The 288,358-nt window shown below is 46.1% G+C and overlaps 1 protein-coding gene across 5 annotated transcripts; it reads left to right on the top strand.

The window, feature by feature from the left end:
* The first annotated feature begins 99,985 nt into the window (after positions 1-99,985).
* Positions 99,986-277,044, top strand: ERG (ETS transcription factor ERG). Of its 5 annotated transcripts, XM_045813478.2 has the most exons (11): positions 99,986-100,087; positions 108,214-108,301; positions 221,517-221,734; positions 237,459-237,610; positions 256,713-256,916; positions 257,765-257,845; positions 259,774-259,845; positions 266,639-266,707; positions 267,383-267,439; positions 268,117-268,164; positions 275,102-277,044. In XM_045813478.2, exons 2-11 carry the CDS (start codon positions 108,263-108,265, stop codon positions 275,620-275,622), a joined length of 1,461 nt encoding a protein of 486 aa, XP_045669434.1. In that variant the 5' UTR covers positions 99,986-100,087; positions 108,214-108,262; the 3' UTR covers positions 275,623-277,044. The 5 variants fall into 5 exon arrangements, with proteins under 5 accessions (XP_045669434.1, XP_045669436.1, XP_045669437.1 ...); XM_045813480.2 differs by lacking the exon at positions 259,774-259,845; XM_045813479.2 differs by lacking the exons at positions 99,986-100,087; positions 108,214-108,301 and adding an exon at positions 175,757-175,941.
* Positions 277,045-288,358: the final 11,314 nt, after the last annotated feature.

Raw genomic sequence — 288,358 nt, 5'->3', positions numbered from 1 at the left:
CAAGTCACTCATCTATTTACTGCTCATCCCCACTGATTCCTAAAAACACAAGCAGAAGTAGATGGGGAAGTAGCTTCGAGAAAGGTGTTTTTATGCAGTTAGAAATCTCGGGTGTCCTGAATTCATCTCTAGGTAGGCAATAGCATGCTTGATTTAAAGATGTCAAAACTCTTTTTTTAAATTAGATGTTCTTCCATCAGAGTGTTGAACTAGATGCATTTATTAAACTGTGCAGAGCATAGCATCTTTTACGCTCACTGATGATGGTTTAGTGGGAACAGATTCTAAGCTTTCTGTGTTTTCGACATCTCACCTCCTCGTAAGCGAGCGGTGATATGTCGAAGGTGGGACGGCTCGCTCCAGAGTCACTTTTGTAGATGATTAGTATTTTCATTTACTTATTCATTCACTAAACATCATCTGTGCATTGGGCCTGGGACTGTTGCTCAGGGAGAGAAGATGAATGGCAAAATCAAGTGGAAACCCAGAGGCAGCAGCCTGGGCTCTTTTGAAGGCCAGGAAGGCTTCCTAGAGGAGGTGATTTTTGAATTGGACCGTGAAGGAGGCCGAGGTGCAGCGGTACCTGATGAAAGCCAAGAGATGTTCATTGTACCAATATCTTGCTCAGCATTTTTGAAAGGTGATTCTTGACCCAGGATCTTCTCAATGTGTGTGGGCGATGCTCTCCCTGGTGGAGAAAAGAGGATGGCAAAGAAAACACACTCCATACACTCCCCAAACCTTACGCAGTGGCTGATGAACATTAGCCACCAGTGGCTTGCTGGGTTTACTACTACTGTGAGTGTCCACTTTTTAGTTCTTATCCATTGTCTGTCATTAATCTGCTTCCCTCCGAAGATGAAGTATGTTGCATTTGTAAATATTTTATTTATTTTTATTTTTTTAAGATTTTATTTATTTGACAGAGAGAGACAGCCAGCGAGAGAGGGAACACAAGCAGGGGGAGTGGAAGAGGAAGAAGCAGGCTCCCAGCAGAGCAGGGAGCCCGATGTGGGGCTCGATCCCAGGACCCTGGGATCACTCCCTGGGCTGAAAGAAGGCAGACACCTAACGACTGAGCCACCCAGGCACCCCTGTAAATATTTTTTTAGATAAGATAGGTACTGGGTTATATTTTCTCCCCAAACATTTTTTTTCACTTTAGATATTTAAAGGATGAACGTTCAATAGCGATGGTAACAGAAATAATAATGTGCCTTTATAAAGCCCATGAAATAAATATGCATAGTGCGCTTCAAATAAGGATGTCATTGTCCTTGTTGGACAATGGGGGTTGGACAATTCGTGTTGGGGTATTAAGATACAGAATGGGAGCAAGCCAACTCCAGGTATAATGGGAAGCCACAGGGGTTCTGAACAGAGGACGAACTTGTTTCTATTCACATTTTGAGAAGAATAGGGAAGCAGAGGCTGGTAAGGAAGGTCTCTCAGTGGTGCAGGTGGGAAAGGAAGGGCTCAGATTTAGGATGTGTTTTTAAAGGCGAAGGTAATAGGATTCATGGACAGATTGGATCTGGAGCATGAGAGAAAGAGAAGAAACAAGGACAACTTCTAGATTCCTGTGCTGGACAAAAGGCGCCATTTGTGGCCATGAGGAGGATGGTTAGATCATAAGAGGACACATGGGAGGAGGTGACCAACAGCACAGTTTTGGCTGATGAGTGGGAAAGACTGCTCTGAAGTTGGGTTTCCTAGAAGCAGTGCCTGGGATGGGGATTCATGTGCAAATGATTTATAGAGGACGGGCTCTCAGGAGAAAGGTTACGTGGGATGTAGCAGGGGCCTGATCCCACAGGGAACTCCTGAGCAGAGTGTCACTGTGGCGTTGTTCCTCCTTGTTGTAAGCGAGAAGGTGGGCTTTTGTATCCCCATAACAGCCAATCACTGGCTGTACTCACTCACCCCTTTGAGGGCATAATCCCCCCAACATTTCTGGATGAGGTGTCTTTCATCAGCCCTCCTCTCTCAGCAGCCAGGGGATTCTGCCGAAAGGATGCACTTGTGAGCTCTTGGCAGCCAATGTGCAGAAGACCTGGGGGAGGGACACCTTGGCCTGGGGAAGGTCTGTTACGCTGCCTCGTAGACAGCCAAGGAGAGATGTAGAGTAAGCAATCGGAGCTCAGAAAGGAAGTTGGGGTTGGGAGAATAAGGTTAGGGGAGCAGCGGTGTGTATCCTGGTATTTAAAGCGATGAAACCAGCCAAGAACAAGTCAGGAGGCAACATGGATGAGAAAGAGAATAACCTCAAACCTGAGGCCTCTGGCACTTCAACATTAAAGGTTTGGAAGAGGAAGAGGAAGCCACAGAGGGAATTGAAGTGGAGAGACCGGTGGTAGAAGGAAAATCTGGGCAGTAAGGTGTCCCAAAGCACTGTGGACCATGTGTGCCTAGAAGGAGGGTGGCCAAGGAAGGGGGCACTGAGAATGGACCACTTGAGTGGGCAGAAGGGAGATTGCCAGTGACCTCAATGAGAACAATCTGGGAAGAGCGATGGGAAGCAAAGCCAGGCAGAGTGGGCCCTGCAGGGGAGGGGTGCTGAAGCAGTAGGACAGACTGCACACCCTGGAGATGGGTTGCTAGTGCTGGAAGGGAGTGGGCCAGAGGGAACGGGTGAAAGGCAGCGAAGAGGGGGTGGAGGTGAAGAGTCAAGAACTTGTTCATCAAAGCTTTGGACGCTATATCCAAAAGCAGGGATTTCAGGCAACGGAAGAAACCACTGGAAGGATTTTAAGGAGAGAATAAATGTGGTGGGGTTTGTATCTCATTCTGGAAAAATTTTATGCCCTTGTAGGTAGGCTCGTGTGCCTACACTGCACACCCTTTTTAAATTCACAGGAAATTATCCTGAGGGTGTGTCTCTGTAACTGTCGTTCCATCGTGTTTTCCTGTAGCTTAGAAGAGCTTTCACCTCTGTAAGTCTCTGAGCCAGCTGGATACTCCCTCTCAATTCCTTTTGGCACTCCTTTTTGAGACAATGGTGCTTAGAAAGTAATGCAAAAATGAGAAAAGATAGATAATTATTAAAAATTTCTCCCATGAGTTTTAAAATTCTCATCAGCATTTTCTTCCTCATGCAGCCAAAGAGAACCTTCTTTGCAAAACGGGCTAAGCAATGTTGTCAGATAGCCTGTGAGTTTGACATGTGCAGTTTTGCCCACATTTTAGCCAGCTGAGTTCAAAAGAAGGACCATAATTTCCTGGAAACATCTGGTTCTCGATCCACCATCTGGCATGATCTTGGTAACTCTTAACTGTTATTTTGTGCCATTTCATCAACTTTTATTTATTTTACATTATTCATTCATCTTGGAAAGGAGTCCTTAATGCTTATCAGAACATACTTCTTTCGAGTCTCCTTCCTTTTAAAAACAGTATAGCTCACTTTTACTGTTGTTCTAAGAAAGCAAAAAAATAATGTTTCATACTTAAGCTTTCAGGCCATGCCGACTTGGTATAAAAGAGTTTTCTTCAGTATATATTTATTTCCTGAGGGCACATTAGAGTTTTTTGTTAGCCAGATCTTATCGACTTTCTGACTATTGGTGGGAAAATAAATTTGCGCCACTGCTTTGGAAAATTTGGCAGAACCTACTAGCTCTGACAACTTAGAAACTCTATGGCCTAGCAATTCCATTCCTGGATGGGTGCCAAACAGAAGTGCATACATTTATTCCTAAAAAGACCAACACCAGAATATCCACAGTAGCCCTGGTCATCACGACCCCCAACAGGAATCTCCAAATGCCCTTCAACAATGGAGTGGATAAATTGGTCATGGAATAGTCACAAAATGGAATACTATACAGTAAGAAGAAGGAATCAAATACAACCACATGCAACAATATGATCGAATCTCTTAAGCATGATATTGGGCAAAGTATATACTCCACGATTCCATTTATATAAAGTGGGAAAATAGGCAAAATGAACGTATGGCAGTGGAAGTCAGGCTAGCGGTTGTCTTTGGGGAGACTTAGTGGCTGGAAGGGTCACAAGGGAAGATTCTCAGACGATGGTCATGTTCTGTTCTTATCTGCTTGCTGGCTCCTCAGGTGCCTCAGCTCTTGAAAGTCTTTCAAATGTACAGTTTTGATCTGTTCGTTTTTCTGTACAACTGTTATACTTCAATTAAAGCTCAAAACGCAGCCCAGAAAGCATAAAAAGAAACAAGATATTAGAACTGATTCTAAACGTACTAATAAAAGTAAATGTGATAGATTTATCCATAAAAGGAAAACACTCTTTAAAAAACAACAACAACAACAAAAACATGAAACAGAACATCAGGTCTGTATGTCAGAAAAAGCTGTACTTTCTTAGTGGCTTCATACCAACCCAAAGGATATTAGATTTCAGAACAACAGTTGAATTCTCATCCCTGATTTCGTCCCAAAGCACAGAGCACCCCAACCCTTTTTTCCTTTTGGAGGATGCTTCTTTACGAGATGTATCGGAGAAATGGCTCACCTTAGTAATCACCTTTGAACACTGAGCAGCTTCAATTTCCTGCATGGCATCCTCCCAGACTTCTCAGTGTTCTCAGTTGCCATCTTTTTCTGGAGTCTTGGCACACTGGGTCCACTCCTCACACCCAACCATTAGCCGTAGCCTCGCATCCTGGCGCTGTGCCTGCCCATTCCACCTGGCTTCAGCTCAGCCCCTGCCCAAGAAGGCAAGCTCCTGGAAGACTAGACTCATTGCTCTTCTGTTTGTGTGGCCCTTGGCCCCACAGTCAAGTTCCTAATGGATGCTTGGTGAACAGTGATGGTGGAATGATATTCCCTGGGTGTCTGTGTTGCAGATAACAGTGCTGAACATATTCTCCCTCTTCTAAGAGCATCCTTCTAAAACAGAATCTGTGCCAACCGAATGCACAACACTTTAATGAGTTCTGTGCACTGCACAAGCACAGAAGTTTGGTCTTGAGGCTGGTTTCCCATTTGTATTTTTGAAAATTGTCTCATTTGTTACTTGGAGACCTTCCCACTATGGAGAGTTGTAATTGCTGCTCAGACACTCTCAGCCTCCTCTTGATTGCAGCCAGAGGGATTGGATTTGAGTGTGGATTTACGCCCTTGACTACCTTTCCTACAGGGGAGGAGAAATGTGTCAAGTGCTTTTTCTCTGTAGCCATCAAACTCTTAATTAATCATGACAAGAATGACATGTTCTCAGCTTCCACCCAAATTGGACCATCTCATGTTTTCTCATTTCTTATTTCAAGCTTCATTTTTCTCATAGAATCCAGTTTCTCTAAACATTAGTATTTATAAACCCATGATATGCTCTACATTTGACATATTAATCCCACTGTTATCAAGCTCTCTGAAGATTGAACAAGATTGAATCATTTTGTGATTTAAAAAAGTTCTTTTCTTCTCCCATAGTGCTACATAATTTGACAGGCTTCCTTAAGAATGTCAGTGGGTGCAGAGTTCACATTTGGCATGATTATGCTTCAACCAGAAGAAAGATTTTTCCAGATGGTTTGGAAGGCTAAGGGGCAATATTTGGGAGACCAGGAAAAATTCCCAGCATATAATTTATTGGAAATGCCTGTTCAGTCCTTTATGCAAAATCCTTTTTTTCCTTCCACTTTTGTCCTATTCTGTTATCTGAAGGCTTCTTTTCATGGGACCCAAACCTCTATGCCTTTTGCAGGAAACTTTTAGCACCATTTAGTGCTGGGGGACGTATTCCTAATATAGTTTGTTTATTACATATAATCATGAAATTGCCATTTTGTAACTGTCAAATATTGGCAATTTCATATGGCTTAATCTAAACATTGGTTCTTGTGATTGTGTTCATCCAGTCCTCAAACATTTGTCCAACACCTGTCATGTGGCCGACACAGCATTAGACTGTGAGGCTACTGCAGGGAACAGGACGTGACCCTGTCCCCTGAAAGCCTAACACAGATCACAAATGTCAGCCATTGTGTACAGAGTGCAAAAATAGCACCGTGATTGGGAGCTGAGAGTCATGTGGGGCACCTGAGTCAGTGCCGGAGGACAGTTGGGGAAAGCAGTGACCCTGGCAAAGGGAGTGAGAGTTGGCCAGCCGAGGGAGAGATAGGAGTGTAAGAATAACACCCTGGTTCTAGAATGTTCCAAGGTCTGTGGTGGGAGAGGGGAACAGGACATACTTGGCTATGGTGGCAAGAGAGAGCCTGTGAGGGTGTTGGGGAGCTCTGAGTCTGTGAAGATGAGTGGGGGCTTGTTAACCATGCTACGGTTTTGGAAATTATTCCAAGGACAATGGGGAGGAGGGCTTTAAACTGAGGCATGGTTAATGCTACTCTGTGTGGTTTGTGGGATTGTGGGAGGGGCAAGAGTTGTGACAGTGAAGACCACCAGGATGAAGGCTTGGGTGCACTTTTTCTTTGTTCTGCTAATTGTTTGTTCTTGAGGGAAATTGCTTTCTTTCATTTTGGCGTGAAGACAGAAATCCTGCCGTGATCCTGCAAGCCCACTGCCTGTACAGAGGCTGAAGCAGCAGACCAACCAGGCATGGCAAGAGACAGGACCTCTGATGGCCAGGGCTGTCTCTTGCAGGAGCTGCACAGGGCACCTCTGGGGCGGCTTGTCCACGGCAAGTGTTCTGGGCCGAGCAAGGACGGCAAGTCATTGTCTTGGGCTTGGAAGTCACACAAAAATACCAAGACACAGGCCAGTGCCCCTAAGGCAGAGGCCTTCTTAACGGACGTAAAGGAGTGGCAGAAATACACACTTTTGCTCGGAAATGCAGCTAGGAAAGAATTACATATAGATGTGGCAGAACACCTTACGTTGGAGCCTTACCCCAGTCTTTTGGAGAGGAAGGAGAACAGGGCACAGGCAGAGAGGCCTGCTTAAATACTTAGACCAACTCTTGCTTTCGTTTATAATTTAATATTACAATCTAAGTGTCTAAAGCACATTAATTTATCTGATCCTGTACAGCGCTTTGGCTACTGCCCCCAGCCCCCTGTTGGTTTTCCAAACTGGCCTAGAGTTTCCAGGTTGTTGGAAGCACTGGTTATCCTGTGGCCTTTAAGAATATCTTACATTAGAGCCAGTCACACTGAGTTCTGGTTTTTCCATCAGCTAAACCTTTTCACCAAATTGCCCATGGCTGAAACTATTTTCTGATAGATAAATATTTTCAAAGTTCCACTGTCAAGCCCAGTTTAGAAATGTCAAGTTCGTAATGACTGTCCCCACCAGTGTCTCTTCCTCCTTATGGCACCTTTTTTTTTTTTTTTTTTTTTTTTTTTGCCAGAGCAACAAAGTAGAGATCCACATATTAAAATGAAATTCCAAAAAAAAAGAAACACTGTTTTCTTTGTGATAATTCACAGTTATTCAGAGAAGAAGTATCTTGATACTCTTCTATTTTAAAATCACACCCACCCTTCGGTTCAAATCCAGTGCTTGTGCCCCTGGCTGTTACAACTTAGTACGAACAACACAAAGCAGCAAGAAATACTTCTTTTTTTTTTTTTTTTTAAGATTTTATTTATTTATCTGACAGAGAGACACAGCGAGAGAGGGAACACAAGCAGGGGGAGTGGGAGAGGGAGACACAGGCTTCCCTCCGAGCAGGGAGCCTGATTTGGGGCTCATTCCCAGGACCCTGGGATCATGACCTGAGCTGAAGACAGATGCTTAATGGCTGAGCCCCCCAGGCGCCCCAAGAAATACTGTTTAAATTCCTCAGAGAAGTGACAAGTGGTCTAAAACGTTTGAGGATACTTATCTGTTTGGTAAAGTTTAAAGAAGGGATAGGGATATTTTTGTTGTTGTTGTTGTTGTTTTAAATCAGGAAATATAAGCCAGATTATTTAAAAACCAGTGTAAAGGTGGGCACACGTGAAAAGCAGTGTATTCTCATCACGGGATGTACTGGGTGATATTTTTTTGTCTCTTTATGGGTTTATTTATCCGACACCTGCCCTAAAGTGGCAGCTCTTTCCTTGGGGGCTCTTCTGGCTGCGCTGTAACCCCAAATCCTGGGAAGGCAGCTGGTGCACGGAACAGGTATTGAATAAAGAAAGGTACAGACCCACAGGTGAGCGAACAGTGGAAGTGGTTTGGGATAGTGCTTTGGTCACAACATCTCCTAGAAAAAAAATCAATGTTTGTTTCTCCTGCCTTCCCAAATTCCTCTGTTGGTCTCAGCCCCCCAGTGTGGCTGTATTTGGTGATAGGGCCTTCAGGGAGGTAATTAAGATTAAATGAGGTCAAGAGGGTTGGCCCTGGTCTGATAGGATTAGTGTCCTTATAAGAAAAGAGCCCAGAGGGGCGCCTGGGTGGCTCAGTCAGTTAAGCGTCTGCCTTTGGCTTGGGTCCTGATCCCAGGGTCCTGGGATTGAGCCCCGCGTGGGACTCCCTGCTCAGTGGGGGGCCTGCTTCTTCCTCTCCTCCCAGCTCCTGCTCTCTCTCACTCTCTCTTGTCTCTCTCTCTCAAATAAATAAATAAATAAAATATTTAAAAAAGAGAGAGACCAGAGAACTCTCTGTCTGTCTGTGAGCCCGCACCGAGGACATGCCACGTGAGGACACAGCGAGGAGGTGGCCCCTGGAAGCCAAAAGAAAAGCTCTCACCAGAAACCCAAACCAGCTGGAATCTAGATGGCGGACCTTTCAGTAGCCAGAAATGTGAGAAAATGCCTTTCTGTTGTGCAAGCCGCTTGTCTGTGGTGTTTTGCTACGGCTGGCTCAGCTGACATACATCCCCCAGTGTTCCCTTGGCACGTGGACTCCGGGGTCACCTGTGGCCCCTGTCAGCGGGTTGGTTTGCACGGTGAGGACTCTTGGGGTCGTGTTTTCTGTCAACCACAAGGTACTCCTCTCTTCGCAGCAGAGCTGATGCGCCTGGCAGCGGCCATGGTATCGGGCTAGAGGATCGGGGCAGCGGTCTCCCCTTGGATGAGGTCAAGCTCAGGACCAGGGCTCCCCAGACGGCTTCTCGGCAGAAAACCGCCAGGTAATTCATGGAAACTAGAGTTCCCTTTTAGTCCTTGGAGTCAGAGTCAGGTGAGCCCTCTTGGGGGCTACCCTCCAGTTTATACCCTGAGCAGTTTAATACCCTGGGGGCTGCCACACTGAGTACTACGAATCTGTTAAAAATCAAGGAAGTCTCGGGGCGCCTGGGTGGCACAGCGGTTAAGCATCTGCCTTCGGCTCAGGGCATGATCCCGGCGTTATGGGATCGAGCCCCACATCAGGGTCCTCCGCTAGGAGCCTGCTTCTTCCTCTCCCACTCCCCCTGCTTGTGTTCCCTTTCTCCCTGGCTGTCTCTATCTCTGTTGAATAAATAAATAAAATCTTTAAAAAAAAAAATCAAGGAAGTCAGAGGTAAGGGTGGGGCCGCCTTTTCAAGGCGATGGGACGATGGTGGCATTGGTGGGGTAAACCTATCTTATCCTCTGGCAAATTCGTATCCGCTCCGCCCACAGGTCGGTCTTGGTGTGCCCCTTTGGTGGGGAGGCTCTGTGGCCCATGCTGCCGGCCGGGGCTGTTCTCATCTGGGGACACAGTTGGTAGGGACGGCCCGCATGGCCTGGAAGGGCAGGGGTGTCGGATTCCCGCAGATCCCTCCCGTCAGCTTCCTGCCACCTGCTGGTTTTGCTTCTGTCTCTGGTCTGGCTTCCGTGGGGGCCTCACACCATGGAGCTCGGCGGAAACTCGGGGCTTCAAAGCTGGGTCTGAGCTCCGCTTGGCTCAGAGCTTGGGAAGGGAGCAGGAGAGGGGACGGCGGTCCTTAGGAATCTGCACCATGCGGTGCACCCTGGGCAGGAGGAGAACAAAGCAGTTTCACGGCCACCTCTGGAGGACCTGGCTGCCCTTGAACCCGTGAGCTAGCGAAGACAGTGGCGCTTAATGACAGAGTCACGCAGGGGAGCCCCAGCGGGAGAACAGATGAGGCGCAGGGTGGCCAGCAAGCAATCCTGAGGTCTGTCCAGCACCCATGGCTGGGAGGGGTCCCTCTGGAGCTGGCAGGGTTCACTCCTGTCTGTGGACACCTGCTCGGGAGGGTCACGCAAGCTGGTCGCCGTGCAGGGAGGGCTGTCGTCCTGCGTCATGACGGTCTGTGCCAAGAGCGCCACCGAGCCACGTCGTCAGCCACGCAGCCCTCACCCTCAGAGATTTTCCAGTCCGAGGTGGAGCTGTGTGCACCGGGTGTGAACAAAACCAGGCAGGGCCTCCGCGCCGCAGGCCTTGGTGCTTGGGGAGACGCGCTGTGGATAGGTCTTCGGTTTTTATGTACAGACCGCAGATGAGTACAATGCAAACATAATTAAGAGCGTGACGTAAGACGATTAGTACATCACACACGTCAGTGTCCCGTCAAATTTTCTATCGCTGTCGGAACATTCCTCGTGAGGGTAGCACCAGAAGTCCGATTTGTAACAAATCTCCCCGACATGGGTTTCGTGGTTCCTTACACTTACCCTGAAAGGGGCACGCCCTCTGGCACGTATTACCCAAGATGTGCTTGTGGATTGATTCATTTCTGGAGTGAAAAACAGCATCACCGGTCTCTGAGTTTATACTGTGCGCGTCTGAGCCACCATTCCACGCCGAAAATATTTTCATAATTCATGATTCCCCTTCCTGCGAAAGATTGCACTTGGCTCCAGCAGCGAGGAGAGAAAACCCCGTGTTCAAGAAATGGTTTTTGCAATAAGGCGATATCTTCACACTGTGGTTTTCGGTACTCACTCGGGCGGTGTCCCGGGAGGGGCCACTGGGTCCCACTCAAGGCCTTGCTAAGCCTGCGGATCAGACGTGATACTGAGCAAAGGGATAAAGAGTTGAGTGCGACTTGTGGCTCAATGGAGAGCCGTTCTCCGCTCCTCTCCAAGTGGAAGTGACTCTACCTACCACCAGAGGTTTCAACTCACCACCACCTCTGGCCAGGGCAAGGAAAAATCCTGATCCTAAGAGACCTGGGCAAGGGAAGCAAAGACTTGGAAACGGTGCTGGAGGTTCCCCGTTGGGCACTCAGCCATCATATCACAGAATGTATTTGAATCAAAGCCTTTGGGGAAATCAGTCAAACAGGGCTCAGGGCTGGGGCGCCTGGCTGGCTCAGTCAGTAGAGCGTGCGACTCTTGATCTCGGGGTTGTAAGTTCGAGCCCCACGTTGGGTGTAGAGATTACTTAAAAATCAAACCTAAAAAGGAAAAGGACTCAGGGCTGAATTGTGATAGGCTGGTCCATGCAGACCCAGAGGGATAAATCAGGACCTGAAAGGAAGAAACGCAGAGTGAAGACGACTGTGGTTCACCAGGGGACGAAAGAGATGGGGTCAGGGTACTAAAACCCTGGGCCAACTCCGGCCTGCTGAGGTTTTGAATGGCCTGTGAGCTCCGAATGGTTTTACATTTTCAAATTATTGGAAAAGAAGCAGATGAAGATTATTTTGTGATATGTGCAAACTTTGTAAAAGCCCAATTTCCGCCTTTATAGAGACAGTTTTCCTGAGACAGCCCAGCTCATTGAGGTACGAATGGCTGCTTCCACACCACAGCCACAGAGCCCAGACGTCGTGAAGAAGACAAATGGCCCACAGAGTCTAAAATCTCCGTTATCTGGCCCTTTTCAGAAGCTTGCTGCCTCCTGTTCCAGAGTAACCCTGAAGAGAGATGTGTCGTATAATATGTTGTGTATATTAAATCGCAAGTAGTCCTCACAGTGTGGTCTGCGATCTCCCTGAGGTCCGGTGGTAAAAGTGCCTGAGGTGGTGTCAGGAAGAGTACCAACCAGAGGTCTCCAGATAATGGTGCCTACAGTGGACAGGACCAGAGGACAGCACCTCTTCCAGGGTCTGTGTTGGGCTCTCTCTCTGGTGGGCTACATCTCCACAAAAAAGTGGAGGAAGAGAGCCTGGAGGTGTTAGAAAGATCTGTAGTGACTAAGAAAGCCTAGTATGTGACAAAGTCACCAAGGAACAGAGATATTTAGCTCCTACTCTGACTTCCTATCTGTTATGGGTAGAATTGTGTCCCCTACCCTGAGATTCATTAGTTGAAGTCCTAACCCTCAGCACCTCAGAATGTGAGCTTATTGGGAGATAGAGTCTTTACAGAGGAAATTAAGTTAAAAGGAGATCATTAGGGTGAGCTCAAACCCAGTAAGACTGGTGTCCTTATCAGAAGAGAACATTAGGCACAGACACGAGGGAGGACCACAGGGAAGACACAAGGAGAAAATGGCTGTCTAACCAAGGACAGGCACCTAGAACAGATTCTCCCTCACAGTCCTCTGAGGAAACCAATCCCGCCCACATCTTGTGGCCTCCAGAGCAGTGAGAAAATAATTTTTTGAGGTGCCTGGGTGGCTCATTTGGTTAAACGGCTGACTCCTCATTTCGGCTCAGGGTCGTGAGATCCAGCCCCACATTGGGGCTCCGTGCTCAGTGGGGAGTCTGCTTCCTCTCTCCCTCGGTCCCTCCCCCCACTCTCCCTCTCAGATAAATCTTAAAAAAGAAAAAAAGAAAATAATTTTTGTCGTCTTAAGCCACCCGGCCTGTGGAAATTTGTTACGCCAGCCAAGCTGACTGATACACTACCACATTCGATGTTGGAGTGAAATTGTGCTTAATATGCAAACATTTCTTTGTGAATCATTTCACATTCCTGTCTAATTGTTCACAGATTTTTGTATGTGATGATACATATTTGGAGTGAAATAAACAGCACTGATAAAGGGCAGAGAGTTTTGAAAAGTCATCCTGGCTGGGTGTTGGGATATTTCAAATAATTTACTATAGACAAAGCTTTTTTGTTTTGCTTTAAACATTACTTTCTTCCACAGCAAGTGGAAAATTACTCTAAGAAGTGATTCTGAAAAGATGATTCTTGTTCTTTGTGACAGGTTTTCCAAAAGAAGTTACTAAAAGCTTGTCTTTATCGGGGGGGAGGGGTTGTTTGAACTGTCTCCTCACTGGCTCAGTTCTGCCCATTTTTGTCTCCACCTCCACAACATCTTTTGAGCTCTTGTGAAACCAATAATATACACACCCGAGGTTGGATTTATGATTTTTATGCAGATTGTTAAAAATACCTCAACCGTGGGCAGAGGAATGACCATAGGAAGTGATTCACTTCCTCTGGTCAACTTGTCGGACATCTACCAACCCCTGAGAAATAGAAATAACAGAAGTTATGTTGAAGAAACATGGCAGATCCTTGCTAGACTGGACCTGGTCAGTCAGGTGGTCTGACAACCGTACGGGGCAGACAAGAGCTCAGAATTATTGAGTGCAAAGTGACTTGCTCCAGGGACACGAGGGTCTGGCATCATCTCTTGATTCCTGATTCTGGCAGTGACCAACCCAGTCTAAGGTGCATTTCTGCTTGCCACCAAGACTATCCATCTTTGAAATCTGGGGTCATGCCTGACTTCTACTCCACAAATCCAATTCTTCCCTCTAACATTTAAATGGTACAGTCGATGGCCTCTAACTGTGACAGAGATGATTTCCCCTCTGCTTCTGGGGACATGGCGGGGCTGGAGGTGATGGCATAGACTTCCACCAGTGGTCTTTGGTCCAGTTCCAATAGACCCTTCATGGTGATCCAAACCATTCTGCTTGGTCCTGGTCAAAGGCTATGTTGGCTTCTCTTAAGGCAGTGGTAGGCCCAGATGAGAGTAATTGTAATGACTTCGAGCCTTATCTGGTATTTTACAGATTGCATTTCCTCCAACGAGGTCCCATTGATACGCACCAGGTCTGGAATTTTAGCATCCTTCACTCGGGAAATAGAAGAGGGCTCAAAGTTCCCAGGGTCTGACCAGGAGACTTCCCTGTCCCACCCCCAGCCTGAGAACTGGGGAAATACGATTTCATCCAGGCTATTAAAGTTGGTGAGCTGTATCCGGAGAGACCTCTGCATGGAGAGTCTGGGCCCTTGGACACTCCTGTTTCTCCTTTCTTACTCTTATTCTCAGTAAAGAACGCCACACATTATTATTCAACTGAATCTGTAAGCCTTGAGTGAGGAAGAAGTTTTTTGAAAGATGTAAATATATATTTTCAAAAATCACGTGATTAAGATTTTGGGGAACAAGGTGGATTAAAAATAAATGAATAAAATGATCCATCAAAGCACAATTACAAAAAAATCCATCAAGGGCCATTAGGAAACTTTTTAAAAAATCACTTAAGATGTTTTGGAAGGGGGGTGCCTGGGTGGCTCAGCCAGTGAAGCGTCTGACTGGGTTTTGGCTCAGATCACGATCTCAGGGTCCTGGGATCAAGTCCCGCATCAGTCTCCGTGCTCAGTGTGGGGTCTGCTTGAGATTCTCTCTCCATCTTCCTTTGCCCTTTCCACTCATGCTCTCTCTCTCAATCTCTCTCTCTAAAATAAATAAATAAATAAATAAATAAATAAATAAATAAATAAAGGTAAATAAAGATGTTTTGGAAAAAATAATTGTAAAATGTTAGAGAATTTTTAAAACAATTTTAATCCAATACACAAAACCCAGTGTTTTTATTCCACATTCTAGTTCATAAAGAGCTTTGTAATAAAGGGGGACAAAGGGAGAAATCTGGGGAGTGGGAGAGAGAAGGATAGGAGGAAGTGGGAAATGAGGACAGATGGACACGCAGGACGATTGTAGAAGAGGAGACCACGAGCTGCCCAGTAAGCCAGAGAAGCAGGGGTGGGGGAGAAGAGCCCAGGGGGATCCTGAAGGGTCTGCAGGTGACTGGCACCACGGCTTGCTGCCCATAACCCATTACAGAGTCACCACTGCTGTGCGGAATGCAGGTCGTCTAGTCAGTCACCCAACGTCTGCAAGTTTTCCATTGTTCTTTCTCCACAAGCAAGCCCAAGTGGTGTTGGGAATGCCCTGGGGAAGGGGTGTGCTCCAGTGGGGTCAGAGCCATAGACTCTAAGGTTTGAATGAAGAGGGACAAAGGACAGAGGGCACTTTAGTGTGCGGGTCCCCAAGACAGTGTGCCAGAGGTTCTTAGCCTGGGGCTTGTGAACCCTCCAGAAATGTCATTCCCAACTGGAGGTCTTCATGGGCTTTCTCTTGGGGGGAGGGCACTCCCATTCCTCCTACCCTCACTGGTGGATGGAGTGGTCAGGGTCACAGCCTAGAGAGTCAGACTGCGCCCAGGAAAGTGAGGCTGCCCCAACAGTGAGATAAGGCACCTTTCAGCCAGGAGAGAAAGGGGGAAAAGAACAAATGGAGATGCGCCTCAATTGCCATGGGCTCTTCCAACTCAAGAAATCTCTGGTTCGGTGATAAAACCAAAAGGACCAGGGGCGCCTGGGTGGCTCAGTCAGTTAAGCGCCTGACTCTTGGTTTCGGCACAGGTCATGATCTCAGGTCCTAATGGCAGGGTGGTGGGATCTGCTCAGTGCAGAGTCCGCTGGATTCTCTCTCCCTCTGCCCCTCCCCCACTGCACTCGCGCATGCTCTCTATAAAATAAATAAAAATAAATAAACCAAAAAGACCAGAACTCTCAACAGCTGTACTTAATTTTTTTAAATGATAAAATTGGGGTGCCTACGTGGCTCCGTTGGCTGTGTCTGACTCTTGGTTTTGGCTCAGTATGTGATCTCAGGGTCGTGAGATCGAGCCCCAGATCATGATATCGAGCTTGAGATCCTCTCTCCCTCTCTCCCCCTTCCCCCACTCACACTCTAAATAAATAAATAAATAAATAAATAAATAAATAAATAAATAAATAAATAAAGTAAATTATAAATTAAAATATGTTGAAAGAATCAGCAATTTGGAAGTATATGAACAGAGGAGAGTACCATCTATAATCCCATTGCCAGGGGATTAGTCATAGTTTGAAATTTGGGATGCATTCACCCATTCCTCCACATTTAAAAAATCTGCATAGTTAAGCACAGCAAACACACAGCACATAAACATAGAAGATGTGTGCACGGGACGTGCTAGTCTTGAACGTGCATCTCACCGACAGCCGTGGATACACTGCCGAGGGGGAATTTAACATTTATTTCCTTCATTTAAAAAAAAGGTCACGCATGTGCGTGCCAGAGTAAAAGTCAGTACCGGGTGAAAAGTAGTTGGTCCTAAGGCTCCAACACCAGTAAGCCTTACTGAATTTGGTTGAGGGTCCAGAGGGGAGGCTGGGGTTTATTTCTGGCTACCAAACTGACCAGTTCTCCCCCACCCCACTTGCTGGCTTGAGCGTTTCAGCAAATGTTAGAAAACTCCAAGGCCAGAAGCGCCAGGCTGCCACAGGGCTGGCGTTTCCCCCCCAGGCCAATTATCAGCTCTGCCACATTCTCCTTCAGACCCCCAGCTTTCTGTGATGCTCTTTGCCCTTCCCCCCAGGAAGCCATCCCTGACTCTCTTGAAGATGAAAATCTGCTTGTGGGAAAGGCTGGCAAGGCAGGCTCTCTCTCGCTGTGTCCATCTGCAGGTGACAACCATGGAAATCCAACTTCTGGCCCTTTGACAGCACGGGGCGCTACGGGACCTGGGATGTGACCTTTCCACCGCCATCACGAAGGCTGCCATGTAGCCCTTACTACGTGCCCGGCGCCTGACTTCCTACCACCTCTCATGTTCAGACCCTCGGTGAGGAAGCTTGGAACATCTCCATTGCACAGGTAAGGAGAATAATGCCCCAAGAGCTTCAGGAATTTGTGCAAAGGTGCCCAGCTTCGTGGGAGAGGCAGGATTCCCTTTGGGGTCTCCCTGTGCCCTTCACACTGCCCCACGCTGACCTGGGAAAGGAGGCGTTGGCCCCTGAAATGACACCATGTGGCCGTAAGGCAGTCACTTGCTGGAGTTGCGTCTGAAGGCCATCACTTAGGCATGGGGCGCCCCCAGGAGGCTGGGAGGCCTCGAGCCTTCTAGAGATTTCAAGAGACCACACCCTCCAAGAACCATCCTGAATGGCAACCTCCGAGTCACGGACCCACCTCCCCAGCCTGCTCGACCTCTGGTTTGGTAAGAGGAACATTTCCTCCTTGGTGACTTAAACCCTTGGGATCTGAGTTCGGCATCTAAGTCAGGGTTTGGATACCTCGCATGCAGCTTGCAGGGATCGGAACCTTCTGATAAGCTTGTCTGTCTACTTCAGGTCTCGGGCAAGTCTCTTATTGCAAACTATTTCAAACTTTCTTCAATGGCCAGAAATGTTCAAAACGAACTTCGGAGGGAGGTATACAAAAATTGGATAGAATCCAGAAAAGAACAAAAGTAGCCATCCTAAGAATGGAAAGCAGGGCTGTTAGGACAGGGTAATTAAGGTAATCATTTGCTTCTGGAGGGAAATTGGGGGGTGGCTATTGTCATTGCAGTCTTGGTTGGGTTCTCACCCCTGACCAGCGATTCTGAACTCCACGGACAAGCAGCTGGGGCCTCCGGAGGAGCTTTCTTGCCACATGCGGAGCCTCACGCTGGTCTTCTTGACACTCTTCCAAGGCCTTTAGTGTTTATCTGCCTCTGGGTTGGTTCTTGGACTTGCCCTGTGAGGCAGGAAGAGGCTGATCGTGGCCCCGCTGCCTTACCTGGCTCCCAGAACCCTGCCGCGTCTCGTAAACTTCTGGGCCCGCAGCTCGTCACCAGAGACATGAAGATAATGCCAGTATCTGCGAGCACGGTTGCGACGATTAACTGAGTTAATCCACGCACCTTGCTCAGAAGAGTGCCGGCCACTTTGCGTGTTCGCTGTTGCTGTTGAAATCAGAGCCAGAGGACCAGGGACATGCAGAGGCTTGTACAAGGCTTGGAGTAGACGCACATTTTTTAATTAATTCATTTTGTATTTATGAATGGAGCAAGACTTATAGAGAATGAAGTGGTCAGCTATGAAGGGCACAGTTGGGTTTATTTTGACGAGTGCACACCCCTGTGTGGTTACCACGGCGCGAAGGTCAGGGGTGGGGTCACCCACTTTACTTAACCCTTACTGAAGAGCACACGGGGTCCCTCCCTTTGACTTCTGATCAACAGAGGCTTTATCCAAAAGCTTCGATCTCCATCCCTCCATGGCCTCTCCTCCCTGCACCTGCCTCAGTTTACCTCTGCACTCATTGCCGCTTGGCACCTCCTCACGTGTTAATTGGTTTGTGGTCTATCCCCCCTCCACCCCACTGCAAATGCACACTTCAGAACCCAGAATTTGTTTTCCCTGTGGCTCCAGGACCTCACCGTGTAGGACAGAAGGACCCAAAGTTGGCGCTGAATAGACATTTGGCATTTGAACACATGAGTGAGTGAATGGACGGGCCAAGGAGAGTCTGAAGACAGTTGTTTAGAGGGAGGGCACTAGCTGGGGACCTCAGGAGGTTCTTTCCAGTCCCACGTTCAGGCCAAACCTGGTAAGAAGGCTGCCCTGCCCTGAGCTGACAGGGAGGGTGCGCTCCTGGGATTCCGGGAAAGGCTGCGGGCATGTGGCGCTCTGCCGCCCCCTGCTGGTGGGGCGGAGTGGGGCTGCTGCTGTATTTGTGCAGGAGCCCTCCTAAGGCATGGATTTGTAACCTAGGGCTAGTGAACCTGGAGGAGAGAAGACCATGATCCCTGCTTTCACTGCAGTCTCACTGACAGTGGGCATGTCCTTGACTTGTGCCTGACCTAGCCCTCCCGTTATTATTAGTGATACTTGTGATTTGATTGTCACCTATACGGTTCACATATATTCCCATGGCACATTGGAGATATCTTGATATATGGTTTTTGCTCGTCGTGACTTTGATCTTGTAACTTTCAGATGCACCAGTACGTCGTTTTATTTAATAAGTTAATAAAGAGGCATATAGACTACAAATCTATTTTTAAAAATCTTTTGATATCTGGTATCCATATCATTGATTTGCTTTGAGAGCCTATATACTGTATTTTATGAATTTAGGAACATTTTCTGAGAAGCAGCCCACAGGTGTCATAGACAGCCAGGCTGGTCCATGGCACACACCAGGAAGGGGTCCCTGTCTTTGGAGCTGAAGGTTGGAGGGAAAGGCCTCATCTAAACCAAGAGCTTTGGCCCCGCCCACTCGACCTTGCTCCAGGTGGGGCCTGGGACGTGGGCCAAGGGTGACCTCAGGCTTTGGCACAAGGGAACTAGAACTTCCCCCTATCCAGGCCTTTTGTCAACACTTCCTTTCCTCCCTCCAGTCCGCCTTCCCTTCCAGCCCCAACTGTTTCCAATATTGACCCAGTCACTTGTATCCTTGCAGGATTTTGCTACTGTCAAAAAGGGAGGCACATTTGCCTTTCCCTCACCTGGCTGTGAAGGTGAAGACACCTGCATGGAAACAGTTACAAAATAAGCCGCCACTCTGTGGCCCCGGGATCCCTAATCTAGACAGAGCCTCCATGTTTCGGAGAAGCCTTAAATTCATAAAGACAGATGATCACATTTTCCTATCAAGTTCAAACAAAGCATCAAACTGTAGAGTTCAATGAGTTTCTAAGTCCAAAGCAAATATTTGGAGAAAGGATGGTGGTAGACAGGAAAAAATGGTAGGAAATGTAAAAACAAGTTATACATGTTGGCAGGTCACGCGTAGTATTACTGTCATGAACTGCGTTCTTCCGTTCGGCTTACGCAGCGAGGGCTGGGGATATAGAGGAGGTGATAAACATGACTTTGTTTCGGTCTCAGTCACAAATGCCACTGTGAGAACTTTGGCGAGATACTGAAGTTTATTTCATTTCTCATTTTATAAACCAGTCGTACTCTCTGTCCCTCTGTCCCTCTGTCTCTCCGTCTCGGTCACACCCACACCCACAGCTAGCTCCGCTTTCTCCTGTCAGTGAAGGACAGGTCTAAATTCCTTCTCCCCTTTCATTTCTCGGCATGGAGAGACACTGCAGCACCAAAGCCCACAGAAAGCTCGCTCTGCAAATTCAGTTCCGGGCTATACCCCCGTCTCCTCCTTAGGTCCCAGGAATATAATGTGACCGAGCGCTAATATCTGAAAAATGCTTTGAACTCTTGGAAAAAGATACCATATTAAAAAGGATTCTTAAAAAATCATTATCCTGCATAAAATGTAGAGCTGTGCCCAGCAAGAAGGCCGTGACTGCCCGAGCAGGCCAAGTTAATGATTTAGAAGTTATCACTGTGACAACAAATCAACCCGGACCATAAATCAGACGCTAAAATAACCCCGCAGACCTCACCGTCTTCCTATTGAGCGAAGTCTCCGCAAAAGGAATGTGTTTAATTTCATCCCATAGATTGCCCACTTTAACACTAAATATCCTTCAGCGAATGGGACCGCTTGCCAAATTTAGAACACACTAAACATTTCTTTGGAGGGATGAGGGAATACCGGCTTCCCTGAAAAAATTAGAAAGAAAAAATCACCTTGCAAAAGGCAGGGAGTAAGATACCCCGCGCCCAGAATGCCTGGCTGGCTGAGCTGCCGCAGCCCCAAAAACACCATCTGAGCATCTATTTTTCCAAGCAGTTGAGAGCAATGATGTGTACATTTTTCATGTGTAATTAGGCCGTGTAAGGCGATCCCCGCTGCCGGCGGGCTGCCGCTGCCCTCACCGGGGTGAATGGCTTCCAGATTTCACCCCCATCTCTTCTGTCTAGACTCTACGTTGCTATTTTTTTCCCTCCTCGCTTAAAACAGACTCCAATATAAAATGCCAAAAACAGAAGTTTTGTCCCTCTTTCTCATAAAAGATGTGGGACAGAGCTCTCTCTGCCAGACAAGCAGGGCCCCCAGACTTTCATAAGACACGTGTCGTCTGAAGCTGACATTAAAGATTGTCCAGGCGTTTCAGTGGGTCATGCACACTCTTTTTTTTTTTTTTAAATGTGGTTTTCATTAAGAAAGCGAGCATTTCTAGAGAGGTGTGGCTCGGCTGGGAGGCGGGGGAGGGCTGGGTGGGAAGGCAGGCGGGGAAAGAAGCAGGGAAAGGAAAGCTGCCTCCTGAGTTTTCCAACAACGCTGTTATTTATGCCGCTGCTGAAATGTGCATTGTCTTAGGAAATGGCTTTTGGGGAGTGAAGAAATGATGTCATTCTCTTACCGGGGGCCTATCTTGTGGAGCGTGCCGATAATTCGAGTGAAAATACAGTCCCTTAATAAAAGAAGATGGAGAAATTCTTACGACACAAATGCTCCTTATTAACTGGCAGAATTTGTATAGCTCTTATTCTTTGGGGGTAAGGAATCATTTTTTTTTTTCCCCTCCTGACTTGGGCTTAAAAAACCATTACCACGACTGAAATTATTTAATGAGATGAGATGCTAGAAAGATGAAGGGCCCCGTGATTTGACCAGTGAGGGCTGGGGCGTATTCACGTTCTGATGGTTTAAAGCCGTCTTGTTAAATCCCATCCAAAACTTCTGCCGTTTCTATGGAGATACAGTTCATTTTCTTCAGTTTAACAAGCTGGTTCTGTATGTGATTGAACAAATCGATATGATAATAGGGGAAAGATTTCTCAAGAAAAGGAGGAATAAAATCGTGCTGTTTAGTGAATATCAAAAATACGGAGATATTTTCTCAGAAAGTTGAAGATGGGTTCAGTGTGCTTTGAAACAAAGCAAAACAGAAGTAGTGAACACACCACATGCCAATAGGCTTCCCGTGAGCAAATGAAAAAGAAATTCAAATACTTCTGTGTATTGTCTCTTTCTTTCTCCCTCTCTATTCTGTTTTGAAATATATCCCACAAAGTGGCACCCTTGGACCTATTAACCAGAGATTTAAAACCTGAGAACCTAGTCGTAATTTATATTATAAGCTTTTTAGGGGCTATGGGAGCCTTTCCCTAAGAATATGCCGAATTGTCCTTGTATTATAGAACTCCTGTGGCCCTCGTCTTTCTTCAGTATTGCTTAATTCCCCTACAGCTTGTGTTGGGTACCCACTTTACACATCGGTACTGGATGGATTGTACAAGAATAAACTGTATCTGAGTTGTTTCAAAGGCGATTTAACAACAACTGAGCAGAACCAAAGGATCCAACAATATTTTTTTAAATTTCTACAGTTGCCAGTGTTCCAGAAAATTTGAAAACCATAAAAAGAGAAAAGGGACAATTGACTCTCGATTTTGAAAAGTCCTCAAGCTCAGTGAAAAGAGGGGGGGTTCTTAGGGCTCAGATATGATTTGTGTGAAGAGATAACAAAACCCTGGTTGTATGAGACAGGGACTGACAGGTATAACCCAAGAAAGAGGGGATTCTGATGATTTGAATAATCTCAAGGTAAGAAGGACTTTTGTGGGCCAGGATGATCTGGGAAGGCCTCGCAACATAATTTCACTTTCACTTTTGAATTTATACCCAATTTTCTTTTTAACATAATTTCACTTTCACATTTGAATTTATACCCAGTTTTCGTTTCGTTTTGCTTTGCTTTTCTTCCTTTCTTTTCTCCTTCTCCTCTTCTTCCTCTCTTCTTCTTCTTCTCCTTCTCCTTCTTTTTAGAGAGAGAGAGAAAGAGCATGAGCAGGGGAGAGGCAGAGGGAGAGGGAAAGAGAATCTTAAGCAGGCTACATGCCCAGCGCAGAGCCCGATGTGGGGTTCGATTCCATGACCCTAGGACCATGACCTGAGCCGAAATCAAGAGTCAGACGCTTAACTGACTGAGCCTCCCAGGTGCCCCAATACACCATTTTCTTAATATTGTTAGATTCCAGCACATAATTTCTCCTAAAAACATCATAAACTCTTTCAAAAGTATTGCTAACCTTTTACTAAGTATATGCAAAGTCATGCTTATTGCTTTTATTAGAGAAGTCGGGTTGGATTCCCAACTGTTAAATCAATAAACACAGCAACAGAAACCCAAATAAGTATTAGATAAATTGTGTCAAATACTTATTATTCTTTTACTCCAAATTTAAATTTGCCTTTGTGGATGTTATCTGATTAGGATAATAATTAATACTTCCATAAGGTGGAAATTTATGACATTTGTATTCCAATATTCATTTCTGAATTTTGTCTTGCTCATTTGCATGGTGACCTTATTGATTACGTTTGTGTCAATGAGTCATCTGTCTCGCTGTGATTTTGCTTGGACATCTGAATATGGCTTTCTAAACAGATATAGTTTGAGTCCACTTAAAATTAAATGGTTCTGCCCAACAGATTAAATCATCTGTACGGTTTACTGCATCTGGATATGCAAGACTGATTCGCACGCACTGAGATCGCTTCTCTCTCTCATTATACTTAGCATAGTGCTCTGCAAGAATGTGACTGTGTATCTCTCTTCCCCAGCAGAACGTGAGTTCCAGAAGGGCGGAAGTCATGTCACCTTTTCATCCTCAGTGCTTGGCATGCTGCATACAGTAGGTGCTCAATATGTGTGCTGAATGCATAGAAGAATGTGTACTTCTCTAACTGGTACCTAATCCACTATCCATAGAATGAAGAGAACACAAGGGCAGTAAACCAATTTGAACCACTTTCAGGAAGCCCACCTTGGTTCCTGAGGTCTGAAAAGATTTTGTCTGCTTCTCCTCCCTTCTGTAGTGCTCTGTTCCACCTCTATAGCCCTTAGCTTATAATACCCGCTTTGTACGTTCTCACGTACATGTCCTAACTTTTTTTTTTTTATAAGGAAGTACTTGTGGGGAAAACTGGGATCTTTTAGTTCAACATCTTTGTACCCTTATTGCACCAGGCACAGGACATGTTGTGGGTGCTGGTAGCCTTAAAAATAAAACAGTCAGTTATTTTATAGGCAGAGATGAGTTTATTCAGGAATAACAAAGAATTGCAATTTGGGACATTTAAGCCAGGGCACAACCATAGGCAAGCCCAACAAACAAAGGAGGGGAACGTTATTTTATGGAGAAGAAGGAGGAAGTTGGGTTGTTTTGAACTCAGTCCATTGGAGAAATGTCAGAGGTCAGGGTGCTTACGGTTTTTCCTTGGCTGAATTTCAGGGGTGGTTGATTGCTCGTAGGAGAGACAGTGCACATCCTTTCCTGCTGGGGCCCGTAGGTTCTGAAGGTTCTCTCCCGTGGACATTCTTCTGTTGGGTCTGTGACTGACGATCCTTCCTGTAGTTGACATGGAGGGGTAGGGCTCCTCCTTCCAGCCTCCCATTCTCTCCTCCTGACTCCATTTTGGTGACATTTCCCTTTCTTCATTTTCAGTGCTTAGTAATAGTCTCCCGCATCTCTCTTTTACGTCCATCCACAGTGTCACAAGTGGCTGGAAAGCAAGTCATCTGGTTCTGTGTTTCTTTATGCAGGGCTGTGCTCATGGCCCCAGAAGGAAGGAGATATCTCTGCGGGTGGCTTGATGAAGCTTTATTATCCTTTAGAAAATTTCTCAATGATCAACTCTGTCTTTACGTGTCAAACGACCACCACAGAACCTTCTGGAAGCGAGAGGACATTTTGGCCAAAAAGAGGCTGAGGAACCTGGCTCCTGGATGTCGGTCAGTGTCTGATGTATCTATTTAAAATGAGGAGAAACAAAAACCTAGGAAAATTTGATGGTGATGGATTTAACTGTAATATAACTTAGAGATCTGTCCACAAGCAAAAACCCAAAGCCTGGTTTGCCAAAAGTGCGGGCGTGGAAACCCTCTGCCGAGCCAGTCCTGGGAGTACTCCTGCCAAAACAGAACAACAGTCTATGGTGCAAAACATGCCATCTGCATGGGCTCAAATTCTGCACATGGGTGCATTTTTTTTTTTTTCGTTCACATCAGAGAACACAGGGTTGGAGTTGTTTTCAGAAGACTTAAGTAGCTCTCATTTAAATTATTCAAAAGTTGTATTTGGCTGAATGTTGAGTTTCATTCCTTCTTTAGCTGGGATCATTTCCAAGGATTATTTTAAAAAAAGAGCCCAGTGACTTTGGTAGTGAAAGAATGTAACTACTTTGGTGATAGACCCCATAGAAACAGACAGCTAACTCAACAGGAGTGGTCTGGTCTGGGGCGCTGTGGCCCAGGGTAGAACTTGGGGGTTGACAACGGCTCTTCGGAGCTCATGAAGGGGAGCTCAGTCCCCGGAGCAGTTGCAGGGGCGGAGGGCCGCAGGGGGCATTGCAGGGTGGGAGGGTGCGGGACAAGGCCGAGCTGCAGTGGCTCCTTTCGGGGGGAGGGGGAGGTGGGAGGATATCATGCTATCCTGAGCACGGCCTGGTCATTAGCAATCTGGCACTGTCCTGTGGGCCCAGAAACAATATGCACAAGGAAAACCACTCCTTAGAACTGAATGCTTTGGAGAAAAGGTTCACATTTTCTTTTCTTTGGAACTGGACTGTGAGGCTCTGGGCTCTGGGGTTGTCTTTCCATGATGATGATTTGGAATCATCTGTTGAATATCGTTATAAATGAACAAAACCCTGGATCTGACTGATGAATGGAATGAACACAAATTGGTCTGCCTGAACTCAGACCTACGTGGACGAGAGCGTGTGTGTGTGTTTTCACATAAATACATAGGACATGTATGTATCTATCCATCATCACTCTTTTTTCTTTCATTTTTTAAAAATTGACTGATTGATTTTAGAGAAAGAGTGCATGGGTAGGAGGAGCAGAGGGAGAGGGAGAGAGAATCCCAAGCAGACTCCCCCCGAGCACAGAGCCTGATGTGCGGCTCCATCCCAGGACCCTGAGATCATGACCTGAGCCAAAAGCAAGAGTGGGACACGTAACCGACCGCACCACCCAGGCGCCCCTGTCCATCTAGTTCTCTCTCATCTATCGAGAGAACAACTCATACGAACTACATTATGCTCTGTTTTTAGCTCCAGTGTATTTTAATCCAAACCAAAGCAGACCCAATTTAATTCCTTTCAACACAATTTAAAAAGCATTTATTCAACATCGCCCATGTGCCAGGCTCTGCGAGCACTCAGATAAATGGGACCAAACCAACTGTCAAGCCGTGCACAGACTGGCGGGAGACAGACAGACGCAACCAGCACCCTGTGCCGAGTTCCGTCCCTGATGGGAGAGAGAATGAGCTGCAAGGGGACCGCACAGCCTGGCCCGTGGAAGAGGCGGCATGAGACACACCAACTGGCAATCAGTGCGACATTTTCACTTTCTCTCTGCTGCCCATTGCTGGCTGACACGCACCTGCTTTCTAAAGACTCAGTGGCCCACGTTGCCCTGGGCATGGCGCTCCGTGCTGGGTGAGGGCTTGCTTCTGCTGCCACCACTGGCCTTACAGTCATGTCACCGTGGGTGACGCAGGGTGACACTGTGTGGATTGTAGCCTGACTCCCAGCACTTCTTTCTGCTGCCTTTTTCTGCCCTGCTAGTTAAAGGGACTGGGAAGGAGCTAAGAAAGAGAAGAGACACGGATGGTGTCCCTTTGCCTTGTGCTTGGTGGGAAGGAGGAGGTCCTCTTGGATAACAGGGAGCTTCGGGCATTTTTAGACAATGGGAACTGCCCCATCAGTCAGGCTGCGAGAGGGCGAGGCCCCCACATCTCTCACAGCTCAATCCCCCACAGAAGATCTACTCATTCTGGGTTTTAGGACCACCTGGCCCTTGGTCCACTCCAGGGTCCTGCACCCAATGCCAGCAGGATAAGTGTCGGGGTGCACAGGGACAGCAAATGGCCCACTGGTGCCGTGCCCTTGTTTGGTTCCCTGCCCAAACAAACCTGAGTCAAGATTTTGGGTTCAGGTAGTTTATCTGGAAAGTGGTTCCAAGAATTAAGAGTGAGGGAGTGTGGAAGAGGAATGAGGGAAGGGGCAAGCCAATAAAGAGAATGTTCCAGAGCTGGTTACAACTCTGGGGGCAGTCAGGGCTCAACCCCATGGAACCCAGTAGAACACACTTAGGAGTAGAACCTCTGAGGGGTGAAGAGTTGGGACATGGACCCACCAAGTTCTCTCCCTTGTTGCTTAAGACTCGCACCTTGGTGCAATCCCCAGCACTTCTGGGCCACCTTGCACGGGGGCTGAGGGAGCTTGATGGCCCAGAGAGAGCTTTCTGCAGAGCAGCCAAGGGTACTGGAGATGGCCGCTGCTGGCATGTGAGGAAATGGGCCACCACAACCGGGGCGGGGGGGGGGGGGGGCAGGCGGTTAAACTCAGAGGTGGGAAATGGGGTTCAGGGAAGGTGCCATCTCTGTTATCCCATTTAGGTACCGGGAGGTGAGTTGGGCCACAAATAGTGCCAACTGAGGTTTACAACGTGACTCAGGAGACATTTGTTAAGACGGATTATCTTTCTGACCCTGTGCTCCACGCTACAAAAATGAAAGCAATAGTCTGTGTAGTCAGAGAGCTCCCTGTGTAGGGAGAGAGCCCCGGGGGTCCGAGGGATTCGGGTAAGAAAATGGTGAGTGTTACATTAGAAAGAAAACCTGGGCCCAGACTGTGGGAGACTCAAATACCCATTAGGAGTCACAAATCTTAGTGCACACCACAACTAACGAGTTCAGAGAAAGGTGATTTTTTTCAGTGACTCTGAGCTTCTTCGTATGCCCCACCTGCTGGTTAGCAGGAAAAGCATTAGCTTTATGAGCAAGTCTGGCTTGGAACTTTTGGTCTGATCCAATTACTTAAACAGTCTCCTAGGCAGGGCTGTGGCCCCCTGGATAAAATATACGGGAGCACTCCCCGTGTGTCTTCCCCAAGTGGTGTCCAGGCGCATGGGATCGTTGTAGTCTACGGCACATTTCTCAAACTCTCCGTGGCAAAATACCATTTTAATTTTATTTTGAAAACATTTCCAAAATGTGTTCCATAGACATTTTGTAAAACTAAGTTACTAGGAAAAATGAAATTTAAAAAACCATACAAAATCCAAACTCAAATTTTTATTGTCAGACTGAGCAGACATAAAATTGCTGTCAGATTGCTTTAGAAGTATTTTGTATGCTACTCTCTGTTTCTGGACTTAGCTCGTCATGACTAGTAACAAATTTCCCAGACCGGTACCCCTTCCAGGCACCACGCTTGGAATAGTATCCTCTCCGAGAAGAGATGGGGTTCTCCGACACAACATCCTTGGGTTTCTGGAGAAGGTCGCTTACCCTGCTGATTGCCACTCCCCCGGCTGCTGTTCGTAGATGAAGCCTGTGTTTGTGGAACGCATTGTTCAGAGACCGTCTTGGCGCCACCTGGTCGGGCTGGCCATCAAACTCCGAGGCTCAGCCGTATCGTGCACCCAGCCTGCAAGCCCAGAGGTTGCGCTCCAAGGTTGACCTTGAACTTACCTTGCCATGGCAGAGTCCTGGGATCTCAACTCAGCATTCATGCCACCGGGGAACCCTTGGGTCCCCCTCTGTCATCCCAGGCTCTGCATTGTGGGAGTTTCCAGGTTCCCCGAATGGGATTAAGCGTAAGAACCACCTGTGCCCCACTGTTGCCCTCACCTCCCCCCATCTTTGGGCTGAGGCCAGAGAAGTTCCAGCTGGGACCCAGACTTTACCAGACTTCGTCATTCACAGCTCCTCCTTTACCTCTGCGGCCAAGCGGGGCCTCAGAGGGAGTGGGCTTTCCCCGACATGATGCTCTCTTCTCCTGAATCCGACAGGACTTTCTTCTTTCCCACCGTGGGAGGACTCCTCGGACAGGGTGCTCCAGCCTGTGCAGTGGCGAGTGAGAAGGGAACTCTTGTCCTACTCCACAATCCTACTCTGCGTGTCAGAATCTTCACCTGGAGTTTTTTCTGTAACAAATTCTAATCTTCCCTTCCCGCTCGGGCAGGGAGGTAGACAGCCGAGATGGTCTGTGGTGAGGAGCCTGCCCTCTGCGGGGTGTGTTTATGATTTGCAAATTCTCCAGTGATGCCTTCCAGTGCATTCGGAATCTACCCAGTAGCAGGAGTGCTCCCGAAGGCTTCCGAAGCCCGCTGTAATGCCATGAGGTATGGACTCTTTGGGCGAGATTGTGCTAGGGGGTGGGTGGGTAGTCAGGAGACCGCCCCCATGGCCAGATGTGAGGTTATAAAACCTTGAGTGAGAGGCCTGGGTCCTGGGAATAAACAAAGGGGGTATGCATGGGAGCTGTGGGGAGCCAGTATGGCCCGTGGTGACTACTTAGCTATGGGGCGAGTGAGGGGCAGGGTTCAAAGATCAGTTCTTATCGAGCAATTCTTATTGAGTTCCAATGCGTGAATGATGTAGTTAAGACACATCGGTGCTGTCCCCAAGGGGGGAAGGCTTGCCGGAGGACAGGGCTTACGTTAGGCTCAGGGCTGGCAAGGAGGGATCCAGAAGGAGATTCTGAATAAGGAAGGATGGCAAAGGGCCACACAGTGAAAGCTCCCAAGATCTAGGTTTGAGTTTGGACCCACTTTGGAGCCCTTTGAACTTGGAGCATGTCGGGCCTTGTCCCTACGGCACAAAGTGACTGAAGTCACCTGCGTGATAAACATATCTATAAGGGCTTTATAAATGGCAGACCGCGTGAAGATGGGAAGGACAGTCCAAGAAAAGGGGGCAGAATGAGGAAGAAATTCCAAGACCCCAGGATTTTGTGACCAAGTGAGAACTCTGAACATAGGAAGAGGGCTCTGGCTAGGCAGCTGTTTGAGGGGATGAGTTCATCTTTAAAGTGCATTTTCTAGAGTCTTTGAACCAGGTGAGATTCTGGACGTCCTTCCTTATTCACTTAATGACTGTAATTTCAGCAGCTGTGGTCCTGCACCCTAGGGATCCATTCCAACCACCTGGGGAGTATTGGTGCCAGTGCGATAGTCCCCTGGTCCCCCAAGATCCTGATTCACTCTGTCTGCGGCAGGGTCCAGATGAGGGCGCTATTCTTGAAGCTGCAGGTGATTTTGATGTGGAGGAAGGGCCCAGGTCACTGCTGTGCAGACTGTAGTTCTTCGCCCTACACCAGGCTGATGTAGGACCCAAAGGTAACAGAACCCATCCCGAGAGGGCGCTGCTCTCTCTTCCTGCTTGGGTGCACGTGAGGGAGGCAAGAGGTGTGCACTTCAGGGCTTGTCGGAGAGAGGTATCATTTCTAATAGGTGTCCGGACAAAGCAGTCAGTGTCTGTGCCAAGAAGTAGGGAGAAGAAGACGAATAACCCCAGTTCTTCCTGGGGGAGTCTTGTGTTGAGCGTTTTTGCCATCATGCATTCCAATAACCCCACTTAATAGATGAGAAGATCGAGGCGTTAGTCAAGAAGGTGGGAGTTGCCCGAGGTCCCACGGCTGACGGGTGCTGGAGTCCCGTTCTCGCGCATTCCTCAACAAAAGTCTCTACATTATATCTGAAATAGACTTTCCACACATGAAAATTATATCAGGTCATCCATAACCCTAAGATACTAATGAACTATTCTAAGGTACAAAAGAAAGTCCTTAAGATATTGATTTTATTTGCACTGATGCACCGTTCTACCAGTGCCTTTATCAATACAGAAAAATCACTGAGAAGCTATTGTCTCGATTTTCTAAAAATGCCACTGGTTTTGCGCTCATGAGTAATCACGTTGATGAAAATGTACATGACAAAAATTGTTCACTGATAGATTTAGTGTCACAGTACATGAAACTCAAAAGCAAATTGCCTAAGTGTCATCGTCAAAAGAGCGGGGGCAAATCTCTTGACACGCTCTATGTAATTCCATTTTGAAAATACAAATCTAGGCTCCTGATCCATTTTGCATAACCTTTGTCACCAAAGCTCACTGACAGACGCACAATGTGTTTCCTATCAGCGTGTTCTGTGCGTTATGCAAGTTGATAGGAATTATGCATTATGCAATTTTACGGAGCCATTTGTGGCCACCACGTGTTATTGAGAACTGCTGTGCATACCGAATGCTTCAACTCTATCTGACCGAGATTGAGAAAGTGCTTCAGAGGCTAAGAGTGCTGCATGACGGTAGTTTGTCTGAAAGGGCAAAGAACACAGAAAACTGAACCTAGCAGCTGGTAATAGAAGATCCTAGAGTCTGTAGGAGGCTGAGGACTCTTCCAAGACAGCGCACACCTCTGTCCTTCGGTGTTCGGTAACGATCGGTGATAGAAGTCAGGGAGTGGGATGCCAGGGGTGGTGGGGAGAGGGGGACCCAGGGATGCTACGTCTAGAACCTCAGCTCTGGGGTTCTAATGCTCATTCCCCTCCCTACCTGGTCTTGGGGGACCCTGGGGGAAGGTGGAACTTGGAATGGGCAGACATCCATCCACCCACCTCCACAGTGAAGAAAAGGTCCCAGGTGATTGAGTGAAGGCTGTGGGGACGGGCTCAGGGTGCCCAGGTGAATGCTAACGGGTGCTCACACGGTGGCCGACCGCTGACGCATGCGAAAGGTCTGCTTTCTCAAACCACAGCTTCACACCAGACTTGAGCTCACTGAAGACATGAATGTGTCCGTGGGGGAACCTCACTCCAGGACCTCGTTTAAAACAGAATCTGAGACTTCCTCCTTTGTGAGCATTTACTGCAAGAGGGATATGCTACCCTTTCCATATTTAACACATGCACACACAGAACTGCTAAGCCATAAAGTAAGCTCAAAGACGCTCCGTGTGAGGACAACAAAGACCAGACCTTACAAAATGATAACCAGGAGTTTATAACTCATAACCCCATGCACGTTATATTAGAAGTGGAAGGCTTTTTGAACTGCAACCTTTACATTCCGATCCAATAGTTCTTTCAGCTTTGAAATATCCACGATCTGAATTTTATAGGGATTATTTTTATTATAATGAAGCAATTAAATCTCCATATTGAAGGATGTAAACCTTTTAAGGCCCTTCTCAGAATATCAAAAGAAAAGGAGACTTATATTTAACAGGTGTGACAACCCAATGCAGGACATTTCATTGAACAAGAGCTTGACATTATCCAGTAACAAACACTTAAATTAATCCAAAACATCTTTTGGTTAAAAGGGATTTCGAAAAGAATTAAGTTGACCACAAAACTTTATATAGAAAGACCATTTCATGTACAAAATACTTAAAAAATACTAATTCTTATGAAGTGTGTCAAGGGGTGTTTTTATAAAAACCTTTCTTTTAAGTGATACATTATTAACTTAGTTACAATTAACCGGATTATTATTATTACTATTATTATTATTATTTGTCCTGCAGCACAGATAGTGAATGTGTCTTCATTACTTGGTTTCTGTTGGCCTCTTGAATGAAGTCAATCGATTTGATTAGTTGACACAGATTTCCTACTATTTTGACCTTGAGTATGGACCATAACTGCAGGCGATGCTGTGACAGTAGGTGGGAATTAGATTAGACAATAGGAAGCACTTCCTAATTACAAACTAGAAGATGCAATCAATTGGAGGACATGGTGTCATAAGATCAATGCAGAACTTTAGGTTTCTGGGGTACCAAGATTTTCCCAAGTGAATGACCTCAATTTTTTGAGTATGCTCAGAATGTACTTCTTGCCTCTTAAGAAATTCTCTCTCTTTCTTTCTCTGTGCATGGTGTTTTTGGGGGAATGGAAGAAGAGTAGTACAGGGGAGCTGGAGGTGACATTGCTTCAAATATTGTGGTTTTTCTGAACCCACGATTTCAGTTTCAACAGTGGTAACTTGGATTATTGAGGTCATGCTCTTCTTACTATCAAAGAGCGGTTCTTTATTCTTTAAATATGTTCTCTCGTCCATTAGCACACGTAGTACTATTTCCGGCACTGTTCTGTAGTACAATATTTAGTGCCAGTGATGAGATCAAGAAATTTCGCTAGCATACCGTAGTATCATAAAGCAGAGTCATTGCCCAGTGGCCTGCTGATCTCATTGAACGGGGTTGAGAATCTATTTCCTTTAAAGCGCTTTCCTAAATGTGAAGGGTTCCCTGTGGTGAGTTCTGAAAATTAGTGGCTAAGAGGAAGATTTCAAAATACAGTGAGGTTTCTTGGATCTGGAAGTCTTGGAGAATAACTAGAGAGAAAAGGAACCAAAATACACAATTGACAATTAAGGAGCGAGGCAGGTTGCACATTATTTAGAACCACATAAATTGCAATATTGTGACTACTGTGGCAGCAGCGAGCAGTTGGAAAGAATCAATTGATTTTGCAAATGACGATTCTAGCACAGATTATATAAACTGCCATGACCCTATAAATGTGCACCTTTTAATATGCATACTGCTCTTTGTACTGTAACATCTTTAACAAAAGGATGCATTCTTGTCAGAAGCTTATTCTGTTTTCACTCTTTATTTTTATTGGTATCTCATCTTGCCCGCCCTTAGGAGAGGTGGCTTGTATCTCATCTACCATGATGTGTGTGTTTGTTCAGGAAATTTCCTAAGAATAGATTTGTAGTTTCATGAACGTTGCCCATTTAAAAAAGAAACACTTCCTTGGAGAGTTCCTAATGGCAGATTCTCAAATTAATGAGTCCTTTTTGGCATCTTTAGGGTTAAAGGTCCTCTCAGAATCTATAGGTCCTGGAGAAGGCAGTTTCTAAACTCAGCTGCTTAGACCCATTTTTTTCCCCCAGCAAACAGGAAATGGAGCCCTGAAGGCTTTTTTTTTTTTTTTAAGTGGAAAGTGTGTGGGGAGGGGGCATACTCATGCTGCCCACTTACAACCCTGAGCCTGACCCAGACTTGGGGGTCTCTGTGTGTTTTTTCTTCTCTCTCTTTTTTTCTATTATTTTGGCAGACTTTTTGGAATGTCTGGGAGCTAAGGGCTTTGCTTCATGGAGCAGAATTCTGCAGCAAGGAAAAGAGAAAGTTATAGACTAAACCACAGAAATGTAAACACGTCTGCAGCTAAAATAACTCTACTTTCATTGAAAACACTCCTCCTTCACAATCAGACTTCTGTGTGCTATGGTCAATAAAACTGCATGTTAATAGCGACCAATTAATAGATTATGTTGCCCGGCCTTAAAAGTTGAGGGAGTTTTAATTATTATTTTTCAAATTAAAGGAGTGCTTATTCCCTCCCTTCCCTTGGGGTGGGGGGACTTAGCTTTCTTTCTGGCTGTTTGCTGAAATTCTTGGCTGTTAAAGTTCGGAGAGGGAGGGACATGAGTAGTTTGCACTTGGTCGAAAGGGGAGAGTGTGCGAGAGGACGCTGTGGGATGGGTTCCTAGCGATTACGCAGGGACAGTCGTGACAGCCCCCGTGGGACACGCGTGAGTAAGAAGCAGCAGCTCTCAGGTAAGCGCGATTTGGAGGTCAGGATTCACTGATCACCTAAAACATCGGGAGGGGCTTAGCACAGTGCCCCCCGAGGCCGAGGCGCTGAACCTCGAGGCTCCCCCTTTTGGAAGCTGTATTTTTGCGGACACCGTTCTCACGAGGGCTGCTGTCACCGCGTCCGCGCGTCAGGCCGGGGTGTCTCGCACCCAGGCACCCGCGCCCCGCGTCCCGCCGCTGGCGAGCCTCGGTCGGCCGGTCCCCTCGCCCGGCTCTGGCTCCCGGGGCGCGCACGGAGCGAGTCCAGGTCTCCCCGAAGTCGGCGGCACCTTGGCACCGCGTCTCTTCGTCAACAGTCTGAGGGCGACGTCTTCCTTGTGACGAGCATCCAAGGCAGTCAGTCGGTGGTCATTTTAAACTTCTCCGGCAGCAACCAGTTCTTTATTTTCAGTGTCTGTAGTGGCTGAGGCTGGAGGAAAAAAAAATTCTACTTCTCACCAAAAGCGACCCCGAGTTTCGAGGTGCAAGCACGTCCGCGGCTCTCCCCCCACCCCCAGTCCGCTCGTCTCCCCTCCTGGAGGCGCGTCCCGGGTTCGTCTCTGGCGGGGCCGGGCTCCGTGCTCACGTCGTCCCGGGCTCCGCTGTAGCCTCTGCTCCTCCTCCTCCTCCCCCCTCCCCGCCCCCCCAGCCTCCAGCTCCGTCCCAAACCCGGCAGCGACCGGACCTGCCAGAGCCGCGGGGCTCCCCGCCCTCGCACACCCACGCGCGCACACCCACGCGCCCTTGGACACGCGCGCCCCCGCGCCCCGCCCCCGGCGCGCACCCCCGGATCGCGGGTCGCGCGTCGGGGCGGCCTCCCTGCTCGGCGATTGGCGGGAGCCGGAGCCTCCCCGAGGCCGGCGCCCACACCATGGGCTGAGCCCGTCGGCGCCCCGGGAGTCAGTGCGGCCCGGCTCGGCGCGCACCGCCAGGCACGCGCGCGGGCACACGCGGGCGCGGACACGCGCGGACACGCACGTGCGGGACACGCCCTCCCCGACGGCGGCGCTCGCCTCCGGTAAGTCCCGCGCCCCGCGCGCTCTGCCTGGCTCGCGCGCTGGCTGCGGGGGGGACGCGGCGGGCGGCGGCGGCGGCTGGGTGGCCGGCCCTTCCGACGGCGCCGGGACAGGTGGGGCGTGCGACGACTGGAGGGCCGGCTCGAGGCTGCCGGGGTCCCGGAAGGCGCGCGGGGTCGGGGCCGGCTGGAGAGGAGCTGGCACCCCGAAATCGGCGGGGGCCTCATCTGGGGCACCGAGCAAAAGCCTACTCGTTGTTGTCTCGCCTGGGAGTAGATGTTGCATTAAAGCCCGCTCTTGGCTGAACGCAGGGACCAAGTGTGGACTGGGCTGTCACTGGCGGGCAGTCCTTGCGTGCGTGGACTCTCCCTCCGACGGCGTTCTGAAACCTGGGCTCCGTCTCTTTCTTCTCCCCCACTGTGTCTCTGTGTTTTCACCTTCTGACACCTCAGCGTGCAGCTGTTACGTTTCTGTGCTTACAATTTGCCACCTTAATTGGAGTACTTGGCATGTTTAAAAATGTAACTTGTAATTCATTTTTTTTATCAGCTAGCCTTGGTATCTAAAATCCATCATCCATTTATCGCTATTACATATTGATAGATGTTTTCCAAAAGGTACTGTATAGAATTATTTTTAGTATTTTTAAGCATAAACTTATATGCTGTTATATTTAATAGCAGACTAGACTGCCTAATAAATTGGATAAACAATTTTAATGCGGATGTGGACTTAATACAACCCTTCGTTGATATAAGGATAATTTCGTTTATCCTTCAAAAGAACATATTCATATGGGCCACAGATTTCACACTGGACACGTTTCTGTAGTTTCTGTAGTTTCTGTAGTTCAGAAAACTTTCAATGTGAGTAAAAAAAGCCCTGTATTTTTCCCTGGGTGACATAACATCGTACGTAGAGTTTATTTATCATCGGATCCAGTTTGAGTATTTTCAGTTCTCTCCAAGTGGTTTAGAGCCCTTGACCGACCTCAGCTCCCCATCACCTTATCACCAGGAGAACTGTCACATTCCTGGGGTTAACCCTTGCTCTGCTGGCTTGAGCTTGTGCCGGGGCTCCCTCATCAGTGGGAAGACCAGGCAATAGAAGTTATGTAAAAACCCAACCAGAAAAATTACTTCACTGGGTGTCAAATTATGAATGAGCTAATCATACCATTGAAATTACAAATCTAGTGGAAACAGGATGAGCTATGCAAACTTGTGGCTAGTATGTAAAGTTTTATAATTCTAAAGAAAGGTTTTATGAGGGCTCCCCACATCACAAATGCTGTTTGCGGTTTGGTAATCCTAGCTTCGATTCGAGTCAGTGACTTCTGGAAATTACACTACCCTGGCGAATGGGCATTATATCTTCTGATTTATATGTTGAAGAATATGTAATTCCAGCACCACTTAAAATGACAATTTCTCCTCTTTTCTAACACTTTGTCATTACTTCATTTTATTTGTAAAAATTCAGGATAGAATTGTGATACATTATTTTACATGTGTCTGTTATTTCCTAATGAGCGTTTGGGGATTTAATCTGATGTTCCTCCTTTAGCTAAAATTTTGAAAATCAGGGTTTGCCATTGAATGGATTATGGGATGGGGCTGCATGTACACGTGTATATAAACATTCCCCCCCTCCGCGTCTCATGTTTTCTTTTGGTATTACAGAAAAATCTTTTTGAATTTCTATCTCATAAAATCAGGTGTTTGATTTGTGGGGAGGGCTAAGGTCCCAGGGGAAATGCCAGATATGTAAGTAAGAAGTAAAGCATCTCTGAAAGATGTCAAAACTGATTTTTAACTTAGGTTTTATTCTAAAATATTATACATACACTGTGCATATGTGGAATATATCATATTACATATTATAGGTAAATAAATACAAGAGAACTTTCAACTTTTTTTCTAAAATTAATATTAGCTCTGATTTTTTCTTCTGGTTAGTTATCCTTACCCAACAAGAACATAAAATATTAAAAGGCGTATTTATTTCTTCACAAGACAGAGGAGCTAATATTTCTAAAGGCTTTTCCTACTCTGCCTGTGAAAAAGGATAACAGGTCAACGTCCGTCATATGGTATGGAGTGGTGGCGAGACGTTGTCATGTTGAGTAAATGTCAGTGCAGCCTGCTATTTCATAGAACTCCATTCAGGAGGTGTTGACATAGAGACACCTGCATGTTTCTAATGAGACTTATGGAGCCGGGGAAGCAAGATGCGGTCAGGGTAACTTAAGTCATCGTGAACAAAGTCCCAGCCTTTTGACGCTGCTCCTTTTGGAGTGGGCGTTGATCTCTCTAAATGCAGGTAAAGAGACAAAGAGGTCACCTCCTGGCTTCATCACCCTTTGCTTCCCAGGCAGGCTTTTCCAGTGAGGAGGAGACTACCAAAGGGGTTCTGTTTCCTTTCCCCTTCCCGTGTAAAGATTCCTGGGCTTCCCTGGGGTGGGGAAGGGGTGGAATATAGTCCTTCAAAATACAGCTTTTGTTTATGACCTACACCTTGAATTTGAAAGGATATTAAAAACTCTGGAGAGGCATTTGTAAGAAAAACAAGCTGACGCAATAGGAGTATTTAGGTATTTTGGACCCGATTTCAGGCAGTTTGGATACCAGGTTACAGCAGCGTGACTTGGAGGGTTGGGCGGACTTCGTGTCACTGCAGTAAGTGGCGATTGCTTACGCACGAGGTCTACCAGCTATCCCTCTGTATTGTCAGTGCTCACGATGATCTCCCTGGTGCTTCTTTGCACTTCCAGGTGGCTTATTACCTGTTCATTAGTTCTGCATTTTGTGTTGTCAACGTATACCTCACATTTATTGATTCAAAGCTGTTCTGTAGATAAACAACAGGAGTGTGCCGTGATTGGACTAGCTGCCGAACCAGTTTTCCAAAAGCCAGGAGGAATTCCCCTTTTAATTTTACCTTTTATTTGTAGCAGTTCGGTATTTAGAGGAGAGAGGATTCAATGCTTCGTGTTTGTAACATTGGGAATCTAGCGGAGGTAGTGAAGGCGGGTGATCTAAAATTACTTTGCTAAATTTAAGTGTAAGTAAAATGTAGACGACACCAAGAAATTAAAGGGTGCGTCTAAGAACGGTCTAAGTTTTAGATTTAAACTAACTTTTAAGTTCTTCTGTTTTTATACTGACATGTCATAATCTGGAAGACCCTGATTGTGTATGAGAAATAGTAATTTGGCAATGAAAGTAAGGGGTTCAGTTACCTTGACTCTGTGTATGCTCAGAAGTGTGTGCGAAGGAAGTTTAGTTATGTGATTTTTTTCGATGCTTATGAAGACTGAAATATCCTCAAAGTGTGTAAAGTAAGCCCTTTGAATGAATTCATCACTTTTTTATTATAATCCTAGAGAACTAGACGTGAGATCTGATCTAGGACAAACTGCTAGCATGTCTAAAGGTTTTTAAAAACTAGATCTGTGGCTCCTTCCTTTTAATTTTGAATTGTTTTAGTGAGAATGAGATTTTCATACATGCTGGTGTTTCATACGGGATTCCTTTTAGGAGTAATATTATTTCAATAATTATTCCCCCTGGAAGGGGGAGAAAAGCATCTCTCCAATGAATAGGAAAGAAAACAGACTCATGGGCGGTGACATTTTTTAATAGCAGGAAACTCTAATTTTCACTTAATTAAGGGTTCGGCAAAGGCTCCCAAATCTTAGTTGAAAAGTGAAGATGTGTGTTTGCTTCTCAGTCCGGGTGCAGGGGAGCAAAGGAGGGAAGGCCTGTTTGGCGATGTACTATCGTTGCCGTATTTCTGCTAAGTGATTCCTCATTCCCGGTGGAGAGATTCGTTTTCTCTGCGATGGAGTGGAAGTCTGGGTTATGGATTCTTGGGGCTCACTAACTTAACGAAAGTTGCAAAGCGAAAGACTGAATTGGAGTATTGTAGGCAGGGAGGTTTGTGTAACCAACGTGGGTGTAGTCACAAACTGCATCTTGGGGATGGATTCGCTTGGTCACCTTGCTGTCTGAACTAAGATGGCCATCCGATTCCGTACTCTTTGGAACCATAGGAGAAACCCAAGGTCTTACCCGATCTGTTAACGACCCGTTGCCCTAACAGAATAAATTCATTGGAATTGGCAATGGGGAAAGTGCTCTTACCCCCTCTGTGTGTCCTGTCCCTCTCTGAGGAATTTTGCTTGAGGCCAGAATGAATGAGGATCTCAGGCATTTGAGAGGAGATTGGAAGACACCTTCATGGTGGGAGGGAGAGGGGACCACTATGGCGCAGTCTGGGAAGGCAAAACTTTGGACCCCAGGAGGGAACACGGTGGACTTTGGGATCCTTACACGGGTCTGTATAGGTCTAAGCTGAGTGTAAGTAGTACCAGAAGTACGTGCTAGTAAAATAAAATGTTTGGAAACACAGGCCACTGACACTTACAGTTTCGATAAAAAACTTTTAAATGAAATGTATTAGAAAGCTGAAGTTTCTTTTATTAGGAAGCGAGATAAAAACGTGGAGAAAAGAAGCTGACTGCCAGCTCAGGAACGTCCCGAGAAGATCTCACACTTTAAATGCATTCTCATTAAAATTATATCCAACCTCACAAAGCTGATGTGAGCCGGCTGCCAGATTTACAAATCTGGGTCTTTAATTGCACGAAATTTAAACTTGTCATGTGCAAGGCTTGCTCTTTTTGCAGCGCGAGATTCAGCGGCAAGATAACAGAATAAGCAAAAGTGGAGGAAAATTTGCTTCTTCAGTACCGAAAAGTACTTTCTAGTCTCTTTGACCCTGGCGGTGAAATTTACTTCACTGCGGAGTCCTACGATAGAAATAATGATGCTGAAGACCAGATCCCAGGGAATATGGCAGGTCCTTCCTGGAGCAGGCACGTGAAGTCAGCATATCCCCAATATTGACTCCACGTTCTGAAACCGGACTGAAAGCCCCTGGTGTGGAGGCAGAGGACGAGATGATTGATTGTTGCTTCAGGTATCAAAATGAGAGGATCGCATAGCCGAAACTGTCAGTGCTCAGGCCCTCGTATCTCATGATAAAATTCGATTTATTTTTGCAATTTTCTAAGACTTCTAAACACAGGCGGTTAAACAGAACGTTCCACCAGTGTAGTTTCTCCCAAATACTCCATAAAACCAGAGGTAAGTCACTAAAATCACCCCAGGGTTCGCTTGGGTGGCTCAGTCGGTTCAGCGTCCGACTCTTGGCTTCAGCTCAGGTCATGATCTCAGGGTTGGGAGATCAAGCCCCAGGTCCAGCTCTGTGGTCAGCGGGGAGTCTGCTTGAGATTCTCTCTCCCTCTGCCCCTCCCCCCACTCGTGCGAGTTCTCTCTCTCTTTCAAATAAATAAATAAATAAATAAATCTTTAACATAAAATAAAATAAAATAAAATAAAATAAAATAAAATAAAATAAAATCATCCCATGAGTATGTAGACCCCACAGTAAGCTCCCAGGAGGCAGAGAAGGGGTTAAGTTTGTGTGCATATTAATAACACATTTATAACTAGAGTTAGCTTCAGCATAAACTTTTTTTTTGCACAAAGCGTTCAATCATGTTAAATTTTCTTTTTTAATTTTAAGTAACCTGGGAACACATTTCTCAATCAAAATTTCTTGGTCACCTGTTGCATGAGCCCACCGGCCACAGAGAGACGTGGGGAACATGGGTTGATTTGAGACTACGAAGGTACTAGATATGTCTAGAGATTGGAAGAAGAGCTGCAAGTTTGATGGGGGAAAACCAGAAAATTCCAGCGTGGAGCTCACCTATCTACTTGCCTGACTCCCGGAATTAGTGACCTGCCTGAATTCTTCTTCTTCTTCTTTTTTTAAAGAATTTATTTATCTGTTGGAGACAGAGAGAGGGAGAGAGAGAGAGCACAAGCAAGGGGAACGGCAGGCAGAGGGAGAAGCAGGCTCCCCACTAAGCAAGGAGCCCGACATGGGGCTCCATCCCAGGACCCTGGGACCATGACCTGAGCCGAAGGTAGATACTTAACCTACTGAGCCACCCAGGAGTCCCGTCGTTTTTCAGCTAGTTGTATTGATAGCGTGTAAAAAATCTCTAGCCCTTTCCACTCCAAGTAGCTAATAGCATTCACTCTGAAAGCAGCGTCCTTGGGATAAATATCTGCAGGTGGAAATTAATGCAAGACGAGAGGCATGTCTGGGAATGCTGGGAACGCTGAGAGGCAGAGATTGGTGTGTGGTCAGATTTGATCCAGGCTGTGAAGGTTCAGGACTCCAGCGGAGGAGGGGCATTCTGGGTCACGGAGAGGCAAGTACAGGGAGAGAGACTAGAATGTGCAGACTGTATCAGGCAATGGCAAGCTGCCTTGTAGACGGTGCTATTGCCTTATATTCTGCACAAGATGCTTCGCAGGGAGGCCACTGTGGGGAAGCCTCAGGTTATACTTTCAGGAAGTGGAAATACAGAAAGGGAATAAGGGGGAAGTGGAGCCACGTGCCACAGGATCTAGAGAGGGGGTGAAGCCACGTGCCACAGGATCTAGAGAGGGGTGACTTCACAGGCTAACAAAAGTGGCTCATTCGGTAGTGCCATCTGCTCAGACCTTGCCAGTGTGATGGTGAGTCAGGGCCCCACGCTGTACGGTGGTGGAGGCAGTGGCTCTTACGGCCCTCTGCTGTTTGGGGACCATGGCAGAGACCATCCATGCAACACACTGGGCAAGCTTGCAATCCCGTCACACAGGCCCTGATCGCTTATGGACCGATGGGAGAACTTCATTTTTAGTCTCAGCATCAGGACTACTTGGGCGACCCTTTGGCTGGATGGCCCAGCTCCAGCACGTGGCTCCCACCGCCTGCCTGCTGGGTTTCCACGGTCTTAGCTCCCACCTGTGCTCTGACCCTTGCTTCTCTTTAGCTCTATCGTTAGTATTTATTGTGCATCTACTTCTGAGTTTTTAAAAGCCTGGGTATATTGCATATATCCTTGTAGATCGCTTTAACAAGGTAGAGGATAAATAAAATAGCCCATCTTATAAAAATCATGCAAGAGTGATCCAAACCACACCACAGGAAGATCAGAGAGTGCTTCCCGAAGGACGAGGGACGAGGCATTGGAGCTGGGCGGTGCCCTGTGTTGGCTCTCTAGGCAGGGACTTGGGGGGGAAGGGTGGGCAGGGCAACAGTGGGCAGAGCAGGGGAGTCAAGCATTGGAAGTGTTACCCAGGAGCTGCGTCATGTAGCACAGAAATTACCCAGCCCTCCCCTATTTTGGAGGGACCAATCTAGACACTTATCTCAGTATCCCAAGTATGAAGTTAAAAGGTAGGGAATGAAATGATCTTGCAACAGGGAAGAGGGAGTGTGGCGTTTGGAGGATTGTAACTGACAGAGCCTGCACCAGATGGTGGAGGCCGGGGGCGTGTGTTGTCACAGTCACTCTCACCACTGCTCTTTGAAGAAGAGGCCCTTATTGCCCCCATTTTCCAGAATAGCAGAGTGAGGCTAGGGCGTGCTGAGGCCAGAGTTACACAGATAGTAAGAACTCGCAGAATCGAGTTCCGGAACCCGTGCAGGGCCTCTGCTCTCTGTCCAGAATTCCCCTGGTCAGGGCAGAGGGCCCACTCCCAGAAGTGACAAGGAGGGAGCAGGTGGCAGAGAGACAGAGGGAGTGGAAGGTCAAGGCAGCAGCGCTGGGCCGAGAAAGTATAGAGTGCAAGTCTCATGGTTAGTTTAAAATTTTCCGGTAGCCACGTTCAGAGAGGAAAAGAAACCGGTTACATTAATTTTAATAATCTATTTCATATAACACATGTCCAAAATAGTATCATTTCAACTGTAATGCATGTAGATATTGGTGAGATATTTTAAATTATTATGTTTTATATTAAATTTTCAAACTCCAGTGTGGAGTTTGTGCTTATAGCACGTCTCAGTCTGGACTGACCGTATTTCAAGGGCTCAGTGGCCACATGTGGCGGGTGGCTGCTGTATTATTAGACAGTGCAGGTTTAGAATCTTTGGCTAGGAGTGTCCACATTTAATATAATCAGTAGCCACGAAATCCATTATATAACTCGATCACAGGAGCAGAATTTTGTGACTTGGCGTCTCCCTTGGACCTCACCCAGAGTATCACAGTGGAACCAGATATGAAAGCAATAAAAAATTGAATGCTAGCACGACATATTTAGTACTAAATTTGCAGTTTTCTAATTGGAGGGAGGATGTATATATAATTTCCTGTTGACTCACGACATACTTTTAAAGAGCAAAATAAGTACTTGCAGGCTGAGGTTTTGCACGCCTGGTAATGAGCGGTGCTGCTTGTATTGGGACCGTGCTCTGACAACTTCATGAGTAAAAATCTCCCTCGAATATTCCCTGTTTAAAGATAATTTCAGGGGCGCCTGGGTGGCACAGCGGTTAAGCGTCTGCCTTCGGCTCAGGGCGTGATCCCGGCGTTATGGGATCGAGCCCCACATCAGGCTCCTCCGCTGGGAGCCTGCTTCTTCCTCTCCCACTCCCCCTGCTTGTGTTCCCTCTCTCGCTGGCGGTCTCTCTCTCTGTCGAATAAATAAATAAAATCTTAAAAAAAAAATAAAGATAATTTCAGGATGATGACAGATGTCTTGTTTTGCATGCGGACAGTTTCTTGAGAATAACGTAATTTATCATTTGGAAGAATAGCATTCTTGAAGTGCTGTTATCCCTGCGAAAGAAAGAACATTCGTGAGGTGGAGTGCTGCAGGATTAACTTTCAAGAGCATGTATTCGCACAATTTGGGAACGGCGGGTTCATCTGACACAGGCCTCTCCCTCTTTAGGTAACACTCAAGTTCATGGCAAAATCTTATAAAGTCATTTGTGTCGTTCGTATCCTGCTTGGTATTACCAACGTGCAATGTGTGATGCGTCTTTGAATAACTTAGCTCTTTACCATATGCATGCTTCAGAGTTCAGATTTAATTTAATTTTTATGCAAAGTAAAAAACCTCACTGTACGTTCTTACTCATTCGCATTTCCCTGAATAAGAAATTTGTTTTCAGCTCCAGTGCCTGGTCTGTGGCAAACTCCTTGTTCGTGCTTTCTTGTAATTGGTTTGCTTTCATTATCACTAGTGCACGATAAGGGAATTTCCCTGTCCTTGTTCTGCTGTATTGTTCCCAGTGGGCAATGCTTACTTACTGTAAAGAAACAAAAACAAAACAAAACAAAACTGTGTTAAGTAAAATGCATGTGACTTTTCTCCACTCTAATCCCCGTATCAAATTTCACACCTCATTTGTCCAGTTACTGGCAACCCAACACAAGGGACAGAAAATACTGGGCTTGATTTAAAAAACCCCAGACCTCAAAACGAATGAATAGGGCCGTGTTCTCGTCTATACTGTGGCCCATCTCTGGTGGCTGGGATGCTTCCTTGTAAGGCCATCGAGGGAGAAACCAAAAAGCAAGTGCAGTCGGTTCGGCTGCTTTCGAATGTAGGTAACAAATACAGTTTTGCTGTCGAGTCCCGTTCTGTTCAACATGCAGCCTGGTCCACCAGGTGAGATCCTTCCAGAGGTAACCCGAAATTCTCTTCTGGGGCCACTGCCTGTCCACTCAGTGCTGTGGGCCGCGGTCCATCTCGCGGTTTCCCACGGGAGTACACATTTAATCGAAGGTCCAAAGTCTATTTGAGAAGTCTGAAGCACATTAAGACCTCTTAAATAATTCACTTGGGGTTGCGTTCAGTGAACGTGCGTAAATATGAGAATGTGCGAGGCGAGTGGTCTCCGCGGAGCGTGGGTGCGAGACCACGTTGAGGTAAGCCACATGCGCTGGAGGAAAATCCGTGTCATCGCTGGCTGCTAGAACTTGAGGCTGGCTGGGTGGCTCGCAAGGGAAGGCCTGTGTCCAGTCCCTTCTGTGCTGGGTCTTTGCCCCTTCATCGGGGAGGCCCTTGGAGACAAAGGGCTGAATGCAGGACTGTCACACAATGAAGGGGACAGAAAGCCAGTGGGGCTGCCTACCCCTGCCCCACACGCCTTCCCCACCAGCTTCTCAGGCTGGGTGTTTGTGGGTGTGAGATGGCCAGTGTGTGCTCTTGGGAGCCGCGATCTTTAATTAGACTTGGATTAATAACGACAACTGGAGAGTTTTTCCTTGCGGGCTGAACGGCTTTCGTATGCTATCGGGCAGTGGGGGTGGGTTCAGCGACGTGACAAGTAGCACCCCGTAGAGCGACCTCGTCAAGGATTCGGAACATCACTAAGTGCCCCCCCACTCCTGCTGACCCCCGGACGGACCCGTGTCCCACTCGGCACCACAGGCGCCTCTCTCTCCTGCACCGGGCGGGTTTCCTTAAGTGTATGGACTGCATGGGTGTAGACGGCAGTGCCAGCAACCTCTCACCAGCCATGGGCACGCACAGGGCCTGAAAGAAACAAGCCGGCGAGTCTAATGAAATCAGGCTGCAGATCTGAAGTGCTTTTGGAATATCCTGCCCCGCTTTCTGTCCCGTGTCTGGTTTTCATGGAAATTTGTGTCTGGGAATGAGAGGGAATCGGAGTGGATTTGCTGGAGGCAGGTGCGTGCGTTCTTTGGCTTTGGCCATTAGGAGTCAGGTCCAGGGACCTCCTTGGAGGGGGAGGGACCCGAGGTCTTAGGAGATTTGATGAGCAGCATGCAGTCTTTATAAGACAGTGGAGGGATTTTCGCCGACTTCCTGAGTTTTCAAAATTATTCCTAAATCTGCCCCAGTCTGGGATTTTTAGGACAGAAAACACACCCCACTTACTGTCCATGCTCCATAAATGACCCTTTGAGCTCGCCACCATGTTCTTTCTATAGCGTGTGATGCTGGTGTCCGTAACTTCGGAGATGAGGAGTAAAACGACTCCATTCCTTTCTCCGGCAAGAACATGGCCAGTTCAGGTCAGGAACTGCGCAGCAATATCATGGCTGGTCCTGCTGGAAACGCCGGCTACGTCCGAGAGGTGGGGAATAATTTCTGGTGCACCCTAAGTGAAAGAAGTAGTGGGAATGAGGATCAGAATTCGTGATGTTTGCACTGGCAAGGGAAGCCAGACTGAACACTAGTTTTTAGTCTTTGCTCCAAGCAAGTGAAATAAGAATTGCATATCATGTATTCGAGAACGTTAAATGCATGCTTCCCTTTTGGAATAAGCAAGATTCGTAACAGACTAAGGCAAGGCAAAGATTGCTGCCTCGGTTACTTAATATGGAATGAAAAGATGTCCTGAGAGATCTTCGTTGGTAGACACTTAAAAACTAGGTTGAGGTTTTCGAGTAAGTACACTCATCGGCTTCATTGTCAGATCATTAGCTCTTTATTTCTGTCTTTTTTCATTTTTTTGGATTCTCTTTGATTTTGTTTCTTGGGCTCGACACGCACTGGCTTCTAAAGCAAGACGTGATGTGTGTGTGAGCTGTTGGTTAAAGAACAGATCAGGGTAGCCTCACTCTTACAGGAATAGTGATGGGGGCAGCCTAAGCAGATGGGAGTAAGAGCAGACAGCATTGACTTAGCACTGAGGCTTTGGCACGAAACCCTCAGGAAGAAACAATGTATCGTGATGCAGGTACCCTTAGGCTTAAATGAACTTCTTTTCCTGACCCATCTGCTGCAGAACTAGTCTTTTCAGACCTTTTCCCCCTGACCCCCCCTTCCCCCACACGCAAATCTAACACCAGGACACCCTGTGTATCTGTTGAGAAATTTTACATTCTCCGTATACACGTATATCTACATTCAGGTATAATCTGTACTTTGTCCATGAAAAGAGTGAAGACTTTTTCTCATCCTCCGAGAACTGATTTTAGCCTCCTTGGGAATACACAATGCCTGTGCTTAGCTTTGAAAAAGGCTACGTTCAAGAGAAGAGAGGGCATCTGCCCCAGAGCGTGGCCAGAAAACAGAAAATGATAAAGCAAAAGGCAATTGATGTTCCCTTCGTATTTCTCGGAGGGCTCCGTTAAACCTGCAGACTCCAGGACCACACACTCTTGCCACACACGAAAAGGTGGTAGGATTATCAGACTCAAGGGTGGACAAGATCAGACGGGCTGCTGAAACAGCCACGCTGCAAAAACAAGGCCACAGAGGCCAGTGGCCCCCTCGCGTGGTAGCCCCTGGCAAGACAGCCTCTCCTTCTGAGTCCGGGCGGGAGCAGCCCTCTGGCTCTGCAGACAGCCTTCTCCCGTCCCCTTGGATGTATAAACGCGGGTCGTGTGGCTGATCTGATGCAGCTGGGTCACAGGGATGCTAATGTTTCCCCTCCAGTAAAAATGGAAATATATTAAAAAATAAACAACCAAAAAAGACATGCTGAGTTGAAACCAAAAATCAATCAGAAGAGAAAAACACTTGGGCTGGTGTCAAGAGAAACAAAACTGCGCCAGCACAAATTTTTATGAAAATGATCATTGAATAGTATTTCCATGAAAAGGCAACTGACTCAGAGACGGAGGGTGAGTGTCCCGTGAGGCAGACCATGGTCGGAAGAGCCCGCCCACGCCCGGGGCTGACAGCACGGCTCAAGCACAGTTTCTAGAAGTGACCCAGCCATCCCGAAAATAGGGAAAAAAGTACACGAGGGAAAAGCCAGATTCTTAGGAAGGGAGAGAAATGTGTGTTGTGAAACCAGCACAGCTCGGGGAAGAATCTAGCGCCGCATTTGAGTTTCTCCCCTCCAGAAGCAGCCCCACAAATAACCCCGCTTGCTCTCCGGGGAGGGCACAGTCCCCGATCTTCTAGAAGGGCCAGATGAGACATGATGTTACTGGGAGTAACGAAGGCACACAGATGAAGTTTCTTACTTAAATGCTCACCTCCAGCTCGTGGCATAGGACGTGTGACGGTATTTTCTGCTGGCATACTTCTTCTGGAACATCACAAGGAAGCTTGCTTCCATCTGAGACAGGAGATCCAAGTGGTTATGCGAGCGTCTCCCCGCTGCCCCTCGGAACCCCGAGGCTCCCTCCGCCCCACCCCCGGCGCTGTCTGCGCCCTGGCTTTGGAATGTGAGAGGTACGTTGGCGTGGATTCTTTTTGTCTTTGTTGTCTGTGTTTTCAGAGGTGCTTAACTCCAAGCAAGCACCAGCTGGTTGCGAAAGCTTGCTCTCCTTAAACTTTCCCCTCTTCTTCTTTCCAAGTGGCCTCGTTTTAATGTCTTACAGACAGACATGAGTTTGAGTCAGCGGTGACCCACAGTCAGAATTTTGACAATTAGCCGCAGGATGACCAAACGCTATGTCACGGTCACATGGAGCACAGATTTGGAAGTTTATGAATGCTCGCCCTTAAGAAATCACTAAAAATACCTCTTCACACTATGACTCCTCACACAGGGGATGCCGTAGTAGTAAACTCAGTATCTGTTTTTTTGGTCATCAGGTCAGGGTAGATGGCATGCCACAGTGTGCGCCTAAACACTTACTTATGTCACATTATTTGTATTAGAGGCTATATATCCGAACTTCTACGACTCTAGCTGACATTTACTTTGCTGTGCTCTTTCTGGGGAATTCTCTTCGAATTTAGTCATTGGGACTTTTGACTATGAAACAGTCCAGGATCTTAGAAAACATCGATGATCCCGATGAACTGGGGTCAGTGATGACACAAAGCCCATCCACATCTGTATCCAGAAAGAGTAAATATCAAACACTCCTTCAGTTCCTAGGTCATTTCAGACTTGTTCCCCTGCTTGGCTCTGTTTTATTCGGTAGGATCTCTGTGTGGCATTTTTCCTCCCCAAATCTTTTAATAGATGTGAGCTCTTACATATATGACATACATATAATATTACATAGGTTGTGTGTATGCATATTACATGATGTTATAATGTATATCACAGTAATCCCGTATTGTGGTAACTGTGTTACCAGAGCCTAGCGTGAAAGTTAAGCTGTCCCTTCCTAGACCACATTCACTGAAGTCTGAGGAGAACCCGAGTTGTGCTGAATTTTACTCTCCTAATTACTCAGGTAGAAAAAGACTGTTCTATGTTGATCTCCTTATAAGGGGTTTCTATAGACCAAGGCACCTGCTGTCCGTGTATAAGAAGGCTCCAGAATGCAAGAAACCACACCTAAATACCAGCCTTTACAAGACTAGTGGGACCTTGGAAAAGTGCTTTTATCATGGGACGTTGAAACCTCCTTTAAGAAAATAAGATTTTTGTTATACGTAACTAATGAATCATTGAACATCAAAAACTAATGATCTATGTTGGCTAATTGAATTTAAAATAAAAAAAGAAAAAAGAAAATAAGATTTTTAAAAGCACAGATGTCTCCCCATTTTGTCATGGATTGTAATAAATGGAAGTTTCTTTTCGAGGGACTCTTCTCAGTAGGAATATTGTCATGTTCACTTGCAGAGAGAAAGCCACCCTACTAACTGGAGCCATATTTTTTCACTGGAAAAGAAGCCAGCCGCAGTCCCAGCTTTTTCATCTCTCTTTCTGGCTTGGCCCTGATTCAGGCTGGCATATCCGACTCCATGCTGGGTCCAGGGATGCCACTCGGAGAGGGGAGAGTGTGGCTGGAGACACTTGGAGGGAAGATGTCCAAGACCACTAACATTTGTTAAGGGGAGCAAGGGGGGGTGGCACAGAAAGGGACCGTGGGTGGTCATGCCAGTCTCCAGGGACCACCACCTTCCAGACCCCTACCTGGGAGTGGTTCTGCAGGCACTCAACTGCTGGTGCCCCCCCCGCCCCCCCCCGCCCCCCCAGCCCTGCAGGGGCTGGGGTTTGTTACCCTGCCCCCATCCCCAGCCAACACAAGCTCCAACCCTTTGTTCTTTTCTCATATTTACTTGAAAACTCTCTGAACACATGGAATTTACACAAACACACAGTTTAATTATTCTTTACATTGACCAAGAATGGTCCCGGGGCAGTCTTCAAAGGCTCTTGCCGGCTCGGAATGTAGCAACACGCAGGCGCAGTGGCGACACTCGCTGATACACTGTGGCCGAGCAGAATCTTCTTTTGACCTTTTGAGGGGTGTGCTTGTGGTTTGCGATATTTCAGGAGAGGACCGGATTGAATGGGTTCTTTTGTTCTTCAGAACACCTAATTTCTTTGTGGGGCGTCAAGACCTCAATTTGCCTCTTAAATAAGAGGACCAGGGACTACTGTGCTGTTGGCTGTGGCCTGTGTCAGGCTTAGGAGAAGGAAGACGTGCGTCCTCGCTCTGTCCCCCTGCAGACAGGGGCTCTCTGCCCCTTCCCTGGCTGTAGGTGAGGTTCATGGAGGGCGTGCGGGCTCGCTGGGTATGTCCAGAAAGATGTTTTCGTTCCTCCACTTCGGGTTTTCTTCCTGAGAATGCTAATTCAACCATCCCATAAATCCTCCACTATAGGTAGCAAGCCCTAATTGTAGATTTCCTGCTTGCACCCGTGACCTGCCTGATTGCTGCTAGGTTGGCGAGGGGAGCCGACTGTTTGAACAGGGCCATGTGTTAAAGCCTTTTTCTCCCATGTTTGGGGTTTGGTTGTAATTCCCTGATGGCTTTTATGTTAAGTTTCAAAAACTGCTGAAGGTAACTACTTGAAATGCTGCAGCTTGGTTCTCTTTAGTGAGCAACTTTGCAAGGATTCCAAAGAGGGGGCTTTGAGCAAAGAGTGGGCATCAGGTGGTTTGAGTGAAAGACGAAGGCAATGGGACGGTGCCGTCGTTGCTGAGAACACGAGGCTCTGTCCCCTCCCAGTGGTTCGAAGCTCAGCGCCTTCCTCGTGTTGCAAGGTTCTTAGGAAACTACATTATCTGTTCCAAATGTCTGCTAGAACCGGTTCTTCCTTCCCACCCTTCTGTCCCCAGTGCTCTAGCATCTTCTACTAGGGATGCTGAATGGTTCAGTGGGGCTGGAATGGGAGCGATTGGGGCTGTGCTTGGGACTTCCCCCCAATCTCGAATCTAGGCACCCCCTTCTCGACCCTCAGACTTGGAAAGGTGAATTAATTTAATTTAATTTAATTAATTAATTTTTTTGGAAAGGTGAAGATCATTGGGTATAACAAAATTACAAGGATATATTGGGTTTGAGGCAGCTGAACTTTGTTACCTGCAAAGGAAAAATGAAACCCAGGGGCTGTTCGTCCACCCCGGAGACTTGGCAGGCCGTAGAGTGCCCTGGAAAAGGCTGGGGACATGTGTGTGGGTTTATTGGTTGCAGAAGGGTGGGTGTGAGCTGAAATCTATATGAACAGTGCTAAAATGTTTAAAGCCTACGAGAGGTATGTCTAAGCATTTTGGAACTTGAGAGGGTGGTATCCGTAATACTTTGTTCATTGTGGAAATATTAGAACATACACATAAACAAAAATACTTAAATCTTTCCACACTCGGACGTTATGGCTACTGACAGAGGTGCATTTAATTTTAGAACAGTGGTGATTCTTTTATAGATACTTTTTTTCCAGGAGTAAATCATATCACATACAAAGTTCATATAACCTGTTTTTTTTTTTTTTACTTAAGAACACATTGTAAATATCTGCCCATGTCAATAAATATGTTTAACGAAATATCTTCTTTCCGCCACATTATTTTAACACTGTTTAGAATTCTGTTGTAGGGTCCCATCGTGATGGATTTATTGAGTATTTAGGCTGTTTTCCATTTTCTTTATTATAATCCCAGAGCTCTCTATCTTGGCTGCAGAATACGGATGCCCAGGCCCCAACACAGACCAGTTAAATCAGGCTCTCTTGGAGGAGAGGCCTAGAAGTCAGCATTCTCACATGCCTCTAGGGTTGGAAATCATGGTTACAAACCACGCTGCAGTTTTCCGAAGACTAGGATCCGTTCTTGGAAGTGGAATTGTGGGATCAGGGTCTGTGTCTTCGTCTTTTGCTATACACTGCCAACTTATCATTCAGAGGTTTTTTCTTTTTCAATGAATTTACATGTTAAGCTCTAAGGCTTCTGAAAGGCGAAGGATGACAAGAATTTGCACGTGGACTGGGGAAGAGGTTACTGCAATACCGAGTAAGCACCGTGAGCTGTTTGGCTTTTGCTGAGTTTTTTGGTATTGTGACATGACCTAAATAAACAAATGAGCCAGTTCCTAAAATCGTGGAGAAGAATGTTATTTGGGGCCGGTTTCTCCCCGCGGAGCTTTGGTCAGACCACGGAACAGACGCCACAGCCCTGGCCGGGAGCGACGGTGCTTCAGGACCAAGCTTGATGCCTCTCTCGGCTCCTAACCCGTCCGCAGAAATCTCCCACACAACACCCGTCACGTGTCGGGTTTATTCGCTCCGGAGGTCCCCTATGCCTTTTATCACTTTTCAACTTTAACTGCTATTTTTTCCCCAAATAATACAGATGCATAAAATTAAATAGCATTTCTGGGCTTATCATGAAAAAGTGCTCATTCTCTGCTTTCCACCTTCCCTTAGCTGTTCTCGGCTCTTTTTTCTGTCATTTACCCCCATATTTATAAGTCCTGGGCTCCTGGCACTTCTTGAGTTTTCAGTTTGGATATTATCGATTTTCTGTGAAGGACGATGGGAGTTGAGTTCCCGCCCCCGCCCCCCATTCTCCGTTCCTCCATCCTTCCAGTGTAGTTAAGCAAAAATGTCAGATTAATGTTCACTTCGAACGTTATTATAACTGTATAAATGTGAGAGGGGAGCCCCATGATGTGCTGTGATTACATTTTGTCTTTTCCCAGATTCAATAACTGGGATTTGAGTGTTGCCTTAGTTTTTCTAGGTACTTATCAATAAGACTGCCCTCAGCTCGCCTGCAGGGCTGGCACCTCCGCTGCGAGTGGGGGGTGCATCGGGTGACCTGTCAGGGCCGCCGAGGGAAGGGAAGAGGAGGACCCTCGGGGGCGCTGGGCTGGCAGCCTCCGGCGGACCTGGCTGCTTCCAGGCACACTGTTGTCCTGGGTCTTCGCTGACTGTAGAGTCCAGGAAAGTAAGGAATTTGAGATGCTCTTTACACCGACCAGCAAGCGAAGAGAAGCTGGTGACTGAGCAGAAGGATCTCCATTTAGATCTTCGCTTAGAATAGATCATCGCCGGCAGGACCAGCTTTGGATCCCAGATGCGCCTCCCGTTGCGTAGCTTCCCACGGCGTCTTTCCCTCCGTGGCTCCATTTCCTTCCGCATTTAGGACTCTTACGACTCAAGAGCCCACGATTCCTGTCTGTAAACCATCCTGGGTGTTTGCCTCTTCCCTTTTTGATAGTTTGTCTTGTTACCTGATAAGTAACCTTGGATAAACACTCGCTTCCTTCTAAGGAGGGAGTTTATCCAGACGGCGCCCACCCGTCCGCTCCAAACACGGGGCCCCAGGAATCCGGATGGGATTCATTCTCCCTTTAGGGGCTGGGCGCTGGAGAGGAACTCTGGATGACATTCCGCACAAACTGCAGCAGTGGCCAGGGTGGGAGATCACATATTGGGTAGGCTTACGGGAGCCAAAGAACATTCCTCCCTTGGTAATCCCCTTGAAAATGAAAGAAAGGCTCCCTCAAGTTTTTGTATTTCCAGCTTTCATCCTCTGCTCACTCACAGGTGCTTCATTCCTTGGCTTGAGCAAATACCTTCAGGGAAAAGGAACCAGATGTCTCCTAAAAAAAAATTATTTAGCTTGAGGAGACCTTTATTCAACTAACATTGTACATAAAAGCCCAATAAATACCCCCTCCCGATAGAGTGGAACTCTTTCAGTGAAAGCCAGTGCACTCTTGCCCTGCCCTCTCCCACCACCCCCATCGTCCCCAGATGCCTTCTTCCCCCTTTGGGGACCAGTGTGAAATCTACTAGCTGGCCTCTTCAGTCCATTTCTTGTCTGAGAAAATAGACACCTGCCAAAGTCAGTTGTCCAATATTGCAGGACCGGTGGTTGGCAAAGGGGGGACCCTCGCCCAATGGCTCATATCCTGTTTCTCATTCCAACCTGAGTCACGCTAGGGTCAACCCCGTTGGAAGACACGCGGTGAGAGTCTGAGGGGATCGCTATCATGTGACCCCAAACGCCTATGGCTCAGCTCAGCTCTGCAGTCAACGTTATCAAAACATGGAAAGGTTATTGCAGAGTGGTTTGTCATCATGTTGTATTTTAGACTCAATAATTATGCTTTGAAAATATCACATTCAATTCTTTTGCAACAGTTTTTGAATTTGGAAAATGAGAACTTTTTTTTTCCATAAAGGAAGACATACCTGCAAAATTTCCTCATGATTTTTTTCATTTATTTAATTATTTACTATTTATTTATATGTATCTACTAATTTTTTTGCTATCCCAGCATAGATTCTTTGTTTTTCTATTTCTAAATTTGTATTTCTTTTTTTTTTTAAAGTGTGGTGCATTCATTATAATCGATGATCTAATATCAATACATTATTATCAACACAAGTCCATAGTTTACATTAAGGTTCACTCTGTGTTGTCTGTTCTGTGGGTTTGGACAAATGGGTAATGCCATGGATGCATAATTCTAGTATCCTACTGGACAGTTTCACTGCCCTCAAACTCCCCTGTGTGATACCTGTTTATCCCTCCCTTCCTTCCCCCGAACCCACGGCAAACACTGACCTTGTTACCGTCTCTGTGGTTGTGCCTTTTCCAGAATGTCATAGAGCCAGAATCACACAGTATGTGGCCTTCTCAGACCGGCTTCTCTCACTGAGTTCTGGGCATTTAAGTTTCCTGCATATGTTCCTGTGGTTTGAGAGCTCATTGCTTTTCATGGCCACGTAATATTCCCCGGTGCAGATGACCGTAGCTTTTGTATCCGTTCCCCTGTTGAGGGGCATCTTGGTTGCTTCCAGTTCTCTTTAGCTGTTACTTTCGTGATATTTCTCAAAGCTGGAATGCCGTGTCAGAGGGAAGGATACAACCTCTAGGTGAAAGGCTGTGCTGTCGTAATCAAAGTTGAGATTCTAATAATGGTTCATCAGTATGCATCCATGCAAAGGGATTATTTTTGGTTCAACAAGTGTTGCAGATTTCGTGTAGGTCTGTATCATGTTAGGTCTTCGCTCAGGGTGGTCGAGTGAAATCAGTAGTGAAGCTTCTCTGAACATCATATCCCCAAGTCACTCTGTGTGCACAGCCATTCTCCCCACTCACTGTGCTTGAAAACGACCTCATTGTGTTTATGGTTGGAGAGGTAGATTTTTTTTTTTTTAAAGATTTTATTTATTTATTTGACAGAGATAGAGACAGCCAGCGAGAGAGGGAACACAAGCAGGGGGAGTGGGAGAGGAAGAAGCAGGCTCATAGCGAAAGAGCCTGATGTGGGGCTCGATCCCATAACGCCGGGATCACGCCCTGAGCTGAAGGCAGACGCTCAACCGCTCTGCCACCCAGGTGCCCCTGGAGAGGAAGATTGTTATGCACACCAGATCATTAGAACCTAGCGTCAAAGTTTCTTCTTGGCATTCTTCATGCTTGTATTGTCTCTCCCTGCATCGTCCCAGGGTGGGGAGACCACCCTCTCCCTAAATGGTCCTTTCCATCTTGGGCTCGTTCCGTTTGTCAGTGTGTGCTTGCTTAGACTGGCCTCAGATGCTGTCCATCATTGTGCCTACTTTTACCTTCCAGAATAACCCAGTAAGGTGGCTGTTTGTCTCATGACTGCTATGATTAACACCTACCACGGCACCGGGTTCCTAGAAATCTTTCAATGAATATTTATCAAATAATTTCAAAGCTGAACAAATGGATGAATGAATATCTGACTGACCTTCGTGTATTTCACATGTATTTCTTTAAACATCTCTTTTGCAGCCAAAACACAACTAGTTTTTATTTTTTAACCTCATTTTAGACAATATTTTTTTTTGAGCTCTCATATATTGATTTTATTTGTATGGACAGATTTTCTTTTTTCTCTGTGTGCTTCTTGGAAAGTCATGACCAGAAGAGTCCCTCAGAAATCTGGAACCATTGCATTTTGTGATCTGGGCTCAAGGCTTCATTTGACTCTATTAGCTTCACGGTAGCCCCATCACGCTGCCCTTGAAAACACTCGTATGTTTTCTTGGCATCGACTGCTGCCAAGTCAAACCCCTGCCATTCGGTAAATAGGGCAGCTCTTAAAACTCAAGACAAAGAAAATAATCTGAGACTTCAAATTGTATCTTATGGAACTAAAGAAGTTGCAGACAGTATTTTTCTTCATTTTAATTATTACTTTTTATTATTATGTTCTTATTTTTTTAAAAAAAATTGATGCTGTATTTTTTAACATCCTAATAAGATTTTTTTTAACAAGTATATGCCAAATATTTTAATTAAGTTAACTGTCAGTGATTTGGGTATGTGAATACTTCGTAATTTCAGGCATAGTGGTGTTTGGAAATGGTAACTTTTTTTCATTTGAGTACAGTTGACAACTAATAATAATTTGTAAATGGAACAAATAAAGCCTCTAAAATGATTTGACCTTAGAGGCAGAAAAGTGAGAAGACAGCAAGAGCTAAATAAACGAAACCCTAAACAAACTAATGACAAGAGGCCAAACCTAAAATGATTTCTACAGACTGATGTACTGTGGAACAAAGGGTGTGGGTTCATTAATAGAGACGACATTTATGACTCTGTGCCAGCCCGTGGTCTAGGCTTTCCCCATGTGAACCAGTGTAATCCATACAACAGCCCTATGGGAAGACACATTTTTATGATTATATTTTATTGTGGCTAAAAAACACAGAACATAAAATGGATCATCCTAACCCTTTTTAAGTGTACGGTTTAGTAGTGTTAAGTCTATTCACATTGTTGTGAAGCAGATCTCCAGAACTTTCTCATCTGGCAAGGCTGAAACTCGATCCCTGATAAATGACAGCTTCCCCCTCCTCCCTCCGCTGCCCCATGGTCACCACCATTATACTTTCTGGCTCCAGCAGAGTTGACTGCTCGAGACCGCTCTATCAGTGGGATCGCACTGCATTTGTTCTGTGACTGGCTTATTTCACTTAGCGTCATGTCTTCCATATTGTAGCATGAGACACACTTCCTTTCCTTTTTAAGGCTGAATGCTATTCTATCATCTGCATAGACCACGTTTTTTTTTTTGTTTTTGTTTTTGTTTTTTTGTCCATTCGTCTGCTGATGGACACTCAGGTTGCTTCCTCCTCTTGGCTAGTGAATAATGCTGCTATGAATGTGGGTGTACAAATATCTTTTTCAAGACCCTCTTTTGATTCTTTTGGGTATCTACCCAGCAGTGGTAATTCTGTTTAAATTTTTGAGGAACCTCTGTACTGTTTTTTGTAACAGTGGTATCATTTTACGATCCCACCAGTAGTGGACAAGGGTTTCTATTTTTCCACATCATGGTCAACACATACCATTTTCTGTTTCTTAAAAATTTTCTTAAATAATAGCCATCCTAATGGGTGCTAGGTGGTATTTCATTGTGTTTTTGACCTGCACTTTTCTTTTCTTTTTTTTAAGTATTTTTATTTATTTATTTTCAAGAGAGAAGGGTGGGGAGGGAGAGAAGGAGCGGTGGGGGGGAAGGGGCAGAGGGAGAAGCAGGCTTCTGATGAGCAGGGAGCCCGATGCGGGACTCGATCCCGGGACCTTGGGATCATGACCTGAGCTGAAGGCAAACGCTTCACCGACTGAGCCACCCAGGCGCCCTGACCTGCACTTTTCTGATGCCTGGTGATATTGATAATCTGTTCATATGCTGTGTGTCACATGTGTATGGGGAGCACTTTTACTATATCCGATATATGCATAAGGAAGTCTAGGGAAGGAAGGTCAGTCAGTTTGTTCAAAGCCATATAGAGAGTAAAGGATAGACCCAGAATTTGAATCTGGAGGTTCAGCTACAGACTCTCACGTTGGAACGACTGTGTTCCATCCCTCCCTGTGGGAACACATGTTCAGTGTGGGAGCATGCTGTTCCTTCAAGTAGTTTTTTCTTTTTCTTTCTTTTTTAATATTTATTTATTTTAGGGAGTGGGAGGGGCAAAGCCAGAGGGAGAGCGAAATTCAAGCAGACTCCCTGATGAATACAAAGCCCGACACGGGGCTTCATCTCATGACCCTGAGATCATGACCTGAGCTGAAACCAAGAATTGATACTCATCCGACTAAGCCACCCAGACACCCCATCAAGTAGTTTTTTCAAATGCTCTTCCTTATATTGGACTCATGACTGAATTTTGAGCAAGGGGAATAGGAGAGAGCCCTTCCTCCTTCTCTTTCTTTCTTTTTCTTTCTTTCTTTCTTTCTTTCTTTCTTTCTTTCTTTCTTTCTTTCTTTCTTTCTTTTTTTCTTTCTTTCCTCTCTCTCTCTCTCTCTTTCCTTCCTTCCTTCCTTCCTTCCTTCCTTCCTTCCTTCCTTCCTTCCTTCCTCTCTCTCTCTCTTTCCTTCCTTCCTTCCTTCCTTCCTTCCTTCCTTCCTTCCTTCCTTCCTTCCTTCCTTTCAACATGTTGGTACAGTGCACCTCCTGGGTCAGATGCTGTATGCAGGTCTTTGGAGAAAGGCAAGGTGACCAGGACAGAGTCTGGTTATCAAGGAGATCACAGACAAATGTGGGTGATGAATTGGGTACCCGTGTAATTTTTCTTTCCAAACTGGGAGTAAAAGAAGACACCATAAATGATTTTATTAACAGGCTAAAGTAGGACTGTCTCAGGCAAACTAGGATGTGTGATACAGAGAGAAGGCATATACGAAAACTGTAGTATGAGTTGGGTAATAAATGCTAAAAATAAGGGAGGGTTTAAAGTGTTTCAGAACTCAAGAGATGACTTTCTGTAGTGTCGTGCTGGTGGAGTGATGAATCAGGCAGAAGCCATTTGAGCTGGGTTTCCCAAGCGAAGCACACCCTCTAGAAAGGTCTATGGGATTTTGTTTGCAGGCGCCCGGTCTGCTGTGCTTCCTGACTTGAAGCGATGGACCCAGCAGGAGACAGGAGATGCCAGGAGGCCTGAGCTGGGATGAGGGCCAGGGCTACCCAGGAGGTCGGGACAGGGGTATGGGGGCTTTTTGCCTCCATGGACAGATCCTTGCCAGCGTAGGGGTGGAAAGGGCCTGGGAATCAGGTGTGCATACGCAGTAACACAGAGTTGTTCCAGTATTACCGAGGATTGCATGGGTTTTGTCCAAAGGAAAGGCAAGTAGTAAAAAGAGGTCAAAATTGGGCCTGTGCCATCTCTTAAAAAGGATGGGCAGGCTATAAAAGTCTTCCCAGGCTGTTTGTTACTTTGTCTCTGCTGCAAGGATATATATATATGGCAGCAACAGAATGTTAAGTTACCACTAAAAGCAGAATTTCCCCCAACGTGCTTTAAAGAGACGAGACACGTGGGCGTTTAGTGTTACTGATTCTTCCTGATGCCATTTTTTTTTAAACCAAATTTTCTATGACTCATAGGAACTCCCATTCTCTCTCTTGACTGTGAGAATATGTGAAACCGTGTGCTCAGCCTGAGAAATGTTCAAGCAAAGACTGCCTTCATGGGAAGCGCAGTGTGGGGGACCCTGTGTCTTGAAGGGGCTACGTCGTCGTCGTTCCTGGGGGTCAGGATGCGCTCGTACTTGAGGGAGTTGGATGCCCGGGGTTAAGAAAACATTTCCCCGCCGGAAATGTTAGCAACGTGCCGATGGGTCTTCCTGGTCTCTGCCAGCGCCGAATGCAGCCAGATTATAAGAACTTCTTTGCCGTGTTTCAGATTCTATGAGATGGAGGGGATGAGGCATCCTTTATCTTTGTCTTTTTTGTTTTTTATTTTCTTCTCTTCCTTTTTTTTTTTTTTTTTCTTTCTTTGCCGGGCTTCTCAATTCAGCTGCACGTCCTTCTTCCTTCGGGCAGGTGTATGGTGAATAACGGTCTTTGTACGCCACGTCCCTGGATTCTTGCTGTTTCTCAAAGTGAGCTCATCCAAAGAGCAAGTACTCACTGGGTCACAGCTGTTTCTCAAAGCTCCCCCTTTCTGCACGTGATCCTGTGAAGCCTTGAAGAGGTACTGCTTGGTGCCAAAAAACATTTTCAAGGCGATTTTCACGTGTATGAAGATGGCTTGTCTGTCAGTACTCATTCTTCCCTTCTTCCTTGGTAACAGAACTCCTGCATGCTCCCCGAGAAAAAAGACATTTCCCAGCTTCCTTTGCAGCTCAGTGTGGCTGACACTAGAATGTGAGCAGAAGGGCCGCGAGCAACTTCCAGGAAGTATCCCTAAAGGGAAGGTTGGACTTCCAGGTAGAATCTTTAAAGGGTATACACTCTCCTTTCTTTTATCCTTACTACCTGCTGGATTGTTGATGTGATGGCTGGAGTTGGAACAGTCTTTTTGTGTCTGACTTATTTCACTTAGCAGAACGTCTGTAAGGTTTATTTATGATGCAGCATGTGTGAGAATTTCATTCCTTCTTAGACTGAATAACATGCCATTTATGTCTGTAGCTACACATTTGGTTTATCCAATCATCTATTTGTGGGCATTTGGGTTGCTTCTACCTTTTGCCTGTTGTGAATAGTACTGCTGTGAACATTGGTGTACAGGTATCTGTTTGAATCTCTGCTCTCAGTTCTTTTGTGTATAAACCCAGAAGGGGAATTGCTGGATCATATGGTAGTTCTGCTTTCCGAGGAGCTGCCATGCACCCTTTCACAGCAGCTGTAACATTTTACATTCTGGCCAGTAATGCCCTAGTGTTCCACTTTTTTTGCATTTTCACCAACGCTTGTGACTTTCTGCTACTTTGACAATAGCCATCCCAGTGGGTGTGAAGTGGTATCTCATTGTGGTTTTGACTTGTATTTCCCAAATTATGAGTGATGTTGAAGACCTTTCCTGGGCTTGTTGGCCATCTGTATGTCTGCTTTGCAGAAGTGTCTGTTCAAGTCTTTTGCCCATTTTTAAGTTGGGTTGCTTGTTTTTAAAAGCTACCATTATTATATTTTAATCAATTTATCTTCTGTCATTTACAAGTGAAATGAACCATAACTATACATTGCCCCATTGCTCTGGCTCTGATGAGAACCCCTTGGATGGAGGGAGGTCATAGAGACTTGGTATATCAATCCTCGAAGCCAGCTAACATTGCCTCTGGGCGAGGTGCAGGGAGAGTGGGTGATCTGCCTCAGGTTACCTGCTTGGAGGGTGAGCAGAGATGGAGGGTCTCCTACCTTCTCATCCAGGAGTGTACATCCCACTGACTCCAACTAGAGAGCTCTACAAACAGGCATCTGTAAGCCCGAGACTCTTGTCCAGGGGCTGTGGGATGCTGTGAATTGTGTGCTCAGCATGGGAAACGTCACTGTTCAATCATAAATGTTAAATGTAAAAACTGGTCCCTTCTTAGCATCAATAGTAATAGTCATGACAACAGTAACAATAATTACTTTAGCATAGTTTGGGGATAGGAGGCTACTTTGGATGACATTTTTACACAAAAGCTGTGTGTTGTTGCTTTCCATATCTCTTGATAAAAGAGAAAAAAGTTAATAGATGCAGATATGAACAGTGATTATTTATTAAAAAAATATATAAAAATGCTCGACTGAGCCTGGTTGACTCTGGAGCATGACAGGTGCTATTTTGAAAGCCTGGGGCAGGCAGAGGGAAGAGGTGGGGAAGCTGGATAGAAGAGAAGTGGGGATGGGCAGCGAGGTGCTATGCACCCCCTGTGAGGGCGGCCCCATTACTATGGGAAGGAAACATCCGGGGTCTTTGAGTTGCCAGATTGGTATGGCCGACTGCTGTGTTCACAGTTATCTGGTTATAGACAAGTCCCGAGGTGAATACTTAACTCTTCGCTTGGCCGTGTAGCTGTGGGTGTGCAGGTGGCTACTGGTCAGGGCTGTTGTGTGTTTTAATTGACCCCTTCCTCAGTCGTGAGGTCATCACATTCAGAGTGATGAGTTTGTGGTTCTGGGTAGCGTATGGGGCTCCTCCATAATTGACGGCTCACATGGTCCCCTAGACAGGCCAAGCTCTTGAGAATTGTTTTTAAATGTCTGACCTCATGCAACCCTTTTATTGACTCTGTGGTCTTTTGTTTCTTTATGACATGAGTGTAATTCAGTGTAGAAAAAAATTATAAATACAGAGAAGCAAAAGGAAGAAAAAAGAAAGTTCCCTGTAACTTTCCTTGGAGTTAGCCACTGTCATTATCTTTTTTTATATATTTCCAGACTCTATGATGCATTATTGTATAAAGATATACATTGAAAAAGCTCTGCATCTCTTCCTTGCACAGGAGTGTAACAATATTTAAAAATCCTAAGGAGGTCAGACAAACGAGCGAGTCACATCTTTAAAAAGCTGGGGAAAAAAGCTGGCTTCTTAGTAAATGCTGGGTACCTTTGTGCTCAGCTTCCATAATATCACATCATAAGGGGGGAAATCTAGGGGCGCCTGGGTGGCTCCGTCGGTCATGATCTCTGGGTTGTGAGATCAAGCCCCGAGGTGGGCTCTACGCTCAGCAGGGAGTCTGCTTGAAGATTCTCCCCCTCTTCCTCTGTCTCTCCCCCAGCGCGTGCTCGCTTTCTTTCTCTCCAAGTAATAAATCAATCTTAAAGAAAAATAAAGATAGCAATATTGAATGTAATGCATTAGCTTTCGTGTCCTATGTCACAAAGGCTGTTGCTGAGTGGACATGGTTTTCCTTTGGGGGGACTTTCTCAAGCAAGAAAGCAGTTTGCTGAGTGTTGTCAGGTGCACGGCCCTTAGCAGGGAAGCTGCTCCACTCTTGGCTCTGCACTGAGGCTCTGCAAGCAGCCTGCACTGAACAACACCGTTGTCATATTATTGGGAAGTGGTACTTGATCGACCTTTTTTGGGTCCCAGATTCACCGAACGTTTCCAAGTAGACTTACTTGACACGCTGTTCCATTAACATCTGGGCAGTTTTATGTCTTTCGTACTGCTTCATAAGAAGCCTTCAAAAACAACCATTTTTGTTTGTTTGTTTTTAGTATGAAATTTGGACATCTGCTTCTGTTGCTTTTCAGTGAATGCTATTTCTTGCAAATATTTTTTTCTGAGCTTTTAGAAACCATTTTGTGTGTAAAATACTGCTTACACTTTCATTGTTTCATTGTTTCTCTTGCCAATACATCTTTTCCAATGACATGCAGTGTTGGTAGCACTTCACCATCAATTACGGCTACAAAGCGGAGTTCGGTTGTAGGAGGGGTCATACTTCCAAGGAAAACAAGTACAACATTTTCTCGTCTTAATTTCTTCAAAAGCAGCTCCTTTGTCATCGTTTGGTTTCCTGGGATTGCCACATTCAGAAAAGATGTGTTTTCTCTTGACCAAAAGAGGCCATCAGTAAATTAGGGCTGTAAATAAATAATACACATTTTTTTTCTTATTTAGTTGTAGTGTTAAACTGTACATTTAGAAAGGATGATAAACTTAAAAAGATGTAAAAGTTGCAAGTTATAAAAATAACTATATGCTTACTTTTTTTTGCATTTTTAAATACACTTTAGGCTTATACTGGACACACTAACCTTAAAATGTCACACATTATGAGGTGACCCCATCAGTGCATGACCACAGTGGCTCACGATGTGACTTCTGAGCGGGTCCATACCCTGTTCAGAGGAATAGGTGCATTGAGTCCACACTTGATGTTACAGTGATGTCATATTGCTATAAAAGTTTCCAGACCCTTCTCCCTTGGTGTACTTCCCTCATCCAGGATGAGGAATGAACATTTCGCAAATTGGCAGGTGGTCCACGGACCACGCTTGGAGTACCAGTGCTGCAGAAGACATTGGGGTTCACAGGTGACTCAGAATTTAGTCCATCGGTCAGCGCATTTTTTCAAATGATCTTCAAATATTATTCTTACTATTGTGGGCTTTTTTGGGCCGCTTCGATGAGTTTATCTGGGATGATTCTAAATAGTCACTGTAATGCTAACAGTATTAATTAATTCAGTGCAGAATACTTTGCTTTCAACCAAGCGGCTGGTGGGGGAGCCATGCTTTTATCGCAGACCTGTTCGAAAGTAAAGTGTTGATGTGAAAACCAGTAGAAGTTGGACCCTGAGGCCAACTCTCCAGCGTCAGGCTGACTTAGGACTTCTTTGCTTCCCTTTTGGCTTCTTGGAAGCAGTGCCTCACCCCATGCTCAGGTTTGAGGGCGTGTTTTACCTTCTGTTGCTTGAGCCAGGGAATGTTCCCTGCTTCAGTATCCTCGTTTAGCCCCTTGACAGACAAGGCTTCCTAATAGGATGTGGCTTTCACCTCTTTCCCAGAGAACAAGGTAGTGAATAGAAGGGGAGGCCACATGGGTAGTACTTAAATGATGAGCAACTCTTCAAAACTAACATACAAGCGGACCAAGTCACTATGTTTTTCTTTTCTCTTTTTTTGTTTTTGAGGTCTTTTGTTGTTTGTTTGTTTTTATCTCAGGTGTAGTGATATTACGTAGCAAAAGACTACATTTTATTTTTCAATGTTGCTGAGCTCCTACAAGGTAATTCAAGAGATCATACATCTTTTTTTTTTTTCTATTTAACCAATTAACGTTTCTTTTTTTTTTTTTTAATTCGTTTCAGGGGTAGAATTTAGTGATTCATCAGTTGCATACAACACTCAGTGCTCATTACATCCCGTGCCCTCCTTAATGCCCATCGACCAGTTTACCGACCCCACCTCCCCTCCAGCAGCCCTTAGTTGTTTCCTAGAGTTAAGAGTCTCTTATGGTTTGCCTCCTTCTCAATTTTCATCTTATTTTATTTTTCCTTCCTTTCTCTATGTACATCTATTTTGTTTCTTAAATTCCACATGAGTGAAATCATATGATATTTATCTTTCTCTGACTTATTTCACTTAGGGTAATACCCTTGAGTTCTATCCACGTTCTTGCAAATGGCAACATTTCATTTTTGATGGGTGAGTAATATTCCTATCTAAATTCCTAAATTTAGGAATATTATATATTCCTAAATTCCTAAATTTAGGAATATTATATATAAAATATCATATATATATATACCACATCTTCTTTATCCATTCATTTGTTGGACATGTGGGCTCTTTCCATAGTTTGGCTATTTTGGCTATTGTGGACATTGCTGCTAACCATTGGGGTGCATGTGCCCCCTCGAATCACTATGTTTGTATCTTTGGGGTAAATACCCAGTAGTGCAATTTCTGGGTCGTAGGGTAGCTCTATTTTTAACTTTTTGAGGAACCTCCATACTGTTTTCCAGAGTGGGTGCACCAGCTTGCGTTCCCACCAACAGTGTAAGAGGGTGCCCCTTTCTCCACATCCTGGCCAACATCTGTCGTTTCCCGAGTTGTGAATTTTAGCCATCCTGACCGGTGTGAGGTGGTGTCTCGTGGTGACTTTGACCTGTATTTCCCTGATGCCCCGTGAAGCTGAGCATCTTTTCATGTGTCTGTTGGCCACGTTTTTTCAAACTTTCACTTCTAGGAGAGAAATACATATATTTCTCAATTTTTCATTCTTCCTTCATCAACTTGTACTGCTGAAAATGAATATTCTGGATGAAGTAAGTCAGTGTTTTTGGAAAGTGCCTTCATCTTTAAAAACAACAGCTTCATGCCATAAGCTGTGCATAGAGTTTATTTCTGTTCTAAAAACAATCCTCAAAGGATGTAGGTGGGTTGATGTGTGAAAGAACGTCCTTCCTCTTTGAGCAGTTATGACGTCACGTTGTCTTTTGGGGGCACTGTGGCAGGACTGTAACGTGAATGTACATGAATATATATTTTTATTTCATTCATTCGTGTGTTCATTCAGCGTTCTCAAAGTAGGTTTTCCACATGGTTGCTGGATGTTGGGGGTAGGAACATAGTAAGACCTTCTCTCTCTGCAGCGCTCGCAGTGCAGGGGGGAGGCAGCCCCAGGCTCAGAGAACTCTAGCATGCGGTGATAAGGGCTCTGATGAAAGTAACTGATGTGAGCACCTGCTATGTTTCAAGTATTATTCTCAGTGCTGTACGCTTCTTAAAATGTCTGATCGCTACCACAGTTTTATCAAGCGGATGCTTTTATTATCAGCATTTCACAGATGAAGAATCTGAGAGGAGGAAGAGTTACATGGTCTCAGGGGCACACAACTAGTGAGTGGGGGGACTGAGAGTCAGAGCCATCCTGCAGAGCTGCGCTCCCCGCTCCACATGAGGATGGAGGCGGGCAGGTGCTCCAGGAGGAGCCATGGAAGGGGTGTCTCACCAGGACTGACCGGGAATCAGGGCTGGCTTCCCAGAGAGACTTGTACAGGCACTGTTGTAAAGAGCAAACAGGAATTATCTGGGATGAGTAGGGAGGCGGATTCCGAGTGCTATACGCAGAGCGTGCAGACGGAGAGACAGCCAGTGGTGCCCCGGGACCGGACCACAGGACAGGCGGTGCAGCGGCCAGGATGACACAGAAGGGAGGAGTGAGGACCTCCGAGTTACGTTGGCGGCCTCTCCTGGAACTTTTCTCCAAGGCTTCAAATACCGCCTGGAGGAAAAAGAAACCTGAGATGCTTTAATAAATAGTTTCACTATTCAAAATGAAAAACAGCTCAAGAATGTTTTTGTTTGATATGTGATTACTACGACTCAGAGAGCTTTAAAAAAATTAATGTAAAAAATTTGCTTGGGAAGCAACAACTCCTTTGAATTGTGTTTTATCAAAGATACAGTGGCGATGTCCTTTGAGGGATCTGGTGGCTAAGGTTCGTGCTGCCCCATTTATTTATGGAATGATGCTTGGGTGTTGAAGGCAAGGAGCCCAAACACAGATTCATTTCAAATTCAATTCCTCCCAAGCAGGTGAAATTCTTCTTCTTCCTCCTCCTATTCCTCCTCCTCCTCCTCCTCCTCCTCCTCCTCCTCCTTCTTTTTAAAAGATTTTATTTATTCGAGAGAGAGAGTGAGAGAGAGAGCATGAGCAGGTGGAAGTGTAGGGGGAGAGGGAGAAGCAGACTCCCCACCGAGCAGGGAGCCCCATGTGGGGCTTGATCCTGGGACTCCGGAATCATGACCTGAGCTGAAGGCGGGTGCTTAAGCGACTGAGCCACTCAGGTGCCCCCGTCCCCCCCGAATGGGCATCTTTAAACTTGTTCTTTCCAGTAGTCTGTGCTCTCTTGAATTATGAAAATCCTCAGCATCACCCTGGGGGGCCAGGGGTGAAGAGTATTAGAGTACGTCTAAGGTCCTTCTAACCCATCTTTGCTTGGCAAGTGTATGTAAGTGGCTTCCAAGTGGATTCCACTTTCCAAGCTCTTCAGACCTGTTGTTTCAGAACCAAATTTACCGGGCTGCTGACCACCCAGACCCAACTCTGCAATGGGAAACTTGACTTAGCCCCCTGGACCGGTGGCAGGAAGGCCTGTCCTTGGATAAGGACAGGTGCTGGAGTCCACATCCGAACCCACATCTTTCTGTGTCCCAAATCCATGCTTTTTCCCTCCCAAGATGTCATTGATAATGCCAGCTGCTTGTGGTATCCTTAAAATCTTGACGATGGGCACATTTTAATGAGTTAGAATATCTGTTTTTTCATGGAATAAGAATCAATTCCTTACTCATGAGACAACTTAAAATAAAGAAGACCAGCGTTCTCTTTCTTTGGTCGTTTTCAGGTGGTGATGCTGGGCCTTCGGCAGGCAGATGGGCTGCGGAGCTGCGGAATGCACTGGGGTTCCGTAGCTACAGCCCGAAGGCCCACTTGGCCGGACACGTGGTCAGGGCCGTTGAATTGGCAGTGGTTTTAGTCCTTGGAGGAATGAGCAGGAACAAAAGAACAAACCATAGCTTTTTTGCTGTACAATCCCTCCACCCCCTAAACCAACCCAAGCCCACAACGGACCACATTAAACCAGACCAGACCAAACAGCCGAAGAGCAGAAGATCCTTGCTGAAGGCACCGAGTCACGCTGAGGAAATAAAATACTGATTTATGGGTTCTCTTTATCTAACACTTAAAATGCTGATTTACCGAGGGAACGCAGCCCAGAGCCTCTGACGGAGCACAGCCCTTTTGCTTGGCTGGCGTTCTGTGGATTTTCAACGGGCCTTTCCCCGTATATTTTCCCATTCAAGTGTGTAGAGCTTTCTGAGTTGGAATCATACTAAACGCATTCGAGACTCATCCAAAGATGACAAACTTTATCAAGTGTCCCCTTTCCTTTTGGGATTGATTCCGGCAATTAGACCATAGCCTACACATTTTTCTTCCTCTTTTGTTTATGCTGGTATTCTCATAATAACCGTGATGAATTGTATCTCGGGATAAAATTAATGCTCCCAGTACTGGAAAGTGATGGCAATGATGCCACTTGCAGCCAGAATACCATAAATTCATGGCTAAAACAGTGCGCTGAGATGGGACAATAGCTTGACTAGCTAATTTATGAAGCCGTGAGGCTGGTAATAAATTCTGGTCCTATAAACTCCGTCAGGCAATGTAGATTGAAATAGAATAGATTCACCTGGGCCTCCTGAGCTGTCCCCATCAGCTAGGATCTCAGTTAAAAGTGAGGCTCTTTGGTTTGCTAGATCTCAGGCACCATTTTTAAAAAAAATTTTACACGAGAAGACTAAGGATCACAATTTTCATGAACTCTGAGGCCAGGTCGTGAGGTAGGCTAGGATTGCGGTGAGATTAGGTGGGCAACAGGGAGTGGGAGGAAGGAGGGGAGAACGAAGAAATGCCACATCTTGGAGAGAGGTCGTTCAGAAGGGCTGAAGGCTCTTCTCTGGGTCTCTGGACACCAGGTATGTGGGCCACAGCTGCTGATCCCTTTGGCTTAGGAAGCTAGAGCCCTTGAAATACTTTCGGCTCAGCGTCTGGGCTGCCTGGTGAATGAGGAAGGAACTGGGTCTGCGGGTCGAGACCTGGGGAAGTCAGGGGAAGTGGACGGCAACGGAATTTGACTTGATTTGGAAGATTTGGCAGACTGAGTAGTCTTTCCACTTAACACAGCTTTGCATGACCCTGGTCAAATGACATCTTCTTAATATTGTAGGGTCCTTTGCAGTTTCTCCCTCAGATACTATCTTTGATTTATTAAGTGCTGCCTAAATTTTCAGAGCTCGGTTCGACGCTCTAACGCACAGACTCTCTAACGCACACTTGATTGTCCCAACACCCTGGTGGGGTAAGTATGATCTTATTCTCATTTGATAGTTGTGAAACGGAGGCACAAGGTTGTAACTTGGCCAGTGTCACGCTGCTGGTAAGTGACAGAGGGGAGGTGGAACCCATTTCAGTTGAGGAACCCACCTTAATCTCCCTGGACTCTGGTTTTTTCAGTGGAAGGTGAGGCTGGGGGGCCCTGGGTGTCATCCTGGGTGGAGGAGAAGGTGGTGTTTTTGTGCTAGTGACAGCACAGCGACATCACCAACAGGGCACTGCCTTTTGCTGGAAGAATCTCCTGAACGGCTCAGGATTATGCATTTTATTGTTATATTTTTAAAAAATTTTTGTTCTTTTTTCTTTCTTTTCCTTTTCCTTTTTTTTGGTCCCTCCCTAAATGAGGGAACTTGCTTGTTCTTGTCCACTTAATAGTTACGGTGGTTTAAAATGTCACCAATCAGCCTCTTGCTTTTGGGGCCGAAGAATGTCTGTTAGATTCAGTCTGATCTGCGGAGTCTTTGTTTATCACTCTGCGTTACCTTTTCATCGTCGGTTGTGATTTTAAGGGACGTGCACGCTTCTGCCGGTTTATGACTCTGATGATTGCTACCGCCATTCCTGCCTTCTCCTGAACGAATCTGTTTATTCGCAGACCATCTTCCTGCCCTCTTGTTGCAAAGGCTTCAAGGTCACTTCCACTACTCAAATCGACTCCCACGAAGGGGGGCTGGGGTGTTGCGGTGGATTCTGCCCGTGTCCCCCATGTGGCTTTGCCTTGATTTTCTCTGTTCTTTTCCCTTCTAGTCCGACTAGTGGTATTTTGGGAGCCTCTGTCCCTGTCCTCCCGTACTGACAAGTAAGCGAAAGTTGTATGCGGCACGTAGGACCTCAGGCCTTCTTCCCTTCATTCTTCTGGCCGTGGCTCCCGGCTGACTCCGTGCCACCAGCTGTCCGTCCCCTCTGCCTGCTGCCAGCTGGGAGGGTGTCCGCACAGGGTGCAGTAAGGGCCTGCCTCGCCATCGCCACTCTGCCCCGGACAGGGGCTTCTGCTTGGACTCCCTCGGCAGCGGACTGTCAGCAAAGTCTAGGAACCCCAACAACAAACGGTGTCCAGTGTGAATCTGAACACAGCGTGTTTACAATAAGCTGGGAGGAATGCCAAAGCCCTAGGACATCTCCGCATTACCTGCGTGAAATAGAAGCTGTCCCGGTGACTCGAGTCATTATGTGCAATAGAAATAGATACAGGGGCGCCTGGGGGGCTCAGTCGGTGAAGCGTCTGCCTTCGGCTCAGGTCATGATCTCAGGGTCCTGGGATCCAGCCCCGTGTCGGGCTCCCTGCTCAGCGGGGAGCCTGCTTCTCCCTCTGCCTCTGCCGCTCCCCCTGCTTGTGCTCTCTCTCAAGTGAATAAATAATATCTTAAAAAAAAAAAAAAAAGGAAATGGGTACAGGGGCGCCTGGCTGGCTCGGTCAGTGGAGCACGCGCCTCCTGATCTCGGGGTCATGAGTTCGAGCCCCACGTTGGGTGTACAGAGTCCTTATAAATAATATCTTTAAAAAGTGAGTGCAGGATTTGCACCGTCTCTGTCTCTTGTTCCGTGAACATTATCAGAGGGGAATTGGTGACGAAGGAGGTTAAACCATGTACCTGCTACATTTATTCATTCTTTTAAAAATCCATCAAGAGCATTGAAAATGAAGGCTAGGTATTTTTTAAAAGAAAAATCTAAACTTATCAAACAGAATGTTGCCCCGAATGTCAGCCGTGGACGACAGTGTGCAGGGAATCCCCAGTGCAGGATGGTCGTTGGTCCTTCCCCTTGGGTCTGGGGTCTGGGGGGAGGCTGAGCACGGGCTGGGGTGTGGGACCCTCCTTGGATGTCCGATCCAGGTCAGCCGTGGCTGCAGGAAGTGCTGGAGAAGGACATGGGCTCTGTACCAGAGGCATGGTACACACGTGTCTCCCCATGAGCAGCTCTTTCCAGATGAATCTCTCATGAAACCTCTGTGTTTCAGACATATTTACGGTACCACTGAATCTTAGAATTGGGAGAACTTGAGGTCATCTTTGCCAAAATTCACGAGGGAATAGATGACATTTACCACGACCTAGCAGCGTTGTTAATGTGACTGTGTCATCCCGAGGCGGAGTCACTCACAGGTGGGGTTTGGACAAGCAGGATGGGACCCGGTGCCTTAGGTCTTTTTGCTGGAAGTTCAGGCAGGCGGGTTCATGAAGTGCGGTCTCTCTCGATGTACCTTGATAGACAGACTGACTTTGGCTGAGAAGAACATCTCATCGCTTCCTCTGGGGATCTCTGGGGAGTTTCCTCGTGCTCCGAGTCCTGGTGCTTTTAGATCCTCTGGCTGCAAGGACATTTCAGAAATCAAAGCTGAACCATATTTAAAATAAAGAGTCACCTCCATTAACTGAGCAGCACGTTAGGCTGTGTTTTCTCAAGGCAGCGCTCACCATATAAAAGGGGTGGGGGACAGGCTCCCGGGGCTCCTGTGTTGGCTGATTCTATGTGTCCACCTGACTGGGCCACGGGGCATCCAGGTATTTGGTCACACATGACTCTGGGTCTGTGAGGGTGCTCCTGGATGAAAGGAATGTTTGCATCAGTAGACTGAATAAAGCGTGTTGCTCTCCTAATGAGGGTGGGCCTCATCCAATCAGTCGAAGGCCCGAACAGAACAAGAAGCCCAGCCCTCCCATGAGTAAGAGGAAGCTTCTCCGGCTTGACTGCCTTGTGCTCGGACATCAGTCTTTTCCAGCCTTCAGACTTGAATTGAGACATCGACTCTTCGAGGCTGCCAGCTTTCTGGCTGGACTTTAATGCTGCTGGCTCTCCTGGTTCCCCAGGTTGCTGACTGCAGATCTTAGGACTTCTTGGCCTCCATAGTCATGTGAGCCACTTTCTCTCTCTCTCTCTTTCTCACACACACACACACACGCATGCACACACATCCTGGGTCTCTAGAGTAGCCTGACGAATACATCTCTTCTAGTTTGGGTGTTCCCTGAGCAGACATAAGCTCACTTCTTTCCGGACCCTCCCTCAGTGCAATCCGAGTCAGCTGCTATTTATCGCCCACGTGCCGCGTTCCTGGGGTGGTGCTGGATGGTAGGGGGGCAGCCTCCTTGCTCTCGGCGTGTCCCCAGCCTATGCCCTTAACACAGCCCCTTCCGATTCAGTTCTATCCATCACACCTTTGCTTTCTAAGTCCCAGTTCAAATTTACGCCCCATTATTAAGAGATGAAAATAGCTTAGTGCCTTCAGAATCAATCATTCATTCATTCCCTAAATATTTCTTAGTGCCCAGTTCGTGCCAGGCGTGACTCCACACAGGAGAAGCCACCCGAGTGCGGCCACGGTGCTCAAGCCGGCGGCGAGCTGTTGCTAGCTCTTTCCGGCTCAGAGAGCTGACTGTGGGCACCTCTTCCCCCCTCCACCTCCAGTGACATCTCGCTGGCGGCTGGAGGTTGGCCACAGTGGGAGCGTGGCCATGGAAAGTGGCAGTCGCTACAAACTGGGGCTATTTTCCAAAGAAAGAAAGAACACTTCACCAGCACAGCGCCGCCTCAATCCTACGTCCTAATAATCAGCCAGTATTTGGCACGGACATTATTATTTCATATCATTATTAACCTATGTTTCCTTATCTGGCTTTCTACACGCTGGGTGCTTTCTGGCTTGTCGGTATTTCTACAGCGACCTGTTCACCGCGACACTGAGTCTCGGGGATGTAAGAGCGTCACCAAGGTCGACGAGCAGTACCTGTCGGAGCCAGAGTTGGAACCTGCCCCGCCTTCAGGGCCTACGACCCCACCCTCTGTGCACCCCTGCGTTTTGAACAGGTGCCTTCCCACGCAGGTGGCTTCACCTCAGGGAACAGAAGCCAGGGGGCTTGCAGGCTCTGTGACAAGTCCATCGGGACGTTTTGCTCAGATCGTTGTCATATTCAGCCAGATAATCTAACCTCTCAATGTAGTTTACGTGCCTGGCGTTTTATCCGTTGATGAGGTGGTGGTAGGTGTGTGGGAGGCACTGGCATTGCCAGCGAAACTCTCCCAGCTGCGTTAGTGACGTGCGGAATCGAGTGCATACGCACGCTTTCTTGGTGTCTCCGCTGCTGGCTGTGCTGGGTAATGCCAGGTCTGGAAATCCCCTTGCTGGGCAGGGGTGTAATCTCTGCCTTAGTAAATACACAAGTATGCTTGCTGATGTGTCTGTCACCTCTGATACACACTTACTCATTAGTCACAGGCAGGGCTGGACAAGGCCAGGCCTCCCCCCGGAGAGAGAGCCTGGCCCAGGAATCTTAGCAACACGGCAGACGAGATTAGTGCCTTTGGGTAGGCGGGTTCCCCAAACCAACAGACCTCCACTGGGGCCAAGCTGAGCACCCTGTTTTCTTTCCAGCTTGCTGGTCGACCTGTCTCCCCCAGAGTGTGTGTCTTGCATAAGGAGCGATGTGGACAGGAGCAGCCCTGGTGCAGGGCTCAGGGTGTCGTTCCTCGTGGACCCGAACCCCTTCTAGCTCCCACTCGACCACCTTCGCAAGTGGTTTCATCTGCTTGGTCCCAAGATGGCTGCCCACCTGCAGCCTTGCATCTGATTATGATGCAAGAAGGAGGATGTCACAAAGGGCAAGCAGGACTTATTTTAGGAGAAACTTTCCCAGAATTCCAGCGTGGATGTCTGCTTACATCTTCTTGGCCAACGCTCCCATGCTTTTATGTGACAGTCCTTCTGTGGACCCATGGAATGGCTAAAACCTGCTCCTTCTCCATAGAAGTTGTGCAGGATTACTTTGGGGAGGAAAGAAGGTGCTAGAAAGGAAGCTGGACTTTGGGCTCTGAGCGTAGACACGTCTAGCTGGTCCTTTTCCATTGCTTATAAAACCACAGGGAAAAGTGCCTCAGGAATTTTCTGAGCGAAAAGTTCACTCAGTTCCCTCATCTGTCTGATGAGCAGACTAGGATGACCTCCAAAGTCCTGAGTGGCTCTGAAAGCCCAAGGTGCTGTGTTTCTAAAACCCCTTGACTCAGACGCCAGGGTACAAGTGATGAAGATATCGGGGTTCCGAGTTGACCTCATGTCCTGAGGAAGCTTGGTCGGCAGAGCTGAGCAAGGGCCGGCCATGTTGGGGAACCCAAGCCTGTTGTTGGGTATGGATGGGGGCCCTTTCTTGGTAGAACATTCCTCAGCTTTTGGGAGCCACTGCACATATAGAGTCCCTTCTTTGCCATTTTGATGAGAAGGAATATAGCAGCTTCAGGGTCATTTGTTCCTCTCACTGTTTTAGCCAGACAGCTGTCTGTCCACTGTTGTGACTGTCGGCAGGAATGGACTGGAGAGAGGAGAACAGTGACGCTCTTGCGTCTGGTCTGCACAGGGAACCTGAAGAGTACCAGTCTGCAGGTGCATTACCTGCTGGCGTCTGCTCATGTCCGCGCTTTGGAGACAGTGCTACTTGGGGGAGGATTCTTTCATTCTCAGGAAAGCGACCAGCAAGCCACTGCAAACACGGAAGGACAGGGAGTTGTGTTTTTCATCGTCCTGGAATGTGGTCACGTGGCATGCTTTACTGACTGGCTCCCAAGCAATGAATTCGTGCAACAACTCTGGTGACAGCAAGACCATGGGATTTCCTATTCTAGTCAGTGCATCAACAATAGACAGAAACGCGGTTGCTTGTGCTAATTTTTATTTTGGAAACTAAATTTGACTAAAGGCCAGTGGTTTCTTTCTTAAATGCACGGTCTCGTGTGAGTTTACTAAACAGGCTTAAGTAAGGTGATCGGTGTCTGGGGCTCTGCTGGAGGGACATGTCCCCACAGGGTTCCTGGGACACCAGTCCTACTGTGTGCTTGAAGAGCAGTTGATGAGATGAACGTGGTGTTTATGTGGCTAAGAACCAGCAAAGGAGGAGGAACCGGGACTTCTAGGGCCCTCCGCATTAGCATGTCACAAAGGTTACCTGCTGCTTGGAAATGTCACAGAAATTAACTATGAATAGATGCCTGTTGCTCTGTTTGCTTTCTTCATCTGTTTATTCATGAGGATTTAAACAATTTGGTGGTTGAAATGGAAGATGCAGAAAGGCCAAGGACCATTTTCAAAAGGGACATATAGGGCTTAGTGAGTGCAGATGCTCTCGGTGTAAATGGAATCTGCCCATTACACATGATTTTAGCCTTTTAAAAAGCAGGCATATTATATGGAGCACCTGGGTGGCTCGGTCGGTTTAGCGTCTGCCTTCGGCTCAGATCATGATTTCAGGGTTCTGGGATCAAGCCCTGCATGGGGTTCCCTGCTTGGCAGGAAGTCTGCTTCTCCCTCTGCCTCTCCCCTCCCCTGCCCCCTGCTTGTGCGCACTCTCTCTCTGTCATTCTCTTTCTCTCAAATAAATAAATAAATAAATAAATTTTATTAAAAAAATAAAAAAATAAGCATATTACAAAGAAGCCGCCATGTGTAATGATATAAACTGGAAAATATTTTTAAACCAAATAAAATAAAAAATTCTTACTGATAGGCTTTAATCAGAAAGCTACTCCTATTATTTTATTTCTAAAAAAAGGAAACAGAAAAGGACTCCAAATCAATCACATTTGCACAAAACTATTTTGGAGGAAGCTTTTCAGATCCCATTTAAACTTTTCTAAGTGTTTTATGACTCTCATTTTGTAAAATGGAATTCTTCGTGTGCAAGACCTCGCTGGGGCTTCAGGACATCTCATATGTTCTTTCCTTGGCTGGCTTTTGCCAAAGCGTTGGAAATGTCACCCACATTCTTCCTCCTATTTATGAGCTAAAGTACATATAACTTCCTTGAGAAAAGTGATTTAAAATGTCTCCGACTAAATTTAGTTTATTTAAAAATCAAAGCCATTAACATTTTGACACAGGAAAAGAGGAACAGCATAGAACTCGTTTCTTTCCTGCCTAGCACGGATTTCATTCGCCAGGAAGCAAAAGCGTACCCTTCCCCCTTCTATTTTGTCATAGACTTTCATAGTTCAGTTGACAGGCATTTGATGACTCGCTCACCTCATGCCAGACCCTGATCTCGGAAACTTCCATTCCCCCCAAGGGGTGGGGGGACAGCCAAACAATAAGACACACTGGAAATGCCCCACTGGGTGGAAGTAAGCACTTAGGAGAAGAATAAAGCCGGGCCAGCAGATGGAGAATGTTGGGTGTGAGGATTTTATGGAGTGACTGGTGGTGGCAGGGGAGGTGAGGGAAGGCACCAGCTATCTGGGGGAAGAAGACTCCAGACTCCAGATGGAGGAAACCACCAGTGCGTCCCCAATTTGCGGAGCAGCGAGGAGCCAGTGCGGGCAGAGCAGAGATGAGGGGGGCCCATCACAAAGGCACAAACGGGCTGACAGGCCACTGGAGGAACAGGCTCAGACCTGGTCGTTAATGGGTGTGGGATGGGAGGCCCAGGCGTGGAGGGCTTTGAGCGACAGCAGTGACGGGATAGCCCGATGTTTTTACGAGGTCACGGTGCTTGCCGTGTGGACAGTGCCGTGTGGACAGTGCCGTCCAGGGCTGAGGCAGGGATGCAGGACTGCATGGGGTGGGGGGGTCCTGATGAGATGTGATTATGGCCTGGAGTGGGGAGGCTGTCCTGGGGGTGGGGGGGTGGCAGGGTATCCACTGTTCTGGATGGGTCTGCACAGGCGACAGGAGAGGGGAGAGGACGAGGACGACGCCGGTGCTTTGGGTGTGAGCCTCTGGCGGGGATTTGACACCCGTGTCGCACCTTCCCTGATCTTGGGGGGACTGGGGAAGAGGACGTGCTTCTCTCTGGGGCAGTTTGGGGCAGTAAGTGGGGGAACAGTGACGAGAACTCTCTTTCCCTTGAATGATCTTACCCGAGAGCTTCCCCCCTCCCTCCCGTGAAACACTTTTCTGCCCTATCACCCACCTCCCCTTGGCTTCCTCCAGGTTGTGGCCGGCCACAGATGAGCAGAGGCCCGGGGGCCGCCACGCACGCTCCTGTGTGGTCACTGGAAGGCGGGGTCGTTCCCGGGGTTTCCTTTCTCACACCACAGAGCGGAACGGCGGCTCGGATCAAGGGTTTATTGTCCCCAAGCGCTGGTAGAGTTGCGGTTCCGTGTTCACTACTTTGGCACGCGCTGTGTTTTCAGAGAAACTTGGGGGGAACCCAGCCCTCCTGTTGCACACACACTGACTGCCGGCCCTAGGTGTGCAGAGGGACAAGCTGGGGGTTGGGGGGAGGGTGCACCTGGCCGGAGACGGGGGCTGAGGGTGTCACCGCACAGACGCAGGTGTGGCAGTGAGTGGCAGTGAGCGGACAGTAGCTGCCAAGATGCGTCCTTGACCCCCTTACGGTCTGAGCTTGGGTCTGACTTTCAGGAATCCAGGAAGACATCCATGCTCGTTCCTTCCTGGGAAGCACTGCCTTTGGGGGTGGGGGAAACCTGTCTTCGCTTACTCCCTCGCTTGTCGTGTGTTCGTGCACCAACCTGGTGCTCTGTGTCAGTTGCAAAAGCCCCGTGAACTGGCTCACCCTCCTCCCCTCCTTGGGGCCGCCCGTCTGTCCCCACATGAGCCAGCGCTCAGAAGAGCGGCAGGTGCCCTGAAATACCTTTGAGTGTTCGAGAGGCTTTCCTTTCCTTTTTTTTTTTTTTTTAAAGATTTTATTTATTTTTATGACAGAGAGACAGCCAGCGAGAGAGGGAACACAGCAGGGGGAGTGGGAGAGGAAGAAGCAGGCTCCCAGCAGAGGAGCTCGATGTGGGACTCGATCCCAGAACGCTGGGATCACGCCCTGAGCCGAAGGCAGACGCTTAACGACTGCGCCACCCAGGTGCCCCGGCTTTCCTTTCCTTTAATTCTGTGTATTTGACGTCCGCAAAAGCCCAGCTCCCCCAAAACAACAAAAAGAGTCCATGTGCTCACCAATCTAATTTAACAGATGATAACACTTAGCTATATTTTTTTCTAGGATCGTTTGAAAGAAATGCAACTTACGAATGGAGTGGATAATTCATTTGCATCCCTTTCCAGACCCGTCCCTTGTTTCTCCATTCAGTGTCCAGAAATGGGTGTCTTCTTCCTCCTCACGTGCTGGGGCTCTCTGCGTGTATGTGTCGCACGCGGCACACACCTCCGCGTGTGCGCTCCAGAAACACATGACAGTGTTTTCACACATGTCCTCCTGCCATTTGCTTTCCCCCCCAACATGATGTTTTGAGATGGATCCATATGGCTACATGCAGACCTATTCAAATACTGATTTTCGTGGTGATTCGGTTCTGTTTCATGATTTTCTTCGGCTCATGATCATTTTGATTATTTTTTGCTTAAACATCTTTTTTTGAGATGCCTTCTTGTTATTTCTCATTTTGTTCTGCTGTGGTGGGAGAATGTGCTAGGTGGATATCCATCCTTTAGCATTTGTGGGCTATTTCTTTGGGACCTACTACATGGTCAGTTTTTATAAATCTTCCACGTGAGCATAGAAAGAGCATATTTTTTCTGTTTGGTGCAGGATTCTTTTAATGCCTGTTAGATCTAACTGGGTCAGGGTGTTTTTCAAATCTGTATGTAACGGACACATTCGACAGGTGTTTTTGTTGTTGTTGTTGTTTGTCTTTTCTGCCTTCATCCCTGTGTAGATGAGTCTCTCTTTATATCCCTCACTGATATCTTGGGTGGATTCAAGAGCTTTCCAGTCTCCTCCAGCCATTTAAAAGTTGGGTCTAGTCTAATTAAAAACTCTTACATGATTTCACCCCTCCTCCCTCCCTGTGGGATACGGAGGGGGAGATTGGTTCCGATTATTTGTTCCCCCCCTTGGTCCCGGCCGTCCAGCATGTGTGGGGTGAAATCCCCAAAGGAGAATATTTATGTTTGACTGTTGAGTTTCATCTGTATGAAGTATATTTAAATATAATTCCAGTATATATTGTATTTACTACTGTTAACTTACTCTGTGCTTTGTTTTTAGTCCTTTAATGACTTTATCCCCCCACAGGTGTTGGAAGATACACATTCTAGTTTTAGTCGGTTTGGGCTCCTGCTACCGGGTTAGGATTATTCCTCACTCAGTGACGTGGAGAGTCAAGCCCTACGTCCGTCCTCTTCCCACACAGCCCCAGACTCTCGACTCCTAGCCCGTGCTTCCATCTGCCCTGCAACTGCTGCCCCACTTTGTTTAAAAATCCTCCCCCAGGGGCACCTGGGGGGCTCATTGGGTGAAGCCTCTGCCTTCAGCTCCGGTCATGATCCCAGGGTCCTGCGATCGAGCCCCATGTGGGGCTCCCTGCTCAGTGGGAGTCTGCTTCTCCCTCTCCCTCTGCTGCTCCCCCTGCGTGTGCTCGCTCTCTCTATCAAATAAATAAATAAAATCTTAAAAAAATAATAAAAAAATCAAATCCTCCCCCGATCGATCACGGTGATCACCGTTTTAATTCTATCAATGTTTATCTGGATCTCTCAACTGCTAACTGATTTTCTTTGTTTACCTTTGGTTCTTAAATGTATTTGTTTTTTCTTTCTGGGCTTAATTTCCTTGTTGCTACAGACATACGTTGGAAGTTCTTTAATTAAAGATCTGTGAGCGGGTAGGGGCGCCTGGGTAGCACAGCAGTTAAGCGTCTGCCTTCGGTTCAGGGCGTGATCCCGGCGTTATGGGATCGAGCCCCACATCAGGCTCCTCCGCTATGAGCCTGCTTCTTCCTCTCCCACTCCCCCTGCTTGTGTTCCCTCTCTCGCTGGCTGTCTCTATCTGTCAAATAAATAAATAAAATCTTAAAAAAAAAAAGATCTGTGAGCGGTAAAATCTTTCTTTTTTCTAAAGATGTCATCTTCTTTTTTCTAAAGACGTATTTATTTGTTTATTTATTTATTTATTTCAGAGAGGGGGAGAGGCAGAGCGAGAGGGAGAGAGAATCTCAAGCGGGTCTTCATGGCCATATTTCTCCCACTTACCCTCCCTCTTGAATGATCATTTTGCCGGACGGAACTTTAGATGCCCAGTTCTCACCCTTCCGCGCTTTGAAGGTTTTACTTGAGTGCCTTCTGGCATCTGTTGTTACTGGGGAGAAACTCGTACCCTTCACACCGGCTTCTTTGCAGCTAGTCTCTTTTCTATACTTCGGCCACTTAAAAAAAAAAAAGATTTATTTATCTATTTATTTATTTATTTTATATATAGAGAGAGACAGAGAGAGAGTGGGTGCGTGAGGAGGGGGAGGACAGAGGGAGAGACTCTTCAGCAGACTCCCCGCTGAGCGCTGACTCCATCCCACGTCTCATGAGATCACGGCCTGAGCTGGAATCAGGAGTTGGACGCGTAACTGATGGAGTCACCCAGGCTCCCCATGTCCTCTGGCCACTCTTAATGCTTGGTCTTTCATGTTTTGTCACGATAGGGCCACATGGGGATTTGATTATAATTTATTGTGCATAGGACTTTAAAAAAATTTTTTTGTATTCTGCGGTCACATTTCTTTCTTTTAATTTGGTTATGATTTCTCCCTAAGTATCTCTTTTGAATGTTTTTTAATCCCGTTTTCACTACTCACTCATCCTGGAAATCCTCAAATAGGCTTGGACATCACTTTCTAGCCTCCATGCCCCTTAACATATGTTTTACTCTCTCTCTTTACTTCTTTCTTTCTAGGAAGTTCACCGATTCTTCTCATCATTTGTGAATAATTAATTCTTAAAATTGTCTAATAAGTTTTTCATTTCTGGAAGTGTCTTCAATTATTTCAATTATTATTCAATTATTTCAATTATACTGTCTTCAGTTATTATTTCTGTGCCTATTACTGGCTTATAGTGTGCTGTTTTTCATCAAAAAGTAATTATTGAAAAAGTCATTTTAAACTTATTTTCTGGACTTTTTTGGTTTGATTTTTTACCCAGTGTTTGGGGAGCTAATCCTTCCTTTTGCATCTGTCACATCTACTAAGATTACTCATTTTAGTTTCTTCTTTGTGTCTTCTGTAGTCTTTGCTTGTGATCTCATCTTCAACGGGGGTTAGTTTTTCTTTGTAAGTTCACTGTACCCTAAAATGTGAAAGTGTGAACGTGTCCCTACCAAGTAGGTTTTCTGTTTACTTCTGCCAGAGCCCTAGGAGTTTTGATTGTTATGGGTCAGTCTGTCTGTCTATCTATCTATCTATCTATCTATCTATCTATCTATCTATCTATCTGGCATCTATCTATCTAGCATCTCTATGCTGGTATGTACTATTCAGATAACAGAAATGAGTTCTCACAGATGACTTTTTTTTCCTGCATCTGGCTTTAGGCACACAACAAACTTTCTTCCTAGGGAGGGTTCTAGTTCCAGCTCTACTGCTTCCTCTGGGCCATAGCTGTGTCCTTGGTTCCTACTTGGGGCTAAGAACGCCACCCAAAGTCCTTAAGATCTATATCTGTGACCAAATTCCTATGGGTTACTGTGATTTCAGTTAGCACTTAACCACTCTTGCTTTAATTTCTGTCTTGATTCTGGATCTTGAGAATTTCTTTCTCTTTTGGGTATTATATAAATTCTTTTTCTGGGTGATGGCTGTTGGTGGTTATCTTTTCTATAGCATTTCAATGTGTTTGTAATGGGAATAGGGCTTGACTGTTTCAAGTGAGTCTGCCATGTGATGGCCTATGGCTGCTTTCCAGGAAGAATATTTTATTATACTTCTAGTTAAATCCAGGGACAGAGCAGACATTCAGTAAGAAAAATCATTTTTAAAAATCTTGTTGGATCACGGGCAATTATACTGTACCACTCAAAGATGATTTTCTTTCTTTCTTTTTCTTTTTTTTCTGAGAGAGAGAATGCATAAGAGAAAGTGCCAGCAGTGGGGGGGGGGAGAGGGAGAGGGAGAGAGAGAATCTCAAGCAGACTCCCCACTGAGCACAGAGCCTAATGTGGGGCTTGATCTCACAACCCTGAGATCATGACCTGAGCCGAGATCAAGAGTCAGATGCTTAACTGGCTGGGCCACCTGGGCACCCCAAAGATGACTTTTTAAAATATAATTTTGTTACTGGTGTTGAAAGCATTGGGATAGTATAGTTTTTGATAGTTTAAAAAGTGGACAGAAGTGGGGAGAAAGACAATAAGAATCATGTCATTCATTTAGTGGGAAAAACTGAGGATTCAGCAAGAGATTAAACTTGCAACTATGTGTAAAAGGAAATTGGAAGGGAAGACAGATGGAGGAAATGATTTCATGGAGTAAGCATTGAACATTTATTTACTATTATTATTATTATTATTATTATTATTATTATTATCGTTGTAAGAACACTTAATATGAGATAATAACATTTTCTTTTCTCTAGCTTCCTTTACGGTGAGAATTCAGTGTATGCTACATACAACATGCAAAATATGTGCTAATCAGCTGCTCACATTAGTGTAAGGTTTGGAGGGGTCAACAGTTACACATGGAGTTCGACTGTGCCAGGGATGGGTGCCCCACCCAGTCCCTGTGTTGTTCAAGGGTCAACTGTAACCTCAGAAGACGGCAAAGGACTTTGAATTACTTTAATTCAGCTTCATGAATAAAATGACTATTTTTCCACTTTCCCTTTCACTTCCGCAAGGATGACCAAAAACCTTATCAGGGACCTTTCCTGATCCAAGAATGGGGTCAAGTATTAGCTGGCTGGGTGAAGTCTGGAGGAACTTATCGCTGTCTGAGTTTGTGATTTTGCTTGCAAGATAGCTGATACATTTAGTAGAACCAGTGAGAGAGCCGGGCGTTCACATGGCAGGCCCCGTATCCACTGTTTTCCATGCAGGTGGCACTTCTCCGTGAAGTCCCAGGAACAGGAACCACAAAGGAAGGCTCCAATGTTTGTCTGTTGGTTTTCATAAAATTTTACCTGGAAATCCTGGAAAATGTTCAGACAAGGCCCATTGCTTGAGACCTTTGTCTTTTTCTGTGTGCATTTTTGTCGAAGAAGGGTTTGATCGGGACATGTTTCAGATCTCCTCCTCTGGCCCAGAGATCCTGTCAAAGAAAAGTTCTTTAGGAGAATAATAACATGGGTTAAAAGTGGAATATTTCTGGGGGCGCCTGGGTAGCGCAGTCGTTAAAGCGTCTGCCTTTGGCTCAGGGCGTGATCCCGGCGTTCCGGGATCGAGTCCCACATCAGGCTCCTCTGCTGGGAGCCTGCTTCTTCCTCTCCCACTCCCCCTGCTGTGTTCCCTCTCTCGCTGGCTGTCTCTGTCAAATAAATAAATAAAATCTTTAAAAAAAACAGAAGTGGAATATTTCTGAGCTGGCTGAGTTTGATGTCAGTGAGCATTCATAGTGCTGATGCCGGACAAGATCGAGCCTACCTGTGCTCCTGCATGGAATAGGTCTGCCCTGACGGACAGACGGACAGATGGACAGACGGACAGACGGACAGACGGCGGGGTTATGCTCTCGACCCGGCCACAGCTAGGGGAACCCGTTCTCAGGAGAGGCTGGAAGCTCTTCGGTGACTTTTTGATGTGGTTTATCTTTCACTTCTCAGGAGGAAATTCATACCAACGGGCATCATACTTTTTTTGAGGACTTTCCCCAGTTCTTAGAGTTCCAGGAGTAAAAGCCTCCTGTGTTTCATTCGAGAAACTTCAAGCTGCTGAAAAGAGTGGAACATGAAGCATCAGACACTGTTAGGTGTTCAGAGATGTTCTCCGAAAGGGTTTGAGAGGAACAGGAAGCGAAAACCACCAAGCCCACATGTGAATGTGTGACTGTGACTTTCACAGGGTCGTTGCACTGGGCTGCTGTTTACGGAATGTGGGACCGTTTGTCCTGATAAGGGTGGATTTCATGACGATAAATACGTCAGGGGCTGCTTTTCTTGTCCTCACCACTTTCCCCTCATTTAAATCAATATTTATCAAGAAACATTTGATTTTCCAATATCTTATGTTTGCACAGCTGTTTTGGTTTCTTTTTTAAAAGTTCCTTCACATTTGCGAGGGAAGTGTCAAAAGTTAAAAACGTAAATTAAATCAAGAAGCAGGAGGTTGATGGCAAGTGCAAAGAACAGGATGGAAAGCATTCAGGACGACAATGGAAGTGGCTCCTAGGTCCTTCAAAGCCTTCACAAATTCCAAACGCTCCTCATAAAATAACTTCCTTTCTACAAAGCGCTTGTTAAGCTCTGACTTGTGTGCGTTTTGACTTCTTTATGTCTATGAATTTATTTTAAACTTGCTTCTCTTACGACTCCAGGCATGAACTATAATCCCCCCTCCTTAAAAGTGGTGAAGGAACGCCTGCACACAGCCCCCTGACGATCGTGTTCACAGCAGAGCACTTGAGGAGAATGTCAAGGGAATGAGAAGGGTGGGAGTTAAGTCATCCAAGAATTAAAATGAGGGAAATTTCTCCTGTATGGGAATTATGTTTACTTGTGATTCTAATTCCCACCCTGTATCTATCCTGATTTCTCTGGTTAGTCTTTAGCAAGTAAAGCTCAAATTATCTACCTATCTATCCATCCATCTATCCATCCATCCATCCATCTATCCATCCATCCATCTATCCATCCATCCATCTATCCATCCATCCATCTATCCATCCATCCTTCCATTCAACTATCCATCCATCTATCCATCCATCTATCCATCCATCTATCCATCCATCTATCCATCCATCCATCCATCCATCCATCCATCCATCCATCCTTCCATCCAACTATCCATCCAACTATCCATCCATCTATCCATCCATCCATCCATCCATCCATCCATCCATCCATCCATCCATCCTTCCATCCAACTATCCATCCAACTAAGCATCCATCCATCCATCCATCCATCCATCTATCCATCCATCCTTCCATCCAACTATCCATCCATCTATCCATCCATCCATCCATCCATCCATCCATCCATCCATCCATCCACCTATCTGCCTACTTACCTACAATCTATTTCGCTCTATGCATATCTGTGCATCTGTCTATTGGTTTTTTCCTACTGAGCACGTCTGTTACAATCATATGGCATTGGATTGCCTCACAAGGTAGCTTAGTACATTGTCCTTGTCTCTTAAGGGATTTGGCTTTTTCTTTAGGTTTGACAAAACTGTAGCCATTTCTAGACCACAGTATTTCACAACTGAACCTTCAGTTAGGGTCCCCATCATTGATACTTGAACATTAGGCTGGATCCTTGCCCGGTACGGCTATTGTCTTGTGGGCTGTGTCATCTGAATTGGTGGGAGTGGGGGGTGGGGGTCCTTCTGAGCAATCCTGGAATCCAGTGATTCTCTGAATCCTATAACATCTGTCAGTCCCAACAATAAAAGCCAGTGAACCTTCTGTCTAACGGGTGAGGTGATGGTCTGGCTGGCACTGTTCCCCTGTAAACTCAATCACAATAACCAGAGAGGAAAAACCAAGCAAACAGACAAGTGTGAAAATCATGGAGCCAAAGATTCCCAAGTGGGGTTAGATACGTGGTTAGGTTGAAATCCCAGTTCTGCCTTTATTTTGCAATGAGCTATATCAGAGTTTAGAAATGGCCAGAAATCTCAAAATGATAATCTTGTCTCAGCCCTAGAGAACCTCTATATTAGTTAGTGGTTGTCCAAAAAAATTAAAACATAAAAAAACCAAGCAAAATCCTCTTGGCATATTTCTTTTTTTTTTTTTTTAAGATTTTATTTATTTATTTGACAGAGATAGAGACAGCCAGCAAGAGAGGGAACACAAGCAGGGGGAGTGGGAGAGGAAGAAGCAGGCTCCTAGCGGAGGAGCCTGATGTGGGGCTCGATCCCATAACGCCAGGATCACGCCCTGAGCCGAAGGCAGACGCTTAACCGCTGTGCCACCCAGGCGCCCCCTCTTGGCATATTTCAACTAGAAATATCCCTTAATTGTTTAGTTCTACTTCAACTGGTTCTATGATTTTATCCGATTTAAGATTTTTTCTTATTGCATTTCTTGGGCAAACACAAGCAGCTCCCCCTGCCTACCCTTCACTCATGTCGAGACAAAGGAGGGGTGGTTGATATGATTGGTGAAATCCTGCAGTCCTGGCAGGAGAGGGGCAGCCACATAGGATGGGGCCCCTGCTGTGTCCCTTCGTTGCACTTTGGGGGGGCTGCCATACAGGTGGGGTCCCTGTGAAACCACGCTGGAGCTGTTGCGAGTCTTATCGTTCAGGAGATATTTTCTGTCTCACCCACCCTACCCTGAGAGAAAGTGAGAACCCAGCTGTGAATTTCAAATTTGTATACAGCTGAACATTCCTTCCAGCCACTGGCCGACAGGCAAGCCCTTCTGACTCTGACGTTCTCAAAACTGCCTTGATGCCCAGCCACTCTCCCTGCCAGGTATTCTTGCTAATTACCTTTGCAGTCCCAAGATCCTTGAGCCAAAGACAGGGCAGGGTGGAGTGGGGGTGGAGGAGTGAGTTTGCTGGCAGCCTGGGTCACTGGCTGCTCTAGATCGTTCTATGTCTTGGCGCTCATCCGTCTCACGCTTCTCACTCTTGCAGATTTCTTTGCTCCGTCTTTGAGGTTGGACCCCCTGCTCAGTGCTTTGGCCTTTCCGTGCTTCCCTATCTCTTGTGAGAAACCGGGCGGGTTGTTGCTCACTCTTGGCCTGAGTGGTCCTGACACCTGGTATTTGCACCTGGCTTTGTTGGCCGGCCCTCGACCGTGCCTATTAGAAACCAGTGTCCCTGTTGGTCAAATGAGCTAGGCCCAGTCGGTGCAGCCCAGCATGCGGCTTTGTTTCCCACACTCACTTCTCAAGTCTGAGACTCTTTCCCACCCCAGATCTAAGTCTTGTCAGGCTCCAGACTTTCCCTATCACTTCCAGATATTCATTAACAGTCCAATTTTCAAGTATTGAGAGGTTCGGACAAATCCACCAAATAAAAGTCCCTTTCTCGTCCATTTTCCAGTCCTTGTGAAGATCCTCTGTATCTCGAGGTTGTCTCACACCTGGGTTGGGCCCGTGGCTGGCTCCCTGTCTCCCAGCTGGTTCCGTTTCTTCCTCCACTCCGTCCTCTGCTTCTCCTTCCCCACTGACCTTTGCCTCTGGCCCCCCAGGGCTGGAGCAGGAAGAGAGAGGACAGCGAGGGGGGCTGCTGAAAGACTGATTGCAGTTGAGGTCCCAGCCCTGGCTCTCTTCCATGCGGTGCTGGTGGTGGGGACCTCAGGGCTCCTTAAGGAACATCGCACGACAGCTCTCTGTGGCAGCGTGGTGCTCCCTGTGTTTATCAGCCCGTCCCCAGATTCTTCACCCCTGGTACACATCCAGCCTCTTTCTCTCAAGGTTCACTTGCCCTCAGAAGTCCGCAACCTTCCATGGGCCCCATGGCACAAGAGGACACGCAGGCCATCTTGCCTCGCCAAGGATGATAGCTGAACACACTCCCGGCATGGCCCTTTCTACTTACCTGCTCTCAGGGGGCTCCAGGCCACCTGTCTGAGGGGTTCTTCACCTGGGGATCAGGCACCAGTCCCTGTGCCCTGGCAGTTTCCAAGCTTGAATGGTTCTTCTGAAGTTTCCGTCACTGGTTTGAGCTCAGCATGTGTCCATGCTCATGCATTTCCCAGTCCAGGTCCCCGTCCCCTTCCCAGGTGGGAGCCTCTGACAATGCTCTCTCTGGAGAAGTGCCAGGTCCCCGATCTCTTCCACGGGCCCCTTTGTGTCCCCTTCCAGTGTCACACGGGGAACTGTGAGAGCTCTGTGCCCTTCTCTTCCCAACCCTTCCTGTTGCTAGATGGAATGGGGAGAGTATTTCCACCACACGGAGATCAACAAACCCCACAAACCAGCCCCCTCCCTGCCCCGAGTCCAGATTTTAGGGAGGCTTCCCTCCCTCCTATGCGCAGGGGAGCGTCAGGCTCCCATCCTGGCTATGCATGAAGGTTGTGGGTCCCCCTGATGTCAGAGGTCACTGTAACTTCACGTGGGGGGCCCTGATGACCCTGGTCTGCTGAGATGTACCTCAGAATCGAATGCTGTCCATTTTTATTCATTATGCCACACTTGGGAATGATGGTGAGATTCTTTCCAACTGTAAATCAGGTGATTTCATTATTCTGCATTTTTCTTTGCAGTTGTAGTAACCGTCCCAAAGAGTTTGCCTACTGGCGTGAACTCTGGCATGGGCTGCTCAGGCTCCCCGCAGGAATGGAGGACCTTATTCTCTCCAAGGCGGAGAGTGTCGCTGGAGATGGCTCTGCTCTCAACCCTCTTTGGTGGCACCTGGTGATGGCACCCGCCCAGGGCCATGCCTCTTTCCCGGGTCAGCCCGTGACTAATTCATCAGAGGAGTAACGGCTCCGCAGGGAGAAGCGGGTCTTATTAATAGGATAGATATGGAGGTATGTAGGTAGGTGTCTGTCAGTGTCTGCATTCGTATCGTCTGTGTCTGTATATCTCTATTTTAATGACGGTTACTTTGAAGAATTGGCCCACACAACTGGGGGGCTGGCAGGTCTGAAATCTATAGGATGGGCCAGCAGGCTGAGTACTTAGGCAAGAGATAACATTCCAATCTTGAGTCTGACATCTGTCAGGCAGGCTGGCAGACTGGACACTCAGACAGGATTTTTATGTTGCAGCCTGGGGGTAAGATTCTTTTCTTCCTGGAAAAACCTCAGTCTGTTCTCTTAAGGCCTTCAAGTGATTGGATGAGGCCCACCGGTATCAGGGAAAGTAATCCGCTTTAAGTAGAAGTCCGTTAATTGTAGATGAGAACCACACCTACAAAAATATCATCACAGCGGGGCGCCTGGGTAGCTCAGTTGGTTAAGCGTCTGCGTTCAGCTCAGGTCATGATCCCAGGGTGCCAGGATCGAGTCCCGCATTGGCCTCCCTGCTCAGTGGGGAGCCTGCTTCTCCCTCTCCCCCTTGCCCCTGTCCCACTCTCTTTCTCCCTCTCTAATAAATACATAGAATCTTAAAAAAGATATACTCACAGCAACACGTAGACTATTGTTGGTCATCAGAGCCTCACACAGAGCTCATCACAAGGCAGGAGTTAAAGGCCCGGTCCCTTGACCTTGACTCCCACCTCTGAAGGGTCAGCTCAGCTCCAGAGGGCCCCCTGGGCTCATCTGAGGCCTTTGCTGGGGCTTGATCGCAGTTCACCTTCCCCCCTGCCCAGTCCTGCTTCCTCCACCTGCACCCATGCGTGTTGACCCGGAGAGCATAGCTTGTTGATTTCCCTGCCTGCTTATCTCCAGCTCCGGTTCCCCCCCTGGGAACCCATCCCACAAACCAGTTAATTGGCAAAGTCAGGCCACAGCAGTGGACTGTCATTTCCTGCCCTGCCTTTACTACCGTGTGTGTGTAATTCACCCTCACTGTAATTCACACTCACCTTTAAATGACCTCTGAAAGCAAGAAATATGACGCCAGTGGACAAAGTATTTAAAAGTCACAAGTAATCCCCCAAAACCTGTATTAAGTTCTTTTCCGTAAATCATTTAGTGACTAGTTAACAGTTACTGCACTTGTTATGTTCCAAGAACCCTTTGAAGCTCTTTAAATAGCTTATTTAGTCTTCACAACAGACTTAGAAGGTAGATATTGCTATTGTATCCATTTTATAGTTGTGCAGATGGAGGCACAGAGAGGTTAAGTAACTTGCCCAGGGTCACACCCCTTGTCTTCTCTTGCATGATGCTAGAAAAGGAAAGCAGGTGTGGACGGAAGAGACTGATGGGCTTGTTCTTGGTACGCCCATCCTTAGCACCAAGGGCAGCTGGAGTGTGTTTTCTGGGCCATGGGTCCCACGTGGATCAAGTGGAGTGAATTGGAGGACAGCCAGGGCCTCATTCTCTGCTTCAGAGGGAAGTTCTCCAGAGCAAGTAGCAGGCTGGTGGTGGCAGGAAGGAACAAGGGGATGATGATGTTAGAGCAGCTGAGCTCCCCTCCCGGATCTGAGAATTGACGTCTGCTCAAATTTCCCCTGGAAGGGTCTCGAGGCTTTTTGCTTGGGAGACTGCCTTTTGTGTTTGGGAGATGTGGGCTGACACGATGGGGTGGAGGGTGGGAGGTGTGATTTCTGGGTTTGGCCACACCACGTCTGAAACACCAGTGTGGGGAACACCTGCTGGGAGGGTGCCTGAAGTCACATTCTTGAACTTTCAGAAAGGCCCTTTGGGCTGGATGAGATTTTTGGAAGTTAATCAAGAAAATTGATTCCTGCAACTTTGCATTTCAGAGGTATCCGGTACCTAAGGCATTCTTGGGAGAAACTAGGAGACATTAAAGCAAAGACTAGCTTGGGTGTACCCACACGTGTGGATTTTTGGCCTCGGAACAGAAGAATGAGTTCTGTTGGGTAATCAACCCAACGGTAATGCTACTTTGCTCTTTTAGGGAAGCCTTTCCCACTTTTCCTGGGTTTTGACCGTCAAAGAGGATTGTGGAGCTTGAGAGAGGGCCCCACGGTGCAGACGGTGCCCAGAAGCTTGGCTACTGCTCGTGTTCTCTGCTGGTGAACCAGGGTGTGATTTTTTTCCCCACTCAGGACACCGCACGGTTCGTGGAGTAACAGAGGCTGGGTTTGAATCTCTGCTTGTCCGCTCATCAGCTCTGGGATCTTTGTAAGCCTCAGTGTCCTCACCAAGAGACTTGTGGATCGTAATAACCACCTTCCAGGCTCTCTTGATAAATGGGCCCGATGATGAACGCCCCCGAAGGCCCTGGAGTTTGGACTGATGAACGAGGCCGTTACGGTCACGCAGAGGGATGGCGGCGGCCTTGTGGTATTCTCTGGCTCGTGATGCCTTTGTTGTTTTACACGAAGACTGAGATGTTCTATTTACTGTGAGACGAGCAGGGAGAAGCTCCCCCTCCCCCCACTCCCTTTCTTTAGAGAGGGCCAGCCTTGAAGGTCTGGTCTTGGGATTGCAAAACCTAGCAGATTCCAGAGGGTTAGGCCAGCAAAGAAAAGTTCTGGTACCTAGTTCCTTTCCCAGCAAGACAAAATGCAACTGCTGAATGAACTTTGTGATTGTTACCTCGTGAGTGCTGCAAACTGAAAATTCAAAGAGATTTCAGGTGAGAAAAGAATGCTGTAGCAGAGCGTTGGTTCAATAGGCAGGTGTGTGTGTGGGGGGGGCCAGAGAGGGTCTTACACCAGCTCTGGAAGCCTGGTCCCTGTCTTCGGTTTAGTGCAGCCAACCCTGGAGGCAGCCTCTGCCACGTTTCCGCTCTGAGGTGGCCCCGCACAGGCCGGGGTGCTAGCCCCTGACCAGACAGCTGCGGAGCCCCCCTCACCTCAACCAACTCTGTGGGTCGGGGGCCTGAGGACCAAATTTCTCATTCTTGGGGCTGAAACAGAGCTCCCCATCTTTGTCACGACCCCCTTCTCCCCTTCTTTTCTATCCCCCTCCCGTTTCTGGGCCCCCCCAGTGGTCTGTGTCCAGCATCTGTGACCCCACAGAGGCCTAACCATCCAGCTATCTCCCCCCACCTTGGGCCTTCTTGCTTCTCCACTTTCCTGGAGCATGTGCCTGAGAGACCAGGCGATAGTCCCCACGCCCCCGGTTTGAGGCCATTGTCCTGCTCTGCAAGGCTCCCTTGCACGCCTCAGGAGGTGGCTAAGATGGTAAGGACATGGTTTTGCTGCTGACAGAGGGCTGTTCCCATATTGCTCACTTAATCCTCACAGAAAATATGGCTGCACTGTGCGGCCCCCTGTTTTAAAAAAATATTTTATTTATTATTTGAGAGAGAGCGATCATGAGTGGGGGGAGGAGCAGAGGGAGAAGGAGAAGCAGGCTCCCTGGAGCCCGACACGGGGCTCGATCCCAGGACCCCGGGATCATGACCTGAGCCGAAGGCAGATGCTTCACCGACTGAGCCACCCAGGCGCCTCGGTGGCCCTTTGTACACAAGGACCGTGTTAATTCATCCCACCTGGAGTATACTCGTCACTCGTGTCTGGAAGAAATCCATCTCACCTTAGGATTGCATTTCGGTCCTGCCACCCCAAGCTGAAGCTCTCTGTTTTCATCCCCCCTGAGCCACCCCAGGGCTTCTTACTGGGGCTGCCACGTTATCCCTTATTCTGAATCACTAACCCTTAGTCCACAAGCTTACTGTCTTGCGAGGCGTGTGGACTCTCCGAGAGTGAGACGCACTCCGTGGAATGTGTTCATTCTACAAAACCCCAGGACACAGATTTTTGCATGGGGTGGTCAGTTAATTCCTTGAACGACGGGTTATTGGTGGAGTGCATGGAAAATCCTATACGGATGGCACGCGTAGCCGTAGAGTGGGAAGTAGGTTCTAAACCCCGAGCCGGGGAAGGGCGTTTCGTGGCGAGGCTCATGACTTCTATTTAAAATACGTAGGAGGATTAAAACATTTTTACTTCCAAATTGTGTCCAGTACAAATAAGGCGATCTTTATGCAATGCTCTTAAACTCGTCAGAAGTCAGTGGAGATGGAAAAGCTGGGTTCAGAGCTTCTGCTGGTGGGATACCCATCACCAGCATGCCAGAGTGTTTGAGCGAAGCTAGTGGGCTCAGAACGACTTTCATGGTGAGTTCAAGGCTCTTTGGAATTCCTCACCCTTAAAGGGTACAAGGTAAACTTTCCCTGTTGGTAATCTGAAGTAGTTATGGCCTTTTTATTTATTCTTTTTCTGACAGAACAATAATGGCAGATAATGTAGAGAATTCTCTACGTTGCTAGTCGTGATATCTTTCTCTTCTTCTTCTTCCTGCCTTTATGGTGGTTGATTTTTCTTAGGAAAGCTTCTACCCTCTTCCTATCTACCTCTTCCTACTCTATTCAAAATAAAAACATCTGCCTCTGGCAGGCATCAGGGGGATGCCGACAGGTGGGTTTCACCTAAAAATGATGATCTGGAATGTTCATTGGGCCCCTGACTCTATTAATGTACATTGTTGTCGTTTTGGTTCTCAGGAATTCTGCATTTTTTTGTTGATAGCATTGAGATGTTAATACAATATCCATGAATTTAACTGGCAATTAGTGATTTTCATATGCAACCTCAAAAACAGTTATGTATTACGAACAGTGTTTTGATTTTTCTGCCCAGTGCTGTTACTTTAAAAACACAAAACAGATCTCATCGTTCGCAAAGATGGTATCAATGCATTTGCCATCTTTAAGATTTGATCTTGTGATTCTATCAAGACAAAATTCATTATGAAGCTCAGGTTTGTTTCTAAAACAGACTTTCAGATTCTGTTCCCTAATATACATTTTGTTAGATGAACTTCTTAGAAATACGTAGTGTTCCTTTAACCTGTGGCCCGCTTGTCAGCTGTATGCTGTTATGAAATGACTAAATATTTATGTTTTTCCAGTTGAACTTAGGGAAAAAAAAAGAACTCTGGTAAATGTGTTTCCTTTAACAGAAGGCTCAGTGTAAAAGGGAGAGAAGTGGTATTTATAGCTGTTTTCTCTTTCTTGATGTCACCCGCCTTTCAAATGCAGCCTGTTTTCCTTCAAATGTCTCATTTTTACTGGGACCTAGAGGCAGATCATGGTCCCCAGACTGAGAGGCCGTGGAGCTGTTTTGCTGCTGTGTGTTTGGTTTTGGTGGAAACTGGCTGCCGCACCTTCCACTCTGAGGTCAGCTCGGTGCTCTCACGTGCGAAGGGCAAGGCTGAGAACGGGAGAAGGGTCCTTCCTTAGAGAGCGGCACTGCCTTTGCAGGAGTCCACGTGTCTGGGTGCACCGATAATTCTATTCACTCTGTTCTGCCCACGAAGAAAGAAGGGGGAAGAAGCACTGTGGCCAGAGGTCGATTTAGGGTCGCCAATGGCGAAAGATTGACCCTAAAGCAATGAAATGAACCCAAACAACAGCCAAGCCAGACCAAACCCAACCGATAAAAAGCATACAGTTGTGGCCGGTGTATGGCTCAGACGTGATTCACGGAGACCCTTGCCATTTTTTTTCCAGCAAAACTGCCCTTGTTTATTTTGGCAACATTTCTTTATGAAGGAGACCAAAAGGAGACCCTTCAGGGGATTCTCTAGGATTCCAGAACAGCGTCCCTGAGTTCTAAGTCCGAGCAGAAAGCAGCGTGGTGAGTCACTCGTGGAAGCATCAGCCCGCGCTCACAGCGTCAGCCTGGAGCCAGGCAGCAACACAAGGCGTGTGTTCGGGGCTCCTCCCCAGCTTCGGGAAGCACAGAGCTGATGTGGAAGCACTTTAGGAGCCCCTGGACCTCTCATTTTTTCTGGGTTTTGAATTCCATCTCCCAGAAGCGACTCGTGGCAGGGACTCCGCCACTGGGAGAGCCGCTGTCTGGGCTGCTCTCCGTAGATTGCCTCTGCCACCGCCCCCTTCCTTTAAAGGAGCCTCAGGCTCCTTTGTCTCCCGGATTCTGGAGCACAGGTGTGCAAGGGCCAGCCTCTGCGGCTGGCTAGAGCGGTCGTGTGCGTCTCTGTCCAGCTCTGCGTGTAGGGACGGCTGTTGGTTCCTTCAGAGGGGCCGTGGTGGCAACAGTTACTCTGTAGAAATTTCCACGTGCTTCATGTCAGTTTTGCCTGGGAGAGCCGGTGGTCAGCCAGCTAACAGCATGCCACTTCTTTTAGGGCAGTGGGGTTCCACCCACCTGCCAGAGCTGGCGCCACCACTGTGCTGCTGTGTCCGGCCTCTCCTCTGTCTCTCCCAGTGTGGACCGTCCCTGGAGCCTGTCTCTAGAATCTCTATGCCTACAATTCCACCGGCTCCCTCTATCCTCCCCATAAACAGACCTTCTTTGCTCATCATGAATAGACAAGAACAGCAAGCAAAGTGGATTGTCGGCTTCTTGAGGGCAAGACTTCTTATGCCTGGTTGCATCCTTAACTGCTAGCAATTTCTGAAACACAGTAGGTACGCAAGTGTTGGGTGGATGAATGCACTGGGGCTTTTTCCTCGAGCTTCTCTCGCTTCCCCTCTCTTGGCTGCTTAAGAATAGCTTGTGTTGGGAGCACCCGGGTGGCTCAGTCGGTTAAGTGTACGACTCTTGATTTCAGCTCAGGCCATGGTCTCGGGGTCTTGGAATCGAGCCCCGCATTGGGCTCTTTGCTCAGTGTGGAGTCAGCTTGGGATTCTGTCTCTGTCCTTCTGCTCATGCTTTCTCTCTCTCTCAAAGAAAAAGCCGGCACTGACTTCCACATATCCTCTCAAGGATCCATTGGAGACTGGTTTGCTTGACCGTTCTGCTGCAGCACTGTTACAGGCCCCCAAGGGGTTCTGACTTGCTAGACTCAATGCCTGTTCTCAATACGTGTGGTTGTTGAATGACTTTTTCAGGATTATTCACCCCTCTGCAGATCAGATGCTGTGAACTGTTTCTGTCTTACTGGACATCCTTCTCTGGATTCCATGCTGTGGGTCGTTTCTAGAGTTTTCATTCTCTTACTGCTCCTCCCTGTGTTCTTGGCTGTTTTGTTTTCTCCTTCAGTGTCCCAAATAGGTCAGGAGCTGCCCTCACTCGTGTTCTGTAGCGGGGGGTCAAACAGGGCCAGGGGACTTGATATTTATCACTGTTCCCTTACACTGTTCCCTCTGTGTCTCCCGCTAGACTCTGAACTCATGGGCAAAGCCCAGCTCTAGTTACTGCTCAGCTCAGCAGCTGACACGTGTTGGGGACTCAGTCAGCTGCATGTTGGACGGATGGATGATGGATGCACGATTGAATGAATGAATGGGTTTGAAGGGCAGGTGGGGTTTAGATCAAGGAGGGAGACAAATACCAGTGGAACTTCTGAGTTACAGAGACAAGTCACTCAACATTTCTGAGCTCACACTCTGTACCCTACGTGGACATAGAGATGAAAGACACTCTCCTTAGAGCACACCTCTCCTAAGTACACTCGTTCACCTTCATACCTTTGCTCACCTGTCTCCTCCACCTTGCATGCTCTTTGCCTACTTCCTACATAGTGAATCCTGGGCGCCCATCACAGACTAACTCCCTCAGGGGGGCATTGCTATTCTATGGCGCTAGATAGGATCACCTCCTCTTTCGTACCTGTCTTAGGACTCTGCCCCCATTCTGCATCCAGACAGTCATTTAACTAAAAGTATTGTCCGTCCATCAAACCCTGTGTTTACCGAGGGCGTGTTCTACCCCGTCTCCAGTGCTGGACACGCAGTACGTGTACACATCGTGATAGGTCAGTCATCTTGATATTTGTTATTCACTCTCTAAGTCTTAGATCGAGTGTTTACATAAAGACGTTTATGGGCTGTGCTAATTTCCAGCGATCATTTTATTTTATTATTATTTTTTAATATTTTTCTTGCTTTGTTTTTTTAAGATTTTATTTATTTATTTGAGAGAGTGGGAGAGCACAGAAGGAGAGGGAGAAGCAGACTCCCCGCTGAGCAGGGAGCCTGACACGGGCCTCAATCCCAGGACCCTGAGACCATGACCTGAGCCGAAGGCAGACGCTTACGTGGCTGAGCCACCCAGGCGCCCTGGACATTTTATTTTAAACTTAGAACTGTGGAGCATACTCAGCATGTCTGTTTGAGTTGGATACAGATGGCAAATGAGCCGAAAGTGACTCTTTAGTTTCTGCCTCCAGGGTTGGGTCATTGAGCTCTTCTCCACCCAAAGCAGGAACCCAGAATATCTCCTCCAGTTACTCCTAGACACCCAAAGCATAGTAGTTTCGTCCTCAGGCTGCCTCCCTTCGTGGACCTGAGGTGGCTGTCACAGCTCCCTGCGTCACACATGGGGGATGATATCCTATGGCCTTTCTCTAGCAGCCAAGGGACTTTTACCGGAGGGTCTCCAGCTCATTTCCTCCGGTGTCGAATCGCCCATCCCTAAGCCAGCCAGGCAGTGGCAAGAGGAAGGGACGCACAGCAAAAGGATTTACCCTCCAAGTGGGCATGTTGGGATAGGGGCTGTACACCCCAGCGAAGTTGGGGTTCCTTCCGTAAAGGAGGAAGGGCCCCAAGTGTGCGGGTTATGAGCGAACAAACTGTCTCCTCTGTGGCCGTGCTCACCAGGACCACAGAGATGACTGCAGCCCTTCCGTCCCTGGCACCTGTCCGTCCATTTCTTCTCCTGCGTGGCTGCTGCCTGCCCGTTACCCAGGCTGTTTCCGGTCGCGGAGTCCGCTCTCCTGGACATCGAGCTGTGCATCTTCCCAGGAGCTGACCTCCCTTACGCGACACATGCTGCTGTGGACACAAGGCAGCCAGGAAAAGCTGTGTGTGGGGAGTGGCTCCTTGTCCAGCGCATTTGGGGAACAGGGCGGTCCCACTGCCTGGAACATAACATTGCCTTCGTCTGTCCACCTGGCACGGCCATAAGCTCCGCCTTGCACCGCGTCCCTCTTACCTGCGCCACCCGTCTCTTACCCATGGCTTGTGATGGGCAGACAGAGGCTGCTGGGTCAGCACTGGCCGGGAGCCCCCAGCCCGGAGGTCTTCCTGCTGCCCCAAGGCTGCTGTGGCGAGTGAAGCTTGCCGTGCAGGTGCTCAGCCGTGTTTGGCTTTACCCATCGCCAGTGGCCACTTTCTAACCCGGCCAAGCAGTCTTCTTCCTCTGACCGGGGAGAACACGGGGCCTCACCGAACCCGAGGGTGGTGTGGACTGGGGTCCTTGGCCGTGGCAGGCTTAGGGGGGGGTCCTCGTGTGCATCACGGGGTTCTTCGAGCTCTGCTTCTCTGCAGGACCAGGGGCTCTTGGGCAGGGGTAAGCAGTATGCAGTCTCAAACCACAGTTCTCAAATGGCTGGATTTTTTGAGCTCTTAAGCCTGGTTTGCAGAATTTTCTGACTTTTCTGCTTTGATTGGGCCAGCTGTTACCTCACGCGGCTGGTAGCGTGCTTTTCCCTGGCAAAGCTGCTCTCCCCGGACTTCGTGACGTTTTCTTGGATCCTTTGTGGCTTCTCAGCTGTGTTATGGATAATTTATGTTGTCAGATAAGTGCCCTCTGGATAAATGAAATATTAATAACGCCATAATGCTAATTTAAAAGTACCCATTGCATATATTTAATAGAATCTTCTCTGGGCTTTACTCTTGTCTTTAAATCAGGTCCAGCAATAGTCATAAATCAAGTTTTTCTTTCGGCATGTAGAGATTTTGGCACTCGAGTATACTCTAGGATGACATAGGATAGTAAATCTTAGCCCACGCTTTTAAAACTCTTATTCCCTTTGCAGCAATTGGAAACCAAATAGGATTTTAACCACTTGTCCATGGAAAGCATTTAACAAAGTGATAATCAATATTGCCTTTTGGATTTCTAGAAAAAGAAATTTGGGAACACCTTTATTAACTCCAGGTCTGTGCGGTCAGACAAAGCATGATCTAATTCGCTGTTACCTCCCCGTTTCCTGCTGACAGTCCGGTCCCTGAGAACGAGAGGCCAACACTGCTCCATAAGGCCGGGCAGCAGAAGTGATACATTGCTGTCTGGAAAATGCTTTGAAAATATGTTCAGGGATAGAAAATGATAATTGCTTAGTTTTCTTCTGATTATCAAGGTGAATTTTCTTCACTCTGAAAATTAAGAAAATACCCAGAAGAAAATAATAGAGAAAATAAGACTCCCTCGGAATTCACATTGGAAACTCAAAGCCCGATTCTGCGGGCGATTTCACGTGCTTCCTGGCAGCTGCACCCTTCTCAGGCTACCTTCTTTTTGTCTTGCAGCCATCTAGCATTTTTTTCTTTTTACAATATCGACATCGTATTATATGTGGCTTTGGATCCTCATATTTTCCCAAGAGTTTATATTTTCCATATCATAACAAACACTGTGTGGGGACGTCGGGCAACTGGATGAACTGTCTCAAGCAGAGGCCCGAAGACTTGAGATGGACTTGGCTGGCGCCCCGAGCGGAGTGGGAGGGTCAGTGGGGCTGCGGAAACATTTAGAAATACTATGGCCCATTGCAAATATTGATTTTGATGCAATACTTAAGACGTTTTCTAGTTTGAAAATATTTTCAACCGAGACAGTTGCCATTTGCAATTTGTCGTGTTGTGAGGATTCTGTTAAATGTAATATTTTGGGATTGGATATTTTACTTGGAAAGTTGCATCAGCACAGAAATGCCTGTATCTCCAGAAAAAGAGATGGGATTTTAGAGCTGTGGCGACAGGCATATTCTGAGGACGACTTTTTTTTTTTTTCCCCTCTCTCTTTTATTTCAGTTTGGTTGTGTTCTAATGTTTTTAAAAATACGGATCGTCCTCAGCATCCACAAATTAAAAGGTGGTTTCTTTCCCGGAACTAAGACGGCTATTTAATTACAGTTCTCAGGGTGTCTAATAAACCCTGTTACTTTGTTTTGAGCAGACAAAAGTGCTGAAGGAATGATCTGGGGAAACCGTCATTACTAAGGCTGAGGTCTGTAAGGGGGGGAAACAGTTTCAAAATATTTTCTTTGCAAAAGTCTATGTATGCTTCAGTTTTGCCAGTCCAGGCTTGGCCTTGGTTTCATGCCTCATTTTTGCTTCATAACACAGCTTCCCTGGAGGAATGTTGCCACCCCCATCCTCCCCCCCTTTTTTGTAAGGGGAGGATTTTATTTTATTTTTTAAAGATTTTATTTATTTATTTGACAGAGAGAGTGAGAGAGCACAAGCAGGGGGAACAGGGGGAACAGTAGAGGGAGAGGAAGAAGCTGGTTCCCCGCTGAGCAGGGAACCCGATGCGGGGCTCGATCCCAGGACCCTGAGATCATGACCTGAGCCGAAGGCAGACGCTTCACCATCTGAGCCACCCAGGCGCCCCTAAGGGGAGGATTTTAAGTTCATTCTTCTTTTAGGATATTTTAAAATAATGTTTAAGAAGTAGGTTTTGTCATTAAACATAGAGTTGATCCTTGGTGTTAATTTTTATGAAAAAAACCCAGGGTTTAATATATTTAAATTCTTTTTCAGGTTGTTCCAAGATCTTTGAAGACCCAAGAAAAGCAGTGTTGACCAAAAGCAAGACAAATGACTCACAGAGAAAAAAGATGGTGGGGCCGAGGGCAATTAAAGGTAAAACACAATCCCAGATAACCCTACCTCTCCTGGTCAAGAATTAAAAAAAAAAAAAAAAATATATATATATATATATATATAAAATATTTGGTATCTTGGATGTTTGATTATTTGTGTTCCCAGACCTCCCAAGACCTTTCCTTGGTGGAAGGTGGGTGGGGGATGGGGGAAATAGGTGATGAAGATTGAAGAGTACACTTATCATAGTGAAAAAACTGAAACCAAAACCAAAGACCTTTCCCTGGATCATTTGGTATATGTGGAGGGATTGTGTTGGTTCCACTGATTGTCTCCCTTAAGTAAGATGCCCCATGCCCGGCCCTGCCTGCCAGCCCCCGACACTGGCAAAGGGGACTGTTGGTTATGTCACTGCCTTACGAGTTTTGACCTTGTCACCCCTCCTTTCTCTGCTGCCTCCTGCTCTCTTCTGCTCCTTCCAGAAGGACCGGAGGCAACAGATATCTATGCTTTATGATATTTACATTTTCCTGTCATATTACTAAGTTTGGTTTGTGGTTATTTTATAGTTATTTCACCTGAATTCAGTGGAAGCCTCATCTCAAGAGGCACACACAGGGAACGCATCTCTGCATTCATTAATTATGCAAAAAAAAAAAAGGTGGAGGATTTCAGGCCTTTATCTACAAAATACGTCCCTTAGCTGTTGGGAACTATCAGGCTTCTCTCAGAAAAGCATTTCAGGGGTTGGAAGAGGTTACGGTGGGGCCTATATCATGCTCATTTAGGCCACAGAACTTAAAAAAGTCTCTCTTTTGCTAAAACAAAGCCAGGGATGATTAGTAAGTAGATGGGACAGTAATACATGGGGCCTGGGACATTCCTTGAACAGAGTTAGTGTCTGGTAAGAAAGAGTGCAGATAAATTGGATGTGATTCCTGAGGCACACCCTTCCCCCACCCCAGCCCCCAAATTGGGGCCACTAATCTTTGGCAGTTGAAATATTGAGCAAGTCCCTCAATAAAGGCGTATTAGTTTTCCAGGGCAGCTGTGACAAAGTACCACAGACTGGGGACCCAGACAACATAAATAGATTCGTAGTTCTGGAGGCTGGATGTCTGAGGTCAAGGTATGGGCAGAGCTGGTTCCTTCTGAGGCTGTGGGAGAGAAGCTGTCCCAGGCCTCTCTCCCTGGCTTCTGGTGGCCATCTTCTTCCTGTGTCTTTACATCATCTGCCCTCTATGTGAGCAAAGACACCGGCCATATTGGATTAGGGTCCACCCTGTGACCTCACTGTGACTCGATTACTACTCTAAAGATCCCATGCCCTGTAAGGATGCTTTCTGAGCTACTGGGGGTTAGGACCCCCCAACCCAAGAAGGGCTGGGGGATCGATGCAATTCCACCCTTTGCCATAGGTCTTTGTAGTTATTTGGAAAGATAAGCCATATCCTACTGAAGAAGCTCTATTTCGTCTTTGTAGATAAATGTGAAGGTACATTTGGGTGACTCTTCCAGCTCCCACTGGCCTCTCTTGTTTACTTCCGGTATGTAGGCACCAGGGCTAGGACTAGGGTAGGCCTGAGAGGGAGCGCTTCCTTAAATCATGGGCCCTGGGTGGGTGTCTCACTTGCTTCCCCCTCCTCCCATTCCCTTCAGGGGGAAGGGTGCCCAGGCTCTTGGCGGGAATCAAACCTGTGCTGTTTTTATGGTGGCTTAGGCTTTGCCGCTCAAAGGCTGGCGAGCTCGATCCCTACTTATCAAGAGCAAGTGTGTCTGGTGACCAGCTCATTCGATGAATGGATCCGTTATCATGGGTTTGCTTAGAGCCATTTTGTTTTACTTAACGTAAAACATTTACTAAAATGTTTTTACTTACTGAAAACTAGTTAGCTTAGAATTAAACATCCAGTTTTAAATTAAGGATTTTTTAGTCAATTGACAAAGGTCCCTAAGGAATTTATGTATTGAGAATTATTTTTCTCAAAGTTACAATATTTTATACAGTATTGACTTTTTGCTTTCTTAATCATAATAACTACCACTTATTAAGTGCTTACTGTATGCCTAGCACCGCAAGAGGTTTCTTAGGCATAATTTAATCTAATCTTCACAAAAGCCTAATGGAGTCAGCCGGGGAGAGAGCCAGACAGAGGTCCCACTCCGGTACTACCCAGTTGCATGGGACGCCGGCCAAGCCTTACACTCACAGCTGTGTGAACCGCTGACCATCAGTTTGAGTGTAGATACCCGAGGAGTATGTCTCCCTCCTGACATCAGGTATATGGTGTCTTCCAGCACCATCAACCTGTTTTCCAAATCCCCTGCCCCAGCTGTGTAGTCTACACTGTAATTCAATTCTGACACCACCTGGAATAGCGTCGGGCCCCACAGGTTAAGGGCTCAGTCCCACAAGACTGACCTCCCCTATTCAGTCCCTCCCCAGATTACCTACACTTCTGTCCAACGTGGCTGCAGAGTCAGGGATTCCCACATCCCCCTCCATGACTCAGGAACTTGCTAGAAGGACACAGAACTCAGGAAAATGCTATGCTCACCACTTCAGTTTATGATAAAGGATACAGGGAAACAGATGGAGAGGTTCATCGATGAGTTCTAGAAAGGTCCTGAGTGCAGGCACTTCTGTCCCCGTGGAGCTGGGATGTGTCCCCTCTCGGCAAATGGATGTGTTCACCAACCTGGAAGCTCTGACTCCTGTCATACAGAAAATTTTTAAAAGGTTTCATCACATAGGAATATCGATCATTAACTCATTCTCCAGCCCTTCTCCTCTCCCCAGAGGATGGGGGTGGGGCCAAAAGCTCCAGGCTTCTCATCAAGGCATGGTCTTTCTGAGACCACCGTGAAGCTATCTGGGGGTCCTCCAGGGGTCACCTCATTAGAACAAGAGATGCTTCTATTGTTCTTCTCCCTCAGGAAAATCCAGTAATTTTAAGAGCTCTGGGCCAGGAACTGGGGACAGAGACCAATTATTATTTTTATTATTTTTTTTTTACCACAGTTATATTATCCCCATTTTACAGATGTGTAACAGTAGCTCCTCAAGGGTGAAGTGGGCTTTCCTAGGTTTCCAAGGAGGAAAACCAGGCCCCGCACCTCCAGCTCAGATCCAGGGCTGCCCCACCAGAGAGTGCCCCCATGGGCAGGGGGCTGCCCCCATGCCCTGCAGGGCCCATCCCACATTCCACACCACACCTGAGGTGCCTGGGAACCCGCAGCTCTTGCCCGAACGGGCCTGAGCATCTTTGGGGCCTACACCCGCCTCTTTCCTGGACTCCATCTTGTTTGGCAGACTCCGTGTGTTTCCCTAGGCGGGAAGCATGGCCCTCAGGATGGCTGTTTGGTGGGGGCATGGCCGTGTGGACCAGGGTGTCCCCATGACTGTGGGGGGGGGGCCCTGGCATAGGGACAGAACTAGGATTGGGAAGAGGAGGTGTGGGACCCGTCCATTTCTAGTTCTTGCCCTGCAAATAGTCATGTCTTCTCTTAACCATTTTGCAGCATTGCCTCCCTAATTACGAAACGCTTATTTTCCTTTTGGCACTGTGAGTCTGTCCACACTCGATGCAATTATAGCTCAAGTAACTCAAATATTTGTTTCTGTTTGTAAGACATTGGTATTTTTAAGAAAAGGATGAAGAAGGGAGACAAATAGAATTCTGTTGAATGTCAATGCATTTTAGTGTTTAAGATACCCAGTGAGGAAATAATGCTAGATCCTGAAACACAGAGTCATAAATATACACAGTACTGAATGAATTGATCACAAGAAACACATATTAAATAATAAAAGGGCTTTTAGACAACACGGATTCAAGTTCTGCAAGGGTTCAAAGCCAGGTAAAATAGGAAACGGAAGGGTTCTCACAGTGATATAAAACCCAATGTCATTCATCAACAACTAAAAATTTGAAAAATGATCATTAGAAACACAATCGTAAATTAGAAGTGCTCTTAAAAAAAATCCATAAACTTCCTCCCAAGGGGCAGAAAAGAAAAGGCACCTGAATGTCTGCAGAAACCGTCAAGGATATTGTGGGGGAGGGGACATGCTAAGTGGTAGTACTTTCATCCTCTTGGTCTTGAGGTGTTTTGCTTTTTAGCTAACCTGGTTTGCAAGGGAGGGGCGCCATTTGCATGAATGTTTAAGAAATTCCTCTGATAATGGGGTCCTGCGGGTGGTTGTGGGTTAGGGTCATATACCTTGGTTCCCTAATGTGAGGAGCCGGCGGAGTTTTTGTTCCCTGCCTTCCCGCCAGCCCACATGCCTCTTGTTCTTCAAGACTCCAGTGGCACCTCGTTGGCTCTCCTTATGTATCCACTCTCTCCCTCCTCTGGGTGTTGTCCGTGACCCGCATACGGCACCTATTGATATCCGTATGAAGTATTTCCCGTTTCCATCCCTTGAAGGGTGGGGTGGTGTTGCATCTGGATATTCCCTTCCCCTGCCATTTCATCTTTGATAAATGGAAAGTACCCGAAACTTCCCCATCAAAGATGGGAGACACAAATAGTTGTTTATTAACTTTATCTCTTGGCGGGTCACAGACGGAATGGCCACTGTCACGGCTGTGACATTTCTGTGGTCTTAGACATCCAGAATGTTGATTCCATTTCATCAGATTTGAAATTCCCAGAAGGCTGGCAGAGTCCCCTCCTGCGAAGTGGGGATTCAGCTGCTCCAGGAAGGGCTCTGTGAATCCCATAGACTCTTCGGGTAGCAGGGTTTTTGGTTGCTCTTCAGGTTCCAAACTTACTTTGGAGGGAAGACCAGGGTTTGAGGTCACATCTCTTCGCTGGATCGAAATGGGATGATTGTGTTGGGATGAACTTTGTTTCCTTTGAGTCTCTGTTTATCTCTCTGGCTGGAAAAGTTTTAAGGGGGATCTTGATAACCTAGTTATTCAAGGCGAATTGTGCGTATTAATAATTTGCTGTTACAAAAAAGGCTGTGTAACAACCACGCCAAATCTCAGTGGTTTAAAACGAGAAGCATTTATTTAGCTCGTGAGCCTGTGGGTTGGCCATTCGGGTTGACCTTGGCTGGTCAGTTTTGGGCTTGAAGTTTCTCTCCCATGTCTAGGGTTTGGTTGTCTATCAGATGACCTAGAGTGGTCTTGGCAGGGGAGCCTGGATGGCTTGGCTTTGTGCCACATGCCTCTCATCCTCCAGCACGCTAGCCCGGCATGTTCCCATGGTGGCGGCAGGTTGCAGATGGAAACATCTCATGCCTCTTGGGGCTTTAGCTAGGAACTAGCCCACTGTCCTGCTGCTGCATTCTGTTGACTGAAGCAAGTCACAGGGACCGCTCCAAACCAAGGGCTGGGGAAGCAAGTTTGACCTCTTTAGGGAGAGAACCCCAAGGTCACATGGCAAAAGGCGTAGATACAAGGAAGAGAGGGGAACTGGAACCATCACTGTAATATACCGTCGTGGGACAGTGAACTATAAGCTACTCTTTCTTCTCTAGGTATCTAGAACACTTCTAGGGTGTTCATGTTATCCACCTGTCTAATAAACTATCCCTGAGCCTGGCAGCTTAAAACAGCTGATTTATTATTTCTCGTGGTTCTCTGGGCTGCCTGGACTCAGCTGGACTGTTCTGCTTTCCTGATGTCGGCAGGGGCTGTGGTCATCTGAGAGATGACGTTCGAGAACGTCCAGGATGGCTCCCTTGTGGCTCTGACATGAAGTGCTGGCTGTCAGCTGTGCACCTACCTTGGGCCTTGGCCACATGTCTGTGCTGCTTGAGGTATGGGAACTGGGTTCCCAGAGGCAAGAAGAGGAATCCTCTGGATCTTTTAAGGCCTGGGCTCAGGACTCCCAGAACGTTCTTTCTGCTGATTTGATGGGAGGGGACAAGCTTCTGCTCTTGGTGTGAGCGGCAGCGTGTGTGTGCAGGGAAGGAGGAGTTGTGTGGGGTGAGCTGCCCCAGGGGGACACCGAAACATGCAGAAAGAACAGTCTGCCCCTGAGCGTGGGGTCTTGTAGTGGGGGGCCTTCCTTCTGTCAGGAGGGCTCAAAGATGGGCCTCTGTCAGGCTGAATGGCCTTGAGAGCAGAGTTTTCCTGGGGTGACGTCTACTCTCCTGAGGTGATGGTCTTGGGGGAGTCGAAGTTTCCTGGGTCGAAGGAAGACTTTCAGGGAGTCGAAGTCTCCTGAGCAAGCTTCACGAGAGCTTTGGCCAGACTCCCATTCTCGCCCAGCCTCTGTTCTCGCCACAGACCAAGGCCATGGGTCCCCTTCAATGGCTGCCCAATTCAGTTTCAAGACCTGCTTTATTCCTTCTGCATTTTTAGCAACCATTATCCCCAATAGGACTTGCTTTAGGCTTAGAGAGAAACACTGCCTACTTTCTAAGATCAAGAAATTTGGTCGTAGTTAAAAAGTATTGCCTAAATTTCCACATCTGTTGTCTCTTTGTCCAGCCAAGCTCCCCCAGATCTGGGGAGGAGTCCATGGAGCCCTTTTGGGAGACAGGCCATGTAGACCTGGAGGTGGAGGCCTCCTGTGAGAAGCCCATCTTTGTTGGGAGTGGGTGTGTTTGCACCTTGAGAGGGTCAGAAAGGCAGGACACAGATGCCGTTGGGGCATCAGTGAATGCTTTTGCCTACCCCTGGAATAATGCGGTCAACGGCAGACTCAAGAGACAGCTTCCATGGGTATCGTCCTGTAGAACTGTTGATTTTTATTTCACAGTTTACCACTTCTAAGAGTCATAGGCCAGATTTACAAAGAAGAAAACCAACACACAAAAGTTCAGTGCCAGGATGCAATGGATGGCTAAGATGTACAGAGAACCAAAGCCTGGGCGGAGTGTGGCTCCTGGAGCTAAGAGCCATGGGTGAGGGTCCGCAGGACAGGAGAGGTCCCTGTAGGCCAGAACGGTGGCCAAATAGGGAGGGAGTGTGGCGTGGGTGGTGGGCAGGTGTGGGGAAGAAACACCCCAGTCCTCTTCCTCCTGCGCCCTGATCTCTAGATGGTGTCGCATCGACCAAACATGATGGGGGCCAGAGGGCAAGGGAGCCCTGCCCAGGCAGCCTGGGGGGGGTCAGCCCCGGGGGCACGGGACAGGGAAGGGGGCTGCAGAGAGTGGGGATGGGGAGGGGCAGACAGACAGTAGCCAGGACACACTGGTTTATAATCTGAGTAAAGGGCTATATTGGATGATGTATTGATCCCTAGAGTATAGACACCTGGAAATGTAATTCACTTAAATTTAAATTAATTTTAAAAATGCACTAACATGGTGCGCGTGGGTGACTTAGTGGGTTGAGCGTCTGCCTTGGCCTCAGGTCATAATCCCTGGGTCCTGGGATCGAGCCCCACATGGGGCTCCCTGCTCAGTGGGGAGCCTGCTTCTCTCTGTCTCGGCCGCTCCCCCTGCTTGTGTTCTCTTGCACTCTCTCTCTCTCAAAATAAGTAAATAAAATCTTTAAAAAAATAAAGCGAACTAACATATCTTCAAAATATAGGGCAAACCCTGTTCATCAGGTCAGACTGAAATGTCTCGGGGGCCTTGGAGTCAGGCCAGTTTGACTTGAATCCTGTCTCTGTTGCTTATGAACCCGGTGATCCTGAACAAATCAGTGCCCATCCCCCGGGTCCCCATGTCCCCGACTGGACAAGGGGGGCTGACTCTCGGTGGTGGTCGGGATTAAATGAGAACATGCCTGGGGAGCCCCTGGTCCAGGACGGCCACTTAGGCGCACCGTGAACGGCGGCTGTGCTTTGTATTAGAAGCATAATCGTGAAGCTTAAAAGGATGTGTAGGTGGCTAATTAAGTTTGGTGGGAACCCAGAAGCCAGTTCCCTCAATATCCTAGAAAATGTCTCATTCTTGGTTTCCTTTCTTCCTTGAAACGATCACTCGCAGACGCTGTCCACGTAACACGACGTGCGCGAGCTGCCCGCGACGTGGGTTTGTTGAGCTTGTCAGGCTGGTGTTTGATGGGGGCTCCACGTAAGCAACATTCCCAACAGGAGACACGTGGCTTTTCTAGTCGCTTCGTTTGCAGGCCACGGGTTTGTGGTTTGCGTTCAGCGCAAAGCTGTGATTCTTTTCCCCTGGGGGTGCTGCGTTGGGTCCTAATGGAAACCCAAACTCAGAAACGTGGTTGTTGATTGCCCCTTTTGTCTCCCAGCTGTCTCCGGTTCTGAGCGGACGGTGACTGAGCTGATCTGCTGAAGGACATGGTTCAGACTGTCCCGGACCCAGCAGCTCATATCAAGGTAGGTCTCACCTTGGCCGGGCAGCCGCCCGGGGCTTCCTCCTCGGCTGGATTTTCGGGGCTGCCTGCCCACAGATCAGTGACTACAGGGGGCAGCCACCTCAGCCACGGGCTGCCACCTGTTTTTATACCGCCATGAGCTAAGACAATGGTTTCGCAATATTACATGGTTGAAAAAAGAATCAAAAGAAAAATATTTCATAATGTGTACATGATATGAAATTTAGATTGCATTGTCCATAAAGAAAGTTGTGCTGGGACAAGCCACGCTCCCTCCTTTCCACGCCATCTGTGGCTGCTTTCGTGTTCTGATGGCAGGGGTGGTGAGTGGTTGTGACCAAGACCGCAAAGCTGGAAGTATCTCCTGTCTGGCCTCTTGCAGACGATCGCTGACCCCTGAGTTAACGTATAAGCCGCCTCTAGATTTTTCCAGCTTCTGCTTGAATTCCACCCCCTTCATGCTAGCCTGGGGTTACCTGGGAAGGCGCTGGAGGCCGAGCGCTGGCACTGCCCGTGCCCAGGGGTGGTTTCCCCTGGGCACACCTGCTGCTCAGCAGCTGTCCTGGCACACCTGTTCCCGGGGCCTCTGGAGGTGAGGCAACGAGGAAGTGAGACTTGAGCCACCCAGAGTTCCCGAGAGGAAGCCAGCCCGTTTGTGCCGACGCTCCAGCACCCACGGGTGTAGCTGTGGGAGGAAGTGAAGTGATGGTTTTAATAACTTGACCCAGATCAAAGTTACAAGAAACACTGGGGCTTGAGCTATATTACCCAGATAGGCTGTCTACACCTCTACGAGTTAGTTCAGCTGTCTACACTGGTCCAGATCATTCACCACCTTGCCAGTTCTTCATGTTCCCCGTATAAATTCATTCTCCCTAAGTGGCCTCGTCGGTTTTACTAATCTCTGTTTCTTGGCCTAAAACATTTATTGAAAATGGAAAGGGGCTTATAATCGAAAAGCTAAATATAATTTTATAAAAATTATATAAAATGATTTTTTTAGCTAAAATATTAAATGTCCTCCCAAATCACACACACACACACACACACACACACACACAAGCACCCACACACACATTTTAAAAGCAATACATTTGGGAGTATTATGTACCACGTGGAATTCATATCTGTACACATTCGAAAATGGGTTTAGAGGTAATGAGTTCAGTGTGTTCTTTAGGCTTTGTGGGTGTTCCTGAAGTGTCAGAAAGAGGGGTGACCCAAGGAGTGTTGAGGGTGCTGGATTTTGTTCGGAGACGGGGAGGAGCAGATCTTTGTGGGGGACACTATAATGTGATTTCTGTGTGATGTTTCACTGGGGTTGTGACAATTCTGTCTACAAAATACAAGTGGGAAATCTCTTGAGGATGCGGTAAGCTTTCTCTACCTGGGGCGTATTTGACAAGTGTGTCCACGCCACCCAGGGACAAGGGTGGGGAAGACTTTCTTCTTTTTGGTCTCTGTTGGCTATGAAGTTGCAGGATGCAGGTACAAGCCCGTAGAGAAATTGGCACAAGAAGTATCTTCTGCACCTCAGGGTATGAATGTCAACAACAGAAATTCACTTTGACTGGCATTGTATTCCTAGCCAACCAGAGGGAAAGATGAAGTCAGCAAGAAATTATTACGGATTTTTAAAAGTTAATTCATCACGGGAAGTCTCGATAAACCTGAGAAACCTGATCTCTGAAATTGTGTTTAGTGGCAATGTCCCTGTTTGACCTCAGGAGTGAGCTGCATTTTCAGCTCTGATGTATCTTGTTATCGTCGTAGGGGTTAGGATAATGTGAGTGAAGCATAAAGAGGAATGGTGACCCAGAGAGCTTTCTAAAAATAAATTCCAACTCAAATGGCTTCTGCGTGTTTTGAAGATGTTGGCAATTTGGAGGAGCTGATGTTGGCTTCGAGTTGGAGAGGATGATATTAAAGACATTTGTTTCCTTTGTAAATCTATCAAGTTCCACCTGTTGGAATTTGAATAATTACTCTTGGACTTCCTTTTTTTTTTTTTTTTTTTTTTGGTAAATGGAATTGGTGTCCTTGACAGCAAAGTTAGAAAAATAGATGGCCTTCCACCGTTTCCTTAAAATACCTGATTTGGGAAATTTATTCGGTAAAGTTTTATGTGCTGAGAAGTTTCTGGTTCGGGACTGAGTGGAGCTTTTATTTCTGGGAAGGGACGTTCTTATGAATGGCATATGGGTGGTTCCACTGGAGGTATTAATGTAAATACTGGAAGATTTTGTCTTTGGCACGTTGCTGTTGAACATTTTTTGTTCATCTGTAAAGGACCTGAATTCTCCATAGAAGTCACATGGCAGGTGGCAGGGAGACAGACTTTTACGTGTCCTTCACATGTGTGTCCATAGGCTCGTCCGGAGGGAAGCAATGTTCCTTTGGTATTTAAGAAATTTATTCTGCGTGGTTTACTGTAGTTCTTTCTGCCAGAACAAATTACTTTTACCCTTTTATATGTTTAAGGAGCTAGAAATAATAATAATAATAATAAAAGGGAGGGATGATAAGTGACTGTGAAATATAAAACATTCTTGATTTAAATAGTGTAACCATGGGGGCAATTCATTTACAAACAAAATGAGCCGGACTTTAAAAAAAACTTTAGCTTTTTCTCTGTTGGTGATAATACTAAGTCACTCAGCACATTTTAAGTTGTTTTTCTTGGCTGGCCCTTCCACGTCCTTTCTTAGAAATTATACTTGCGTGTTCCAGAAGCATGATCTTAGCATGTTAGGTGCATGTGGCAATGCTTCTGCTCTGCAGCGGGGATAGAGTCCATCTGTGCCAAAGATGTACCCATGCTCTCATCCCAAGCAGGGAAAAGGACCTGTGGGTTCATTTTGTTAGAATTCAAGCTTTTGGTCATTAATTCTCATTCGGATAAAGGAATTTCCCATTTCCATCATTGCATTTCCTCTCAAGACTTCCAACTTCTTAATATTTTCATTTGCTAACATTTGATGAAGTGGATTAACATATCAGTCAAATTTATAGCTTTAAAGGGACACCTGATTGGCACATTTTTCAGTTGTTCCCTTTGCTATTCACGAGCTGCTCGCGTTGAAGGCCGTAGGTTTTGGAGCTGACCCAGCGAGCCCTGGACTGAGGGGAACAGTGTGGTTGTGAGTTTACCAGCTGTGTCATTTGGAGATGCTGGTTACAAAACCGTCTGAGTCGTGCATCCTAGATTCATGCCGTGGATCAGAGCGAGGGTTCTGGGGTCTTAAGACTTGGTTCAAATCCCGTTTCATCATTTACTGACTTTGGACAGGTTCCTTAATCTCTGTGCCTGGTTTTGCTCTTGCCTGAAAAGCAGGCATCGACTTTGTGGGGTCAGTGTGAGGATTCAGTGAGTTATTACATGCAACACACCAAAACCCCATTGAGTGCTGAACTGTCGTGAGCCATTCCCCTGGCATTCTAGAGAATGAGGGTAACATCCAGCATAAAGATACAGTGTTGTAGTGTCGCTAATACACACACAGCAGCATGGGTACGTCTTACAGAATACAGAGTCGAGTGAAAAAAAAATCTGAAACAGTGCGCTCTATGGCACAACGCTTTGCACATTCGTGAAACATGTATACTTCCCAAATAGCATCATATAATTTTCGTGGGTATGCACATACTTAAAACACAGTGACCACATCAGAGTAAGAGGGGTGCGTGCGTGGGCCATGTTGGCTTGTTGCTTTGAGAAGTGGCTAAGGGCTAAGGGAAAACATAACAATATGCAGATAAAAGAGGTTTATAGCATAGAGGTTTGGGTGTGGCACACAGGGTGCTCTCCTCCACGCTGGTGGGAGTGTAAATCAGTACAACCACTTTGGTATGAGCCGAGTGTTACCTTGTAAAGCCAAAGACGCACCTGCCTGAGCTCCAGTGGCCCCAGCCCTGGGCACGCACCCTGCTGCACGTGGACACCAGGAGATATACCTGAGCAAAACTGAGCAGCCCAGATGCCCGCCAGGAGCACGGATAAATAAATGGCATTCTAACCCTGTAATGGAAAACTATACAGCAGTGAAAATCAACAAGTGTCTACCTGTGTCTGTGTATTAATCCAGATGATTCTCAAGGTTGGGTGGAAAAACAAGTCACAGGAGAATAAACGCAACATGATTCCACATATAAAGATCAAAAAATGGCAGAACTAAAAAACATGTTTTCAGAGAAACATATATGCGTCGAAAAGGAAAAAAGTCGTGTCGAGTCCATAATTCAGGGGAGGAGTTACCTTGTCGGGGAGGGAGGAGCTTCTGGAAGGGGCTTCGGAGGTCCTGGTCTTGCCTGTCGTGAGTTGAGCCCATACAAGGGTGTTTGTTTCCTGTTCATTGAAGTGCACAAATTATTACCTATCCTGTTTGTGTTAAGAGCGATGCTTCTGTATGGTGACTAATATAACAAAATAAATATTATTAAAAAAAAGAGTGATGCTTCTATATCATTAGCCATCAGGGAAATTCAAATCAAAACCACATTGAGATACCACCTTATGCCAGTTAGAATGGCAAAAATAGACAAGGCAAGAAACAACAATTGTTGGAGAGGATGTGGAGAAAGGGGATCCCTCCTACATTGTTGGTGGGAATGCAAGTTGATACAGCCACTTTGGAAAATAGTGCAGAGGTCCCTTAAAAAGTTAAAAATTGAGCTATCCTATGATCCAGCAAGTGCACTACTGGGTGTTTACCCCAAAGATACAGACGTAGTGAAGAGAAGGGCCATATGCACCCCAATGTTCATAGCAGCAATGTCCACAATAGCTAAATTGTGGAAGGAGCCGAGATGCCCTTCAACAGATGACTGGATTAAGAAGATGTGGTCCATATATACAATGGAATATTACTCAGCCATCAGAAAGAACGATGACCCAACATTTGCTGCAACATGGACGGGACTGGAGGAGATAATGCTAAGTGAAATAAGTCAAGCAGAGAAAGACAATATTCATATGGTTTCACTCATTTATGGAACATAAGAAGTAGGAAGATCGGTAGGAGAAGAAAGGGAAGAAGAAAGGGGGGGTAAGCAGAAGGGGGAATGAAACATGAGAGACTATGGACTCTGAGAAACAAACTGAGGGCTTCAGAGGGGAGGGGATTGGGGGATTGGGATAGACTGGTGTTGGGTAGTAAGGAGGGCACGTATTGCATGGTGCACTGGGTGTTATACGCAAGTAATGAATCATCGAGCTTTACATCAAAAGCTAGGGATGTACTGTATGGTGACTAACATAACATAATAAAAAAAAGTTATAAAAAAAAAGAGTGATGCTTCTAATATAAAAGAATGCTGAACGAAGAGGAAGGGAAGATGGAGCTGGGCAGCTGGAGGTGAAATCATGCTTGGGAAGATACTTTTAATTGTAAACCAGTCTGCACTCTTGCAAATCGTTACACAGAGAGCACTTGGTCCCGTGCTGGTCTAGGACAAAAGGTGGAGCCCGTGCTGGTTAAGGGACATCCCAGCAGCGGACCGCGGTGAGAGCCCGGTCTGCACTGAACATGAGCTTCTCAGGGCAGCCCCAACCATTCCTGAGTTGAGCGAGTCCCCTGCTTTAGCGCTGAGCGTGGCTCACCACATTTATCAAAGCCTCCTTGTGCCCACAACGGGGTTGGGGCTGGGTGGGGGAATACGCCACCACCGGCATGCAGTGCCTGCCGTCCAGGTGCAAGTCACATGTTCCCAAACACTGGGATATGATGCTGCATGCAGCCGAGGCGGGACCCGGGGCCGGTGGGGTGGGCAGGCGTCTAAGAGAAGCTGCTTGACCTGCTCCCCCCAGCTCACCGGTCACCCTCACCCATCCCGCCTTGTCCCGCTCGCACCTCCTGTGCCCACCTGTGCTCACCTGTCCCACCGCTTCTGCCGGCAGACCGCCTCGTGGCCTCGGGTCCTCCTTAGGAGCACACCTGGCTGTTTATTGTAGGGGAAGCCCTCGGGGGATTCTGAGCACGCTCCACGTGGCTGCTGGGTCACAGGTGAGCTCAGGTGCCACCACGCCTAGAGACGCCTGGAGTCTGTCACTCCGCTGCCACATGGACCCTCTGCCCTCCAGAGGACGACAGCCAGGTTCGGGGCTGTGGTCCACTTCCAGCTAGTCTCGCTCCTGCCCCCCAAGATTTTGTGTGAGGGTCAGTCACGGGTGGCGGACCGTGGGATAGACAAGGTCTCTGTCCAGGTTTCCTGTTGCTTTTACCTGTGAAGGACTGAAAAATCGGCTTACTTAGGATTTGTTTCTAATTGTGATTCCTCCCCTTCTCCTTTTCCTTTCAGCTTTTATGTTTTGCTTATTTTTTTAAGTGTGTTTGGGTCAGATCATCTGGGTTGGAAACTTGGCTTCGCTTATTGATTGCCTCCGTTTCCTCGGCTGTAAAAAGGAGCTAAATAGGGTACCTGTCTAGGAGAATCCTGAGCATTGAATTAGTAAATGATAAGATATTTAAAGCATTCAGAGCGGAGCCTGGTACCTGTTATTCCTTGTACATATTATTATTAATATATTATGATGTTATTCATACCACATTAGTTGTATAATATTAATATATGGTATACGTTTTGTTATATTATATATTATAGTAATTATAGAATGTATTGCTACATTAATAAAATATTGTTATTAATATATTAACACTAATATATTGAGATATCAATCTGTCAATATATTATTAATACTATTACTATAACAATATATTAAATATGGCAGTTATATTATTAATCTATAATGTACTATATTAGCATACTCCTACATAATAGCAACAGAAGGGAAGAAGGGAGGAGAGAGAATACTCAGGAAATAAATGGACAGATGTAAGGTCAGGACTTGCCGAAAAATGAACTGCTGAACTGACTTCTTTCCCACGTGATCCTGTGGCTGCCGCTCCGGACGTGATGCTAAATGTGCCTGACGATAAAAGATGCTACATGTAAGCTCTGTTTGTGTGTCATGGAAGGTCCTAGAAGAGTTTGAGGAAGTAGCCAGCGTTAAGTGTGTGGTCACTGGGAGGTTGGAGAGGCCGGCACATGAGCGGGACTCTTGAAAGAACACGGAGCAGGTGCGGGAGGTGCCCCAGGCTGCCTCCCGAGTGCAGGAATTGGGGGCTTCTCTGGCTGGCGGTGATGTCTCCCTTACCCGGGTGGGGGGGAGTGTGCAGCTCACTACCTAACCCCCAGCTGGGTGTCAAAAGACCTGTCGAGTCGTAAACATTTCGCACCTATTTGCGAACCTGATTTCTAGTAACCGCTTCACAGGAAGGTAGGGAGTCTGTCCTGTTGAAGACACACTCAGCAGAGACCCACTTGTCCCCCACAGTCTGTTACTGTGAACATGATGCAAGCCTTTGATATGCTGCTTTTTTTTTTTTTCTCCTCAATAAATCAGCTTTGATCAGATTCCAGCCGGGTTCACACTTCCCCAGAAGCCTGACGACTTGGTGGCCATTTGCAGGCCCATTTCTCTTTCTGCAGAATTGTGGCACTTAATGAAACAGAAAAGAGCAGATCTGCTAGATTTTCTCCAAGGCATGTGCAGTATTTTTATAATCAGAAAATAATAATGCTTAAAGATATCCAGACATCTGATATACAGCAAACCAGTGGAGACTTCTCCCATCCGATGGGCCGGCCTGCAGATAGCTCGTGTGGGGTTTGCTGGGGCTGGGCTGTACTTTCTGTCTCCCCACTGGCTTCCTGAGTCCCTCGGGGTGGAACTCAGTCACCCACTGCTGGGGGCTGTGCTCGGAACGTGTGCACTGGGGTTCAGTGGCACGCTCCCCTGGGCATGCTGCACAGTGCCCCTGAAACTGGTGACTCCTCGCTGTGAGATTCAGGGAGGGCACCGGCTTTATCAGGAGGTGTACGCAGGTTGGAGGAGAGTCAGATCACTTCCCAGGAGAACGGGTAGAGGCCGTACACACTTGGCCTCGGGCACCTCTGGGGCAGCTGTAGGGTAGTGGGTGAGCAGGCTGGCTCCGAAGCCAGACTACCATCTCAGGTAGAACCTTTGCTGACTGGCCGTGGGCAAGCTCCTGAGCCCCTCAGAGCCCCAGGTCTCTGTCAGTGAGGTGAGGACAGTGTGTCACCTCCTAGGGTTGTAGGAGGATCCGGTGAGGTGATTTATGGGAGGGACTTAGAATGGTGTCTAGTAAGTAGCAGTGATTACTGTTGTCATCATCATGTAAGCATTTCTGTGAATTTCATCCTCTTCCCCCCCCCTTTTTTTTCATGGTGGTCCCTTCTCCTGGGGATCCAGGCTTAAAATTAAAGGCATCTCTTTAATTTTTCTCTCTCTTTCACCTCTCACTTCATGCCCACCTCATAGCCCTGCTCTGTGTGGCACGAGGACGGGTCTGTACTGTCTCCCTCCTGTTCGGTCACTGGAGTCCCTAACTGCGTCGAGTGCTGTTCCCCTCCCAGGCCTCACCTGCTTACCCCACGCCGCCAGGTTAACCTCCCCGGAAGCAGGAGAGAAATCCCAGAAACCGTGATAAATTCAAGGGACACCAACACTTTTAAGGCTCTTGATGCCCATCTCCCCCACTTGATTGTGCTTTTCTCTACTTCTCCAACACGTATTTGATCACACTGTATTGTGATTTTTAACCTTTGCTGATTTGACAGGTGGAAAGTGGAGTTTTACAGATGGTATTTCATTTGTAAACTTGTGCAAGTGATCACTTCATACATTTATCAACAAGTTATATTATCTCTTTGGTCATTCTTTCTTTCTTTCTTTCTTTTTTTTTTTTTTTTTTTGGCCATTTCAGTGAAACCGTTCAACATTGCTGGGAGTAGAGCAGGAACCAAACAGGTCAGATTGGTGCTTGCATGAAGCTTATGTTCTAGGGATTGAGATAGGATATGTTTATATACATGTAACATTACAATATTACAACGTGTGTGTGTGTGTGTGTGTGTGTGTGTGTGTGTGTACGTACATCAGTGCTGGTTGATATTCTCCAGAGCAAAATGTATGGTAAGCAAGAGGGAATCAAGAGAGTCATGGAGGGAGAGGTGCCGTTTTACACAGGAGGTGAGAGAAGGTCATTGAGGTCGTGAGGGAGGAGCAGAAAATCAGTCAGAGAGCGAGAAAGTGAGAGCGTGAGCCGCATCATCCCGTGGGGGAAGAGTGTCCTGGAGAGAGAGAACAATGTGCGCAAAGGCCATTAGGAAGGAGTTTGCTCGGTGTGTTGGAGGAACAGCGAGGAGACTGGGGGCTGGCGTGGAGTGAGGGAAGAGCTGCTGGATGTGCGCTTGGGAGGCAATGGTGAGGCCGTATGTGTCAGCTCTGCTATGCAAAGGGAAAGACTCTTTTTTTTTTTTTAAGATTTTATTTATTTATTTGACAGAGAGAGAGACAGCCAGCGAGAGAGGGAACACAAGCAGGGGGAGTGCGAGAGGAAGAAGCAGGCTCATAGCGGAAGAGCCTGATGTGGGGCTCGATCCCAGAATGCCAGGATCACGCCCTGAGCTGAAGGCAGACACTTAACTGCTGTGCCACCCAGGTGCCCCAAAGGGAAAGACTCTTAAATCTTGCCCTGCTTGTGGGGGCTGGGGACCACTGGAGGGTTTGAAGCAAAATGGGTGACACGATCTGACGGAGTCATACATTTTGAGTCCTAAGCTTGCATTTAAGGTTGGGTCACTAGATGAGGTCGCCCAGGGACCCAGAGACAGAAGAGCCTTCGGGATGGGCTTTGAGTCCCTCCAACCTGCAGAGGTTGGGAAGAAGAGGAAGAACCCACACGGGACTGAGAAGAAGAGCCAGAGGGTAGAAGGTAAAGGTGAGGACCACCAGCTTTGCCAGCTCGGAAGTCACGGGCAGCCTGGGCAGCAGTGATGTGCCTGGAGTGTCCAAAAGTCCCCTTGGAGTGGTGCCACCGTAAAAGGGGAGCAATCTGCTGTAGATTTCTGCCGGCAGCTCTTCTCACAGCCAGGATTTAGGTTTAGTGCTTTTCTCAACAGCTTGTATAAGCTATATTTTAATGAGATGAACTCTGAGCTATGTTGTACTTGTCATACACATTGTTTTTATATTCTGATTTTTAATTTCTGTGATTACATCTACGAGATAAACACTTTTATTTGCTTGTACCTACTGATATTTTTCTTTACTATCTTTCCCTTAACTTTCAAATGTAGGCAGTTCTTATCTGATTTTCTTTTCTTTCTTTCTTTCTTCCTTCCTTCCTTCCTTCCTTCCTTCCTTCCTTCCTTCCTTCCTTCCTTTCTTTCTTTCTTTCTTTCTTTCTTTCTTTCTTTCTTTCTTTCTTTCTTTCTTTTTAGAGAAAGAGAGAGTGCAAGTGGCAGGGGAGGGGGGGGCAGAGGCAAAGGGAGAGAGAGACCCTGAGATTATGACCTGAGCCAAAATCGAGAGTCGGACACTCAACCCACTGACCCACCCAGGCACCCCATGATGTTTTTCTCACTTTTACTTTTGTGTATTTCCCAGTTTTCTGTATGACTTGTTTAATAAAAAGAGAAGAAAACCTTTTTCTTTTAAGAACCACCAGCAAAGGCATTCAGCGTTCCCAGAAGACCCGCGGCATTGGCTCTCAGCATCAAAGCCAAGTTCTTCCATCTGGAGTTCTTCGTTCTGTGCAGAATGAACCCAGTGTCATTTTGCAGCAGATTTTTCCTGCTAGTCCCCCCGAAGGGACCCCGAAGGATAAATAATCAAAATACTTGATAAGGAGCGTGGGCACGCCCATTAGGATGCGGCACAGACCGACCGGAAGAGGTCGCGCTTGGAAACGGCTGGTGTCTGTCCACGTGCTTGTACGTGTCTGCCCAGCACCCACTCAACAGTGAACTGAATTGTTTGCCCTATGCTCTTCTGGCCTCTTGCTTTTGTCTTTCTACCCTCCAAGTCTCGACATCCGTCTCCTTGCCATTTGGAGAGAGGAGGGGTGTTTACCGTATAATGATGGCTGTGTGCTCGCTTTCTCTGCTTGCTTCATCATCCGTGACTTAAAGTGACCCCGTGGTCATTGTTGTCTCTCACTGTACCTTGGGCTTAGTAGATACTTGACATGTCTGTGTTGATCGAATTAAGTAGCAACGGTCCCGATGAAATGAGAATGATCCAGGGATCGTGTTCTATTCTGGGACACACGGCCCCGTTTCATATCCATCTACTCTTCATACTTGTCTCTCCTCCTTTGTGGGGATGATTGTAACCACACCCCCGATGTGCACAGAGACAATGTGTTCTCAAGGGCAGTGTGTCTTAATGTTTATATATATTTATTTTTAGAAGAGTTTTAGGGTCCCAGCAAATCTGAGCAGAAAGTACAGATCTCCCCTCTGCGCCCGCCCCCCCAGACCCACAGCCTGTTCATTATTAGAGTCATGCATTTGTTAACAATGGATGAAGCCACATTGACACACCGTTAACACCCAAAGTGCATAGTTTATATCAGGGCTCAGTCTCTGTGTTGCACATTCTATGGGTTTAGATTAACGTCTAATGGTAGGTATCATAGCATAGGATACCATAGTATCATACGAAGAGTTTCACTGTCCTAAAAATCGTCTGTGCTCTGTCTGTTCGTCGCTCCCTGCCACCGCCTATCCCCGCCCCAGCCCCTGGCAACCACTGATCTTTCAACTGTTTCCATAGTGGTGTGCTTTTCAGAATGTCGTATAGTTGGAATTATACAGTATGTAGTGTTTTCAGATTAGCTTCTTTCACTTAGTAATAGGCATTTAAGGTTCCTCCAGGTCTTTTCATAGCTTGATAATTCATCTTAATTTTTTTTGAATCATGGAACTCTTTAAGAATTTGCTAAACATTGTATATGTTCTCCCCAACATAAGTGCATGTGTGTATACGTGTGCGTGTGCATACACACACACACACACTCATATGCTCTCAGACCTTCTGCGGCTGTCAGCAGCCCTGCTCACTTGTCCCCAGAGTCCCAGGGATCCCAGATCAGGCACACTGTGCTAGCGATGGGAACCCACCGATGCAGTTCATGAAGCTGAAAATAAACTGTCATCTGCACTGACTCATCCTGCCAGAGAACGTGTGGCCTCTTGAAGTCGGTGGCCTGAGACAGCTTCTCTGAACGAAGGTTGCTCTGAAGCACATTCTTGGTCTAAATGCAGTTCAGCTGACAGAACCTCGTGCCGCAGTTCTGGGTTCTAGAGCAGGGTTTCCCAGACTTCCCTGCGCAGACGAGTCACCTGCGGACTCGGGTGGGCCTTGACGTTGTGCGCTCGGCGCGAGGCCCCTGGGCGTCTGGCCTGAAGACCATCCTCTTTACGGGCAAGGCTCTGAAGCCCTGGTTTTCAGATTACAGGTCACGACCCATTTGTGGAAGTGAGTCAAGGCTGGGATTAACAAAAGGAAATGGAATGGAATAGCGTGGAAACTCTCAGTGTGCGCTGCATACAGAAAGCAAACGTGTTCTTTGAGAAAACTTTCACTTTAGTTCTGTATGCGAGGGTGTATGTAGGGGTTGTGATCCATCATATGATTTCTTACTCTGGATACATCTGGAAAACGCCCCTCAGGATTTCTGTGAAGTAAGATGGGGGGGAGGGAGGTACCATAGTGGTTTCACCCTAAAAAGTAGTGTGCTTGCAGGCATAAAATTGCACATGTGTCTCCATGGATTTTTGCTGCTCTGATGCTGGTATCCAGATGTTGGGATTTATCCCAAAGCAGGAACTGTAAATAGCAGAGAAAGTTTTTTTTTTTTTTTTTAATTTTAAAGATCAGATTCCAGGGTTGAATTAAAATCCTGGCTGTGTATTGCTTAATGGAGAGTACATGTGAATTCTGAGAATGTACTTTAAAAAAAGTAAACAAATTTCAACTGCAGCGTGGCTATTAATTTTTTAATGATTCTTTGTGGATTTTCTGGAAAGTACTGTTCATTTGCATTACACATCAACCGCTAATATGCTGCTAGTATCAATAACCAAAAATAAACAATAACAGCAGTTTATATGGACCTCCAAATTAGTCTCATAAAATTTTACGGTAGTGGTAGTATTGAGCCAACTGAATTTGAGGCTGACAAAAATATAAAACTCTAACCATGTGATTCTTACGTCCTTTGTTTTAAGCCCCAAGTTTAAAATGCTTTTATGCTTAAGTGTAATCATCCTTAATCAAAAGTGTATGCCTAAAGGAAGAGTCAAAAACAAGTCACATTTTTCATGACTTATGTTGTTTGAGAAAACTGTCCATTTAAATACTTGTTTTCTATTATTGTTTGGGGGAAAAAAAGGTTATGTAAATTTACCTATTTCATTGCACATTACAAAAAGAATCTGGAGTCAGCAGGTTAGGCTAGCTGGGTGGGTTTTCTATTTGGCTGTCAGGAGAGGTTGTCTTGGAAGAATTACACATAAATAGACAATATTAGCAATGAACAAAGACATCAGGAAAGAAAACAGACCCAAAGAAGTTATTTTTATCTTATGAATAATTTAAACAGTATGCTGCTGCTCTTATTTCTTAGTCTTTAGGAATGGAAATTTCACATATAGCCAATAAAAGTAAGACCCATGACTTGATTCCTCAAAACTGAAAAAAACCCCAAAAAACCACCAACAAACCACCAACAACCTCTAAATCACGTGCTGTAACACATACCTGGTAAAGAAATGTGGCGATGGATAAGAACAAATAACAGGAGGTCTTTTGTTTGGCTTTCCCCCGGCTTATTGAGATATAACTGACATTGAACATCGTGTAAGTTTAAGGTATGCAACACGATGATCTGATACATGTATGGATATGTTGCAAAATGGTTACCGGAGTAGGGATGGTTAACATGGCCCTCATGCAATTATCCTCCTTTTTTTTTTTTTTTTTTTGAGAGAGTGCAAGCAAGCAGGGAGATGGGCAGAGGAAGAGGGAGAGAGAGAATCTTAAGCGGGGTCCATGCTCAGTGTGATGTCGGATGCGGGGCTCGATCTCATGACCCTGAGATCATGACCTAAGCCAAAATCAAGAGTCGGATGCTTACCTCTCTGAGCCACCCAGGTGCCCCTAATTATCTTTTATTTTTTTAAAGGAGAGAACATTTAAGACCTACTCTCTTAGCAACTTTCAAGTATTTCAAGATACTTCAAGATACAATATTGTTGACTATAATCGCTGCGCATTACATCCCAGAATGATTCATCTTCTAACTGGAAGCTTGTACCCTTTGATCAGGCTCTCCCCATCTCCCCATGCCAGCCCTGGTGAAAGTCATGCTGCTCTGTGTCTGTGAGTTTGGTTTTTTAAGATTCACATGTAGTGAGATCACAAAGATTTATCTTTCTCTGACTGATTTTTTCAATTAGCCATAATGCCTTCCCAGGTTTTTTTTTTTTAATACATTTTACATTATTAAAAATTTTATGTCTTAGAAAACCATTTGATTGATATTAATACATGATATCAATCCAAGGATTTATTAAGTACTATTATTTTTGCATCAAGTAAAACGACTTAGATTTACCTGAAAATAGAAAAGTAACATGTTATATATAACCCTAATGATTTTGTGCCATAATGACAATAACATTTCAATCATCAGTTCACTCAGTGAGGATTAAAATGTGTGATGCTTGCTCATTGCCTTTAAAATGACCAAATAACATCATGGATAACTGGAATTATAGGAAGTTTTATTTTCTGGAAAGTCCATCTTTCTTTCGGGGCCTGGAAAGTCACTTCCCCTGGTATCAGTTTTAGGAGCATTGTGTTAGTTGGGTTCACTGGGAAGCAGATGTTGAGACAGAATTAGGAATGCAAGAAGTTTATTAGAGGGGCTGGGGTGGGGGTGTGCCTGTGAACGACAGAATGAGGATGGAGCAGGTTTGGGCAAAGAGAGCCTCAGACCAGACACAGATTGGACAGTTTGACCAACCCCGCGGGGAGCCCTGGAGCAGAGATTGCCTTTGGGGGGTCCTGCACCGGGCAGCAGAGGCCAGGCTCTCGCCCCCTACTGTGTTCAGTTATTGGCTCGGGGCTGTCTGGGATGGGGCGGAACAGGAGCTGGGAACAGCTGAGGGCTGCTCAGGTGAATGCTGGGTCCTTTGTTAAAGGGAGAGCTGAGTGGCATCCCTCCACGGCTGCTCCGGGCATCTGCAGAAGAATGGGCTGTAGCTCGCTCCTCTGAAAGGTCCGCGGGGTCATCATTTGCTTGACATTGTTACTCCACTGTTACCCTCTGCAGGATTACCTTCCGCTCAGTAGTAAATGCCCATGGTTCACAAGATCTGTGTGATTTTCCCAGCATGGAATCGCCTCTTGTCCCTAGCTCTTGCACTGGGGACTTGGGTGTCACGGAGTTCCACCATTACCCAGTGCCAACATGATGGAAAGTTAGAATGCTTAAAAAAATTCAATGATTATTCTAAAAAATCCTTTCAGAGTACTAATTGTATTGTTTGAATGTTTCTTGGGTTTAAACCTCTGGAAAAAACATTTTTACTCTGTTTACTCTGCCTCTTCTATTATTCAAGGTTGACATTAAACTTCTCTAAGCCTTTTGGTTAATTCCGTTATTGGTTATTCAGACTCCCAAATCATGTTGGGCATGACATCAACCTTTGCCACCACCACCACCCCCCCCCCCAGCATCCGAGTCGAGTATTTGGACTTTATTCTTGTCTGCCTCGGGCCTAGGTTGTACCATTGGCTTTAGCACTTGAAATGAAATGGGATCCAAGAGGAGGCCATCCGTTTCCTACCAAGGGCCGTGCTAGGAAGCAGGAAGGTCCCCTCATGCGTCTCCAGGAGGCAGCTCTACTCCGGCTCCCATCATGGTCCTGCTTCAACCTACCGCTTCTACCAGATTTGGGATTTTTTTTGACCAGAGAAAACATTTGGGGGAGGGTGCTCACATGGGTTTCCTTGTTCTAGTCCCGCTGTTTCCTCACCAGGCCACCTTCCAGGCTTCCTGAATCAACAGGGTCTGTGGCTTCAGGGCTCCGTGAAGTTTTCTGTCCCCTGTGGGCACCTCTAGACGCCCTTCATACTGGTGCTTCTTCTGTTTGCCTTGTGGACCCAAAAGAGAATGAATCTCGATCTCTCTTCTCTTTCCCGAGTCTCTGATATTTTCTTTATGTTCTGATTATACAGTCAATAACTTTACCATTATTTTAGGTGATTCCCTCTATCTTGAGGAAAGACTGTGCATTTCTCACTTTTCTCTGTGTGGGTGGTTAAGTGTTTACAAATATTGCCCTCATGACTTCCTTTCTTTTAAAGACACCTCAGTGCCTTTGTCTTTCTCCCTGGGACCACTGGTTTGACCCCCACCTTGCACTGTAATCTTGGTTACCTCTGCGTGCGGTATGTGTATCTGAGAGGCTCCTCGTCTTGTTACGTTTGGCTCACTTAAAGCCACTTTCTTTACTGACGTATCATTGAAAATCGAGTAATTGCTGAGAAAGATCTATTCCAGACCTGTGGGAACGCTGTGGTGTGTTAAACACTGTTCTGTGTTGTATTTCCACGTGTTCACTGTTTACTGTTTGAGGATTTGGAGAGTGGTGGAAAACTATTTCTTGTTCGAGTCACAGTTAGAGTAATCTTTGCCTTTGGATGAGAAGTTTTGGAATGCCTTTGGAAAAATAGAATGCCTAATAAATAGGACCTCAGTAGAAGGCATGACTTATTCCATCTTGAAGATTGAAATTTAAAAGTGTCACCAATATGATTTTTACAATTGTCATGCTCATTGATTAGAGCGCCAACACACATACATGCAACCATTTTTTTTTTTTTTTGGAATGAGCTGAATCAGCAAGTGCACACCCGTTTAGAGGAAATATTCTCTTCTACTCTCTCTATTTTTTAAAGATTTTATTTATTTATTTGAGAGAGAGAGCACAGGAAGGCGGAGGAGCAGAGGGAGAGGGAGAAGCAGACTCCCCACTGAGCAGGGAGCCCGATGTGGGGCTGGAGCCTGATGCGGGACTCGATCCCAGGACCCTGAGATCATGACCTGAGCCAAAGGCAGACGCTTAACCGACTGAGTCACGCAGGCGCCCCCTCTTCCACTCTCAAATGATATCTCAGGTCATCCATAGTGTTATGTTCCTTATAATGGTTAATGTACAATTTTATTCTCAGGTATTGAGAAGTTCACTTAATTCTTAAACTTCAATCTTCCATACATTTTAAGGTTTCTTGCCTCCTTTGATTCTGACCTGTTTTGTCTTGAGAAGCCCTGTGTGGAGGAAGGGTATGGACTGTGCCCCCTTTCCCACCTTATTTGTCCACTTCTGCTATGGCCTGGAGTCCTCCTGTACCCTTGAGATCCATGGCGGGCTGAGTTCAGCAGACCAACTTTGGGGTAACTCTAAGCATGTTCTACTTCAGTCGTCTGGTCTCTGCTGAAAGTCTGACACCAGAACTCCAAGTCCCACCAGGAACTTAATACCCGTGTATAATTAAAAGAAAAAAAAATATGGTAACATGAAATATAAAACACCAGTTGCCAACAGCATATGTCAAATAAAATAGTCCCAAATCATATATAGTTTTTAGAAATGTTGTTCACTTGCTGACACACAAGGAAAAACTTCGTATATCTCCCCAATCTCAGTTAATTCTGTATCTTTAGGGGCAAAGAAGAAAGGTTAAATATGCAGATGGTGCTGGGCTACACGTCTTTATGGGACAACTTCAAAAGTCATACCTGGAACATTCTGACAGTCTTCTGAAGAAACCGAGGGAATTGTCCACAACACACGGTGTCTTCCCCACGTGACAGTGATTTACCCCTCACCTTTAAGAGCTTTACATCTAAATGATCATGGGGTTGTTTTCTTTGGTGAAAGTCCCAAAACTTCTAAGTTGTTCAACATATAACCATTTAAAAAAATATGAGCTTTTTCTCAAGCTACTATGTCTTGGGTCACTGATCCTCACAGATCTTTAAAACCCCCCAGTGAGGCCCTAGAAGTCTGGGAGATGATCCCTAATAGCACGTGACGCAAAGTCTTGGCAATCCACTCATAACTCGCAGCGTGGAGCAGCACTGTCTGTGAGACCCAGCCGAGATTATATAACTTTCCAGCTCTTTATGTACCAGATTTTAAAATTTTATTCTCAAACAGCATATTGCACTATTGAAATTCAATATGGAAATATTTCTTTTGGCTTTAAATAAAGTTTGCAGAAATGCATATGTTAGCAACTAAAAATAGAGAAAGTTCCAAATTTCTCCTTTTTCCACAGTTATTGGGGATGATTGAACACTTTTCTTGGCACTTCGGGGAATGTACTACATGATATCCCTGGTGCCAGAACACAGAAACATTTAGGACTTTCTCTTCATGAGCACCTGTAGCTTTGGGTGGCTGAATCCATGTGCCTTGTGCATCATCAAGTGAAGAGTCTCCCCAAACGGGCAGATGTGGGAAGAGCCAGTGCCTCTTTCATGACGATCACTCTGCTGGAAGGTGCCAGTTCTCTACTGTGTAACTTCAGATTGCTGGGTTAGCTTTGGCTAGGAGTGCGGGGCAAGAGTGAGGACAGACCTCAGGATTAATCAGGGAAGCTAACAGCTCTCACAAACCCTGGAGTTTCTGTAGTCCAGCAAATAGAAGTGTGTTTCTCATTCGGTCCATTGCAGAGGTTCCTGGTGTGGTGGCTCTCCTAGGTAGCTCTCTTTCTTGTAAGCGGTTGTTCAGGGACCCAGTCGCCTTCCCTCCCAGCCTCTGTCCTTCTCTGTGGTCCCTGGAAACCTTTCCATTCAGCCACTGGGTAGGAAAGTGAAGGGGGAATTCCACCAGGGTAGTGTTTCACAGGCCAGGTTTCTGCTCACTTTCCATTGGCCAGAATTCAATCACATGACCACACCTGACTGCAAAGGAGGCTGGGAAATGTAGTTTAGCTGGGCACCTGGGAAGAAGGGAACATTGGCAAATGCTTAGCCAGTGTCTTCTGAACCCACAAAGTGCTGCAGAAACCTGGTTGGGTCATAGCAGAGCTGTAGGTCCATCGTTCCACATTCTTTTTTTTTTTTTCTAAATTAAAGTTATATATATATGTATGTATATATGTTATTGTGTTCAGTTAGCCACTGTATAGTACATCACTAGCTCTTGATGTCGTGCTCAATGATGCATTAGTTGTGTATAACACCCAGTGCCCATCACAGCACATGCCCTCCTAATACCCATCATTTCACATTCTGTCTTCCATATGTGACTCTCTTTTCTTTTCTTCTTCTCTTTCTCCTTCTACGACTGCAAAATAATAGTATTTTGTTCATTTTCTCTCATGCCAGAATGTTGTATGTTATATGTCATCGTGGGGCTTGTAAATAGTATATATAGTCTACCACGTATTGTCAACCATGAGACCTTGCTGCGCAGTGAGGAACACGCCCTCTTTCATCACTAACCCAGTTCCAAATATCTTGGCAAGAACAACCTCATAGCCACATACATGGGAAGCTGGACGCCGAATCAGAACATCTGAGGTCAAGAAGATGGCAGAAAATCCGTGTCTCTTCATTTAACCCCGTGAGCTGACTCAGAAGTGATCCAGGACAGACTAGGCCGGTGGGGATGGGAAATTCCCTGTGAGTCATCCCTTAGACTCTTCCTTCTTCCAACACCCAAGCTCATACTCTGGCTCAAAGAAATTACAGGAAGGAATTCTACAAACAGGCACACTGCCTACAGAGGAGCACAATCACCTTCGAGGAATATTGTTCCCCATGTTTGTCAGCAGAGTTGAGAACCAGTTCTTATATCCATCCACAAACAAGAAATAAGTGATCATTGATTCAGTTCCTGGGTGCTAGAGATAATTGGATTAATGGACGTCATTCTTAACTCTCAGGAAATGCTCAGGGCGGGAGGGAGCTCAACAGGAGATGGACAGCCAGATGCAGCGAGAGGCTCTGCCTGGGCATTCCGTTTCCCCAAATGTGCAGTAGTTTCCGGGAGGCTGAGCCTAGGAGCACGTGTCACGCTTAAGCCTTGTACAGGCATTCTCTGTGGGGACTGAGTGCTGGGGACTAGACCAGGTTGTTTCTTAGAGCCACTTCCAGCTCTCTCTTCCTGTGTTTCTTTCTGTGTAGACGCGGTGATTAGGAGGAGAAAGGCCTTGGCCCCAGAGTAGAGCCATTAAACGCTGTATATCAAAATGAAACAAAAAAGTAAAAAAAAAAATAAATAAAACAAGACAAAATCAGAGAGGGAGACAAACTGGAAGAGACTCTTAACTATGGGAAACAAAGTGAGGGTGGCTGGATGGGAGAGGGGTGGAGGATGGGGTTACTGGGGGATGTAATGAGCACTGGGTATTGTAGGCAACTGACGAATCACTGACCTCTACCTCTGAAACTAATAATGCATTATATGTTAATTAATTGAATTTAAATTTAAAAAGGAGGCATGCGTTCTCTTTGGGGCATGGGCACTGAAATATGAGCTCAGGTCACACTACTGTGATTGTGGCAAACGTATGCTGGGTAGTAAGCACTGCCTGAAGTCGTGTCACCGGAGCACACACCCGCACAGGGAGGGGTGTACCGAGGCAAGGCTAAAGGAAGCACGGTTCAGCCGTGGTGCACAGTGAATGGCTCTGTGGTGGACGGAAAAGGACATAGAACGGGATTCCCGTCATTGGAGCACTTCTGTGTGAGTTGGGAAGGTCAGGCATAGTGTAAAAAGTTCTAATACAAGTCGATACAAAAAATAATCAAAAATTTTATGGGATTTTAAGGGGGGGTGCCACTGATCTTAGGTGAAAGAAAGGCTTTAAGACAAAGGGACAAGACGTGGGTCATGGAAAATGGAGGAGGGCAATGGCACTGAGGCTCCATATGCAGGAGAGCCACCTTTGAAACCCACTGGGTCCAAGGCATGAGGGTAAGGGAGGAGCTGAGGATTCCTGAAGGCTGAGCCTGGAGGCCTGGGAGAGGTGCCATTTCTCGGGATAAGAAGGTTCCTGAGGAAGAGGTGAAGTTGAACAGAAGACAGAAGGCTGGAGAAGTTTGGAGAACTTGCTTTCTGACCTGTGGCTTGAGAGTTGAGTAGTGATGTCCAGCAAGGGGTAGACTGGAGGCAGGGGGAACAGTGAGGGGCTGGAGGGTTTTGAAGACTCCTGAGCAAGGGGAGGGTTTTACTCTTGGAAGTGAGTGTGGTTCCATCATGCCAGACCTTTCAGTAGAGTTCTCTAGAAGCCATCTTGCAAGTAATTAAAGAAACCACAGGCAAAATGGTGGAGTGTTGAGAGATCTTTTGAGAAATAGGGTGGCAAAGGCCAGGACTATATCATGTTTGCCTTTGTGCCCGAAGATTGTAGCGCATGAGTGGCTCAACTAGCTTTTGTTAAGACAAGGGAAGGGGACTGAGGGCTTCAGAGGGGAGGGGAATGGGGGAATGGGATAGGCTGGTGACGGGTATTAAGGAGGGCACGTATTGCATGGTGCACTGGGTGTTATACGCAAGTAATGAATCATGGAACTTTACGTCAAAAACTAGGGATATACTATATGGTGACTAACATAACATAATAAAAAAAATTTATTAAAAAAAACAAGGGAAGGTGAAATATTGAATGTTCACTTACATGGAGTCAAGAGATGGTTTGGATTATTTGTTTTAGGATAGAAGAAAATTCTCTTGCACGGGGAACATATCCATTGCAGAAAGAAAGATGGAAGATGCAGAAAGGACAAGACAGTGAATGGAACAACATGCTGGAAAAATGTCATAGTGCCTGCATCCAGGGCACAGATGGAGGGTTAAATTTGGAAAGGTACAAGGGAGCTTCTTCCTCTGTCAAGAGGAAAGGGGGACACTATGGGTAAAGCTACAGAGAAACCTCAAGAGGGAGAGGTTCACAGTGAAAGAATTTACATTTTGTGGCTTCAGTCTTCTTGACGCGATAGAGAACAAGGTCATCCTCTGCAAGTGAGATCAGAGAGTTGGGGGTGAAGGGCAAGAAATACCAGGTCTCCAACAGGTGTGCTGGGTATTATACAGGAAGTGAGTTAGAAATGAATACCAGAGCGTTCAAGAGTAGAAGGAGATTCCAAAGGAGCTTAAACAGTTCTGGGATGCATGGCCGGCCCGACCAGTACTATTGCATGGCATGATATCTCCAGTAATGCTTCGTCTCAAGGGAGGGTGGAGAAAGGGGGATGGAGTGGGTGGCCAAGCTTCTGGTTAGTAAGGAGATGAGAGGTTTCAGGGTACCAGGAGGAGGATAACAGGCTGCCCACGGGGAGGTCAGTGAGACCATGAGTTGATGAAGGATCTAGAAAAACAGAGACTAGTCCAGGAAGAGGAGGCTTCACGGGGATGCAGGGAGTTTCAGACGGAGCCAGGGGAAGATGGAGGAGGGAAGGCTGTGGTTAGTGAGAGTAGTTGCCCTTAGAGAGCTTTACGCCCTTGGTAGGTCCCATCCCTCATGGGCTGTGTACCTTACTTACTTAATCATTCTCAGCATGTTGGCTGGCTCGGCGTGAGGGTTTCTGTGTGTGCTGGAAAAAGATACTCTGAGAAAGGAAATGTAAAACCCTATCTCTTTAGCGTCGTAAGACCACATCGGGAGCGTCGAATTTAATTCCAGACGTTTCTTTTAACTGTGTTTTCTCCACAAATCCTGGTGGCTGTGTCTTGGGAAACCAGAATGTGGGCAATTCTCTGCTGCTGGCTTTCTGGTCTGGGCCCCCATTATCCCGTGTATGGGTCCTGACTCTGCTTCCCTTACCACCCTCCCTTCTTCTGCTCTGACCTTTCATGGGTCTGCTCTCCACAGGCAACCAAAGCGACCTGTTAAAACATTAGGCGAGAGCATGCCACTCCACTGCGGCAAACCCTCTAGTACTTTCCGTCTCGCCGACAGTGAGAACTCGGGTCTTCCTCGTGGCTCATGAGGCCCTACAAAGTCTGACCCCATTACTTCTTCCATCTCATCTCCTACTGCCTAGCCCTTTCTTCTCTTTACCTGAGCCGCACAGGCTTCCTTGGTGTTTCTCAGGCATTTCAGGCATGTTGCTACCACAGGGCCTTTGCAGTTGCTATTCCTTCTATCTGGAATGTTCTGTCCAGTGTCTCTGTGGCTTATTCCCTCACTTTCTTCAGGTCTTTGTCACCTTCCTAGTAAGGCCTTCCCTAACCATCCTATTTAACAGTGCTCCCCTAACTTCACTCTTGCTCCCCCTCACAGTTTTATGTCACCTTCTCACAGGTTATTCATGTTACTTCTACTGCTGTTGCTGTTACTACTTCTCCTCTTCCTCCTCCCCCTCTTCCTCCTCCTCCTTCTTCACTGCGTGTCTCCTCCAGTGAGAAGGCAAGTTCACAAGGACAGAGCTTCTCATTTGTTGTTTTTGGCTGCGTGCTCACTTCACACAACAGTTCCCGGCACATGGTGGGCACTCGATGATGGTGGGCGAACGCATGAATGTTGAATGACCTGGCTATCAAAGTCATATACACCCACTCTAGAAAATTAGGAAAACGCAGAAGTGCAGAAGACAATAGAAATAGTCCATAATTCTGTCTAGATATACTTTCCACTAATATTTTGGTGTAGAGGCTTTTTTTTTTTTTGAATGTATGCGTCCAGAGTTGATGGGTCAACAGGGGTATCGGTAAATAGAATGGGATCGCAGGATTGTGACCAGGAGGATAAAGATCTGAGATCACGTCATCTGGAAGCCATTTTGAGGGATGTTTGGCCCGGAGACGAGAAGGTTTTGGGGAGCATGACGAACATGTTAGATATTCTAGCCCCTAAGACAAATTATACGTATTCTGCATAAATCTAGGCGAGGACAGAACCTGCGTTAATGGGGAAAGTTGTAGAATGGGTGCTTTCAGCTCCATAGAAAGATCAGTTCTCTCCGACTGGCCACCCACCAGTGGAACTAAATTTCAAAGGACAGAACTTTCCATCACTGAGAGTTCAAATGTAAACTCTGTGGCCTCGTTAGGTGTGTTCTACTTGCGGGCTTTCATCCGAAGACTCTCAGGTTATAAAAACACACTTAAAAACTCCTGACAGTTTTAAACTGGGAGCAGTAAATGTGCCAACAGTAGTAAGATGTTTCATATATTTCTGTGGATGTTTTTTTCTATAAAATATCCTTTTTATTTTTTATGTAGCAATGACTTGTATAGAATACCTATTTAGTGTTTTTTTTTTTTCTTTCCTGTTTTATCATGCCATCGGTCCTCCCAGGTTGAGTGTCACATTCTCTTGGAAGAATGTGAATTAGTCATGCATAAGATAGATCGGACGAGTGGTTCATTTTCTCTTAACAAACGATTTCTCTATTTTTAGAAGTACGATACTCTAGACACATCAGGAACACATTAGGCTACATTATAACTAAGATTTTAAAGCCGTGTTTTGAAGACCCTCTAAGCCCAGTTGGGATAAACACAGTTAAGGCTGTCATGGAGATGATGTCACTTGTCCCGTAAACATCTGTAGCCTTCAGCGAATCATAGCAGATCAATCAGCGGAAATCATAAACAAGCCATTAGAAAATACATACAAAGAAAAGTCAGCAATTTGAGTAATTTATGTCGGAGAACCTCAGGGCATCTTGGTAGATGGACAGATGAAGTGATAGAACTAACAGGGTGTAGTATTTTTACTTTAAAGCTATTGATATTTTCAGATGATCTATTTTGAAGAAGAGTGACATGAATTCTTGAATCACACGAGTTCTGATGTTAAATACACTACAGATTATATATTTAATTCGATCTGTGTTTTAAATCAGTTTGAAGTGAAACTTTTTTATTTTTTTGGAATAAATTTGGTGGTGTTTGAACCTCAGTCGTTCACAAAATAAATTTTAAATTGCTTGAGGTTCTATTTAAGCCTGACGCACTGCCTTAAAATTCATGTTATGATTGCTTTTTCAGATAATGTCAGTGACTCTCTTTATTCTCCAGCAATATATGGCGTAAAATAAGGCCTTCCCATTATTATAAATGCAGTATAATTAAGTGTGTTATAATAACGTAAGGTGAAATAGGAGGCCGTGCGTTTTTTTAGCCAGAGCTCTGCAGGCAGCCCACCTTCGTGCCGTGGATTTATTTGGATTACCAAAATGATTGAGAGGATTTTTACTCAGGTCATTGCGGTTGGGTAATCTGGACTTTTCTTCAAATTCGATTTGAATGAAGCGTCTTAAACAGAAACATATGGGCATGTGAAAGCCAGCATCAGAACTCTTACAAGGCAATAAAAAGAGTAATAAGAATTTATAATTGGATGACATCTTTCATCCAGATGGGTTCGACAGCATTCTGGAACCTTGTACAGAAAGGCAAGACAGGCACACAATGCCCGCTCTCCCCTCGCCTTGCGCTCTGCTCCAGGAAGGGGACGGAGCACTATAGAAAGGGAACCGGGTCCAGTTAGGTGAGGCATCAAGTGTACTAACTTTCCCCCCTCCCCCGGTCCCCTCCAAGAACCACTAACCAGCTCCACACTGTCTTCAGGAGCTCTGCCACACTGGGGACATGGGTCCCTGACCCTCTTCAGGCACCTTGCTGAGCTCGCCAGTGAGCCAGCCTCCCTCGTCATCGGCACCGTGTCCCCTCACTCAGAGCTGGGAAGTCCCGTCAGTTGACATGAGGCCAATATTTTTGGAGGCAGAATTAGCAGTTCTACACTCAGAAGAAGAGCCTACTTCCCAGGAAGGATCAGATTGAGATAACAAGGGACCTACCTCGGAAAGATCCGGAAGGCGGGCTCTGGTGCCTACATGTGTGCTCCTGCATGAGGGGGTGATTAGGTCTAACTGATGATCACGGAGCCTGACCCCTGGCTGCCCTATGAGGCGGTGTCATTCTCCTGCAGCGTCCTCGTCAGTGTCTTCTGTGGTATCGTAGGTCAATCAGCCCGTGCTGGGTTATTGAGAGGTGCACTCACCGTGGACTTGCACTTTATTAATAATTTTATTTAAATTTTAACGTAAAGCTAAGGGCAACCCATTGTGCCCAAAACAGTGACTTCTTAATGGGTGGGGGGTTTCCTTTTGGGGTGATGAGAATGGTTTGGAGCTCGATAGACTTGGTGGTCACACCACGTTGTGAAGGTGCTAAATGCTGCTCATTGTTCCCTTTAAAATGATTTATTTCATGTTTTGTGAATTTCATCTCCATTAAAAAAGTGGCAATAGAAAACTATTTTTGAATGATATTCAAAAAATCATGAGGTCGAGGTGCTGGTTTTGCACATCAGACCTGGAGTGGAGGATGAACAGGACACGGATCTGACCCGGGGTTCCCGCACCTGCCGTCTCCCAGATGTCGCGTGGCGCTCACTGCCCAGGACGGCCCTGCCCGCGTGCGCACAGGAGCGTGCAGGGGAGGGAAGTGAGGCAGAGGCTTCAGTGTCGAGGAATCTACTCTAAATGACCTCTTCAAAGAACATGGTCATGATTTCAAATGTCTCCAGTTTTTAACTTTTTGGGGTTTAGTCATTAATTTCTTTCCATCGTCCCACGTTCAAAAATAACTCAAGGGGTTCCTGGGTGGCTCAGTCAGTTGGGCATCTGGCTCTCGGTTTCTGCTCAGGTCCTAATCTCATGGTCATGGGGTCCAGCCCCCTTTCAGGCTCTGCGCTCACTGAGGCGTCTGCTTCAGATCTTCTCCCTCCCCTCTGTCCCTCTCTCTGCTCTCTCTCTCTAAAATAAATAAAATCTTTAAAAAAAAAAAAACCCTCCAATGTCCTATGTATCAGTCTAGAGCAGCAGTGTCCAATAGAAATAGAAATAAAATTTGATTTTATATTTTCTAGCAGCCCCATGAGAAAGAGTAAAAGTTAAAAAAAACAGGTGAAATTAATTCTAATCATGTGTATATTTCAAATACTTTCTTTAGATCCTGCCTCAGTATATTCATGGAGAGTCCAGGAGATCCAACATAGAATCCTTTCAACCTGTGATCAATATAAAAATTATGATGAGATATTTTACATTTTTTTTGTTGTTCTTGATCTTCAAAAATCCAGGGTGTATTTGACACATACAGTGCGTCTCAATTTGGACCAGCCGCCTGTATCTGTTCAGTAGCTGCAGGTAGCTAGACCATCAGGACAGCACCGATCTAGAAGTTACTATTTTTGTTGCATTCTCTGTGGGCTCAGGAGATGCTCAGCAAGTTAAGATATAGCTGTAGAATGAGGACCACCACACTGCCCATTCGTGTAGAGTCTCCTCCTGTCATTGGAGTGTCTTTCCCAATAGGTCAGCTCCTGACCTTCACTATTGCGATAAGGTCAAAGAAGCCTCATTCCTTTGCATTTTAGAGGGAGAAACCTGAGATCCTGAGAATGTAAGCAAGCTCATTTATTCCTGCCTAAGAAGTCTTCTCTGACGTTCTGGGTATGCAATGGTCCTGCGTAGACTGGGCACTCTCTGGTCTCGGGGGCAGGATTTTTGCAGCTGTCACAGGAGCCCAGTGTCATTTCCCAGAATAGAAGATGCATCTCCGGGGAGCATCTGGGTGGCTCAGTCATCAAGTGTCTGCCTTCGGCTCAGGGCGTGATCTCGGGGTCCTGGGATCGAGCCCCTCATTGGGCTCCCTGCTCAGCGGGAAGCCTGCTTCTCCCTCTCCCACTCCCCCTGCTTGTGTTCCCTCTCTCGCTGCCTCTCTCTCTGTCAAACAAATAAAATCTTAAAACAAACAAAAGAAGGTGAATCTCCAGGAACTGAAGTAGCCGTGTTGGCGGCCACGTGTGGGTCAAGAGCAGAGCATGAACAAGAGTCGCCCTGAGCTCTTTGACTTCAGTGTACAAGCAGGAGCCCGGGGCACCTCCTGTCCCTCCTGTATCTGTCCCTCCTGGCCACGTGGCTGAAAGCAAAGGGCTGGGGTACATTGCGAAATGGCATGGGTCCACTGAAACCATGATCGCTGACAGACTGGTTCACTGCCTTAGCCAGGCAGCTCTAACGCAAGCTCCGACCAGACACAAGTTCCAGAAATCTGAATCGCCATCCGCCAGTGCCTCTCCCGTTGCAGCTCAGCGGGCAAGCAGGTGGTGACTAGGTGGGGCCCATTTCTCATTTGACCCTTTGGTCCCTTTGGATGCTCCCCTGTCTCCACGGCCTGGGTGCTGTGAAGGAAGGAGGACCAACCAGCTAGACCCAGGGATGCTTGAGGACACACTTAATTCTATTTCCCTCCCATAGCACTCAATTCTGAGATTTTATTGGCCAAAAAAAAAAATGCATCTATTAAATTTATCTTTTGTTGTTGTTGTTAAGACTTCACTTGTAAAAAGAAATTGCAGGGTTGAAATAATTTCAGCCAAATCAGTTTTGGGCATTTTTAAGTATGGATTGGCCATGGCTGGTTGCACATTTCTCATGTAGCACTTTAAAATATGAATACCGATAAGATCCCCATCACCCCATCTGCTCACACCTCTTTCCATCCACCGTGCTGGGAGTTGGGATCTGAACATTCAGAAGTGTGGCCTGGTAAATACCCAGTAGTGCAATGGCTGGGTCATAGGGTAGCTCAGTTTTTAACTAGACGTAGTGAAGAGAAGGGCCATATGCACCCCAGTGTTCATAGCAGCATTGTTCACAATAGCTAAATCGTGGAAGGAGCCGAGATGCCCTTCAACAGATGACTGGATTAAGAAGCTGTGGTCCATATATACAATGGAATATTACTCAGCCATCAGAAAGAACGAATTCTCAACATTTGCTGCAACATGGACGGCACTGGAGGAGATAATGCTAAGTGAAATAAATCAACCAGAGAAAGACAATTATCATATGGTTTCTCTCATCTATGGAACATAAGAACTAGGAAGATCTGTAGGGGAAGAAAGGGATAAAGAAAGGGGGGGTAATCAGAAGGGGGAATGAATCATGAGAGACTATGGACTCTGAGAAACAAACTGAGGGCTTCCGAGGGGAGGGGGTTGGGGGAATGGGATAGACTGGTGATGGGTAGTGAGGAGGGCACGTATCGCATGGTGCACTGGGTGTTATACGCAACTAATGAATCATCGAACTTTGCATCAAAAACCAGGGATGTACTGTATGGTGACTAACATAATATAATAAAAAAACATTTAATAAAAAAAAAAAAAGTGTGGCCTGGTGCCTCCAAGTGCAGTCTGGAGACAGCGTTGCAAGCAGTGCTTTCCCAGAGAATGCGCAAAATACCAGGGGGCACAGAAGAGCAGGTGACATGGCAGGGGAAGGCTTCACTTAGGAGATGGGGCTAGATGGGTGGGCGTGGAAAGATGGAGAGGTGTTCTCAAGGTTGATCAAAAGAAGGAAGGGTATTTTAGACCTGGGAGAGAATGGCTGTTCTGGAAACCGTAATTATTTCCGTGTGAGCTGCTTCCCCAAATGGCTCACCCTTGCTTTGTGTTCTTTCACTGGGTTCCCAGGTTGGGCCGTGGGTGGAGATTCAGTTTATGGCTCTGGTGAGGGTTGGTTGGAGACAACTTCACCATCCAACTGGAGAGTCTGTTTTCAGGGCTGATTCACCAGGAGGGCATTTAACCACAGTCTGCTGGGAATCCTCATGTGAGCTCCATCCCCGGGGGTGCGATGGCTCACCACTCACTTAATGCTTGGCGTCTGAGAGGATAACCTAGGATGGGGTCCTCAGGCAGGGCAGAGAAGCAGAGGACGAGGCGTACTTTCACACATCTCATAAAAGAGATAGTGCTGATTACAAAAACCACAACGACTTGTGTTTCCTTACGGGCTGAAGATGTGGATTTCATAGGACGTTCCTTTACCTCTGAACTCCCATAACATTTTGTCTGTATCTCTCTTATGAAAAGTGAGCCGGTACCAAAATCGAGCACATTAACTTGTAAATGCAAGTGAATTTATGGGGCCAACACGGCAGAATATTTGAAAATGTGTCGGTGAACACATTTTACTTTGAATTACCAGTATTTGTATCCCTCCAAGGTCTTTAAGTGTGGGGTTCACCCTGAATCATCTTTGGGTCTTCTGGGTGGCTCAGCTTGTAGGTGTACACACTGTGGGGCCCTATAAATACCTGCGGTAGGAAGGAATGAAGGAGGAACTGGGGAAAGGTGCTTTGAAAATCGTGAAACTGTCACCAGTGGAAGATAGCGAATTTTTTTGTTGGTAGCAGGTGCTAAAAACACTTTGATTTTTAATTTCGTTCATTTTTAGTTGTAAAATGCACACAACATAAAATTGACCATCTTAACCATTTTAAATGTAGAGTTCGCTGATGTTCAGTATATTTACGTTGTTGTGCAGTCTGCAGAACTTTCTCGTCTTGTAACACTGAAACTCATTAATCAACAACTTCCCGTTCCCACCTCTCCCCGTCCTCGGGAACCACCATTCTGCTTTCTGTCTCTGTGAATCGGACTGTTCGGGGGACCTCGTAGAAGTCGAATCGTGCAGTGTTTGTCTTTTTGTGCCTGACTGATTTCCCTCTGCATCGTGTCCTCCAGGCTCACACCCATGTTGTAGCAGGGGTCTGAATTCTTCCCTTTCTAAGGCTGACTAATAGCCATCGGATGTGTAGACCGTATTTGGCTTTTCCATGCGTCCGTTGATGGACACTTAGGTGGTTTTCATTTTTCACCATTGTGAAGAATGCTGCTATGAACCTGAGTGTACAAATATCTTTATTCATCCTGCTTTCAATTCTTTTGGGGATATGCCTAGCAGCAGAATTGCTGGATCCTGTTTTTAGGTTTTTGAGGAACCTTCATACTATTTTCCAAAGCAGCTGCACCATTTTACGAATCCCTCTGACAGCGCACCAGGATTCCAGTGTCTCCTTGCCAACACCCATGTTCTGTTTTTGTTTTTATAGTAGCCATCATTTTGGGTGTGAGGCACCAAACTTTTTTTTTTTTTTTTTTAGAATTGACGAATGAAGCTATTGAGTACCACTTGCTTGCCCTCGATCAGTCCTTGCCTTTTAAGAAATTATTCTTTAAAACAGACTATATTCAGACATCAGAGGCTTCTTATGTGTGACTTTTGAGAACTGAACCAGACATTGTTTTGGCAAAGCAACTTCGATGAAGCATCCAAGATGACCTCTTCTCTCAAATCTTAAAAGAAAAATAGTGGACACTTTTTAAAAAAAAGTACAGATTGATCACTGTCAACGATGACTGTTGGGCCCTACAGAAGTTAAGATTAGTAGGTAAGTCTTTCCAGGATGGTACGCAGACAGTGACGATCACAATGGACCTTGATGGTGTTATTGTTTGTGGTGGGAAATCCCTGCGTGAAGGAGCTGTCCAGCAGGAGAGAGGCGCGTTATAAAGGGTTTATTGGAATGTGCTATGACTCTTGGTTGCGGTACAAGTAGAAGGAAAGTGTTCGGTGTGTGCGTGCACATGCACACATGCGTGTGTTCTGGGGGAGGTGTTTCTCATGTAGGGAAAAAATGGCTCTGTTTACTACTGAAACTCCCCGTGCTTACTGCATAAGAAAAAAATAAATACTTGCTCAAGGCGGGCCATTTTAAGATCGTGGATCCTGTGACATCACCCAGCAGAGTTAAATATCAGTTTAGCAGCGGGTACGAGAGTGGTTTGCAGTAAGTTATGAGGCTCTGAAACTTTCTAAGCGAGTGTACGCCCTCCGTGGCATGATATGAAGACTTCCGTTAAGTGTTTGTTTTAATGAGGTATTGCCGTGTAGTGCACTCAGATGAAAAACACATGATGTGCCCCAGGCAAGGGAGACGCAATAAGTACAGATTTTTGAAGAAGACTAGTCATACCACAGGCTACCATTATAACAGAAAAAATAACAAAATTTTAATACGGTTGTCTGGCCAAATATATTAATTTAAACTGAATGCCTTTTAAAAAATATTATAGCTGTGAGGCAGGACGTTCCATTGGCAAGCATCTTCAAAACCTTCATTTTAGAGGATTCATTGAAAAGGATCGAAGTGTAGCAACCCTTGCTGGTACGTGCGTTTGGAAGAACTACTGAAAAGTCTTTGATCGTTTATGTGAGGCTTCTTTGAGTCTGACACAGAAACGCTAAAATAAGAAGAAATGTGTTTTTCAATGAGTTGACTTTCTTTGTATTTACATAAGAGCATGCCTGGTTTACTGATTGTAGAAACACACCGGCAAATTCCGCAGTAAGGACACCCAAGTGTGTGTTCCAGGCGAGCTGTCCCGTTATCCTGGCCACGTGCTGACTTGGGTTCAAATTACCGAGTCAGTTTCTGTTTCTCTTGTTAGGACATGTTTTTAGAAAGAGGTGTTTTGTAACCTGGCGTGGGCATTAGCTCTGGGTTCTAGTAATTCTCTTCTGAAAAATGTCAGTTTTTGTACATATCGTTTGATTGAGAAATCGGAAGTCTCAAAGTGCTCTCTACTTCATCTTAGTTCAACAGGCATTTTGCTGACTTCCCAGGTCAGGGAGCACAGAGGCAAAAAGGAGATGGTGTCCTCAGAAAGCTCTGTGGCTAGCAAGGGAGCTAAGTTTGACCCAAAGGCTCTGAAGTCAGTTGAGAACCGATATAGCATTGGGAGGTGCGTAGGGTCAATTGATGTACTTGTTTGATTTCTTTATGTTTCTTTGGAGTCTGCCTCCGTGTAAATCACCAGGGACAGCATCAGGGTGGCAGCGACTTCTGCGATCCCTCGAGACCTCCCATTTCCAGGTGTGGCACTGGAGGGAGCTCAGAGAGTGTGCGAAAGTAATGTCATTGTCAAGCCTTTGTTCTCTTCAGAATACCCGAGGTGCCCGGGGATGGTCTGTTCTCAGCGTTGAACATGTTGAGGCCAGGGACTGAAAGCAGAAATCTTTGCGTTGAGGGGCGCCTGGGTGGCACAGCAGTTAAGCGTCTGCCTTCGGCTCAGGGCGTGATCCCAGCATTCTGGGATCGAGCCCCACATCAGGCTCCTCTGCTATGAGCCTGCTTCTTCCTCTCCCACTCCCCCTGCTTGTGTTCCCTCTCTCGCTGGCTGTCTCTCTCTCTGTCAAATAAATAAATAAAATCTTTAAAAAAAAAAAAAAGAAATCTTTGCGTTGAGCTCTTCTTTTTACGGAAGGTCTCCTGGAGCTGCAGGCTTTTCCATAAAGCTCCTCCTCTCGAATCCCCCTCTAGAAGCCCCGTTTCCAAACTAGAAGTGCTTCAGATAAGGGGGTGGTGCGAGGTGGAGAGTTTCTTTGAGTTTTACGAACTTGTCTAGAAATTATTTGCTAGCCATTCAAATGGAGGGCCACAAATACATTTCTCCCCTGCTAAAACAGACTCTGCACCTCTAGCTAGTGTGTCTTTATTATGTGAAAAAATTTTGATATTTTTTTTCCTGTAGCTCGGAGCCAGTAATGAGCACCTTTGACTCGTATCTAACAGTGTATCTTGTCGAAACGTCCAAGTGTGGATTCCATTATCGTTGGTTGTCCCTCCGTGCCTGTGAATAACGGAAGGAAAGTCCTCCTGCTTTGTGATTTCAGATGGTCTAAACAGGAATTTCTTTTTCTATTATTCTCTCTCTAAGTGCTATTCTGAAAGCACCCAAGAAAATACAAAGTACTGGCGCTTATACCAACACAACTTTGCTTTGTATTGAGAGGCAAAGAGAAATCATGTCATATTATTTTTCTTTTTTCTGTAAGTTTTCCTTTCTTGAACTGAGCTGAATTGTCTACACGGTGGTTTCCGATGAAAGAAAGAGTTTGTGAAGCTTTTGCTGGACGGGGTTCTGTTGAACACCCTGCATTTGGGTTCTGTCTGACTCTGTCTCCCGGAGCTTGCCCAGCCGTAATACGTAATTGGAAACATGCACATTCGCAGCGGCTCTCGACTCTGAAGAATGGTACGGACATTTTTCCCAGCTTTGTTCTTTCTTATTTTGTCCCTGTGCCATGATTTTTTAAATTGAATTCAAATTTGCAGCTTTTAAAAGAAAACCACAAGAACATGATTTTTAATCTCTTGAGATTTGTTTGCCCCTGTTTTACATATAAAATAGCAGTTGCCTTAATGTATCCAAGCCAGGCCTACAAAACAATTAAAGTTTGCATCTCTTTATTCATTTCGGCCCTTTAAAAAAAAAAATCAAATTTACCAGCCAAGGAAGAGCATGTCCTATAAAAGCCAAGCAGAGGTTTTCCCCTCTGGTGAGTCCAAGGGGTAAGGTTAGCTATTGACATGGATCCTTCTTCAAAGTGTCAGGGAAGGGTCAATCCTTGTTTTAAGTGGTAATTTAAGCCTTCAGCCGGATTCCAATCTTGGGAAAAAAAAAAAGGTTGTGGAAGAACCATGTCATCACATGTTGAGTGATGTCACCAGACGGGGAGGTTACCTAGAGAAGACGAGGAATCGTATGGCTTATTTGATTTGTGAACTGTTTCTGATTATCCCAGTGGAGGGAGGGTCACTTTGAATAATGGTGCCTTGACATCCCATCCACGGGGAGTCTATACCACTGGTCACCAGATGTGTAGGGCAGGCGCTTCAAGCTTTCCGATGGGCCCGTGAGCTGCATGTGTTCAGATCCTGCTCTCGGGGTTCGTCATCGCCCAAGAAAGGCCGCACCTGAAGGCCGCTCTCTGCCCACCACCCTGGTACCGAGAGGTCCCATGTATGATGATTTGTGATTAATACTCATGGCTGTGGGCCCAGTGCTTGTTCTTTGGCATGAATGTTTGGCACGGGTTTCAGTTCAGCTGTGGCCCAAATAGAGATCCTTTTGAGCAAGAATGAAGTACTTGGAGCATTTTTGAGAAGGGCATTTTTATGTTTATTTTTATTTTATTTTATTTTATTTTTTTTTAAGACTTTATTTTTTTATTTGACAGAGACAGCCAGCGAGAGAGGGAACACAAGCAGGGGGAGTGGGAGAGGAAGAAGCAGGCTCATAGCAGAAGAGCCTGATGTGGGGCTCGATCCCAGAACGCTGGGATCACGCTCTGAGCCGAAGGCAGACGCTTAACGACTGCGCTACCCCGGCGCCCCCATTTTTATGTTTAGATATAACTACGAAACCCTGGGTTGTAAACCTTGAAAGGACTTGGAAGATCATTGGCTTTTGTGGATCTTTACATTTTCAGATTTCCTTTGGAAGCTTGCAAACTATAAAATGAATCCCACTGAAGCCAAACTCACTATTTAGAAAAAGCCTGCTTTCCTGCCTTCTGTCGCTGTCGTCGGGAACGGCCAGGTACGAGTTGAACACGTAACTGTCCGTGTCTCGGAGATTTAGGGAGATGTTGATGTCTCCTCCTCTCCAGGAGACGAAGCGATGTAGACCGTAGATTGAGAGAAATTTAGAGCTATCCCCGCCTGCCCTGCTTCCCAGCTGACGAATGTCCACCACAGAAACCCGACAGAAGCTGACGTAGCCTTTCCTTGCCTCTTCCTTCCCCTGGGGGAACATTTTGGCCTTTCTGAAAAGTTCACCCCTTGGTCTTAGACCCTCCAGAACTACTAAAACCCAAAGGATGAGGAAATCCCTTTTCCAAATGGAACGTTTCAAATAGATGAGGGCAGTACACGTGTGTCCCTCCCAACTAATCCTTGTTCTTGTCTTTTCCAAGATAGTTCCCTGGTTTCCTCCGTCTTCTTTCCCATGGTTTTATTTCCTGTACCAGCCTGGCTCTTCTCCCACCGGGTGTATTCCCATCACTTTGAAAAATGCTGGCCTTTTGTTCCATGCTGGTCAGCCTACAGCTAAATGTGAGCGGGGTATTTCAGATCGGAGCTCAGCAGCACAGGGCAGTCTCCGAAGCTGGAGGGGCTCCCTGCGAGTCACCCGCGGGGTGTAACAGGAGCCCACTGCCCCCTATTCTGGCTTGCTGTCTTCTTACCCGTAGGAGAAGAGCCATACTGGAGAATTCCACGGCTTTTGTATGTGTGTGGTCCTATGGATAATTATTTGCTGAGGTAAAAAGTGTAAATAATCCACAAAAAATATAAACCATAAAGTTAAAAAACAGTCTGGGACCCGCCCTAGAGAAATAACAATCATGAACATGCCCCTCAAAATGAAAACAGTACGTATAATATAGGCCCTGTATGGGGAAAGTCGTATCTATGTGTGTTTTTATGTTTAGAGAGAGTGATGAAGGATGAGGACCAAAATGTTAATGATGATCTGACTTTTTAAAAAGTTTTTATTTATTTAAGTATTCGCTATACCCGACATGGGACTCGAACTCACAACCCAGTGATCAAGAGCCATGTGCCCCTCTATCTGAACCAGCCAGGCGCCCCTGACTTAACTTTGTATAAGAAGAATGTGGTACGTCCATATCATCTGCATTTCTATCTATTTCTACATCTGTGTCTAAATCAAGAGCATTAAAAGGGACCTCATGTGGTGGTGTGTATCTTGACCGAAGGAATCGAGACGTACATCAGTCCATTAGGTATTTGATACTGACCTGCTGCTGGGTTGATCCTCACAGAGCTTCTGAGAAGACAGTTGATCACTCACCTCCCTCCCCCAAAGCTCCTCCTCCCCTAGTACGGCCCATCTCAGTAATGGGATAGCCATTCACCCAGCTGTTGAGGCCCCAAACCTTGGCATCATGGCTTCCTGCTCTTTACCTCATATCCAATGCTTCCACAAGTTCTGTAGACTCTATCTGTATCCCAAAGTGTCCACTCCGGATTGCTGTCACCAGTCCCTTAATTCACTCCACCAGATCATCCTCTTGGATACTAAAACACCTCCTCACTCACCCCTCTCCTTCCACTCTTGGTCACCTAGAGTCTCTTCTCCAAGCAGAAGTCGGAGTGCTTTCCTCCATGTACAAATCAGGTGATATCGCTAATCAGAAAAAACATGATTGCCCACTGCCCTGGGCAATCCGAATAACATCCACACTCTTCCCGTTGTTCCAAAGGCCCTGTATGATCTGGCCTGGCTCCCAGATCCCTGGCCCTGCTGTAGCCACACTGGCTTTTGCTGGTTCTAGAATATTCCATGCTCATTCCCACCTCAGGGTCCTTGTGCTCACTGTTTCTGTTGTCCAGAACATTCTCCCTCATAACTTATTATGGCTTAGTCCTTCACATTCCTCAGCTCTCTGCTCAAGAGTCATCCTGGAGGGCCCTGCCTTGACCACACTGTCCAAAAAGAGCCATCTCTCATCTCTTTGGCTATTTCAGGTTTTTCCTAAGTATCTTCATCTGACATCATATTGTAAATTTATTTACAGATTTTTTTGTTTTTGTTGTCTGCTTCCCACACTAGAATGTAGTGCCATGGGGGTAGGTTTTTGTCTTATTCATTGCTCTATTTCCAGTACCTAGAACAGTGCCTGACACATGGTATGCATTCAGTAAAAAAATGGTTTTGGAGACGATGAATGAATGAATCCAGGTGGCCTTGGGATGGGGAATGTTTCAGGCAAAAACATTAGTTCATGCTCATACATAATCCTGTTAGGGAGCTGGACCTTCTATGGGCCACAACTCTAGAGATAACTAGAAATAGGATCAAAGGAATCTATAGTTATGACTCACTTCCTATCAGTGTGAACCCCAAAGATACATTTTAGAAGAACAAGGAGGCCTTTTGATCTTGCTCCGTCGTGTTTTCATCTATGACGTTGATATTTCATATAGTGACTGTTTCTCACTTAAATCTCCTCTGGGGGCAGCATTATGCATTTGGTGTCCGATTATGTACCCGAAATGCATAGTGAGTGAGAAGGTCAAGGTACGTGAGGAGAAGCAAGAGCCACTCAGGCACCGTAAGCAACTTCTCAGGGTATGAGAACTTTCCTTTTTGTTCTTGTCTTTCGATGTGCGTACCTGAGCCCACGGGTGTGGTCAAATTGGAAATCTTTCACGTTCTGGCCCCGAGGAGTGAAAGAAATGGCAGGGAGGTTCCTGATTTGGTCCATCCTGCCAGGAATGCAAGAACACCGTGGTAAAGTCGGTGACCCCGTTAATGGAGCTCTGAGGAGGTGTGACATCAGGGTAGACGAAGTCATGCTGTGGGAACAGATGAACAGAAATCCCAGTGGCCTAACCTAATGAGCATTTGTTTCATGTGCTACCACGTAATCCCTCAGGCATCCTGGCTGACGGAAGTTCTGCCATCTTAGGATACTGTCCTTTCAACACCTGGCTTCTGGGGCCACCTTAGCAGGGAAAGATGAGCACAGAGACCTCGTATCTGTCGTATATGACCCTGGGGACATCCGTGACACCCTTCACCTCTGGTCTACGAACAGATAGGCCAGAGCCCATCACGTGGTCCCACATCACTGCAAGGGTTGGAAAGGTCGAATGTGTCCAGGAAATTACTGAGAAATACATGAAGCTTAAGAACTTTTTAAAAAGGTAATAGTGATAAGTAAATAAATACTGAGAAATTTATTAGGCTTTATAAAAGCCTTTGAAATAATAACAAATAAATAAAATAGCTTTTCAAAAGTTTCCTAAGAAATTTATTAAAAATTTTAAGCATAGGGAATTTCTTAACAGCTTCCTGCAAGTAGCTCATTTCCTAAACAGACATAACCGCTTGGGCAACTGAGGCTTTTAGTGCTCATTATTAACTAAGATCTGAATGCCACAGATGCTGGCTTGTCTGTAGCAGAAGATAACCAAGGGTCCCCTAACCACGGGATTTTAACCGTGACCAGCTCATGCCCCTGTTTATGTGACATGTGATTAATTATACGAAGTCTGAGAATGACCCCAGAAAGATTTTTTTTCAATTCAGAATTTTTAAACCATGTTCTAATTGATTAGCCCCAAATCTTGTAAAAAGTGCTCAACCTTACCCCTTGGAAATTACCTGCATAGGATGTGTTGAAAACATGCTATTAAAAAGTTAGCTCCGGAGAACTAAATTTCAAATTCATCCATCTGTTGGATCAGAACTTAACACCAGGTTTTCCCTCAGTAACTTCAGGTGAGGATGTCTCCATAAACGTCTGCCTCAGGACTAGATAGGCTGTGGGATGAATTACTATACCATTAGCTACTGCTAATTATTGGGTGATTGAAATGTGGTAATGTATCTGAAAACAATGTGTAAATTACAATTTAATCTATAATTACAATTTGTAACCTGTAAGCTTGAAAATACAGTGTGAGGTACAAATTTGGCACCAACATACTTGTAAAACATTTGTATCCTTCGAGTTAATAGTTTCTCTAGATTTTTACCCATAACTAAATAATTGGGCAAGTTTAAGAGGAACTTTGTTCGTATTATTGGAATATCAGAAGTGACCTGATTTTCTCATAAAAAAGTGGTTCCATCACTGAACAGTTTTTGTTTAGTATTGTGCACCACGCTGAGCACTGCTCTTGGCCCAGGGTTAAAGCTGCCCAGGTGGCCACGATCCCTTTCCGCTGAGAACCTTCTTTCTGGGGGGCGGGGGAGGTGGTGGTGACAGTTTCCAAGGTAATGAAGTAGAATGCATGGAAGGTGTTGAGTGAGAGGAGGAGAAATTGGGCGGAGAAGAGCAGGGGGTACAGGAAAGAGGGAGTTGGGGTTTTTCATAAAGTGGTAGCAAGCCCGCAGAGAAGACACAGTCTGAGCGAGCACTTGTAGAAGGGGAGGGGCAGCCCCGCGAACAGATGAATGGGGGAGGACGCATTCCCAGCACGAGGAACAAGGACAAAGGCGCAGAGGTGGCCTTGTGCCTAACATGTGGGAAGAACCAATAAGGAGCAGCCCCTGACCCAGCCGTTCAAGGGAATCCTCGGCAGCCATTAAAATAACGACGTCAAGTTCTTTGTATCCACATGGAAACATACCATAATATAATTAGCGATAAAAGCAGATTTTTGGAATGATGTACCTAGAAAATCCCATTATTTTTGGCAAAAAAATTTTATGCACCACTATTTGTCACACATACACTTGGAAACATATCTGAAAGGAAATAACTCATAGGGTTGACAATGATTTCTTTATTTCCTTTAAACCTGGAAAGTTAGCTATGAATTCTAATTAGAACACCCACATGGTATTAAAAGTCCATTCTATTATTAATGCCAATATCCTGGTACTGTAAGTGCAGCTGAATATTTTAGCTCAGTCTTGCCAGGAAGGGTAGTCACATAGGAACTATACTAAACTCAATAAACAGTCGTTTTTGAAAAGTTCGCTACAGCTTCCTAGAGTCCATAATACCAAACAATCTTTTTTGGGTTGAGTTATGGTCCTTGTGAAATTTGCGCATTGGAGCCTGACCCCTCAGTGCATCAGAATGTGACCTCGTTTAGAAATAGGGTCCCTGCATGTGTAATTAAGTTAAGACGAGGTCATACAGGAACAGGGTGGGTCCTAATCCAGTAGGACTGGTATCTGTATCAAAAGGGGAAATTGGGAGACAGACAGGCAGACAGATACACGCACGCACACACAACATGAGGAGAACTCCACGTGAAGGTGAAGATGGAAATCCAGGTGATGCTTCTACAAGCCAAAGAGAGCCAAAAATTGCCAGCAACCCTCCGAAGCTGGGAGAGGGGCTTGGAGCATTCTCCCTCACAGACCTCCCGAGGGACCAGCCCTGCTCTCCGCCTGCTCAGACTCCTGGCTCCAGCACTGGGAGACATTCCTGTTGTTTAGACCACCTGTCTGGGCTCCTAGGGCCGCCCCAGGAGACTAATCCACAACCCTACTGGGAGCAAAGTCACTTAATAATCGGGAGATTACGTGGTGCCTAACTCCTTGGCATAATGAAGAAAATTCTGTCAAATCACATGTTATTGTGGTCACATTAAGGTTTTATCAGGGTACCTGTTGAGTCCCCTTTGACCTCAAAGCTTTTTTGGGCAAGGCCATTCGCATCATCTGCAGTTGCCCCTTGGTCTTTACCAGATCCTGCTCTCTGTGGAAAGTTCCTCCTTTCCTTGGCGTCCCTCCTAGAGAAGTGGGGGTGGGGCTCCATTCACGAGGAGCAGAAGCAGAAAAGGCCGTGGGTGCCCTTTCAGTCAGCCACAGTCAGGGTGTCTTCCTCAGACACTCACTGTGACCACAGTCCTGTTGGTTGTCAGCGGCCATCAACATGCTGGCTGGGAAGTGGATATTCTGAGGAATGATGTGGGGATTATTTAGCCAGTCACTCCTCAGTGTTCACCAAGCATTATCCTAGTACCAAGCAAGCAGGGAGTTACCTTTCATAAGGGTTTCCAACCTGGAGGACAAGTTAAACATAATTCCCTGGCCTGCCTCAGAATTTTTGATTCCAGAGGCCTGGGGAGGGGGCCTGAGCATTTCTTTTCCAACAGACCCCCAGTGGAGCAAACGCTGGCCTTCCAGGAGAACCCCCTACTCTTGTCCCCAGGCCAGCTGGAAATTTCTTCCCACAGCTTCAGTTTAATATGGCGGCCTTGAATTTCACCACAGGCCAGGGTGCGATTGGCCCTGTGTCTGTTCCCATCGGGGACTTCGCTTGCTGTGCTGCTCCCTGTCTCTCCTGGAAAATGACTCTCAGATTTGAGGATGGGGATCAGTTGACTCTCTAACTACAAACTGGTGGATTTCTGGCAGATGGTGAAAATTCCATAAGTCATCGTCTAATAAGACGCTCAGAACAAGGGTTTTTCCTGATTACTACGGCCACGCTCAGAATACTTCACATAATTTTCCAATTCTTTATATGTTTTTTTTGCTGCTTGATTTTGTGCCTTTGTATGTCTTAATAACATCAATATACTCATGCTTTTATAAAAAATAACATTTCTAGTACAAAGTTAATAACGGTAATAGTAAATACGGTTAATAAAGAGAGAAATTAAACCCTCTTTGGCCCCATCACACGGAAGTAATATCTATTGATGTTTTTAGGTATTAGTCTTTTAGTTAATATGTTAATTTATTTTAATTAAGTTACATACCATGTGAAATAACAACTTTATTTTAAAAATTAAAACAAAAATGACTTAAATTACCAAAATTAAAAGTTGTTCACTTGGAATTTTATTAATTGCCCTATCTGTTTGTCAGTATAATTATGAGTCCCTTTTCTGCTGTGACATCGTGTAGACTCGCAATATATTCTTACAGTCTCGCTTTGGCTCTTTGAGGTAGTTTCCAGATTTCTGCCATCACAGAATGGTGATCCACGTTATGGTAGATACATCTAATTTATCTAGCATATTTTACAAGTGGACTTCAGTGAGAGAGAGAGGTGCCGAGGTGGTTGCTGTTGTTTCTTAATCACCTTGGGCTCGGGTTCCTGCTTCCAGGGAATTTGGTCCATTCATGGGTTATGCTACTTTCATGGGCCAGAGAAGAGAACGTTCTTTTCCTTGCGTTTCCCTGCACTGAATGTGTAACAGGCCACATCAGTGAACCTCTCAGTCCTTCTCTTCTTCAAGACTCCTCTTGCAATCCATGTGTCTTTGAGGTCACACCCTCACCTGAGAGTTGACAATTTTCCCCACAGTAGTCAAAACAGTGTCCTGTTCAAGAAATGGAGTCTGAGTGTATCTCTGTTGATTTCATGCCTTAAGGAAAAAACGATCTGGGTGTTTGTTTCACCGCCCCCCCCCCCCCCGGCTGGCTCCTCTGGCTTCTGGTCTACCTACATTTTCATACCCACACACCCATATCTCAACCAAAGATGTGATCACCAGAAGGACTGGTGAAGACCGTGACGCTTTAGGCTTGTTTTCTCCTCTTTTTTTTTTTTTTTTTTTTGCCATTTCCCGTGAGCCCACAGAGGTGTGCGGCCATCAGTTTTCCCACGGAGATAGTTAACGCCTCTGCTCTCCCGTGAAAAGCTGGCGTGACTGAAGTCGGTGAAGTAGCAACAGTTAGGAGGCAAAGTCAGCGGGATCTCGGGGCCGGATTGCTTGGAGGGGATGAGGTAGCAAGATGGCTCACAACCGGCTCCTTTATCTTGGCTCAGGGACTGAGGGCTGCAGGGAGCGTTGAGGGAAAGCACTGAGGACAGCGCGGCTCTCCGTTTGGATCATGTTTCATTGAAGTGCTAGGGTTCCTCCAGCTGAGCCATCTGGCAGGCATGTGGATGCACAGATCCGAATCAGAGGAGGGTCAGAGCTTGGGCAGCCGTGGAAGGCATTAGTCTGCAAGGCAGGGAACACCGTGAGTGTCAACGTGGCCTTTCACGGAGAACATGGGCAGGGAGCTGAGAGCGTGAATGCCAGAGGCCAGGTGGTGGGACAGGTGCCAGGAAGGTGTGAGTGGGTCACCTTCACTGCCCATGATCTTCATCCCATCACACCAACAGAGATGGCTCTGGAGATTCCTCTTGGGTTGTCTTTACTCATTTTCTTGGAGTATAGGAAATAAATTTCCCCTTTAGTTTTTAAAATTAAGTTCTGATCTTTTGCTATAATTACAAGGGCTATTAACTCTGTCTCAGCCTCCACTCCTTCCAGTCATGGTTTAATGTGGAAAGCAGCATGCATACCTTCTAGGATGATGGATCCTTAATTTGTGACTGTCGGTCTCATTGTTTGGAATTAGCATGAGCTCTTGTGTTTTGCACCAGTTCTGTATTTTCTTTAGGAAGCATTTCTTTTTCTTTCTTTCTTTCTTTCTTTCTTTCTTTCTTTCTTTCTTTCTTTCTTTCTTTCTTTCTTTCTACCTACCTACCTACCTACCTACCTACCTACCTTTATTTTTATATTTTTAATTTTGTTCAGTTCGCCACTGTATGGCACATCGTTAGTTTTTGATGTAGTGCTCAATGATTCATTAGTTGGAAACAGAAGAGGCAGAAGTTATTTCCAGAAGTGCTGAGGTTGACATCTCTCCTTAAAGACTTTTAAATATTTCCAAAATAAGGGACACTGTTTTTGACTCTGGGGTTCCTTGCTTTTCAGGGGCTTCCTCCGCCGGGTGGTTCCTCTCACTGAAGAAAATGTAACCTCTTATCATCTCTCCTGTAATTTGGAGTTTCTAATAACAGAACGTTTTGTTATCAAGGATCTTTTGCTTCTGTATTTTATTTTAGTTTAGTTTTTTAATTTAAACTCAGTAAGCCAACATATCATCGTTAAACTCAGATGGAGTGTTCAACAATGTATCAGTTGTGTATAACCCAGGGCTCATCCTGCTTCTTGTATGTTAGACATGCAATGATGTTTTGAAAAATGCTCCAGAATGGAGCGGGGGCAAGTCAGCAGCGGCTCTGTTCGGGCGCTGCCCGTGGGGGTGGCTGAGGCTGTGGGATCTGGGTGCAGGTAGCTCATTCAGCTTCGTGCCTGTTCTGTTTCATCGTTTGAAATGACCTGCGAAGACTCATGTCTACGAAGACATTGACTTTCTTCCCAGAGAGCAATCATTGCCCTTCCTCGTCCAGGTTCAGCGAGGTGCTGCCACTTTGTGACATATTTGAATTTATTCTTTGTTTATAGAAATTCAAGCCAGAAAGACTCATGGTTTTGGCAGGTGATTAAAGCCGTTTATGTTAGATTTTTGACACTGTAATTAAATGTAAGCACAAATCAAATAACGCATTCCATATTCCTTCCAGTGGGGAGGGCTCAGAGGTGCTCAGGAGCTGGCAGAGCATTGCTGTCTCGCTCGGGGTGGGTCTCTGGGATTCCAGAGAAAGCTTTGATTTGTAAATGGTTGGGTTGAACGGTGCCTCCCAAAATATATCTTGTAGAGGTATGAACTAACAAAATAAATGAAAGAAAATTGGATTAATTTTAATAATTCTTCTGCTTTGATTCCAAATCCTTGAACACCTACATAAACAAAGTGCCTCTTAGAAGAGCAGCCTTGCCTTTGGATACTGGAATTCTCTTTGGTTTATGAGCGGGCGGGGCCAGATGTGTATTTTTAGATGGATGGAGGCATCCAGAGGAGCTTGATGGCACCTGAGGAGCTTTTCCAGGCTGCTGGTCGGAGATCCCTGGGCGTCTTGGAGCTTCCAGAGTGAATTCCTTTCAAATTATGTCTTTGAAACCAGACTTGGGCCCTTTCTATTGATTGTTTTCATATGAAATAACATTGAAATCCAGTAGCAAACTGGGCTAGATGTCGATGAGTATTCCACATGGGTCGCTGGGATTTTATTGAGAATTACAGTAATGAATGGCCTGGGGATCAGGCCCAGGACAGTCACCAGGGGTGGAAGCTCAGAGGGGGAGGTGGGGATGACCGCCTGTTTCCTGCTCAGAGAGCGCTTTGTGGCAAATCTGGCCACACCGCTACATTCTGACCTTAGATAAAGCACTTCGCCTGTCTAAGCCTCAGTTGATTCATCTGTAAAGTGGGAAGAATAGCACACAATTCCTAGGATTCTGGCAAGAGTGAACTCAGATGAATAATATATATACAGCACTTACTGTGATTCCTGGCATAAAAACACATTAGTGGCGTATGTCATTATTATAACAACCCATGCCACTCTCCAGGTGAAGTCGAAAACAGAAGATGTTTTCTTAGAAAAAAAATTTTTTTTCCTGAATATTTCTGGGGGGAGATGTCAGTGGCAGATGCTCATTGGAATGTTTATTATAAACACTGACGTGGTGCTATAGAAGATGTGTCAACAATAACACTACTGTTTTGATTCTATGAAAAGGTACAGGTTCAACATAATGGTTTGCTATCCATGATAGACACCCAGTGATGGAATCATTTATTTAAAAAGACTGAGCGCCCAGGCAGGAGCTACTTAGAAAACATAAGCAGGACACAAACATTAACCCATATTATTTTTAGCATCCCCCCCCATGTGTGTTTTTAAAGAACTATGTAGACCATATTTCAGGGAGGGAACCTGGAAGCGTGTGATCCAATGGCATTTAATGAAATGATTTTGAGTGGAAAACCGGTCTCACCCGGACACAAAGCCTCCTTTGATAAAACATTGTGCAGAGCCAAAGTTGCTCCCACGTAAGAAATGACTACCCTAGCTCATATGGAACAACTCATTCCTTCCCCAAACATATTTTAGGTCCAAGAGAAATAGTTTAATAGAGCTTATACCTTCTTTATTTTGTTGTTTTATTTCCATCATATCGTATCTAAACAGATTGTCCGAGCGAGATTGCTCAGATTTCTACTGAAAAGTCACATGAGAATAACAGCTATCTTTGGGATTGGCTTAGAAAATACTGAAATAAACAAGAATTTGCTTATTCCTTTCGTCTGGTCTGAAATTGATTTATGAGACAGGACCTTTACTGAACTTTGATCAATACCTGGGAAATATTTGATCGAACTTTCGCATTGGTATGTGAAGCCACATGTAGATAATTGCTTGATTACAATTAAATATTTTGACATGCTCGATCCACACCATAAACTGAAAATTAAAAATAGTGAGTGTCTTAACATTGCAGGTAGAGAAGTTATGGCCAAACCCGTTTTTTAACTTTCAAATAGCTTTTATTGATTGTAACTTTACACAATCATTTGTCATATTGTAAGTAAGAGAATACAGTTCATGTATGGATTTTTAATTTATGACATCCTCTTCTTCCCGTACCAATATAATCCATCTTTTCAAATGCTAGTAAATCAAGCAAACCCTTTTATTAATAAATTTATAGGTATAATAAGAAAAAGGAAACCCAAAATGCATATTTTGTAAAGACCATTACTTCAGAAGTAAATCTTTCCTTGCATTTTAGAAAAAGTACAAATCTTGTTTTATATATTTTAATTTCATTAACTATGTTTGGCCAAATTTATATATGAAACAGGCCACACTTATACCTCTTCTTAAAGGCAAACCTTTTTTTTTTCTTTCTCAGCTTATTCATGGAGAGGAGACCACATATGAAACATTATAAATGCTACTGTAGGTCTATGTTTAAGCAGTTCTTGTAAGCCCAAACTCTGTTTTCACATGGTACTATTTGTAGTTTGTACAGAACACAGATTATCACCCTTCACACCGAGAACTTGAGCTGACCAGAGGCCTAATCACTCCCTTTACCTAGAGAGAGCAGAATTTCATTCACGTGGTGTTTTTATTTTTTATTATTTATTTATTTATTTTTTAAAGATTTTATTTATTTATTCGACAGGATAGAGATAGCCAGCGAGAGAGGGAACACAAGCAGGGGGAGTGGGAGAGGAAGAAGCAGGCTCATAGCAGAGGAGCCTGATGTGGGGCTCGATCCCATAACGCCGGGATCACGCCCTGAGCCGGAGGCAGACGCTTAACCGCTGTGCCACCCAGGTGCCCCACACATGGTGTTTTTAATATTCAAACCACAAATTGAAAATATTTGATCAAGAATATCACAAGCAAGGGTGTCAGGATCTGCATATGCTAATCGGAGCAAACTTACGATGATCATAATTACCAAATTAAGTCCATTCACTTGGGAGTTTCAAGTGGGCGGACTCCTGCCTGCTCAGAGGCACTCTGTCATCCTTGTGCCTAATTTGGGCTTCAAATTCCTGCATTTCTCAAGTCCCCCTTCCTATTTTATTTAAGTTTCCAAAATTTATTTTTATTTATTTTTTATTTTTTTTAAAGATTTTATTTATTTATTTGACAGAGAGAGAGACAGCCAGCGAGAGAGCGAACACAAGCAGGGGGAGTGGGAGAGGAAGAAGCAGGCTCCCAGCAGAGCAGGGAGCCCGATGTGGGGCTCGATCCCAGGACCCTGGGATCACTCCCTGAGCCGAAGGCAGTCGCTTCACGACTGAGCCACCCAGGCACCCCAAGTTTCCAAAATTTAAAACCTGAATTACGGTTTCCTAGAAGCAAAGTCAGTGAGCTTCATTTTTATTGGGTTTTTTTCCTCGTTTTATTCACACACTGCGACTCTCCACTTGTATTTATACGGACGACGCCCTTCCCAATTACCCTGACTATTGCTCTTCAGTTCCACATGATGTCTTTTTGTAAGTTGCCTATTTTATGAGCTTCCCTTGTCCCAGGGTACCTTTTTATTTCCTTTCAAGGTAGCGTCCTAATAGTGTTTCGGGATATGAAATGTGGAGTTAGAAACACGTTGCTTCAAAGTCACGGGTTCCTGTTCTCACCTCTGTCTTTAGAACCCTTTCCTCCTGGGTCACGGGCTGGGACTCTGGGCAAGGTAACTTCTCTGTGCCTCCATACGTTCAGCTATAAAATCCTGGCTAATACTAGACACGCCTATTACGGTTTTGTGATGATTGGCCCGGGGCTTGGCCCCACATAGAGCAGCTGCACTTTGAGCTGCGGAAGGCTGCCTGAGCAAACATGCAGACGGTGCTGGCCGGTCTCTAAGTCTTCCACCACAAATCTCCAGTGGGCACTGAGCGCCGCCGCCAAGTCCTGCCCTGCCCTGAGGTCACCGACTGCTCTTCTTCTCTCTTTTCAGCTTCTAAGTGATAGAGAAGCTCACGACCCAGCTTTGATCACCTCTTCTTTGTTGTCTCACTCACCTCTCCCCCCGCTAAAAAATGTGATCCCAGCACGTGGCTTAAACCCCACCTACGTTCCAATGATTCACAAGCTTACTTCCCTGTTGATAACCCGTCCTAACTGGTATCTCAACGATGCATGGTCATAAGTGCCTTCGACTTTGGGTACAAATCCTGATCTGCCCGCCCTCTACTTGAATTTTCCAAGTCTCTCCTGTCTCTGGAAAGTGCAAATACTATCTTCCCGGTTGCTAAGGCCAGACCTACAACCAAACAATGACCAGAGGCCACAAATCACGTCTGATTTTCTTTCCTTTACTCTGCACCCCCAGTGTAGCAGCCCGGCCGGGCGATTCTTCCTCCAACAGCTCCTGGTCCCTCATCCCTTACCTGGCAGTGCCGTGGCTTCCTAGCTGGGTTCTCCCAGCTTCCCTCTCTGCACGTTGACCAAACTTCGCTTCGCGTGAGTCGGATCATACAGTCTCTATTTGTTCTCGAGCCCCAGTGGCTTCCTGCCATATTGGGGATAAGTCCAAACCCCTCGGTATGATCTGGCTTTTGCCCACCTTGCAGACGCAGGATGAAATTACTCTGCCCTGGCTTGCGGTGCTCCGGTCCTCTGTCTGTTTCTCTGATGTGCCAAGCTTATGCCTGGCTCAGGAATACCGAGCTAGCTGGGCCCTCGCTTGGAGGGCTGCCCCCCCCCTCCCCGGCATCTATAAAAGGCTCTGATTTGTGGTCTGGGTTTTAAATGAACAGCACCTCCTGAGTGAGGGCCCTTGCGGGGGAGGTGACCTTCGTCAAGGACTGGTGAGGGTAATGAGAAGTATTTGTGATGCTCCCTATTCTCCCACCTGGAAAAAGTGGAACTGATACATGACTGCGAGGCAAAATACCCCCTCTCCACTGCCAGGTCCCGAGTTCGCTGTGGCTGCCTGTGACAGTGTTCCTCATGTGAACGTTTTGATGTGCTGGTCTGAAGAGAAAATGAAGCCCTGCAGCTTTCTCTTTTCCTCTTTCCTTTCTCCCTCCCTCCCTCTTTTCTTTTCTTTTCTTCTCTTCTCTTCTCTTCTCTTCTCTTCTCTTCTCTTCTCTTCTCTTCTCTTCTCATCTTTCTTTTCTTTCCTTTTCCTTTCCTTTTCTTTCCTTCCTTCCCTTCCCTCCCCTCCCCTTCCCTTCCTCCCTCCTTCCCTTCCTTCCTACCCTTCCCTTCCTCCCTCCTTCCCTTCCTCCCTCCTTCCCTTCCTCCCTCCTTCCCTTCCTCCTTCCTTCCCTTCCTCCCTCCCTCCCTTCCTTCCTTCCTTCCTTCCTTCCTTCCTTCCTTCCTTCCTTCTTTCAGAGGGGGGGATTATGTAAAATGTGATTTACACAAAATGCTTTCTATGACCTGATCTGAGTACCTCTTGTTTGGAAGCTAACCGGATAGCAAAGTGTTTCTCCATTGCTCCTCTCTCCCAGATCAGGGTCTCTGTCCTGATGTAGCCAGATACAATGTTATCTGCGAGAACAAGAGAATGCATGCCTAACATCTAATATCTCATGGTTACACACACATTTTTATTAGTCTTTTTAAATTTCAAAATGTAACACACAGAGGAACGTGCCTGAAAAATACATGTACACCGTGATTAATTCTAATACGGGAACAGACCCACCTGTGCCCCTCCCCTAAACTTACTCCTCTCTCTAAGGTAAATACTGTCTTAATTTTTTGGTCATTGCTTCTTTGTGCTTTCTCGTCTAAATGTGCACACCTAGTCACTACAGTGTAGCTTTGCCTCCTTTTTGATCTTTATATAAAAGGAATCGTGCAGTGTATTCATTTGTGGAATGGCTGGTTCCCCTTGCCATTATGTTTTTGAGATTGATCCATAATGTTGAGTGGAGCGCTGCTTTCTCCGTTTTCACTGCCGTGGAGTACCCAGGATATGAGCCCTGCAGGGCTCTTGAGATGTGCGCAGCATTTGGCTATGGCAGATAGTGCTGCCGAGAACATTCCTGGATGTATTTTTTTTCATGCACGTATGCATACATTTCATTGTACGTTTATTAAATAGTGGAATTGCAAAGTCTTTAATGATAGAGATGTGCTGGATTTCCTCTCTTTACTTCTTCAATCTACTCTTCGTCCTTCTCTGCCCTGCCTCTTGCCCTGGAGGTTTGATGTCTGTGAACTCCATCCCATGGGCTCCCCTGTCCTCTGTCTTCCACGGAGTCCAGCTAATGGGAAACACAAGAAGGAAATCAGAGGGTTGGAGGAGAGAGAGTTCAGGTGTTTATTTCTCCAACTCTCTCCCTTTGAGCACAGGTTGGCAGCGGCTTCTTCCCTCTGGGGAGAACCCTAGCTCCTACAGCTCCAACTGCAGCTGGCGTCTGCTTCCAGGTGCTGATAACCCCTTCTCCCTTGCCACGTGGACTCTGAGCATCATGATGGCTTCCCCTTCGCGCTAACCCTCAGGACTTCACCCCTTTCTAGCTCTTCCTAAATTCTACCCTTACCTTTGGAAGTTCTTTTGTGAAACTCTCTTCAGTTACCTCTTTGAATGGAGTGTTTTCTCTAAGAACCCTGACTCATATCCTCTAAACCCCAGCTGCACGTGCAAGTTCTTGTCACTCCGTATCTTTGCCAAAAAGTGTTGTCAGTCTTCTTCATTTTAGACGTTCATGTGTATATGTTTGGTTATCTCATTGTGGTTTTAATTTGCATTTCTTAGATTAATAGTGAGGTGGAAGACTTTTTCATATATTTAGTGGGCATTGGGAGCTTCTCTTATGAATGACTGCTTAGTTTTCTTCCCTGTGTTTCCACTGGGTTGTGTGTCTTCTTATTGATTTACAGGTGTTCTTTACATATTCTGGATATGAATAGTAAGTTTGTATTAAAATATCATTTCTCCATTGCGTGCTTTTTTTCCCTCTTTAAGTATCTTTTGATGAAAAGAATTTCTTAATTTTATCTTAATTATTAATGAAGTTCAATTTATCAGTCTTGCCCTTTATAGTTAGTGATTTTGTGCCTAATTAACAAAATCTTCTCCCTCGCAAAGTCATGAAGCTATCCTTTTATATTATGTTGTAGAAACTTTTTGTTTTGCCTCACATTTATATTTATAATTAGCCTGGAATTGATTTTTGACTTTTGATGGAATGGGTTAGTTGTCAGGTTGCTTTTTTCCGTATGGATATCCTGTTTCTCCAGCATGGTTTTCTAGAGATTCCTTCCTTTCTTCACTGCTCTGCATGCCGCTTTGTCATGAACAGTGTGTTCATATGTGTGTAAAGATGTCTCTGGGCTCTCTTTTATTTTCAGGTGTTTTGTTTGTTCATACCTGCGTGAATACCACTCTGACCTAATTACTGTGCCTCTGTAATGATGTTGGATAGAACAAGTTGTCCTTTGTATATATGGACCACAACTTCTTAATCCAGTCATCCGTTGAAGGGCATATACAATGGAATATTACTCAGCTATCAGAAAGAATGAATTCTCAACATTTGCTGCAACGTGGATGGCACTGGAGGAGATACTGCTAAGTGAAATAAGCCAAGCAGAGAAAGACAACTATCATATGATTTCTCTCATCTATGGAACATAAGAACTAGGAAGATCTGTAGGGGAAGAAAGGGATAAAGAAAGGGGGGGGGATCAGAAGGGGGAGTGAAGCATGAGAGACTATGGACTCTGAGAAACAAACTGAGGGCTTCAGAGGGGAGGGGGGTGGGGGAATGGGATAGGCTGGTGATGGGTAGTAAGGAGGGCACGTATTGCATGGTGCACTGGGTGTTATACGCAACTAATGAATCATCGAACTTTATATCAGAAACCGGGGATGTATGTATGGTGACTAACATAATATAATAAAAAATCATTAAAAAAAAAAGAACAAGTTGTCCTAACTCACCCTTCTTAAGAGCATCTATTCTATTATTGACCCAGTGCATTTCTACATAAATTTTGGAATCAGTTTGTCAAGTTCTACACAAACCTTGTTGCAATTTTGATTGGCTCTACCTTGAATCTCTTGCTCAGTCTGAAGAGAATTGACATCTTTATAGGATTAAGTCTTTAATCCATGAATATAGTATAGTTATCCATTTATTTAATCCTTCTTTCAATTATGTTTTGAGTTCTCTGTGTGGAGGTCTTGCACATCTTGTACTAAATTTATTCTCATATTTTAAGATGTTTTTGATGCTAATGAAAATAGTATTGTTTAAAATTATATTTTCTATTAATGCTGATATATAAAAATAAAATTGAATTTTCTGTATTGACCTATGGCTAGTAAACTTCCCAAACTTATTAATTCTATTGATGTTTTTCTAAATTCTTTTGGATTTTCTAGGTAAAAAACTATATCATCTGCAAATAGTTAAGGTTTTATCTATTTTCCCCCTAATCCCTTGGCATTTTGCTTCATTTTCATACCTTATGTACTGACTGGCACCTCCAGTATGATTTGTGGCAAATGTGGTGACAGCGAGCCTTTTTGCCTTTTCTCCTAGGATTAAATTTCAGTGTTTCATCATTCAAGTATGTGGCTCACTGTAAGGTTTCATAGATGCCATTTATGAGATTGACAAAGTTCCCATTTATTTCTAATTTACTAAGAATTTTTATCACAAATCAATATTGAATTTTATTAAATGCTTTTTCTTCTTCTATTTGAGACGATCATATTATCTTTCTCCCTTACAATTTAAATTTGATAATTTACATTGATTGAAATAACCCTACGTTCTTGGAATACACTCGACTGCATCATAGTATATATAACTCTGTTTCATATACTGTTGATTTGGTCTTCTGAGATTTTGTTCAGTTTATTTCGTATCTGCTTTTATGTGTGAGATTAGCCTATAATTTTTGTTTCTCATAATGTCTTAGTCACATTTTGAGTCAGAATTTCCTTTTTTCTGTTATGTAGAAGAGTTCTTATAAGACTGGCGTTAGTTCTTCTTTAAAAGTGTGTTAGAATTTGCTGTTAAGTCAGTCTGGGCCTGGACATTTCCTTTTTCATTTCTCCGGTTTTCTTTTAGGAAGGTTGTAGATGATTTAATCAATGTATTGAATAATTATAGGAGTTCAGATGTTTTTTCTTTGGCAGTTTTGGCAAATTAAATTTTCCAAAGATTTTATCTATTTCAGCTAAACTTTCACATCTTTTGATAGGAAATTGTTTATAATGTTTATAATTGTTTACAATGTTTATAATGTTCTTCTAACGTCTATAAGGTCTGTAGTAAGGGCTCCTTTTTCATTCTTGACTTTGGCTACTTTTATCTTCTCTTTTTTCCTTAATACTCATCAAGGGCTCATAAATAACTAATCTTTTCAAAGATTTGACTTTGTTAATATCCTCCACAATATGGTCATTCTCTATTTTATTAATTTTATTTGTATCTTTGCTATTTTCCTCCTCTTTTCTTTTTTTCTTTTCTTTTTTCCCTAACTTCTTAAGATTCATATCTTCGCCTCTTTCCTATGAGGTATTAGCTACAGAAACAGTAACATAATTATCTAATCTATCTCATATTTACCCCTTTTTATTTGCAGAAGCAAACCTGGTTCAAGTGAGAATTAAGATACATGTAATTTCTACAGGCATCTCTTCATGTAATGTCATAAAATATGTTCTAATCAGAAGCATTTTCTGTCAGGTGTCCTTTGGATTATTCGTGTGAGTCCTCATTGCCCAAATGAACAATCACAAATATCTGTCGGTAGATGTCAAGATATTTCCTTACTCTGACACATTTCTTTAAAATAATCTTAGTTTATAGTTTCTTTGTACCTTTTGTGTTGAACCAAATCATTTACCCAAGTTTTAAACCTTTATTCCTAAAAGATTTTGCCACTTTTTTCCCTACCATCTGAACATTTGCTGATTCCATGGGACCCAATTAAAATTTCATTTTCCTTGAGAAGCAAGCTTTTATCAACAAGTCTTACTATTTTACTATAATTTTTTTTAAAAGTAGGCTCCACGCCTAGTGTGGAGCCCGACACAGGGCTTGAACTCATGACCCTGTGATCAAGAAGTGAGCTGAGATCAAGAGTTGGGTGTTTAATTGACTGAGCCACAGAGGTGCCCTATGTTTGGTAATTTTTTGAACTTAATATGCCCTGAACATTTTCTGTGTGGTGAATTTAGATGGTCTCATTCTTCCTAATACTGTGTCATATGTTTATCTGTTTTCTGATTGATAGGTATTCAACTTACTCTCATTTTTTAACTATTACTAAAGAGTGCTAGAGTGAATATTCTTGCACCCATGTCTTTGTTTATTGAGAGTATTTCTAAAAGGTGGATTTCCAGAACAGAAAATGCTGAGTGAAAGGATAAATTATTTTCTGATAAGATCTTAATCTGCATTCCTAATATACATGAATGAGAGTGTCCTTTCCTTCACATCCTTGCCAGTGCTGACAAAATGAAACTTTTCGTTTTTGTCATATGGATAGGCCCAAAATATTATGGTTCGGCTTCCTTATTTTGATTTTCTTCAATTTATTGTAATATTTACTGGATAGTTTATAAATGGTGAGATCTTGTGATAGTGACTTGCTTTTATCCAAATGTTGGGATTTCAAGTCTCTCACCCTTCTTTTGCCCCTAGCAACTACCAGTCTGTTCTCTGTATCTACGAGTTCAGTTTTGGCTTTTTAAATATTCACATGTAAGTCAGCTCATGCAGTATTTTTCTTTCAGTGTCTGATTTATTTCACTTAACATAAGATTCTCATAAGGTCCATGCGTGTTGTTGCAAATGGCAGGATTTCCTTATTTTTTTATGGCTGAGTAATATTTCACTGTCTGTACGCACCACCTTTTCTTTATCCATTCATCTGTCCATGGACTCTTAGGTTATTTCCGTGTCTTGGCTATTGTGAATACCACTGCAATCGACATGGCAGGAAGGTGTAGCTATCTTTTTCAAGAGAGTGATTTCATTCCTTGGGTTAAACACCCAGAGGTGGCACTGCTGGATCATACGGTCATTCGTTTTTAATTTTTCGAGGAGCTTCCATACTGTTTCCCGAAGTGGCTGTGCCAGTTCTCATTTCCATCAGCAGCGCACCAGGGTTTCCTTTCTCCACATCCTCGCCAGCACTTTTATTCTTTCTTTTTGGTAATAGGCATCCTAGCAGGTGTGAGGTGATATCTCACTGTGGTTTTGATTTGCATTTCCCTGATGATGAGTGATGTTGAGCACTCTTCCAAGTTGTTGTTCTTGTGGTTTTTACAGCACATCTGCTGGGATGGCCAACACGCACTCTTGTATGAGCACCAACTGTGTGTTATGTAATGGTTTTTGGATCAATACAGCTCATCTCATAATACACTTTCCAGTTGGCTGGCAGTCTGTCATTTATACACAGGCTAAATTATATTGTGAAGCTGATAAAATTGAATTGCTTTGTTCCCGTGTTTCTCAACTGGCATGACTTTGCCCCCATCCTCATGGACATTTCACAATGTGTGAAGATGGGTTTGGTTGTTATAACTGGGGGTAGGGGAGGTGCTGCTTGCAGCTAGCAGGCAGAGGCCAGGGATGCTGGCAAATATCCTTCAATGCACCAGACAGCTCCCCCCCGCCGCCCTGCCCCACAACAAAGAATTATCCAGCTCAAAATGTTGACAGTGCTGAGGCTGAGAACCCCTACGGACTGTTCCAAATAACATTTGAGTGCCTTCATGGTTTGTTCTTTCATAAGTAAACTCTATCCCATCTATTCTAAGGCATATGTTTATTTTCAAAAATTGGGATGTGTCTTACAACTGTTGGATAAGAAAGTATTGTGACTAATTTTGTTGGGCAGAATTGTTTTTTCTTTCCTTGTGATGCCTCAGATTGTGCATGACATCTACTGTCCGCTGTCTCCCATTGATGAAATATGGTAACATGGTCATGTCTTATCGTTTTCCAGCAGTACCTAGGCATCAATCTAATTTCGGTGGGAGACGAGGAAGTCCTGTGTCACATGACCGTGTGATTGCTGTATTGATAGGTGTTGAAAATCAATCAATGTCTAGGCTTGCATCTATACTCATTCCACCTTGTGTCTGCTTTCAGGCAAAAAACAATATGCAGTGTCTGAAACAATTTTGTATTTGATTTTATGTTAAAATAGTTCCTCTTGGATTTAGCAAATAGACATAATATCGATAGAATGTCCAAATTTAGTGCAGAATGATTGATTTCCTCATTTGGGGGGTTATGAATCATTTCTGTATCTATTGATTTTTCTCCTTTGCCGACATTCATTACTTTTAAATTCAGGAAGATGGTTGGAAATCAAAACGGTTTCCGTGTTAGGGAAGCATTTCGGATTGCTGGATTTCCCTGCGAAACCTCTGTTTTCTTACTTAACACTCTAATAACTCACGTAACTCTGCACTTCCTGGTTCTTGGGAAGAGGTAACAGCAGGAACATCGAATTTTCGGCATAAATTCTCTCCTTCTAGATGTTGTTTTGTTAAAGGCGATGAGCACCTAAGCTGGAACACGGTCAGCGCACAGCTGCACAGTTGAGTGGGGACAGCGTTTATTCCTGGCTCCTATCAGAGAAAATCTGTGTTCAGAGGGAAATGGACTTTAATGCGTACTGTCAATTCTTTTTTGCACTTGTAAGTGAGAAAAAAATTAGAAAGTGAAAGGGTGGCAGTTTTGAGTTATTAAGAATGGTCTGGATTAGCCCCAACTTCCATGGGTCAGCACGAGGGGCCCGCTGATGCTTCCCATCTGCTTTCAGTTTATAGTCCCTAACAAAGCAGCACAAGGTATGTATAGCCTCATTGTTAGCGGTTTCCCTGCTCTTTTAAAGACAAAGACACCCCCCCCCCCCCCGCCAAGGTACTGCAATACTTCTAACTCCAATTTACAGATTAGGCAAAAACCTCTCAGGTTAGGGGTCACTGCAGGCAGTTGAAAAATGTCTTTGTGAACTTCCCAGTTTTCTGGCTGGTAAAGAAAATAATACAATAAAAAGAGCTCCCCCGTGCAAGAATTCCATAAAACAGAGCGGCATGCGAGACACATTAATGGTTTCCATTCCCGATGAAACGTTCGAAACGGCTTTCAGTAAGAGGGATTCCAGGATCTCCGATCCGAAGGTCTCAGCATCTGGGAGGTGAGGTCGGGGTGCTCGGGCTCTGCAGGGTCAGGAAAGCAGTGCTTTGTCTGCAAGAACTCCTATGTGAGTTTATAAGCAAGAGGACTTACCTTCTTTTAAGAAGCCTCGCGCATGCTCGGGGAGAATTCCACAGGGACCGCTGCTTTTCTCAGGCACTTTCTGGGGGCAGGAGCACCCCGGACTGTGGTTCTGGGAGACAGGGGAGCCCCACTGTGTGTCCCTGGGTGTCTCCCCTCTGCCCGTGTGGAGCCCTGGTGCAGCGGGTGGCCGGGCCCACCATGAGGCCTTCCAGATGGCTCTCATTATGGTCAGAACTGACCGATGGGAGCCCCCGTGGCCTCCTGGAAGCCGGAGAGACCGCATGGGGGACAGAGCCCCTGGTTTCTAGGAGCTAATGTTTCAAGGGAAATAATAACACCTTCCAAACACTGGGGCTTTTCTTTTTAGTAACTCGGGGTAATGAACCCTCTCCCTCTGCTTCTCATTTACCGGCCCCGTTTGTGTGGAAGTCACAGAGGGGAAATTAAAGCTTTTCCACGTCTCCTTGGGAAAGTAACCTAAGGTTGATGGGCAGAGATGCTTCCAGAATATGGGAACAGGGCACCAGCAGGAGGAATGGTGGGGCGGGGACCGAGGAGGGCAGTCACAGTGGGGTGGTGGGGGGCCCTACTCTGGGGGTTCAGGTGACCCTGAAAGACAGGCACCTGTAATGAGCAGAGAGGCAGTGGGGGGAAGAGCTCCTGATGTTCGCCTCTTCAGTCCTTTTTCTTAAGTCAAATGTTGTTGTAATTTTGGCATCTTCTCCCCCCAACTAATGTGTGCTTTTTGGTGTGTGTTTGGCTGAAGACCGCTTCTCTTCTTTCCCACGTCTTCGGTGCCTGACACAACACTGAGCATAGAGTTGATGCCCGTGAAGATTGGATGAATGGATGAATGAGCACATAAGAAGAATATTTGCTGCTGTAACAATGTTGCAAAACTCTTCTTAAGCAAACTTCTCAGGGTGTTCCAGTCACCTTTCGCTGCATAACAAATCACTCTAGAACTTGGCGCCTTAGAATCACAATGACATTTTATTATTTACGTTCCTCATGGTACCAGGGCTTGACTGGGATGAGACAGGCATTTTTCACTCAGCGTCTCTCAGATGATTGCAGTCAAGGGGTGGTGGGGGGCTGGAGTCATCTGCAGGTTTGCCCCCCTTGCACCCCTGGGGCTGGTGCTCGCTGTCGGTGGGACTCAAGACTGGAGTACCTACAGAGGGCCCCTCCATGTGCCTTGCGCTTTCTCTCAATATGGTGGCTGAGGTGTAAGAGTGGCTGTTGCCAAGAAAATCAGAAGGAAGCTGTATCGTCTTTACAGGCAGCCTTGGAAGGCCCATAGCTGACCTTATACTGTAGTGACAGGTCTTCTCAGCTTTGAAGAGTGGGGACATGGACCCCACCTTTTGATGGGAGCAATGTCAATGTCACCTTATGAGATGGGCACATACAATGGGAAACCTTATTGGGCTATCTGGAAATACAGTCACCATGGGTGATATGGCAAATGTCTAGAAGTGCAATGGATCTGTCATTCTGATGGTTTTCAGTAATTGTATGTGGGACCAACCCAATTGCTGAAATAGCTTAGCTGGACATAATTTTAGTTGGTTACTTTGGAAAATTGCAAGGGCTATGGAGCATAAAAAGGGGAGCTATTATTTAACTGGAAATCCAGATAAATTTGTTGTAAATATATCATGATGCAGGCAAAATAGAGGGCATATGCTCCTTCATTTGCTTGTTTCTTTACTCAGTATTTCTTTTCTTTTCTTTCTTTTCTTTTCTTTTCTTTTCTTTTCTTTTCTTTTCCTTTCCTTTCCTTTCCTTTCCTTTCCTTTCCTTTCCTTTCCTTTCCTTTCCTTTCCTTTCCCTTTCTTTCTTTCTTTCTTTCTTTCTTTCTTTCTTTCTTTCTTTTCTTTTCTTTTCTTTTCTTTTCTTTTCTTTTTTTTGTATTATTGAATATCCTCTCACTGCCTGGTCGTGTTAGTTGAATTATTGAGAGGGAAATCCTGTAGCTACACAGTTGGAAAGTCTCCTAGACACCATTTGTCTTCTTCACTTCCCATGGCTTGATCTGGAGGAATTGCTTGAGAAAGTCACCCCGAAAGTTACCCAGGTCATGTGGTCTGGACACTTAGGGGACGGGGCAAGGTGGTGGGACAGACAGCCAGCCTCTCTGGCTCTGTCTCTCAGCCCCTGTCACTCTCTTCCTCGTCCTCTCTCTGCCTCCATCACACCATTCCCGGCTGCGTGCATGTGCGCATGCGCTTGGCGGGGGAGGCACGGGTGGCTCACGAGTACCAACCAGCTTTCCTTGTAATTTGGAACAAAAATCTCCCCAGGGACTGGTCAGCAAGCAGCTGAAAACCAGATGCTGGGCGCATTCTGTTGCGGACTGAGGAAGGAGACTGTGGCGTGGCCACAACTGGCCTTGGCCACGCCCCATCAGTGGGCCACGGATGGCCTGGGCCTGTCCCAAGGCCTCTCCCTGCCGGAAGTGCGTCATTCATTCATCCTGGTGGAGTCTCAAGTTCAAGTCAGACTCTGGGTCTTCGAGGGCCTCTAGGGGGCTGCGCACTGACACGGCCAGTACTCTGCTTGGTCTCGGTGGGCTCTGGTTCTCCTGGGCTCTGTTGTCACGCTTCGGCCGCTCATTCACTCGGCAGATGTCAGCCCAGTGCCAGCACAGCGACAGAGCCCTGGGGGCTCCGGGGGGTCTGCTGCTCCTGTCTGTGGGGAACCGGCTCAGGGGCACACTGCAGGGTGCTCAGCGCGTACTCCTTGCTCCCCGGAACAAACCTGGGTCACCAGTTTGGGCCTCGCCCCCCCCCCCCCACGCCCTCCCCATCCCCCGCGCCCTCCCCATCCCCCGCAGCCAAGGCCCCTGTGAGCAGGGCGCCACACTGGGCTTCTGCTCTCTGACGGCTGTCACCCGGCTTCCCCTCCAGCCCATTTGTGTCAGCCTCCCTCGGTGACCCAGACCTTAGCTCGGCCCTCCCATTCCTCAGTTTCCACTGATGTCGCTAATTGTGGGCCAGGAGTGGTGTGGACGCGGGCTCTGCTGAGCCTGGAGTTGCTCTTCTCTTCAGCCAGTGCCCTTTTCCTAGAGGGGCATCACAGTGAGGCTGAGCGAGGGGGCCCCTGTTACCGCTTTCCACGCCTCATCCCCTCCAGCACGTGCGGTGCATGCAGAAAGGTCAAGTGTGTTTCCCCTTCAAGATCGCAGACTAACAGATGAAACACTTTCTTAACTATCCGTCCGCAGAGCGCATTGGAAATGAACCTCTGTTCTCCTGGCAGACGCAGAGGAAAATCCGTGGCCAGCCACAGTCACTGTGGCCTCTTCAGAGGTCGGAGCCTTACCCCCACGCAGCCCCGCCTCCAGACAGCCGTGAACAAAGCAACTCTCACCCACTGACCTCCCTCTTCTTCGGTATAGGAACCAAAGTAGAAGGGGAAAACAGGAAAAACTACAGATATTTTAAAGCACAAGTGAGGGGGCGCCTGAGCGGCTCAGTGGGTTAAGCGTTGGACTGTCATGATCTCAGGGTTGTGAAATCGAGCCCATATCAGGCTCCATGCTGGTCATGGACCCTGCTTGGGAATCTCTCTCTCCCTCTCCCTGAGCCCCTTCCCCCCTCAAAAAAGATAAAGTACAAGTGAGGACAAAAAAGAGGAAAGTTGCAAAATCAGTTTAATTTTTTGCAAACATTTCCAAGGTACTATGTTTTGCTTTAAGTGTTTAATGTTTAGAGGACCTAGAAGTCAGTGTAATCACATTAATAGGATTATTTTCAAGAAAACCCCTTTATTTTAAAGTTTACTTTATTTAATTCATATTTTTATATATTAACATTGTATATCATTTTCATAAGTGATGTCCTGTAAGCATATCCTCAAAACTATAATGAAAAAAAAAATCGTGGGTACTATAAGGTATCTCTCACATATTATGGTATAATCCACATCCTTCCCACAATTCCCATCTCTGGAAAGGATCTTGTAATATCTGAGTTCAGGCAAAGTGCTCGCATGATACCAGCATTGATTGCACGGAAAACGAATGCACTCAAAATTGACCTGTTAATTTGATGGGACTTGCCTGGGAAGCCTATCGAACCATCTAGAATTATTGGGAAGTAGAATATTTTTTATGGTTTGGAATTACTGATAGTGCTGTAAAATAATTCTACAGTTTCCATGGTCAGATCTCACCCAGAAAATGATGCTTTTAGTCGTAGGTGTGTATCTGTATGGTTTAATTTTGCTCCGTATTCAGGTATGTTTCCTTAGGTTATACTAATGAACAGTGTAAATTTTCCAAAACAGCTTTCTGCATAATGAATGTTGGATTTTAATTTGAATGGATAAAAATGGGACAACCATGTAGGATAATGATACCAATTCAAAAAGTGTCAAGTGAAGAATTAGTCATACCCGTAGTCCCTGTAAGGGCCTTTTAAAGGGATATTTAGCACCCTCTAGCGACAGCAGTTCAAGCAGTTGAAAGGAAAGTCTGGTTTCCAGCTAGGAAGTAAACAAAGCAGTCAAGTTCTTTGGCCAATAGGTGGTTGCTTCCTAAAATTCGTGAGGCAGGATTATTTTTGTGCCTGTAAATAAAGGATAAAATAGCGTCCACCAGGCAAACCCCAGCTTGTCTTCTGGCCTATCATTGATGTAGAAAGGACATTTCCATTTGTCCCCCAAAACTGTAGTTTTTCCCAAAATATGTGCTGAGATTTGCATTGAGATACAAAGAAGACGATGAATTAACCTACATCAGAGTTTAAGTCAGTGCATTTAAACAGACCTAACACATTTCTGTAAGGCTCAACGGGAAAAGGACTGGCCTGACTCCATTTGAACTGCACGCTGTACCCCCGAGAGGGAAACAGCCTTCACATCACTGCAGGGAAAGAACACAGTGCAGAGAGGGTACGTACAACGCATGGAGGGTAAATGCAGGGGGGGAGGCTTGAGCGTGGAAGATACACTGTAGCCACAGTCACACACGCTCTTGCACACACCTGCCTCCAAGTGTAGGCGTACAGCTCCCTTAAGTCTGTAGGTTGCCTGTTTCACGCTCTTGCAATTGCAAATGCATTATTTATGACAGATGTTCTGTTCCTTGGCTTCGTTTCTGATTCCATTTGTGATGTAAATAAATTAGCAAATACGGAAACATATTAAGTGATATAGAAAGAAAACCACCTGAATCTGACTCAAAACAGACTTTGTAAAAGCAGGGAGAGCAATTGACTAGTGCAGGTGTCTCTGTAAATTTCCATCACACAGGGGACATTATCGTGCAACTTATTATCTTTCTTTAAAAAGTAATATATAGTTTCTTTACAAAATAATTTATGAAATATCAAGACAAAATAAAGGCCGATATCTAGTATCTTACAAGTGAGACTGACACACTTAGAAAACTTCAGAGTCTAACTAGATCAAAATCTATGTTAATTTAAACAGCTCAAGATAACTTCTCAGGGTGGCCAGGGGTGATTGCTGAGGAAGTAACTGGGACATAGTACTGGAGATCTGAGTAGGGGACAGAGGAGCAGGACTGCCCCTAGGTGGGATGGCCACAGGCCTTTGTGTCCCCTCCAGCTGTGTGGCATGGGTGCTAGACTGCCCTGTGGGTAGACTGTGCTTTATGGTGACCAGTGCAATCTGAAGGCTGTGACATCTCTGCTTATCTCTGCCCCATTATATGGATGAAGACCTTGAGATGCATTTAATGGGTCACAAGTGGTGTATAGAATCATGACCATTGAAATGGGAAATTTAAAATTCCTTTAAATTATTATGCAAAATAATTGACCTTAGGGTTTTCATTTCTCCTCCTCCTCCTCCTTCTCCTCCTCCTCCTTCTTCTTCTTTTTTTTTTTTTTTTGCTTTTCTTTTTAGTCCTGAGTAATAAATGGACATATTTAGGGTTCCTAATACTGGTTTTAATAGTCCTGCATTTTTTAGAGGCATAAAGAGTTAGGTAAGAGCAAAGTTGTCAAAATTTGAGAATATATGCGATGCTTATGAAATTGTGTTCATTGAAATCATTGCTCCATTGGAGCCTGTGGAATTGAACTGACGCATGCTTCAAAATTAAGGAAATTGCAACTTGGTGTTGAGAAGTTGAGGATTTAGTATGTGATAACAATTTCCTCTGTTTAGATGAGTTCAAATCAACCAAGATGCTGAAGAATATATTAACCACTTAGGACAGGTGTTGAAACAATAGTTATTTAAATTGTAATTGGATTATTTCTTAATGTGTTGCTGGCGGGCATCACACACACACACACACACACACACACACACACACACACACACACACACACAGAGTCTTACCCAATGGAGGGAAACTGCACTCACGAAGTATGCTTTGAATGGAAAAACGGTACTTAACCGGTGTATAACAAGTGACTAAGAGCGCCTTATGCTGAATATGTTCTCAGGCAAATCCTCCAATTGACACAGACGGAAAAGTTCCACTGAGCGATGTAGTTTTCCATTGTGGGGGCAGCTGCAGATGCTGGGTGCTTATCTGTAATCTCAGGCATGTCCCTGGCAAGAATCCTTGGGACATCCTTCTTGCAGCGCTTTCATGAATAATCCAAACATACGTTTTAAGATTCATGTGTCATTTTAGGGACAATATAGAGCACTTTGTCCTATTGTTTGACCCTTAAAAAGTTTGCATTTCATGGGCTGCTTCCAGGCTCTGCCGTTGTATGTGGGCGGAATTTAAGTAAACAAACACAGACTTCCTGAATGCTAGGACACCCAGTGGCTGGACAGAGCCCTGTCATCCTTGCTTCCTAGTGCTGACCAGAGTGCCTGGCGTACAAAAGACACTTTATTAACCCTGACTGGATGGGTTGACGTTGGGTAGATGAGACACAAGAGTAACTTCAGGGTTCTGTCACTAAAATTAAAAAAAAAAAAAAGGAAAAAAGAACTACTCTCTTCTCGCTGTAGACATTTAAAAAGGAACCTGACTTTTGGTGCACGCATAGAGCTTGACAGGTGCAGGTAATGGTGAGCTGCGTGTCATACAGATAGTTATGAAAACATAGCACGTTACGTGTTACTCATAGAACTTTTACATTAAAATTTAATTTCTATTTACTGTCAATGTTTGGAAATCTAGATGAACCAAAGGAGGAGGCGGGAAAACAAGCAAGAAAAGAAAGATTCTCCACCATCTGTACTGTAGTATATTGCCTTAGTGCTTCTGTCTTGGCTTTTTCCTTTTAGCAAAATGGGTCTGTGATATAATTCTCCTTTATCACTGGATTTTTAACTTACCAGGTGTAATATCATAACAATTTTCCATATCACTGAGTATCGATCTACATAATTTTCCTGCAATATTTTCAGTGATGATGAGCATTCCTGTGAATGGATGTTTAACACAGGGACCAGTCATTCACGAGCAAACCTTCTTTTGTGTCTCCAATTGGCCCCTGACATGGGTCTGCCTGGTTACCTGAAGGGTGGCTTCCCCCCAGGAGGGCTGGTGCCTGGTCAGAAGGTGCCCAGTCCTTAGGCTGCTGAGCGATCTGGTGCTGAGGCCGGGTGTAGGTGTAGGCTTGGGGTAAGGGCGAATGGGAAGATAAAGTGATATCTTTATCTTTGGATGATTCCCCCAGGATAATGTTCAGGAAATGCTTTCTGCACTACTATATTCTAATTAATAGATACGCCTTATACTTTCAATAGCCAATCAAAGTTAAAAAAAATAACTGTGCATTAAATATTCAGAGAATACCAGGCTTGGATGCTATGATGCCATTCCAGATACCAGGAATTATTATCTTTGAAGATGCTAAGAAGCGAGTGAACATCTTGTTGTTAGAAATGAGGAAGATATGACTTTTTGAAAATTTGTGGCAGGAATTACAACTCATAAATAATCTAATACAGATTGCTTTCTATATTTGTGTGCATTTTCAAAATTCGACACAATGAAATTTATAGATAGAGTCTTCAGGAAGTAGACCAAATAGTAGTATCTGGTTTTCTGTTTGTAAGTATCCAAGAAAGAGAAATTAGTCTCTACTAAAACAAAATTTTTATTAATTAAAGAATAAAGGATATATATGAATATACACATATAAGCATTATACATATAAATTAAGAGAAAGAAAGGGAAGCAAACGGTGTAAATTACCAATAGTTGGAGTAACTGGGTGAAGGATGGTAAGAGTCCTTTGTATTATCTTTTTTGTACGTTGGAAATTTATTTCCACGTAGAGAGTCAAGAGATTTCACTGTTTGAGCTGAATTAAGCAGTAACCAAGGAACGGGGCTGGGTTAGGAACCAGATGAGGGTGAGGTAGGACCAGGCAGCACTTTCTCCCCACGCTCTTTTGTTAGCAAAGCGTTCATCCTGTCCCTTGGGGAACCCACAGGAGCACTGCTCAGTGGGGTACTGTGGTTAACATTTAACGTTGACGCGTCTCGGGAGAGCAGAAGCAAGGAATCCCAGGGGAGCCGAGAGCGGTTTTTCTCAGCACTCCTGAATCCTTGTGAAAGCTGCCCAGATAAAACAACTCAGTGCTTTGAAATTTTCAGGGAAACAAAATTTTAATCAGCCTGCCATCTCGTTCATTGTTCAGAGATGAAAAGAGGGGAAATCGACACCCGCTCCAAGCGTAGATGCTGAGAACTTGAAGGTTCTGATTTTGACCCAGAACTGGATTTCTTTTATTTTCTCTTTTCCCTTTGTTGTCTCCCTTTGTTTCTTGGTTTGTCTCTTTCTCCCCTCTCCTCCTCCTCCTCCTCCTTCTGTCCTAACACAAGGGCGTGAGTCAGGGGACATTAGGAGATACGGGGAGCCCGGCTAGTTTCGAGAACTCGGACAGATGCCGAGAAGTCTGAGTGAAATCCGTTCCCCGGCCTGTCCATCTCTGGCCCCGAGCGTGGCTGAATGACTCAGCTTTGGTCTCTCCCATTCTGCGGGTCCCCAGTGGAGACCACACCTCTTCCCCGGTCCCACTTTCGTGTAGCTACATTCAAAGCCAAAGGTGGTTTCTTCCAGAGAACAAGTAATTTCCTGAAAATGAGTAATTAAAGGCCTCAAATCCTCTAAGGAATGTACAGGCCTCCATTAGCTGTATTTCCTTTGAGTGGAAAACAGACGTGTGGCCCTGAACGTGCAGCTTGGGTTTTCAAACACTTAACGAGGTCTTCACGTGGCATCCGTGCGTAGCCAAGAGTTCTCTCAGGGTCTGTGGTCTGCCACGTTGACTTTTGTCAGAGAGGGACCGGCTTGCCCACCTTGTAAGCCATTTGTAGTATGATTTTAGTTATTTGGGTCTTATTTATTTATTTATTTATTTATTTATTTATTTATTTATTTATAGTTCTTTGGATTTTAAATCAATATTTAAACACCAGGATATGACAGGATTATGTCTCCCTTTATTTGCCTCGCTTACCTTATTGGTTCTCGAATCTTGGTGTTTTCAACTGGTCTCTTGAGGAACAAATAAAAATCGCATGTGTTTGGAAAGAGAAAATGAAACTCTTCTGGAAAACTCACGTGAGATGTTGACTAAAGGGAGGCCGTGAAAAGTCCGCAAGCAAATGTGTTATTCCGTTAATGTGAAATAAGGTCCCCCCGCAAAGTTTCCTTTTGGGAGAAAGGGGCAGGGAGCGTGTGGGGAGGAGGGGCTCAAGTCCTGTGTCCCAGTCCTGGGGCAGGTCCAGGGAGCTGGGGGCCCCAAAGCCCCAGTGGCAGCTGTAGGGGGCCCTCCATGCCTCATCCCGAGGTGCTTGCGGCCCGTGTGAAGCCATGCGGAGTCCCGCCACATCTGCATCCTGCCCGGGGCAGCGTGTCGCACGGCACACCAAGTCACACCTGCTGTGGCAGTCCTTGTCCCAGGCAATTGATGCCTTTTTTTTTTTAATTAAAAAAAAAATCTTCTGGCTGCATATCATCAAGAAAAACAACATTGTTTTCAGGGTCCCTTATCTCTCCACTCCCAAATATCCTGTTTCTTCGGGCTGGGCCGCCAGGACCAATAGAAACCTCTTCCTGCCATTGGCTGACTTCATTTCCCAGACTTAGCACAATCTCATCCGCTCTAAACAACCTCATCAAAACTACTTTCTGGTCAGAGAGAAGCAATAATTATTATTAACATTTATTAACGATCAATAAACTTGATTGCATTATGGCCAGCACTATTAAGGTAAGGCAAGGGTTCCTTTTCTTTTGACAAAATCTTGTGCTTGTTACTCTTTTCTTTGGTTTCCTTTATCAAGGCAGATAAGTCAGGATTGGGCAACACCCCCACTACCACAATAGAGGACAACAAGATTTCCTCTGCACTGCCTAGTAAATTTCCTTTTTCCTACTCCAACCATCCGCAAGGCTTAAAAACTTCAAACTCAGAAAAAAATTGGGGTTTCTAAATTCACTGTTGAGTGCCGTGGATGACTTTTGCAAAGGCTTTTTGGAGCGCGTCTGAATTTTCATATTCTTTAACTATCCCTAGCGGTGCGTGGATGTGTGATCGGCTGGAAGGCAATGGACGCGGAGAGGTTGGAGGGCAGGGTCGGAGAAAAAGATGGGCTGGTAAATGTTGATCTTCTGGATGCTCTTGAATGACCCCTTAGCTTCAGGAGTGCCAGCCAGCCCCAGTGGCAATGAAGAGATACCTGGCAAGTGGCGGCTGGTCATGGGACACGCAAATGTTGACTTGGTTTTTGGATCCTTCATGCTGAGAGTGGAGTGGTCTCATAACTCAAATGGTGGTCGTTCGGTTTGTTGGGTGACATATTTATCTTTAATAAAATACTACTCCTCTGTGCGCTGTGAGTATACGTTCTTGCCCGTCATGGTTGCTTTGTGGGAATAGAAGAGCGGTGGCCGACCAGTGTCCTGGGCTCTGGCGTATGTGGTCTGATGTGTTTTTCTTGCGAATGTCTCTAGTAGATAGCATAGAGAAATTAATGGGGAGGTGAATCAGTGTGCATGGGAACCTAAACGTGGCCTAATTCCTGTAAGCGAAGCCGGTCAGATGGTTCGTGCAAGGCCGCGGCATGGAGTCTGTGAAGTGGTGGGCTGTTGAGCTGTTTTCAAGGCCACCCTGCCTTGGTGACATTTGTAGAAATGAGAAAAATCAGCAGCGAACACATAACTGAAAGGAAGAGAAAGGAAGCTTTATTAGTTGCATGTCTTTCGTTTTGCTGTGTATTAGTCTAGGAGGCATTTGGTTGTATTTTCATCAAGGGTCTTGGTTAATTTGAAAGCTCATGAATGTGGAAGTTTGCCCAGAATTGGGCCAAGGCATTTTCAGAAACCCTCCTTGGTTTGGTATCTGAAATGTTTGTACTAGAGGGTAGGATGAAAACCCACCATAGGAGCTGTGTCTTAGAAGCTTTGTTCAGTTTTTACTTCTCCAGGTGTGTTTTGTTTTTCATGGAATGTTCGATAACATATATGAAAAAATCATGTATCAGAGACTAACCTTACAGAGGTTTTTCTTTCTGTGGCTTCAAGGATTGGAGGCTGCGGAAATGTAACTGTCATGGGAAAGACTTTTAAAATTGGGGGTTTGATGTGCCCCTCTTTCAACTATATGAGCAGAAATCATTTGATTTTGTAATGCAAAATGCTACCCTTTTTATTCCTATTTTCACTCCTAATTGCGTCCACATTTCATAACAATTAAATCAAATATTCTCTGTGAATTTTGAATAGCTTGAGTGCAATTGTGTGTGTTTCCAAAAAAACAAGTCATTGTGTTGAAGGACATTGAAATAACAGCCCATCCTTTAGAATGCAGGGTATGCCTTGTGAAACATACAAATGTGTTACGCTGTTTAATTTGAAGCATACATTTCTGAAGATATGAAGGTATTTCGAAGCTTGAATGTTTTGATTCTAGAATAAATTTTGGGTCATCAATACTTGTCTAGGATTCTATGCCTGCTTGAACATTTGATGGTACTGGTTATATGTATGTATATTGTATATATCTCAGGTGAACTTTAAAATGACTTCAAGTGGATCCTTTTTAATCCTCTGTTCAAATAAAATAGCCCCTCTTTATAGGTAACTTCCCTTAAAACATGTTCTGTTGGGCTTCCTGGGTAAAGAAATGAGATGATTTTACAGACTTGTTTATAGAGTGGAAAAAGGCGGCCCGAGTCTGTTGACTGCAGTTTTAATTATGTGAGTGCAAAGCTCAAATTAGCATAAGGAAAATTACGGCTGTCCGTTGGAATTAGGAAACAGTCTGTCATACAGGCAATTTCTAGTCTCTAACGCACTCTAGTTTTTTGTTGTTGTTTCAGTAAATAAATCAATTAGTTGCTTAAACATCAGATGTACTGAAGTTGGTAACTCCCCATTGGAGTGGGCTTTTTTTTTTTTGCATTAATATTTATAAGACCTTGTGAGGCACTATGAAAAGTTAGAGGTTTTTATCCCATCTTTGTGACTCTCGTCATCATTTTCTCTTGGTGTTTGGAACTGGGAATGGAAAGTTTCTATTGGAAGAAGCAAAGGAATTTTGGGGGCTTATCCGAGAGTGCCCATTTATCTCTAAGTGTCCACGGATTTTAGGGTCGGATTATAAGAGTTCTCATAAAAACATGTAAACATCAAGGGTGATGTCCCCATAGGTAATTCATAGATCAGTTTTGGTACTTCTGTCTGCTTTTTGGCTTTTCCACCATCTGACAGTACTGAGGGGTGCTTAACACCCCGTTCCTCTCCTTCTGCACAGAACAACACGGTGTTGCTTCCAGACTCCAAGGAGCCAGTTGTTAGCCTTGGAACTTTGGTTGTGCTTTGGTTAGGACTTTTAATCCAAACTCCCAGAAACTTCCCTGACCCTTTCATTACACCCTGGGTCACTTGGCAAGTCTAATGAAGCCTACGATCCCGTCTCAGGATAAATGCTTTTAAATACATATAATGCGATACTTAGAGTGATAAAGCATGTGAATTCTGTCCAAGTACAGTTCAACTCTTGGACTCCTCCGGTGCCCAGTGAACCCCACATTACAGTTCCTGATCCTAGAGTTTCAAGATCCTTAGGCTTAAAAATGGGAATGTGGGGATTTTCCGTTATCACAGAGATCTGACACTGAAGGACCAGGAGAGAGCAGTGCCAGTGGAAAGCATCTTAGGAAACAGACAGGATGTGGAAAGTTACAAGGCTGGATGAGGGAGCACACTATTACTGTTTCAATTCGTTGTTTTAAGAAGTTACTTTGATTTAACAGAGGTTGGAGGGTTTGATGATGATTGAAACATGGTGTTAATTTAAAAACATATTGCTTATTTTATAAGTTTCATGCTTTGCACATAGCAGGCACTCTATTTGCCATCATGCGTGAAGGAAAAGTTAGTGAAAAGCTCAGGGTTTATGAAGAAAGTTCATCTCCTAGGGTTTTGATGGATGTGATGAAAGAGTTGAATGGCTCTAGGCATGAGATGTTTCATCAGCCCATTGGCTTATGCGGAATGAGGATTGTTTCAACCCTCGTTACTTTGGGGGGAGACTCAGTGGCAGTGGAAGGAACGTCAAATGGAAAATGCTGCTGTCCTGCTGTGTCAATGTCATGTCCCCAGAGCAGGCCCTGATCTTCTGTCCTTGCCTGGAAGTGGAAGCCCAGGCCATTATGTTCAAGTGCTTGCTGCTTGCATTAGTGGGCGGTTCCCCGATACAGTTTGCCCCCCGCTGGATGTAGCACACGTCTCCCTAGCTCCCTGAGTGTGTGTGCACCTGCATCCCCTCAGCGCCCTGACTCAGTGACCGTGGAAAGGAGAACAGGGAACAGTGAAATTTTTGGATTCTTTCCCATTAAATACTCTTACATAGGATTGTAGCGCACTCAGAGAATGTTCTGAAAGCCTGAATCATTTCTGAATTATCTACATTTTTTAAAGTGATTATCTCATTATTATTATCATTATTTTGCAAAATAGACCTTTATTTAAAAAAAAAAAAACCCTACACACATACATACTTACGCTTATTTAGGTCCCTTGAAAAAGCATACCTAAAAATAAAATAAGTAAAACCACCATTGTGGATGCCTTCAGGAAAATATTACTTCTGTGTTCAGAACTGCGGAGTAAGTGTTGACCCAAAGCAGAAAACTGCACCGTGGCATCCCAATAACTTGGCAGACCCACTGATTTAATGGCTGACGCGGAAGAGAATCGCCATGCGGGAGGCCGTGGGAAAGCCAGGACTAGAGTTTCTCTGAAATCTAAGATCTTCCCAGAAGAATGACAGAGACAGTCTCCAGGCGTTTCTAGTGTTTGGTGGGACACTCTGCTCTGACAGGATCTTCTCTTCGGGGCTAGAAAATACCTCAGATGCCACAGGACCCACCTCCTTCTTTTGTCCCAACGGGATGGAGGACAGCTGTTCTCTGCCCTGGTGATTCTGTCGCATGGCCCGTGAGACTTCATTTCTTATATCGGGCGGCTGCTACAGGCACACCTGCATTCGGAGCCCGGCTAGTCACGTGACCTTGTGTGACTTGACCTGTCTGACCTCAGTTTCCTCACCTGTAAAATGGGGTTCTAATGGCTATCCTGTTTCGTGCTGGTACGAGCCTCTGGGATGTGCTCCATACATGGCAGACGCCATTGGACCATCCCAATGGATTGAGCCTTTTCTTATCCTGCTTCGGTTTTGAAGCCCGGAACCACACAGTCTCTGTTCCAGCGCTTTTGAAAAGAGCAGGGTCGCTTCTGTGTCAGTACCGTGGTCTCCCCCCGAGGGCAGGCCACACCTGGGTCTGGGAGGCACCAAGCTAGGAGAGGTCAGGAGGAGCAAGAGTGTATGGGGAAGGGGGTCTTTGGGTTAGGGTGCAACAGGGCAGGTACCAAACCCACAGGCAGGTAGAACATGCAGGGGGTCACCGAAGGTATGGCCGGTCAGAGGGTTGGTTTAGCTCTGTTCTGAGGGCGGAGGCTGTTTGCTGTTTTGCTGAAGGAAGGCAGAGGCCTCCAGTACCTCTTGCTCCTGATTAGGGCGAGAACAGGAATATTGGAATAGCTCTACTGTTCTATTTTCTCATTAATTTTGAAAAATACATCTTGTTGTTTTGCACAAATTATAGTAATAAAACATTCTTTTTGTAGAGAAAACGAAAAAAAAATCCTTACACAGTCAATAGAAGTTGCTCCTGATCTCAACCAAGCAGAGAGAATTACTAACATTCCTACTGTGTGTTTCTCTCTGTCCTTTTGTCCACCAGACTATGCATCCGGGTTTTCTCAGTTAACGTTGTTCTAGATGAATTCCCCATGTCCCTAAACATTTTCCCCTAAGCAGAGTTTTTAGGCTTCATTACATCCCATCTAAAATAAATATTATCATTTATATAACCAATATCTGGTTACAGCAAATAATATTGTTTTCCATTTTTCAGTACTTACATTGCAATGCAATCTCTATCTCATTTTTTAAAATTCACTTTATTACTATTAGTGCTTGCAAAAGGAATTGTTGGGCCAATGGGCATACATATTTTTAAGGTCATATTTTTAACTGGAAAATTTAAATATTTGCCAATTAAAAAAAATTACCGCTTGACTCTTCAGAAGGATTGTACCCGTTCCCACTTCCAGCCATGGAGGGGGCCAGTTGCGTGCATTTACTCAATTCAACTATGCACATTTTACCCTCTGAATCTTTGCCATTCTGACAGGCTAAACTGGCACCTCACTTTTATTTGTGTTTCCTTATTTACAGTCTTTCCTAACTTTTTTTTTTTTTGCCGTGAACCTATTTCAACCGGTGGCCACTGTGACCTTTGGATCTATTTCTTATTCATGCCTTCATTCTGTTTGATGAAACTTATTTCCCACACATTCCCCTTATTGAACTTGGCTGAGGCATGTTTTCTGAAGCTTAAGATCATTCTTCATTCTGTCTGTTCTCTTACGCTTCATTGTCTCGTCAGCACATACTCCCAGCTCTGCTTGTGTTTGTGAGTGTGGGTACTCTGTGAATATTTCACGTATACAGACCCATGCGAGCCTTGGAACTCGTTCTTACTGACAGTCTGTCCCCCTCTTTTGTGTCCTCAACAGCTACTGGCAAAGGAGAGGGGTTCAATGAATATTTGTTAAAATTTTTTAAAAAATTTATGTGAATTTTTTAAAAAATTAAAATCCTTTGCAGTCATAAAGAGAACATTAAGATGTCAGAGTAATTAATCATTATTGTAGATTTTAAGTGGAAGTTGTGTTTCTTTACAGATATTTCTCCTAGTCAAATAAATATTAATTACATAGAATTAAATTGATGTTTAAAAGCGCTTAGGGAAAAGTTTTTAAGAGGGAGCTGTTGTGTCTTGAGTACCTAATCCAAATTAACATCATCCTCGTACCTGCAGAGAGGCCAGGCTCTGTGCTAGGCTCTCACATTATCTTGTGTGACACCCGTGCCCCCCAGATTCTGTTGCTTTTTGTACACACGGGGGTAGAGGATTAGAGAGGCTGAGGAACTTGATCAGGTAACACGAATCCATTTGTCTCCCCTCAATTTATCATCCTGTGATCTTTTTCCTGCTCTTTGCCTTCGCCTCAAATATTAAATGGTTGTGTAGGAAAATGATGTATCAAATGATATAGTGATACATTAAGTAACTGAATAATGGAAATTATTAAAACTGGCTAATTTTTTTGCTACTCTCGTGTGAAAAACTCCATAGGCAACAATTATTCTACTTTTGGTGACTAATCAAGATAAGATGCCAGAAAATTCGAGAGCTAAAACTCCAGCACCCATCTGTATTTGCTTGGTGACACGAATTCTTTCCCATATTTGGCAATATCCAAGGGGCAGTGGTTCCAGGTTCCAAATCAGCTGCTGATTTAAATTTCCTCATCCCAAGTGTCCACTTCCTTGCTCTCGCCTTGGCCTCAGTAGCGAAAACGCAGCTCCGTTTTCCATCAGACCTTACAAGTCTTTCAGCGGGGTGCTCGTGGGACTCAACGCTGGGAGGAACGGTAACTGTTGTGCACAGATAAGTGTTGAGACACGTAGAAAAGAAATGCCAAGGCCAAGCAGAATTATTTATTTTTAAAGCCACATCATCATCCAGTCATAACATGGACGTCAGGGCTGTTACTTCCCATGCTTTTGTTCAAGACAATGCGTGTCAGGTTCTGGAAAACGTAGTCAAGAACATTTATCACGTATCCGGCAAAGAACCCGCATTCTTGTATTTCACAGATCCACCTTTAAATTATTCCACCTTGGTGATTGGACAGCTGTCTTCCCCTTATAAACTTGCAGAAGAGCAGATTGATTTTTTTTTTTTTCATGGACACCGAGTCTGTCCTGAAGGCAAAACTGCCCCCACCCTCGTAAGCATGTTTCCCCAGGGCTGGTACCAAGTGCATCATCCCATCCCCTTTGGGTCCCACTGGGCCTTTTACTGCGTTTTATTTTTCAGACTTAAAAGTAGGCATGGGATGCTCACCTTTGAGGAAGAGGAAGCTGTTGAAACAACACTTCAGAATTTGTCAACACAATTAGTTTGTGTCTCAATTTGAGGTAGATTTCCCAAGACGTTGCTCCAAGTTAGAAAAGAAAAAAAGTGTGTGTGGTTTAACATTGCGAAGCGCTCCTTGGATCTGTGTTGAATGTATGTATTCCTTGATGTTCCAAAGAGCTAAGAAGCTGCAGGTGAAACAGCAAAGCACAGCCTGTGTTTATCTCAGGCCGAGGGGGACACGGCTACCCTCCGTGTCTTCACAGCATCCTTAAAATAGCCTCTGTGGGGAAAGGATTGGTCTTATCTTGCTTGCAGAGGAAGGGAGGGGAGGAGGGAAGGGGCTGGCTTGTGACATGGTGGCCGAGCTTGATGCAGTGGGAGGCCCCAGGTGGGTTCACCTCTTTGGGGCCTTAGCACCTCCTTGGGGGGGTGGGGGGATGAAAATGGTCTTCCTGGTGTTTCACCCTCGACAAGTACTTAACCTCACAATATCTGGAGTTTTCCATCTGTGAAAGGGAAATAACAACAGTCCCTACCTCCCAGGGTCCTGGCGAGAGTAACTCAAAGTTACTGAGTGCATGTGAAGTACTTAATAAACGTTAGCTAATTTTACTATCCACCGGAGTCAAATAAATTTTTCTTCTAGGACTAAAATCAGGAAATTCACAAAAGCTATTTTTTTTCTTCTCATTTCAATTTCTGCAACAGTCAGTGAATTGAGGTGTTTTGTTTTTTCAAGTAGCCAGTGTTCCTCTAACATGTTCTTTTTCCCTTACTATGAAGCAAAAACTCTTACAGACAGTGAGTGCTCCGTTACTCACAGCACCTTATGTGCCCTGGAGGTGACTTACAGCCGTGCTGGGAGGTGCTTGCTACCTGCTCCTGGAGAAGACCCTCGGGGCTTTGTCACTCCCTGCTTCTCTCCGTCTGTCTCATCTTCATGCTCCTTCCCTCCTCTTTCTCCCTCTTTCTGATAGCTCACAGCCCAAAGGAGGCTCGAAAACACAAGGGACAACAGTACTGAGAAGGGAGGACCCTTCTGACCCTCATGGATGCTCAGGGGTCCCTCTGGGACCCGCCTCCTTTCCCATCACGCTGGGTGTCCCGGATTCTCCACGGCGTCTCCTCCCAGGGATCTGGGCCGGTGCAGGCTCGCAGGCCTTTGGTCTGTGATAAGGATGTGCCGGGAAGCTGGGCCAGGAGGCGCCTCCTGCGGCTGGTAAATGTCCTCAAAACCCCGAGCCTCACATCTGCTTTCGAGTTCTATCTTCCACTTCACCTTAGGTGAACTCTTAGAATTAGAAGCGCGTTTAGAGTCACACGTAAAGTAAGAATAGCGTCCAAGGTCGAATCCACGTGACTTTATGAATTACCTGACCTGGGAATTACCCATCCCACCAGTGTGCGTTTACACGGATGGTCTTACTGACTTTACCTTTTGAGCCAGAGACTATGAGCTCTGTTAAGCCTGCATTAAGCTTTAGAGGAGGAATAAAATTTACTTCGCTAGAGAAGCGACCCCATGAAGAAAACCACTGTTTGTTTCTTGGGTTCCCCCGACAGAGTACCTTCCGTCCTCCCCAGAAGGCCGTTCCTATTGACTCACTTCTATGGGAAGCACCATCGTACCGCAGTGTTGATAAGAGGCTGCTTATGAAAGAAGCACACATATATTTTGGTGAAGCCTTGTTCTTTGCAGATGGAAAACATCTTTTTTTGATCACATGTTTACTGCTTCAGTAAACAGTAAAATGCTGCTGCAGCAATTGCCTTGAGGATAAAGGGTTTGTAGACAGATACTTCCTGCGCTCACTTCCTACGCAGATAGCCAGGCAGCCAAGGGCTCACCGCGGCAGGAAGGGCTCCCACTGGAAACTTCCCCTGCGCATGTGTGGCTCGTCATTCACTGTCTCCTCTCCGAGGGGAATAAACCTGTGGCTACAGATCTTCTGGCAGGATCCTCTATCTCGAAGCAGTGGAAAATCCAGCGTCTCTAAAGTCACGGCTTCGGTCCCTCGTTCTCCTCCCTGCTCTCGTCTGCTTGCTGTGTTGACGGAGATGAGTGTGACCAGACGGTCGTGACTGTAAGAGGTGTGTCGTGAAGGCACCTCAGTCTCCTGGGAATCACCATGAATGATGCATGAGGCTGCTTTTCTAGTTGGTGGAAAATGAGCCTCTTGGAGATTCAAGTGCATGTCCCCCCCCCCTCCCGGGGGTTATTTAGAGTAAAGATCATTTTAGATTTTGCTTTCTTCAGGCAAGCAGAGATCGCCAGATTTGGGTACAAAAATCTCAGTACACAGACTGTTCTCTGTGCTGATCTTACACCAGCTCTTAAGTTCCAGCGAATGCATTGTTTAGGTCCTTTGAACCAAAGCACATAAAACCACAGCACACAAACATTGAACAATGGGGCATCATCAGTTATCCATCTACAGGATGTGTCCTTACCGACGGGCCCCTTTGTGAGGGAAAATAATATACCGAGTCAACAAACAGTAACACTTAACAATAAACTAAACAAAATAAACAGCACCTGAAAACCGCTCAAGTCAAGCACGGGCAGAACTCCAAAGAGTGATGTTTACATCCTCCCAACACGGAAGCCTCCGCCTCCACCCGCATCTCCTATGGGTCCTGAAAATAATCCAAAGACTGAGCTGCCTTTAGTGGTTGGGTCACGTCATGGTAAAGCACCCCCTTTGATGATCGGGAGGTGCCTGGGCGCTTGGCAATGTCAAGAGCACAGTGTCCGGTAAGGCCCCTCCCCCCGTACCTACACCGCAGGTGTGCATGACTGCCAGGTGGGGAGGCGGACGGTCTTTGACCCCGAGAAGCTGTCAGACGTGCTTCGATGTGGTGCTGGCTCAAGGAGAGGCTAGTACACGAGTGAACCCTAATGCTTTTACCTACAGTCACTCCATACATATATTTAGGATTGCCCGAAGAGATATTTTCATTTGTTGATGAACTTTTGCTCTTCTTGTTGGAAGACACTGTAAAATCTTAGGGTCCTCCTGTTGGAGTGAAGACTGCTTTCCTCCTCTGCACCCTGATTGGGCAGCTCTGTTACGTTTTGCTGAAACTCCCTGAGGCGTCTCCCAACACAGCTCCTTCCAGAGGCTACCTTCTGCCACCTCTGCTTCTTTGCAAACGGACCTCTCTGATCTCCCAAGTCTGTATTGGTTCTGGTGTCCCCAGAATCAGGGTTCTGTGATGCTGGTACAGGGGTACACAGCAGATAGACTTGACTTTGATGCGGGATGGAGCAGCACCCCTCCTGGCGTCCTCCCTGAAAATCACCCCTGCTCAACTGGGGCTTGTGGCTGGGTTCCGACCCCCCCCCCCGTCTTGTTTTCTTTAGCCTGAAGTGGATACACGTTCAATATAGCCATTGAATAGCATATTGTTCAAACAGCAACAATAATAAAACCTTTGTTCTTTTTCCCCCATTTCGAAAACAATTATTGTAGGATTTTGAAAATAAGCATTTAGAAAAGGAAATTAAAATAATTGATTTTACACCATGAAGGGTCTCTGAAGACTTGGCACTTTTTGGATTTGGGGGGGGGGATCTTTTTTCCATGCACAGAGACATACTCTTTAGAAAGAATAATAACATTTGAGAAATTAAACTCATTTTTAAGAGTCCTTTTCTACTCACTTCCTTTTTTCCAGGATGGAGAAGAAAAGAGGAGTAAGGGCTGAATTTCTTGTGATCCCCTTTAGAGATTAAGGCTCCATATTCTGTCTGTGGAGCAGAACCAGCTTGCCTGGGGCAGGTCCTAGCTCTGCCGTGCCCTGGCAAGGTAACTTCACTTTCCTGTGCCTCGCTTGCTCATCTGTAGGACAGAATGGGTAATGAGAATAGCGCCTGTATCTTGGTGGTACGCGCATTGGGTCACATGTGTTCATGCGCAAACAGTGTTCGCTATTAGGAGCTCTTTGGTGACTCACCCTTGTCTTGTTCCTAGTATTTAATTTACTCTCACATCTTATCTGCTCTTTCTGAAGTAATCCATTCTTGACTGTGTTTGTTTCAGTGTTCGACTTTTGAAAGGCATCCTCCAATACATTTTGGATATCTATCTAAAGAGACACTGATCTATTTCATCTGAAGAGATGAGAGGCTTTCCCTATATATTATTTGCTTCTTTCTCAGGCTATTTCTTTGAGGATAGTAGACACACCATAATAGAGTCCCCACTGGGGGTCCGTTCAATGGTTCAAGCAACGTGGGACTTAAACTTTTAGCCACTGAACTCAGCTGCGTTTTCATGAGCCCAGAGAACCAACGATTTTGAGGAGCCATAGAAAAAACAAGGTGGAGGACTGTGAGGTGTTCCCTGTCACCTCCCTTGCCTTTTCTGTGAATGAACGAATGTATTCCTGCAATGGAGAGCAAGCGCTGGTCTCTGCAGGGGTCCTAGAGTAGAAGTCAAGTGCTAGTCTGAACCAGCTACTGTAGCTGGTACGTTCTTTACAGGAGGAAAGGAAACATCTCTCGAGTTCTCATGTTGCCAGGTAACGTCCATGATGAAGGATCTGTGGAACCTCCTTGAAGACCAGAAACTCTCAAAACACTGGTTGTTAGAGTTCAGGATTCTGTACCTTAAGTTACCTGGCTGTCACCGTGTCATGCTTTGTTCATGATGAACATGCCTAGTAAGCAGTAGGCCTTTACTGGATCTCTATTCACTAACGAATGACTATCTAGCTGGGTGATAAGTGCATGACTGAGTGCATTAATTAGTGCGGAGACGCTTGCTCACATGTTGTGGAGAACTCATTCATTTAATTCAAGGAGCAATGATTGACTTCTTAGTATCTGCACAGCGTTGTGTTAGTTGCCCCTAGAGGTGATGAGGGAAGTTGTGGTTTTGATCAGAAGACAGAATTATTACTGTGTCTTGGGACCAGTGTCTTGAATGCCCCCACGTCACCTGTGAATGCCTGACACACTTAAGCATGTGTGTCCTAAAGAACCTGCCCATGTTTGGGGAGAAGGGGCTGATCGTGGGGCTGTCCAGAATCTGCGATTGGAACATTTGTGAGCATGTGCCCAAAAAGTGCGTGCCTCTCTGCCGGGCCACAGTTGGAGATGCTTTCCACTTGAAAACCAGAAGCAGAAATATGGTCTGGGAGCCTGCGTTCTGTTACGTGACACCTGTCCGGATGGGGCAAAACCAAGCTTTCACTTTCACTGCGTGGCAATACCTATCAGTGTTTCTATGTCCAAGGTTTGCCTTGGGTCATGCCTGTGTTCAACTGTTAGAATCCATTACGCGAAAAGTCTTCCTGGGCACACAGAGATGAAGAACTGTGTTTAATGCATTATGATGGGCACTGTTCGTTTCTCTTTTTTTGTTACTGCAGCCACTCCTTTGCAGTTTCAGGGAAGCTGCGACTTAATTCCTTAAAACATATACTGGTATCCAGTGTCCTAGTCCACACGGAGGGTCCGTAACCACCGGTGAGTCCGGCGGCACGTTACTGTAATTATTATATAAATGACATCTGCAACGGGTACGATGTGGTGGGACACTTTCCTAAATAGCTAAGTTCTTTGTATTCAATTGCAGCACGATCTGCTTTATGAGAAAGATGGACTTTAATAGCAATTAACAACCAACTTATTTAAGCCAGGTAATAAAACTGGATCTCCTACTGAAATTTCAAGGTTAGCAAACATATTATTTAGCTTAGTGAGCCTTCCTGGTTAAGCCGTTCTATATCAGCCAAAGAAAACGTGATCTTTCAGAAAACCTAACGTAATCTGTTATCTTGGTAAGGCTTTTTTCTATGAACTGGTTTTCAATGTAATGATTGATGAATTTTGCTCATTGTTGTTTGTCCTGCGCCTAGGACAGTGCCTGACACATGGCGAGCTTCCCCATAAATGTTTGCTGAAATGAATGAACACATAAACACATGACGAAATGTGTATCCAAATCTTTCCCTAAGTGGGGCACATCTTCAGCTGCATAGGTGAATAAAACAAATCTGACTTGGTCCCTCTTGGAGGAAAAACTACAATGTAGTTTTTAAGGACTCAAAGAAAAGGCAAGAAAAAAAAAACCCCAAAAACCCTTTTATTTGGGAGTCCAAAAGTTAGAGGAAACTGGATTGGTCATGGAGGGGTCCAGTGTTTCTCAACGCAGTTATACTTTGGGTCCGTATACCCTTAATTGTTCTTAGGGTAATTAAAAGGAATTCTTAAGAGAACTAAGATTTTGTTGGGGAGAGAATATTCATGAAACAATCACAATTTGCCAAATTTGCCCACAAATGTTCCTTGGAAAAAATGCTAAAGAAATTAAATTTTCATTTCCATTGGCTGTTTTTTTTTAAATAACTTCTAACATTGTTTTCAAACAAATAAAATTTTGAGACATTTAAAGATCTTTGTGAAGACACCTCCCCATGTGATGATGACTTTCATTCGAATGTGAGCCAGACGTTCATGCCCCCAGTAGTACAAGCAGAAAAGTTCCTAAACAGAAGAACCAGGGCATTGTCAGACAAAGGAGTTTACATGGAAAGTTTGACAAACTTAGCAGTATTCTGAAAGCTTCAGGCTCTCTGGTTGCTGTAACCAGGGATTTACCTAATGCTTGGCATAAACTCAAGTACTTTTGGAAAGTGTGCTGACTCTCTAAGGCAAGCAGTGGGCCATACCATGCCCCCCAAACCGCAAACATTTTGTTAGAAACGGTGCACAGGGAGTGTATTCGTTTCCTAGGGCTGCCATAGCCAATACCCAGGAACCCGGGGTCTGACAACAACAGGACTGTATTCTTTGGCAGTTCAGGAGGCCAGAAGTCCAAAATCAAGGTGTCAGCTGGCTCAGGTCCTTCTGGCGGCTGTGAGGGAGAGTGGGTCCCAAGCCTCTCCCAGCTTTAGATGGCTGCCTGCATTCCTTGGCTTGTCACCACATGCCCTGAACTCCGCCTCTGTCCTCCCATCCCTCTCTCTGTGTATCTGACTGCTCTGTCCTCTCTGGTCCCTTACAGGGGTGCTTTTGTTGGATTCAGGCTCTGCCCTCCTCTAGTACGATCTTCCCCCAATCCTTGCCTTAATTACATCGGCAGAGACCCTACTTCCAAAGAAGTTCACATCCAGGGGGACGTGGGTGGGAGGCTGCCATTCAGCAGGAAGGAGACAAGGCAGGCCTGGAGGTGGGCAGCTTCGCCCGGGCTTTGGAAGAGCGGGCAGCCCCTCATCGAGAATGCTCACGGCCGCGATGCTGGGATTCTGGCATCGTGCTTGTGCGTAAGTCGCGTTCGGGAATGTGTGAATGTAGTCAGTTTCCCGGAAGAGCACGTCCGGCCCCGCGGCGTGCACATCAGCCTTCACACCGTGCCATCCAGCGTGATGATCAGAATCACAAATCACTGTAGGGCGGGCGTTCCCCCCACAGCTGTTCCAGTTTCACAAGATACTGGGTGTGATGCTGTGGTTTTTCCTTATCTCATAGTTCTACTTGGTGGATGTCAAGAAGCGCAGCGAGGTTGGGGCCACCACAGGGCTCATCAGAGTCACGTGGGGGCCTGGCGACGCAGGCAGCCAATCACCCTCCCCACAGGCCCAGTGTAGACGCATGGATGAGTGTGCTGTTTGCATCTTATAAAAAAAGAAAGTGATTCCTGTGGCTTTTTCGAGAAAGTCCTCAAGTTGAACCTCCACAGCCCTAAGATTAAGCTCATAAAATGGCATCATGTCCTGTGTTACTGTCAGGCACCATGATTTCATTTTCGTCTTCTGGCTTTGATATCTGCTGGTGTCATGTCTTGTGACATGGAGCTGTCACTCCACCAAGACGTGAGCTGCATCTTAGCCCTGACCATGAAGCTTCTGCAAGGTTTTCATGGGAAAGACATGCAAATTTAAATCAAGGACAGTCAGGAGCTCTTGTTCTGTTGTCCACGTGTGCCCTTATCTACTTGGAGGGCACGCAACAGTCCTCCTGGGATGAAAAGTTGGCCAGCCCGTCTCCATCTTGCCAGCAGCTAATACACGGGAAAGCTCCCAGTGTGACTGGGAGAACTGGACCCAGGGAATCCTCTGCTTGCATCTCACATAGTTGCAAATGCAAAGGTGGTGAAAAGCCCTGTTAGGCAGGGGTCAGTCCCTCGGGGTGTCCTTCACGACTTGTGCCCAGGAGTGGCCAGAAGAACACTCTGGAGCACACAGTGCATGGTCTCCTGGCTGTGGCCCTGGGAGTGTGTCCCCGGGTGGTAATATTGCCCACGGGGTGCTTGTACTTCTCCCATGCTCCTCTCTCGTTCTGTTACTAGAGGCCGGTGCGAGTGAGACAGGCCGTGGAAGCTCAGCCCCGTCGTGTACACACCCACCCGCAAGGCCTCGAGTGTCACGACTTACCCATTGGAAACAGAAACTGGGTTCAAGGGATAAGATGAGATCGAATGTTAGCCTGGAGTATTTTGAGAGCTGTCTTTGGTCGTCGTGAAGCCTGGACTGAAACCTTGGGAGAGAGAAACTTTAGAACATGCTAAGTGAATGTTCTCATTTCCCCCCTTTTATTATTTGTTTGTGTTTTAGACTCTGAGGGAAGGCCCAGTAGCAGACAGGCTGGCTGTGCAGAGCTTCGGTCCTCCCCATCACTTTGTACGTGTGCTCACGTACTCGTGTGCACCTGTTCTGTGAGCTGTATTTTGTACCCGCCTGGGTTTGTGGCCACCTCTAAGGCACAGGGGCCTTATCCTTTATCTGTCTGTTGTTAATACCATGTCCATAAACCCAGTCCAGGGGCCCCATATAAGAGAATGTTCCTGGGGCATCTGGGTGGCCCAGTCAGTTGAGCATCCGACTTTTGGTTTCAGCTCAGGTCATGATCTCGGGGTCGTGAGATCGAGCCCTGCTTCAGGCTCCCTGTTTAGGGGGAGTCTGCTTAAGACTCTCTCTCCCTCTCCTTCCCCAGGTTCATGCGTGCTCTCTCTCTCTCAAATAAATAAAAATAAATCTTTAAAGAATGTTCCAGAAGGCTATTGCCTGATGGTAAGTTAAGTGACGTCAGAGGTTTCTCTTTAGTGTTGTGGAAGTTAATCTCATCGGAGGGCCCCTCACCAAGCGGTGTTGTACGTGGCCTATTTGGTTAGCCCAGTCGGTTACAGCATGTGCTGATAAAGGCAAGATCACAGGTTTGCTCTCCATGAAAGCTAATAACTTCTCAGAGATTGAAAAAAAAATATCTCCCTTCTGTGACCACAAGATGCATTTACTCATGCAGTGGCCTGCGTGGTTGGAAGAGAGGAACCCAGGGCAAGTGAGGGCCCGGCTCCGTGCAAATGTCCTTACTGTTGGGCAAAAGAAAAAGAAAAGGAAGAAAAAAAAAAAACATTCAAGTCGTGTTGCTCTTAGCAGACGTGTGCTCCTGCATGAAAGCAACAAAACCCAACTCCCCTACAGCTAGCGATTTTATTTTAAAATGCCCCGAGCGACTTTCCACGCTAACGACCTCCAGGGGCTCCAGCGGAGGTCCAGGTTACCTGAGTTCCGAGCAGAGTCGTGACCCACCTCTCCCCCGGCCTTTGTCATCGGCGCACATCTGCAGAAAGAGGCCGTTTACATGGAATTCAAATCTGGTTGTTTAGTCTACAAGGAGGAGGGGAGGAATCTGTCTCTTTAATGTTTATAACGGTTGGACAGAGCTTGGCGGGTGAAGGTTAATTGCTCTCCGGTTTAAGCAGTTGTGTGCCCAGATGGGTTATCAGAGCCGAACACTCGTTACAAGATTAATCTCATTTCCGACAAGACTTCCCTTTCCTTCAACTGATTTTCGCCCAGCCATTGGAGCTGTCATCAGCCGTTAAAAGAAGGGCGGATTACTCTGGGATATGAATGTGGTATGCAGCGAAACAATGCGGAGTGCTGTCCTATCTCAGGGAACATCTTTAGGAGAACACATTTCAGGGGTGTTACGAAGGCTCAGGCTCGTAAACAGCCGGGACAATCGGGCCACTTAACCCAGCACTGCCGTGAAAAGGCCCAAGGCAAAAGCCATTGCCTCCCTCTGGCCACGACCCCGCTCTTGTAATATAGAATGACGTGTTATGGGCTTTGTTCCCTGTTGAAGATTTTTTAAAACTTGTCTTCTAATCAGATCTTTATTCTCAGGGCCGGCCACCTAAGCGGCGGGGAGTTTAGTTCACTGCGTCCGCACCGAATTTCTGTGGCTGCACGCACCTGCATGAGGCCCGTTCGTTTAATTCCTGTGCCCATTTCAGACTTCGGTTTAAATTTGGAGAGCTCGTCACATATTGGCCTAAAGACGCTAGGCAGATTTTTCTTTATTTGAGGACAGACAGCTTCATGTCTATGGTTTGTCTCAAGAAATGCTTCTAGGAGCGTGGCAGACGAGCAATACCACGTGATCCCTTTGGGATTTGGCATGTGGGAATTCATGTATTTACTGATGATGTATTGGACACCCATGGTGACCATCAGTGTGGGGGGTATGTAAGCAGGACAGATGGACCCATGCAGCGCTCTTGATCCAGTGGGGATGGGAGGTGTGACAGAAAAATAGGACACAGTGGAACAGTGATGATAGAATCCATCAGCGGTAAGAAGTGTGGGGACACACAGGGTGGCAGGGGCTCCAGGGCTCCAGGGTAGATAAGGTGACTGGGGAAGGCTGTCAGGCAAAGACAGAAAGGAAATGTGAGAACCAGGGTTGCATATCCGGTGGGAGAGAGCTGTGCACTGAGCAGAACAGCAAGGGCAAAGGCCCTGAGGCAGGGACAGGCTTGGGAGGCTGAGAACAGTGACTGTACTTGTGTGGCCGCTGGGGAGGGGTGCTGAATACAAGTGGTGGGCATTGTGGCCTCTTGTGACCTAATTCCTCAGAGGCAGCAGTGCGAAGAATCTCCTAGCTAACAGAGGGCTTGTCTGTGTCAGGTAGGGCCAGGTGCAGCCTTCCATTAGGCGTGACAGGCCTGGCGAATGCCTTGGCCATGGGGTACCAGGGCAAGGGGGAGGGGTAGCCTTTTCAGGGGCCCAGAGTTAAAAGCATGGAGAAAAACGTCAATTAGTTAGGTCGTCGTCCCTTCTCCTTTCATGCCACGTTCTGTACGTTGTCTCTTTTCTTGGGCTGGGCTCGTTTACGGCGTTCTCCAGTTTCCTATGTCTCAAAACCTCTTTGCAGCCGCTTCATTCCAGGCCATTTGGTGCGGTGTCTCAGGGGTTAGATATGAGCAGGCAGCTGAGTTAGAACGCTGGGGATTCCTAACAATACACTCCAGGCAACTTAGTCAATTTGTGAAGGCTCAGTTTCCCCATCCTACAGTGGGTGACAGTAGCTCCTTCCTGAGGCTAGTGTGTGGGTTCCATGGATGAGTTCACACAGGCACTTAGGAGCCTGCGATGCTGTGATCGTGTCATTCACACCAGCGTTATTGTCACGAAGTCCTGCAGTGTCTATAATGTTTCCTTTGCCTAGACTCATGCATCTCCCTGAGGATAAATTATCATGAAGCCTGGAGATAATTTTTTTGGTTAGAGACTTCTTATTACATGTTCTCCAAATAAAAATGAGGAAGCTAAGTTTTCCATTTCCCTGTCCTTCCTCTTCTGACCTGCTCAGCATAATTCAGCTGCCATGTGTCCCCATGCTATTACAGTACCATTGACCCTGTGCCCTCTGCTGCACCTTTCGCCCCCGTGACTTATTCCCCTATAGCTGGAAGCCTGCACCTGTCGCCCTGCTTCACCCATTCTGCCCATCCCCCACTCCTGCCCCTTTCACTCTGTTTCTTTTATTCAGAAAAGAAGGGACAGTCACCGCCTTCTTCACAGGCAGGACTCTCTTGTAAGAGCAGGTGTTTTATCTCATGGCTTGATGAGACTTTTCTAAACCCTCAAGAGGCCCATGGTTTTCAGGGCAAAAAGCTGAGGAGGAGAAGAGAGGCAGGATGAGAGCTGGAATCTTTGGTGCAGAGTCTGTCCTGGGCCTTGGATGGATGGTGGCATTGAAGGCAGAGCACAGCCCCCACCTGGGGACCCAGTGGGGCTCTGCAACCCTAGAGCACCTGGGATGAGAAGAAGACGGCAGAGCCCAAGATGCTCGGCCAACGTGCAGACAATGGGACGTCTGACCACCTAGGAAGATGGCGCCCAATGGGTTCTCGTTTCTTGGCTTTCCCCTTGAGACGTTCACCGTTTCCCAGAGGCATCCTTCTAAGGAATACATAAGCCATGAGTGCTTTGGGGACAGTTGGGTTGAGAGAAGTGACAGGAAATTCTCAGGCAGTCCAGGACCAACAATGGGGCTTGCCTCTCACAGTGACTCAGTTGGTGACTCACACATCGGTAAGAATTGCCCTCCCACATTTCCCTGCTTATGGGAAGGAAGCACTCCTTAAATACAGATTTGCTCATGAGTAGACTTCTAGCCATTCTTCTGTAGCCTAGCCCCACTCTGATGCCACCCGAGAAGGAGTCGCTGGACTCATTTTCCCAACTTCCTTCTTTGAGGTTACATATCTATCCGTCTCATCTGTCTGTTTTTAAAATTTACACCCATTTAGTTCCAAACTCACCCACTTAACAGAGGTAGAATTTAGGTGAACTTTAAAATGTTGTTCATTTCATGCAGATAAGTACAACTTCATTTCACAAAATGGCAGCATCCCCAAACTCCATCTTCCCCATGACCTCCCGCCTGGACAGTTTTCTCTGTGGCCCCAAAGTTGGAGGATATTTCCTCTTGGGTATTTGTAAACACTTCTTAATTTCTGACACTCCCAAATTTGAGTCAGTTTCCCATACGTCAGGGCGGGATTAAGTTTGAATCATTCCTATTTCACCACTCACTGGTATCTAAAATAAATGTTTTCTTATTTAAAGTATTTTTCAAAAAAGAGAGAGAGAGAGAGAGAATGGTTTTATATAGAGAATTGAATGTAGGATCATGTTTATATAAAAGGGGGCTCGGCTTCTCAGAGAACAAGGGAAAGCTGAACAAGTCAAATGAAGGGATTTCTGCTAAAGATGAACGATTTCATTGAACCCTCACCTGCCTGGACTGCGTGTGGTTGACAGCAAAGTGGGGCTGGAGGGATTAGAAATCAAATGTAAGAAACTGCTCGCGGTGGCTCGGTTCAGTACAGAGTGTCTGTGTGGTGTCTGCGCTGTGTCCTGAGTTATGGGCTCTGAGTCACAAATTTACATTCGAGAGGTAATTAGCATGTCCCTACTCAACCCGAACAGCCTAGGTTGCACCAAAGGGAGAAGAATCCTGGGTGTCAGGCTTCAGATTTGGAAATGCCCCCAGAAATGCAATTAAAGCTTCCAGATCAGGACCTTGGTCCTTGTCCACTAAGAAAGTTCAGGCCCCATTCTCCTGCCCTGACCAAGAGAACCAGCTGTGTTCTCCTGGCCACACGGCTGTTCCTGGAGCCTCCGGCTGTGGAGCCCCTGGATCTGGCCAGCTCATGCTCTTGCTTCACAAGCTTGTTACCTCCCTTCTGTGGCTCAACTTCCACAAGCTTGGTGTGCCACTTCCCTGCAGGAAAACCTTTTCTGGGTCCTCATCACGTGTAACAAATGCCTAACTGCTCAGTACGCAGGTGGGGCCATCCGAGTCTCAGACCAGGGAGGCTCCGAGACCCTGGTACCACTGCATCGGGATTCCCCAGCATCGTGGGCACTCTCTGCTCTACTCATGTGTGCCCACAAAGCCCTTCTCATCCTCTAAGGCCCAGTGGTGAAGTCACTTCTCTCTGAGGCTGCTTGCTTTATACACTGAACTCCTGCCTAAGAATATGCTTGGAGGAAGGGGTCTGGGACTGTAGGATGGTTTTAATGCCACTGTTACAGAAGAATGGGCATGCAGAGACAGGAATTCCAGCCCTGGTCATTCTATCTGCTGGCTACAGTAGAGCAGTGTTCATCTTTCTTGGGAGGGGTCTGGAGTAGAAGATGGGGAGTACGTTCGGTTTTGCTACTCAGGATTCCTGAAAATGGCACATGACCTAGGTGTTAGTGGGATCTGTCCAGCCATTTTTATGAGCAGAGGCGCAGTGAGGCTACCACTGTCCAAAGGGACTCCTTGGGGACCCAGTCTGAGGCTGAGACTCCCTCGCACTCAGGAAGCATGTCCTGCAATGTGTTCCCATGTTCATCTGCTGTAATGAGCCTGATACCATTCATTCTGTACAGAGTACACACAGAAAACGTGGAATTAGCCATGACCATGGGATGTGATCCATGCATACGGCCATTCTTGAATATAGTCACTGGGGGAAGAAAGTTCAGAGTAGGAGAAACAAAAACCATCCAAAAATGGCACTCGACTCCCCCAATTATTTCTACTTCATTTCAAAAAAAATATTTTTTTTAGAAATAATTTTAAGTTTACGGAAGGCTTGTAAAGATAGCTCAGAGAGTTCCCATATCCCTTTACCTAGTTTCCCTTTGTGTTAATGTCTTTCATAACCAGGTCTCCTTTGTCAAAACTGAGAGATTGACGTTGACACAATGTTACCGTCCGGGAGTCAGGAAGCATGGCTCACACACGAATCCAGCTCACTGCTTTTTCTTTGTATATAAGGTTTTATTGGCATTCAGCCACACCCACTGACTTACGTGTTGTCTTTGAGCACTTTTGCACTATAGTTTCAAAGGAGACCACATGGCCCACAAAGCCAAAAATATTTACCACTCATTCTTTATAGAAAACAATGCTACCTCCTCCTTTTAAAGAAACTGCACGCTTTATCCAAATTCCCCCAGTTTTCCACTGATGTTCTTTTTCTGAAACAGGATGCCACATTGCATTAGCTTCCTTCGCTCTGGGACAGTGTCAAGTTCTTCCTTGTCTCTCATGACCCTGATGGCTCTGAAGAGCACTGCTCAGACATGTTATAGAATGTACCTCCTTTGGGGTTTGTCCCAGGTGGGAAGAGCTGGCAGGTACTTAGGAAATAAACACCTAAGAAGTGATGTGTCCATCTCATTGCGTCCGATCGGGTGGCTACATGATGTCTGTCTGCCTTCCTGCTGGTGATGCTGACCTGAATCATTGGGTGTCCGTTGGTTTTCTCCACCAAAAAGTTCCTGCTTTTCCCCTTGCCATACCTTATTCCTTGTCAGTTCAGTTAACTGAAATTAGTTACTAAGGGCAGCCCATACTCAGCGGGAGGGGAATGAAGCTCCATCTCGGACGGGGAAATATCAAAGATTTTGTGGACATATCAACATAACAACAGGAATCAATACACAGTTTGCAGGAGATATTTGGAGGGTGTTCAAATACCCTGTTTCTCCTTAAAGCGCTGGCCGTTAATTGTAGCGCCTGTCCGCACATCTTGCCCGCAGCAGTTTGGACCGTGGGCTGCTGATGCTGATTTTCTTTTTCTCTCATTCCTTCTACGGTTATTACTTGGGGTTTGTCTGTAAAGAAGAGTTGTCTCCTCTCCCCGCTTAGTTACTTGATTGTGTTATTTGTTCACGTGAGGACAGGTATTTGGATCTTTACTTGTGCTTTGGCTTGTAATCCGACGCTCCTGCGATTTATTTTGTGGGGCGCTTGTTCCAGCTCTGACCACGGCGTCGGGAACTCTCTCTCAGGTTGGTTCCTGTGTGCTTTTGAAGAGTCTCTGACTCTTTTTGTTTACTCTTTTTTTTTTTTTTGGAGCACTTCCTCCGTTTCCTTTTGAAGTACATTTTTGTAGACTGTTCCGTATTCTGAAAACGCCCCATGCTTCAAAGCCCCCGCTCAGAAGGAAGTGGACCTCAAACAGGTCTGAGGTCCTGGGCAGCCGGCCCTTTGGTGGCTGCTGCGAGCCTCACGCCGGCTCTGGTGGCCAGGAGCTGAGGGTCGGCCCGAGCGGCCACGTTCAAGTGTGGAGATGGGGCTGCAAAGCTCATTTCCTTTGGGCCCTGCTGGGGCTCCTGGAAATGGGAAAACAGGAGAGGGGAGCTCCATGGACACCAAGACATGGCCGACAATCTTGGCCTTGCAGGTCTGAGCAGAGTTGGCCCACGTACAGCCACTTCCTCCTAAGGTCACGAGAATGAGAAGCTGCATCGTAGCTGTGACTTCTTCCCTCCTCCTGCCATTGCAATTCAGGAATGTCTTTTTCAAAAGGCTTGCTTTCTTTTCTTTCCCCCTGACTCTCGGAGCTCCATCTCCCACATCCCAGGCCTTGGGCTCTCTGAGGAGCCCTGCACCGGGTGCTTAGCTCCGTGGGGGCAGCAGACAGGAGCCCCTAACGCGGAAGCCTCACCCTGTGTGTTGCTATGGACAGTCAGAGTGTTAGAAGTCATAAGTAACAGACTCACAGTCAAGCTTTGGGAACACAACCCATGTCTTTATAGACCAGGCATCATAGAATCTATTCTATGTCTATACAGGGGGGTTAAAGGATCACGTAAAATAGTAATTGAAAGGTGTTCATGAAACTGCCAAGTGCTCAACAGATAACCCAGTAAAGGACTTTGCATAATGGCTAATCCAACATCTATTTCATGGGGCTCCAGAACACAATTGAATCTCTGACGACTCAAGGGAGCCTGTCTGAGTACGTCAGCTCAGCCACACGCACATACTGCGCACTCGGAAGACTGGACTACGAGCTAGGGAAGGTCAAGGTCACTCGGTGCCGGGGCAAACCTGCGGGAACGGACGCTGGGTTTCTCCGTACCCCGGGCACAGCACTGCCTCGGCTCTCTGGTTTATGGATTCATTAGAGCTCAGTTGGCCGTCATGGATGCCAGTGATGATACATAAACCCTACAGATTTTTTAAAAAATTATGATAATTTGTAGGAAGACCACAATTAGATTATGGAGTTCAGTGATGAAATCAGGCACATAGTTCCATCACTTGATTTAAATATTAAAGTAAGGAAAGACAAGAAAGCTGGGAAGGTAATGACCATGTTGTGGTGCTCAGAGCAGATGCCTCTTGCCTCCCCCGCGGGAGGGTGCTTGTGAGCATGTGGGTGTTTGGGTTGCCATGACCGTGGAGGGGGGCTCTGGCCATCCACGGACAGAGCCAGGGATGCCTTAAAGACCATCTGCCCAGAATTCTGCCAGTTCCTCCTGCTGAGAATGGCGATGTCTGTAGAGCTCATGAGGGAATGAGGAATTCCTTAATTATTAAAAAGACCGATGTCTCATTCTTCTGAACATATTCAGGGACACTGAACATTTACGGTCTATCCCAGCTCTGCTTCTCCAAGGAAATCCACCATGCTTCACGGTGGGCATCAAACCTAATTACAGATCTTAGGCAGATAATAAAGTTACTCAGTGACCAAACTGTAATTCGCTTTCTGCAAGTGAAAAAAAGGAGTTTAGCTTCCTTGCTTAATTCTATTTAATCCCCTTCTTTTCTGAATTGAACAATAAGATCAAAAGTCCAAGAATTCATTGGCCAAAAAAAGTGAACATGATTCACAGCCCCAGCTACTTGTTCGTAACGGAGAGCAAGTCTTCTTCTGACTGCACTGGGGAAGGTTAGTATTAAATAAACCTGTTGTGGAAAATAAGGATCATCCTGGGGAAGGGAACCCCTGTCAGATTTTTCAGGGTCTCAAAAGCCCCTCAGAATTAACAGGCTCCTAACAGATCCTGCCTGGAATCCCAGCCCCTCCTGTCTTCTGTGGTGGCCTCTTGTGAGTCCTTAACACTCACCCAACACCGCGCTCAACTTCCACTAATAGGACGGCACTTTTAATAGACTCTTAGAAACAGGTATAAAGAGAATATAATGGTGCCAACGTTGACTGTACTTCTGATTTTCTTCTTTCTATGCCGAGAGCTGGCTCACTTCCTCTTGGTTCCTCGTGCAAGGCTGTATTGATGAAACAGGGTGACCGATATAATTATAAAATGTAAAATGTTGAGGAGAAGAGACGCCACTGCTCAGGGAGGCCAGGGTTTCCTATTTCTGTCTCCTCAGCCCTGCGGTGTGCACATGTCACGTATGTATTTGGTAAGGTGAAGGCAGTCATGAGTCATGACGGGAAAAGACACCCAGGGAACCCTTATGTGTGAATGATTTTTTAAATTATATTAATGGAAATGATTTTGAAAAAAACAATCCTATGACTTTGTTCAGTAGCTTAGCTAAAGCTGCAGACAGGACACGGAAACCCTACTATTCTGTCCTTTCGGCCCGTCGTCGGCCACATCGCCGTGTGACGTTCCTTTCACGAACTTCAGTTCAGATAAGTAACAAGAACAGAAGCGGTACTCATGGCGAACACTTGGTACTTATTCTATGCCCAACATGGTCTCGATTGTTTCGTGGATCAGAACAGGTGAGACAGACGGAGGAAGCTGCCGTCCCCGGGTCACAGACGCGCTCTCTGTAGCTCCGTGCTATTAAGTCGCCAAGCAAGGCTGCGCTGAATGAATCCATTTAGCGACTGTGAGGTGGGCCCTGAGGTCACAGAAGTGAATTCGAGACGTCGCTGCCCTCCAGGAGCTTACAGTTTAATGGCCTGAGACAGACAGAAACCATGAGGTGCGACAAAGATGTACATCTATTGTAAACATCTGTATGCAACACAAAGGACACTCGCACAAAGGCCAATTCCGAGGGAAATTGTTAATACTTGTGTATAAAGATTATATTAGATCGAAACGGGATTGGGTGTGTAAACGAACTCTGTGAGCTGTACAACAGGAGGGACTATGACGGGCTGTAATTCCTACTCCAACGTTACCTCGTTCACGTTGACAATAAGCCTGTACATTTCTTTCTTTCTCAAGTAAAAGCAAGTCACGCTTACCAGCTGCCTAGAAATTTAGTTTCATGCTCCTCAGTCTGTTCAAACATAAATATGAAAACTCACTTATTATATCATAAACGCATTTCTTACCAATTAATATTGCCTAAAAGAAAAGGAAATACTTCACTGTATTTCCTAAAGGGAAGAAAGAAAGTTGCTCAAAGCGACAAATGCAACGATTCTAGGGGAAAACAGAATGCAGATAATTATATCCATATGTGCTCAGTGATTTTCCTGAGAAAGCTGGATCTTCTTGAAGCTTTAGAGCCCAGCTCCCATGGATGATGTTTATGAGCATTGGTGGCTGAATTTCGATGAGATGACATTCAAAGAGATGGAATTTTTTTACAATAATGACGTACGATTAGCAGGTAGATCAAATCCTCGGGTCATCTTGCGAGAGGTTCTGATTGTCTCAGTGCATGGCCCAGAGTCACGAGTCAATAAATGTTTGGTAAGTGAATTAATGAGTTCATAGATGGATAGACTGAATATTAAAAATAAGTGTGGCCAGAGTCTGAAGATGAGTTTGAACTTTGGCACACGTTCCTTGGCTTCTGTGACTGAAACCGTTCTTCTTAGAAATGCGTGTGCGGTGGAAACTGGCAGGGGGCCCTCAGTGGTCCCTTCAGTTCCATGGCGGCCTTGGGTTTGCGTTCTGGTTGGACAAGGGCTGGAGGCCTTGCCTTCCAGTCATGTTTTCAGAGTGAGCACACTGCTTTGGCTGAGAGAGCATGTTTATTTGGGGTGGCTTGATGGGGTGTTAGGTGAACTGAAGATCCCCGCCATCCCCCAAGACTCCCCTTGGGTGGCAGTTGCCAAAGGGGAATTCAGAATGTTCCATTCTTGCCTCTATCATGACATTCTTTTTCAGCATCATTAACTGCGCTCAGTAGGGCATCCGGATCTCCACAGTCATTCCAACGGTCCTTGTCAAGGAAGAGATCTTTAGGAACCAAGGATGGTGCTAAAGGACTTTGGGAAATCTTTGTCTCAAGTTTAATTTTTGTTGTTAGAAAACAATGAAGCTGACAGTGTCTATTCCATGTTAACCCCAGTTTCCCGCTCCGCATCCAGAGAAGCACATGTTTTCCCTTTGCATCGAGCTGCACAGAAGCTCAGCAGGCCCTACGGCAGCCCCGCAGGAGAGAGCAAGAAGCCAGGCAGGGCCATGCCAGTCGGGAGATAAGAACTATCGATTGACTGACCTGGGCAATGAGGAAGGTGCAGAACTGCATGAACCACAAATCTCACTTCCCTGGCTCTCCACCACAGGCCTTTTCCTGGAAGCACTGATAAGTCCCGACGTGGATTGAGCAGTGTCACCTTTTCCCCCATTGGCTGATGGCCAGTGAATGCTTTCAGAAGGCAGGAAGCTGGAGGGAGAAAGACAAAGGCTCGAGTGACTCCTGGAGTGGGTAACAGGCCACGGCCTGAATGACCCCGAGCTGGGTGTGCATGGAGCCCGTGTGCATGGATTACACATGGGTGACAGGTCTAGGTAGCCCTGCACACACTGCCAGTGTGCTTGTGCATGCTGCTAATGTGGCTCGCTTCTCCCTCCGATGCCAGGAAAGGATGCATTTTGTTTTGGTATGCAGACTTTCCTTGGAATTAACCAGTAGATTGTGCAACCGGACTATGTCCTGCTTTTCTGTTGTTCGGGCGCTGAGATATAAGTATGAACTCTTGGAAACCCCAAAGTCAAGATGCAAGTTAGCAGATCCCTCTCTGGCCTCAAATCCAAGTCCTTTGGAATTGGCAATACGATGAGAACACATTGGCAATTTCAAGACCCTTTGCTGTGGGTCTGCCAGGTTTCCCACAGACTTCCTCCTGACCTCCCTCCTCTCCTCCTCCATCCCCACCAGCATACCTGCCTCCACTGCACCTAACTTGCTAGCATCATGCATTTGTTGCTTGGAAATGTGCTTCTGATTTCAGATTTCAGTCTCTGGCTCCTTTTTGGGAAACTGGTAATGTATAGAAGTCCTGGGGCCAGGTAGGAGGGAAGAGATTGCGTTAGGGGCAACAGGGCAAGACACCAGCACGTTCCCTCCCCTGAACGTACATACTCCCTCGGAAGCGTTAACAGCATAAGCTTTGACATTGGTGCATCTCTTGGTTATGGCTTTTGTGGTGCAGCTGGATCTCTCTCTGAAATTCAAGGTGGCACCTCATCCAGCTAAGAGCAGGGTCCTTAACTCGGTGGCACAAGAACAGGGTCCTGATTTTCAGCAGCACATGCACATGTTTCTTGAATCAGTAGAAAAGGAGGGTTTTTCTGGAAAGTCAAATGATGTCGGCCATCCCTTGCCGAGTTAACCTGCCTCTCCTGGTTGATTGGGAATGACTTTCATTGCTCAGGTCGCTCGCAAGTGAATGCAAGAGCAGTCATTAAGAAAACCAAGCTCAAGGCCCCTCTTTGCAGGAGAACTTAAGGGTTTCTAGGGTCCTGGTGACACATTGGGATGCTGGTATTTATTTTGGGACGGCAGGGTGACACAGTGTGATTATTGTTCCTGTAAAGGAGCACTGCCTTTCAGTGCATACATGACCTCACGATTTGTTGTGAGTTGTCCCACCTTCAGAAGAGACCATAGACCCAAACCAATGAAATTAACTGTCCGTGAAGTTGGTAAATACAAGTCATGGCTCAGATATGTGAGTTGATTCTCCATAGACCCTGTGCCTGTTTGGGTGGTCAGTGCCATTTTATCATAGAATTGCCCATCCTTAGATAGAATTTTCCAAACTTGGCTTTCTTTAAATTGATGGCTTTTATTTTTGCTTCCAACACATATCCCTTCCCACTGGGCAGTGGGTCTTCAAGGACTGTGAGCTCATGAGAGGCCATCTTAGGAAATTAAACCACTCCTCTAACGTGGAACAAATGAATTACATTCTAAAATTCATCTAAGTCATAATCAAGCGTGTGCCTCACCGAAAGAGGAGGGATATAATCCCAAACTAGATGAGGTGATTAATATCGTGGATGGAAAGGCTGTGAGACAGTGGCAACCAGGATGGAGAAGTTATGGAAACATGGAAGTAAGAAGCCCATGTTTTGTGCAGAATGGCCCATCCAGGGCCTTCAGAAATGAGGACTGTGGATCCAATCTGAGTTTCTACAGCCTGCCCACCGCACGTCATCCTGGGCCTTCTCCAGCTCACAGGGGATGGGCCTACTGGTCTGACTTTTGTGCTTTTTGTCACGGGTTCCCCACCTGAAAATAGTCCTCGCCATCTCAACCTGTCCAGTCCCACCATTCTTCAAGGCCCATGAACACCATTTCCTTCCTCCCTTTCTCCCTCCTCCCTCCTTCCTCCACCATCCACAAACCAGCACCACACTTAGCACCCACATGCTAGGAATTTACATGGTGGGTAATCACCACGGGTCCACCGCGTGCAGGCACTTTTCCAGGCATGGGTGAGAGAAGTCACCGAAAGAAGGAAATCCCTGCTCTAATGGAGCCTGCATTTGCCCAGTCCTGACAAATCTGCTCTTCTTTTCTCTCCAGGTATTTTGTCCCTCTATTCCAGTAATTACGGTCTGTCTAGAATAATCGACTTTGAGGACAATCCAGCTTTCTGTCACCACCACCAGTGCCTATTAGGTTGGTGCTAGTGGGTGCCCAACCACTGGTTATTTGAATTGAATGCCTTTGAGAATCTGTTTTAGTTTTATTTTATTTTATTTTATTTTATTTTATTTTATTTTATTTTATTTTATTTTATTGAGAATCCGCTTTAAAATGAGACATGACATGCAGTCTTCAGCAAGGAAATAAACAGGGTGGATCTTCCAATGTTCAAGTATTTAAGAGAGGAGTTTAGAACTTAAAATATCCTGGTCATTAAAAAAAAAAAAAAAGAATGGTCCTTAGCATTCATCAGAGAGTGCATTTCCCAGTCCAGAGATGCATCAAGTGTACCAAGAAGGACGCACTAGGAGATGGGCAGGGCGTCTGTGCCTGGGTTCTGCAGGCCCATGGCCCCAGGACCACTTTCTCAAGTTGGCTCTGCCCCAAAACCACAGCCAGCTTGGCAGTGGGTAGGGGGTCTACAGCTCTGCTCATTTCCTGCTGTTCTGTGGTCCCTCAACAGACCTCCTCCCATTTTGCCAAAAGACACAGTGCTTTCTAGAACTCTCGGCTGGAAACAGATGTGGGTAGGTAGTTTGTAGCGAGGAGGGGATGGGCAGCCAGCATCTTTAGTAGATTCTGTCCAGTGTTGGAGAGTCCGGGGGGGCGCAGCGCTCAGCAGGTGGGACGCATGAAAATGCCCGTCTCCCCGACTCTTGGTTTTTGAAGTGTGTCAGTTCCAAATTTAACACATCACTAACGGTGCTATCTTCAGAGACTCAAGATTGGCTTTTTTTTTTTTTTAAATAAAAATAAGAACTCCCTTTTGTCAACTTATGGGAATGGCCAACAGGCTTCATTTTTGGTTGCATTTAGCAACTAAAAATATTTTCTTTATAAAGTACGTTATCGCTGTAAGACTGTACGATACTTCAGAGAAGATGGACCAGGTCCCGGTCAGTTTAAATCCCTGCAGCAATGGTCCCCAAACTTGTGGCTTCAGGACTCTTTTATACCATTAAAAATTGATGTTGCTGAGAAGCCATTGTCTGTATGGATTATATCTATTGACATTGACCAAATTAGAAACAAAAACAGATTGTTTTGAAACATTTATTTATGAATTCATTTAAAAATAACAGCAATAGACTCATTATGTGTTAATGTAAAGAACACATTTACAACGATATTTTCCAAAAACATATTTAGTGAGAGGAGCGGCATTGTCCTGTATTTTTGCAAATCTCTTTAGTGTCTGGTTTAATAGAAGACGGCTGGATTCTCGTATCCGCCTCCGTGTAGAGTCTTCTCTGCTATTGCATGTCCTGTAGCCTCTGGAGGACTTCACTGCACTCCTGTGAGAGGCTCAAAATGGAAACGGCAGATAACGTCTTCACATATTACGAAAACAACGTGGAGCAGGGGATTGCCTAGAAGGGTGCTGGGACCCCAGGAGGTTCCTGGAACACACTTTGAGAACTGCTGACCTATAGGGCTGAGTCTGATACCTCACACTCTGCTAGGCAGGTGGGGACAGCAACGAACGAAACGGATATATTCTTTGCTCTCCAGGAGCTTCTAGGCTGCTACAGGCTGAATTGTGCCCCCCATATTCACATGTTAGAGTCCTAATCCCCAGAACCTCAGAACGTGACCTTATTCAGACAGCCGGCCTTCACAGTAGTTACCAAGGAAAGACGAGGTCATCGGGGTGGCCCTAATCCTATATGGCTGGTGTCCTTATAAAGAGGGGAAACTTGTCCGAGACACGGACAGGCATACACTCTGTGAAGCCACAGGGAGAAGACAGCCGAGTACAAGCCAAGGGGAGGGGCCGGGAGCAGATCCCTCCCTCACAGCCCTGGGAAGGAACCAACCTCGCTGGCAGTCTGATTTTGGACTTCTATCCTCCAGAGCTGTGAGGGAAGAAATTCTGTTGCTTAAGCCCCCTCATCTGGGGTGCTTTGTTCTGAAGCCTTAAGAAACTAGTACACAGATGATATGCTAAGTTTTAACATTGGATTCAGGTTCCTTAGCAAGAGGGGCATCGTCCTTTATCAATGAGGAGGCGCGTTCCTGATAAAGCTCTGAGAATTCAGGGTTCTTGATAGGCAAGCACAGTAGAAACCATTCTTCTGACTGCCTGTGTCCTAAAGCAAGTGTATCCTTTTGTTTAAAGAGGAAATAGGTGGTCATCTGAATCCTTTCTCCAGCTCTGAAGCTTTCGCTGGGGTGTGAGGGGAGCAGATCGGAAGTGAGACCTGTCACCTGCCCTCGCCATCCAAAGCTGTCAACACCTGCACATCCCACACCGTCTGCCCCCTGGGTTAGCCCTGACTCGAGGATGGGGGAACACTTCGGTGCTGGTGTTCATTTTGACTGCCAGTGGTTGGTTTCCCTGAGGGCTCCCCTTTATAGGAGGTGGCCGGGATGGAGGGAAGCCTCACGGCCCTGTACAGCCAGTCTGAATGAAAAGCACGCATCCTGAGTTCCCAGAGTTTCTGTATGTGAGGGTGCATGGAAGTTCCCATCGCACAGGGGGCAAAAGACAGCTATCGTGTCTTATTAGGTGTGGTTCTTGGTGTAGACATGGCGTGCATAATGTGTGCATTCTGATCACAATTAGTTTTAAAAATGATACAATCTAAAAGATAGAATTTTCTTTGCAGAACCCTTACAAGGTGAAAACTATTAGTACATCTCGGGAAAGAAGACATTTTCCTGGTTGCCCTTCACTCCCAGGAGACCAGGTCCTGCCCACGGCTCTGCCCATCCTCAGCCTCCTGGGATCCCGTCCTCAGCCAGGAGTCACGCTCTCCCTCCCCCTGATAGCGCTTCCTCCCTGCTGCCCCTGATCCCGGTGTCCCACCTCAAACACCAGGGCCCCCAGGAGTCCCATGGGGATCACTCCCCCATTTCCTTAAGTTTGCTCAGGCCTCGCCTCCCCCACGAGAACCTCGCTCACCGCTCTATATTAAAAACAGCAGTCTCCCCCTTTCCTCCTGGCTCTCCTCATTCCGCTCTGCTTTTTCCTTCTTTCCAGACCCCTTACCACATTTTGACCCAATTCCCAGAACTTCCTGTGTGTGTAGTTCACCTTAGTAATCTTGTCCATTGGGATTTGGACTCCGAGGCTCTGGGTCAGGGCTTGGACTCAGTATACACAGCAGGGTCCCAGGAGCTGCTGATGCTGCTGGTCCTAGCGTCGGACTTTGAGCAGCAAGGTTCGAATTCACTCTACAAATAAGTACTTATTTATTTTGGATTTTATTTTATTTTATTTTAAGGATTTTATTTATTTGAGAGAGAGAGTGAGCGTGAGAGAGCACAAGCTGGGGGGAGGGGCAGAGGCAGAGGGAGAACAGACTTCCCAACATGGGGCTTGATCCCAGGACCCCTAGGATCACGACCTGAGCCAAAGGCAGACGCTTAACCAACTGAGCCACCCAGGCACCCCTTCATTTTGACTTTTAGAGTTTGTCCGTTGCCCGCACTTGAATGGGCAGCAAAGGGAAGCTGGACGTGTGGATTTGATGGCGCTGCAGAGAGTTCATTGCCCAGCAGAGCAGCGTCTGCCGAGACTGCAAGGTGTGAGCAGCCGGCGGGAGAGGAGAATCCATTAAGGAGTTAGCAAATACGTAAATAGGGATGGCTGTGTTTTGTCACCCCCACCTGCCGAGAGCGCATGGACACACATGTACTTTTTCGCTTGGAAGCAAAAATGAAGGGTGGTGACATTAACATGAGTGAAAAGCCAGCAGACGTTAGTGAGACCCACGTGGAAGGATGAGTTCTGGTGGAGCGCGTTGTGATTGTGGGAATTCGGCGTCGGCGTCAACTGCATTGGTAACAAGCCAGCCTCAGACGTCAGGGCCCATGGGAGCCTGTCTAGGCCCCCACTTGACCGGGACTTCAGAGGGGCACCCGTCTGCTCGCTCTTAGATCGGAAGCTCACGGCTTTAAGAGTCAAGGGGGACAGAAGCGGCTCCGTGACTTCCAGCTACATGGTGCTGCCTACGTCATTTTATTTTTTAAATTAATTTAAAGTGCACCTGTGCTTACGGTACTGATCAGTGCGGGTCTCCTGGGTTAGAAGACAGGGAAGGCAAATCATGTCTTGTTCCAGGTAAGTCACCTTTTTTGAGTAGACAGAGCCACGTGTGATATACACATAGGCTCGTTTGGCAAAATAGGGGGGTGAGTAACACAGAAAACCCCACCCCTCCGACAGCAGCTAGCTCTGCACTGGCCGTAGAGCGTGGCAGGCAGGTGCCCACCCCTCACCCACCCAGCAGCTATCTTTGTGCAGCGTGGGCCTGTGCAACAGGGCACATGGGCCTGAGCCCTGGAAACTTCCTCTCTTGCATGGAAAAATGGGTACACATGGACATCAGTGGTTCTCCTTTTTCCATGAGTGTTCAGTTGCAGTAAGTAAAGAGGTCCCAATTAAGAAGGCAATCCAAGAGCTGAGGTTTAGATCCTTGTGTAGGGCTCGTTAAGATTGTTAGGCCACCTGCTGTTTTGCAAGGTTTTAAAGAGCAATTTGGACTTCCTAAGTAGGCCAATTTCCAGAGGGGCTCAAGCTAGACTCTAAGAGAGCACTGTTAGTTATGATATATGTGTGTCGTTTGAAATTGTTGGACGAGTTTACAATGAAGAATTCAAAAGCATTAGGTTTTGAGATCAGCGCTCCCAGAGTTGTAAAAATCAAGTCTTGTTGGCAGCTAGCTTGTTGGTGCGTGAAGAGTGTTCCAGTGACGAGGTACTCCCCGGTGCTCCATGCCACATCAGGGGAGAAGAATGAGCTCAGCCCAGAGCACAGACAAAGGTTATGATACCCTGGCTACTTGTCTCCTTCCTGGGCAGCAACCAGGGCAGATTTATGTCCTGGAAAATCTTCTGCGAAGCACAGGCTTCGCCCCCGGCCCCGGGGAGGGCAGCGTCATCACTCATAGAGCCGAAGCAGGAGTTTGGCAGGGAGGGGATCCTCACAGTGGGGGAGCGCTTGGCTCCTTTCACAGTGGGAGTCGGTGTCCAAGAGAGAGAAAGTGTCCATGTTTGCCTCTGCTTTATATGGTATGCGGGCTGTGCCAACAATTATTCGGGGGTGGGGATGGAAAGGAAAGCAAGGAGGTCTCTGGACCTTGTGAATCGTGGGGTCTTCATATACCTGTGCTCCCTCCCTCACCCGATCGTCCTGGCTTCTGCAGACTTTGGTCAGCAGAACCCTACTTTATTATTACTTCTGTACCTTATGGGCCAAACAGCCCCAAGTTCCCATGCAGGAGATTAGGTCCTAACCACACCTGAAGACATGAAATGAGCTCTATGCTCTCATGGTAAGCAAGGAAGAAGGTAGCCACGGGACATGGGAAATTAAAATCGAGGACAGCGTGGACAGAGCCTACAGTTAACCTCTAACTTGAACTTGTTAAACCTTTCTGGCAACCGCAGCACCGGGGAGATAAATGGGCCACCCCCCACGTCTCCCCCACGGCCAGGTCTCCACATCTGCTCGGAGACAGAGAAGGTTGGGGCTTACAGTTTGGCCCTGGCAGGAAGAGAATGTCACTAATTAAATAACTTTCATTTTGGTGCAAGAAGGGACCTTAGGAAACCTCAGAAGAGCAGACCCTTGTTTCGGAGATAAGGAGTCAGGGCCCCAGGCCTGAGCAGCGCTGAGGGAGCACCTGCGTCTGGAACCAGTGACCCGGTGGTCTTGCTGCTGCTTTTATGCCCCCATATGCCCCTCCTGACACCTGCATGTCGAATCTGCCCTCGCACACCCGTTTGGTGTGGTGCACCAATGGAACGGCATCCATTCAGGTTTTAAAGTAAGGCTGCCGTACTGCTCCTTTTTATGGGGAGTTTGGATTGGGAGCTTGAAGGCACGAGAGCGAAGCCTGATGAAAATGAGCTGAGCTAGCAGCGCTGTGGGCGGAGGCCGGGACATCTGCTGCTCCTATCTTGTGCTTGCCAGGGTTTTCCATTGTGCCAGAAGTTTCTCATGAATAAAATTCTTGGAATTTTATCGAAAACAATGAGTCCATGTGTCAGAGATTCATGGATGAGACCAATTCCAGATGTGCAGTGTATTGTATTTTTAGCATACGCATGTGTGTTTTGAAAAGGCCAAGCATAATGCAGCCTGTTTTCACGGAGCTCCTTCTGAAGATGAGAAGGATGGTAGGCCATCCCGCCCTTTGTGTGCAGAAATGGACTGTTCCAACAGAGGACAAATGCAAAAGACTCTGCCGCCCTCTGGGCCTGGGGTGCTGTTCTGAGGCTCCTCTGTGCCTCTTGAAGCCTGAGTCACCTGCATTCCAACCTGGCAAATAAGCTTCAAAAATCAGGATAGCTTGGTCCCATTGAGTTTCTTAACCAAGCTGCTGTAGAAACACGTCCCTGTACAAGTTTATTAAAAACCCATGAGGTTTTAGGGAAAGTTGAAATAGAAAGCATCAGGGATCCCACATGCTGGAAGAGAACACATTTTTGGGAGTGAGAGGAACATCAACTGTATGCCATGGGCTCTTCTAGGGAAAGAAATAGGGGTTATGTTATAAGAACATGGTATCTCCATCCACCATCCCTCCCTCCCTCCACTTACTCATACGGAGAATACCAACAGCATGCCAAGGGATCTGCCAGCAGTTAAAGGTACAGTTTTGACTAGAGGATCCAGATCATTTCTCACATGAAACTTACATTCAATTGATATCATACAAACTAATGTAGAATTACAACCAAAAACCCGACAAGCACTGATCGGGAACGACAATAAAAGCCGAGGCGGTCGCTTATTCTCTGCCCCATATAGATAAAGGTACTTGGCTTTTAATGTAGTGCTTACAAAGGTAGGTGACTAATTGCACATACGAGAATCATACTTTTCTGGCATCTGCGTCCTACACATCAACATGACTAGAAATGGATAGTCCAAACCACTGCTTGAACCATGTGAAGAATTCAGGTCAGGTACATTGACTTTCTGTAATGTGATAATAATTGAAATACAACATTAAGGTTTAAAAAACCTTTTACATATGCTGGCTCATTTGGTCCATTTAACATCCCTGGTTGGGAGCTGGGCAGCTGTTACCAACGCTGTCTTTGTAGTTGAAGAAATTGAGACTCCATCAAGGGTAAGGCCGCTCTCTTTGCACTTGGCTATGCAAGTATGCAAGATCCCCAGTGCACGTGGGGTGTTATTGCAGAGTGGACTCTGATTCAGCAGCGCTGGGGACCAGAATCTGCATCTCCAACAAGCTCCCAGCAAGCTCCTTCTGGGACTTGGAGCAGAAAGTGGTCCCCAAATTTCCCAAGGTGGCACAGGGCGCAAGGGCAGAATCCGGCTTCAAACTCAGGTCTTCTGACCCCAGATCCAATGCCCTTATGCTCTACCATGTTGTTTCCTGCATCGTGGTTGTCTCCATGCTTATCCCAAATTTGGTTATAAAAAGTGAAAAGAGGGGCGCCTGAGTGGCTCAGTTGGTTAAGCGTCCGACTTTTGATTTCGGCTCAGGTCATGATCTCACAGGTCGTGGGATCGAAAATGACATCAGGCTCTGTGCCCGGCGGAGAGTCTGCTTCTCTCCTTCTCTCTCTCCCTCTGTCCCTCCTCTCTCTCTCAAATAAATAGACAAATCTTTTAAAAAATCTTTAAAAAGCGAAAAGACAACATTTCATCTCAAATGAATTACTTAGAAATACAAACTGGATAAAAAGAAGATGAAGTCTTTGACGAATCATCTCTGGGTGTTCTCTGATGGCGGTGATTTGGAAAACACAACCAAACGTGGAGCTCCAGGCCCCACAGAGCCAAGGGTGCAGGAGGGTCTATGGGGAGGGGGCAGTGGTTGTGTTGTTTGCGTTTCCTCCCACCTCAAACTTACAAACAGGATGCTTCTGCACATGTTTTCACACTTTTTGTTCATCTCTAAAGAAGGAAAGAAGCCTGTGGGGGTGGGGGGAAGAAATACATTTCTTTGTAGGAGAACAAAGAAGCTATTAACATCACTTACATATTGTTACTTTAGTTTTTTTAAATCTTTTTATTGAGGCTTGATTGACATGCAAAAAGCCGTATGTATTTAATGTTTACAACTTCATGAGGCTGAGATGATATCCACCCATGAAACCACCACGGCGATCCAGGCTGTAAACACGTCCATCACCTCAACAAGTTTCCTTCCTCCCTCTTTATTTACTTATTTGTGTGTGTGTGATAACACTTAACACAAGACGCACCCTTGTAGCCAATGTTCAAGTCGACAGTACAGTGTGGTTCACGCCAGCCCCGAGCTGTGTGGTGGGTCTCTGGGACACACTCATCTTGCACGTCTGAAACTGTGCACCCTTTGCTTGCTGGGAGAAATAGTCTCCTTTCGCTCTCCTTTCAAATTCTCGGAAGGGCATCCTGCGTATCACCGAGCAAGTAAACAGAAGTCATTTTAAAATTATGTTTGCTGGCTTTCTAATCGCTCCAGGTTCATTGAAATCTCATTTTCGTTGTGTGAGATAGAACTACTCTTTCTTGGAAATTTTTCTGCAGAGCTCCAGGCCCCTGTGAATGCTTCTTCCTTGCTTTGGAATTCTCATCTTCCAGGAAGCCTTATTTTATTTGTATGTTCCGAGCTACATAGAGTCCCCAGTTTCTGCCTACACAGATTTAAGGCAATAGCCTGCTGCAGTCGTGTGGTCCATGAGGGTGACTATGGACATATTACCAGTGACACAGCCTCTGGATTCCTGGTCGCTGGCTGCAAAATCCAATGATCTCCTAAGTGTGGATGTCTTGTTGTGACATGATAGACATTTAGGGACCCCACTTATTGTGTTATGTCGGGGCTGTAATATGATTTCATGACTTTTATGGGTAATAGGAACATCAGCAAACATGTGGTGTTAAGAAGCTCTTTTGATGCTAGTAACACATGCCCAAACGATCCTGCCCTGAAAGTGCTTGCATTTTAACAAATGCAGGAGTTGGGGGAGGAGTATCTGAGCAAAGAGAATCCCAGGGACCGCCTCGGCCTGCCCAGAGCCAAGGAGACACCTTGCGAGTGCACACCAGGGAAATCGGACAGGAGGTCATCAGGGGGGCCAGTCTCCATCTCAGTGTTTTTCCAAGGGATATACTGAGCAGAGGGAAAGACCCTTCTAGGACGAGAAAGGAAGAAATGGGGAAAGACAGAAAGGAGAGAATTCAGGTTTTCTGCATCACCTAGGCAACATCTGTCCCAGTGAGAGTGCTGGACGATGGGGAATATGTGAAGGTCCTCTCAAGTGCTCTGTGCGTAACGATGATGATAGAGACGTGGATAGATGGACTGTGGACAGAGAGATGGGTGTGCATCTGTGTGTGGCAGGGTATATGCACACATCTGGATATATCTCCATATCTCTGCTCCAGCCCATGTCTCGTTCTCCTAGCACAGAGCTGGCATTGTGTGCTGTCGTCTTGTCTGATGCTGCAGCAAGACCATACTGGAGAAGTACCTTCTTTAAAGGGACTTCATTTGCCTACACGTGTTTTTTCCTTTGAGGTTACTCCAAGATTTTTTATATTTTTTTGAAGGACTGAAATAGCAACGTGTTAAATGAGAAAAACGTGCCACAAAGCTAGATGCTGCATTTAATCTACGATTTTAATGTTTCCCGCACTGAAGGGTTAAAAAGAAAAGACTACCAAGAAAGGGCAACCGTGAATCACCTTGACAAGTCCCATGTAACTTAACATTTGCCTTTTTTTGTCTCGTAATGAAAAGACACACTGGTCAGATGAGGTTTCTTATTACGTGAGATGTTGGCTTTATCTGAATGCGAAAGCACACACGTGTAGGATAGAAATTCCTGAGCAGCTGGTGTGTGGTTGTTGGGTGAACGGTGGGGGGTGGAGGTATCCCCTACGTGCACTGTCTGTTCTGTTTGTGTTGCTTTTTTCTCTCCCAAATGTGAGTAGGAGGTGACTTTCCAGGAGCATCCACTGCATAGGGTCTGTCTCGAAGAGAAGCTACAAACAATTGAGCTTATGAGACAACCTAATCAATAGTTTTCCAATACCATTAGGTCTGCAGACATCCATTTAAGGCCACCAAGTGGCATTGGGTCCAGCATATTTATAAATGGTGCTCCCACCTGTCCTATTTTCCCCGTGTATTATTTGCTGAGGGAAGTCTGGCATCCAGCCACGATGAATGCATCCCAATACGCGACCATCAGTTTGAGTCTGAATAATCTGGTTGACCAAAGAAAAGAACAGCTATGTTGATTATGTAAGAAATACCGAACGTATCTAGGGCCTGATGGCTGTGTAGCTTTTAAGTTCATGGGAGAGTCTGTTGGACTTAGAGGGTTCATTTCCATCTTCTGCTGATACTTCAATTCTATCCTAAATCCTGGGATTCTGGGCATTTATTGCCTCACCCTCTCCCACCTCTTCCTTCTACACCCTCTCTTTCTAGAAGGTTCCCTCTCTTATCTATGATAACAGCTCTGCTCTTTCCATGGCCCTGACAAGACCGGGTCGGGAAGCACTCTGTACGTGACCTCCATTAGACCTCTCCTTCCTTCTCATAAGGTCCGGGCAGCGGTGAGGGTGCAGCCTTAGGACACAGGGCCCTGGACCCTGCTTCTGTCTGGTCTACACTACTGACCTCACTCTTCTTCTCAATCCCGCTTTCTCATCCAGGAAAGACGACTGACTTTACGGGACTATTGTCAGAACCGAATGACCATTTTTCATAGATTTCAGATGCCACTGGTTATAAAATGAACCACTATCTCATCTGCCAGCGAGGAGGAAGACGTGCTGCCCATGAACTATGGCACGCCACGTACTGTAAGATGTATCCAGATTTCAGAGCCGGGAAACTGAAAAATGGCGTATCTGAAAGTCAGTGACGTAGGCTTTAAACAGATAGTAATCAGAAGGGGGAATGAAGCATGAGAGACTATGGACTCTGAGAAACAAACTGAGGGCTTCAGAGGGGAGGGGGTGGGGGAATGGGATAGACCGGTGATGGGTAGTAAGGAGGGCACGTATTGCATGGTGCACTGGGTGTTATACGCAACTAATGAATCATCGAACTTTACATCAGAAACCAGGGATGTACTGTATGGTGACTAATATAATATAATAAAAAAACATAAAAAAAAAAAGATATGCATGCAAAGTGCTTCATGAACAGGGCAACCCGGGTATTATGTGATGGATCAGCTGTTTGTGAGTCCAGAGAAAGTGGCGAAAAGATCTCTTACTCCTGGCAGGGGTGGAGTTACGTGATGCGCAAATTCTCCTTGGCTCTGTGTGGGAGAAGTTGAAGGACGAGCTTTGTGTTGGGTTGTAATGGGCTGAGAAGCCCCGTGGAAGAGGCAGGCTCCTGATTTTAGATGACACGGGCTCTCTGGATCGGACACTATGTTGTGACAGCGGCGACGTCTTTAAGAATGTTTTCTAGAGCACGACCATCATGTTACTCAGCATGCTCGCTCCATTTAGTCTTTCCACTTGTTTTTCCGAACTATCGGAGGCACATGACCCTTGAGGAAGCTGGAGATGGGTTTGGGAATCCAGTTCTATGGACGTTGAGTTCCGGCTGTCTTCTGGGTTTTTGAAAACCATGGAAGGACCGTGTCCCTCCGTGGGCTTCACTGGGCTCCAGGCATGAAAGAGAGCTGCTCATTCTGGGACTCACTTCCCCGTCAAGCCCAGATTTCAGGGAAATCCAAGTACTAGGGGTTCTCTGGATTAGCAATATAGAACTTTTAACCATGGGGGTCACAAATCTGAAGCAAATAGGAGCCCAGACCCCGTTTTCTAATTCTTGTACTGGAACTATAGGAGCCTCTCACAAATATTCATCTGTTACAGAAAGGAATTCATCTGCTTCAGGATCCCTGACGTCTTTTGCCGAAAATGTCAGTGCCTTTACAAAGTGCATTTGAGTTTTTATTACTGTCTTTTTAATCTCAGCATTTGGATCCTTCGCTGTACCCACATGTAGTTCCTTGAAAATAAATCAAATTTTAGTCTCACACTATGAAATATCATCTAATTGAGAACTCCCCCACTTTCTGGAACTATCCGTCAACGGTTGTCCCATGACCAAGAGCCAAAGGAATGGGCCTTGTATGTGATTGGTGTATTCGGTATTCATATGAAATAATAAACACTCGAGTACTAACGCAGCAGCACCCTTAGTTTGGGGGCAATTTGCTTAGAATTTATGTGTGTCTCACAAGTTCGTAAAAAATGACATTGGTAGTCTGCCACTTGCCACATCGGACTATCCCAACTTTCCAGGAGCTACAGAGAAAACACCCCCACACACTAGCACACACCAATCTAAAGTTCAGGTCTTTTTATAGTAACATAGAGGCAGGCATATTAAATTATGATGCCATGGTTCTGCCAGGTTTTGACTTTTTTTTTGAGTTCTCTGCTATAAAGCAACCAAAGCAGTTTCCCCAGCCCCGCGCCGGGCCGAAGGTTCTGAGAGCCTAACCTATACATGTTAACTAAGGCATCTGCCGACACCTTGGCAGGTAGGCAGGTAGGTAGGTGAGATGGCCACGGACGAGGAGGGAAGCCAGGCGGCAGGCTGGGAAGCAGGGACAGCGTCAGTCAAGGCCAGAAGTCCCTCGCCGAGCTGGAGTTGAGGGATTCATGTGTTCCTGGTTACCAGCCCGTGTTCAGAGCTCCGTTCTGGTTTTAATCCTACTGGGCAGAGCCTCTCCCGCTTTGAAGTCCCAGAGCTGCCGGGGCGGGAGAATCCTATGCAATAGCCTTTGTCATTCATATCGACCCAAAGGGATGACGAAGCCCGCGTCTCATAATATAGCTAAGTCTAATGGACGGACAGATGCTGCTGGTCTGTGGCGTCTGCGGCTTGTTCTCTTAGGGAGAGCAGCAGTTAATTCTAGTGATTTTCCTGCAGAAGTAGGTCTCCGAAAATCACCCTTCGGCTTCTTTTTACTCCCCGCATTGTTAAAATGGGCTACATGGGCGTGCGTGCGTGCGTGTGTGTGTAAGAGAGAGAGAGAGAATGAAAGAGAGAGAGAGAGAGAGGTTGATTTTGTGTGTTTCCTTTTCCTGACCTGTACCTTAATTCTAGGTGTTCGGCACTCTTGGGTTAGTTATAATCACTTTGGGGCATGCTTATTATTATTTTTTTTATTGCTCTATCTTTCCAGAATGTGGATTACATTTTACTCTTCTTGAGATGTTTATCCTGAAGCTCCCTCACTCTGGGCTCTTTCTCCTCTAGCGAACGAAAGCAACCTTTGATATTCTGAATCACACCACCTTTCTCATTTTTTATGCAAGGTTAACTTTGAGGAGAATTTTAAGCTATGAAGAAAAGATGTGTGTCTCCCTTATCTTTAGCTTTGTAAGTTTTTTTTTCCCTAAATCGATCTCAATTAACTTTGATTTCTTTCTTTAGAAAACCATGTGCCGAAATAATGCTTTGCCAGATGTGAGAACGGGTTCCTCCCTCTCCAAACACACACTGGAGCCTTGTCTTAGTTCTGGGACTTCGGTCTACTTTTAAAACCTTATGCTCCATTGATTTGGTCATTGGAAGGGTTTGCAAGAATACCCTGCTTTATCTTGGAGGTCTACTACTATTTTGACGTTGTGACTCTTTCTGTTGCGAAAATCTTTTTCGTTTTCACTTGTTAATTTAAAACTGGGGCTGTCCCTTACAGCTCACCTGTTTCTGCCAAGTTCTGAGATCAATCGCCCGTTTATTCATGTTTCTCTTCACAGGGAGGCGATGCGAACATGACGTAGTGTATTATCCCCCTCGGAGCCAGGGTGGGAGTCTGCGGGACCAGGCAAGGGGGAGGGGGCAGCTGTCAGCCTTGTCTCCTGTTCTGAGCGTGCGAAACCTTTCCGTCTGGCGCTGCTAGGGGCAGGGAGACTCTGTTCTGCAAACAGTATATAAGGTTTGGTTTATGTCTTTATCAAAGAGCACTCCTGCACCAGGTTTGTGCAGCGACACGGATTGCACTTTCACGCCCAGGTCTGGAAGTTTAGATTCCTGAGATTCCTTCTCTCCCCTTGTGACCGCTGGAGAGAGCCACATCTTTAAGTTGCCCTGACGCCTCCCATGCCCCTCGCTACACACTGAGCTTCGGGGCTGTTGCCTTGTATTGTTGCTGTCGGTGGGTGCTGTGTTTGGTTTTGCCTTGTATTCAAAGATGCCCTAGTTTTGTGGGGTTTTTTCCTTCCTAGTGTCTGATCCTGGCTGTCTGGCTGGCACAACCTGTCCTTTTGTGTTACCGGTTCCACTGCCAGCTTACTCTTGCCCCAAGGGTCACATGCAGTGATTTGAGGGATTTTAAGCAGTTGGGGGTGGCGGGGTGTTACATATGCACAGGCACCTGGCCGTGCTCTGGGGGCCGGAGCACTGTCCTTGTGGCTCTTCCTACTCGCTGGTTCCTAGTGCAGTGCGTCTGGCCTTGAAGTTCATGTATTTGTGACGTTAGTCCTTGGGTAGGTGAGGGGTCGGGTGGCAGAGTGCACACTGGGTTTGGAGGGATGCTTCATGAAATTGCATGGGTTTCCTAAAGATCCTGCTACTTCTGGGTAAGGAGGCGGGAGGTCTGTATCTTAGAAAGGCTGCTTCCTAAGGCTCTGTGACTAACAGGGAGCGTCCTTATCTATTTAAATATCAACTTGAGGAAGAAGAGAGTGCTAATGTAACAATATCCCAAACCAATAAATGTAAGAAAGGCATCTTCAGAGCCCGAGGGAGTGGATGATAAAACACCAGTCGGACGTGTCCCTAATTCCACAGCTCACTTCAGGGTGAGTTCTGGACCTTTCTGGATCTCACATTTTCTCATTTGGGGGTGAGAACTGAAGTTCTCCACAGTCCCCCCAGTATCACAATTTTCTTTTCTTTTCTTCTTTTTTTTTTTTTTTAAGTATGACCTGGGCAGCATTTGCTTCTCAGGGGTTAGTAGCCACACTGAGGATGGCAAAGGGCTCAAATAAAAATGAGCTATCACACGGATTTTTTTTTTCTGTGATAGAAACCAAAATTGGATCATCTCATAGTTCTTCCGCTACACTGGTCTATCATTCAAGTTGTTGAAATTTCCACATCTAATTTGCTATTGCTGATTTGGCCGTAGAATATATAAGCGTAGCCATAGGCTAACTGCTTGTGGGACTTCGAGCCCCAGAGGAGTTAATGATCCAACATAAGGAATCTCTGTTTTCTTTCCACCAACTCATGCAAAGGACCAAAGATATGAACAGCAAATAAAGGAGAAAAAGAGCTAGTCAGGGGTCCAGATATTTTAAACATCCTGGTATTTGGAAGCATCTGGATAATTCACAGCTTTTTTTTTTTTTTCTGGTTCATTTATCATCCAGATGTTTGCCATCATGGAAGCATCCCTCGAAACTCTATTTCAGCTAATAACTTCGAAGTGGAAAAAACTCGTATCTTTGTACGTTTGTCCTCCGGGCTCCATGTCCCCTTACTCTTCTCTTAAGTGCGTCTTCTTTAAAATCTCCTGGGAACGTGGCGGTTTTGCCGTCCCATTTCTTTTTTTAATCTCCATGGCCATTCTGTGCCCTGTCTGCTTGAATTATAGATTGCATTTGTCAAATAATGACACACGCAATTGAATGTCTTCTAAGACCTTTGAAATTCCACTTCCTTGAGTTGAGATTAAAGTGGGTATTATCTGCACGGCTGCAGTCAAGCCGGGGATGCTCGGAGACCCGCAGGAAAGTTTTTGTGGGCTGGCCGGTTCCAACTGCTAGCTACTTTTTTCTTCTCAGACGTAGACATGGATACCATGAAGGTTCCCGCAACTGTGGTCCCCAGTTAGAAATGACTCTAGAGTCAGCAGCTCTTTGAAACATGACCGTCCTTCGGCGTGTCCTGAATGTGTGTTTCTTTGGGCATTCAGGAAGCGTTATCGGTTGTGAGCGAGGACCAGTCATTGTTTGAGTGTGCCTACGGGACGCCACACCTGGCTAAGACGGACATGACCGCGTCCTCCTCCGGCGACTATGGACAGACATCCAAGATGAGCCCACGCGTCCCTCAGCAGGACTGGCTGTCTCAACCCCCAGCCAGGGTCACCATCAAGATGGAATGTAACCCTAACCAGGTGAATGGCTCCAGGTAAGGAGACCCCTGCCTCCTGTTCTCCCGGACTTCTTGTTTTCCTGTCCCCTGAGAAGGCAAAGTGGAAATTAGTCACGTTTCTCCAAAGATTGTTTCAGAAAGCAAGGCCATGGAACGGTAACATCGGGCACTGCTGAGAAAATGTGTTCTGCAGTGGTTTGCGTTGAGGATAGAGGTTGTAAAACCGGTAGTATATTTACCAAGAACTCTCTTTGAAGATGTGGTGTTCAATTCTATTTCCCAGGCACGAGGGCTCTGTGGGAGGGGGCCGTGCCCACATATGGCAGAATTCATCTCTGAGGTTTTTATTGCCTGGAAAATAATGCTGTCTTATGTTTTTATGGAGGGAGAGTGTCAGCTAGTGGCCAAGCAGCGCAGCATATGTCCAGGCCATATGACTTGGCGGACGGGTCTGCTTCATATGGCCTCCACCCCCCACCTCTCCCTCCTCTGTCCCCTTCTCTTCATACACACTGTTTCTTCTCATCTCTACTTATACTTAAAACCCAGCTCTGATGGCCTGTATAAGTATTAACTTTCCCGAGTTTGTCACGATAATGCTGCTGTCACACAGAAGTATTATCAAATGCAGGACAGCCCCTGACACTCCAAAGCATTTCATCAGCTGTGGGTTTGAAAAGTAAAGTTGATTTTATTTTATTTATTTATTTTTAGAGATTTTATTTATTTATTTGACAGAGAGAGAGGGACAGCCAGTGAGAGAGGGAACACAAGCAGGGGGAGTGGGAGAGGAAGAAGCAGGCTCCCAGCAGAGCAGGGAGCCCGATGCGGGGCTCTACCCCAGGACCCCAGGATCACGCCCCGAATAGAAGGCAGACGCTTAACTACTGAGCCACCCAGGGGCCCCTGTAAAGTTGATTTTAATGATGATATAATACCCCAGATATATTCACAAAGAATTTAAAATCTCAGGACAAAGAAAGGATAATTTCTTTCTTCTTCCTTTTTTTAAATTTAAGATGTATTTATTCATTTTAGAGAGAGAGAGAAAAGGTGAGCAGGGGAAGAGGCAGGAATCGAGGGAGAGAGAGAGAATCTCAAGTAGACTTCCCCTGAGCACAGAGCCCAAGGTGGGGCTCGACCCCAGGACCCTGAGATCATGACCTGAGCTGAAATCAAGAGTCGGATGTGTAACCAACTGAGCCGCCCAGGCGCCCCAGGATAATGTCTCTTTAATGTTGCACAATCTGACGTGGAGTAATAGGAAGAGCTCACACTGGCTAGTGTTGTATCACGTACAAAGCCCTTTTAGATCCAGCAAGCTGTCAGTCCTCCAAGGAGCCCCGTGAGGAAGGCTCATCCCCATTCGATGGAAGAGGAAACTGAGGCTTTTCTGGCTAAGTCAAGATCATAGTTTAAAACACCTGGATTCAAACCAGGGGTGTTTGACTCCACACCCAGTGCATTTTCCACTCTGTTGCAAGTATAATAAGCCCTTTTTGCTACCTATATATCTAATGCTAAATGCACTTTTTATAATTGTTATGTTTTATAAGCGCTGGAAACTATTGCGTCAGCTTGTAGTGGACGAACGTGCCAAGTCACAGTCCCTTAGCGGGAATGTTGAGGTGAGGCTGACGTGCCAAACAGGGAGACGGCAGATGTCAGAGATTTCCCCGGCTCCAAGAAGTCCATGCCCTCGGTGCCTCTGGCTGCTTCTGGAAAATGGGAACGGTGACTCTGGTGTTGAATCTTGCCACGATGCCGGTCCTTTAAAGCAATTCAAGCCAAGGCAGGCCCAGCAAGGCAGTAATTCCTAGAGTCCCAAGAGGGCAGAAGGACCTTGGTAGAAAATGCCGTCAAAGGGTCCAGGATAGCTGAGTCCTGGCCCATTGATGGTTACATGTCCCTATTTCACAGGTAACCTTATCTATCCAATAGAATGTTTCCACGGCTCGTTAACTGGTCATCATGCTGTGAGCACGGAGAGTACTTAGCACTTCTTCCAAGGCTAGCTGCAGGGAATACATCAGCGTGTGCATGTGCGTGTGTGTGCACGTGTGTGTGCGTGCGTGTGCGTGTGTGTGTGTGTGTGTTAGAGAGACCTTGTGTGTGGGAGACAGCGAGAGAGAACGCTTCGGACAAAGGCGCTGAGGTGATTTGCAGGCGGCCATGAGCAGAGCGACCCGTGTCCTGGCCCTTGTTTCCAGAGCCTGGCCTTCAGCCAGCTCTAGGAATTGCCAGCCTGGATTTAGCAGCCTCAGAAGGAGACCGAGCAAGGATGTGAGGATGGTGTCACAGAAACAAAACCTTCTCTTGTTCCCGCTGTGCTCTCCCTGAATTTAACAGGCATGTAAATAGGAGAAGCCTGCTGTCTTGCAGGAGACGTGGATGCCATTTCCTTCCAGGCAGGCTTGTGCTTCCCGTCAGTAGCCAGTGCACTTGCTGCCTGGCTGGGGCCATGGGCCAGCCTTCCCAGACTGAGGAGGTCCCCACAGGGATTTGGGATGGGAACACCGAGCCTGGCCAAGGAGCTGGGCCCCCAAGAAGGACAGGGCTCCCAGGAAGCTTCTCCCACATTCCTCAGCCGGGCCGATGGGGGCAGGCCCTTTGGTGGCTCCTCTCAGGTGCAAAGGTGGGTCTCTTTTCCAGGAAATGCAATTGTTTTTGGAGGAACTGATCAGTTTTCTTGTGATGGAACAATGGAAACCTCACTACCCTCCTCTCTCAGGCCCTCACAAAATTCTAGGATAGCTCCGAATGTTCCCATCACAGGAGTTTTAAAGGCAGGTCCAGTCTTACAATCCTTGTCTTCCTCTCTGATCCATGGTGGTAGGTTTGGCGGGTGCCGTCTGTGAGGAGAGCACAGCTGACTCCATCTACCTTTGATCAAGGGCCATATGCTTCCTTGATGGAAAGTGGCAGGCCGGGTGTGAAATGGGGGGAGGGGCTTCAGGAGCTCCAAGGATTTGTGGAGTTGAGCTCTGATGCAGATGTCAGCTGGCCACCAAGTGTCATCGTTACCCACCCCCAAGAGAGAGGAGGGTGACATGCGTGGATCCTTTCTGTAGTAGACACTGATACAGTGCTCCTGCTAACCCTTGCCCACGCTCAGCTGTCTGCTGGAGTTGTGTGGGGCCGGCCTGGTGTGTCCATTGAGTTCTCCAGAGAAACCACAGATAGGCTAGGCACTTGTTTCAAGGAATTGGCTCTTGCAGTTGTGTGGGCTGTCAAGTCTGAGACCTGCAGGGCAGGCTGGCAGGCTGCAACCTCAGGCTGGAGTGGATACTGCCTTAGGGAGAGCTCAGTGTTTCCTCTTTAGACCGTCAACGGATTAGATGAGGCCCACCCACAGTATTAAGGATGATTGCCTTTATTTAATGTCAGTGCATGATAGGTGTTAACAGCATCTGTGCAACATCTTCACAGCAACACCCTGATTAGTGTTGGGTTAAGTCATTGGGTGTGATGCCTTGGCCAGATGGACACAGGAAACTTGGCCACACCTGGTGCTCCCAGACCCTGTGCTGGTCAGTGGTTGGTGGAGCCATTCCTTTCCGACCTCTGAACCAAGGGTCCTATGGGGTGGCCGGTTCCTTGTCACTAAGCAGGTCAGCCTGGCTGGATGGGAAATGGTAGAGTGGTGGGACATCAGATCCGTAGTTCACTGGGACCTAGCAGAGTACTGAGAGGTGGGTGGCCAGGCAGAGTCTGTTCTTCAGAGCATGACACGCTGCCTGAAGCGGCATGGGGGAAGGGGACACTCAAAATCCACCAGCGTAGCTACAGCTTATTTCATCTAGAGGCCCCAGCAGATAGAAGACGGCTGTGGATCAGACCTGCAGGGTTTGCTGACTCACTGCGTGATACTTGCACACGTCCGTTCCAGCTCCAGACAAGAGGCCCTGGACCTGTGTTCATGCTGCTTTCCTTCTGGAGACCTTGGTTGGGCACCTGGCGGTACCAGCCCTACCTGAGGTGTCGGGGTCAGAGGCAGAGTCGTGGAGACAGGGGTGCTGCCCTGCAGATTTTGTGGCGGAGACACTGTGGAGGAGGGCATGGGCACCAGGGACCATGGTGTAGCTCCTGAACTCCCAAAATCTTTCCAGAGACCACGGCCACCTCCCCACCAGCTCCCCTGACGCAGAAGCCTCAGGCTAGTTGGGCCAGGGAGTTAGAGACAGAAGCAAGAAAAGAAGTATCCCTCCTGGCTCCCAGCTCAGCAGCCTTTTCTGATTGTTACTGCTGTGAGCTTTCGTGTGGTGGACTTTTATGTGGCACACGCGCCTCTTGACGTCAAGTTCAAGGAGAATTTACCTAAGTCAAAAACTGCACTTTGGCTGCAACTTGTGAGCTGTTCCCTTTGCAGCCCCCCATTGCTCTTCCACAAAGACCCCCCCCCCCCGCCCCCGCCCAGGACAGGAGCACTCTGTAGCTTGGGTCTTGCCTGAATCTGACCCAGCTCCTTCTTGCATAGAATACCACCCTTGGGATGGTCCTCTCTGCCCTGATCCATCGGTTACCCGTAGGAGGAAAAGACCAAGTGCTTTGGGAGGAGGGAGGATGGAATTCTACAAAACCTCAGCCCTTATGTGCTCACAAGCTCCTGAAATGAGATCCAAGTGGTGAAATGAGATCTGTTGCCGTTATAATAGCGCTCTATAAAAAATAATACAAGGAAAACAGGAGAGAAGGGAACCACCGCTTTGTGAGCCAACAGGGAAGCCGTTGTGGGTTTGGCTTGGCTGCAGCTGTATCAGAGGGCACGGTTCTCGCAGACACGAATCTCACGGCACGCTGTGTAGACACAGGACATCATTTCTCAGCCTCAGGAGTCCATGACCACCCTGCCTTCCCCCTTTCTACGCTCCAGCCTGCCACTCGAGAAACCCCCAAGTGTTCACATAGCGCAGAAGAGTCCGTGCACAGTCAAGGGGCCCTGGGGGGGGGGGTTCGCTGCTGGCCCAGCCTCTAAGCGAGCCCCCTGCTGATGGCCTTAATTTGCTGTGAGGTTGCTAAGCTGAAGCCACTAGAGACAGGCAAGATAGGCCAAGAAATCACACACACACACACGCACACGCACGCACGCACGCACACGCACACGTGTCCAGAACAAAACTGCCCCATGAGCAGGCAGGCAGGACGTGGGCAGAGCCGCTGTTCTATGGCATCTATGGATCTCGGACTCCGAGGGTCAGCCGGGGCTCAGGCATGTTGCATTGGACATCTCTTAAACAGGTGAGGAAGATCCCATGTGGGCCCACCTGGAACCTCGTCGTGGCTGGAACATACTGGATTTGTATGCTGCACTGTGAATCCTGCCCCAGCCCCACCCCCAAACCACCTGGGGTCCTTAACTTCTCACTTGAGTCAGTTGGGTGCGGGTTCCCTGGTGCGGTGAGTCTCAAAGTCAAGCCCCAGGATGAGTAGCATCAGCCCCAGCGGGAGCTGTTAGATTCTCGGGCCCGTCCTGCACCTGCTGAATCAGACAAGACTCTGGGATGGAGCCCCGCACTCTGTGTTTGAATGAGCCTCTGGGGGTTCCCATGCTCACCGGTCTGAGAACCACTGCTCTGGTGCAGGATCCAGGGAGGTGAAAAACGAGTGGCCTGCAGAGTGAAGGGTCTGGAAGAATACAACGTGTGGAGTTGGTCTGTTCCCTGGAGGTCTGTCTGCCTGAGACGAGGAGCGCCTGCAGGCCTGGGCCCCTCTCCACTCCCCCAGGCCACTTCCTTTAGCCACACAGCTCTCCTGTGTTGGCAGGGACAGTGGGGTTTCCTCCCCTGGACAGATGAGCTAACCGTTCTGTCTCAGAGGCGTTACCTCCAAACCCTGACCATTTTGATTTCTTGCAGATAGTTCACACTCGCAAACCACTGACTTGCCCCTCGTTTGAGTTTATTACAGCGGGTCACTTTACCTGGACTCGCCCTCACATTACGCTCGTGAGATGTCTCCAAACAAAACCACATGTTAAAAATTGTAAGCATGATGAAGGGACTTGCCATCCAAGTGTATCGGTGGCTCTCAGGAAATACTCGCTGGGGGGACATTAAAAATAAAAAAGGTCTCCGTGTTAGGATGGGGATGGTTCTTGGACCCCGCATGTCAGTCGTGTTGAGCTGTGCCCAGCAGCCGCCTACAGAACGGAAACTCGGCTGAAGGTCTTTTCATGCCACGTTCCCTCATTTGACATGCAACACTCGATATTTGATACTTGAAAGTGCTTTGCTGGGACTGCTCTCTCTCCATGCCTGTCAACTTTGCTTGTTGAGATTTGACCTAATGTGTATTTTCCTACACTTCCTGTAAGACTTCAAGTATTATGGTAGGACAGTGACATGCACAGCGACAATCACATTTGCTCCTTTCTGCCTCCGGGTTCTGAATCAGATTGGCATACGAGATGCCTCCTCATTAAGGTCGGCCATCTTCCAAGGTGTGGGTGGCTCAGTGTTGGAGACTTGCAAGCTAGTGAATTTTCCGGACGGCGATAGTGAGGTCAGTTAGTAATAGCTTGTCCTGCTCGTAAGGGGCCTTGAGTCTGTACAGATGTCAGTTCGTGGGGCGGCAAAAATGAGACACGGGCCGAGAGAGTCTTGCTCAGGGAAAGGTCAGGAGGGAGACAGACTCTGCTGTTGCTTCTCTGTCTGGAGCAGACCTTTCCTCCTGCCCTCTCCTCAGCAGCCACTCATTACTCTCTTTGCCATCTCTTGGGATGTCAAGTGGATGGGCGCCATTTTGCAGGGAAGAGAGCCTAGGGGCCCCGCTCCCCATTATGACGCATGGGAATCCCATCGGGTCACTGTGGGTGTTGGCAGAGGCAGAGGGGGACTGCTTTGGCATTTTCTATCTTGAAAGTGAAATCATTTTGGTTAACGAGAATTTACATAGCCTGTTATGGAAATAAAAAAACTGAAGCACCTTGGTGGCTATTGGGCTTAATTCTTTCCTCTCGGAGAAATGAAAGTGTTTCGAGCAAAAAACAAAAACAAAAAAACAAACAAAAAAGACAATTCCCAAGGTAGAAAATATGCCACATCTCATCCTGAGCCTGTAACTGTTTATAGAGATCCTATTCTATAGACTATTTTATTTCCAAATGATGAACCCCAAAAGGATGCAGCTCTCCCCAGATTTCAGGATCTCGCTGATATCCGTTCTCAGCTGTAGCGAGAAAGAAAAACTTCAATAATGAAACTCAGGGAAACTTCAAACCCCTTTCAGGCACAAAGAACTAACTGTTGGGGAGTTGGTGGTGACTTTTTAATTAACTGAGTCTTCAGCTGCTCTGGAGAAGGGGAAGGGGACCGGACTGGAGGGAAGAGGCCGGGATTCCAGGTGTAAGACAGCATATTTAGTAAGGGTAAAAATAACACGCAGCTGCAAAGACAAACATCTACAGTTTCAGTGTGAGCGGGGAGCCCTCCATGAATCACTGCCAGCTCCACCCGCTACTCAGGCCAGGGGTCTGAAGCAGCTTTTCCACTGCCTCTGATTCAGAAATAAAACAGACCCACAAATTACCCCGGCGCTCTCCAGACAATCCCCTCCTTGTCTGGGGTCCTGAAAATACCTTTTGTGGTGACTTACCTCAATTCATGCTATGAAACTCGATTAGGAGTTTGTTCGGTCGATTAGAACTAAGTATGTGCTTTGAGGGTTCTTAGGAAGAAAACCACCTGAAAAGGGTTTTTTGGTATTCGGGTTTGAGACAGGCCCGGAAGGCATGCCCGGGCCAGCCTCCCACGGAGGGCCCTCTCTCAGAACTGACCTCTTTGGGCTTTTAGGGCAGAGCTGCCAAAGAAAACCTTTGTGTTTCTCTCACGTAGCTTCATCGCCCAGTAAACTGAAGAGAACATTCGGGAAGATAGTGACATTCTAGTAAACAGTGATGAGCTGAAGACTGCATGGGAGTAACGTTAGCCTGCTTACCCACATAAGAGTCAGGATAGAGAACGTGGTCTTGGAGGGCAAGAGTAGGTGGAGTCAGGGAGCGGGGCCTTCTTCACTCAAAATGCAGACTCCAGGAGAACAGGGACACGTGCGAATCCCTAGCACCTGGGACAGGGCCTGGCAGAGAGCCTTGCTCCATAAATACTGGTTAAAGGGGTGACTGAACTGAGAAGACCCAGGGCCAGGGGAGAATCTAGGGAGTGTGGGTTTATCCAAAGGCACTATGGCCCCGTGAAGGGCTCAGGTTGCACGTAGCCAGCATGGATTTGTGTTTGGGGAAGATCAATCTGGAAGTAAAGCATGTGGCAGAGAGCAAGGCAGTGGACAGCTGTCCTTTAAGGGCAAGAGGAATTCAGGGATAAGAAGAATGGGTCTGGAAAAAGTAGGTAGATTTTCAAGAGGATTGTGGGTTTGTTTCCACCCACTTCTAGAAGAAGTGTACTGATGTTCCGAATTTGATTTTGACTTGCCCTGGACTTTCTCTAAGGCCCTAGCGCCTCGGCTAACTGTTGTGAAGTGACAGTGAATCACAGATTTAATGTGGCTAGTGAGCTCAGGGTTGTCGCCCGGGGCCGTTCGGTGACATTCTTGGATAAATGAGGTCCATTCACACAGCACAGACCACAGCGCAGGGCTGAGGCTCCATTCTTGTCAAGCTAATGGCCACGTCTGTGCCGTTCACTGCAGGCTCTTTCCATGATGGAATCTCCCTGCTGTAAGTAGTCTCTGATGTGAGAAAACCAATGTCAGATGCCAAGTTCATTTTGTTTTTCAAAAACAAAGCCCCGACTTTAATTTCTCAGGACATTTTCACAGGTGCGTTACCCCTTTTAAAAATAAGGTATTATGTATAGCAACAGCTAAATGAAGCTTTTGTCCCCACCTGTGTTCCACTTGATCTTAAAACCTTAGACTATTTTCCCGATGGTCCAACTTCTGTCCTGGTCCTCAGTTCTTGGGCCCACGTTCTGGATCAGTTTCATTCCTGCCGTGCCTCTTAGCATGGGGACCTCTCATTGGATTTCCTCCCATGCTCTCCAGTGTAAGCCCATCATCTCTGCCAAGCGTGCACTGTGCCGAGTCTTGTGGGGGGAGCATTGGATATTCAACTGGAAACTGAGATGATCAACCTTTTTTTTAAAAAAAACCAGACTAATCAAAATTCATACGTATGTCCACATCAACACGCCATCTTTGGCTTCTCCCTGGAGGCCTTGCCTTTGCACGTGGCTGCCCCTGCTCAGCTCACATCTGCTAATCTCTCCATGACTGCCTTTGGGGCCACTCCCAGGATATCCTTCTGAAAATACCCAACAGTAATGAAACGGAGTTTTCTGAGGGTCCATTCAGTTATGTTTCACGTCCATGAGAGTGACTCATGTGGACTTACCAGGTGAGGTCCTAGAGTGTGGTGGCCAAGTACTTGGACACAAGACCCCAACAGCTCAGGTTCAAATCCAGAAAGGTCTGTAAATATTTGTTTGCCCACAATACATTAGGCACTCTCAGAGGCCTATTGGGTTTAAAACACGAAATAGGAGATTGTGGAAACTGGGATAGATAGCATTCCATTTCTCAGGATCTTTTTGCCTTTCCATTATTTCCATTACTCTTGATATCCCTTCCCTGATTTCCTAGGTTGGCCAGTTCTTTCCAGAGCGTCAAGAAATCGCAAGTATGGGGGACTAGCTGAGCCTGTGTAGTCTCTTGATTTCTGTAGCCGAAGCAGCTGAGTCCTATGTGCTTGGAGCACCCTGTTTTGTCACCAGCCCCCTGGCGCTGTGTGGAATGCTTTGGATCTGTGATCAGATACTGGGAAGGATATTGTTTACTGAATCACCCACTTCTCTTCAGGAGAAGCCATGAAAGAAACTTCTGCTTCTGCTGAGTAATTGGTTCACCTTTATGTTTCTGACACCTTGAACTGTAACAGGATACACTTCCTTCTTTGCTTTGGCTAGTAGGAAGCTCAGAGATAAATTGGTGTCCTACCACTAGCAGCTGTAAAGAGTAAACCAACTCAACGTGCTAATATTATGTCGTGATTAATTACTTTTCTGCCTTATATTCCATTCACTTCCATTCATTTGTTTATTCATGTTATCATTTGTCTTGTATGTATTTTTATACCTGTCTTTTATCATGTCGTCTTGTATGCAAGCTTATAAACTACACGTAGTTTGGAATGATGGAATCTCCTTTTTAGAAAAATGTTCACACAAACTAAACATCTGTTAGTCTAAGTAGCTTCTGGAGAGTCATGTCTGGGAGCTTGGGAATGGAGCTTCTTACAGCCCCTTGATTCTGAAACTCTATGAGAACCCAGTGGGATCGGGGGATATGTCTGACTTCTCATCTGAATTTAAATTTAGTGCTGTTTCCAATGTATTTGATATTCTTTGCCATGTCCCTTCACAGTTAATTTGAAATATTATTATGTCATTAGAGTAAGTGCTCATTATCTCGATTCACATGAACTTTATTCTCCAAATGCTCTTTACGAGTAGTTCGTTCTTTGAGGCTCAACAAGTCAACTTAACTGGGCGTGTGTCTCCAGTTATCTGAAGAAGGGCACCAATGCCCCATCTTTTTCATCACGAAGGTAGAAAGGGCTTTCTGCACTATGTCTGTATTTCCTGGTGTGACCACAATTACACCCACATGCCAGGGAGACCCGTGAGGTTGCTGCTGAAACTAACCTCTTAAAGCTGTGTGGCCCCAAGGGGGCGGTGGGGGAGTTGGGAAGTGATATGGCGCCCCAGCTGTTGTCTGGTGCCTTGGCAAAATTCTTCCCTTTGCACCAGCCTTCCCCTCCTGGGGCGACCTTAGCTCAATGTGGGATTTCTCCTGCTGTGACAGAAGGGAGCTGTCCTCCCAGCTCCTGTTCCCTCTCACTGATGCCACACTCTCTGTGGGACTGTCAAGACTGGTGGTTTTCGGGTTACAAATAAAACCCAGAGCTGAAAATGTGCATTTGAGAATGTGGTTAAGACACAGTAATGCTTTTTTTTTTTAAGATTTTATTTATTTATTTGAGAGAGAGAGAGTGAGAGAGAAGGAGCACAAGCAGGAGGAGGGGCAGAGGGTGAAGCAGACTCCCCACTGAGTTGGTTCCATTGGGAACCCAACACAGGGCTTGATCCCAGGACCCTGAGATCATGACCTGAGCAGAACGCAGACGCTTAACTGACTGAGCCACCCAGGTGCCCCATGACACAGTAATTCTCAATTTACTTTATTTTATTGTGGTAAGAACACTAAACATGAAGTCTACCCTTTCAACAAATTTTGAGTTGTACGTTATTGGTGACCAAACGTAGAATATTACAGAGCAGGTCTCAAGAGATTTTTCATCTCGCTTGACTGAAACTTGATGCTTGTGGATTAGGAACTCCCCATTTCCCTTCTCCCTAAGCTCTTGGAAACCACTTCAAGTCCCTGGGTTTGACCATGTTAGACACCTCATGTAAAGTGGAGTATTTGTCCGAAGCATTTGTTGTTCCGTGCCTGGCTTCTGTCACTCAGCACCACGTCCTCAGTGTTCATGCGCTGTCAGAGACTGCAAGCTTGCCTTCTTTTATTTTTTTAATTTTTTATAATAATTTTTTATTATATTATGTTAGTCACCATACAGTACATCCCTAGTTTTTGATGTAAAGTTCCATGATTCATTACTTACATATAAGGAGACGAGCATTCCACCGTTGTATATACCACGTTTTCTTTGTCCATTCACCCACGGGGGTGGACAGTTAAGTTGTTTCCCCACCTTGACCATCGTGACTAGTGCTGTAATGAACATAGGAGGCTAATATCTCTTTGAGATTTGGATTTCCATTCTTCCGGATGAATAGGCATAATGAGATTGCTGGGTCATATGGTTGCCTTTTCTAAAGACTTGCAAGGAACCTCCATTCTCTGTTTCATTGCAGCTGCACCATTTTGCAGCCCCACCAACAGCGTGCAAGGGCTCCAGTTTCTCTACGTCCTAGCCAACATTTATTATCTTTCGTTTTCTGTACCAGCCATCCTGACAGGTGTGGGGTGATCTCTCATTGTGATTTTGATTTGCATAATAACTTCTCTGTGCCCTGAAAAGAAAGAGTCGTTGAGAGAAATATCTTGAGTGATGCCTATTTACAATAAAGAAATTCATCCCCCGAACAATAAGACAGAGATATTTCATATTCACCAAATTATTATCCAATTAGTAAGCGTCTAATGAATTGCCTTAGAACTTTCACAGAAACCGCTGGAAAACACATATGCAAATACTAAGAATACAGTATTTCGAGGGAGGCTCTTTGCTGTGTGCATTTCAAAAGCAATGCGTTGAACGTCCAAATCCCTATCACGGTGCAGTAGAGATCACGTGATCCTCTATCCGAGGCAGGGCTTGCTGCCCGTGGAATACCAAACTGTTCCTGGAAGTTTCTCCCTGCCGACTTGCAAACCTCAGAATGCACAGGGTCCGTGGAGTTTCAGTGCAGTAAATTTCCGCAGTGTGGGGCTTTCCTTATCACACCGGGGCCACGAGCTGAACATGTATTTACTGGGAGACTTTTAAATAGACACTTGTCAGTTCTCTGAATCATGTTAAGACTTTTTTTTCCCTTAAATAGGCGTTTAAAGAGATGCCTCTGAAAAAAATGTTCTACTCCAGGAGCTGTCTCTACTGCTTACTTAGGTTTTTTTTTTTAGACGTGTCCTGGTTGGGCCCCACACCTGCTGTGCCAGGTAATGAGTTGTACAGTAGGAATTGTGCACATGTGGCAATGCACACCTTAAACCAGAGCGACACGTGGTCAGGGAGGTCTCAATGCCTTTCTGAAATTAAGGCCTATTTTACCTTGTAAGGACAGCATCTCCCCTTTCCTTGGTGGAGGCTAGAAGTGTGGACAGTGGGTGAGCCTGTCCAGCTTCAAGTCTTCGTTTGGACCCCTCCTGGCTCTGGACCCCGAACAAGCCCCTTCTCTTTTGTGTACTCGGTTTACATGACCGAAAAATAGAGATGGGGCCCATGCCTGCTGCCCCAGGCTGTGGGAGGACCGATAATGGTTAGGCACTCAGGACAGGGCCCAGCCCTATATACACTCGTCTTGGGCTGTTAAAATTCCCAAGAGAATAAACAAGGGGAACTGACTGAGAAGTGAGAACACGTGGGGCCCGTGTGCCTTGATTACCTGCTTGAGTCCGGCTTGTAGGAGGCTGGTGCGGTGACCCTCTCCCTTTTTTGGGGCTGGAGTTCCCTTAGAGTTTTTACAAAAACTATTTGAAATGATCAAGAACATGGTTCCATTCTATCTTCCTCTGAAGCTAAAACAGAATACGATGTTCTGAAGGGGCAGCTTTTGAAAATCAGGTCTGAGGGGTTCATGTGGCTGTTTTTGTTTTTGTTTTTGTTTTACAATGAAATCTGGATGGGAAAGCTTACCTGTCTAGCTGGAGAAGAGCAGATTTAGGGTGCCTGGTATACAGCAGGCACTCAATTAAAGCAGTCTAAATGGAGGAGCAAATGAGTGAAGCTGCAGTGCTCACCTAGACTTTATCTTTGTAGCTGGAGTCACGCTCGTTTGCTGAGCGGCGTCTAAAGCCTTTTCCCGAAGGAAGCAAATCTTTTAGACTCTGTCCTCCAGTCCCTAGTAACTCCTCTCCTTGAGGCAAATAGACCAAAACACTCACTCTCTGCTCAACGGATGGAATTTTCCAAAGGGATAGGAAACTACGTCTCAAGTGAAGACATTCCATGTTGTGATATTAGGATGGGGCTTCTAGAGATAAGTGTTTGAAGCCAGGAAAAGTAGCATCAGCAGGAAATAATGCACGTGTAGGCAGCGGTGGAAATATAGAAAATCCGCACCATGGGAACTCAGACTGTTTTTGTTTTTAAATTTCCTTCATGTTAGCACAGCTGTGAGGATGCCATGAAACAGGACCACATCTTTCCAGGCCTGTGGTAGGGCCCTAGTCCTCTGACCCTGACCATGACCTTTACCCATAGACGTACCTGCTCCTTCCCCATCTGCAGCCCTGAGCTCCCTCCATCAGCACCAGGCATGGGTGCAAGTGATGCTGGGAAGAAACTTGGATTTTTCAGAGCTCTGAAGATGCCGAATGAACTCCTCCCAGGGCACTGCCCCTCGATCTGCCCTTTCTGTCCTGATACCCGCCATGCCTTTGGCTATTGAATGAACTTCTCCATCTCACCCCAGCCCCATCCCACCCGGAGAATACCCTTTTGCCTCCGATGGTTTTGACCTTCTCAGACTCGAAGGTCAGGCCCATGGCAGGCCTGTAGCTCCATGATTCCACAAGTTGGCTGCAGAGCTCCGACTAGTGAGGTGTGGGGAAGATGAAGAAAAGCTCATTGGAGTGGAGCCCTCCACCTCCAGCCTTAGACACTGGGAGGGAAATCTGACATCCAGTGAGATTTAGAGATTTCCAAGAGCATGAAAATCCCATGTTATGTAGAGCCTGAGAAGCAACTGCCAGAAATCCACCTTAGATGTAACCCCATTATCAAGATCCCTCAGCTACAGTGATCTTGAGTTAACGACCTGTGGGTTCACCTTCTAAAAGGCATCGACATATTTTTCTGTTTCCTGGTTAAGCTGGATTTTCCACTTGGGGTTCCCCTATTAGATATTTCACCGTATATTATAACCTTCAAATCTCATTAACTATATTTGCAGAAAGAAGGCAGGTTTGTCTTTATCCAAATGACCATGGCTGCCTTAGTAACAGTAGGAGCCCTGGGAACGGTTACCGGGGTGTCAGCCGCTGGCCCCTTTCTGCATCCGGTGAGCTGGCTGCACACCCCATCCCAGCCTCGGGCTGCTGAGGCCTCTCCGCCACCGCCTCCCAGGACACCACGCCTGCCTCCTTCTCTGCCTGGCCTGCCTGCCCCTCAGCTGGGGCCATGGTGAGCCTTCGAAGCTCCATATCGAAAGATCGATTGTAGGGATTTGGAACTGGACACAAGGATTTCATTCTGAAGTTTGGAAGAGGAATGTCGTTCTAGGATATGCCTGGCAGAGTGCCTTCCGAGCTGGTATGGCCTCTGAGCATCTGTGCAGACAGCCTGTTTAGAGTCACACAGAGAGGACAATGGCAGGTCGCTGTTCCCTGCAAGTGTTTCCAAACAGCTGTCACCAGGGGAGTTTTGACACGACAGTTTCAGAAGGAGCTGGCTTAAGAAACAGAGCCGGGTGGCAGCTCCGCTTCCCCTGTGCCTGCCCCGTCCTTCGACCGAGCATGGGCACTGTATTAGTCCGGCTCCAGCCGCCGTAACAAAATGCCACGGCCTGGGGGGCCTACCCAACAGGAATTTACGGATTTATTTCTCACAGGTCTGGAGGCTGGAAGTCCAAGACCAAGGTGCTGGCAGGGTTGGGGCCCGGGGAGAGCTCTCCCCTTGGGCTGTGGACGGTCACCTTCTCAGTGTATCCTCAGAGGAGACAGACAGAGGGAGTCCTCTGGTCTCTTCTACTTCTTGTAAGGGCACTAATCCCATCATGGGGGCCCTCTCCCTCATGACCTCATGGGGACCCTGATCGCCTCCCAACGGCCCCACTTCCAAATGCCATTACATTGGGCGTCAGGGCTTCAAGAAAGGAGTTTTGGGGGGACATGGTCATTCAGCCCAGAGCAGACACTGTGTTTGCCCTTTGACACTTCTCTCCTCTTTCCTCCTCAGCCTCCGCACCTTGCCCTTCCTTGGTTCCCTCTGGGTATCACAAGAAGACTGGAAGGCAGGCTTCTCAGTGGCAGCAATAATGGAAGGATTTATGTTCTTCCCCTTCAGGAACTCCCCGGATGAATGCAGCATGGCAAAAGGCGGGAAGATGGTGGGCAGCCCAGACACTGTGGGCATGAATTTTGGCAGCTACATGGAGGAGAAGCACATGCCACCCCCGAACATGACCACGAACGAACGCAGAGTCATCGTCCCAGCAGGTCAGATGCTCATACTTCACTCTGCTCAGTCCGCAAACCACGCCTTCCCAGAGCACCATTCTGCTTTCTCTTCCTGCCTCTGGCTTCCGTCACCCTCACTGGTCTAGAGGAATTATCATACATGGAAGCCAGCAGGAGTCTGGCCATCTTTGGTGAAATGTCCACTGATCTGTGTGTGTGTGACAGAGAGAGAGAATGGAAATCCATGAAAAATGACCTCTCAAGGGAAGAATTGCCCTTTCTCTGAGATTATTTGGTGTTAGGTTTTTTGTTTTTGTTTTTTTTTGATGAAGTGTTATTCATACTAGATGGTAGGCTTTTGAAAAATAATTCTTATCTGGCAAAATAAAAAGCTGGGAGCTGTGTATTACTTGTTCTCAAAGTCAAAAATTCCAGCTATCCCTGGCCTACAATACAGATTCCGAGAACCAGAGTAATTCTTTGCCACAAAAGTAATTCTAAACTCAAACCAAAGCAATAGCTCTGAATTTGAGGAAAATGCCAGGAACTTACTTGTTGAGCAAAACCGAAGGGAATGGGAGAGATGACTTACACACAGCTCCTCAGAGGAAACGCGCCACGTAAACCCAAAAATGCCAGGGCCACAGTGACGACTTTGCGAGTCCTTAGTCAATGTCAGGGTTTTTGGTAAGCAGTTTGGAGACACCATCTCAGGAAATCTTGGAAAATAGGAATCCTTATCATGATTTCTCTGATGAGGAAAATGGAGCTCCCAGAGGTCAGCTAACTTTTCCTAGGGCCTACATTTAATAAGAGACCAAGTTAGAGTTCAGATAGGCCTTCCTCCCTCTTTGTTCTCTTCCTGGAGGTGCTGGGTTCGGTCTCGGCTCCTGACACAGCCCCCGCAGGATCCCCTCTGTCATTCTTTACGTCCGGCTATCTGGTCGCCCTGTGGCTCTGCCTCAGGGGCCTGGGCTTACTGTCACTTCAGCCTGAAACCCTTGATTCCAGGTAGTTCTGTCCTTCAGCAGGGCTCAGTGCAAATGTCTCCTCAGAGAGGCCTTTCCTGAGGGCCCCCCACCTAGACCCGTTGCCAACTCCACCCACGGACCTCAGCCCCTGCCTGCCTTATTCGTCTTTACTGTGCTCACCCCGTCTGTCATTATACTGAACATTCACTGACTGCTTGCTTATTAGCTTCCTCCCTCCATGCAACCTCAACCCCCCAAAGGCCCAACTTCCGTGGCCAAGCACAGTGCCTGGCATGCAGTGGGTGCTCAAGGAACATTAACTGAGGGGAGAATGGTTGAAAGGGTACCTATGCATGGGTGAGGTTTGCACAAACTTGATTAAGCCTTGCTCCAGGGGTCACCTAAATTCATCTCTCTGAAGTGTGGTGGTGAACAGACTCCAATCCCCTCCGTGGTGTGATTCCCATCCCCCTGCCCCTCAGCCTGTGTATGATCATGGGCTTCTGTCGCCTTCCACATAGACCTCAAAGCGCAGAGGATGTGACTGAACTTCTGGCTTGGGCTCCTGGACTGGGCTTCACCTCAGGATTGTCACTGGGTGGTGGGGGTGGCTTACATGAAGCTGACTTGGTGTGGTTGACATGAAAGGCATTATCCTTTGGGGTCATCCCTCATCTTGAGAGACTTTTACTGGAGACAGCAAGGTGAAGTCTCCTGTGTGCCTGATGACAGGGACAGAACTGGTTATGATGTTGATTGAAAGGCAGTTGACTTTTCTGTGGAAGCCCTGTGTTTGATTTGATCACCGCAGCTGAGCTACTTACCGGAAACCCGTGACTCACTCCTGGGTCATAGAACAGAAGGCGGTTCCTGCCGGTGGGGAAAAATACAGAGGTGCAAGTGTCCGAGGCACACATCCTGGCTGTGTGGCACCTAAGAAAGGCTGAGAGCAGGGGTGTTCCTGGGGAGGAATGGAGGGCAGGTGTGCTGTTGCCTCCGACACTGTCTGGATATGAACAGGGTGAGGTAGGAACCCAAAGGGCGCCCACCCACCCCTGTCTCTCCCTTAGCCTTGTTTCTTAAGAGTGTCATTTCTTCAGTTCAGGCAACACAAAGTTTTTCATTCTCTAAGATGCGAGAACCAATCTGAGGAGAGATTCTTGTCTTGGTTCTTCATAGAATCACAGACCCAGGAGGTAACGCGTGGCGCCACTCTCCCTGTTTACTGATGGGCTGATGTTTCTCTCAGGGGGTCACTGTGCTTTGAAGTCATCGGTATCAATCGCCACAGGGACAGACTTGAGGCTTTCTACCTTAAGGAAAATGTTGAGAAAACAGGAGAGATATTTATATGGGGAAGAGGCAAAGAACCAATTTAATGGAGTCAGAGCATCTACCATTCCTGATACTGTATATAGTAGGTGCTCATTAAATGTTGGTCGTCTGGGTGGGATGATGGTCATGCAGATTGGCTCATATTTAAGGTTTTGTGCAAAGATTGGTTTCATCCCCTGAAGAAAGTCCTCTTTCAGCTGTTCCCTCCTTTGGTTGCTTCACGCCAATGCAGGCAGTTATTCAGTTAATAGTGTTGGTAAGAGAGCTAGTTGTGGCTGATTTTGCAAGTTGTGAGTCTTTCAGTTATTGGCCAAGCTTTATGTATGTGTGCTCATACACAGACACACAGATGAGCACACACACCACACACACACCCCACCCCCCCCACACGCACCCCTCCACCCACACCCACCTACCCCCCCCAGAATGCATCCCCCCCCCACATACACACACATACAGCTGCATTGCACAATCCAGATAATTCCTCCGTGTGGCCAAGATTGCAGGCCCTGGGGGCAGCTCTGTCAGCTGCTGCATCTGTACCCTCAGCCCTAGCTCTAGGACCCAGGACCCAGGACCCAGGACCCAGGCACCTCACGCAGGCACATCTTGGCCATAGAGCGTGCTGCACACATAGATAGAATTCTCCAAACCTGGTTCCACCTGGCACCTGGGAGTTCCTACTAGTTAAACACATTGATTGACACTCAGAAGTGCAAATCATAAAACTAGCTGAAAAAAATGTATTTCTAAGCATCTGTTTTTAAAATGCAGACTTTTAAATCTTGCACAGTTGCAAAAGGTGGGGGGGTCATTCGGCTCCAAGGTGTTGGCAGACCGCGAGAAGGGGATGCCTCAATCAGTACATGATTAAGTGTCCATAGGATAAAAAGGAAAGTAATATGGGAAAGACGGTCCAGATATTCTAGAGAAAAATGGATTCCTTGGTTTGTCACAGGAAAGGAGCAGGGAAGTCTTGAGAAAAACAGTCAATCAGTGAGACCAGCAGACATTCCAGAAAGCCCTGGCTTGTGCCTCGTGTCCCAGAAAAATTGTAGATTGTGCCTCTCCCTCTCAAAGTACACCGGTTAGACAATAAATCACATTTTTTACTTTTTTATCTACCTGTCTGTCTGTCTGTCTATTTTGTGTCCATGTGTATGTCTAAGTCTACATCTTATGGGGTTGGGCTGTTCCTGACATGGTTGTAGATCAGAGGGTCACTGAGTGAAATCAGTCTTATGAGGAACTAGACACGTGTGGCCTGGTGAATGGCACTCTGTCGGTTGGCTCAGTGGGATTTGGACGTCACCCGGAAAATGTTCCTCCGAGTACGATCAGAACCACGTGCGTCGGGATTCCCTGGGAGACTTGTGATTTGAAAATGCACATTTCCAAGTTTCCTGAATCCGGATATGTGGAGGGTTGAGGATTCCACATTGTTGATGCACTTTTCGGGTGATTTCATGCATAATATGGCTTGAGAAGCTCTAATCTAAATAGAAGACACTGAATAAATTTTACTTGCATATACCTTAACCATTTTTAATAAAGGCAGGCTGGGTTACTTTTAGAAGAGGGAGGGGCCAGGAAGATAGGAAGTAACTAACAATTTCACATTGATGTTCCAAAAATTTTAAAACTGAAGAGTCATCTGTTTGGTGGGAAGGAATTTTGTCTTCCTAATGCTTCTCCCTTAGGATGTATTTTTGGGATCTGTCGTTCGTTGGTGGCACGCTAATGTGACATTGTGTGACAAAAATTCTCAAATAAAAATAAAATAAAATAAGCTAGAATAAAATAAGATAGACTAAAATAGAACAGAATAGAATAGAATAAAACAAAATAAAATAAAATAAGGTAAAATAAATTAAGACTAAAATAGAATAGAATAAAATAAAATAAAACTAAAATAAAATAAGCTAGAATAAAATAAGATAGACTAAAATAGAATAGAATAGAATAAAACAAAATAAAATAAAAATAAAATAAATAAAATAAAACAAAACAAAATAAAATCTGCAGAGGCCAATGTGTCAAGGCGTCCGCAGGAAAACCTGGGACGGTTGAAGGCACAGAATGCAGTGTGAGTGGGGGAAGCCCTGGGCTCCATTCTGACAAGCTGGATCAAGCATAGTACAAGGCCTGTAGCACTGGGCTGTGTTCCTATCAACAGCCAAGACGACTCAGGCACAAAGTAGGCATCTGACTTCCAGGTGTTCCCACGTCTGCCTTGCCAACACTGCTGAGAAACAAATGGGTCTCCATTGCACTGTGGAGCTGGTATTCTAAGGCACCTCGGTTTCACGACGCCTCATGAATCATCTGCTATTGGGGATGCTATCCCTCCGGGTACCGGCTGTAGCTCCGGCGGTCCCTGTAGCTTTTCCTTATTGACATTGCTCTTGGCGATGTGCTAACCAACAGGGCGGGCAAAGAGGAAGGCACAGTCTTCATCCACTTTTCTTAAAAGTTGCAAAATGCTGACCAAAATGCAACAGGACGTCGGGTTTTAGCAGCTTACATCATTTTGAAAGATTTTTTCCTTTTCTCTGTTTTTATTCCCTAAAATATTTTGGTGCAAAAGCATTGAGCTTTTCAAACATTTCTACCTTTTTTTCCTCTTTTTTTAAATTTAAATTCAGTTAATTAACAGATAGTGTATTATTAGTTTCCGAGGTAGTTGAGTGATTCATCAGTCACACATTTCTACTTTTATTTTCTAAATATCTACCTTGAGCACGAGCACTCCTGGCAACTAGAAGTCTCAGAGATAGAGTTGCCACATTTGCTTGTTTGCTTCAATTCGTTCATTCATTCACTGAGCGCTTACTGTGTTTCGGTCACCGTGAATAAGAGCTCTTATATGATTTAAGACCCCCCTATTCTTACCCCCCAAAGACCCATGACTGGAACTCCTGGTATTGTGTCTTCTTCCGGCCCTCCACACTCGGTCCCTTCTCCTCAATTCATGAGGCATTCAGTGAGAAATTGCTACTCTTATGCCCGTCCCAGAGGAAGTGACCAGAGCCGGCCAGAAGCAGATAAGACCCATGCACATGAAGTCAGTAGTTCCTGAGAGGAGAGTGTAGGATTAAGAGCTCAAGTGACTGATCCAGACAAATGTTTCAAAACATCGATAGCCTCCGCCATTTTTCACTGCCACATCCTGCCCCCCAGTCATGTGCTCTCCTCACACTCTGTGTCACCACAACCCTGTTTCTCCATCCGTGCTGTTCCCTCCAAGGGAATGCCCTTCCACCTTTCTCTGCTCACAAATCCTTCTTCAGGACAAATTCACCCTGTCTAGGAAGTCAACCTTGGTCTTTTTTGCAACTTAATTGCTTCTCATAATACATCTTACCAATTCTTTTATTACTGTGCTTTATTTTGTTCCACATTAATTCTAGAATACATCCCATACTTACTTAAATACAGATATACCATTTAGTTCCATGGAGGATTTGAGATGCCTTGTGAACTAGACTATTGATAAACATGCGAACCAAACTACTGATCAAAAAGAAATTAGGAATCAGTCTTGAGGCAATTAAAAATATTAATGGAAAACCAAAATCACATGAAAGAAGTATGCAGCCATTTTGACCACACTTGACCACGAGCTTGGCCAAGATATCGTAGCCAGGCTTCCAGTATGGCTTTGAGCTTCCTGGCAGCCAAAATAAAAAGTCGTGTGGGGACATAATCCCTGTTTTCGCAAAGAAGTTTCACAGGGAAGGTGATGTTTTTCTCAATTCTGAGTCCTACACACAGGATCCCTGGACTTTACATTTGGGGTCCACCGAGGCTGTACAGATGACCATCATTCTGACGTGATTGCTGTGTTCCATTTCACCAGCGTGTTTCTTGCGACATCCGTTATGAACAGAGAGAATTACATGAGAGAACAGCTCCATGTGGACAAAGAGCATATGTCCAGTGTGAGTCTTTGCTGGTCTGGCTTATTGTAAAGTCAAGATTTTGAGTTCTTGGAGTGGGAGAGGGCTCACATGGCTTTCACATGATTCCTCCTCAACGTCTCCAAGCTGGGCTTTGAAAGCAGATGAGTAGCAAGTTCTAGAAGAATATACTCACTGACCAAGCTCAGACGGTAGACCTATTAGGTTTGAATCTTTATTAGAGTTGTTATTTATGAGCCTGTCTTTTCTATTAGATTGCAAGTTGGGGAATGTGTCTTTCGCATTCTTCATCACCAGGTGAGGCAGCAGCAAGCTCATGGGCTGTGTGCGGAGGTCAGTCAATGTGCATTTATTGAGTTAATGGTGATCCAGACTTAGTTAGCAAGCATCATGGAGTCACAGGACTTGGAGGTACAAGACTCTTGATGATCTTAGTTCAACTTTGTATTAGTCAGAGTTCTTCAAAGAAACAGAACCAATCGCTCTCTCTCTCTACCTCCTTCCCCATTCATTTATTTATTATGAGGAATTGCCCATGTGATTATGGAGGCTGAGAAGTCCCGCAGCCTACAATCTGCTGCCTGCGAACTGGGAGCCCAAGAGAGCCAATGGTGTAGTTTTGTCTGAGTCTTAAAGCATGAAAGCCAGAGACCTGAACACAGGAGATAGATGTCCCAGCTCAAAAGCCCGGCAAAGGGAGCAAAGCCTCCCTCCCTTCCTCCACCTTTTTGTTCCATTCAGGTCCCTAGTGGGTTAGTTGATGTCACCCACCCACACAGGGGAGGGCAGACCGCTTTACTCAGTCGTCCAATTCAAATGCTGATTTCTTCTGGAAACACCCTCACAGACACACCCAGAAATAATGTTTAGCTAAATGTCTGGACATCCTATGATCCAGTCAGGCTGACACAGAAAACTCTCACAAACTTCTTCCTTTACCCATGAGAACACGGAGCCCTGGAGGGAAGGGATGCACCTCTCCCAGGGACGCTCGCACAGGTAGGGGCGACCAGAGCCTGTGCTCACGTCTACCTACAGAACTTGGTGGTAAGATGACACGTCTTCATTTTACTTCATCATACCACTAAACACTCCCAAGGATCTCTCCCACTAATTCTACACCATGGAATGTGTTTCTGTAAGCTTCTGTTTGAATTGCTTCTATGCACCAAGCCAAGCAACCAGACAACCAAACCCGCTAAAACTTAAATCCTAAAGTTAAAGTGAATGATATTCCTAGATGATGAACTGCCCTGGGGTTATATGTGTGGCAGAAATTATAAACACAGAAATGGTACAGTTGCCATCTACTGAGGGCACACTGTTGTCAGTCACTGGGCCATCCACTTTGTAGAAAAAGTATTATCTCATTTAAATCCCACAAGCACCCTATGGTGTAGGTATTATTTATTATTCTCACTTTACAGATAAAGAAACTAAAGCTAGAGAAGTCAAGATCATGGCTCAGGATGTCCCAGACAAAAATTTGGAGAGCTAGGATTCGAACCCAGTTCTCTCTGACTCCAAAGTCTGAGTTCTCGTTCCTATGCTACCCTATCAAAATTCCCCAGGGACGAACACAAGGACATGGAATGGTGGGATGCGTTTGTTGAATTGTTCAGAGATTCTGAAATGGACTTTTCAGAGGAGACTAAGGAAAGAAAGAAAGACTAGAGATGTTCAAAATAGTCTACCGTGTTGGTCAGCACACAACCGCTACATTTCTGGGATGGGACTGAAAACAGCTTAGATTTAGCGTGAGTGGCTGGATGGATGTTAATGAATGTAGAAAAAAAATGTTATGCTAGATGAATTGGTTTGGTTTATTCCGTGCTTAATTTACCCGTGGGACACCCACCCCCAAGGCAGGCTGGGGACCACGTAGAGCTTAGGGTTAAGAGTCATTTATCAGGGCTTACCACACTTGGGTTCCAAACTCTGCCATTTTCTAGCTCTGAGATCTGGAAAGTCACTTAATCTTGGTGTTCTTGGCCTGCAGCTACACCAAAATGTAGACGATGGTAATGCCTACTTTGTATGACACTGTATGGATTAAAGAAGAAAATACATGTCAAGTGCATGAACAATGACAAGGATATAGTAAGACCTCCAAAAATTATAGCTTTTCTTTTCATATTTGGGTCAAGCATTTGGGAGAAATCCCGACACTCAAGCGGTCGATCTGCACACATAAGCACGTGGGGTGGGTTGAATTGTGGCCCCACAAAAAGATATGTTAAAGCCCTAACCCCCAGTGCCCGAGGACATGACCATATTTGGAACTAGAGTATTTTTAGATTCCATCAAGTCAAGATGAGGTCATGAGGGTGTGTCTAATAAAATGACCTCTGTCCTTATGAAAAGGGAAACTTTGGACACAGACACACATAACGGGAAGATGATGTGAAGACACGCAGGGAGAAGGCCTTGTACTAATGGAGGCAGAGATTGAACTGGGGCAGCTGTAGGCCAAGGAGTACCAAGAATGGCCGACCGCCACCGGAAGCCAGAGGAGGCAGGGGAAGGATTCTACCCAGAGCCCCAGAGGGATCAGGGCCCTGTTGAACCTCGCTCTCAGACTGCTGGCCTCCACAAGCCTCAGACAACCTATTTTGGCTGTTTTAAGCCACTTAGCCTGTGGTACTCCATCACTGCAGCCCTTGGAAACTAATATGGTATGTGTGCTGTAGTTAGACGTGGGCATAGACAGAAAGTCCAGGGAGGTTTATGGAGTGAGGACCACGGACAAAACTCCGAGGACGCCAGCACCTAGAGAGGGACAAAGAGAACCCAGGCAGGGAGACACATTAAAATGGAACACATCATCGCATCTAAAACACCATGAGCATAAGCTGTGTTGTGACGGAATAACCGAGGAGACGCAAGAGGGAAAGAAATGAAGGAAACAAAATCCAAACACTAGGTAATCCGCTCAAGAAGAGTTGAGAACGACTCCATCCAGTGCAATAGTTCGGCATGTCAGAATGTCACAAGTATGTTTAGAGCCCAGCAAAAATAATTCAGTCATGTGTTTTCTGAATCAAATACTTTGTGAAATTACGAAATCTCAAGCAGGCTGAGGATAGGCGTATTTTCTTACAGTGTTTGACTTTTGTAGGGTATTTCATGATTCATATGTACAATGAATTTTTTTGACAATCCATTAATTAGTAGGTGCATGAAACAGAGCGTAGCATGAGCTAGGTTGACCGGGTGCACTGGAAATGGGGAAGTTTTAAAGTAATTAGGTAAAAAAAAATGCCGAGAAGACTCTTGGTTCTAGTAAAATGTTGAGCTTAAAAGGAACTTAAGGTGTTCCTCTTGCAGAGCCCCTGGGAATGGAGCATGGAGCCTGACACCCTTTTATATGCCTGGCTGTGGGAAGAAAGTCAGTGAGTTCCTTAGCAACTCTAAACAAGGAAGGAGCTGAGAACAGAGTACTCTACCCTCCTGTTGTCACCTGCTTGTCACAGGTGGCATCGATGGGGGTGGGATACCAGTGTCTATAATACGGAGATTTGGGTTTTAAAGGAGCAGGACATGAGGTCTTGGTCTTGCACAAAGCAGGGAGTTGGACCTGATCTCTCTCGATGCATGCAGGCACATGACTGTGTGTCCCCCAGCAACCCCAGGTTGAGAAATTAAGCATCGAAAAGTGGTCGTGGGCTAAGGACAACCTCGGACACCTGGCAGAAGGACATAGGATAACTTCCTGGAAAGACATATCTTCAATCCAAACTTTACAGAATTCCTGCAGAGAAAGATTCACTGAAGATGACCCTGTAACCCCAAATTACAGAAACAGGGAGAAACAATCTACCCAGACCAAGAGTCCGTAGAAACAACGGACAATGTGGTTAAGCCCTCAAGAGTGTTAGCTGATTGAAGCATGGCACTGAGACTATAAAGTAAGTAGACTTAAAAGTGGTTAAACACACAGTAGAAGGAACAAGAAGGAGAAGAACAAGACATTATGGAAAAGAATAGATAATTTTGAAGAAGAAGCAGGAGAACTCCTAGAAACACAAAACAGGATTCAAAAGTGTCAGAAACTCAGTAGGTGGGTTAAAGAGTTGATTCGAAAAAGCTGAAGAGTGAATTAAGGAAAGTAGACTTGGAATTGTTTTCAGGGTGCAGGACAGTGACGAAGAGATGGAGGATGAGTGAAGGTCAAGGGCAGGGAAGGGGCTCATGATAATGTGCCGTGTAGATCTAATAGAAGTTCCAGAAAGGAGGGAATCAAGAGAATGGGCAAGGAGAAATATTCAAAGATATAAAATCTGACTTCTCAAAATTGATGAACAAGACCATTTTCCAAATACAGGAAGCATAAGACAGAGAGAAAGATAAATAAGAATAAGCCCACACTAATCACATTCTGGAAAGACTGTAAAAACACCAAAGATAGAGCACTTAAAAACCAGCAAAGAAAAAAGACCATCTGAAAACAATTTCAGTTATAAGGACAGCAAACTTCTCAACAATGACACAGAACACTGAGGATCGTGGAAGAAAATCGTTAGTGAGCTCAGAGAAACTGACACAATTCTAGCTCTCTCCTGGGCTCTTAACTTCTTCTTCTTTTTCCCTGCCACAGACTCATTTAGTAGGTTGGTGAAACCAATGTGTCCTTTAACATAAACTTCAGAGGGATGTGAGGAACAACTTCGTTAAGAGTGCAGTGTAATCCATTCTGTAAATTGTGGGGGAAATAAAGATACTTTCAAACAAAGGGTCAGAGCGTGTGGCTACCAATCCTCACTTCAGGAAACAACGAAAGATCTAATAAACAAAGAAAATGGATCCTAGAAGAAAGGAGTGAGATAAGAAGGAAATGGGAGCAATGAAATTGGTTGCTATGAGAATCGATCTAAAGAGAAACGGCTATAGAGTAACAGCCACAGCTTCCTAAGTAGGGAGCACAACAGGGTACAGTAAAAACACTGGACAATATCATCTTATAAGATGAAGGATGGATGCTGAGAGCTCAAGACTTCTGAATTCCTTGCTTTCTTTGGGAAAAGGATATATTTGGTGATTAAATTTGGATTTTGTTTAAAGATTAACAAGTAAAGAAATAGAACTAGAATGTTAAACAGCCAAACTGGTAGAGAAAGGAAAAAAAAAAACGAAGAAAATTAGATCTGTTGAATAAGACACTTGAAAAGGAGGAATAAAGAACATACAAAGCAAGGTAAAGAGAACACAGTAAGGTGGCAGAAATTAGATCAGTAACAATACATGTAAGTAGGCCAAAGTTGCCATTAAAGACTAGGCTAGATTAAAAAAAAATACTCAGAATTCAATTAAGTACTGTTTACAAAAACATCTAACACAAAGAAAGAATGACAGCAAACAGAGGGGATACGATGTATGGTCAAATTCTGATCAAAACAAACCTGACAAAAGTGGAAAGAGAAAGCAGAAAGCATTGTTGGAGAAAACTGAGGGTCAGTACATTATAAATAGAAAAGTTACATGCATGAAAACTATATGTCGATGAACTTGTATGTACATAATAACACAACCTTAAAATTCGTAAAGAATTTTAAGCATAAAAAGGCAAATCCCTTTTAGGTGAGAGATTTTAATATGCCTTTCTCCGCAGTTGATAGATCAATGACCTAAAAATTAGGTATATGTTACCAATTTTGGTCCAGTGGGTATTTGTAGAAACCTGCACCTAACGGAAACACGCAGTCTTTATAAACTCTCAAGGGGCATTTGCAGAAATTGGCCATCCAGTCGACCACCAAAAAATGAACAACCAGAATAAGAGAAAATCGGTGTCAGGTAGACCTCATTCACTGGCTAATTCACTAATTCAAAAAAATTAGAAATCGGTAGCTATCGAAATGATAACTGAGCCCCATCTGTACCTTAGGAAATGAAAAGGTTCAGGAACAGCCTTGAGTATAGGCTTTTTGAGTGCCAGTTTCAGTCTGTGGTAGAGTGAAGCCCAAAGTGAAACCAGTTCTCTTGGTTCAACCTCCTTTCGTAAGTGTGAAGTCTTTCCCTACAAGGAGGCAAAATGTGAAATCTTATTTTTGCAGGCTTTTGAGTGTCTCGGATAGCAGATTGGCAGACGTGCCCGGGGCCTGGTTTTATAAACAAAGACTTCATAGGATTGCGATATGGCTTAGACGTTCATTTTCTGTTGGTAGTTCTTTTCTTAAACAAGGGTGATTTTTCTATCTGGAAGCCAATATTTTACACTGATACTGTTCAAGAAAAATGACAGGAGGGCTGATATGCTCACCGGTCTGACTCTTGCTTAACCTGACTTGTGTTCGTTCCTGGGGGGGAGGTCTCCGAAACAGGATGTTTGCCTACATGAGGTATTCTGTTTCGTGAAGATTCAGTACGTCTTCGGCAATGCAATATCCTTTTGCCTGATTTAAATATCTACTTAATATTTTCCTGGCAGCAGTGGAACGCTACTAGGTCAGAAAACAGTTTCAGGGAAATGTAAAAATAATTTCAGCCCTCCACCCACGCACCGCTTGCCCCCCCCCCCCACGGTAATTTAACCGGTGCAACTCTTGAACTCTCTGCTTTGCTTGTGTTATTTTTCTTTTCCTTTCAACTTTACTGAAACAGCCTTCGTAAAACTTGTGGCTATTAACCACGGACTCGAAGACCCAAATAAGAGGCTTCGGAGACAGATGACTTCTTTTTCCCCCTTCCCTTGGGCTCTGGGGTTTACCATTTTGATGTCCATGACATGGGGACTGATGACACAGCTGTTTTCCAAACAATTGGCCTGGAGGCTGAACACAAAACAACTTATCTTCAGCGGGTCATGATTCATCTGACAGAAGCATCCCCAAAAGCTTCTCAAAATAAAGCGTAAAGCAGACTTTTGTGTTTAGAGGAAGAGGCTGGCCCTGCGATAGGAGATTGTTTATCGCCGAGTTTGCGATGTGAAGCCCGTTGTGTGGATGCATTATTTCTCTGCGATGTTATTGTTGGCAAAGTGCTTTCACATACATTATCTCATTTACTTTTCTATTCCCCTAACATTTCACTTAATTACCCACAGAAAAAGAAAACAAGTTTCAGAAAGGTTAACGTTTACATCTAGTAAATGGTTGAATCAGAGCCCAAATATTGGTATTCCGGCTCCCAATAAAGCCTTTTATTTGACCACTGGGTTTGCTGTGCTTGATGTAATTGTAATTGGATTCCTCAGACATTTCCAGCGACTCTGAAATCCCTGGATCATAAAGTCCAGGCTTCTTAGCAAGATACTTGGGGCCCCAGCTTTCACCTCCGTCCTCCTACGTCTCTGTGCTCCCTCTCCAACCCTCTACTCCAGCCGCACCCGATTTCTCACTCTTCCCTCAACACCTCGGGGGGTTCATGCCTCCGCGGGTATGAAGCTCGGCTCTCACTGTTCCCCCAAACTAAAGGGCTTCTCTCTGCTTCTGTCACCCACATTCTGTCAGATGCTTGAGCCAGACCCTTCTGGTCAAAACGCTACCCCTTTCCTTGGCATCTCTCCATTTCCTGGCCGCCTCCGAATCTCCCGTAGTATGTGTGTATACAGTAAATGCTTGGTAATTCTTATTTGAGTTAAATGAATCTTAGTCCTGCTCCTGTGGGAGCCGTTCCAGAGGTCTTTGAACTCGGCATGTCGTTTTACAGAAGTGGAGAGGCAGGTTCCATCACGAGGTCAGGTGATGGGTCCTGAGCCGCACTGCTCTCTGGAGGCCGAAAGTGTGGAATGGCACACCTGAACATAGCCGAGGGTGGTGTCTTGGCTGGGGTTCATTCTGTGGCCCTCTCCTCTTTCTCCTTCCCATGCAGAGTTGGGGGTCAGGGAAGGAGGTGAGGTCTGTTGAATCTTGTGGGACCTTATGAGCCCCTTCTGGGATGGCAGGGTGGGACAGAAGAATAAAGCTTTGCTGACATACCGTGGATGCTGGAGGAGATCTGAGAGACTCTACTGGGCTTTCTGTGGAGTTGAAGGGAGACCTGGGACCCACCACACTGACCTGAACTCCGCAGAACGCTACCCACGGCTACAGCATCCATGCCTGGCCCAGGTCTGGGGGGGGGGGCTCACTGTGGGGCTGTCACTGGTGCAGCCCCAGAGGGTCATTATAAGTGCTTAGCTCTCAAGAACATTGAGGACAGATGCCCAAAGGACGTGGTGAGCAAAGGCGAGGGGACAAGAAGGGGCTAGTCCTGCAAGCAGCGCGTGGTGTTTGGGTACAGGCATGGGGCGTTGGTTCGGAGATGGCAGGCAGTTGTGTGTGGCTGTAGGGTGACGGGATGGGCAGTGGTTGGGAATGACACCCATGAAGACAGTGGGATCTCGCAAACTCAGTCCTGTGCTTCATGTGGGGGAGATTGGGCTTGTCTCTCGAAAAGTGTTCTCTGTTATGTTACCTCCAGAGTAGGTCTGGAATAATGGCACCCCATGGACAGGTCAGAAAGGAACATCCTTCTTTACTCTATCGTATGGCCATAGTTTGTTTTTCATGTTCTTTGCTTATAAACGTATAGGGCAGGGACGTGGCGATCCATTCCCAAAAAGATAACAGGAGTAACACAACTTTGTGTAACTTTATTCTTTTCAAATAAAGCAATCCCATTAATAAACTGTATAAGAGAGTGAGATTAAAATTTTATACCCTTGAAAGCTTTATAAAAACATTGTAACAAATGTTTTATTTTTTAATTTAAATTCAATTAGCCAATGTATAGTAAATCATTAGTTTCAGATGTAGTGTTCAATAATTCATCAGTTGCATATAACACCCAGTGCTCCTCACATCACGTGCACTCTTTATATATATATGTATATATATTATATATATATATACAAGTCCTTTGTAAGATCTTGTTTTGACTTTGAAACAGAGCAGAATATATTTTTATAAACATTTTTAACCTAAGTACTAAATGTTTATTGGGAAAAAAAAGAGAAAATACGGTTTAGTGAAAAAGAAAAAAAATCTAAAAATCTCCATCACCTTCTCCCCGGAGACGACAGTTGACCTCTTACTGCTGAGCCCTCCGAAATTCTTTCCATGGATATATTTACATTTCTTCGCAAGTGTGCTTCAATAATGTTTTCAAACTTTTCAATTTAATCCACTTTGAGCATTTTTTCCTATCAATATATTCAGCGGTGTAATTCTAGTTTCCAAGTATCACAGGAACGTCCCTAAGTGCGCCACCACTTAACCAGTTCTCTTTGGTTGGACATTTAGGGTGTTTCCAATGTTATGCTATTATAAACACCACTACAAAGAACATCCTTGAAAATAAATCATTGCGCACATCCTCTATTATTTCCTTACGATAAATTTCTAGAAGTGGAATTTTTAGTTCAGAGACGATGCACACATTTTTTTTAAAAGATGTTTTTAATGTATTGCCGAATTGTTCGTTAGAAAGGCAGCGATTTATAGTCATGCCAACAGTACAGGAGAACGGCAGTTTCGCCAACCCCGAGTGAGAATGTTCGTAATAAGAACAATGCAGGTCAAGGAATTGGTCCCTGGGGTCTCGCCCATGAGTCCCTGAAAGGAGAATTGAATGAGCCGTGACAGCCCTGGGCTTAGCAAGGGAAACCAATTAGCAGCACACCAAGGGACCACAGAGAGATTAGACTTCTTTTTTTGGCTGTCTTCCTAAGATGTCATTTTACCATTTTAACATGAAGCCTGTGACTTTTGGGAAGATGTTTATATATCATTTTTAGATTATCTAGTTAAACCATTAAGAGAAGAAAATGCATTCCCAGAATGAACTGATTTCTAGGAAGTAGTTACCAGCCCCCCTCCCCAAATAGTCTTTCTAAGTTGTTAAAGGCAAAAACAAAACAAAACAAAATTACAAAGGGTTTGGCTAATACCTTGTGGTGGGATTTAAGAAAAATGACCTAGGGAGGGGCACCTGGGTGGCTCAGTCGTTAAGCCTCTGCCTTTGGCTCAGGACGTGATCCCACTGTTCTGGGATTAAGCCCCAAATCAGGCTCCTCCGCTAGGAGCCTGCTTCTTCCTCTCCCACTCCCCCTGCTGTGTTCCCTCTCTCACTGACTGTCTCTCTCTCTCTCTCTCTGTCAAATAAATAAATAAAATATTTTTTAAAAAAAGGAAAAGAAAAAGAAAAATGACCTGGGGAGGATAGCAGACGGGACGATCTTCTGTCTGAGAGGCCATGACTTCCTCCACATAAAACAAGCAGCACGAGGGCTTGAATTGGGGATCATTAAATATGCTCCGTGTCTGTATAATGATGAATTATGACAGGCCATGAGGAAAAGAAGAAAGAAGACCTTCTATAAAAACAGTATGGAGTCTTTTTTTTTTTAAGATTTATTTATTTATTTATTTATTTATTTATTTATTTATTTATTTATTTGAGAGAGGGAGAGACAGCCAGCGAGAGAGGGAACACACGCAGGGGGAGTGGGAGAGGAAGAAGCAGGCTCCCAGTGGAGGAGCCTGATGTGGGGCTCGATCCCAGACTGCCAGGATCACGCCCTGAGCTGAAGGCAGACGCTTAATGACTGAGCGACCCAGGTGCCCCCCAAAACAGTATGGAGTTTTGACCATTTTATCCCCCTAGGTCAAATTCTGACCCAATGGCAAAGAGCCACCTGAACTCAATGGTGGACAAGTTAACCTTCTGTATACACACTCCATTTTCACGGCCTAACAAAGCGTTCCCGTGTGTTTGGATTACACAGGAATGCGCACACCTTCCTGTCAACACTGCCGTTTCAGGTTTTGTAGATGGCACAGGACCAGAGCTCTCCTTGGTTTTCACATTCTATGCACTGATTGCTGCTTGAGAGTGAGTGCCACAAAGTTGGTGGAAATCCCATCCTAACCAGAAAAATTGAACATGTACGTGCCCTACGCTCCAGCAATTCCACATCTAGGTCTTCCCTTCAGGCCAGCACCTTCCCGTGCTTGCACGTGGATCATCTGAGGATCTGATGAAAACGCAGGTCTGGAGCGGCACCTGAGATTCTGCGTTTCAAAGTAGGTCCTGGGTGATGTCGATGCTGCAAGATCCCAGGACCCTACTTTGAGCAGTGAGGCCCTGGGGGTGATGGTCCGAACCTTGACTGCACGTAAGAATTACCTGGGGGAGATTTTAATAGTTCCGGTGCCTGAGCTGCCCTCCAGCAGAGTTAAGTAAGAATCTCCCTGGATGAGACCAGGCTCAGTGCTCCCCTCTCCCGGTGATTCCAGTGTGGAGCCAGGGCTGTGGACCAATGCAGATGCCTTCACATGTCCCTGGGGAGGTGGACACTCAGATGTTCACTGGTCAGTAAATTGGGTCTATGCATGTGACGGGGCCCAAGAGCTGCTTACCTGATTGAATACCCCTACATGGATTAACTTGGACACATCTTGAAAATACAGTGGTGGGTGCCAAAAGTGAATCAGATATCATTCATGTTAAGTTTAAAAACACAAACTGTATACATAGTTGGTATGGTAACAGGACTCAGATATACATAGGGATGATGTATTCATCAAGTTCAAAATGGTGGTTGTTTCTGGATTGTTCAGAAAGGGAAAGTGGGGGGTGTGTGGATTCCATTGGATTTGAAGTCATTTCTTTCAATTAGAAAAGATATGGCTGTGAAAGGGAGTGGGGAGAGGAGACAGAAGAAGAGGGAGAAGGAAAAAAGGAAGGGAGGAAGGCAGGGAGAGAAGAGGTGAGAACTCTGGTGGTGCGACTCTCTGGCTGTTTCTCACTGCTACTGCTATTTACTTTGGTAAACTTGAAATCTCTTCCAATGGCACACAACGTGTCCCAGCCTTGAGTAAGCCTGAAACATCAGTAAGACCAAACAAGGTTCTAAAGCTATTGGCTATGAAGTGTTTGGAAAGGATGACTTATCCCTACACTGGATTCTCACTCATTATGATCAGAGCATCTCGGCTTGCCCGACCTCTAAGGGCCTGTCTAGAGAACTAAGGTCAAGGCTCTCATTTTACATGTAAAACAGATACAGAAAGGAGAAGCAGTCTCCAGGGGTTGCAGCAAATTGAGAGACCCCGGGATTTGAACTCTGGGCTCCTGCTCCCTGCCTGGGTGTCTCCTATCTGCCAGTTTTTGGAGGCCCTAAATATCCCTCCACCCGGGGCGTCTGTGTGGGACAGTGTCAGCTGTACTTCCATTGGGGATTGCCTGCTCCGTCTCCCCAGGGCTGTGCCCTCAGGGATCCCACCCTGTCCCCACCCATAAGTGGCAGCAGAGCGTGATGGTGTTGCCAGGATGATGTGGGGTGTGAAAGTCCCCCAGCCTGTCCGCTCCCCCTGCAGGTGCCAGGTAGGTAAAAGCAAGGAACTCATAGCTCTCTCATAGAAATACGAACTCATCGGAGGTGCTGGGGTTTTGGTTTACCTATACTTTATTTCCAGTTTTGTGGTCAGTATTTTTCAGTATTTTGTACAAATACTTCTTTTGTGTGACAGTAATAAACATCTTCCTAATTTGTGTCTTGAACTTTTTATTTTCATCTAAAGTAGCCTGTGGTTTAATGAGGAAAGAAAGTTGCCATTTTTTTCATTTTTAAATCAATAAATAGAAGTCAAAGTAAGTGAAAAAAATGAATAATTAAAAAAAAACCCCACGCCCACATTAAACTTTAGATTTTCTGAGCAACCAGGGGGGCAATGGTGTGAATAATCCTAGACTTCCAGAACAATTCACTTTAAAGGCCATGATCTCTGCGTGTAAGTCAGTTGGCGTTTTTTGTCTTTCCCCCAAGACACCTGTTGATGGGTCACCGAGCAGGGCTAGAGGCCCTTCTTCTGGCAGAGCAGGAAAAGGGGCCGCTCTGGAAAGCTGTGGCTGCCGGGGATCCCGTCTGGGAGGTGGCTCCACCCTGGAAATGTCTCTTTGGGAGCTGATCGATTGTGTTCCATACCCTTCCAGATCCTACGCTGTGGAGTACGGACCACGTCCGGCAGTGGCTGGAGTGGGCAGTGAAAGAATATGGCCTTCCGGACGTCGATATCTTGCTGTTCCAGAACATCGACGGGAAGGAGCTATGCAAGATGACCAAGGACGACTTCCAGAGGCTCACCCCGAGCTACAACGCTGACATCCTTCTCTCGCACCTGCACTACCTCAGAGAGAGTAAGATTGTCCCCGCTCGGGCTGGGATCCCTGTCGGGCTGGTTCTGGCCAGCCTGGGCTGAGAGGGTTCACAACAGTCGGTGGAGAGCTTCTTCCTGCCCTCACCCGTCTCCTCATCCAGGGTCTGACAGAACCAACTGCTTACCAGGCCATGACGTAGGTGAACGTGGTGAAAAGCAGCCAGGGCTTTTCCCAGAAGCCAAAAAGGCACGTTAGCCCTCAGTTGCCTCCGCCAGGGTCACCTCCACCGAGAAGATCACATGGCAAAGGGAGCCAAAGCTTGGTCTGGTCACACAGGACTGAGTCACCATGGTGCCCCAAACTGAGACAGAAACAGATGGAAAGGCTCCTACCTGATGGGAATTATGGGGTTTATCCTCCCTAAGGCTAAACCAGGTCCCCTCCAGATCCCACGTGCACACAAAAGGAGGGAAGTTTCCATCTGGGATCATGACATGTGGCTTCACCTGACAGAATGGGAATGACATATTGGCGACTGGGGGCATGAATTCACCAAGTTTGCTGCATATGCTTTAATTTCTCAGACGTCAAGCATGGTTAGCAGGAGACGAACGCAGCGCGGTAGCGGGCGGTGTGAACTCTGGTGTAAATGCTTTGCCTGGCATCCCGATCCCTTACTCCCTGAATTAAATATGGGCCCACCTAGGGTTTAACACGCTAACAAGCAGCAGGGCCATGGAGAGATTTCCAAGCAGCCCAGGATACGAGGGCGGGAGTGGGGAGGCGTTTTTCTTCCTTCTTTCTTCTTTTTTTTTTTATTTTTTTTAAAGGAAGGTAATTCTCTCTCTTTTTTTTCATTTTGATGTCGCTTTTGTTTTGTTTTGTAGCTCCTCTTCCACATTTGACTTCAGATGATGTTGATAAAGCCTTACAAAACTCTCCACGGTTAATGCATGCTAGAAACACAGGTAATGCTGGCCCTGCCCCTTGCCCACAGGACAAACGCAGGGTCTTGCCCACAGGTTGCATGCTTTAAAGGTGGCACGCGGGATGGGCAGGGCACCAGGAAGGCAGAACGGAGAGGATGGTTGAGGGGTTCCGCAGGCTCAGGAGGCTCTTGTGGGAGGTACCAGAGCCTACAGGCAGGGGGCGCCCTTTGGTTTCCGAGCACTGCCCACTCCCTTTGACAATCAAAGGATTTCTTTTAACCCGGAGATGTGCAGAATTAGCCTTTAGCCGTAGCCGTAGCTCACGTTTGCTGGGTAATAATCTGCTGCTATTAGTCCCCAAATATGCGCTGTGCTGACTGTAGAAACTAAAAGCATGTTCGATACAAAGGGGCCCTTAGTATTCTCTTTTTTTTCCTTTTTATTTTTTATTTTTTTTAATTTTATTCTTAAAGGAATGTGTACGGGGACAAACAGGAGTTTTATTTTTCCCTTTTAGGAAACGTTTTAGGACGTTTCACTTGTCTTGACTTTAATCTTCTTGCACAGACTTCAGACGTTTGCAAAAGGCAGTAGAAAGGAGTGCCCATTTGTTACTTTTTGTGAGCTTTTGTTGAAAGGGAAGCTGTGTTATAATTTTGGAGGATATGAAATTAGTGGCTGACCCAATCCCTGCTCTTCTATCTCTGACCACAGATTCTGCATTCTTTTTATGTATTGCCTGAGCCTAGTAGAGTTTAACCGGCTGCTTCGTCCCTGCTAACCTTCCCCCCTCCCGTCATGGTAGAAGCCGGCTTTCTGCAGACGAATGTGCTCCTGGCTGGCCTCCACTGTCTCCCTCCCGACAGAGACCATTAGAGAAGCATGGCCACAGGCTGCTCACCCCACTGTATCAGCCTGCGGGGACCCTCTGCCACCACCCAGGCTAGGGGAAAAACCTTCTGGCCAGGCGCGGGTCACCCACTCATAAGCCGAGAAGCCAGTTCACGGGCAGCCTCACATGGAAGCATGGCCGTGTTCCAACCATTTGGCAGTTTACTTTAGAACGTGTCATGTGAGCGAGTCCAGGTCTGAGTGTTGCAATGAAATTGCTGCTTAATCTTGGTCCTCCATATGCAGAACATGGTGCTTTTAATGTAAAGTAAGAAAAAAAAATGCTTTGTGTCAGTCGTGTGCCTTTTCAGCGTAGGTCACACACAGCCTGTTAATGACCCTGTGGCCAGAAATAACAAATAACTTAGACAAAGTAATTTCCTTCTCTTAGGAAACACCTTTGAGCTATACACATTTTCTGATAATTTCACAGTTGTTTTAAAAAATGTATAACACTGAGGGAAGGTTTCAAGAAAGCTCTTGTGTTCCTTACTTTCGTGACTGTGGAACATTGAACAATCGAAGAAAAGGACGACCAATTCCAAATGGACCGAACTGCAGAAAGGGAAATTTTTTTCCTGCTAACGACAGGGGCGTCGATTGAGGGAGAGACGGGGCAACATGCATTTGAATAGAGATGTGGAATCCTATTTAATCCGATCCGTAGAGTCTTTGGCGACATATTTGTAATCCTTTGGTACGACTTTCCAAGAGCTCTGTCAAATGTTTTATGGATTTTTATGCAATTTAAAAATGAAAATACGCACCATAGAATTTTTTTTTTTAATAAAATGAGATTGCTGGCGGGGAGGGACACACAGATGGGCTTCAGCAAGAAGCTGTAACACAAGACTCTTTATCACCACTGGGGCACAGGACAGCTTGCATCCACTTCCGTAGTCAGAATCAGTTTCTGCCCCTTGTGCCTGTCCCTTCCTCCCCAAAGTCTGGAACGGCAGGCTCGAGGGGGGTGCCTCCCTTTGGTGTCACAGGGCAAAGTAGATTTGGCACTGCTGCTGAGACCAACAACCACAATGACAGACCCTCACATGTTTTGTCTTTCCTTTTGTCCGCAGGGGGTGCAGCTTTTATATTCCCAAATACTTCAGTATATCCTGAAACTACGCAAAGAATTACAACTAGGCCAGGTACGAAAAGCCCCCTGCGTGATCTGTTTCTTGAGAGACATCCCAGGATGCCCCGTGAGATCCGTGACCTAAGTCACGTGAGTCAGAGGGAGCGGATCCTGGGTCTCGAAGGGAGTCCTGAGCTGTCTCATTCTGCCTCTGTGGATCGGGAGCCTAGATTCGAGCAGCCCATTTCAAAGATCACACTCAAGGTCCCTGAGCGCAGAATTCAAAGCAGACCAGCCCCTTAGCGAGCTGCTTTAAAAGACAGATGGGCAAAGATGGCCCCCGGGTGCCTGGCAGTAAGGAATCCGTCTGCTTTCGAGGTAATGGAAGGACTTACGTCCTCGGGGGAACACACGAAGCACAGGAATCCCCTTAGCGGTAGGGACAGATTTCCAGCATGTCACAAGGGACAAGTCCTTCAGCAGAGGCATGTAATAGACACAATTGACATCAGACTCTTACTTCATGCCTGTCCTGAGGGTTTCTCTAGGTAATTGGTTAATATCATCTATGAAAAAATAAATATTATCCAGGGCTTATTAGTGACAAGGACAATGTGACATTCTGGGAGGTTGAGGACGAGCCAGACTTCAGAAAGCATCGTGCCTTCAGAAAGCTGGCCTCTTCATTCCACAGATGTCCAGGGAGTGCTTCCTGTGTGCCAGCCACGGAGGTACAACGGGAACCAGCTCGTAGGAGCACATACACATTTCACCGAAAGTTCTCGATGTTTCAGTAGAGCCGCCTGGAGCCGGAGATAGACTCGCACACATACATATTTAACCTTAAGGGCTAGCGTCACAGAGCCAGAGACAGACATGCACACGTGACCTGCCTCTAACAGCAGAGACTGTAGGAGCAGGAGGGCTTGCAAATGTACTTTGCATGAATGGAAGGAGGACGCTCTCCTGAGGAAGGGCCACAGGCCAATGGAGGATTAGATGTTTGCAGGTGGAGAAGGAGGGAGAGCACATGCATGGTGTAGACTTCTGTCCCCTCACTGGGTCCTGGAATGGTAACGGGGCAGCCTGCCAGCTCAGGACATGGCGATTCAGGGCAGCGGGCTGGACTTTCCATATCTGTTCGTGGATCTGAGGTTCATGTCTTCCTAGACCCAAGCTGTCACCCTTTGAACTCTGGCTCATGTCCAGACTACACAAGACTCATTTTGAATTCGTCTAGGGCGCTAAGCTTGGCACTGCTGTTTCTTTGCAACAAGAAAGACTGGGGATCAGTGAGCTCGATAGCATGAGTGAAGAAGCTTCTCGGAGTTGCTCCCGCCCAGACACTTCCCTGTTACCGCCTTAGTGCCTTCAGGCTGGCGATTACCCTCTTCTCTAACCTCGGAGGAAGGGTTTACTGCCCTGCTCCTGGGGAACGTGGCGGAAAGGCTTAGCCAAGCTGCTTAGTTATCTCTATCCTGTTAGAGACTTCCCAGGCCATTTAACTGGGGACAAGACCCAGGGTCTAGAGTGAACTAGATCTCGAAGAACCCCACCATTTACCTCTAATAAATGCATTCTTGGGAAAACCAACGGAAGTGTAGGAAAATCACAGTGGTTTCATGAGCATTTAAAAAGCATTTCCATCCATACTTTAAAAAATAAAAGCCATGTAAGACGTGCGTCCAGGGCTTGCTTGCTTGCTTGCTTGTTTCTTTGAAGCTGCCTCATAGATGCCCCTGAATGAGTTGCAAAATCCAGGGACTCTGAGCTAGTGTTGGAGTTTTGTCAAAAGATCACAACCTTGGCCAATCCATTGGTACAGCCCAATGGTCAGACCAGCTAGCTGGTTGCTTATTGCTACATAGGACAGTGGATCCTGGAACTACTTCTTTTTCATATTTTAGGATATAGTAGATTTGGAAAATATGGCCTCCCAGGTGTATGGAGAGGGAGGGGCTAGGAGGTGATGGCTGGGACACCCCTCTGTGCTTCGGCCACGGGGAGGACAGGTTGCAAAGTCAGATGCACCGCACAAAGCCCTGATAAGGCTCTTCCTTGGAGCCATCATCTGGCAGGGATGACGTCCATATCTCCTTACCAGTGAAGTATGTTTCCGAGATGCAGTTGGTATCAAAAATCCCTGTTTTGATGACTGCCATTATGAATGTCGAGGGAGATACACACATATCGGGAAATGAGCTATAAAGAATTTGAATCAGACCGCACAAGCCAGAACTATTTGCTGAAAGCCAGATTCAGGGGTTTGACCTTGGAGAAGAGAGTGACTTCTGTGCACAGGTGGAGGCAGGGATCGACCTTGAAGGAATGCACACAGGGACGTTTCCCTGCTTCGTTCATGCCTCTCCCCTCTCTTCCCAGGCTTGCTCCTGTTTGCTTTTTGTTCAAATGGGCCTGATTCAGAATGCACCCTCTTTCATGATCCTATTGCTGAGCTGGCATTTAGATCTGTCTCTCCTACTCTTATGAACGTGAGCACACAGGCGTATCATTTTACATTCTGTTTTTCACGGTCATGATTTTAGGGTGTTTCATGCATTTTTTGGGGTTGTGTCAGTTAGAACTACCAGAAGCCCTTTCTCCATCTCTCTTGTTAGTGCCCTCCTTCCTTGCTGAACACATGCCTTTTGGAGCCATGGTCCTTTGAGGTCTCGGGTGACATAAAAGGGACAGGTCTGACTCATCGAAACTTGCGTGCTGGTTTTGACCGGACCTAGTAATGTGCCACCCTGACTGGCGTCTTAGGGGCAGTTTATAGGAAAGCTCTGGTGTAGGCCAACGGGGACCTTCGGAAATCCCGTCTCTCCTCCTCCATCAGCACGCAATGCATGGATCATGACACACATCTAGAATGTTCTCTCAAAAGAGACTGGAGGGTTGAGCCATCAAATGCAGCCTTGACTTGGACTTTTCAGCTGATGCTCTTCAGGGGTTTCTCAGAATCTTAAACGATTCCTCCATTGGAATTCACGACTTGGTGACGTTTGGCGTCACCAGTCGAGTGGCAAGGCAGTGCAGTTAATGCACCTCCTCCCCTATCAGGTGCTATGTAAAGCCTGTGTCCCTGGTCATGGCTAAAAATGCACTCTTTGCTTTCCCCCTGGCTAGACTATCACCACAGCGATCTACAAAGCTAGGAGGCAAAGGAATGCAAGATGTTCCCAGATCTCCATATCTTTGATAGAGGATTCTAGAAGCCTGGAGGAAGGTCGAGGAAAACAAGGGAGAGTAACTTAATCGCATTAGGGTTGACTCCAAAACTTCTTTCCATTGAGTGGGCGTTTATCGGTTGGTCCTGGGCAGTCGCTCTTGGTCTTTCTGTCTTCGCATTAATATCTAGGTTCATTAAAAGCAGGCAAATCTCATCCCAGCCCAGCCACGGCCCTTCAGCTCTGCTTTGCAAGTGTGGCATGGATCCTACAGAATGAGGATGAGCTCTCCCATGGTCCAAGTTCTGGTCCATTAAAAAATGAAGTGGGTGGGCGGACATCATGAGGGCTAGAGGATGTTCGTCTTTAAGCTTGATGAAAGCAGAATACAAAAGTTGGTGAGCTTAACCCTGCAGGAAGGAGAATAGAATACACACATTGTCTTGATTCACTGATGCCCAGGGAAGGGGGCTGGTGGGGGGAGTTTTATGCAAAAGCAGGAACTGATCCCAGCTCCCAGGAGATAAATCAAGGGGCTGGAGTGGCGGGACCCACGCCAGTCAAACTCCCTATTTTCAGTTTCGTGCTTTTTGATCTGGATCATGGCATTAAACACACTTCTGTGGTAACCTTAAGCTGCCCCTGAATGGCTTTTATACATTTCGGTTTCTAAACACACAGCCTGTTACAGAAGAAATAGCAGACCCGATGCCAGAAAGCAGCCCTTCTCTGACACGGGACCTTCTGCCAAGTGTATGAATTAATTACCTCGAAGATCACAGTTCGAGAGAAATGGAGAGCGTGTTGAATTGAGTGCCAAAAATTAAATGTAAAATCTGTTCTTAGTAGAAGTTCTGTGTCCTACTGTTAGTAAAGGACACATAGCAAATGAGCATGGAGTCATAACTTCTCAAGCAGCCCAAGAGGAGTGCTGCCCAGAGCTAGCTGTGCTGCGGGGTGGTGTGGCTGGAGGGGGCCCCGTCCCGGTGTGGCTTCATTCAGTCTTGCCCAGTGTCCCCTCCCACAGCAGGGAGGCTCAGTGCCCACAGCGCGTGAGCGGTAGCTGATAAGGAAACATTGGACCAGAATTTCATGAACGAAAACAAAAGCCTACTTATCTTCCATGGCAATATGTTTATGAACATGTTAATCATCGTTCATATAAACATCTCAGATTCTTGGCTAAAAATCAGGCTTGGTGTTGTTTAGGTCCTGACTTATTTTCAAGGGAGGACGGAACATGGTTATACATCCTAAGAAGGATTTATGAATAAAGGGTTTCAAAATATTTTTCTCTTAGTAGTTGGGTGTTTAATTTTTTCCAGTCACATTTCATGAGCAATACTTTTATGTTTAAAGTGGGAGTGGACCAGCCTGCTGACATTGGCTGTCCATTCTGTTAGCATTCTCCCCGGTAAAAGGACCCAAATTAGAGCTGTTTGCATGCTTTTATTCATTTGCACTGACGCGCTCAGATAGTAGCTCTGAGATCATTATCTGTAGGAACACGGATTCCTGCCTAGAAACAAGTACTGGAAATTGTCTAGAACAGGCTTGCTCAAACACGGTTCAGTGTGTTCCCAGGTCTCTTGGGATCTGGTCAAAATGCAGATTCTGATTCAGTAGCTCTGGACTGAGATTCTGCCTTTCTCACAAGCTCCCAGATGTTGCCAGTATTGCTGGCCTGCAGACCACACTTTGAGATCTAGAACATAGTTCGGTATTGTCTTCTTTTTCATTCGGTCAACAGAAACCCCTTGTCGATGTGCCTGTCTGCTCCTGAGTTCGGCTGGATGCTGTTACAGTAGCCTCGCCAGTCCAGTTTCCCTTCGGAGACCATTCTCAAACTGAAACCCTGGCTGACCATTTTTTTTAGACAAAATGCGACTGGATGAGGATCCGCGTGCAAAGGGCTCCCAGAGACTTAAGTTGAAACACAGTTGTAAATTGATAGCGGCTGCAGATTTAATTCCCATGGGCAACCCCAGCACCAGAAAAGTGAGACTTTGAGGAGCTGAGTGGGAAAAGGCTTATGGTCCAAACTGCAAAAATGCCAGCAGAGAAGGAGGGGCGAGCAATAGCAGAGTTTAAAAAGAAAAATTATCTTACTCAACCAAAGCTATAGAGGGTAGGATTTCATAGACCACACTGGTCGAGATGCTTGTAGCCAAACAGACCAAATGAATTAAGGCAACTCGGGGTTGAATTTCACGTTGCATTTCAGTGGTATTCTCTTCAGGATCCGAAACTAGGAAGAGACGCATCTTTAGCAACGTAGTCAAACTTTTTTGACCCACCAGACCACCAGTCCACAACAGGGTCAAATCATCTGTTTAAAGAGAGGCTTCAAACTTATTGTGTTGCCCTGTCCTTCGAGTGAGATTTCGTAGCGATTTCCAGGTGTCCTGAAGTATTTGGCTGTGGCTTTCAGTTGGCTCAGAATGACACATGGCAACGAACTGAGTCCCCATCGATCCAAGAAGACATAGATTTGAAGTGGATCTGTAATGAGATTTTGTGTAGAAATCACTTAATGTATGCACACTTAGTAAGAATATGCATGGTAATGTCCTGGAGTGTAGTTTCGAGAGAACCTTGAAATGACTTCGAGTCTTCATGATCATTAACAGAACTTGTGCTGAGAACGCAGTGGTGGTATAGTTATATTTGTATTGCGAAGTGCTATGAAGATTTGTGAGACAAATGATAACGTGTCGTAAATACAAATAAATCATTGGCATATGCTTCAGCTCTTTTTGTAAAAAAATTATGTGTTTATTTGAGAGAGAGAGCAAGAGAGAGAGAGTACGAGCCAGATGATGGGCAGACGGAGAAGCACACTCCCCGCTGAGCAGGGAGCCCAATGCGGGGCTTGATCTCAGGACCCCGGGATCGTGACCTGAGCCGAAGGCAGATGCTTAAGTGACTGAGCCACCCAGACGCCCCTATGCTTCAGCTCTTATGCTCATCGTTAATGCATTGTGTGGGCAATATTATTTCAGTCTCGTGATTGATTTCATGTAATTCTTTTAGAGAAATTCTAAATTCATTTAGAGAAAGAGAAAAAGTAGATACTTACATAGAAAAGGAACTGGACACTTAAGACTGATTTAATATAACTGGGTGAGATTATACAGAGAAAATGAGCCTTCACAGAGAGAGGCAGCTGGCCGATAAGAGGATAAGACAGCCATGCTCATTTCCAAGGAGGAAGAAGAGAAAGGGACATGAGTGTCATTTGGCGGATTTAGGGGCAGACCCTGAGCACGAATTGGTGGACTTAGCAAATTTGTGAGCACTGTTCTGGATGGGTCATGAAGATAACAAAAGGATGAATTTAGGTCAGTTGCAGGTAAAGCAGGTCAAAGTAGATCATGAGACTCTCTTAACATGGTCTTGGCCTGTGATTGTAGGAAGTTTCTTGGAAGACTCAGCAAGCTCTGTAAGAATCGGTCAGTGAGAGTTGTCAGATCAATGGGTGAAAATGTTAGATCAATAGAATAAACAAAATGATAATTTCTACGTAAAACCCAAATCTAATGGAATACAGGTTGGGTATTTCTTTGGATTACTGGATTTTCATCCACAATATTTATTCTGATAAACACAAAACTTACAACAATCACAAAAAACACAGAATATATCTATTACAAAATTACATTATTGATCTTTCAGTCGATTCATTTGTCTTTTCAGATTTACCTTACGACCCACCCAGGAGATCAGCCTGGACTAGTCACGGCCACCCCACCCCCCAGTCGAAAGGTACAGTGTTGGCCCTGCTGCTTGAATCTGCATTGTTGTAAGGCAGTACATAACCATGGATGGAAGATAGAGCGATTTTGGCAGTGAATCTTTGCTTTTTCAAGGCATAAATTGTTAGTTCCATTGGCAACAAAGTGCAACTGATCTTTAAATGCAAGGATTCTTTCTCTGCTGGGGTTATACCTACTTCCATATTTCCGTAACAAAAAGAAACAAATGATGTAATGTATTTCAACAAGGATGAAGGCAAATCTCATGAGAAGTCTGGGCACAGATTAAATACTGGGTGATTTCCTAATCTTGGCCATGTTTAAAAGTATCCATAGCTGTATTTTATTTTCCTGGTGATTTCCCTTTTTCCGTTTCATTTAGACTGTGGTTCATTTTAACCTGTTTCTTTTTAAAAAAAATTCTTTTTTTTTAGTTTTGGAAATAGTCCTGTATAAACAATTTTTTTAAATAATTTAAAGTGCCGTCTCTTTTTGCTATAATGTCTACATTTGGTTTCATTAGAAAGGAGATTTTCATACCATTAAATGCTGCTTCGTATAAGAGTAAGACTACTATGTTAATAACTAAGATAATGGATGGAATGGTGATATAACAGCATCAAAGACTAACTAATGGTCAAATGGAAGTTAGAGGTAACTCTGTCTTTTGGTTTTGGATTTTCAGCTGCTCAACCGTCTCCTTCCGCAGTGCCCAAAACCGAAGACCAGCGTCCTCAGCTAGGTATGTGTCAGGGGACGTCTTGCTGACCATCAAAAGAGACCTAGATTTAGCAGCGTATTTCTAAAATGTGTCACTTCCTAAATGAAATTCATGTGACTTTGTCTTCTTTGTCACGGCTCCATGTATAAAGTGTGGACCGAATCTTCAGTCTATTCAATAGGGATAGCTTGAGATTTTGCTGAAACATTTCCGAAATCTATGCAGTAAATATGCAGAAAACACTGTTGCACGCAGCCTGCTCCTTTGGGACAGACGAGTCCTCATTTCGTCTTCAGGCCATGTGCAGCGTGCCAGCATTCTGCCAGGTCCAACGTGGAGCGCAGTGGAGGGTGGGTATTGCCAGTGTGCCAAGCAACACGGCCAGAGTGGCATCGGGGCCAAGTGGGGACGTCACACGTTTGCCCAATTTATGTCCAGGGATGGAGAGAGCCGGGTGTCGGGAACCCCAAGCCATATCTGCACGTGGCTGCCAGCTGGAGGCCTTTAGCAAGAAACTTCTCTCAGCGTCCATGTGACATCTTATTCAATACGGGAATTGGTCCTAGGTGACTTGGGTGTGGGGGGACGTTCAACTCTGAAATCTGGAAACACGAGCGGGTCTGGGTTATGCGTGCAGCGACATCATACCAAGTCCTGACCAGGTCTTTGGGATTTGACTTCTTTTCTTTTTGTTGTAGACCCTTATCAGATTCTTGGACCAACAAGTAGCCGCCTTGCAAACCCAGGTGAGATCATGCTGGTGATTTTGCTGGCAACAAAGTTACCCTTTCTGGCCGTGGCTATTTTGTAAGATGTACTTGTCTCGGTGAGAAATCCCTTCAATGGAACAGAGTTGAGTTTCGCACTCATTGGATTATTTGCCTAAGTGGAAAAAAATGGGTCATATGATGAATTAAGACTTTAGCTTCAGCCGAGAGCTGGAGTACCAGTTCCTCTAAGCTGGATCAGTTTCTGCGGGGGCTTCGACAACCGACGTTGATCGTCTCACAGTCCGGAGGCCAGAAGTCCAAAGTCGAAGTGTCAAGTGTCAGGCAGGGTTGGTTCCTTCTGAGGTCCGTGAAGGACGGATCTGTTCCAGACCTCTCTCCTTGGCTTGTAGACGGCCACCTTCTCCCTGCGTACCTACCTGTCTTCTGTATGTGTGTCTGTGTCCAAATTTCCCTTTGTAAGGACACCAGTCATATTGGATTAGACCCTACCCTGATGTTACTTCCACTCGATCACCTCTGTAAAGACCCTATTTCCAAAATGAGGTCACATTCTGGGATCCTGGAGGTTAGGGTTCCAACACAGGCATTTGGGGGGGATGCAGTTGAACCCATCACACGAGGCGATTAAGTAATATCTTGAAAAGGAGAACCTTACTTTACAGCCCTCAGGCTTCAGACTTAGGATCATCTTCGGTGAACGGTCTGTTTTCGAACCTGAGGCTAGAAGAAAGTGCGAACTCTTAACTGGTCCTCTTGTGACCCATACCTTGCCAAGGATCGTCACCTGTCATCACATTTCAGTGCCCAGCAAACTGTTTTATTTGTTTGTATTCAGATCAGAACCAGCTGTGCTGGCAAGAGCCTGAGAAATTCACAGCATCTGCTGCGTGTTCTCAACAGCACGTTCAAATGCCAAGATGACGCAGGCATAGTGCAAGGACAAGCTGGAATGTATATTTCCTAAACACTGAGGCCAAAATCGGGTGGGAAACAGAAAAGTCCGGATTCAATCAGCGTGCATCCCCGCAAGGGAATCTATATTCTGAGAACATGAAATATCATCATTATTGAGTGTCTGCTGCTTTGACATTCAGTTTTTGGTAACGTTAACTAGTTCAGTCAATACCTTTTGGGCATCTGAGCAGTTAGAAGGGACTGTTTTGTTTCCTACCCTACCCTGGAGACTGGACCAGGCGCTCGCTAATTATTTGTTGACTCAGTGTATGCAGGGGATAAGGAGACACGGTCCTTGACCCTCAGGGACCTGACATTCTGGCAGAGAAATGAACACAGGTTGTTGCAACCCTGTCCACTGTCCACGGAGCCACAGGCTCTGTTCTCTTAGCGAGCATCCAACTGGTGGCCAAGCTCCTGGGTCTCTGGTCCCCCTCCTCCCTGTGCTCACTTACGAGTGCTCCATAGCTGTTCAAATAAAAATGATGACCGTGTTTTGAGATGACTATTATCGGTTGTGCTTCAGGAAGCCTGATCTGGCAGCGGTGTCCAGGAGAGATTAGAGCGAGGAAAGGAACGGAAGCGGAAGCACTCGGGGACGTTAATACAGTCATGTGAAATAACAGATACCTCCCGCCCTGTGTAATGCCTAGGCGGGCGCTCCTGTGTCTGGGGCTGCCACCTGAAAACCCCTCAGTCATTATCTTCCTCCTACAGAAGAGGAATCAGAGGTCCAGAGACATTAGGTAACTTTCCCTGGGTCACACAGCCAAGAAGAAGGGAGGCTGGATTTGAGCCCTGACTCTGTCGCCAAAGTCCGCTTTTATTTTCTTGCCCTCGGCTACCCCTGAGTAAGCATGAGGGAGGAGGGTGGGCTTGCAGAATGGAGGCCAAGAGAATAGAGAGGAAGGATTTCCATTTAGTTCAACGACTGTTCAGGTGCTGGGAAAATGTCTCAGTCCATGGCAGGTCAGCAGCTCCGCACTGGAGGGGAAGACTGCACTTTGTATCGCAAAGACCATCCTCCCTGGGCCTGGGGACGGTGCCAACAGCCCCACTCAGGGCTGGAGGATAAAGATTTGTTTTACTCCGTTTCTAATGAATTAGGCCTTCTCTCCCTCTCTCCTTGGGTCTCACGTCAGTTGTGTTCATGTGGCCTTCTCCCCCCAAACCCAGAATGTCTTTAATCTTTCTGTGAATGAGCATGCCTCTTCCTGTTTGATTCAGTCTTCCCATTCTCGGGTAAATAAATCCTTCATCACTTAAAATTGCTGCCTTTGCTCTTTGTACAGGGCAAACTCTTCTTAATCATTTTAAATGGGAAGGTGACATCATAGTGTATCCAGGCACAGGATCGTAACAGCATCTCAGTGTCTCTGTCCCAGATACTCATTTGATGTGCATTTGATGGGCCGTACTTCTGCTGAGAGGTGTGTCCCTGCATAATTATGTCAGGGTCACATGTAAGCCACGCAGCAGCTTTATGTCCCATCAGAGTATCCGGCTGCACATTTAATGCGGCTTCTCTAATGAACAGAAGTTGCCTTTCCATGAAGGTGCTTCCTCGGGTTCTGTGCAGTGAGTGGCTCCTTTGACGCTAACTGGATACTCTCGAGTAGTGGGCACGAAACGTATCCAGCTTCACGTGCACCCAGAGTCCAGTGTTAGGGATGTTTTTGCCATTGGTTTGGAGTGGGAGTGTCCAGTCTTCCCCTGGGAACCTCCCAAGCTCCGGGCCCAGGGAAGGGACAACCGGGAGAGGAGTCAGGAGTGTGGAGGGCGGTGCAGAAACCTGGGCCTGAAGGCAATGGTTTGTGCGGTGATTCAGCGTCCAGGCTTGGGGTCCGGGTTCCAACCCTTGCTGACGTTGGGCAGGATAAGTCACTCTACCTCTCTGGGCTCTAATTTCCTCACCTCTAGGATGGGCTGTCCCATGACTGGGGGGCGGATTAATAAAACATGTGAAGTGTTCAGGATGGTGCCTGGTGCACAGTAGGGTTTCAGTGGCCTTCAGCCAGCCCTGAAAACACTGTTCACAGTTCTTCATGGCCAATGGGGGTGGGGTGCACGGGATGGGGGGCATTTGGCTTCCTTTTGTCATCTTATAGCTCTAGGCGAGGTGTGTGCCTCTCTTTAAATCTGATTTTCAGCTCAAACAAATCACGATTTTCAGCCCCAGCCTTCATGTTCTGAGTTTATCCTCAGAGTGACCCAGCGAGATAGTACCATTACCATCACCCCCATTTTACAGATGGGGACACTGAGGCACGGAGAGCTGGGTGAGCCGCCCAAGGTCCCCTATGTGCCACCGCCAGGATTCAGCAGAGGCAGCGATGATTACAAAGTGGTGTTTCTGGCCACCGTCCTGCCTTGCCCTCTACGGAGTCCTGTCTGAGCCCCTCGGAGCCTGGGGCAAAGCCTCCCCCTGGGGTGTGCCTGCTGCCTGGAGCTTAACACGGTGGAGGGGCCAGGCTGTGCACGCGCGTTTCTCTGCAGCATGCCCCGCTACGGTAGAAAGTGGCCCCAAAGGGCTGCCACCGTGGTGCTCGTTGGGCCCCTCTCTGCTCTGCCCCTCCGTCAGGTGGTGGCCTCTGTGCCCCACTCTGGGGACACCCCTCGTACTGGACCACAGCTGCTGAGTCACTCCCAGCTCTGCTGTTCTCTGTGCCTTATAAACCTTTTAGATGGTTTGCCCTTTTCTGCTTAGTTGACCTTATTTGCTACTGTTATCTTTCTTTTCTTTTAATTGCATTAAGAGACCACTTTCCGGGGCGCCTGGGTGGCACAGCGGTTAAGCGTCTGCCTTCGGCTCAGGGCGTGATCCCAGCATTATGGGATCGAGCCCCACATCAGGCTCTTCCGCTATGAGCCTGCTTCTTCCTCTCCCACTCCCCCTGCTTGTGTTCCCTCTCTCTCTGGCTGTCTCTATCTCTGTTGAATAAATAAATAAAATCTTAAAAAAAAAAAAAAAAGAGACCACTTTCCTTCTAAAAATTAAAGGATTGCCTTTCATTCATTCTATCTCAGGCTGCACCCTTCCCCCCTTTATCCCCCTGGTCTGTCCTGTGGATGGGCAGCGACGTCTTTATCTTTCCCACCAGTCCTGGCTTTTGGTTAATGACCCTAGACAAAAGCCAGGCAAAAGTAGCCACTCCTTACTGATGTTTTAAGGCTCCTACCAAGATAGTGTGAGAAAACAGATAGGAAGGGTTTTCTGGAAGAAGGATGATGGACCAGGGGGAGGTAGTGGAGCTCCTGGAGGGGCACCAGGCCCCTCTTAGGCTTCCTAAACCTTAGGTATCCTTGTTTTGGACTCCCTGTTGTATGTTCTAAAATGCACCTTTATCCTGCAGTAAATACTACTGTTTTAATAAATTTCTTTGAAATTTGTGGCCACAAGGAGCTCAGTTAAGTTCTCAGCAGCCATGGTGTATCCCTGACAATTCTTGGACCGCGAGAAAACCTGCCATATACTGCGAGTACAAAGGATTTTGTTATGGATATTAAATTTAGCAATGAATGAGCTTGACGTCATGTTGCATTTTGTAACATTTACCTAAACAGGAATTGACTTTGCATTTTTGCTTTTGTGCTCAGGTTTGAAAGCTGATGAATTTTGTTTATAGATCTCTGATTCCCACAGATCCTTGAAATGCTCAGAGGCCTGAGCCCTGTGTCGTAAGGGCTGCTGGGTAAAACATTCTAGTAAGAAATTGCTCATCTTTGAATTTCCAGCTATGAATTTAGGTCCCTGACTTTCTAGTTCTTCAGGAGCTGGAGAGATAGGAAACCTCTTCGTCCGCTCTTTCTCTCCCATACATGTTTACAAAGGAAGTGGGCAAGGAACAGATTCTTAAGAGCAACGTCACAGTTTGAATAAATACCAAGTATTTTTCTGGCTATTTAGGAAGGTCTGTGTATTTATGCAAAATCTGTGGAATTGATCTCTCTGTGGGAGGAGGTCAAGAGTGAATATTTATTTTCGGACAACTCTATGTGTTTGTATTGAAGCATACGTTGGAACGTTAAATAAAACATCCATGTTTTTCCCTACTCCCAGGTCCGATACGGAATTTTTTTCAAGTAGTAATCCTTTGGTTACAATACATATACTAAAACCATATGGTTTTCTCATACCATTCTTTGCATTTTTTTAAAAAAATGCATATTAATGAGATGTTGGGGGCAACAGAACTTGATTGGGAACAGTTTGAATATGTGGTTCGGAAAAAGCATAGGCTTCCATTGAGACGAATGACAAGCTGTTAATATATTTCAAATGTGTTGCGAGACTGAAAATGATAATTTTCCAGAACACATTCAGAGAAGACTGACCTTTCTCACGATGCTATTGTATGGATGAATTCACAAACATATCCATTTCCATGTAGCCAATGTGGAAACAAGGATTTATGAGCTGGGCAGTTTATATAGGGAGCTAGGGAGTGGGGAGGATTTAGGAAAAAAACAAATTTATAAATGATTTTTACATGGCATCAGTTCCCCGAAGAATTGCCAATTAAAGTTCCTTTAATCATTTTATCGCATCTCTTGATATTTACTGATGGTGTGTAATAAAAAGTAATCTTTTCTGTATAAGGCCAAGGCAATGCTGTAGCTGGAGTTTGGGAGGAAAGACGTGCCTCTTATTTGCTTGCAAAGCTTCTCGAATCTGTTCAGCACATCTTAGCTTCTCCCGGGGCTCAATATTGCAGTCGATATTTGCATGTTTCTCTCCTGTGGGGAGCCGTCAGTCATCTTAAAGTAGTGTAACACGGTGGCTGGAATGATGTGCCTGGATTTTTCTCAGAGTTTATTAAAACCGAAAATCCACATCCACGCGTCTCCAGTGGGATAAAAAAAACAATCCTGACCCTACACGCCCGGCTAAATGAGATCTCAGACAAAGCTGAAGTCTCGTTTGGTTCCCCAAAAAGGCTTGCAGCCGCACACCGTTCTTCTTCTGGAAAGTCTTCTGAACACAATTGGCATCGCAATGCAGGGGCAACACGTGGATTTCCGTTACGATGCAGTTGCCTAAGTACTGGAAATAGGTGATCTGGTTTGAAAAAGAGCCAACTTTTTTCTAAACTTCCTCATTCTGAGTGGGTTAATTCTGTTCTAGGAAAAGTTTTGACAGAATTGCTTTCTGGGTGCCAGCAAAATGTTATGTTAGAAATAACGGTGTTTACTTCCATTCTCTATGTTTTTCCATAAACTTTTAGAAGTTCATTTCCTAAATCTGACTTTTATTATTTTACTTGACCTTGCCAATATAAATGGTATTAAGTCATTATTGCCATCAACATAATGGCACTTTCTGCCTCACAAAATAGGAAAAATAAACCCTTTCACCCCTGAAACACAAAGTGGACTTGGCTGGTCTTCTAAGGAAGTCAGAAATGGATGGGACCAACCTAAACTTGGCCCCATAGGAATTCTTTGCATTCCATAAAGGACTCGGATCTGTGGGTCGGCCTGATAGTCACCAAGGATCCTCGCCTCGGGGCAGGTTCCCTAGACCCAGAGCTTGGGGTGAGGATATACTTGTGCAAGCCATCAGTGAAGTGTATGTTTCTGGGAAAGACGATGTGACGAAGCAGCAAAGGGCCGGGGTCAGGCTATGGGGGCTGGTGGCCTTAGCCGCATCTCGCCATGGTCTGATCCCCGAGTTGCTCTGGATTACGGACAGTATTACACAGTCGGCCCCTCCTCGGGGCAAGGAGATGGGCCTCTGGGCCACGGGCTCAGCCCCTCGGGCCGTGAGCTACCTGGGTGGGGGAAGCAGCTCTTGTTCCAAGGGCAGTTTTCTGGAGAAGAGGGAGGGAGGCTGTGGGGCGAGAGCTGCGGCCAGCCCAGCAGCTGACGGATGCACGGGCCGGGTTGAGGGCATTTGCGTGGAACACCACGAGCACCCACTTCTGTCACTGAAGAAACGAGGCCTTCGGCTCCGAGCCTGTTCTCACGGGTGTCCCGTTTCCTCTTCCCCCCCCTCTAGGGAGTGGACAGATTCAGCTTTGGCAGTTCCTCCTGGAGCTCCTGTCGGATAGCTCGAACTCCAACTGCATCACCTGGGAAGGCACCAACGGGGAGTTCAAGATGACCGACCCCGATGAGGTTGCCCGGCGCTGGGGAGAGCGGAAAAGCAAGCCCAATATGAACTATGATAAACTCAGCCGGGCGCTCCGCTACTACTATGACAAAAACATCATGACCAAAGTCCACGGGAAGCGCTACGCCTACAAGTTTGACTTCCATGGGATTGCCCAGGCCCTGCAGCCCCACCCTCCAGAATCATCTCTGTACAAGTACCCCTCGGACCTCCCTTACATGGGCTCCTATCACGCCCACCCTCAGAAGATGAACTTTGTGGCCCCCCACCCTCCGGCCCTCCCTGTGACATCATCCAGTTTTTTCGCCGCCCCAAACCCCTACTGGAATTCGCCAACTGGAGGTATATACCCCAACACGAGGCTTCCGGCCAGCCATATGCCCTCTCACCTGGGCACTTACTACTAGAGCCGGGAGGGGGGCCTTTCCCAACAGCATACGATCACCAAGAAATTGCCACAAACTCTATTGGAGAGCGTGAATCAAAAGTGCCTCATGAGGAATGAAGTAGCCTGGCTGGCGCTGGGGGAGGAAGCCAGGGAGAGATCCAAAGACTCTTGGTGGGAGGGAATTGCTAAAGTATTACTGCAGGAAAAAGAGGATGCTACAACGTAATGTGTATGGACATACCATGTGTGGACCAACCTTGTAAAAGACATTGTAAGTAGAAGCATGACGTCACAAGGACAAAGTGCCAAAGAAAGTGCTCTTAAGAAGTGAACAAACTTCCGGGGAGAGTCTGGGGTCCTGCTAATGCCAAGGGGGGGTGAGAGTAAAGCGACCGTGGTAACGCAGTCTCGACCTAACATACCATTGAAATGTCATTTTAAGGAAAACTACCTGTATTTAAAAATAGAAACATATCAAAAATAAGAAAAAGAGAAAGAAAAGAGAGAGACTGTGGCCCATGGACCAACGGCCACGTGGAACTCAGCGGGACTTGCTGATCTGGGTGAAATCAGATTCTTTCCATTGGGTGGAGAGCCACCAGCTCTCGCCAACTGGGAAGACGACCCGAGGCTGCCAACTGACTCCTTGACAGTATTGTGGGAACTGTGAGCCCAGCAGGGCAGCGGGGCTGAGAACGTGTGTGCGGACAGTGAGTGTATGGGTGTAGACGGAGGGCTGGAGGAGGTAGAGGAGGAGGGAGCAGAGGAGCAGGCGGCCACAGGGCTGGGAGAGACACCTGTCGAGCAGTAGAGATGGGACTTAGGACAGTGCGGAGACTTGGAGGAACGAGTGGAGGAGACTTGCGGGTTAATCGGTCAGTGTTCTATTGAAGGCAGTTACGAGGAAGAAGACCGTGCAGCGGAGGAACAGGGAGGTGGTAGAATTCCGAAACAAAAATATGCATCTCTCTTTTTTGTTTGTTTGTTTGTTTGTTTGTCAAAAGAAAATTTTAACTGGAATTGTCTGATATTTAAAAGAAACATTGGGGACCTCATCATGAGCTGGGGGCTCCGGTCCCCGCAGGGTCAGGTAAGAGGTTGCCTGATCAGCTGCCGCCATCCGATACCACCTGGGCATTTGGGTTAGGCAGAGGCTCCGTGTCCCTTTCGAGTCGCGAACGCTGTGCGTTTGTCAGAATGAAGTATACAAGTCCATGTTTTTTTTTTCCTTTTTATATAATAATTATATAACTTATGCATTTATACACTACGAGTTGATCTCGGCCAGCCAAAGATACACGACAAAAGAGACAATCAATGATAGAATGTGGCCTTGAATTTTAACTCTGTATGCTTAATGTTTACAATATGGTTATTAGTTCTTAGAATGCAGAATGTATGTAATAAAACAAGCTTGGCCTAGCATGGCAAATCAGATTTACACAGGAGTCTGCATTTGCACTTTTTTTTTTTTTAAGCGACCAAAGTTGCCTAACAGGAGCGTGTGCTGAACTTTTGGGTTTTGTGTTAGAATTTTGTTTTGTCCAGGAACCCATGCAAGTGAGAGCCAAGCAAATAGGGTGTTTGGCTCCCAAACGGCACTGGCCTCTCCAGGCCCTTCTTGCTCACTTTCTCTGATTCCTACCCTCTTCTGGAGCAGAGGGACCAAAGGTTTCACATGGGAACCTCCATATTTGTGCCCAGAACGGAAAGAGGCCTCTGAAGCCGAGGTTGTGACAAATTCCACATCAGCGTCTGGTCACAAAATCACCTTTAATCCCCGCTGTGATCATAATATATTTGCCGAACGGTGAACAAGCCAAGGCTCTTAATGCAAACTGAATTCTTGTGGGCGAATAAACCATCACGGAGAGCCACAGTTTCTCACTCTAAAGAAACAAGGGACAGCTTCTAAATTTGCCATGTGGCTTCCCTCTCAGAGGACCTCGCCAGCTCTTCCCGCACCGGGATGCCCTGGGTGTCTTGGTTTGGGATTCACCGGCCCTGAGCCTGGCACGTCACCAGACGCTGTGTCTATGATCTCAAGTCGATTTCCCTTGACATCTTTTCTCTTCCGTGTGTCACAGATGCCTCCAACCTTGGCCAAGGTGAAGGCAGTTTGAGTGTTGGGGTACAAAGCCAGTGAGAGACAGCGACACTGAACGACTTCTTAGCCTGAGTCAGTTTCTGAATTGGCCCATTTCATAGCTGTTTGGGGGCTTGTTTTGCACTTTGTAATCCTTTTGCTATGATTAAATCAAGTTGCCAAACCTCTGTGCTATGGATATTTTGGCAGTGGTCTTGAAAGTCAGTAGGATCCGATTACTAAAGCTTTAGACACTCTGCATTACTTGGGTTAAAAGAAGTCCAACCATCAATCATTTTGCAGCAGCTTGGGAAGGGTCCATAAAGTGCCTGTATATCCTTCAGGAGAAAAAATAAAAGCCTAAAAGCTGGCAGCTGGGGTGACCCAAACCTTTCTAATGGAAAAGATCAGTCATCTTTATTTTGGAATGCAAAGTCAAGGACACCTACATTCTGCATAGAAATACAAGCTTACTGGGATAATCACACAATTCCACTCCTCCAAGATGATATCATGAGCAAAATAATAAAAATAAGACCTGATTATCATATTCAATTTTAGCACATGTTTCCAGTTAGTTCTCCAACACACCCCTCCCCAACCCAGATTATTAGCAAGCTTTATGACAAGCGTGAGCCACTGGGATAATTTCGGATAACATGATAATGCTGTGTTCGCCCAAATAACTAATGCTTAAGTTACGTCTCAAAATAACATTAGCTCTCTGCTCCTGTCTTCATCTAACTTGAGCGTGCTTCAGTTCATATTCGTAACTGAATATGAACCTTTTTTCTTTCTGCTTCTCCAATCCCTTGGTTTGCCCTGTTGTACACTCTCTGTCCCTGCGTAGTATCACTTCTCCTGGGGAGAGATCTGTCCCCTCTTGTCTTCAGTGGTCTTTGGGGCTTTGTCATTAGTGGAATCCCTGCCATAGCCTTGTGGGCACTTGGTGGCATCCCTGTTCTTCCCACATCTCAGGCAAGACTTTGTTTTTGCTCCCACTCCGATGCCTTTGCCAAGTCTTGGAAGGTCCAATAAGTCTGTAAGGACCGATGCATTCAGAGGAGTCCCTGCCCCTCCCAAGCACCTGTCTGTGTCACTGCAGCACCTGTCACCTGGGAACAAGGGCCCAGAGGGGCCTCGCCTTGAATGGTGGGCGCAGGAAGGACTCCTGACTCTCTGGCACTGGAGCTGATGGCAAAGACGGAAAACACAGATGTCCTCAGGCCCCCAAATGGACCTTTACCTGTGGACCCAACATGGCTTTTTTTAAAGCCTGGTTTAATTGGTGTCTCATCACTCCACCTTAATACAAGCTCTGGGATGGCTAATTGGAGAAGAAAAGACACTTCGGGCTCCTCAAAATTATAGCAATTTCTGTTCTTCTCTTTATCTTAACCTTGGTTTTAGAAATGTGTTAAAGTGTTTTTATATCCAATGAGGGAAAGGTTGCATATAGAAGTCAAATATTAAAAGAAACTAGAACATCTTTATTTATCCTAGAGCCGTGGTTCTCAAAGTGAGGTCCCAGGGTCAGCAGCATCGACCTCATTTGGGAACTTGTTAGACGTGAGGATTCTCAGGCCCCGGCCCAGACCTACTGAATCAGAAACTCTGTGGGTGGGGCCCCACCACGGATTCTGACAAGCCCTTCGGGTGATTCTGACGCATGCTGCGGTCTGAGAACCACTGCCACCGAGGGAAAGAGAATCTGTGTCTCCACGAGCGATGTTCAGTGGGAAATCTCAGTCCTGTACAGGTTTTCTTGTGGCCACGTGAAAATCCACCATTGGGGAAGCCAGTTGTCTCTGGACGTGTCCTCCTGAGTTACGGGCCCTCTGAGCAGCTCTCCTCCCTACTGTTAACTCATCCCCATGGGTATTAGTTACCTATTGCCCAGGAACACATGACCATGAACCCAGCAGTTAGAAGCAATGCACATCTATTATCTCATACCTTCTGTGGGTTAGGGGTCCGGGCACAAGGTAACTGGATCCTTGGCTCAGGGTCTCACCAGGCTGAAAACAAGGAGTCAGATAGGACGGTGATCTCATCTGAGGCTTGGGTCCTTTTCCTAGCTCACTGGTTGTTGGCAGAACTCAGGTCCTTGCAAATAATTGGACTGAGGTCTCACTTCCTTACTGGCTGTCACTCTCAACTCTTCAAGACCACTTAGAGTCCTCGCCACATGGCCCTCTCCACAGCAAGGCAGTTGCTTCTTCAAGGCCAGCAGGAGACTCTCTTTCATGTTGAATCTCTTGGACATTTTTTAAAGGCTCGCCTGATTAGGCCAGGCCCACACAGAATAACCTCCTTTCTAAAATCAACCCAAACTTCCCTCATTCAAGGCTTTAATTATATCTGAAACAGTCCTTTTGTCATAGAATATAACCTAATAGTGGGAGTGACAACCCATCATATTCACAGGTCCTTCTCACACTCCAGTAGAGAGTTAGGGAGGCCATGCATACCAGGGGGTGGGAATCTTGGGGGCCAAATTAGAATTCTGCCCTCACACCATGGATATATGCCCTTCTAGCTTCTAAGCACCTCTGGTCAATCAAACCTCCCTAAGTTTGCCCAGTAGACCAGGCACAACTCAGTAGCCTTGTGTATCTGAAACCATGTCCTCCATGGCTCCCTCTCTCACTGGCAATGTGGGCCTCTTTCAGCCTGTCTGATCGTCTTAATCTGACCAATCTGAAAAACTTTATGTTGAAAGCATAAGGGCTAATGCTAACTGCTCAATAATATTTACATATTCTTTTGATTCTATCTAAAAAGCAACCCAAGTTATTTCTATATAGAAGGAACTATGCATACTTTTCTAACTTATAATTTTTATTTTAAATTAATTTTATAAAGCAAAATAGCTTCATTCATTTTCTCATAAAAGTTTTTCACAAAGTAGTATTCCGTCGGGCAAGCCGTATTATCATTTGATCATGATTTGTGCCGGAACATGTTGAATTACAGACTTCTGGAGGAAGCAAGTTAAATGTAAGGACTTTAGGAAAAAAAGAAATAGAGGAGTTTTTCATGTTCCATAGACACACAGCATTTTTCCTAAAGAAAATAATACCAAAAAGGTAGCCAAATTTCATTCTGGGAAGACTTCATAAAACGATTTTAAGATTTTATAAGGTCATGATTAGCTGAATGAGCATGGCCAAAGAATACTCATTAAAAGATCAACACTCATCTGGAAGGAAGTTTCCACAGACAGACTCCAGGCCTCTGCCCTTGACCTTACTTATCCGCACCTTACCAGGATGAGGACATTGAAGGTACAGTGAAGACAAGCCCGATACGTTATTTGATGAATAGGTTACACGAAGACAATAGGTTATATGATGAATGCAGGATCCCAAATAGGCTGAAGGAACAGGGCAAGTTTAACAAACTTGCTGGAACTCTGTGATGTTAGGACCTGCACTGTGTCAAAAACACCTGGGATCAGAAGCACATGTGAAAAGAAAAGTACGGTTTTGTTGATACGCAGAATAGCCAACCTTTAATGAACTAAGGGGTGGACACCATACAAAGCACTTCAAATGCATTATTTCACGACTCCTTCCAATTGCCCTGGTGATACAAATTGAAAGTAAAATTGCTGACACCCAGATTTGCCAATTTACTTTGCTTACCCAAGATAAGAGAATGAACTGATACTTGTCCCCGCACTATCTGACTCCCAAACCTCTACTCTTAATCTGTTTTTCCTCGTGACTGCCTAAACTTAGGTTGCATTTTCTAGAATGGATTGTAAAAGAGGAGTTATTTATTCCATTTTGAACTGATTCCAATTTCATTTCTGGACATACACTTGCCAAGGGACACAGCCCAGCTAGAGCAAGTCCAGTGGAGAGAGACAAGGGGAATGAAGGAACGCTAGACTATGCCTTGGTGGAATGACTAAAGGCACAGTTCAGCGGCTCTCCTGGGAGCACGGTTACATTTATGGTCCATCAGTCCAAGGCCCAGCACGGTGCATGTCCACATTAAGCTGTCAGTAAATGTCTTCAGTTGTGTGCATGAATGAACATCCAGAAAAGTAATGTCAGGACCAAAGGTGGACTCAATGGGGATGCCCATTGGCCGAACTCAAGAAATAACTTTTTAACAGAGAAGCTGCATATGGAATGGCCAACCTTGGCCCAGGAGTTCCTGGATGGGGATGTGCTCACTAGGGACCATGTGACTATTTATCAGATGTTTAGCAGCGCTTGGTAAGTGGACTACTTGGCTGTTTAGGACTTTTTCTCTTCTATGCAATTTGGGTTCTGCAAAACGATTAAATGTCATATATGCATGTACATAGATCAGGGAAGAGGGTCTGAGATGCAGGACAGCTTAGCAGCCTCCCTCTTGAACAGTCTCCGGCTAACGGACAAGCGCATTTGGGAGTCTGATGTCATATAGGTACTAGGATCCTCCCAAATTCACTTGCGATGTGGCTCTGCGTCTTCGGGTTGACTTGAGCCCCCTCTGCTTGGAGGTTAGAACACATCCTATCTGCCGGGAACCACAGGGCTAGGTGCACGGCCAGAAGCAGCCAGCTGGTGAGACGGCTGAACTCCCCCTCCACGTTCCCTCACTGGGAAGGAAGCCCAGGCTCCTACAGCCCTTTTTCATAACGGCATGCACCGTGGTGGGCTTTGTTGGTCACAGTCTGCTCAGCATTAGACATGGCGTGGCAACAAGCGTGTCAGGCTGTTCCCGGGAGCCTCAACAAGCGCCAGACGAACCGTTTCCACCTCCCGGCAAGCAGCAGAGGCTGGCAGCCAAGGCTTCGTGCCTTTAAGAGCCTAAGAAAGGGGTAGGGGCGGAAGTGAAGCTGTAAGAAAGAATTCAGGGTAGAAGTTACGAAGCCATAAAGTCTCCTGACTAGAAGGCAAGGATCTTCCAAGAAATTGGTGGAAGGTAAGGAGGAGAGGAAACGACCTGCTTTCTTTAGAGAAGACATGTCACACAAGAAAAATCCACTTCCGGTCAGGGCAGGTCCCGTCTCTTCCTGTGGGAGAGAGCGGAAGGGGCGGGGCAGAGCAGAGTAAGGGGGGTTCCCTCCCCCTCCCATCACCGGAAACATGTAGAGTGGAGAGTAATTGTTCTCTTTTAACAGCGGAATCAGTCTCAGCTTGGACAGTAGGACAGTTCTCCTTTGAAGATATTCCTGCTCTCTTATTATTATTTTATTTTTTTTAAAGTAGGCTCCAGGCCCCCAACAAGGTGTTTGAACTCAGGACCCTGAGATCAAGATCTGAGGTGAGATTGAGTCGGAGGCTTAACCTAATGAGCCACCCAGGCGCCCCTCCTTCTATTTTCTGACTTGACATTGGGTGCATGTCTGCGCTTCTCCTTTGTGCTCCTGTGGCCCAGAGCATCTGAAAGTAGGACTATACAGCAGTCACTGGGTTTTAAACCAACACTTTCCAATCCCTGTTTACAACTAAACTGCTCAATTCCGATTAAAAAGAAAACACTAATGCGTTCTATGGCCTTCGCTCAATCAAAGCTGAGCGCTTGTTAAGATCTTTTATTCACTTTCGCATGGCTGTGAAGCAGGAGAAAGGGTCTTTGAACAAGGGTCTGTCTGACTCCAGAGCATAGGCGCTGCTCTGTTCTACCTCTCTGAGAAAGCTGAATTAAGGGGAAGACTCAGGATGGACGACCATCCTGGGAAGGGCAAACAAATGGTTATTCGTGTAATGTTGGGAAGGCAGGTGAAAGAGGGAAAAAATAGTAGGAGGGGAAGACAGGTGGAGGGAGGCTGAACCATAAGTGTGTGACGTTCATTTGTGTGTGTGTTGTCGGGGGTCACCCTGGCCCGCAAGAAACTGAGCTGTGATTATTACTGGAGGCCTCGTGAGAAACCCACATGAAAGGACCCTGTTCTTCCTATGGAGTGACACACAGATGACAAAAATAAGTGATGCAAAATCAAACCAAATGAGCCCAGGCTACAGAATATTCAGCTTCGGTTGAGTGAACGCTATCTTTCGAGGGGTCAAGGATTCTTGGAAACTACATCTTCTGTTAATTGCCCTGGGAAGTCCCTCTCAGGGTGCTTTGACTATCCGTTTACAGCTTGTGAGCCCACCAGAATTTTCCGTCTTCTTTGTCTAGTTCCTCAACCCAGTTCCCACTTTCTTCCACCTGTGGCCCAGACGCTATAGGAGTGGCCAGTAGAAAGAATGTTACCATAATTATTGGAGTTCAATATAAACCAAGGAGGAGCAAGAATGTCTGCTTTCATTTATTCAACGAACACGTAACTGGTGTCTTTGGTGTCATTGCACTGTGAGAGGTACAGAAAAGCGCTCCAGAGTTCTTGCCCTTGGAGAGATTATAATCTAGAAGGAAAGGAAAAAGTACAGGAAAGCCTCTAGTATGAGACTAGACAGTATGTGACCTGCACATGAGTATTCAGAAGAGGCAGAGGCCATGCTTAGTGGGCTGATCAGGGAAGGCTTCTTGAAGGAGGTGGTATTTCAGGAGGCAAAGGTTTTTGATGGATACACTATGTTCTTGGCAGGGTGATTTCCTTTTCTTGAGCAAAGGCATGGGAGCAGAAGAAAAGTAATCTTCATGAAAGAAACATGCCAGTCATAGAGAAAATGAAACAGAGAAATTAAGGACCTTTTGATTTATACAATAATGTAAAGTCAAATAGGATGTTCATTCTTGTATGTAATGACCACATCTGAGGTGTGAGACGGGGCGTCTCCCGAATGTCTGTGGACCACATCTGAAGAGGCATAGTGCTTGTGGGTCTGACCTGCTGTGGTCTGTGGTATGAAGGAGGGTTGGGGCATGAGAGTAAAAAATGGACCCTGCACACATCTTAAAATATAAGTATTCAAATGATAGACAGTTTGGGAAAACATCTCTAGAGCTTTTTTTTTTTTTTTTAAGTGATCCCTATCTCTTCCTTGGACAGGTTTATATTAAACAATTTCTGAAAAATACCAAAATATTGAGAGCTGATCTGAAGACTTGAGGTTGGGGTAAGCGAGAGGATATTGTGAGATATAAGAGAAAAGTGATAATAACAATGCAGTTTCCTGGAAGGACACTCTCTCTCTTGGAGATAGAAATTCATTACCTCATTCATTCAAAACAAAGATTTGACCTACAATAGCAGATATGAAGTTAGTTCCAGCAGACTCAAAAGTAAATGAAACACAAGCCTTTCTTCATGGACTTCAGAGCCTTGTGGAATTCATGTCCTCATCTGAAGGTGAAAGAGATGCTAAGAAGCTAATATACTTCTTAATGCATGGGGTGGAGCGCCTGGGTGGCTCCATCAGTTAAGCATCTGACTTCAGCTCAGGTCGTGATCTCAGGTTCGTGATCTCAGGTTCAAGATCTCAGGTTCCTGGATCCAGCTCCATGGGGCTCCCCCCTCAGCAGGGAGTCGGCTTCTCTCTTTCCCTCTGCCCTTCCCCCGAGCTTATGCTTGCTGTCTCTCAAATGAATAAATTAAAAAATCTTAAAAACAAAAACAAAAACAAAAAAACCATGGGGCAAGTAAGAAGTAGAGCCTGACTGCGACCAGAATTTTGATGCTTGCCAGGTGCACTTTCAGCCACTCACAGCCGCCTCCTCAGTGGTCCTGCAGGAACGCAATACAGAAACGTTATGAAGCCAGGCAGCTGTTAGTGTATTTACACAGGTGCTGACCTTGCTGTGGAATGATGCATACTTTTTTTTTTTTTTTTGGTACAAGTACCTGATCTTAACTCTCAGCACCTCATTCTTCCAACACTAGGTCCGGGATAGAGTAGTTTGGGTTGAGCCTTTAAAGCTTCTTGAGGGGGGAATTATTGAGAACAATATGTAAGAGATAAGAAGAGTGCTGGTGATGGGTAGTAAGGAGGGCACGTATTGCATGGCGCACTGGGTGTTATACGCAAGTAATGAATCATGGAAATTTACATCAAAAACTGGGGATGTACTGTATGGTGAGTAACATAATATAATAAAAAATATTATTATTAAAAAAAAAAGAAGAGTGCTAAGACAGTAGGGCAGTTGGGAGGAGTTACCCAAAGAATGGGAGAAGATTATGCTTTATGGAATTTACAAACAATGGGGACCTACACCACCATGAATGTTTAGGCCCTGGAAAGTGACAGGAATTCAGAGATGTGGCTGAATGGTGCCCCTAGAGGGCTGGAGCCCAGTCCTGGGTATTCCAGCTCCATATAAGACCTTGCTTGACATTGAAGCAGGAATCTCTATGGTTTGGGGCAATGAGTGTGCACTGAACACCAGAAAGCTTTCAATTCCAGGACCTAGAAATGGAGGAACCTACTGTGATGATGACATTCAAAGATTGAAAGTTCTCACCAACTCTTGATGGAGTCAATTTCATTTTGATTTTAAAATAATGCAGTTTCTTAGACTAGATTCATATTCATGTATCAAGATACTTATCTCAGTTATTGATAACACACGTGGAAGAAAAACAAGAAGATGTAAGATCAGCAAACTTGCCTTTTTTTTTTTTTTAAGATTTTATTGATTTATTTGACAGAGACAGCCAACAAGAGAGGGAACACAAGCAGGGGGAGTGGGAGAGGAAGAAGCAGGCTCCCAGCGGAGGAGCCTGATGCGGGGCTCGATCCCAATGTGAGATCACGCCCTGAGCCGAAGGCAGATGCTTAACGACTGCGCCACCCAGGCGCCCCAGCAAACTTGCCTTAATGAAGTGAAGGAACTATTCCCAACAACTGAAAAATAGACTTGTTTTCAAAAATATGGATCATTTATAAAAATAACTGTATGTAGGCTTATTAAGCAAATCTCAGCACACTTAAAGGGTTAAAATCATAAAGTACCTTCTCTGACCTAAAGTAACTATGCTACATGTCAATTAAAAAATTTAAGCAGAAAAATTATACTCAAGAAATATACTAGTATTTTCAAAAATATTATAATGGAAGCCAGAAAATATTTATGACATAGTAAAATGAAAATATATATCAAAAATTTGTGGGCTGTAGCTAAAGCAGCACAGGGAAGTTTATAGTCTTAACTGTTTATGTTGGAATAGAAAAGTGGATAGAAATAATCGACTGAACATCCATTTTTAAAAGTTCGTACAAGAACAGTGATACAAACAAACAAAAACAAAAAAATAGAAAGTGGGTTACTATAAACATGAGGGCATAGAGTGAAGATCAGAGTTAAAACAGAGAATTAACAACAGAAGTTGTTTTTGGAGAGGATTAATAAAATTGAAAATGTATGATAAAATTGCTTAAAGAAGAAAGAAGATGGAAATTAAATAATATTAAAAATGACTAAGGGAGGGGCACCTGGGTGGCTCAGTGGGTTAAGCGACTGCCCTCAGCTCAGGTTATGATCCCAGGGTCCTGGGATCGAGCCCCACATTGAGCTCCCTGCTTGGCGGGGAGTCTGCTTCTCTCTCTCCCTCTGCTCCTGCTCTTTTCTTCTCTCTTCTGCTCTCTCTCTCTCAAATAAATAAGTAAAATCTTTTAAAAAAATGACAAAGGGAATAGAACTATGGTTGTTAGGGACTCTTAAAAGATGAGAGGGTATTACAAATCAATTTATGCCTTTTCATTTGAAAATATGATTGAGTTGACAAATCCTTACTAAAAATAAAACAGACCACATGTGACTCAAGAAGAAACAGAAAGCCTGAATAATCTTACAGCCATTAAAGAAATTGAATTAGTAGTCAAAAATCTTCCCACAAAACAAACAAACAAACAAAAAACACAAGCCAGATGGCTTAATCAGTGAGATCAACCCAATATTCCAGGTGCAAACAGTTCAAAAATTACCCACAATATTAAAAAGAAGAAACAATCCTCAATATAATTTTTAATGCTAATACAACCTTGATACCAAAGTCAACAGACAGTACAAAAAAAACAATCAGGGGCACCTGGATGGCGCAGTCGTTAAGCGTCTGCCTTCAGCTCAGGGCGTGATCCCGGCATTCTGGGATCGAGTCCCACATTGGGCTCCTCTGCTGGGAGCCTGCTTCTTCCTCTCCCACTCCCCCTGCTGTGTTCCTTCTCTCGCTGGCTGTCTCTCTGTCACATAAATAAATAAATAAAAATCTAAAAAAAAAAAACAAAACCCAATCACACTTGTGAATGTAAGATGCAAAAATATTAAAGTATTAGCCAACAGAATTCAGCCACATATTACAAAGCAATACATTATAACCAAGTTGGGCTTACTGAATAATGCAAAGTTATCACTGGAAAATCAATTAATGTAATCCTCACATGAGCACACCATAGGAGCAAAATATCCTCATCTGATGGTTATAGAAAATTTATTTAATATAATAAAATATCTAAAAATATAATAAAACATCTATATATTATTAACGATTAACAAACTGAGAATAGAATGTCACTTCTTTGACCTGATAAAGGTTATCTATAGAAAACATACAGCAAATGTCAAACTTAAAGGTTTGAAATTGAAAGCATTTTCTTTGATTTCAAGGACAAGACAAAGATGCCTATTACTACCATTTCTATTCAAAATAATTTTGGAGGTTCTCACTGGAATACTAAGGAAAGAAAAAGAAAAAACTTAAGTATTGGAAAGAAAGAAATGGATATTTCATTACTCACAGAAAATATGGCTGTGCATATAGAAAATCCAAATTAATCCTTAG

Source organism: Ursus americanus, chromosome 4 (genome assembly GCF_024610735.1).
Source record: "Ursus americanus isolate L20-20 chromosome 4, mUrsAme1.1.p, whole genome shotgun sequence".
Taxonomy (NCBI): domain Eukaryota; kingdom Metazoa; phylum Chordata; class Mammalia; order Carnivora; family Ursidae; genus Ursus; species Ursus americanus.
Note: the sequence above shows the minus strand (reverse complement) of the source record. Positions and strands in the feature narration are given on the sequence as shown.

What these genes read in the sequence shown, in the direction of transcription:
- ERG (XM_045813478.2), top strand. Translation starts at nt 108,263, where the DNA reads ATGGTTCAGACTGTCCCGGACCCAGCAGCTCATATCAAG. An exon ending in ACCCAGCAGCTCATATCAAG is followed by an intron (nt 108,302 to 221,516) that starts GTAGGTCTCACC and finishes TTGGGCATTCAG; the next exon opens with GAAGCGTTATCGGTTGTGAG. An exon ending in AGACCAGCGTCCTCAGCTAG is followed by an intron (nt 267,440 to 268,116) that starts GTATGTGTCAGG and finishes TTTTTGTTGTAG; the next exon opens with ACCCTTATCAGATTCTTGGA.